The sequence below is a fragment of the Ahaetulla prasina genome, chromosome 6, assembly GCF_028640845.1.
Source record: "Ahaetulla prasina isolate Xishuangbanna chromosome 6, ASM2864084v1, whole genome shotgun sequence".
In the NCBI taxonomy this organism is placed as follows: Eukaryota; Metazoa; Chordata; class Lepidosauria; order Squamata; family Colubridae; genus Ahaetulla; species Ahaetulla prasina.
In genome coordinates this window covers 60666371-60895025 of record NC_080544.1, presented here as the reverse complement: position 1 = coordinate 60895025, position 228655 = coordinate 60666371, and the positions used below count along the sequence as shown (strand labels likewise).

The following is a 228655-nucleotide window of genomic DNA, read 5'->3' as shown; positions in this document are numbered from 1 at the left end:
GTAATTCAGGGTAATAATGGTCCTTTACCACTATATATGATCAAGATCACTGCTGACAATAGAAGTGTGTAATTTGTACCCCTCCAAAGCCCTAAGAAAAACTCCAAGGATCCATCAATTAGCAATTTTCAATGTGACAGAATGGAAAATGACAGTAATAATGTTACGTTTAATTAATCAAAGTGAATTCTACTTTTTCTTTGCTCCAAATAGATGGATCCTAGTTTACTGATAAGAGAAAATATTGTAGTTTAGGATTGAACTGTAGGGTCCTTGGTGCTCTTTGAGCTTGGTTGCTTCCTTGCAGACTTTTCATTACCAAACTAGGTAACATCAGTGCTAGTAGTTATATCTAGTTTGGTAAAGAAATATCTGCAAGAAAGCAGCCAAGCTCAGGGACCCTGGTGGTCAAAACCTAACCATAATTTTTTATTGAAATTTATATTTTGCCTGATAGCTCTAGATAGCTGAAAAAAAATTAAGAAAGTGGGGGGAAGCTGTGTAGGGACCTGATATTTAAATATTAGTCCTACCTTTTGATTCCATTTTAGTTGATGTTTTCAAACCCTTGAATTCCATAATTACTAGACAAGGGAAAGAAACAATTTTCATATAACATGTTGGGATTATTTTTTTAATTCACCCTAGAATTAAGTATTTTAGCATGATGAATGGAATATTTAATGAGTAAATTTTATTGTAGGTTAAATTTCTTTTCAGATAGTCGAAATGTTGTTACATATGAATTAACATTTGTGATATATATATCATTTTGGTGCCATTTCTGTCCTGCAGTACAGTGGACAGTGTGGTAAACATCACTACACTTTGCAATGCAAGTCAGTTCATTAGCCTGTCTATACTGGTTGGGAATTATGGAAATTATAGCCTTAACACATCCAGATACCTGGCTTAGTCAATTAAGTAAGGACTTCAAAGGCATCAAATTGAAGTTTCATTTGCCTCCTTTGGATCCCAAGTATGTCAGTTGCTCAGTTTTCCAGATTTAGCTGTTTTATATATCATACTTTTTATCTCTCAATTTCATATTGTTTAAACAAAACAATTTTTTTAAAAAATTGCCTTCTTGGACTTCTAAAAGGTTGGGAATAGTATTAACTAGGTTATGTGAAATTGAAACTATCATGTCACTCTTTTGTCATTTGTCTGATTTTTCTTGTTCTATATTTTTAGTTCTTATTTCTAAGTTTAATAAAATATTTGACTTGGAACTTGGGGATTGAATAGGTATTTCTTACCGGCCCAAGTATTTACTCCTTGAATGTCTTCCTTCTGTGCTGCAGGTCTGGACCAAGAAAGATACTAGAAAACTAGATTTAGATCACAATGTAGTGACAGAAGTGAGACAGTAATTATTGCCTTCAATTGAGGATTAGTTCAGGCATTTTAACATGCTTTTCAATGTAGAGTAGAAAGTTTAAATGAGCCTGCCTATTACAGTCATGATGGTTGTAAAGTTGCATCACTGACCTTAATTTTTTAAATTGCTCCAAAATAGCAAATCTCAGGCTCAGCATAGCTATTGCCTTTACAAGAGAATAAGGCCAAAGGTGAACATCTGTTTTCAAAACTACCCAGAAAAAACAAAATATCTTGCCATGATGCTATATGGTAGGTAATTTAATAACTCTTACCTCAAATTTTTTTTCTAAGAAGGGAAATTATTATCTCAACCAATGGTCTTTAAGTATGTAAGAACACTGAGATAATGTAGTCCCTGCTTAAAGCATCTATGGACCATCAAATTCCCCCAAGTTTTGACTAGATCATGTAGTCTAAAATGCAGTTACTGTAGTATATTATAGGTTATTTAGGAACAGTGTGTAGGGAGATATCGGTATGTTAACTCTTACTCATACAGTAATGTAGACAATGGTTATTTTTGCATTCTGTTTTCTCTTAATATTCTCAGGTACTTTTACTTTTCCTCAGAGAAAGTGCAAAACAAAAGAAAATCCTTTTGGAGCACTTCATCTCTTGATATTTTATAAATATTTCCTTATTTCTCTTATTTTTAGAGCATCCTAATCACTGCATGAAAAATAAAAGCATTAGTTACTTCTAGTTTTGTATCATGTGCAGACTTGATCATTATTCCCACAACCTCTTCATCTAGGTTGCTCACAAAACTGATTAGCAGAGAACCCTGTGGACTCATCTCAATATTATGCCATGGCACTTCTTCCAATCTATTTTTAAGCAAATTGTAGGAAAATGAGACTAACTAACGACTAATTTGCCACAAGCCCATCGTGGCTCTTGTTAATTGTTGCATCTCTATTCAGATCTGCTTCAGGACTTGTCCAATAAAGATGTAAGCTGTCTGAAATTCTTATATTTCACATCACAGAAAGCTTGGCCTACATCTCCATGGAGAACTGCTTCAGCTGAATCATAACATATATTATAACAAATTGTTCATTTCAGTTCTTGCCACATTTCTGTTGGGTTTATAGATCTAAACCTTGACCATTCCAAACATTGAATTTGGTTCTTTTTTTCATCCATTCTCCTATAGACTTGCTTGTATATGGAAGCAAGTATTGGAATTGAAATTACTGTCTTGCTTCAGCTGACAGGTGGCTACTTGCTCTCCAGGTGAAGTCTCTGATACAAAGCAGAATTCATGCCTTGTTAAGCAAGGACACGTTTTTCAGGTTCATAGTACAGGTAGTCCTTAACTTAGAATAGTTCATTTCGTGGCCGAAGTTACAACGGTTAAAGTGAAAACACCTCAGAGAGACACGCGATTTGTGCAATTCGTACGGAATGAATAAAGTCTTGTCTACCTTCCCTTCTGGAGCGGACAAACTTGTAATTGGAGAAAAGCTGCGTCGCCGATTGGAGCAGCCCCAGTGGGGCGGGCAGCAGGCGGAGCGGCACTCGATCGTCTTCCTGCCGTTCCTTTTCCTTTCTGCTCTGCGCTTCCTGGCTAGACATGGCCTCTTTCTTGGACCTAGAGAGCCTGGACGGTGAAACTACGCCGCCGATTTGCACTAGTCGTTTCGTTTTCGGTCGGTAAAGATGTGCGGGGGCTTCGCAGGCTGGAATTTTTGCCTGGCTGTCATAGTTGAGAAACGAGGGGCCGCGGGTGGGGTGGGTGGAAAGCTGGAAGGCAAAACCAGGCGCTTTGAGGGAGACGGCTGTTTGCTCCCGGAGCAGCGATCGCTTGGGAGGATTTGATCGCTCCGAGAATCGCTTGAATAGGGCTTTTAATGATCGTATTAGCACGATGCATTGGACCGCATAATTAAGTAACCTCATTTCGGGTTTTTATTCTGGAAAGCTGAGCACATGGAAGCACCACGTGCTTCCCTGTCCCGATTCAATTCGTTCCCTCCAGCTCGGCTCTTGCAAGCGCCTTGGCTCGTTCGTTGAAAAAAAGGCTGGGAAGGCATACAAGCCACGTGTTGTTTGCTCTTCTTCGGTTGCAAGGAAGGATTTATCTGCCGAATAAACGTGGCGAAATGTTTCATGAGTTTCATTAATCAGGGTGGAACTTAATGCGTGTTACACAGGGCAGGACGCAGATCTCACTCAATTCCAACTCACGTTGGAGAAATTGCATAGCAAGGCTTTCTAACATTGGTAAACTAAAAATTAAAACTGTTAAAATTTGTTGTCTGTTGTGTTTTTTCATGCAGCCTGGAATACTGAAGTGAATGTGCAATAGAGATTGTTCTGCCTATTTTCATTTGTTTCTATAAAGGTTGATGGGATTTGAAATGCAACATGTCACCGAAAATTATCTCCAACATTTTTCATAAGAGATACTTTTGTTGGGCAGCAACTCTGAAGTAATGAACAACTAAGAATGTGTTCCTTTATATAACACTAAAACATCATTGGTAGATTTTGCGGATAATTCTGAAAATCAAAAATACTTGTTAATTCCTTTGGCTTTAGAATCAAATATAGTACTCCCATCTTTTCAAGTTGGGGAGATCAATACAAATCACGTTGAAAAAACATCACAGAGGAAGACAGTGACAAACTGTTTTTGTATTGTTGCCTAAAAAGTGAGATGAGTATTTCCATGAGGTAGCATAAATCAAGCTCAGCTCAGAGACCAAAAGCTTTCGGTTTCAGCTTTTGATCATGCTGGATTTATTTTTGGCTTCTGCAGAGTGAAAGCATGTTGAAATGTGTAGCATTTCTGCAGTTGGAGAAACTTACCTCTTCCATTTAAGAAAATTTGTGCTTTTTTTTTAATGCCTTATTATAATATTCACTTTGATCCTCCACCCCAAGGATGTGAGCTGAACAGCAGTGCGCGTTCTTATACTTTTAAAGTCTCGGAAGAAGATGATTCAGATCATTTCCTAGCTCTAAATATGGTAAGATATTTCACTTCACTCTGAACTGGGGAGACTAGCTGCAGGCTATTTCCGAGCTAGTGTTAGTATTAATAAGGTAGAATCTTGTGCAGATTATCATGAATGAAGCGGCACATCTTCTGTGGCCAACACGGAAGTAAAAAGCCTGTTTACTTCACATAATTGAAAAATATTTTGCTGACAAAGCTGCTTGGGCAAGATGGCTCTGAGCCTTTGTATTTTTTGGCATTGTGCCACAGATCACAATGTGTGCATGTGCACACATGAATACACAAAAATCAAATATTTTGTTCTAAAGGCTACTTTTTCTGATTATATCATCCCAAATGTTACTTGTTTAAAATCACAAAGCAAGAATTGTGCTTTTAAAGCAAACTCTGAGGTGTATTGTGGTTCTGCATACTTATTTTAATCAGTTATATATATATATATACATACATACATACATACATATTTGTTTTCTGAGGTTTTCGCGGGTGTTTGTATGTAGGTCTTTGGTTATTTGGGTTTTCTCCCGCGTAAAATTGGAAGTGTCTTGGTGACGTTTCGACGAAGTCTCATTCGTCATCTTCAGGCCAGAAGCACGAAGCTGAAGCCTGAAGATGACGAATGAGACTTCGTCAAACGCCGCCAAGACACTTCCATATATATATACATATACATATACATATACATATATATATATATATATATATATATATATATATATATATATGTCTTTGGTTATTCGGGTTTTCTCCCGTTTTCTCTCCTTGCTCCCAGAAGCACGAAGCTGAAGCCTGAAGATGATGAATGAGACTTCGTCAAACGTCGCCAAGACACTTCCAATTTCTGTGAAAACCCGAATAACCAAAGACCTACATACATACATATACATATACATATACATATATATATACATATATATATATATATATATATATATATATATATATATATATTTGTCTTTGGTTATTCGGGTTTTCTCCCGTTTTCTCTCCTTGCTCCCAGAAGCACGAAGCTGAAGCCTGAAGATGATGAATGAGACTTCGTCGAAACGTCGCCAAGACACTTCCAATTTTACGCGAGAAAACCCGAATAACCAAAGACCTACATACAAACACCGAAAACCTCAGAAAATATATATATATTAATATATATATATATATATATATATATATATATATATATATATATATACACATATATACACACATCCCATGTGGGATGGATTACATATCTTGCAAATTAGCTAAATTTACTGTTTTGGGTTCTGTTCATATTTGATACTAGATGATTTTGTTCGGATCCTGCATCCAACTGCTTATTGGAAGAGGTCCATCATTAGAGGTTAAGATAGCATTTCATTCTTAGCTAAGCGTTCCTCAGTATGCCCCTTCAGTTTTTTTTCTCCTCCTCTTTTCAAGGCTTGTCTGTCCGAGGGTGCCAAAGATGAATGCAACATTGTGGAAGTGGTGGGTCGTGACTATCAGAACAAGGAGGTTGCTGTGCCTGTGGCCAACCTGAAGCTGTCATGCCAGCCCTGGGTAAAATATTTTGGGAATATGGGTGTCTTAGAGCAGGGGTCTCCAACCTTGGTCCCTTTAAGACTTGTGGATTTCAACTCCCAAAGTTCCCCAGCCAGCTTTGCTGAGTTGAAGTCCACAAGTCTTAAAGGGACCAAGGTTGGAGACCCCTGTCTTAGAGAAAATCAGTGTAATGGTTCCAGAATGTTGATTTGAAAGAATTTCAAACACAATTGGCCAGTCTTGGGGTGGCCCCTCTGATATGCCGTAGTGGTGCAGTGGTTAGAATCCAGTACTGCAGGCTACTTCTGCTGCCTGTCAACTGCCAGCAGTTCAATTCCCACCAGTTCAAGGTTGACTCAGCCTTCCATCCTTCTGAGGTTGGTAAAATGAGGACCCAGATTGTTTGGGGCAATATGTTGACTTTAAAGCACTGTAAAGAGAGGACTTTAAAGCACTGTGAAGTGGTATATAAATCTAAGCGCTATTGCTGTGCTCCAAAGATTGAGATTTATCACCAGATTTTCCAGAGCCTGCCTTCTATGGTTTCTCCAGAGTGGGTGAAAGAATGTTCATCCTGAGGGAAATATTTGATACTTGAAAATTTGGTATCAGAAAATCTTTCTTGACCCATGATTTTCTAGATCGTATCTGTATAATCAGCTTAAATATGTGGCTTGATATAATAATGAATCATTAGAATAACTGGATATAATGCACTGGTTTAAAAGGTGTTAATGAGAGCTTTGAATCTCCATAGACATGTTAATGAGTTAAATTTGCAAATTAGGAACAGAGTATTTCTTTTTAATTATGTGAAAATGTCATGGCTCACATCCTCCCACTCTTCCCCCCAAAAAACCCCAATAACCACAGATGCAACAAAGCACCTGAATAAGCTTCAAAACCTATTGAACTAAATGAGACTCAGAGATATTCATCTTGTTTCACAATTGCTCTGTCTCCTTATTTTTCCACAGTTGTGTTTAGATAATTTTGAGTTCCAGCCCCCAGTGACCTTCCGTCTGCGCTCAGGATCTGGCCCTGTTCATCTTTCAGGACAACATCAGATTTGTAAGAACCTGGGAATGGGATAGAAGAAACCATTGGGTACAATGAGCATGCCATAGTAGTTAAAGGACATAAAAAAGTAGTAGTTTTTTCTGGAGTAATAACCACAATTCCAGTTTAAGTGTCATGGCCACCTCAACTAGCATGGTCAATATTGTGGATTCTGGAACTTTTCCTGGTATAAGCTGGTTTTTGTCATTAACATGGAAAAGAGATAGCAGATCTCCATGTAAATGGAAAAGAGATAGCTTAATGGAAAACTAGCATTTTTGCCCACCTTCTGCTTTGGAGCAATGCAAACCACTGAGGATATTGTGTGAACTACTAAATACGGGGTGCTCTACCAATTTAAACTTCATTATTTTTAGAATATAAATTAATGGGTAATAGGAAAGATAGAGGCTTGGTATCTATCTGGATGGTTTAAACCAGCCAAATTGTTTCTCAGTTCACAGAAAGGATCTTTCAGATGATGACTTCAGTGATGATGATGAAGAGGATCAGGAGGAAGAGCTTTCACCTATCAAGCCAGCCAAGAAGAAACAAAAATCATAGCTGAGCTTCTCTGTAGGTACCTGTTCAGTTGCCTGAGAATGCTCATCCTGAGTGGAATATTGTAGAGTTCTTGTTTTCGTTAATTAAGCTTGTTATATTATTGTAGGATACCATGGACAGTTCTCCATTCACACCATTAGTAATGACTTCCTGAAATTGGCTTTTTCATTTAAAGGCTCTGGACAGGAAATATTCTACAGCTTTTTGCTCGTTAATCCCATCTCTGATTTTATATTCTAACTAGTATGGTGTAGTGTAGAAAAGAACTTGCTTTTGCAGATGGACAAGGAAAGTAGCTATCTGCAATACCACAGCAGGGACCTTCCAGTATCCAGCTTTCTTTGTCATGGTAATGTTACAGACATGTGCTGATCTTGGAAAACTGGAGTTGTGATAGCAGCTTAATGAAGTTGGTCTGGGATCTCTGCTTCTCCCCAAGGCACGAGGGGCGGTAGAACCATCTAGATGTGGTTAGTTGTGGGGCTAAAAAATAGGTGCCCATATCCTGGATGTGTTTGCTGCTGTGATCGAGACTTTTGTTTGTGGCAAATGCTGCAAATTTTATTTTTTTGAGATGCATCTGGAGCTGAATTAAATAGCTCACTGAATCTGGTGGCTGTTAGAAATAAGATGTTTCTTATTTTGTGGGCGGAAAAAATCTGTGGAATTGTTGGAGAACTGCAAGCGTGTAACTTCCACTCCCGCAAAAAAACCTCAATACGTGCTTTCTAAGAAGAATGTCTTGATACTAAGAAAAGTATCCAATTATAAGCCCTTTGCTCCTGATATTATTTATTTTTTCCAGGTAAAAAGCAGGGTCTGTTTTCCAAATGTTTCGTATCTGTTTTTAAGGTTACATTTTTTTAGTGAACATTATCAACTTCTCAGGGAAAGTTACTGGCTCCATTTTGCTAAGGTTGGGTGGCTCCTAATTTTGTTTTGATATGAGCCACATTCTCTGCAATAGTTGATATATTCCATAGTTATTGAAGATACTTCCTAGATTTACTTTCTGAGAAAAAAATAAAGGTATATTTTTTATTTAACTTCATAGAGTTTGAAACATTGCTCGCTATTGGCCAGATGGAGTTTATTACAATTTATAATTCAGAACAAGCTGGAGTTTTTACCCTTGATTGATAGCTGAGAATGCTGCCTGTATGTTTTGTCCTTGTTACTGGTGTCCTTTTTTTAATAAATACATTTGTTATACATGTTCTCTTTTGCTTTTTATTTTCTTGAACGATGTTGAGTGTTGAAAAATACAAAACGAAGTTCTGTTACTTCATTTTTCTATCATTTCTATTCATTCCATTCCTTAAATATATAATGGGTTTAATGAGAATTTTTAGCATTTTCTAAAAGAGGCTATAGTTATCATCATTATCCATTTGGATGGTGCTGACACAAGTAGGATTGTTTCAGGCTTGCAAGGATGTATTTGCTGCTCAACAATTACAAAAGTAAAACGTTAGCTTTAATCCGAATTATTTGCTACTCTTATGCTATTTTATCAAGCTTCCTAATCCCAGGCTTATTCCTATTAAACCTGTTAGCTTATTTACATAGTGCTCTAGCGCTTTGGCTTTAGCTTTGTGTGATAAGTCTCCTAGGCTGTTTTTCTATTCCAGCTGTGTCTGAGGAATGCAAACTGTTGTCTGTTGAATCCAGCTCATACACAAGCTCTGCCACAGGGTGGCTTATTGTTACTGTTGCTGCATTCACTTCAGCTCCCTTCTTTTCACTTTCAGGCTGTTCTATCCCACAGACTCTTCCCCAACCAGTGTTGTTGTTGTTTTCCCCAACCAATGTTTTGTCTCTCTACTGGGTGAGTCACTTTAGTATCATCCTTCAACCTTCTCCTTCCCCATTGCTTTCTTGATTAGAATTCAGTTTTTTCTTTCTCCAGGCCCCTTCAAGCCCCCTCTGCTTGCCTGTCTTTTGGTTTCCTGAAGGTCCAGCAACTCCTTCTCTATCCTGTATCATCTTCTTGGGTTTTTGTGTTTTCTTTCTGTTGAAAGTAATCTCTGCGTACAGAATCTCATACCCACTCCAGCAAAAGCATCTGTCAAAGACTTTCTGTTAGCTGGCTGGCAGGGACAGAAGCAGAGACTCTACAGAGATTACAGTCTAGAATGACCATGAATCTACCTAACAGAGCAGGGATTGCGGCTTCCAGCAGGTCTGGATCTACTGCTGGTAGAGAAAAGTGGAGCAATCATTGTCAGGTGGCTGTAAGGGTTGGACCAGCATGGCTGGTTTTGCACTATTCAAAGGGCATTTGGGAGGGTTTTTCTTTATTAAAGCAATCAAGGAAGAAAAATATAAATTCTTAACACAGTCCCTAAAATTAAATTACATCCTATTACTGAAATTTGTTGCTTCTCCTGGTTTTGGTGAAGATAACAAATTGCTTCAGTGTGGAATTCCCCTATCTCCTTTTGGGTATTTATATGGATGGGGCATTTAGATACAAATATATACGTAAGCACACACCAGCAAAATAAGTATATTTTGAGCAACAAATCATATTTAATTCCTGTTCAGTGATTAAATCGGATTCCAGATCTGAGAAAACACATTTTGTTGGTTCTTGGCTGGAATTCTTTTACTTTGGCTGTCCCCAGCTTGAGACTATTGTTGAACTATCAATTTGCATCCGCTCCAGCCAGCACAGGTGGTGTTGGTTGAGGGAAATTAAGGGTTAGTAATCAAGTTCATCCAAATAGCGTGAGACTGAACCCAGTATTCAAATATTTGCCCAAGAAAGAGATCGCAAAAGAAGTATAAACTTGGGAAATAATCCACTTTTAATTCCATTAACTAGAGACTTGGGTTGGATCCTTAAGGACAATAGCGCACAGACATGAACAGCTTTTTTGGTCATCTAGGTCAGGAGTCTCCAAACTTGACCACTTTGCTGGCTGGGGAATTCTGGGAGTTGGAAGTCCACCAGGCTTAAAGTGACCAAGGTTGGAGACCCCTGATCTAGGTGATCACATGTTCTGTGATTGGTTCTAATAGTAGAAATCCTTGAATGCTCAACAAACCTTTCTTTCAGACAAAAGGAGACAAATTCTTTGTGTCTAATCACACTTGGCCAAATAAAGTATTCAATTAAATTCAAATTAATAAAATAACATTTCTGGGACAGAAAGCTTTGGGGAAAGATGAAGTCAGACAGATTCAAAGATGTGTGAGGCTGATAACTTGATGTTGGAAGCCTTTCCAAGAAAGCTAGACCCACGGGAGTTTGTGTACACCACTTTTCATGACAATCTCCAAATCGGCCTCCCCAGTCTTTTTTTCTAGATAAGCAGACCAACTACTTAGAATTCCTCATACCCCAGGCTGGGAATATGGCAACAATAAGACAAGAAGGTCTCCAAGTCATTTATGATTCAAATGATTTGTGGAATGGGGTAACATAACGCAACAAATTTCCTGAAAGTATGGGATTTTTTTCTGCAAGCGAACAAAAGTTTTAAGCAGCTCTTTATGAAAGAGCAGATTCTTCATGCAGCCACAGGATGGCAGTCTTATCAGCAAAAACATCTTTAAAATTTGTTTCTAGGGACTTTGAAGGATTTAGGTTTACCCATTCTTCAAAGGTTTCGAATGGAGCTAAGGATGTGTTAGAAAAATTGTTTATGATGCAATAAAGTTACCTGCACATCATTTTAAGAGGCTGAAAAATCTGTATTGGTTATTTCAGCCAAAATGTGTAAGCAATGTGTAAGCATTGCTTTGAACATCCATCATATTTGCTATTGCCTATTTGCCAGTACATTTGAAACTGTTTAAAAGCTGTTTTACACTGTTTAAATTCCAAAGCACCATGTGATGACCTGTCAGTCTGTCAGAGCGTTTGCAGTGTGACTACTATTAAGAGACAACCCAGGAGCGAAACACAGCACACAGAGATTTAGACATTTAACAGTGGTATATATACAAGACTTATAGAAATATATGTGGTTAGAAAATACCTTACAAGCAATCAAATGTCTTAACTCTACACAGAGAACACAGCAATGAATACTGGACACAAGGAGCGAGAGAGAATACGTCCTCTCCTGGCTGAAATTTATAAACGCCTCTTAAAGGGGTAAAAGACTTGTGTGGACCCCTTCTGAGTCTTAAACTGGCTATACCAATGCTGATTCATTCTCATTGCATCAGCCTTACTGTTCTGTTTCCCTTCCCCCAATACTCCCAGCAAAGAGTCCGTCAGAGGCCTTCCTTTTTTCCTTTTATTTACATAGATACATGTCCTGGCCACGTCTACCCACGGGCCTGCCAAGTTTCTGGAGATAACGAGGAAATTATAGATAAGGCCAGAATTACTCACGAATATATTCTTCCCTCCATTGAAACAGTTAGCTCGCGCCAATTCATTAGCTCGTGCCAACTCATTACTTTGTCCAAGACAAAAAACCAGGAAGTCCCGCCTCCTATTTATAGTCTCTGCAGATGTCACTGCATGACAATTATGACTTGGCTTTGTCCCAACTCTTCCGCTGCTGCGCACGGCGATCACGTCTACGTAATCTTGCATCGCTCCAAAACTGTTCTTGGGGCGTTGCCAAATCAGAAGGAGGCTCCATGGAATCAGGCTGTGCCGGCCCCTCCTCCTCCTCCCTTTGAGTGGGTGCCAGGGAGGGAAAGGGCTCAAGAGAAGCAGGGCTGGCCAGGTCTTCTCCCTCACTTTCTGAATCATCCGAGTCCAGGAGTCCGGGTCCAGGAACCTGGGTCACAACACTATCCCTCACCGCAGGGCCCTTCCCCCGGGGCTGACGATCGGGATGCGGTCGGGCTGGGTTCTGCTCATGGAAGGCCTGCACCAGGTCAGGGGCATGAACGTCGGAGGCATCTACCCAGGAGAAATCAGTCCCGTATCCCTTCCACGCGATCAAATATTGGAAACGACCCTTCAGCCAGCGGGAGTCTCGTACGCTGTGGACTTCGTATTCCTCCGATCCGTCCTCGGCGACAGTGACGGGTGCTGTTGGGCACCGAAGGGGACTCGGTGTGGCCTCAGGAACTAGAAGGGACCGGTGAAAAACGGGGTGGATCCGCATGGATCGTGGCAGGGTCAGTCGGTAGGCTACCGGGTTGATGACTGCCTCGACAGGGAACGGGCCGATGAATCGGTGGTCCAACTTCTTTACTGGGCGGTCGGACGGGAGGTGTTTGGTGGAGAGCCACACCCGGTCTCCAACTGCCAGCGGGGGCGTTGCCCGTCGGGAGCGGTCGGCGTACCGTTTGTAGTCCTCCTTTGCCCGATTCAGCTGCTGACGTACCAACTGTTGGACCGCATGCAATTCCGTCAGGAAGGTCTGCGTTTCAGGAACAGGAGAGTCCGGTGGTGCCAGAGGGAAGAGCCGGATGGTACCCACATTGGCAAAGAACGGGTCATCTGAGTAGAGGTGTGCTGAGAGTTGTTAAAAGCAAACTCCGCCAGGGACAGGTAGTCGGCCCAGTTGTCCTGTTGCTGGTTGATGAAGCAACGGAGATACTGTTCCAGTATACCGATGACCTTCTCTGTACCCCCGTCGGTCTCCGGATGGTGCGATGACGACAGACACACCTGCACCTCCAACGCGGCCATCAGGCTCTTCCAGAAGCGGGCTGTGAACTGAACTCCGCGGTCCAAAACCACCCTGTCCGGTAGACCATGGAGGCGGAAGATGTGCTGCAGAAAGAGACGGGCGTTTTGCGGCTGTGGGCAGTCCGCGGCATGGGATGAAGTGTGCCATCTTGGTGAGCATGTCCACCACCACCAGCACCGTGGTGAACCCAGAGGACGGCGGCAGGTCTGTCAGGAAGTCCATAGAGATCGCCCCCCAGGGTCTGTCGGGTGTCGGCAAGGGCTGGAGGAGCCCGGGAGGTGCCCCCGTGGCGGTCTTGGCTTGCCGGCACAGTACGCAGGATGTCACGTAGGCATGTATATCATGCCGCACTCGGGGCCACCAAAAGGTCCGTGTCACCAGGTGGAGGGTCTTGAAGAACCCAAAATGTCCTGCTGCAGGGTTGTCGTGGCACTGGGTCATGACAAGGGCTCGGAGTGGTCCTGTGGGCACATATAATCGCCCCCGAAACTTGAGTAAGTCCTCCTCCAAGGTCCAAGGAGACGTGGGGCCCACCTCCGCTCTCCTTTGCTGCGACCAGGCGTCCTGGCGCTGCGCCTCTCGCACCTGGGCCCGCAAGTCCACTGGCTCCCGTGCTGCGGCCAAGGCTTCTGCCGGCAGCACTGTCCGTGGAGGAAGGGGGTCCTTGACGCAGAGGTACTCTGGCTTGCGGGACAGGGCATCCGCCCTCCGGTTGTGACCGCTGGGAATGTAGGTCACGCGGAAGATGTTTTAGTCAGGTCTTGGACAAAATGTTCTGTTTCCCTTCCCCCAATACTCCCAGCAAAGAGTCCGTCAGAGGCCTTCCTTTTTTCCTTTTATTTACATAGATACATGTCCTGGCCACGTCTACCCACGGGCCTGCCAAGTTTCTGGAGATAACGAGGAAATTATAGATAAGGCCAGAATTACTCACGAATATATTCTTCCCTCCATTGAAACAGTTAGCTCGCGCCAATTCATTAGCTCGCGCCAACTCATTACTTTGTCCAAGACAAAAAACCAGGAAGTCCCGCCTCCTATTTATAGTCTCTGCAGATGTCACTGCATGACAATTATGACTTGGCTTTGTCCCAACTCTTCCGCTGCTGCGCACGGCGATCACGTCTACGTAATCTTGCATCGCTCCAAAACTGTTCTTGGGGCGTTGCCAAATCAGAAGGAGGCTCCATGGAATCAGGCTGTGCCGGCCCCTCCTCCTCCTCCCTTTGAGTGGGTGCCAGGGAGGGAAAGGGCTCAAGAGAAGCAGGGCTGGCCAGGTCTTCTCCCTCACTTTCTGAATCATCCGAGTCCAGGAGTCCGGGTCCAGGAACCTGGGTCACAACACTTACATTGGCTGGTCAGCTTTAAATCATCATTACCCTGACACAATCTGAATATATGGGTCTGCCAATGTATCTTCTGTCAACAGATTCCCTCATAAAACTAGACAAAAGCCTTAAGAAAACCAGTAACACGCCATTTTGTATAAACTGTTTTGAACAATAATGAGATCCGTGAATAAAGTTACAGTCTCTTACACTGGTTTCTTGATACAAGTGTTGAAGAAAACTGGGAATGTGATGGACAGCCAAGAAAACAAATGGATCATGAAACAAATTAAGTCCCCTTCAGGCACAAATGATCAGGTTCAAATTATCCTCCTCTGAGGAAGACTCTGATGCTGGGAAAAGTGGAAGGAAAAGGAAAGAGAAAGGCTAGCAGCAAGAAGGTGGGCACAATTGCAGTGGAAATGGGTGTAACTTTGGAAGACTTGAAGGACCAGCTTAGGAATAGACCATCGATGTCAGGGTTGTCAAACTCAAGGCCCATGGACCAGATCCAGTCCTCAGGGTGCTTAGATCACCCTGGAAACAGCAAAGGACCAGCCTCGGGTGTCTGCCGTGAAAACAGAGCTCGGGAGGCTGCGACGGCCTCCTGCAACCCTCTGCCAGCGAAAATGGAGCTTGGGAGGGCTACACTTGGCCCTCCCTAGCTCTGTTTTCGCTGGCAGAGGGTTGCAGGAGGCCGTCGCAGCCTCCCGAGCTCTGTTTTCGCTGGCAGAGCGCTCAGGCCATTACAGCACCCCCCAACATGAGTGTTGTGACCCAGGTTCCTGGACCCGGACTCCTGGACTCGGATGATTCAGAAAGTGAGGGAGAAGACCTGGCAAGCCCTGCTTCTCTTGAGCCCTTTCCCTCCCTGGCACCCACTCAAAGGGAGGAGGAGGGGCCGGCAAGACCTGATTCTCTGGAGCCTCCTTCTGATTTGGCAACGCCCCAAGAACAGTTTTGGAGTGATGCAAGACTGCGCAGGCGTGACCGGCGCTCGCAGCAGAAGCAGTGTTGGGATAAAGCCAAGTCATAATTGTCATGCAGTGACATCTGCAGAGACTATAAATAGGAGGCGGGACTTCCTGGTTTTTTGTCTTGGACAAAGCAATGAATTTGCGCGGGCAAACTGTATCAATGGAGGGAAGAATATATTTGTGAGTAATTCTGGCCTTATCTATAATTTCCTCGTTATCTCCAGAAACTTGGCAGGCCCGTGGGTAGACGTGGCCAGGACATATATCTATGTAAATAAAAGGAGAAAAGGAGGCCTCTGACTGACTCTTTTCTGGGAGTATTGGGGGGAGGGAAACAGAACAATGAGTGATATTGAGCTGGCCATGCATATCCTGGCCATGCCCACCCGGCCCCCAAGGTCAAACACAACCCTGATGCAGCTTCAGTGAAATTGAGTTCGAAACCCCTGATCTCTGTGATTCCTAAAGGTTGGTGCTAGCATGATGGTGCAGAATCAGTGGTCAAAGGAAGATTATAACTGCATTAGAAGAAGAGTAATAGGAACTTGAATAGTGAAGAGATTTTTTTTTTAGAGATTTTACCAATCTACTGTACTGTATTTCCTTCCTTCCTTTTTTTTTTCCTTTTATGTTATGAATCCATTGGATGACATCTTGAGTAGTTTTTCAACAGATGAAATTGTAAATTGAACGAATTGTTATTACAACATTGAGGCTATTTATTTACAGGCAGGAGGAATTCATTGAAGTGTGTCTTGTTGCAGAACCAGCTGCTTCTACCTTTTCACATAAGTCTTTCCTATCCTGTTTAAGCTGTTCTTCCTCCAATTCCACCCTGTCCAAGCTTTACCCCATTCTCTTCCCTGGGAATACTATATGTAAAGCCAGGTAGATATGTATAGGTCTTGCTGTCATTTTTCTGTCCATCCTCACAGTATATATTGGAAAGCTTTTATGGTGGATTTTTTTTCTTCTAAAAGCCTTCATTCAAATAGAATTAGAATAGAATGGAATGGAATGGAATAGAATTTTTTATTGGCCAAGTGTGATTGGACACACAAGGAATTTGTCTTGGTGCATATACTCTCAGTGTATATAAAATAAAAGGTGCCTTCATCAAGAATCATAAGGTACAACCCTTGATGATAGTCATTGGGTACAAATAAGCAATCAGGAAACAATATCAATCAGTATCAATATTTTATTAAAGATACAACCATAAGGTAAACCCCTGAGGCCCCCAGGATCATAACATGGTTCTTGAATATCTTAATGAGACCTCCAGTTGAGATTTTTCCCGATTATGTTTTTATATGACAAAATGGGAAATTATTATATTAGATTTATATCCCACTTTATAAGTAATCCAAAATGGAGAATATACTTAGTTCTCCTATTTTCCCCAGAAAAATAATGCTCTGAGGTGGGTTGGGCTGAGAGATAGTGACTGGCCCAAAATCATCCTGCTGGCTTTCATGGCTAACACAGAACTAGAACTGTGATTTCTAAGCCAGCATCTTAACCACAACACCAAATGGGCTCTTATTAAGTAACATAAAATTGATACATGAATGTTACGTATATTTTTTGTAAATTTACTTCAACTTTAAGTGTACATCAATCTTCATTTCTCAGATCTCCCATTATTTTTTGGAAGGCAGCTCTCTCATCCCCACCAGACTTAGACAATGATTATTGTGGGTTCTTTGCCAGTTTCCAAGTGGCTAAAATTTTACTGTGGTGACAAAAAGCTGCTCAGATGTTAGAGAAGGAAGGGAACGTAGAATGGAAATTGGTGAATTATAGTATGCAAGATCCCACCTGCTTTCAAATGCTACTCAGGGCTTGGATCAGTTTAACCACATTCTTTATAGCAGTCATGATTTTGTGTTTGATGAATCCTTGGAGCAAGAATTAATGTATCAAAGTTTTTCATGTATGAAATGATTGAAGCTGGATCCTAATGTGCCAAATTTCCTGGTGTATCAACTGTGATTTCTATATGAACACTTTTATCAGCAACCAATTCTTACGTACTAAGTACCTGAAGTTAATATTTAACCTTTGCAGATTCAAACATCCATACTGAGATTGTGGTCAAGGGAGGGAGGCAGGGGGAGAGAGAGAGAGAGAGTGCGTATGAGAGAAAGAGAGAAAGATTAGTTATACAGACCGTGTTTAAGGGGAAGAATAGGATTAGAGGGTCAGGCAGGGGCAATGAGTTCTTCTCTAGAGATGATGCTATCAGGATAGACTTAAATACCTTGTGCAAACAAAGAGGATTGTCTAGGAAAAGGAGATCTTAATGTCACAGATTTCTTGTTGCAAAGCTTTCCAAGAAAAGGAGCTGTTAGTTTATTTTTCACAAAGAAGAACAGATATACATGTGGGTATATTTGTTTCTATTCCATTTACTAGGACTAAGAAAACAAATAGAAAGCCTATTTTTCTCCAAATAAATATGCAGCTCTATAAGTGCTCCTAGCATAAATGTCACAGCACAAAAAGATAATGTAATCCCAAGATTTAAACAGACTTGTGAAATAATTTTTTACCTCCTGATTTATAAAGAAATATTGCTGAGATTGCAACCCCATTTGTTTAAAAAAAAGCATATGGCTATATCACAAAGAATGAACAAATGTTTAAAAGAAACTGAAATTACTATCTTGAAAAAGAGATATGAATTCTATGAAGATTTTAAAACAAAATTTTATAAGGGAAGATCCTAACTTTTCAGGGATTGGTAGAATATTAAATTTTTTTTGTTAATATTTAAATTAGAAATAAGAATTTTTTCCATTCAGCAAAATGTACCACTAATGGCCTCAGATGAGATGGGGTGAATTTTTTTAATACAGTTGACTTCCAGAGCAAAAGTGGGATCCTACACCATCCTTATAGAGATTTAAGCATAAATGGGTATTCATTAGTCAAGTAAATTCAAAATTATTTCATCAGAGTAAATGAAATTAATATGTAATTTCCCCCTAGTTATTACTGGACCATAGTTTGTTAGGAAGTGTGTAAGAATTTTCAGGATGCTGGCTTTCACTATCATTCACAACCACTGTTGTTCAGGCTATTTCTGAGTACAGATACCTTTCTGGAATAACATTAAATTCACATCCAAAAGTAGCCTAATGTGGCACGAATGTTTTGCATGGATGGGTTAAAAGGGAACCTAACTATCAGATGATCTTCGTATTTCTTTTGGACATAGATAGGTTCAGCTGCTAATTTCTTAAACATCTATCCAGAAGGGCGCAGGAAGCATGCTGCTGTGCTGCCTGTCCTTTGGAACAGTTCGTCTCTAAGATTCAGATGGCTCCAATCTATTGGTGTTTCATAAGGCTTTGAAGAACTTGCTTCCCCTTGGGCACTGGACCACAATACGGAATGAATCTCTAGCAGGCACAGTGGCATATTGATTAGAATCCTTTTAATCTGCTTTGTTTGTTCTGCTAAATATTGCTTTTATAATGTAAAACATATAACCACAGTTATTATGAAATAGACAGCTACCTCAAAATGATGGAATAAATAAATACGTTTATATATAAAGCAGTCCCCTTTGAATGCAATGTGCATAGCAAGAACTGATCATTCATCTCCAATTGAATTCAACTGTCCAAAATACTTTCACTCAGGGAGTTTTGACAGAGGCCAAACCCAATAACCGAGCCATCTGTGAAAACGTGTCTCCAACCCCACCTCATCCCACATTAAGGAGAGTTATGATTCCCCCCTCAGCAGGTGGTGTCATTTGGTTTAAGAGAGAAACAAAGTCATGGAATCCATTACTGCCTTTAATACAGCAGGTCCTGTACATCGTCATAATTAGCCATTTGTATGATCAGACTCCAGAAAAAAAAAATACTGCATTTGAGATTGTCCCAATTTAAGAAGAAATTCTGTGTTGTACCTATAATATTTAATTAACATATGCATTTCACCAGTTGAAGAAATGAATAACACATGTGAACTAGCCTTGGGATCTGCAATAACAAAGGGAGATTATTTGTGATATATGTGACGTGTTAGCATGTAAAAACATCATTAAATGTATTTATATCATATTATCTAGAGCATAAGACACCACATTTTTAAGGTCAAGGTTACATGCAGATGTGAAGGAGAGAATTTAAAGGAGTAAGGAGGAAACTAGGTATGGTCAAACCTCGTACTGTATGTATGTCCAGAATAAAATCACATTTATCCATCTTCTCCAGCATATCAAAAATCATCAACAGGAGGAGATTCCAACATTGTACTTCTTTGCATAGAGTAGAGGTCTCGAAATTTGGCAACTTTAAGACTTGTGGACTTCATCTCCCAGAATTCCTTAGCCAGCCATGCTTCTACTTTTGCTATTGTGCAAGAGTAAAGCTGAATACAGTTCTAGAGGGCTTTTACAAATGAATTGTCTCCAGTAAATATAATGACTCTAACATTGAGCATTGAACTAGTATGTCCCGCTTTGGTTCTCAATTTGTGAACTAAGCAAAACTCTAAAGATTGGTGGATCCCTTATGTATCTATAAGCAGGAAATGTCTTTTTGGAGTATCACAAGAGTCTCTCTGTTAAATGTTGATTGAGCTTAACATGTTTCCCATGTGTGATGAAGTGGAAAGTATGATACTGCAGTGAGGAGAGAAAGGGATGGAGAATTAAATAATAATGAGGAGAATTATTCAGAGAAACCAATATCCTGCTGAAAAAAATTGCACGATTAAGGCACTAAAGGAGAAAAATGAATTTAAAAAGAAATTCCAGATAACTGGTTATTATTTTTCACAATTAACGTTTATTAAACATTTTGAAAACAATTCAGCAACAATTCGGTTCTCTGGTATATACTACCACTTAACTATAGGTTTTTAGTTTCCCAAGTGTCTTTAAGACACTTAATCATTATAATTGTATAGTGGTTGAGTCATCAGGCTGGGTGACTTTGGAATAATCATTCTCTCTTAGCCCTAGAAAAAAGGCAATGGCAAACCATATCTGGAAAACCCTTGCCAAGAAAACTGCAGAGATTAGTCCAGGTATTCACCAGGAATCAAGAGTGACTGAAAAGTGTGCATGCACACACACACAGGCAGACAGTGGTGAAATCCAATTTTTTTTACTACCAGCTCTGTGGGCGTGGCTTGGCGGGCGTGGCAGGGGAAGGATACTGCAAAATCCCCATTCCCTCCCAACTCCTGGGGGAAGGATATTGCAAAATCTCCATTTCCACCCCACTCTGGGGCCAGCCAGAGGTGGGATTTGCTGGTTCTCTGAACTATTCAAAATTTCCGCTACCGGTTCTCCAGAACCTGTCAGAACCCCCTGGACATACACCCACCCACCCACCATGGATCTTTGCTTTATTTCGGTCTTAGATGCTTAAAAAGTATTTTGCTTGGCATTTCTACCCAGAATGCCCAATTTAATGATCATTTGAACTGTGTAAAGTCCTAAAAAGCACCTTTTGGGTCTCCTTGTAGAGAAGATATGGGGCCAAATTATAACATGAAACTAAAGATGCTTTCTCACCTCTGGTGAAGATTCAGATTTCCTTAACCTTAATCAAGAGAGATGGACCACCAGACCAAGAGCAAAAACAAGCTTCTAAGAAAAATGGCATGGATGCTATGATTATGTTGTACATTTCATTTTCCTCTCAGTTAAAAAGTGAGAAAACAGGATTAACCAGTCAGCCTTAGCTAAAATGGGCTTACATTTCCAGTAGAGATGGTTGTGTTTTCTCTCATGTTTTCACTTTTCTTTTAAATCTCTCTCTTCTGCCCCCACCTCCCTCCCTCTCTCTCTCTTTTGCATCTTATTTATTTTTGCCAGTTTTCTTAATTTGGACATGTTGATGTATTCTTGCTTATTCTCCCATTCCAGCAATTTCCAGGCTTTAACATAAGGAAACAGATGTACACCTCAGTGTTTTGAAATGGACAATGAGAAGCAGCATTGCCTGCAGGCTAGAATGTCTAGATTGAAGCCCCAGAGTTTTGCTAATTCATGTGTTCAGTAAATTACCCACAACTGTGGCAGGAGCCCTAAAGGTTCTTTGATAAAGTTTGTTTAGGCTTCTTTTTAAAATACACATACAGGTCTCAAGTTACAGTTTTCCTGATAGTGACATTTGTCTGAACCTTTCTGTCCTGCCTGCTTCTACATTTGATGACTTGAACATACCAAACATTGTCACTCTGAAGGGGACTGTTTCTCTAGGCAACAGCCTCAATTCCTATACATGTGGCTAATTCTGTGAAATAGGAATTAGACTGACTTAAAATAATTATAATTCAAAGTGCTTCCTAAACAGTTCCAGATTGTTTTTTTCTTTTTCTTTTTTGCTGAACTGTCTTCATTTGGGCTTTTTTAAAACTTACTATTTTATATGCTGCAAGTTAGAGGTGGAAGGGATGGTAGAGGTATGAATGGAATCTAAAAATGCCATTATTTTCTCCTGCCTGAATATCTGACTTATATAATAATGTAATAACCTAATCCCTGGGCAGTCTTGGAGATCCTTGGCTACTTAGCGGTTGTTTCTGTCCATAGTTTTATGAACATAACAACAAACTCATTTTCCTGTTTGTTTTTTAGTGCTTACATGATGGTATGCTTAAACCTTATGGCTCCGAGAGAATATGCATAGATGCAGACTTCATACAGCTGTATGCCACCCAGTGGAACCCTATATATGTAGAGATACCTAAATACTTTATCCCCAAAAGAAACATAATATTTAATTTAATAGTATCAAAAACTGGGAAAAGGTCTTTAGATCAGCGGTCACCAACTGGTGGTCCGCGAGAAAATTTTGGTGGTCCTTGGAGAAATCTTCATATTTTTGCCAGTCCACCCTGGTGGAGGAGCTGCAGCACAAGCGGGCCGAAGCAACGATTGCGATGGCTGGAAGCTGTGGGAGGGAAGCTCTATTTGCACTTCACAGTATCAGCATTCCGCCTCGGTATATTTGCCCAGCCAGTGGCACAAAGCAGCCCTCGTCTCCTGCTTCTTGGGACTTGGAGCAGTAAATGGCGCTCATTGCAGCTCTTGCTCGAAGCCGCCTGGCTCTGAAAGGGACATGCAGAGAATCAGAATCAGAGAGAGAGAGAGACAGAATGAAATAGAATCAGTGAGAGAGAGAATCAGAAAGAGAGGGGGGGGAGAGAAAGAGAGAACGAGAGAAAGAATGTGGGAGAGAGAGAGAGAGAAAGGGGGGAGAGAGAGAGAATGAGAGAGAAAAAATGGGGGAGACAGAAAGAGGGGAGAGAGAGAAAGAGAAAGAAAGTGTGTGTGTGTGAAAGAGAATGAGAGGGAAAGTGGGAGAGAGAGAGAATGAGAGGGAAAGTGGGAGAGAGGAAGAGAGAAAGAATAAGAGAGAAAGACTGGGGGGGAAGGGATAGAAAGAGGGGGGAGAGAGAAAGATGAGAGAGAGAGAGAGAATGAGTGGGAGAGAGGGGGAGAAAGAGAGAGAAAAAGAGAGAGAAAGAGGGGGAGAAAGAGAGATGAGAGAATGAGTGGGAGAGACAGAAAGAGAGAGGGAAAAAGAGAATGAAAGAATGACAAAGAAAGAGAGAGGAGGGACAGTGCCTTAAGGATCTCATCCCATCACTGGGAGTCCAGGCGTTTCAGTAAGCGGCACGCTGGATTTGTATTAGTGGTCCGCGGGATTTAAAATTATGAACTTTGTGGTCCCTGAGGTCCAAAAGGTTGGGGACCCCTGCTTTAGATCAGTGGCCTCCAACCTTTCTGGCTTTGTGGACCAGCGTGGGGGGCAGGAGGAGAGGGGATGGTTCCGCATGGGCGGCAGGTGTTCACCCACCCACTGTGTGCACAAGTGGAGCTGAGTATTCGTTCATGCTTGCCCACTGCTACTGCAGCCCAGTTCTGAATGAGCCACGGCCCAGAAGTGGGCTGTGGCCAGGGGTTGGGGACCCCTGCTACAGATCTTCCATTTCAACCTGTAGTCAATGGAGAGTCCAATTTAAGGCTCCTTGGACAGATAGCAGTACATCTTCAATTTCAACATATCCAGTGAAAGTATTCCACCACTTCTAAAGTAATTAGTTACACTGTTAAACCAGTCTTATCTAAACCATTAAACCAGTCTTAATTTTAGGAAGCATTTTTTAAAAAATGTGTCTGTAAACATACAGTAGGTTCCCTTCCACATGTAAGCTGAGTGCTGATGAAATCACTTATTGGAAACTGCCTTCTTGTGGAACTGTATTGCTATAGACTGCATGCAAAAGTCAGCCCTATGACAAATGAAAGAAGAGATGGGACATTGCACCTCTATGCACCTCTTGCATGGTTCATTCCAGATAAATGTGCAGGAAGCAATCATTACCTGCATTATTTTGGGATATATGAGATATTAGGAAATGGTCTTATGTTCCTCTATCCTGAATCTGGAAAGTTATTGGCTCACTTTGGAGTTAATCCTTTGTTCTGGAATCCAACATACAAGCAGAATGAAGAAAGCCAGTACAGAAGTACTGACATTTTCACGGGTGATCCCCTGCTCTGAAAATGCCGGCTATTGCGTGTTTTCCTTCTAATAGTCAAAGCAGGTAAATGAAGACTTGCTCCCATGAATGGCTGTTGCTGCCCTGGGGCCATGTTTGTGCTGTGGGTACAAACAACAAAGTCATTCCCATGGAGCATGCCCTAGAAGGCTGGGGAGGGAGCACTCTGAGCCTGGGAGAGGCAATGTTAATTGGTCTTACAGCCTTGCCTGCGGCAACTGGGAGTCACCCAGCCATAGCAAAGTTGTGCTGTTGTCACTAAAGTGTTCCATTAATTTGGGTCTCCTTTTGTAGAGGTGGTGGGAGAGATCATTGCCTGTGCTGTGAACTCTGAGATTGTTTTTGTTGACCCAATCCCATCAGTTGTCCAGGTACTTCCTTGCCTAAGGTATATATCTACCCTGATTTCCATGTGTCCCACATTTTGGCTTATTAAGGAAGAGGCAGGTGGGGGGGGAGCGGGAAAAGCATAGCAGTGGCCAAGATGACCAACAGTCATTTGAGATGCTTAGGTTTTGGTTGAACTGGATGTCTGTTCTCAGATTGCCCTTGGGAACTAGATGGGCCAAGGCCAACCCAAGGTTTCTTGCTGCCCAAATGATGCTTCCCATTCCCAAATGTAAATCAGCAAAGCCAGCCAAGGTTTTAAACAAGGCAGCAAATCCTGTTTCTTACACACACACACACACACCCCTCATGCTATTTCCTTTGGGGGTTATGTAACAGGAACAGGGTAAGAAATGAAAAGCAAAATAGAAGAATTATATTTATATATCTCATCCTATCCCCCAATTAAAATTGACCTGATCATGTGCTAACGCAAGGCCTGGAGGAAGAACCAGGTTTTTAAGACTTTATTAAAGGTAGATAGGGAAACTCTAGGGCAGGGGTGTCAAACGCGGCCCGCAGGCCAGATGCGTCATGTGCAGGCCACGCCTACCCCAGCTCTGCGAAGGAGGAAAATGTTGTGAAATGTCACGTGATGGCAACATGATGCCACAAATTGACACCGGTGCTCCAAAGGGCAACAATAGAGAAGGCCTATTTACTGGATCCTGCTTCACGTTATTGCTTAATTGAAAAGTCTGAAGTAAGCCAATTCTGTTGCACCATAGAGAACAGACAAGCTGTGGATGGCAAATGGTCCCTCGAATAACTAGGCCTATGCAATATAAGGCTTTAAAAGTAATGATCTGAACCACACCCAGAATCTTACTAGTAACCCGACCTGTTGGCTAAGATCAAGTGTAACTTACCAACAGGAAAAAAAGGCAGCTGTAGGTAAAGCCATCAGAAAAAGATCATACAGGCTCAATTACCTCCAACCCCCATGCCTGGGAAAACATCCAGATCTTAAGGGATTTATGGAAGGCCAGCAAGGTCAAGGCCAATCAATCTTGGGTGGAATCGTTTTCCAAAAAGCAGGAGCAGCAAGAGAAAAGGCTGACTCCCTGGATCCCATCAGAGGACACTCTTTAAGCGTCACTCTTTAAGTGTCAGGACCTGGAGCATGCTCCTCCTGTCAGATCTAAAGAAATGGGTGGAAACCATTGGAGATAAGTGCTCCCTTAAATATCCTGGTCCCAGGTAATAAAGGGCTTTATAGGTGACAACTAACACCTAGAATTACATTTAGAAACTGTGGGGATTCAGTGCAATTCATGAACCGAAAGTGTCACACAAATGTTTTAAGGTACACCAATTGCTTTCACGGTATTCTCTATCAATTGCATATGTTCTGCATGGGTTGCCCCACTGCATTAAGCCAGGAGGTGACCAAAGCACAAATGACTGTGTGCAATATTTTCTAATCCAGGAAGAGGCACAACTGATGCACAGCACAAAAATTGTGCAAAAGCCCTCCTGTCCATTGCTGCCTCCTGCTCTTTGAATAGGTGCTGAAAGTCCAGTAGCTGCCACCCCAAACTGCACACTGGTTCCTGTCTGGAGTGATGCAAGCCCATCCAGAACTAAAGATGAAAATCACTAGATTCAGGAGGCCCTAAAACGCAAAGCCACTCGGTCTTCTTGTGTTTGAGTTGGTTGGCTGTTCCTCCTCCAGACCCCCACAATTGTTTACTTACACATTTTAGAAGTGAATAGCTGTATGTCTTCCATTTTAGCAACTGATACTCCTTCCCATTTCCATGGAATTTGTAACAAATACTTTATAACCGTGTGATAAAACAGTTCTACAGCCGATTCAGAACTATTAAGCAGTGGAACAGCTTGTCTCCTGGAATTGTGACTGCTCCATCGCTGGATGTTTTCAAGAAAACATTGGACAAACATTTTTCTGGGGTGGCATGAGGACTCTGCTTTGGGCAGGGGATTGATCTAGAAGTAATCCAACTCTATGATTTTATTATTCTATGAAAAAAATGATAGGTTTTCTTTTTAATCTATGAAAATTAGCTTGATGTATTGTTGTTATTGTTAGTTGTGTCCAACCCATCAAGACCCCATGGGCAACTTTCCTCCAGGCCTTCCTGTCCTCTCTATCATCCCCTGGAGATCATTTAAGCTCATGCTGACTGCTTCCAGCCACCTCATCCAGCCACTTCATTCTCTGCCATCCCCTTCTTCTTTTGCTCTCAATCGTTAGCTTGATGTATCTATCACGTAATTGTTAATTTTCTGTTGCAGAGAACTTGAATGTTCATTTCCCACTTTTTCCTTCATAATATGAATGTCCAATATTTTTTATTTAGCATGGCAAAAGGGTACTATTAAGAAGAAAATATTTATGTTGTGGAATACTCATAAATATACAATATAAGAGAAACAATATCCATAAAAGGTAGGTATGCGAAGAAAACAATCAGGAAAAGGTTTATACATGTTAGTAAATGGTGGGTTGCCACCGGTTCTCCCCGGATCGGGCGAACAGGTAGCGGCGGTGGGGAAGCTCCACCCACCCATCCACCCAGACACTTCTATGCATGCGCAGAAGCATCGCACATGCGCGTGAGCGCACGCATGCCGACGAGCAAACTGGTAGCAACGGTTTTGAAACCCACTACAGATGTTAGTGCTTCCAGAGAAGTATATCCAACATATCATTCATGCTGATCCTTGTACTAACTGAAATGGAAACCAGTGAAGCACTTAAAATGAACTGAGTAAAATGAGCTTGGCAATACTGTGTTCCCTAAAAATTATGAGAGATGGACTCCACTCTGGATAGTGTGACATAAAATAAGGGAATGTACATAGTCCATTCTCATCCAAAATCCATGTCTGACTAGTTAAGATCAACCCTGTTGACACAAAATGTGGATGACTTTTGAATTTTTCTCATGGGCTGACCTAGAAAGCCAGAAACTCTGTGATATTATGCAACAATGTGCAGGCTGTTCTATTCTGCAAAATGTATTCCAGATAACAAATATTTTGCAAAATGTCCTTACCAGATAATTCACCTCGGATATGCACCCGATTTTATATGTGAAGGCAATTGGGAAAAGGAATCTCTTTTACTGGATTAGGATAGACTTCTTTTCCAATTTGTCCTTTCTTCATTTGTTAATTACTGGGGGGGATGTCCCTTTTTTTTGTCAAATAGAAAGTTGCTCATATGAAAATTGGTTTATTTTAATATTAGTCAGTGTCAGATTCAAGGAACATCTTAGTCCATCCGTCCACCCCCAGTGCTATGCATGTTTTCCAGGAGTGAAATGCTACCGGATCAGAACAGTTCATGAGATCCAGTAGTGATCGTGGCCAGTAGTTCGGTGATCTGGTAGTGATGGCAGAGCAAAGCTCCACCCACCCGCCCAGGTGTCATTACTGCAGAAAGTCTGCACACGCATGTGATGCGCACGAGCGCATGAATGAAGCACTTCCGAGCCGATAAGGAAGGTAAGTAGGTTTCACCCCTGATGTTTTTCCTCCATCAGTACCAGTAAAGGAGGAACTGTGAGCAGTCTCATATTTTAATTACAAGTTCTACTCTGATTGAAGTATATTTTAATATCAGATACCTAGCTTTTTCATGCATGAGGCACAGAACTTGTGTCACTAAAGTAGGCCTTGCAGGGATTCTGCTGCTAATTCTGGTTGTCATGAAAATAATTGGGAGTAAAATAGATGAATTGCAAACTAGAATAAAACTGAGAACAAAGGTTTGTTCAAAAGGAAATAGCTTGTCTTGAGATGAAAATAAGGATAGAATAGAATAGAATAGAATAGAACAGAACAGAATAGAATAGAATAGAATTTTATTGGCCAAGTGTGATTGGACACACAAGGAATTTGTCTTGGTGCATATGCTCTCAGTGTACATAAAAGAAAAGATACGTTCATCAAGGTACAACATTTACAACACAATAAATACAAGGAATCAAAATAAATCTGGTAACTGAAGATGCAACAAATCTGAAAATGCCTTATGAGTTATATTGCAAAAAGCTTCAAAAAGGAGCTGAATTTATTTGAATTTTGGGGTTTGCGCTTCTTCAGGTCTGTAAAATGTCTTTAGAGGGGCATGAATGCCACCTGGTGGACAACAAGTAAGCTTACAGCAAAAGTACCTTATGTACATAATGATAAAGTGGCCTTCCCTAACAGTAATTTCCATGTCTGTGGAATTATAGTTTCCATCCTACTCAGAAATCAAGATTGTGCCATGATCTTGGAAATAATAGGAACTATAGTCCTATTTACAAGAGTTCTGTATAGGTTTGTCTTGTATACAGTACTGCTTGTTTTCCCCCCATATAACCAGTCTCTTCCGTTTCCCAGCACTTCCCATTTCTCATAATGCATTTGGTATGGGTTCTGGCTTTTTTGGCCACTTGAAGATATTTTTCGCCATCAGGATGCATGGACACATTTATATATTTACGAATCTTTTCTTCACAAAAAAGAATTATCCAGTTGCTTTTTGGGCAATTTGTCATTGTTTAAAAGTTCAGTTGTTTTTGGCTCTTCATGACCTTCAGTGTGGTGAGAATGTATCCAGGACTGTCCCATTAATTGCTTTTTTAAGTCTTTATAAGCTTGTGCTTCTGTCATCAGTGATAATAGTCAGATTTTAGTGATTCTGCCAGCACGCAATTATACTCAATAATAAATGTTTGGAGATTCTGGAACTGCAATCAGGACCTGCCTGATATCCCATTAATTCTGGTGCCAGACAAGTATTGCTAAGACTGCCTGACAATTGTAGTTCATCTCTGTCGGTCAATGGGACAAGGGTAAGTACTGTGTGGTCACAGTAAGGAGAAATGTCCTTTGCTGGCAGGCTTTGACAGTGAATGTTGTATTAGACTTGGCTTTCTCTCTTCTTTTTTTCCTCTAGCTCTTTTTCTTGGAAGACTAGCTAAGCAAAAATGTCACTTGACTGGCACTAGGAGTTCCTACAATAGGTCTGAGTGAGTGCAGATAATTAATCCCTGTGGATAACCGAGTCTGTTGGGAGCTACATTTAGAAAAATTGGGATTGGGTGAATGAAATAATTAACTGTTTTTGATATCTCCATAACAGTCCATTATTTTCCCTTCCTCCCTGAAGTATGTTAAGAACAGGAACCCCTTTGTGTTCCTTGGGCTTTTACATATTTTATAGTGTGTGTGTGTGTGTGTGTGTGTGTGTGTGTAAACATATATGTATATGTACATATGTACACACACACAGACACACACACATATATATGGCTTGAAGTCAGTGTTGATTCCTGGTGACTGCCTAGGCATGCCCCTGCAGTTTTCTTGGCAATATTGCCAGAAGTAATATGCCATTACCTCTTTCTTAGGACTGAGAAACATGACTGGCTCAAGGTTACCCAGTTGGTTTTATGCCTAAGGCTGAACTAGAACTCACAGTCCAGCCTGATATCTTAAACATCACACTAAACTGGTTCTCTATTGCATATCATAGATGGATTGATTCATACTTTTTGTCTATCCAATGTTACCCTTGTTAGAAACAATCCTAACTGAAATAAGTATCACGGTCAACAGAAATCAGATTCCTTAATGTTTGCCTAATTGCATTTTCAAAATCTTTGATATCCAAAAATTCTGTAATATCCAAATAGGATGGCATACTTTTACTTCCAAAATGGAAATGAATCCACTTATTAAGCTAAGTAATACCTGAGGGGGTAGAATTTGAAACTTTTTTTAAAAATCTGTCAATCCAAAATACCTTTCTACCCAAAAAAGTATATTTTCTTCTAAAATGAAAATGTGAGCCTCATTTATTTGAGAGTTGAAGAAACAAAAAAAACTGAAGCAAGCTGTGCCCTTCTTTTGCTCTCTCTCTCTCTTTCTCTCTCTCTCTCCCTCTCTCAGAAAGAGAGAGGGAGGGAGCTGGGGGAGAGAAGCAGGACACAGCTCTTTAATCTGTCACTCCTGGCTCAGGCTGACAGGAGCTATCCTGGTGGCAAAAAGCACTGATTGCTGATTTGAGGAAACAAAATAGCAGTTGTAATTACGGGCCTTGATAAGATAAGGCCTTCTGAGGGGAGGAGGGGAGCGTCCTGAGCCATCACCAGCCATTTACACTGAATTAGCAGCTGTCACTCATTCCATCCTGAGCAGGAGCACAGTGGGAGCACTCTTTGTTCGATAATTTATTTGTAAGGTAGAAGAGCTAGAGGGTATCTTAGCCACAGAAGAATCCTCTTTTCCTTTCCAAATTCTGTACAAGTGTGAATGGCCCCACACCTGACCTATGATAAGAAAATAGATGATCTCTCTCTCTCCCTCCCTCCCTCTCTCTTCACTCCCCCTTTCTCTCCCTGAGTTATGTGAGAGACCTTTACTTGAGTTTCACTAATTCACTGACACCCATGCCACTGCCTCCTGATCAATGGGTAACACTTGCAATCTGCAGGTCCTCAAGAAAGCTATCCTTAATTTTCCTAAAATGAATGAGAACCTTTTGTTGTTCCCCTCCACTGCCGAGGACTTCTCTTGTTATGGGCAACCGGTGTTTGAAAATCAGAGGTACCATTTGCTTTAACAACGGGATATCTATCTTACAGTTTTCTGAAATCAGTGCAGACCTGGATGACCTGGGATTTATCAAGTGCCAAAAGAATGACTTGGTGCTGTGCAGTCCAGTTCTGCAGTTCCTAATTTCTGCCTCAGTTGAATGGGATTAATTCCTAAGTAAGCAGACAGAGATTAAAATCAAAGTGGTAGTTAGCTAATTAGCTAGAACCGTAGCAAAAACATTTCTCATGTTTTTGTGGTGTGGCCCTCACTGAAGTCTTCAACTTCTCCTTTCATTTCTTGCAAGTGTTTTAATTATCAGTACTTAGCATATCTCTGTGAGGTCATTTGCCATCTAGTTCTGAATAAGATTCTTCTCTGGTTTGATCCCCAGCAGGGCTATAGCAGAGAAGTTCTTGTTCAAAATATGTCTCTTGGTATTTTAGCACTTCAATGTTTTAATGCCCCTTTGCTATGTTTTTTTCCTCTCTATTTCATTTTTGCACAGGCAATTGGACAGGACTATCCACTGTTGGCAAGTCATTTTTGAAAAACTCTTCTTTCCACTTAAAAACAAAAGCACCAGTCCCATATTGCCATACTGGGAAATAAGCGCCATTGAACTTGGTGAGACTTCATTCTGATTAGGTATGCCAGTGATTAAGCATTTAATTTCTTGTAAGTAAGCAAAAGAATAAGGTGTATATGAATGGACCACTCATTCAGCAACCAAACTTACAATAGTAGTAAACAAGTGGTAGATACATCTAGACCTCATACTTATGTCTATTGCAGCATCCCCATAGTCACATGATTGCAATTTGTAAGCTTCCAGCTTCCTACAAGCAAACTCAATGGGGAAGCTGGTAGGAAGGTGGAAGTTGCAATCACATGATGCCCTTGCTTAACAACCGATGTGGTCCTTGTTTAATACGAGCACTTGGGATTGCCATTGCTAAGTGGCATGATAACATGATTTTTCAATTTATGACCTCATCACCACTGGAGTTTCTATTCCCAATTAGCATTGTTAAATGAGAACTACCTGTATTGGTTTATTATATTCTATGTTGCTCGGTCACAGGATTCTGGGCAGCATAAAACATAAAGTGACACACATCAATTTATCTCAATTAAAACCCATCAATAAAATATATGTTTTTTCAATATTCTAATTAGTTGATCAGAATATAAAATACAAAAATACAAAGAGAAATGAAAACAATGAGAAAATAGGGGAGGAAAAGGGGAGGAAGAAAAAGTGAATGGGAAGAGAAAAATAAAAGCATGGTCTTCTAAATCCATTTGATGCAGTAGAATAAGATGATAGCATACAACTCCAACTTTTTATTTTTACATAATAATATATATATTAATCATTTCTATAATAACAATTCTATCTAACCAGCAAAGCCCAAAATCAAAGCATATGTGATCTTAAATATTAAAAGCCTGTCTAAAAAGGAAGAGTTTCAGCGTCATCTTCAACCTTAGAAGAGATTGCTCCATCATGCAAGGGCTATTGCAGAGAAGTCCTGCTTTCTAGTCAGTCCTCTTATTTCTGGCTTAAGTGGATCCTCTTGAGATTCCTTTATAGAGCAGAAAGACTCAGACTGGACAGATGGTCTGTTACATACACTAGTGCTGTGACATTTATGAGCAATTTCTACCGTAGTTTTGCTTGCAGTGCTTATGTACCATGCTCTGTAGTATGACTGATGATTCCATATGTGGAAGACATTAATTCCTAATCAAAGAAAGAAATCAAGCCAAAATCAATGCTGTGTTTAAACTTTGTTTGGCTTGATATGTCTCTCTCTCTCACACACACACCCACACACATACACCTAGAGAGTTTTGTTTAGCAGCAGGAAATACTGCTGGTTCTGATAACCTGTTTCCATGTTTTCCTTGTACATTGAATATCCATTTCTTGTGCAATATAAACATTGTCTATTCCAGCCACCCATCAAAAGTGTCTAAATGATGTACAATATGACTAACTCAGTAAATGGATGCAGTATATATGAAAAAAGTACCTTTTTTAATGCTTTACAATGATAAAATTTCTAACAGGAAAAAATACCTTAAAAAAGAAGTAAGACTCCCAAAACATGATAAAATATACAGCATAAAACATGACCATAACTAGTATCTATAAAAGACTCTTCAGACAAAATCTTTAAAAAGTGAGATTTTTTAAGACAGAAAAATCTGAGAAAAGTATATATAGTCTTCCCAATTCACGAAAAGGGCCCAAAATACAGTACCAGTTTAGTTTCTATGAAGGAGGACATGTGTCTGTGCCATTCTTGAAATGGATATCTTTGCAAATACAAAAATAAATAAATTAGCACAGAATGATCAAAGCAAAGAGCTTTAAAATGCTGCACCTGAATGAGAACAAATGAACCCACACAATGGTTATTTATTTTGAAAACTTTGGAAGTTTAAATTTATATCTGGTTTTTGAAAGACAGTGAAGATATCACATAGCCCTGTTAGAATCATTGAAACAACTTCCAGAGATAAGCCACCTATACTTTTATGCTGTATGAAATAGAGAGCCATGGAGTCCTTGGTGCTCTTTGAGCTTGATTGTTTGCATGCAGACATTTTATTACCCAACCAGGTAACACCATCAGTGCAAGTGAGTGTGCAGTTTGTTTCCTGTTTATAAATAGTAGCTCCAAATAGAAGTATAGAGCTACACAAGGCTGTTCCCTTCCCTTCTTACTGAAGGCGTCTTCCAAATATATGGATTTCTACTTCCAGACTGTTCTAGTCAGCACAACCGTTGTTGCTGAGAGTGTACATATCTCAAGGATATTTAAATTGAAAAGGCTGGAGTACATATTGGAGAAGCTACTCTAACATTTCCTTTTAATTTTCAATTAATATTAATACTCTGATTCCTTGTTTGTCTTTTCTCTAAAGAAATAGCTGATTTAATTGTCACCCTAATAGTAACTGGAAACAGCTGAAATATCACATTTTTAAAAGAAAATTATATGGCTTCACTTATTATTATATTATATTATATATTATATTATATCCTGAAGATGAAACTGAAATACTTTGGCTACCTAATGAGAAAGAAGGACTCACTGGAGAAGAGCCTAATGCTAGGAAAGATTGAGGGCAAAAGAAGAAGGGGACAACAGAGAACGAGGTGGCTGGATGGAGTCACTGAAGCAGTAGGCATGAGTTTAAATGGACTCCAGAGGATGGTAGAGGACAGGAAGGCCTGGAGGAACATTGTCCATGGGGTCGCGATGGGTCGGACACGACTTCGCAACTAACAACAACAATCATTATATTCCTATTGGGATTTGATTGAAAATTTATATTTAAATGATTTTAGTTAGAATTCAAGATGTCACTAAACAGGGGCATCCATTTATTTTTTAAAATCAAGTTGACTGAAAAACTGTACAATTGAAGCTTTTCCCCCTTTATATACAGTATGTTACATGTTAAATAGGAGCTGAACTTCAAGTGTATGATTGTGGCTGCCATCTTGACTTTTTTTGATTATATCACAAAATGTGCCAAAGGTGCTTTCTCAAGAAGTAACTGGAGTTTCTGGAAAGTGCAGTTGCCTTTTGAAAAAAGCACCTTTGAGACAACCATGGATGACCGAGAATCTCCATAGACATATATCACAAACTGTTATGAAGGGATATCCAATGAGTTCTTATAAACTCACCGACCCGTGCGCTCTCACAGAGAGGGACTCCTCAGGGTGCCGTCGGCCAGGCAGTGCCGACTGGCGACACCCAGGGGAAGGGCCTTTTCTGTGGGGGCTCCCACCCTCTGGAACGAGCTTCCCCCAGGACTTCGCCAACTTCCTGACCTTCAAACCTTCCGCCGCGAGCTTAAGACACATCTATTTATTTGCGCAGGACTGGACTAGAATTTTTAAATTTTAAATCTGGTTTTAATGGGGTTTTATTATTTATACTTCTATTTTAAATATTCGGCCTATTGAATAAGTTTTTTAAATTAATGTTTTATTCTGTATATATTTATGTTTTTATTTGGCTGTAAACCGCCCTGAGTCCTTAGGGAGATAGGGCGGTATAAAAGTATGAACAAATAAATAAATAAATAAATAAATAAATAAATAAATAAAGTGTAACCCGTCAAAGTAACAATGGGCGTCCTTGGAGATAGAATACAGTGCTCTGAATTCACTTAAATGGAAATACCTTTCTTTTTCATTTTCTTTGGGTTTTGTAAAAGTTTGTAAAAGTTCTGACAGATTAGTTAGATATATGATAGATGATAGATAGATAGATAGATAGATAGATAGATAGATAGATAGATAGATAGATAGATAGAGGCACAGATACAGATATAGATATACTTTACAAATTGCCTGGAATTACACAACTTTTATAGAATAGAATAGAATAGAATAGAATAGAATAGAATAGAATAGAATAGAATAGAATAGAATAGAATAGAATAGAAATAGAATAGAAATAGAAATAGAAATAGAAATATAGAATATAGAATAGCCCATCCACACCTCTTTTTTACATCTGAGATTCATATTTCCCAGGTTTGATTTTGGAGCAGAATAATGAGAAAACCCTTTTCTCATTCAATCTTTACTCCTTTATCCAGCCAGCTGGGGGAAGGTGACCAAATATTTAGATAATTGATTTGGATAAAGAGAGATAGCTGTTTATAAAAGTGTTACCTTGGCAAAGAGAAAATAACAATGAAGACCTATCCTAACCTTAACAGCTATCAAACTTATTGTGGCTAATAAAAAAATTAATCTTTAAGGTAACAAGGCTTTTATAGATGTTGCAGGGTAACCCCCATGGATCTTTCAAAGAATTACACTTCAGTCTGAACCATTTAAAACTGAATATATAATAGATCTGAGATTTTGGTTTTTCCTAATAAAGAAAAAAGCATATCTATTTGTGAACGCAAAGTAGTCTGAAAGAAATGTTCTGTGTTTTAGCTGCCTCCTTACTTCCCTTTATTCCCAGTAAAGTGAGCAAGGCTTTATTGGCCTTATCAGCGTGCTGAGCAGATAGTGTTTCCTCTCAGACAGAAGCTGCGCTACTTCTGTTGTTTCTGGCCCTCTAGCTAACTGTATCCTTACTTGATCTTAGCTTCAGCAGACAAGAAGAATTATTACTTTGGAACCCTTTAATGGTTTTCTAGGTGTTTATGCCACCAGTTTTCTCCCCCATCACAAAATCTGGCTTAAAAGTAGAGTGAGAGAAGTCGGGTAAGCGGATAATGAGACTTAGTACAGATAATAGGTTTGGTGGCTTATTTATTTGTTTAGTAGCATGTTTTTCCTCTCCCGAAACTCTTGTTCTTTACTCTAATCCTTTGAATGTCTATCACTTGCTGTAGGTAGCTTGTGTCGACTGTCTCAATCCACAAAACCAGATTTCCACAGCTCTATGCATAATGATTCAAGTCCAGCACCTTCCTTCACTCTGCTGCAGAGCAGTAGGAACACCCAGCCAGCCTCCTCCAGGATAGTGGAGGTGATAGGACCATGGTGATTCCTATCATCCTTAATCTGCAGTAGGCCTATAGAAGGTAACGTTCAAAGCATCTGGGAGGCCACTAGAGCAAGAGGCCTGCAATATAGCATAGGTTAAAACTGCAGCTGATGTCGCCTGTGAGTGTTGAACATGACAAGCCTTTTGACTGTCAATGTGTGAACATTTCCCCCCCTAAACACTTGACTTCTCTCCTTACCAGAAACAAAATTACAATGGGAGGGGGGGAAAAGCCCACCTGCTCTAGAAAGTCACACTGTGGATTCTAAATTTCAAATTAAGGAATGGCATAAGAGATTGTTATATAATCATGGAAAAATTACAGTATATCGGAATGTACTACCCCATCATCTAGTGAATTAATTCTTAGATGCTGTTGGTCCTCTGGACTGGTGCTGAGCTTATCTGTTTTTTTCCCCCCCATCTAGCATTGTTCTGTTCTGAGGTTCACCGGATGACCTGAGAAAGTTTTTTTAAAAATACCAATTTATCATATTTTATTACTGTCTACAGTCTCTGGGATTGATCCATGACAAATATCCTTATTTCTAGCAGCCAAGCAAGGCAGCTTGTGCCTTCTGTTAACAGAACTGTGGTTGGATACAAGAAGATTGAATTTCAGTAAAACTCAGTTGCTTTCCCAGAGTTTGGGTCATGGTGGTGGAGAAGGAATGCAAGTTTCTCTTTTCCCAAATTAGTATATAGATCTGTGAGACGCTTACTATGATCATTTTGGAACCAACTGTATCTTATTTGTACTTACAGATGTGTTATGCCTGGATATAGTGATCTAGCTAAGGCTGGGGCTTCAGGACCAAAGTTCAAATCTGGGGGGAGGGGGTTACAAGAGAATTGCAGGAGATGGACAAACATATCCAAACTGATCTGTCAGTTGGCAAAGACATGTTGGGTTGCATCCTGGCAGCTGCTACTCTTTCCCTTTTTCCCTTTTCCCCTCTTTCTTCTGTTATACTCTTGATAGGTAAGTATATCACGAGCATAGTTGCACATGCTCGTCTTAATAATTTTGTTTTTAAAATATGTTATTTCTTCCCATAATTAAATGATGTATATTCCAAAATAATGTGCATGGCTATGTAAAGGTAGGGGAGGGAGAAGGCAGGGAGATGATAAGTTACTGGGTGCATCGGTGTCTGGAAATAATTGAATTATTTCAGTTTTGAACAGAAGGGGTTGGGAACCTATAGTCAGGTATTTTTGGATTCCAATTCTCATCAGCTTCAGCCTGCATGACCAGTGCTTCAGATTGACCAGGCCGATTGTCCAGCAGCAATGGAATCATCTACATCAGGGGTCCATAAACCAGCACCGGTCCACAGCATGCCAGAAACCAGGCCATGCAAACAAGCAAAGCCCCATCTGAGGGATGCAGGCAGCTCGTGAAACCAAGGCCCCTCTGGTCTGAGGAAAACATTCTCTCCACAGAACCCATCCATGGTGCCCAAAAGGTTGGGGGCCACTGATCTACATTACATCCCATCTTTCAGCTGCAAACAACCTGGAATCAACAAATTGATGGGATTCCTACATAAAGCCTCCTCTTTTTAAGAATAAACTAATGAGGGTTTTCTCCAGTGGTGGGTTTCAATTTTTTTTACTACCGGTTCTGTGGGCGTGGCTTGGTGGGCGTGGCTTGGTGGACATGTCAGGGGAAAGATACTGTAACATCTCCATTCCCACCCCACTCCAGGGGAGGTTACTGCAAAAATCCCCATTTCCTCCTGATCCGCTGGGAATTGGGAGGCAGAGAATAGATGGGGGTGGGGCCAGTCAGAATTTTTACTACCGGTTCTCTGAACTACTCAAAATTTCTGCTACTGGTTCTCTGAAACCCACCTCTGGTTTCCTCTGGGTAGATGTTGTGGTCCTCCAGCAGCCTGCGGAGCTGGCAATGGAGTTGGACAGTGATGAGGCTGAGGAAGAACATGGGCCAGTTCTTCCTGAGGAAGAACATGGGGAAGGCCCCAATGAGGACTCTGCATCGGAGGCAGAGGTGGGGCCAGGGCCATTGGGAAGTCAGGTGCGGATTCCAGAGCCTCCAGACGCTGACAGTAGTGAGGCAGAGGAACAGGAGGAGCCTGTTCCTAACACATGCATGAGAAGAGCTGCCAGAAGGCAAGACCAGCTAAAGCAAAGAGGATGACTCGGGAGTAGGGCCAAGAGATGATTGGCCCCTCCCATAAGGCTTAAAAGACCAGCAACAGCGTTTGGGCTCTTTGTCGGAAAACAAGGTTAATAGCCTTGCTCCTTGTCTTGCTGCATTTATTTCTTGTCGGCGTCTTCTGCTTTTGAACTTTTGCCAAGAAAAGCCTTTGGCAGTTTGCCTAATTAGACCAAGGTTGGTGATAAGACTGAAGAATTGTGTTATGAAGAATTTGCTTTCATTTAGTTTGGACGATGCTGAGAATGAGTTAATTCTCAGCTGTTCTAATAAAGTCTGTTTGTTTTTGAACTAACTGCGTTTATTACTACCTATTTGGGCCTGGGTCACAACAGTAGGAGCTTTGATGTGGTGATACTAGGTTAAGTGTAAGCAAACATTTTCATTTTCATAAGCTTCTTCTGGCATGTCCTTGTTTGTGTCATTTAGCTAGACTGTAAAATGTTCTGCTCTTTGAGGTTGCTTTGTTTTTACTGTGATAGCATCAATATTGTTGGATTTTTGTGTAATATTTTCAAATTGTGAGGGGCCACGTTACAGGTGTGGGCAGAGCTGGATTCAAAGGTGAGTTTGGGGTGGTTTCTTTTCTTTTTTTTAACTTTGGGTACTTACAACTGTTTTCATTTATTTCTTGAACATAAAGGGAGGCTTCACAGTTTTCAGTACTTGAGGCCAGAAAGAGCTCTGAGAGTTGCCCTTGCTCACCCAGTTGCTTTATGAAGTCTGACCAAGTTTGGTAAGCTTCAGTTTGTGGAACTACAACTCCCAGAGTTCCTAACTCCATATCTGATGGAGATCATCTGTTGGAGAAGACAACATGTATTAGGAGGAAGATCGACCCCCTTCTCTCTGCTTTGTCACCTAAGAAAATGAGAACAATCCTCTGAGTCATATGCTTTAAGGCAGGGGCCTCCAACCTTGGCAACTTTAAGCCTGGCGGAGTTCAACTCCCAGAATTCTGGGAGTTGAAATCCGCCAGGCTTAAAGTTGCCAAGGTTGGAGACCCCCTGTTTTAAGGGGTGCCTCAACTGGTCATTTGTTACTTCAATCGCTCAGAGAGCTTCTATACATCTCTCCAGTCATTTGTTCCCAATACTTGGTCTTCTTCAGAGGACAACTTTCCCTGCGGACTTTCAATTTCTGGACCGTTCTTTGGAAATTGAAAGATAGCTGCATCTTGCAATGATAAAATTAAGACATTTTATATTGAATCAATTCACATGTTGTACAAAACTGTATTGTAGTTTATTTGCTTTTGACTCGGTATGATGTATGAATCCAATCATATGGCTTAGCATTAAGAGTAAACCAAGCCACTATGTTCAAAAACTTGTTCAATAACTTGTTTTGCCCTGATTCCTTTTTAAATCCTGGCTTAGCATTATGTATGAATGTAGAAAGTGTGTGAAGTCCTCAAATTCAATTCTTTTCTTTTCTAACTACTATCTAATGAATTATTTTGCTGCTGGTAATTTCAAGCTGTTTTTGAGCCAAGGGAATTCAGTTTGCTTCACTTGCTCCCCATCTTATATATATATATATTTTCTGTCCAGTTAGAAAAAGTGGACAGGAGCTGCAGTTTCACCATTCTTATTGTATTTTAATCTTCAAAGCAATTAATTTCTGAAATGCAGGAGGGTTCAAGCTGGTATGAAAGCTCAGCCTCCATTCTCCTCCCCGCTTCTTTTCCTCTGTAACTTAGGCATTGTTTGGTCTGCCTTGGCTGGGAAGCACTGAATGGTTTCAGGTGTCTTATAGCTGTACCACACCATTAAAATCAAGCAGGGCTGAAGGGTAAGGTTGTGTGTGTCTCTCTGTGTGTAGGTTTGTGTTCCTTTATGTAGTCCTAGGATGAGGAAGCCTAGTTTGTAGATATTGATATTGCTTCACACATGCTAACTGTTAACAAAGCGCTGTTGATTAATCAGGTACATAATGCGTGGGCAATGCATGTTCATATCTCTGAGCTACCCGGCTTTATATGTACTTTTAATGCTAAAGAGAGCCCGTTTCTTTGAGGAATTCCTCAACCGGTGTCGGATGTAAATGGACGGAATGCTAAATATTCAGTCCCTCTTTGCAAAATCAGAAGTATCCGATTTTTGCTGTGGCGTTCCTTCCCTTCCCCTTTAGTTTCTTCTAAGCTGCTTTTGAGACTAAACGCCGAAACCCCGGCGGAAAGCCGGCATTCCCTAGCCGCCCAGCCAGGTGACCTCTGCCCGGTACTTTCACGGGGATTTCTGTATGGCCTGGTCTCCCTCTTTGACTCATCTTCTCTCCCAAGCCTCTGGATTATTGCCCATTTCTCCAACCGGTCAAGCCAAGCAGATGCCCGGCCAGACTTGCCAGACGTTACACGTGCGTGCAAACTTGGAGCAGAAAGGAGCGCTCGAGATTTACCCGACCTGCGGTGCGCGCAGTCCTTTCAGCGGGAAATCCCAGCAGCTTCTAGACACAGAGCAACTTGAAAAGGGCCACCACCCTCAAACTCTTTCCGTGCCTTCTCATGACGGCTGCAGGTGTTACACCGGTAGGCAGAAATACTGCAAAGTAGGGGGACCCAAAGCGTGTCCGTAGCCTCGTCCTGCACCAAGGCCATTAACCGCGCACCCCAGAAACACGCGAGGCATTTGCAAGCAGCCTGTCCTTCGGCCAAGCTGCGGGGTGAGAGAAGTTGGGGGACGGGTGGGTGGAGGGAGAGTCCTTGGAAACCAGCGCATCTCGCCCAGCGGGATGCTTTCAAGCGCTGCTGGGCTGGTCCCGTCGAGGGGTGGATGGGGGAAGGTCTATGTTGGTGGGGGGGGAGAGGTGGGGAGGACGCGGGTGTAGGGACATCCCCGGACAGATGAGAAGGGGCTGGCACATTGGCGAGCAGCACACAAGAGGAGGGACCAGGGCCGAGTTGGTGCGTACTGCCCCTCGGGCGCTCCGAGAGTGGAACGCACACCCACCCGGCCGAGTGCCTGCCTCCCCTTCCGAGCTCTTCAGCCGCCAGCCTCGAAACGCCGGGCTCTCCTGCTCCTGGCGCGGAGCTGTCAGCCGAGCCTGTCCTCTCCGCTTGGCCCCGGAGTCTTCTGACAGCCAGCGCCGCAGCCTCGGGCGCGCCGAGCCGCCAGGGCGAAACTCCGGCTGATTCTCTGCCGCTCGGCTGCGGGACGCACCTCAAGGGATGGGCTGGGGGCGTCCAGGGAGTCCCTTGCCCTGACCAGGAGGTTGAGCCGCCCCGGCGGGAGACGGTCTGCGGGCAGAGCAGCGCCTGGCGAAAGGAAAACGACGCCCGCGGAGGAAAACCGAGAGCCTCCCCAAACGCCAAGCCCTGCTTCGGACTCCCGCCGGTTAACCTAAGCCAAAGCAAACCAAGAAAACCACCCGGGCCCGCAGCGCCTGCTTTTTCTGCGCCCGGAGCCCATCAAGTCCCCGCGTAAAAAAATCTCTCAGGATGAATCTCTTCTCTTCCATATTCAGCTATTTGTAAGTATTGAGTCTTGCCGCTTATGGACCGATTTCGGTTTCCCTTCCCCTCCCCGAAATAGTCTCCCTCGATTTTCCATCTTTATTTCTGCTCCATTTCAATGGCAAAATTCATCTCACCATCTACTTTGTTTTCCCCTCCACTCCCCCTTTTCCATTATTCTAGGCTACTGCACTTGTTTGCTTTCTGCTTGCAGGCACAGGTAAGGAATTGTTTTAATCCTTTCTAAATAGCTGCGATGTTTTTTTTATTATACGGATAGAGCCAAGATTTCTTTTTTCTCTCTTTACTTCCCCCTTTTTTTAAAAAACGATGTAATAAAAGGAGTCCCTATGATTAAGAGACTAACTAAGTGCAGGGAGTAGAGAATAAAATGCAAAATGTGGGAACGATTGAATTAAAGTAAGAATAGATGTACGCTGAACTCCCCAATTGTAAATGTTGAAGAATCCCAATAGGAAATTAGAGATAATCTATTTAAATCTTAGTAAACTGTTTTTCCATCCAATTTCCAGACTTAAATAAGAGCACATTTCTTCCATTATTATGATTTTTTAAAATTATACTTAAGAAATATACATTGATTATAGGAAAGACCTTATTCTTGCTTCCTAGAAATTAGAAACCTCATTAACATATGGAACAACACAGTCTGATACTCTGGAATTTATAACCCTTTTGGTGTAGCATTGATTGCAAGTCCAGAGAGTTAAAGCCAAATGCTTGCAGAAACACTCCTCTGTAAGAGAACAGGTGTAGGATTCTGAATGAAATTTGGAATGATTCCCTATAAAGCTGAGTAAACAAATTGAATTCAGTGGACCTGGGTGTAAAGGGAGTGCAGGGGCACCGTGTTGTAATATTTGGGGACATGAGATGGAAATCAAAGAGTATTATGGTTGGCCACATGGTCTACTCATTAGAGCAGGCAGAGCAATCCAGAGATGTTATGGAAAGAAATGCCAGTAGAAAACCCATGCATCCCTCTGTGTGTGCGTGCGCACACACGCACATGCAACACACACAAAGGATAAGAGAGATACATGATCAAGGGAAGATTTCTATAAAGTCTATCTTTCAGGAAGAGGTTGCTTCCCTGTATCTTTTGGACAACTTTAGTAGCTGATATGGGGCTGAAGGTGGGCGGGGAGGCAGTGAGGAGGGAGGCTTTTTTCATGCACTGCCACCCCATGAAGTTGAAAGGAACAAATCTCCTCAACATTTGCTCAGAATACGTCTTTATAAATGTCAGGGGCAAACTAAAACTTTCAGACTTAAAAGGGGAACTGGTGACATATTGGGGCTGGAAGAAGAGCGGCCTGAGAGAGGAGGGGAAACAGACACGGGGCTCCGTGGCAAAGCCCAACTGCATGGTTGCGGTTGGAGCTCAAATCGCCGCTGTTGCTGAACCTTCAGCTTACAGGATCACGATAACTTTGAATGCGGGCGGGTGGGTGGGGAAACCACGGCAAGCTTCTCTGTATGGAAGGGCCTCATAAATATTAGTGAGAGACAATTCTGAACTGCCTGGACTGCTGACACAACCGATCCCTGTTTAAGGGGATAAAATACAGCTATCCCCATCCCATCCCCACCCCCATCCACCAATCACTCTGGTCCAGGGCATGGAGCCACCGGAAAAAACTCTCAGCTGGACCAGTTGAAATAGCTGGAAAGCCAATATCAAAGCAATAGAAACGCATCCAGGAATTGAAAGCCTGATTTCCAGGCAAGTAGGATCCATTATATTCCATGTGATTGTATTTAGGCCAGTTCAGGATTTAGTGTGGATCTTGCATGATATGGTTGTGAATGACGGGGCAGGTTAATTTGTATTTTTGTTGCCTTGTTGAGTCTTCCTTGTTTTAAAATGTCACAAACAGGAATAAGAACCTAGTTTAAATCTCCATAAGTTTAGACACATCTCTGAAACCAAAGGAGAGCCATGTTAATATTTGATTCAGAGCCGGGCTCATCTTTATTTCCCCTCTCACATGCTTGTTTCCCAGTGATACATTCCTGGGAAGCCCAGTAAATTTTCTGCCACTGCTAGAATCCTGGCCTGTACTATATCAATGCATAAGTGTCTCAACTCTACACTGCACCAACTTGGTGCCCTCTCCAGATACACCAGGAGCACACCAAGATAGCCTTTCTCAGAGGAGTAGAGATTATAATGGTGTGTTGTATATTTTTTAATTTCCTAAAGGTAACTGTTCAGTCCCCACCTAATTTTACACAGCATGTGAGGGAGCAGAGCCTGGTGACCGACCAACTAAGCCGGAGACTCGTCCGGACCTATCAGCTATACAGTCGAACCAGCGGGAAGCATGTTCAAATCCTGGACAACAAGAAAATCAATGCTATGGCAGAAGATGGAGATGCTCATGGTAAGTCTGTCTGTGTGGGCAGGAGCATTGGGAGAGTGGGGGGTGGGAAGGGCATGCATGCAGCCCAGTAATTGATGATTTCCGTCCCCTTTGTTTGCCAGAAATCATTACAAGCATTTGGAATGCAGAAAGCTTCTGACGGAAGAATGTGGGGATCAATATTTGTAATAACAGTATAATGCTTTCCCTTTGCGGATTGAGTCGGAGCTTCTGTGGAGGAGATTGGGCTGGATTTTACACCTCATCACTGAGCACGGAAATGGTGGGATGAGTTGCAGATTTTAAGAATTAAAATCACGGGACTGTGGGAGAATAGGTGCCTTCTTGCAGTATGTTCCAGCCTAACAGTGCAGTGGAAATAAGGAAACTGTGAGCATATTGTGATGTTAACCCAGGGTTTTCTAGAATCGCAGGCAAAACTTGCCTTCAGCTAAGGAAAATAAGCTTTTAGGATGCACAAAATACTTTTCCCAAAGAAAAAAATATGTGAGAATAAAAGACTGGCTGTAAAGTTTTAAGTAAGACTTAGTTTTACAAATGATCAGTTTATGTTCAGTTCCTTAAAAAAAATCATAAGTCCATGTTCTCTTTTCTAACTTTAAATATACTTATGAAACACTGTGCAATATTAAATAAGATGCTCCATAATTGCATTGTCTTCAATTTGTGGTCTGTAATGCACATCCTAGTATTGAATCTCCATCTCGCTACAATTTATGTATGATGACTACAAATATTGACCTCTGTCATTAGCCACAATTTTCCCCTCTCACATCAAACTATTCTCTGAAAATCAGGCAGGCTTGCTTATATTTAAGCTGGCTGAAGATTTTATTAACATTTTTAGCAGGCACTGATAGTGAGGGCAAAGTTTGCATGTGTATACAATATACAACTTAGCTTTCAAGGAAATTGTCCCAGCCATAACTGGCTACAATATATCTACAATATAGTTTGATTCTAAATAAAGGGAAAAAATGTGCATCCCGTCTTTAAATATACCATTCTCTAAAAAGTTACTTAATGTTTAAATAACAGCATTATAACACACAGGAATGAATGATTTGAAAAAGAAAATATTTCTATTAAAACGGTTAAGCATTTGAAGCATAAGAAGCAAACTCAGCAGTGATTTAAAAAGAAAGAGAACACAAGCAGTTTTTCAGATGTAAGGTTTTAGGAGAATTGCAAGTCTGTAAATGTTAAAATAGAGGTTCAGGATTGTTCTATATGAATCTCTGGAGAGACCCCTATGTCTGGAAGAGCTATTAAAAGTCTTCTTACTTTCACCTTTTTAAACATTTCCTGAATACTTTCTCCTCTTCACAGTCCAGTTAGGGGATCAAGTGTGCCTCGCTGCATTTTTTCTGCATCTACGTAGCCTCTTTCCTTTCAAAGTTTGAGCATGAAACATAATTTTTACTGGGATAAATCTGTCACTGAAGGGAAAGAATAGAGTTGGAACTATTAAGCTTTCACTCCTTCACTAACAAAATCAACTTTTCACACCCTTCACGTCTTATGTTATACTTCAAGTTGCTTTGTTTTGCTTTTTAGTTTTTCTTTCTTTCTTTCTTTCTTTCTTTCTTTCTTTCTTTCTTTCTTTCTTTCTTTTTTCCTCAAAAATGTGATTTATTTCCACCAATGGCCATTTTCTCTGCTCTGACATTTTAATAGCTGATTTAAGGTCAGGTCCATTTTTCTTAGTTATCTGTCTTGATTGTCAATATCTGACTCAGTTTTCTAATTAGGAGTGAAGCCTATGGATCTTAAAGCTTGGTGTCCTTCTGTCTTGTATAGTAATCTGTAATCTGACTTTGAATCACTACATCATTATGAGAGGAAGTAGCATTAGAAATGAATGATAATTGTTGCATTTATTTTCAGCTGTGCCTTTTAGGAAATTTTGCAAGCTCAGAAATAAGAATAAAACATGCAACTTTTGTATGCCTTATTATTATTTTAGGATTGGAATGGGCATTTTGCTAGTTTGGCTTCTTGCAGGCAGGTTATCGTTTTCTCTCTGACATTTTCTGCTCTGCTTTCAGTCTGTATCTCTGTGCCAAAGCAATGCAGCTGAGTTTCTCAAGGCAGCAGCAATTCAATGTTAGAGGGTGAGTCCCTGAAGAGGCTCGTGTGGTAAAGCTGACCAACAGGCAATAAATCAGAAAAAGGCCTTTGAAAAGGTAGAAGAGGAAAAAAGCATGTGGTGTTCTGCCTGTGTTTGGGACTGCTTTTCTATGCCTTTCCACCAGTCAGCAGAGGAAGAGCATGAAAACTGATGCTCTTTAAATGTTAACTGCTCTCTTGATCGACCTCCCTTACTCGTGTCCCCCAAAGAGAGATAAATAAGGGAACCTTGTCTATGCAGTTCAATGAAAAGGAGTCAGGGGTCCAATTGTCCTTGGGCAAGGAGGAGGTTACAGATGTAAATATTTTATAGACAAAAAAAAAAGTAATAAAGTTAAAGGGCTCATAATAGGTTTGAAGAAGAAGTGATGTGATGCTGGAATTTAGCAGTTTTCAACCTGGGGATTATAGTTGGTGAAGTCGAAAGCCGGTGTGGAGAAGGCTACAGTACTGTAATCCATATACAGCTCAGCATTCACCCAGGGAAAAGAACTGGTCTTAATGCAGTTTCAGACAGCAAGAGGCTTTAAAAAGGATTCATCGTTTCCATCACCAATCTCTTTCCACTTATGATTGTATGACTGTAACTTTTTGTTGCTATCATTAAGGGTTAAATTGTACCCTATGACTATCATTAAGTGTTGTAAATGTTGTACCTTGATGAAGATATCTTTTCTTTTATGTACACTGAGACCATATGCACCAAAACAAATTCCTTGTGTGTCCAATCACAGTTAGCCAATAAAAAATTCTATTCTATTCTATTCTATTCTATTCTATTCTATTCTATTCTATTCTATTCTATTCTATTCTATTCGGTTTATGGAAAATTGGTGTCCATTTCAGTTGCTGAATTGGTGCCATGCAGAAAATGCCCTGTGCGCTTCTACTAGTAGCATCCATTTCCAATAAGAATATTAATTCAAAAAAATAAGTTTTATTTTGAAAGAAGTTTTCAAGGATTTTGAATAACAAAATCAGAAGGCTCTTGTAAAGGAAAAAAAAATGCTATTGAGAAATTTCAAGTTAGCTGTTTCTGCATTACTATTAAATATTACGTTATTGGACTTGTCTTACCATTAGGGGTAATATAATTCTTTTCTAGACAGACTTGATCTGACCCAGCAATAATTGTGGCTATGCTTTAATTAGAATAAGAGTAAAATAATGTATTTTTATTATAGAACAAACTATGTTTCTTCAGAAAAGCATATAGATCACTTGGACAGGGAAAGGTAAGACCATCCAGACCATAGATTGTTTGGAACCTTAAAGGGATTCCCTACCTGATCTGTTTTGTGCCTCATCCTAGTAGTGAAAAGGCTGTTTAAGATTTTAATAGTGGTATTTGGAATATTTTGGAGGAATTCATTGATGGCAAACCATCAATGTTCTTCTAATCTTATTGGAAAAACTGCTCCTTGTGCAAAGTAATAAGACCCTATAGTAGCCACCATCATTCCAAGAATGGGGTTTAATCCCAAAAAGAGATATGCCTATATTTAAAATATTTTCACACTGGTGACTTGTAGGATCTTCTTGAGTCACCCAGCCACCACATTATCTCTTTAGTGACTCCACAATAGGTGGATGTCTCTAGAAGATGTTACAAGTTCCTAAGGGAGATCTGGAGAAAATTCAGTTATAGCCCACAGACTTGGTTCTGTAAAAGACATGGTTTTCTTTGTGACTGGAATCACTTTTTCGCTTTGGCTGTTAGGAGTCACAGGATATGGCTATCAGGACATTGCATTGATTGTGCCAAAGGAGAATGGAATTCATCTCATTTTGGAGAGTCTGTACTTTTGAAGTAAAACGTTAAAGAAATAAAACAATATCTCATCAAATTGGACTTAATAAGCCAATCAGTTTATTTGGACTGTTATGTGGCATTTCTCAGATGAACATTGACATTGGAACTGTAGTGGGGGGGGGAGGAGTTCAAGAGTTCAATAAAAAGGAGCTACGGGTAAGTCATATGTTGTCCATTTCTGTGGCATAAAAATGCAAGGGGCAGATTTGGGATGAACTATAGATAGCTGTGAAATAACATATCCCAAAAAGTGTTATAACCAGCTTCTAGTAATAGCAAGCTTCCATTAATTAATTCAGGATACTCCTAAGGCCACCTAATGAGAAGGAAGGACTCACTGGACAAGAGCCTAAGGTTGGGAAAGATTGAGGGCAAAAGAAGAAAGGGACAACAGAGAATGAGGTGGCTGGATGGAGTCATTGAAGCAGTAGGCGTGAGCTTAAATAGACTCCAGAGGATGGTAGAGGACTGGAAGGCCTGGAGAAATGTTGTCCATGGGGTCACGATGGGTCGGACACGACTTCGCAACTAACAACAACAGCAAGATTATTGTGCCAGCCTTCACTTGATGATAACGGTATCTTGGCTTCCATTAGTTTATTTATTTAGCCCAGTAGAGGGGCAGTTTCTGGGCAACTCACATGGCAGGGCTTGTATGTAGACTTCGGAACAACTGATGCAGTAAATAACAAATTCTTGCATTGCAAACTGCAAGATGAAGAAAGTGAATAAAGAAGGTATAGAGTTTCCCTAGACACAGATGTTGTAGAGGTTGTTTCAGTATTAACATAGTAGCCTGGGCACTAAGATGATAATCCCATGAAATCTCTCCATCTTTCTTCTACCTGAGAAAAGAGAATAGGAAATGGTTTGTGCTAAGCTTGTTGCATGGCGTAGATTCAAAAAGGCAAGACAGAAATTATTTTTAAAAAGAGACTGAAAGAGCTAACTAACGCCTCCTTGAAATGTTTGTTGTTTATGTTTATGCTCTCTACATGGGGCTCCCCTTGAAGAGCATCCGGAGGCTCCAGTTTGTTCAGAATGCAGTTGCGAGGGTGATAGAGGGAGCCCCTCGTGGCTCCCATGTGACACCACTCCTGTGCAGGCTGCACTGGCTACCTGTGGCCTTTCGGGTGCGCTTCAAGGTTTTGGTTACTATCTTTAAAGCGCTCCATGGCATAGGGCCGGGTTACTTACGGGACCGTCTACTGCCACCGATTGCCTCCCACCGACCCATACGCTCTCACAGAGAGGGACTCCTTAGGATGCCATCCGTCAGGCAGTGCTGACTGCCGACACCCAGGGGAAGGGCCTTCTCTGTGGGGGCTCCCACCCTCTGGAATGAACTTCCCCCAGGACTCCGCCAACTTCCTGACCTTCGAACTTTCTGCCGTGAGCTTAAGACACATCTATTTATCTGCGCAGGACTGGCCTAGAGTTTTAATTTTTAAATTTAGCTTTTAAATGGGATTTTTTACTATTTTAATTATAATTTTAAATCTGGCCTAATTCAATAAGTTTTTTAAATATTGTTTTTTATCTTGTATTTATTCTTGTGTTTTTATCAGGCTGTAAACCGCCCTGAGTCCTTCGGGAGATAGGGCGGTATAAAAATTTGATTAATTAATTAATTAATTAAATAAATAAATAAATAAATAAATAAATAAATATGGAGAAGGCATATCATTAGGCTGAGCCTGACCATTAAAAAAAACAAGCCTTCCTTTGATTATTTATCAAATATGCACTCTTCCTTGTTGTAAAGGGATTTTTTTCCCCTCTGCTTCAGGCAAGCATATCACATCTTCAGAAGTCATAGAATAACTGATGTGATACTCAGTTTGATGTGGTAATTCATTGTTGCTAGGAAAACAAGGTATCCCTCCCAATCTAGCATTCTTTGGACATTCAAAATTCCTAGAAGTTACTCATAGTGGTTGGGAATTCTGGGAGCTGTGGTCCAAATGTATCTAATTGGGCAAAGACTTTTTCTTCTGTAAGCAGAACAATTGTGGTTGGAAAATGTGGCTGTCTATTATAATGATTGGTTAAAAAAGAACAGTTCCTCCCACTGTTCCCAAACATCATGATGGCGAGTGAGAGAGTATGGCTATGGATGATTTAACCTGTGTTAACAAGAGCAGCATAAATGTAAGATTATTTGAGAGAAGGCAGAGATTAATCCTCCAGGACTCATAAGTTCTTCCAAATGGCTATTAGAACTACAAAATTATGGATGATTCTGACATGGCAGCCAAGAGACTCTTTTTAAAAAAAAGTCATCCAGTGTTTACTATAATTTTGCAGTGCAGTTTTAATAATTTTATTCTTCCCCTCATACAGAAGTATGTCTTGTATTGGAAACTGATTTTAAAAAATGATGACTTTAAAAGATGGGAGTGAGGGAAAGATCATTAGGAGAATTAATAAACCAGAGTTAAAAAATTTGTGCAGTTTCTCTTATGCTCATATGTTTGCCCTTAATGTGTATTTTTATTCTTGTGCCACTGTTGGAAATAGTTTTTTTATATTGAAGACTTTAGCTGAATGTAGTATTTGGGGTAAAATGGTGAGGCTGGCCAAATTTTACACTGAGCTGGTATAATTCCAGCTGTTCTGCAAGTCCACCAGCTGGTTTTTCACTGTAGATATCCAGTCTAAAAAGTAAAATACAAAAAAGATGGGAGGGACAACAATGGGTATTATGGAAAGCATTGTGGCTTATCTCCATTGCTATTCCTCTCTTTTCCTAAAATTCATTATAGGTAAATAGTCTACTACTGCTTTGAAAGGACCTTGCAGATAACTATTCTGCGAAGGCTGAAGTGCCATAAAACCAATCATCTGGTTGGCTGACCATGTTTGTGTTTATATTTGCCCTAGTGTGATTAGCACAGTCTCAGTGAAGTAGGATTTGCATTAATGGGTGCAAAATCAGGATCAAGCGTGATATACAAAAGGTTTTTGTTTTTTTTACTGCAGCAACATTTTAGGTCCTTTTTGGTAGGCGATAGGTAACTTGCTCTCCAGATATTTGGATTGCAACTTCCTTTGATTTTAGTTGTCATGGCTATGGCAAGAGACATGGTCAAAGGCTACCTATACTGAAACTCTTGTTTAGCACTGTTGTTCCTGATTGTAGCTCTGTGGTACATCTTTTTGATTCCTAACATATCTTATGCCTTAAGTATGAATATGGCATATTCTAGCCTAAGCAAGCTGTAGTTTGTCACAATCTCATGCCCTCTGAACTCCTGTAGAGGATGGGTCATACCAAATGTGAATGAATACCTTCTGTGGACGCATCCCAACCCTTACTCATAATCCCTAGGAATACAAATTTGTAAGAATTATAGGGGAGAATATTTGGGAAGGATAGAAGTAGCAATATAGAACTTTTTATACCTATATATTACTAAATCTTTTGTTGTCGTGACCTTTACTGAATGAAATGGTGTATTGTGAGGCAACAATTTTTGAAGCAAGGTACCTCAAATGAACTAACTTACAGAATGCATCCAAAATCTGAGACCCATGACTTTGAGGGAATGAAATTTGGAAAAGTTGTAGCTGCTTCAGTGCTACTGGCTGTTACTGGGTTACTGCTGTGGTCATTTTCAATGTTCCATGACAATTTCCCAGTCAATCTCATAATTCCTTGCTCCCATGCTCACCCTCGCTCCCATGCTCACCAACAGCAGTCACTGACCTGCCTGCTAAAAAGGGAAAAGAAGGACAGGGGAGGGGAGGGAGTAGAGAAGGAAGGATTTCTGATGCTCTTGGTCATTCTGTTTCTCTGTTTAGGTGAGGAAATATCTCTGAAACCATGACCCAGTGGGTTGTCTATTTCATATGAAAAACAGGTCCTTGATAGAATGGGGTGGGGGAGGGTAAGAGAAATGATCAAATATGGACCATTAAATAAGAGTTGTTTTATCTGTACAAAATATGTTGAATTCCAATAACTAGTGTGAATATTATTATAAAGTTTTAGAATTTGCCCTTTGTCAGCAAAATCCCTTGTCTGCAATGACTCAAGTATTATCAGAAAAAAGAAGAGTGGGATGCAATTTAGAGATATATCATCTTTTTATTATCAGAAATGGCAAGTAAGAAGTCCAGTTCTTCATAGAAATTTTGGGCACCCTGAACCCTTAATAAAAGTTCCACATAGAATCCTTTATTTCTTTCAGACACAACAATATGACAGACTTGGAGTGCTGAGATAGTTCTTGGAGGACAGCTGGCTCCAAAACTTGAGGTTTATGCAAAAGCAAGAAGAAAGGACAAGCTATTGATCTGTAATTTGCATAGCAGCTCCATAAGTCAATCAATGCCCATTAAAAAACTGAGATTAAATCAATATACCCTCTCAACTCTCACAAAGATGAAATGCATTAAGGGGTCAGCTTTTCTATGCAAAATCAGCAACCATACAAGGAGAGAAGAAGGTGGAGAAGGGTCTTAAACTGTCTTCTGGTTCTTCATGGCCTACACAGAATAGAAATGCAATGAAGACAAGATAATTAAGGAAGAAATTCTAAATTATTTTTGCACAGAACATACTGTTATCTTTAGAATATACCATTATTTTTTTATTTATTGCTGATCTAGATTTTGTATTAACATCTGATTTTCTTGTCTCTCCATGCTTTGTGCTTTCATCATTTGTTCCAAACATCGCAAAGCATGTAGGCAATATTTTTTGTGTGTGTTCCCATGATGTTGCCTTCAACTTGTCTCCAGACTATGAGATAGACAGGCTTAATCTCCTCTTAGACATTCCAGTATTAACATAGTATTTTCCCTTTATTTCAACATTGTCCAAGGTCAGTATCAGGGCATACAAAATCTATAAGACTGTGTTAATGTTACCTTGGAAGGTAACTAGATGACTGCAGTAACTTGAAATAAAGAGTTGATGCAGAATAGGGACCTGCTATGGGGAGAGCTAATTTCATGGTGGTGTAGGTTAGTTTTCCAAATGAAGAATGGAAAAATAGTATTTCAATTCATAAAAGACTGTCCATCACAGATTCCTCCCCTTTCTTTTCTGTTTAGTTAAATTCTAAGAGTTCTACGTTTAAGAAGATATAAGCAATTTAGAATAGACACATTTTTGGCTTTCTTTATTCTAACTTTTGGACAAAAGGCTGCTGTTACAAAAATGAAATGAATTTTTCCCCCCTGTTGCTGAGTATATACAACAGGGACCAATGCAAGAATAATCTTGCGACACCTTAAAAATTAACCAAGTTATTATCACATAATTCTTCATGGATAAAAAATTCCCCAGTCTTTCAGTGACAAGTGGAAAAACATATTAGTGCTACTGGTATCATTCTTTCATTGACTCCTTACCATAGGGGAAAAAGTAATGTACAGCACAGCTCTTGGTTCCCTGTAAAACATATTCCTTTTTGTCTCTGCTTCAAACGGAGACCCTTAAATGAGATTTGGGTGTGGATGGAGTTTCAGCAGGCAAGTTACTCTGTGTATTGAAAAATAAATGTAAGCAATTTTACATCCATACTCCAGAGTTTTATTCCTTATCACAAGAAAAGCACACAATCCTGGGTCCCTTTTGGCTCTATTGTCATTGTACAGAATGCCCAATTACATGGACTATCACTACTTTTCATTGTACTGTAAGTCTTGCTACAACTGAAAAATGTCATTCTGTTTGGCATTTTTTTAAATCTCTGGGACTTGAATATGATGTTGATCTTATAAATTGACTTCTTCTGTTGCCTTATTCTTTCCAGCTAAGCTCATTGTGGAGACTGATACTTTTGGGAGCAGAGTAAGAATCAAGGGAGCAGAGACAGGCTTCTATATTTGCATGAACAAAAAAGGAAAGCTGATTGGCAAGGTAAGAAGACAGACAATAAACTTTTGGAAAGATTGTAAGAATATGGCTAAATTGGCTTCTGATGAGGCCGTGGACAGTAGGCTTATGCAAACATGAGGGTATGTGACTGAAGCTAGAAATTTGCTCATTTGCATACTTTCATTTGTTTTGGGAAATCTTCATGCAGCAAGTTTACCTTAACCTCAAGAATCCAGTTTTTAAAGCAGTCAGTTAAACACACTTTTAGAAGGAGGAGAAAAGAGAAGAGGCTTAAATTAGTACTAGGTAGGTGACTTTTTTGGATTGGAGGAATATTTGGATAGACGAAAATATGTAGTGGATTTCCTAACTAAATAGTTAGTATTGGGATATAAACTTGACTATTTACAAAATGTTTACACCATGGCAGATGTGATCACTCACAAAACACTTATTTCTATAATCCCAATAATTGTTTAGCATTTTGTTTCCCCTCTTGCTTCTCTTTACTATGCCATTGATTTTATTGGTTGTAAATAGTCAAGAAAAAATTACATCAGTTTTACACACAGTGTAAAATATAAGTGGATGGGAAGACACTGCACATGACCCTGCAACCATCTTATTGCACGATGAGATTTATCACAAACATGATACTTCAGGATTTTTTTTTCAATCACAGACTATTCGTTTTAAAAGATCAGCCATTTTAACCTTAAGTCTGTGCAGGCTTGTTGGAAACCAAAACTGTTTGTATTCTAGACAAAATTTGTGACCTTGACCCTTGTAGAAATCCAAATGAAATATCACTGGATTTGTGAAACATATTTTTGAGTCAACATATATGACGAGGGAAGGAGAACAGGGAGCTTTTTAAATTAAGAAGTACTCTGATGAATTTAAAATTAAAACATTGAAGGGGTGATACTTCTGCTAATTTTTGTACAAATTGCCCTTGAAAATTCTATAACTCAAAGGTCTTTTGTAAGAAGACCTTGAAAACGGTGGATTATCTTTTTTCTATAAAAGAAAATAATGCTTGGTGCTATAAAAATAGTGATTTGCAGAGTGTATTAGTTAGAAACTTAGAATTCGTTTCAGAGTCCCTATACCCACCCTGAAAGCTATTATGTTTAATGCCACCTTAAATCACAGTATTATGAAGCATTCTGTTTTTTAATTCTCCCCTTTTTCTATATTTATATGAAGTATTTGCATGCTGTTTATTCCACTAATGCTCCACCAAAATACAATTAAAACAAAAGTACTGTTGAAGACAGATCTTAAAATGTTATTAAAACATTAAATTAAACAGTTCAGAACAATCAGAATAACTTAAATATATTTAAGAAGAGTATCTACAAAAGACTTTGACAGCAGTCTAGTTAGGGGCAAGCTGAGTGGCACACCCAGATCTTTTCTTCAGGGTTTACAGTCTAGGTTGCCTGAGGCAGTTAGTTCAGTCTGCTTGATGGCAGGGCCAGTTCCTTCCGAATAAATCCTGAGGAGTTAGACACAACATCAGCATCCTGATCCATGGGGATTAAAGACGACACTGGGCATGACCATGCAGCCATCAGAAAAGGATTGAGGAAGGCCTTGGCCTCGGGGCTAGACCAAGCTATTTTACTGCCTGAAGTAGAAGAGCAAATACAGTCTTTCCCCAGAGAACATGGCGGTGGGGATGGGGGGAATGAACCCTGGCCAAGTTAGTTGGCACCTGAGGCAGAAAATCCACAGACTTCTCTCTTAGGTGTAAAAATAAAGTAGCAATTAAAAAAACAAGATTTTTCTTTTTTCTCATGAAAACTATGAAAAGGTTTTCCATGGATGAAACTACCTGCATGTACAGCCACCTTAAAGACAACAATTCCAGTCCTGGAGAGATATTCTAGGGAGGTTTAATATTTTCTCCTATTATGCTTTCCTAATCCAGATATCTTGCAGGTGGGAGAATTCAGTCTGATAGATTACATAAAGAAACAACTTAAACTTCTTTCCTTGGCATTGGGGATCTGCCTGTTTCCCCCCCTCCAAACCTTCACTTCCCCCTACCCCCAAAGGACTTTTTGATCAGAGATCTCCTGTTGCACCTTCTCAACCTTCTCAACTTTTGAGAATTCTAAAATTCCTAATCTCCATTATTTTTTGCATTAAGAAATAATGAACCAGTTGCTTTCATTTTCGCTGAATTTTGATTGAAAAATGAAAGTTCTGATAAAATCTTACTTTAATTTCTTCCCCAATTGTGACGTAAGTGGCATAGGAAATCTACAGAAAAGAATGGTATTGTTGTAGCTTATTAATTTTTTCAATGGAAATGCAATCTAAAAAAATTAATCAGGATCAGACCTGTTAATAGTTGAGATTGCCTTTGGCATACCAGGGTTTTAAACGAAAAAGGGTTCTTGAGTGGCTCAGACTGCTAAGACAGTCTGTTATTAACAGCAGCTGCTTGCAATTACTGCAGGTTCAAGCCCCACCAGGCCCAAGGTTGACTCAGCCTTCCATCCTTTATAAGGTAGGTAAAATGAGGACCCAGATTGTTGGGGGCAATAAGTTGACTTTGTATATAATATACAAATGGATGAAGACTATTGCTTGACATAGTGTAAGCCGCCCTGAGTCTTCAGAGAAGGGCGGGATATAAATGCAAATAAAAAAAAAAACCTAGGAAATTGAAAAGTATCTTTGAATGGGCAAATACTAAGGGTCAAAAAACCCTATATAGATGTCTCTGTATAATTGTACGGAGTTTACTTACTGTACTTTTTTTAAAAAAATGTGTGTGTGTGTGTGTGAATGTGTGTAGGGGAGATTTGGAACTGAATACAGTAACAATATCATTTATTAAGAACTACAGATGGCCCTTATTTAACTACTACTTGTCTAGCAACTCTTCAAACTTAGAGTGGTACTAAATGAGTAATAGTTATGATTGGTCCTCAAAGTTTCGACTGTCATAGTATCTCCGCAATCATGTGATTGCAATTGATAACTTCCCTGCTGGCATCTGATAAGCAAAGTCAGTGGTGAAGCCAGCAGGAAGTCACAAGTTGTGGTCCTGTCTTTGCTTAACAATGACCATTGTGGGACAATTGTGGGACAGCAGAAACTGCCAATGCTAAATGGTGCAGTCAAGTTATTCTTTCAACATATAACTATACTATTTGAGGATAGATTTTCTGGTCCCAATTAACATCCTTGGGAAAGGATTACTTGTAGAGATGTTTACATACTGTATCTGCACGTTCAACATAAAATAAAGATGTTGCCCTTGGTTTTGCATGTTTTCCTTTCTCTTTCCTGCTCTCTCTTTTAGAGCAGTCTTTGGTTCTATGTATTCCCTAATTTTTTATTTTAAAAATTGTGGGGAAGACATCTGAGGCTCTTGGAACAGAACCTTGAGGTAGGTTGCAAGCTAGGCATAGGTTACATGATATAGTTGAGGGAGATCAGGAAAAATATTTGCTAATATGCTGCAAAAGTTGTATTACATTAGCTGATGAAAAAGACTCAACTGTATAAAAGTGAAGTGCATCCCTAAGTATATTCCTAACTCCCATATAGATTCATTTCTTCCCATAGACTCCACTGCTACTCTTAGTAAAACATTCCACAACATTTCCAACATGTAGGAATGAGATGTAACTCAGCAGTGGTGCCTTGTGTTTGAAACACAAGATTTCAGGTTTAAGTTCTAGTCAAGCAAATAAGGCTCTAGCTTAAAAGTCTAGACTAACATTACCAGTAAGCAAAGACAGAACTAGAAGGATTAGGATCGTATCTGGTATAAATTGCTTGTCTTGTTCCTATTGAAATGGTCCTACATTAGAATATGGGACCCTTTATTTAAAAAATATATTGTTAGACTTCAAGATGCTTTGGTTGCTTAGCAAAGCTTCTGATGTCCTTCAACTTTCTATTCAAATAATAGCCCAGATTTAGATAAGTAGATATATGGTCTTCCATGATAATTCTTACTTCCTTTTCTACATGGTGTCTTTTAGAGGCCTCACTTTTGCTTTGCATGTGTCATCTCTTTATGGTTAGAAAGGATCAGCAACAGAGGAGTGCAGAATTGTGAATCTTGTGTTGAGATGTCCATCTTAGAGCCTAACTACCTCTGTCAATCAGGAACCACAACACCACTCAATCTACTATGGATATGCTATGGTGTATTCTGTCTTATGAATGAATCTGCATTCTTCTAGGTGCAATTATTCTTTGACATTTTAAGGGGAACATTTTATCTAAACCATACAGTAATTATACACACTCTAGATGTTTCTGCTTTCTTTTTGACAGAAAATGTATTATATGCGGAGGGCAAGAGATTCACAATCAGAGTGATTCCTTTTGGGCCCCCTCTGGATTTGCCAGTTGGTGTAAAGTGTTAGTGTTTGGTTTCCAAACACTCCTATTTAAATCTGTAATGAATGAGGCTGCATTCAAATGAAGTGACACTAATTAGTGGCATCCCAAGTCTGCCATGTTTGTAATAAGTGCTAAGGATACTTGGCACCCTCTGTGAGGTGCCATCTTCTGCAACACTTTAGAGTCTAAGTATTAAGACAGGGAAAGATCCACTCTATCTAGATACAGCTTTATTAACTAAAACATAATGAAAGGAAAGAGATATATACAAACTATAATTTATGAATGTATGTATATATAACAGAGTGAAGTAAGTGGAAAAAAATAGACATGACAAGGTCATATCAAATGCTTCTTTCAGTTTCTCTAACTTTACATTACTAGAAATATATGTTTGTTGAATAGAGAGCCAAATGAAAATTGCAGTGTTTGTGCTACTGAATATATCCAGAATTAAAATTCATAGTCTTATTGTTAACAGACTCTAAATTTCAATCCTAGTTTTTGTACAAAGTAGGAGAAAAAGTTTGAAAATAACAAGTAGTACAAGTATACAGCTTTGCAGGTTTTATAGCATCCAGTTGTTAAGGCATTTAACTGCACACATGGTGGTTGAAGGATAAACAGATATCATTATTCATAGAACTGTTGCTATTCTGATTATACACAGTGATTTTGTTAAGCAACAGTATGTAAAAATGTTTGTCTCTTTCTACTTAAATTAGAGCTTTGGGTAATAATAAAAGAAAACTTATTGTAGTTGTAGGGATAAAAGGATAGTCAAAATATGATAAAAACAAATAATTATAAGAGTGAATATATGAGTATTCTATATAATTTTTGTAAACTTAGTTACTGTATCAACCACTGCTATTTACAATAGACTCTCTGAATTTATGAAGAAAATATTTTTCTTCAGTCATAAAATTATTTCATATCACAATCATTCTGGCCTTTGGTTCTGTAAAGCTGCTTGGCATAATGGAGCATAGAAGGTTGGATATAAATGGAAACAGGAAACACCTAAAATGTGTTATTGGAATAGGCTTATCTTAAGTGTGGGGCTGATACCTGCCCAAAGAGGCTTTAAGGACAACAGAGATGGATAAGATGAAAGATGTCAAATTATTCATTGTTTTTCACTTGCAGAGCAATGGCAAAGGCAAGGATTGCGTCTTCACTGAGATTGTGCTGGAGAACAACTACACAGCATTACAAAATGCAAAATACGAAGGATGGTACATGGCCTTCACCAGGAAGGGACGTCCCCGCAAAGGCTCCAAGACTCGTCAGCATCAACGTGAGGTGCACTTCATGAAGCGGCTGCCCAAAGGCCACCAAACAACAGAGCCTCATAGACGCTTTGAATTTCTCAATTATCCTTTCAATCGAAGGAGCAAAAGGACTCGAAACTCCAGCCCAAAGCCATCACCCTGACCTGCCTCACCTTGTCCCACTCAGGACCACTTTCCTTTGCTGGAGGGCATTGTACAAAGACTCAGTTGATGGACAATAACTAGAGACTTACCTATGACGATGACTATAAAAAAGGATTGGAAGAAGAGGGGGAACAAAACTTGATTTAGTTGTTTATAATTGTTCTGTGTTTTTTAAAAAAAACAAAAGAGGCTCTATTTTTGTATTCCAACTTTAATGCTTTTTTTAAAGAAAAAGCAGTATAATGTTTAAATACTCATGGAAGGTTGCTCTTCACTTAGGAAGATTTTGAGTTCTTTGGGAGGGGGCATGCATTATGTTTTGTTAGATTGGTTTTTAACTTGGGGTAGGGATTGATAAGAGGTAGTTGATCTAGGCATAAGCATAGAACATGCCCTCTTCAATAAATCATACACTTGGGACCAAATTTCTACCTCAGATAAGATAAGCAACTTAAGAGGATGGAGTCCATCCCCAGTTCTTTGTACTAGGGGCTTATTTTGATGCGTTTGTGAAATGTCTCTGATACTTGCAGATGGTAATCTTCCTTGAAGTCAAATTTGTTTAAATAAGTGTTTTAGGTCCTACCCAGACAGGACATGTTCATCGTTTTCATTTTTGTGTAATAGAGAAGAGAGAATGAAAACATAGTGACTGCCCTTGCTCAAGGAGATGCTAAGGGCATTGGTTTGCTTTGTTCTTTCAATGCTAATCATTTTTCCAAAGTCTAAATTTAAAAAAAACATAGATTTTTTTTTGTATTTGTTGTCCTGTCAGTAAAGTGTCAATAAATTAAAAATGATATTTCACCAATATATTTCCATTTCTAAGGATATTCCATAAGATTAAATAAAATTCTCTAGTATACTAAGGCCATCAGAGTATTTTCAGTCCCTAGGTTATCCAAAGCAGGGCTCTCCAACCTTGGTAACTTTAAGACTTGTGGACTTCAACTCCCAGAATTCCTCAGCCAGCAAAACTAGGGGTTGAAGTTCACAAGTCTTAAAGTTGCCAAGGTTGGAGACCCTAAAGGACAAAAGAAGCCTTCTTTCCAGCAGCTTGGCAACTTTTAACCTCTGACCTAAAGTCAGTCCCTGAAGGTTTTTTGTTAGTGTTGCAATTTTGCCACTCTAGAATTTGCAATTTTATTTGTAAGCCAACTTCCCAAAAAAATACTTTGAGAAAAATTATCAACTGAATTGATTTGTGATTTTTTTTGGCTGCCATATTGTTAGAGCATATCAGTTGTTCTGAACCTGTAGCTACTGATGTGTAGGTATTTGTGTGTGTGTACTTCACATGAGGTTCAAGTGACATTTATGTCAGCTGGAAAACTATGTAGAAAGATTATGCTACCGTGTTTCCCGGAAAATAAGACCCTGTCTTATAATTTTTTGAACTCTGAAATAAGCGCTTGCTCTTATTGTCATGCGCTCAAAAGCCCGATTGGGCTTATTATCAGGGGATGTCTTATTTGGTGGGTGACAGAGTAGTTGTCACTGAATAGCTATTAGGTTTATAATCTACTAGGGTTATGTTTATGTTTTCATACAGTGCTCTAATTTGAAAATGGATTTTTAAAGCAATAATATAAGTTTATAAGTTTTTTAAAAATTCCCTTATACACTAATTTGATTAAAACTGTGGGCGAGCGAGATCATGCAGGAGAGATATACCAAGTCCAAAGGGCTTAATTTCTCACAAACCTTTCCTGATCAAGCAAGCTTTGCAACAATATTAGTGTTTTCCACCATTCTCCTGACTGTTTCATTCAGAATTTACCAAGGAACATTATTTGCCATTCTGTCTTGATTAGACTTCAAATCGATTACTATGTGAGATGCTGATGCTGTCTACTTCCTTTCTGTGCCCTGGTTTAGTTCTTTATCTGGACAAAACAGATTTTGATACAATGCTCAAATCTGCAGTGATATGGAAGGATATGTCCTGCCTAAACATGGATTTCAATAACTGAAACAGAATAGAAGGCTTCAATAACTCTGAGTAATGAGATTCTATGTCACAAATTTTAATCGAAAAGTGTATTTTCAAAGGTTCATTTAAAATAACACCTAGGGGAAAAAAGTATGTTAAAAAAGAGAATGAAAACTGTGAACAACCTTGCTGGAACAGCACATCTTTCTCTTCTTGCTCCTTGAGGGCTTAAAAAAGTTTACTGTATACAAACTGAAATATGAAATTGTTGGAAATATTTATTTAATATGTGCATTAAAATTTCTACTAGTACAAATGAACTTGATGTTTTGGCTGTGTGATTTACAGTAGGGACAAGGATCTCCTAGGAATGGAAGATGAGACTGGGGAGCAAATCTGCAACAACAGCATGTTGAGGAAAATAAGATTCTGGGCTCCCAATATTGGCTCTGAGGCATCATAGCAGCTTGGCTGCACTTTCTAAAGACATTCTAACTACGGTTTTCCACTCAGCTGGGGAGAATTTTAGTAACCCTTAAAATTTTTAGAAGAGTGGTAAGCATCAGTGCAGGAAAATTTCAAATGCTAACTTTCAATAATTGAGAATGGTTGGTTAATGATTTAAATTTACTTCAGTAAAATTTGATAACTTAATTTTGATTTTTCTTTTAATTTTTGGGTTAATTTCATAAATTATATTTAAAATGATATTATTTAATAGCTTGTATTACATGATTTAAACTGAAATGCTATATGTACTTGGAGATAAATTCCATTTAACTCAATAGGTTATTCCTATAAATAAGATTATTCTGTTAAAGAAGGTAAATATTCTTGTACCTTCTTTAACACTATTGGATACAGTCATCATGCATAATTAATTTACAGATTTCATTGTCAGTAAGAGACACACTTTGAAAGACTAGAAAAATAGTGGATAGCTCTATTAGCAGCATAGTTTTTATATATGGCAAAAAAGGGAATATGCTATGGTAATACCAGATACGAGTGGGATGTAAGTGAGAAAAGTTACTGTGTGAGAAGTCACCATAAGCTTCACAATCCCAATAAGAAACATTTTAGTCTAAAGGTGTTGATCTATGAGTCCTTGGAAGTCAAGCATTAAAACATAAACTGGTGATCTAGAAAGATTAAGCAGCAAGCAAATGTTGAAACTGAGGTAAAATAAGTGAAAACATATACAGTAGTAGGTTTAAAAGTTGCAGAAAAGTACTTGAGAAACTTTTAATTTAGGACTGTGTAACCCCCAGCGCGTGGGCTGGATGCATCATGTGCTGGCCACACCCATGCCCGGTTTAGCGAAGGGGAAAAAAGTCCCCGATACATCACGTGATACTGCTATGACAATGTGAGTTTGACACCCCTGTTCTAATTCAACACTTTCTCTTCCAGTGTTGTGACTCTGGCTCTTGAGCCTGTTCTCATGGAGGAGAGTGACTCGGAAAGTGAGGGAGAGGAGCCAGCAAGGCCTCCTTCGCCAGGACCCTCCTCGCTGGCACCGCCCCAAGTTCCAGCTGCAGGCCAGGAGGAGGAGCTGACAACACCTCAAGTGCCAGCTGCTGACGATCAATCCTGGATTGATCCAAGGCAGCGACGTAAAGATAATTGTGCGCAACAGAGGAAGAGGTGTTGCAGGCTCAGAGATTGCTGAGTCACTGAGCCACACCCCACAGGGTATAAAAATGGGTGGAGCTGCCATGTGGCCCTTGTGACAGACAAAAAAGCTACCAAGGGTGCACTGCAGCTCGGTTGTTGGAAGGTTAACAGACTTTGTCAGTGAGTTTTGGTAACGGATCTTGGATACGAGATAACGGACTCAGAACTTGGCAGGCCTTTGCACGGTCACTGCCAAGTATTTCCTCAATTGAAGAAAATCAGGTCTGTAGCAAATAAAAAGACTGGGAGACACCCCTCTTTATGTTTGCTCTGTGAAGTGGGGAGTGGGACATAACACCCAGTTGTCTTTCAATGTATAGTCTTCCTTTAAAATATTGCTACGGTATATCCGCTGAGATCAATGACCATCATTGCACTTAACTTAGAGATGAATATTTATCCCAGCTGAATGGATTCTGAACATGCAACAGGGATTGAATATAATTCATCTGGAGTGTTCTGGAGATACTTAATTTAGTTATTTATTTCAAAATTCTCTGTAGTATTTTCAACAGTGTATTTTGTTAACAATAAGGATCACTCTTGTTCACATGATCTCGTTTTCCAAAGTTAAACACAAGAAGTGCAGTCTTCTTCTTGGCTTGCTGGATGAAGCCAGGTGAGGAAAAGGCAAGAACAGTAAGAACGAGCTGCAGACAGATTCGGGATTGTCTTTGGGGTCCCTTTCAAAGTATGAGGGTTGATGGTTGCCAAACCAAGTCCACCACCTGAATGACATTGGTAGAATCAGGAAATAGTCCATTCAGTTTTGCTACATAGTAATAATACTTTCATTAAATTTCCGTTTGAAGCCATGGTTTTTTTTATTATTCTTAGTATGGGCCCCTGATAAATGAAGTATAATACTCTACTCTCCCTAATGCTATTTATGAAGAGCAGTGAAACAATATTTACTGGCAACATAGATGTGAGAAAGAGGTATTTCTGTTCTGAAGAATATTCCTTGAGAATATTGCTTTGTAGATGCTCTGTACATTGTCTTATACAGAAATTCTGAGAAGGGGGGAACTGAGATTTGAGTGTGAAACTATAAATATCCTAAAGACTATTTGGCTCACTCTTCCCTATCTTAGTGTGCTACAGACTGTGGAATTCAACCTCTGTAATTCCCAATTTGCAACTATATGGCACAATAGAAAGGTTGGAAGTCAAATTAAAATCAAATGAAATAAAAACAAATAATCATTTTGATGTCTTTTGGGAATTTTATTTCCATGCTTTGTGTGAGGAAGAACACTATCATAGAATTACAGCAGAACTGAGACAATTACTATTAACAGAAGCTGATAGACTGTGGCCATTACTAAGATTCCTTTTCTGATAACCCTTTCCTCTCTCCCCATTCCTTTTTAAAAATTCCCTTCAGGATGATAATTATTTGAATGATTCTAACCTTAATACACTATATCAAGTGTATTAAACTATCCGAAACAATAAATTGTGTAGCACCTGGAAGTAAGGGAGAAACCATCAGTATGTTATACTAAAGCTTTGGTAAAACCACACTTGGAACACTGGTCACACAATACAAAAAAGATGTTGAGACTAGAAAGAGTGCAGAGAAGAGCAACAAAGATGATTAGTTGGCTGGAGGCTAAACCATGATGAATGGTTTCAGGAATTGAGCATGGTTAATCTAACAGCGAGAAGGAGTACATGGTTATACGATAGCAATCTTCCAATATTTGAGGGACTGTCACAGAGAAGAAGGGAGTCAATCTATTCTCCAAAGCACCTGAGAGCAGGACAAGAAGTAACAGATGGAAACTTATCAAGAAGAAATCCAATCTAGAACTAAGAAGAAATTTCCTGACAAAAGAACAATCAGTGGAACAACTTGCCTCCAGAAGTTCTGGGTGCTCCATCACTGGAGATTTTAAAGAAGAAATTGAACAGTCATTTGTCTGGAATAGTATATGGTCTCCTGCTTCAGCATGGAATTGGACTAGAAGACCTCCAAGGTCCTTTCCAATTCAGTTATTCTATTTTCTGTGAGATTCTGGTTCAGCTGAACTTATATATAAACACTAATAATATATCACATTTCCTTGTGGCCCTTTTTTTCTGTGAGGAATTCATCCTATTTTGAGTGTTCATTGCCTTTTGAAGGGAAAAGGCCTTATGCAGTTCTTTTCTTGGCATCTTGCTTTCTTTGTTACTGTACCGCCTTCAGCACAAGCAAAGATATATACTGTAATTCCATCAATTTCTCTTGCTGTTTAATGACATGAAGGCTTTTCAGTTAGGCAGAACTTTTTGGTAGACACACTGATTTACTCACACTCAGCTTTCTCCTAATGTCCTATTCTTTATGCAATGAAGCCCTTACTGAACAAAATGGATCATGGTGCCAGTATTGAAGATGGAAGCTCCTGAGTTAAATCTCCCAGGTGCCCTGATTCTACAAGAACAGGCCAAGAACATTTGTTTATTGCTTAGGACTCAGTTTTCAAACATCTTCCCTTTAGTCGTGTGTGTCCTCCTCCTGCTCCAATGGCCCTCCCTAGTCCTTTAATTAATTCTAGTTACAAAGTGCTGCTTTATTGTACCATAGAGCCAAGGGCTCCCCGTGGGAAAAGTCACACCTTCTGAACAGCTTCTGATGCCATGCAAATGAAGGAGAAGTCCAGGAAATGCTTTCATGTGGGACTTGTCCAACCCCCTGCTCCATTAATTACACATGTTTCATTTGTTTGAGAGCAATTCCAATTGATGGGGGAGGGAAAAGGAGGTAAAGAGAGCTTTGGGTTTGCTGCTAATTTCTCCTGCATTTTCTAAAGAACTCCCTCCTTCTCAAAAGATTTATAGCTAAAAAGGGATTGTAAAAATCCCACCTGGAAGATTCCATATTAATTTCCTTTTTCCATTCTCCACTTCAAACTGGCTTAACTTGCAAACTTTTGCCCCACTATTGCTAACTGCTGAATGTTCTGAGAGCAAATTATATTCTTAGCACCTGTCAAGACAGAACCACCAAATAGTTCCTGTCTTCATTCTTACTATTTTTAAAACTAAGGTTAGGAAGATATATCTGAAATCAGCAGACAAATCTTAAAACTGGCATGTGCCAAAAGTTATGAAGAGGCCAGAATTCACTTTAGATAGCTTTTTTTTTTTTAAAAAAAACTTTTCTAGAATAGTTGAAAGTAGGAAAAAAGTTACGAATACATATCTCTTGGGGAGAAGGTGGGCAAGGGAACAGAAATTGGATTTAAAGTGGCTTTATCTGGCATTTAAACCGAATATTAGGTTATTTAGCTATTTAAATTGGATATCTTTGGAATAATATATGGATAGAGAACATTACATTTCCCTTCCAATTCTGAAGAAAACTACTCTCTTCTCCCACAATATGCAAATCAACAAACAGTGATCTGGGTTTGGATTTGTTGTGCAACTAGTTTAACCCAATACACAAAAATGTATATTTGCCTAGCCAGTCAAGATGCATTTTCTCTGTTAATTCCTTAGATTTGGGTTTACTATCAACTTCAGTTCCCATGTATTTCATTGAAATCCTACCCAAATCATGATCAATGATGCTTCTATATGGATGGTTTGCAGCCCCTAGCTCTCAAAAGATACTCAAAATAAATACTGTATATTTATTTCAGCTTGTTCTCTTTAACAGATTCCCCCTCCTTTTTTTAATATTGTATATGTGTGTCAAGAAAAAAGACAAAAGAAGTGCTGGAGAAATGAAGAAGAATTATAAATGAGAGATGCTATTTGGATCTCCATAAAATTTCATGAGTGAAAGAGGTGGTTGCATGATAACATGCTTAGCAAAAAAACTCCCAAGATACGTTCTTCAAATCATGCATTGAGAAGTGATTGTATCATGGTACTCAGAAATTCTGTTCTTAGTTTCCTTTATAGTTTTGTATAGGTTGCTGGTTGATACTTCTAGAACTAGGTACAGTACCCCTTCATAGGTCTCTAAAATATAGACATTGCAAAAAGTGATAACTTTGAGCAATTAAACTATTAGTTAAATTGTTTTGGTGTATTATAGTCTACCTTTGTGAAAATATGTGGGGAGCTTGATCAATGGTTGAAGGGAAGATCCAAGGAGTGAGACCAAATGAAATTTCAATTAAACATTCTTTATGGTCCCTAAGAAGTCATTTTTGTACTTGCTGGCACAAGTGAGTTGATGTTGATAGACTAGTACAAATACAGTACTCTATTCTAGTTAAGAGGAGTCCAGGCCCATATGAGCAAAGGTGTCACCCAGACTGGATTCAAACCATGTATATTGGAAGCTGCTTCATTCAGACTCTATGTTATAATCTTTCACTTGTCCTTTCAGTTTTCTCTATTGACTTAGTTAATGTATTTTCAACTCTTTTTCACTGTTTATCACTCCTTCTTAGTTCTTCAAAGTAAAGATGTCCTGGTATGGATTGGAGTTTTCCTGTAGATGATAGTGGAGCAGCAGGAGGCATTACAACCAGTGGATTTGATTGTTGGGGATGTCAACATGTTGGAATTTTCACAGCCACTTTGCTAACAATTCTTAGTGTTTCTAATGTAAATTAAAAATGCCATGCCATCATCATCCAATTAATAACATGATTTTTTTTAAATTTACGTTTATATCCCGCCCTTCTCCGAAGACTCAGGGCGGCTTACAGTGTGTAAGGCAATAGTCTCGTTCTATTTGTATATTTACAAAGTCAACTTATTGCCCCCCTAACAATCTGGATCCTCATTTTACCTACCCTATAAAGGATGGAAGGCTGAGTCAACCTTGGGGCTGGTGGGACTCGAGCCTGCAATAATTTCAGGCAGCTGTGTTTTTAATAACAGGCTATCTTACAGCCTGAGCCACCACGGTACCACGGCACATTTTCACCCTCTTCTTGAATAATGAAGGCAAAATAGAATTAAAGTAGGCACACAGACAATTAGTTCCAATTTCTACCCATCTCCTACTCAAGTTCTAGATGTTTTTCTTCCAAATTGTACTTCTGTTACATGGATTTTATGGCATGTATTGGAAATATTTTCCTCTCTACTCCAATCAGTGTATCATTGCAGGCATCTATTGGATGTTATGTTTTAGACATTTATCCTGCCTTTTTTTAAATGTCTAACGCAAGGTGGTGAACCTACAACAATAATCCTGATGTGAGTTGAGCTAAGAGAGAGTGACTGATACAGATATGATGCCATCAGTAACAGAGACAGAACTCAGTTCATATATCTCTAACTTTTTTTTTTTTTTTAAATCTGTTTACATTTTTAAAATGACTGGGCATGTTGCTACACTTAACTAATCATTCAAATGAGGCTTCGGAAAACTCTGAATGCTGGAAATTCATATTAGGCCTGAGTCTAGTGTAGAATCGAAGATAAATTCTAGTGTAGAACGTAATTCCAACATGTGCATTCAAAAATGGCTCTTAGGAACTTTGGTGGTGATAAAACATGGCCCCGATTGGGATTTTTCAGTTGCTTCCAGTGGGTTTTCCTTGTAGGTTCCAAACAATTTTGATTTACTCCTACTGTGCATGAGGTGCATATATAGCTTATCATTAGCCTAAAAAAATTCTCCACAATCAAAGGGAGATGAAAGAGAGATGGAAATTAAAAACTGGTCAATCACATCTTTAGTCCCTTTAGCTCCCTCAATTTAGTCCAAGATAAGGTAGGATCCCAGTTCTTAGAATCTCAGGTTGATGGGTGGTACTAGTTTGGTGATGACTAAAGATATTGGTAGAGTATTAATTAAATATAAACTTTTTTTTATTTGCCAGTAGCCTTTCCTGAAGACATAGAGAAAATGAAACAAAAACCGGCGGTTTAATAGATTTCCAAATATAGTCTTCCCTTCAAGTGCCTAGCCTCAGGCCAATGGTAGATTTTCTTCTTCAGAGAAGAAAATGGGTCCTAGGGTATTTAATCATTTTTCTAATGCTAGACAAAATCTTTTAAAGAGGCAACACTTAAAACTGAATGTGATAATCCAAAGGGTGGTTTTACTTGATTGAATAATCCACATTAAAGTCATCCAGCACCAGATTCATCTTTTATCATGAAGACATTGATTTGTTGCTTACAGTTCACAAAAACTGATACCCAATAGGGAGAGAAAGACCTTTTGCTAATAGCTTGTGAACTTCTCTTTATTGCATGTTATCACAACCCTGCCTGCTAATTTTAACACAAGGTAAATTGCTGAGCATCTCATGTCTCTGTGAAGCAACTGCTGGAAACCAGCTCTTACTGCAATTAACCACCAGTTGGTTTCAGTTCAGCCTGTTAACTATCAGCCTCCTATCAGGAGCTGGTAATGATTGATTCTTCAATAGTTGCAAATGGATGGAGAATGAAGACATGGGCCATGGAGTGGTTTTATAGTTTTTGCCAATTTGGGGCTTGCCAAACACCCTTTCCATAATTCTAACCAGAATTACCAAGTGAATTATGAGATGACTGTCTTGCTGGGAGTTAAGGGGTTTTCTATCCATATAAATTGAGGCATTTTAATTTACAGATCACATTTTTAGGGAGTTATGAAAGTAAAATCTGATACAACTGAAGGATTGCAGATTGGGAACGGTTATACTATTGCATTTTCATATATGTATTTCCTTGGGCCATGTTATCTGGGAATTATGAGAACTAACAACAGTTATATATCATTACAGAGTTGGAGGATACCAATTTGGGAAAGGCTGTTGAATGTGCTGGACAACTGATTGAATAAGAAACTTTTTTCCTGGGAATTTAGACGGTGGTATGAGGGCCAGGGAACATCTGGTACCCCAAATCTCTTAAGAGTTATCTCAGAACATATAGAATAGAATAGAATAGAATTTTATTGGCCAAGTGTGATTGGACACACAAGGAATTTGTCTTGGTGCATATGCTCTCAGTGTACATAAAAGAAAAGATACGTTCATCAAGGTATTATTTATTTATTATTTATTTATTGCATTATTATGCTTTAGTTTTACCCTGTTTCCTTTGGCATTCAATTTGTTATGGTTCTGGCTTACCCAATAATAAATATTATAAAATTTTCTTCTTAGAAGTTTAGCTTCTTCTTTCAGTCATTTCCACCAACTGCAAAAACCATTCTCAAAAGGCATCTCCAGGGCCATTAAATATAGAGTTTATATTAGTATTTGTATTCATATTAATTTTTACATGTTGCATTTGTAGGAAATTTCTTAGGGCTAGTTTAATTTTAGTTTTAAATAATTGCCATACAATTGTTACAGTGGCCTCACAAGAGAGATTTTTATTATTTGATATACATACACACTTGCCTTCAACATACAGAAATTCCTTTTAAGTGAAATATTCTTAATTAAAATATAAGGCAAAAATTGATATGAAGTTCATAAATGCAAAGATTGTAGTAAGTGAGGCAAAAGACACTGAAGTAAGATAACCACTCCTGTTTACTGACATAGAAATGCTCTAAAATAATAATGAGTTATTTCCTCAATTATTTTTATCATCCTTCCTACAGGATAACATCTGTATAATTCTTTTCTCTAGTTTATCAACCATTCCATAAAACAATTAGACTAAGACACAGCAGTCAATTGAAGATTTCCTGGAGAAAATAGTTAAAAGGAGTTTTAAATTCAAGTTTCTCAAAGTAATCCAAAGTTCCTGGTTCTTCATTATATTTCATTGAGACATTTGCTTGTTGATGACCCAAAATTCCACTCTGATCTTGAAATGCAATTGTTTTTACCTGGGGGGGGGGATTGAAAGTGTCCACATACCTGAGTAACTAGGTAACGCTCTTAAATACTTGGATAATGATTATTTTTGAACAAAGTAAAAAACCCAATATAACATCTGAGACATTCTTATCTTTATGTTATGACTTTCAGATAAATTAACTATTGCATGCGAAACCCCTATTTTATGAAAGAGATGGAAATTGTGACTATCAATTGACCAAAAAATATCAGTGTGCTAAATAGGTTTATGTCATGAAATTGCTAGAATTTAGAAGTAATGAAAAATTCAATTAAAGGCTTATCTTTATGTTTACAAATCAAAGATTTTCCTTCTTTATTCTTGCAAAAAGAATTTATTTATAAATAAATAGACTTTATAGGTAATAGTAAATTTTACACATTTTCATATACCTTTGAAAAGGGCACTAAGCATGATAAGCTATTGATATAATTGAACTATCTATGAAATGTAAATAGGAGTTTAAGCTTTCAATATATTTATTTGGAATGTGTGTATAAATCTCTATGACCAAGAAAAGATTATTATGAAAGATTCTTGCAATGTTTGGGGGACAGATGTGATTCCAATGCAGTTATTCGTTTTCCCAGGCTTGTTTTTCAGAAGAGACAAAAAAAAATAATACTTATTTTTATTTAAATGTAAAAATCTTGTTTTAACATTGTAGAAAAAAACCAACTGAATTTTTAATGGGGGTAAGGGAAGAAGGAAGCTTCTGGCCAGCTACTAATCTGCCCTAGCCTATTGCTTTTCTCTTGTCTCTAGCAATACCTGATATATCTGACTGTGAGTCTACAGCATTGTTTCTGGTACTTAGGAGCTTTGCTTACACATATGATCAAAGCTTCTGGTTCAAGCTGTAGCATGTAAAGGAGTGGAAAGAGGCTGACACCTGTTTGAAAATATTTAGAAGACAGAGAGAATGTGCTACAGTGATGGAACATCTCTGACCTTATGAAATGTAAAGAGATATAGCTATGCAGATGTTCATACCATCATGACCAGGGAAAGACTAGCAAGTAAATAATGCAAAGATTGAATTATTGTATTAACTTCTCTTTCAGAAGCTGGACTTAGAGGACACTGTCTTTTTCAGCATACTGTCATGTTTATGGATAATTCTTGGGGAGAGGGAATAAATCTGCTAAGCAGTTTGTGATTTCATTTGAGCAGAAACTATTACAGAGATTTGAAAACTGCTATACGTGACATGATAGCAAACCCATAGGTAAATTCAGTACAGATAAAGTGCCAACTTCTGTTAAGTCCATTCTATGATGAAGAGAGAGTGAGTTCATTTTATGCTGTGTTTGTGTATCCCTTATATTCCCAATGATTTATTCATAGATTTTCTGTTGACAGAATTTACTGAGGTCATATTGGATTTCCAATTAGAATTTTAGCCCTCAAGAAAATATATTTTGACCGCAAAATGGTTTTGAAAGCAGGAAGATATTTAATCATATGCCAGTCTACTTATGGAGGAGCAGTTGAGGCAGTGCCCTTAAGCGATCATATTGTGGTATAAATTTCAATGTGGTTTGAAGAACACAATATTAGAATTTATTCACATTATTTATATCATGCCTTTAATATTTTCCCAAATTGTCTTATAAGCAATACAAATCACTGTAAATTAAAATACAATCATGTACATTTAATGAGAAACAAACCAACTTCCAGGATTCTTCCCACAGGGCAGTTCGTGACAATGGCTCTATGACTCAGGGGTGTCAAACTGGCAGCCCATGGGCCGGATGCGTAGATGCAGGCCACGCCTACCCCAGCTCCGCGAATGGGAAAAACATTGCAAAACATCACATGATGGCAATGTGATGCCGCGAGTTTGACACCCATGCTCTATGTTTTGAAGGTGACATAAAGAAAAAGTCCAGATGAGCAAGCTACAGTGATGATTGTCAACTGCCTTCCTCCATCTTTTTCCAGGAATCCTGATTCTTCGCCTATCACAGAATGGTTGATAGCAATGGCCAAATTGAGGCCAAAAGTTAATGTCCTGATGAACAGGCATCTGGAGTGCTTGTCACTTGCTTGCTTCTGCCTCTTTAAATAGATACTTAATTACGTATTTAATTACTTAAAGGAGCTGCAGGGCTTACCCTCCATTTTGCTTTGGATCTGATGATGTAGAAGTATTACTGAGAACTTCATCCCCAAATGAAACTATTGGGAACATAAGATTTGCGTTGAATGGGATTTCCTCCGAGTAGAGGATGTCTAGTTTGGTCTTTGTAAACATGCTCCCATTTAGAAATTATGTAACATAATCCTTCAGATGAAGGAGAAGCAAAGCAGGCACTCATAAGTCTTGGCAATAATGTCAAAAGGAAAGGAAATAACTGCAAGAACAACAGCAACATGAAAGCTCCATGGCTTTCTGAAGCATATAATCTTTGCCCTCTCTTTCTCCTCCTCCTCATTCTGGAATTGGCTTCTTCCTGGAAAAAACAAATCTATTGGATTGCATCCAATTTTAATAATATTTGGTAACTCAACATAAATTATTATTCAAACAAATTGTGGAAACATGTTTCTAGCAGACAGAGAAAGGATTAATTGAGTCTCTCAGGGGTCAGCCTTCTGCTACATTCAGTAATGATATGCTGGGGAAAGAGAGTGGGCTGATATAATACAATCCACAGATAACTAGGAAACATTACTGTTACAGGGAAAGAGCAGGAAATTAAGCAGGATGAGTACAGAATATGTCATGATATAGGGCCTCTGGTGGCTCAAACTGGTAAGACAGTCTGTTATTAACAGCAGCTGCTTGCAATTACTGCAGGTTCAAGTCCCACCAGGCCCAAGGTTCACTCAGCCTTCCATCCTTTATAAGGTAGGTAAAATGAGGACCCAGATTGTTGGGGGCAATAAGTTGACTTTGTATATAATATACAAATGGATGAAGACTATTGCTTGACATAGTGTAAGCTGCCCTGAGTCTTCGGAGAAGGGCGGGATATAAATGCAAATTTAAAAAAAAAAATGAATAGGAGAAACAGAAAGCAAATATGAACCCAGTAACAAAAAAGTAAGTTCATACCCATTGTTTCATCATTTGGGGGCTCTTCTGTTTGAAAACCACAGCAATGAAAGCCTATAACATTACCATGAAGGAAACATAGTTGCAAAAAAAACCCCAGTTTGGATTCCTGATAATTACGCATTTTCAGAAAAGAAAATCATTTTATAGAGAGAGATATTTCTCATTTAGCAACTGCTACAGACAGTCTTTATTAGCAGTTACTTTGCGACCAATCTTAGCATATAAAATCTGTAAAGCAAAGCAAAGCTAAAGCACAATTTTAAGCACAGTAGCTATTTCACTTAGCAACTGTTTTCCTTAATGACCAAGTTGCCAGTCCCAATTGTGGTTGCTAATAAGGACTAATTATAATGCAGTAGTGAAGCTGTATTTAGGCATAGTGGAACAAAATAGATAAATTCATGTGGCAAAAAACACAAATAAAGCAAAAAAAGAATAATAAAAAATATAATTTTGGTTGTTCTTTCTATTTTTTGATAGCTTAAATTCTTAAACTTGGATCAAAACAGGATGAAGGTATCGAAATCTTTATTGTCAGTGAATTCCCAATCTAGAAATGCCTCAGCAAATACAATCCTATCTTTAGATACCACCATTTTCCATTTAAGTCCCTTCCCCAAATTGAATAGGTATAGTGCACACATGTATGTATGTATGTATGTATGTATGTATGTATGTAAAGGTTGAATGGAGCATAGTCTCCTAGATTTGAAATATTGTCTTAATGGGTTACAGTATCACTGAATCAATAATATTACAAAAGAAACAGCTACTGCTGACCAGCAGAAAACACAGTAGCCCAGCACAACATGGCTGCACAGGCGAGTGACCAACTGCTGGAGGGGAGTATGTGTGCTGGCCATCAGAGCCAATCAGAGCTGGGGTTGTTACTAGAATGGAATGATGAGCTGGAGACTGTTGTCCCTGAAGGGCTTAACATGGCTCAGGTTGGCAGTTTTGAATTGAACCTAGTAAGGGCTGCTTGCAATGTATTGAAGAGTGGGAGGAGTATGACATCATCTTTTCCTGCACACAGGAAACAGTGAGTAGCTTGTACTCACTGTAGCAGAAAATATGGATTTCCCCTTAATTTTGATTACTATCTATTTTCTGAGTTTCTGATTGATGCTACTTTGGATTACTGAGTGGACAAAAAATAATGGTTTTCTTTCCCAGAGACAATTGAAAGCTTTGCTTTGTTTCAGGTAGAATTCTGGTGACTTTTTATGAATTCAGTTCAAAAGAAGATACTTGTGTAACCCTTTTCAAAATTCTATCTGCATTGGCTTGTTGCAGCAAAACAATAAATGTGTAGAGTTGAAAAAATTACGTTGTAATACATTTCTTGATTTTTTTAAAAAACACAACAAGATTCCTTGTTATTTATGTGCAAAAACTTTTTTTTCCCCTGGCAGATGGTTTTCAACAAATATAGAACAAGGAGAAATTTAACTAATTATGCTTCATTCAAACTTTTAACTGTAGAATTTATCCTTGTAAGAAATGAAATGAAAGGTATAGGAACTCTGGAAAGGAAAGGAGATACATATTTTTTTCTAAAGAAAACATTTAAAGAAATGCATATCTCCTATTTTAAAATTTACAGTTGCATTAGGGTGCATAGAAATGAGAACAACTTATTTTAATTCTGAAGAATCAATCAACTTTGTAATATCAATATATGTAGACTCCCCAAAGCTCATGCTGTTTGACTTTTACATGTACACACACATCTATCATTCACCTATAAATAAAAATATATCTTATGGGAACCCTATATTATTTTCAAATGCATGTGAATTTTTTTTGAGAATGAGAGATGCCTGTTTCTAAAAAAGAGAGAAAATGAATCTCTCCAACTTGATTGGTGCTAAGTGGAGATGGAAAATCTCTAGTGGGATTTGAAAAAAGTCAGTTATCTATATGCAGACTAGAGGAAGCACAACGAGGGAACAGAAAATTCACTTCAGAGGTAAACAATTGTGTGAAAGTCTACTGGAACTGAATGAATTCCTACAGGTGATAAATTTAGAAATTGAGCTACCAAGAGCCAGATGCCTCCAATGGGGCTTTGTATGATTGAATTTATTCACCATTTATTCAATAAGTCATACTTTCTGTTATGCTGGGTGAATGAGAATAGAGTAAAATAGAATAGAATTTTTTATTAACCAAGTGTGATTGGACACACAAGGAATTTGTTTTGGTGCACACGCTCTCAGTGTACATAAAAGAAAAGATATGTTCAACAAGAATCATAAGGTACAACACTTAATGATAGTCATAGGGTACAAATAAGCAATCAGGAAACAATCAATATCAATATAAATCGTAAGGATACAAGCAACAAAGTTACAGTCATACAGTCATAAGTGGAAGGAGATGGGTGATGGAAAAAATGAGAAGATTAATAGTAGTGCAGATTTAGTAATAGTTTGACAGTGTTGAGGGAATTATTTGTTTAGCAGAGTGATGGTCTTCAGGAAAAAACTGTTCTTGTGTCTAGTTGTTCTGGTGTGCAGTGCTCTATAGCGTCATTTTGAGGGTAGGAGTTGAAACAGTTTATGTCCAGGATGCGAGGGGTCTGTAAATATTTTCACAGCCCTCTTTTTGACTCATCCAGTATACAGGTCCTCAATAGAAGGCAGGTTGGTAGCAATTATTTTTTCTGCAGTTCTAATGATCCTCTGAAGTCTGTGTTTGTCATGTTGGGTTGCAGAATCAAACCAGACAGTTATAGAGATGCAGATGACAGACTCAATAATTCCTCTGTAGAACTGTATCAGCAGCTCCTTGGGCAGTTTGAGCTTTCTGAATTGGCGCAGAAAGAACATTCTTTATTGTGCTTTTTCGATGATGTTTTTGATGACGTTTTTGATATTAGCTGTCCATTTTAGATCTTGTGATATGGTAGAACCTAGAAATTTGAAGATCTCTACTGTTGATAATGTGTTGTCTAGTATTGTAAGAGATGGAACTATGGAAGGGTTTCTCCTAAAGTCTACCACCATTTCTACAGTTTTGAATGTGTTCAGTTCCAGATTTTTCTGGTCACACCACGAGGCTAGCTGTTCAACCTCCAATCTCTATGTGGATTCATCATTGTCTCCAATGAGACCGATCACTGTTGTGTCATCTGCGAACTTCATAGTTTAACAGATGGATCATTAGAGATACAGTCATTGTTATACAGAGAGAAGTGGGGGAGAGCACACAGCTTGGGGGGCCCTGTGCTAATTGTACAGGTATCTGATGTGATTCTGCTTAGCTTCACCTGCTGCTTCCTGTTTGTTAGGAAGCTTATGATCCATTTACAAGTGTGTTCAGGTACCGTTAACTCAGCGGTTCTCAACCTGTGGGTCGGGACCCCGTTGGGGGTCGAATGACAATTTGCCAGGGGTCGCCTAAGACCATCAGAAATATGGGAAGTATACTTGCGAATTGAAGAATCGCGCTCCAATGGTTGCCTTCACAAGCCAGCTGCAGGCTCTTCAAATCGCTAGCCGAATTCGGCTTCAGGTGTGATCAATTAAAAAAGAGAGAAATCTTTGCTCTGATGTCTCCCTCTCAAGCCAGCTGCAATCACTCCCAATCGCTAGCCTAATCTGGCTTCAGGCGCGATGAACTTAATAGGGGAGGAGTCTCCGCTTTAATGGCTCCGTCCTCAAAGCAATTGCAAGCAGTTCAGATTGCTAGCCAATATGGCTTTGGGTGCGATAAATTCAAAACGAAAATAATTTTATGGTTGGGGGTCGCCACATTGTGGGGAATTGTATTAAAGGGGTTGTCACATCATGGGGAATTGTATTAAAGGGGTTGCAGCACTATAAAGGTTGAGAACCACTGCGTTAACTGGTTTAGCTTACTTAGAAGAGTGTCTGGAATGATGGTATTGAATGCTGAACTAAAGTCTACAAAGAGAACCCTTTCGTAGGTCTTTGGAGATTCAAGATGTTGTAGGATGTAGTGCAGAGCCATATTAACAGCATTATCTGTTGATCTATTTGTTCAGTATTCAAATTGCAAAGGGTCTAACTGGAGACTGGAACAGGCTTCAGACAACAGCTCTTTATTTCGCAACTATGTACACTCCAACAGCTAGCCTCTCTGACAGCTCGCCCTTATATAGGGATCTGTCAGGGAGCTTAGCCAATCAGGTTTGAGTATTCTTCCCGCTCAAACATCGGACCTGACAGAAAATCTTACAAGCTGCCAATATCTAACACTTTCCTTAAACATAATTTGTTGAATTAGTTATAAGTGGCTAGAAAAATGTGAAATACAGCAAATTCTGCATCTCTAATAGGGTACTGGGATTGCTAGTGTATCCACAGATGTGTTTCCGCTTTCAGTCAGGCCATATCTGTTTAAAAATGGTTAATAATCAGAATTTTTTTCCTAAAGTAAAAGTTTATTTCCAAGAATGCTCCTGGACCCTTGATATATTCCTATATTAAAAAACATTAGAGAATTAAAGTCTAGTGTTTTGTTAGGAACATTGCTTACCTATTGGGTGAGATGGGGTAATAGCTGAAATGGGAGCAAGAATCTTGCAGATTTAGAGAAGGCAGCTGGAAGCAACCTTACCAATGTTTTCCTCTGGTAAGGATGTTTCATGGATGGCCTGATCACCATGAGAATGCCCATAACAAATTCCCAAAATTCCATATGTGCCCACTCATCTCTAAAGTTGAAGATCCTGTACTACTAGATCTACAAACTACATTGGTTTGGTCCTTACTACACAGAAACCCCAAATCAGCCACACATTCCACTGTTATAGAATGAGAAAGAAATCAAGATTGTCAACTTCATGAATGAAGACAAATATATGTGTTCCAGGATAACGATGCAAGGTTGAATCCGGTCAGTCACCGGGACCAGAGATTTACTCTTCCGAGCTTTCGGACTCATGCTGGAGTTCATCTTCAGGGAACTTCTCTCTATTGGAATATGTGGTTTGGACTATTCTGTGTGTGATGTTTATGTGGTGGCTTCCTATTGGCTTAGGAAAGTATCACATAAACATAACTCACAGAATAGCCCAAACCACATATTCCAATAGAGAGAAGTTCCTTGAAGATGAGCTCCAGCATGAGTCTGAAAGCTTGGAAGTGTAAATCTCTGGTCCAGGTGACCGACCCAGATTCGACTGTCAACTTCACTTGTCCTTTAGTGTCTAAGCATTTGCCAATTAGAGGCAATCTGTAGATGGATAGGTGCCAGGTGGATTTTTCTTGAAAAAAGAAAGTAGCAATTTTATTATATATCTAGGAGTGGACAAACAGAATCCCCTAAACCATTTATGGTTGATTACAAAGCCATTTTTGCATCCATGTCTGGCTAGAACTGCTAAAAAGTGATGAGATAGTCACAGGAGAAACGTTCAAAATTTGTAGTGCAAGCTTTGAAATAGGCTTGACATAGCAGAATATCCCCAAATTTCCTCCAAACCCAAGAATTTCCCTACATATCTTCAGTTTCCCTACTTAGTAGCATCATTATCCTTGTGGCTCTTGGATATCCCAGAAATATTAAATATGGCTCCAGGACTTCAAAATATTTTCCAACCCTGTACTACAGTATTGTCTTTTTTCTGTATTGTTACTGAACATAAGCAGCACAATATGAGTTCTGCCATTCATTCAATTCCAGCTGGTTACTAATTGAAATACTTGTTAGGTGAAAAGCTTATATGCTATGCTACAAGAGAAGCAAGTTCCAAAGAACCTTAGGTTGCAGTCTAATGCCACTTTACATGGGAAGTGAGCCCCTTATTCAGTGGGTATCCAGGAGTACAATGAGTGCATTGTAAGGTGTATAAATGGGATTCTCATATCATGCTGAGTCATAATGTAATTTGTCTGGTTTTAGCATGATGTGTGAACCAGACAACTATGGCTGGTGATTTTCTATGGTAACACCAGTACCCTTTTTAAAAAAAAATCAGGATTGCTGAGCCTCATGAGATTTTGGCACAAGAAGCCCTAGCCACAGAAAGATTTTGACTAGAAATACTGAATGCAAAATCTGACAAAAATCTGACATTTCAGCCTTTTTTTTTTAAACTTATTTTGAAGTTTCAGAGATGTCATTTGAGAATGTTGTGAGTGACATGGTGCTGATGGGCATGCATGGCCAACTCCTGAGGTAGTGGGATACATGACCCCAGCAAGTGAATTTTCACTCTTAGTTTATTTTCTAGTGCAGCCTCTCCAGCCAATATTTATTTGATACGTCTATTTTACCACATGTTCTTGACATTTAGACTATGGAACAGATTATTGTCCACTAATTGTTGTTGCTGTTCTTTTTTTTTATTTAAAGGAATTTATGAACCTACAGAACTCTGAAGTTTCCTTTTATTTGGAAAGTAGAATGTTGATGATTATCAATAGTATAGGAACAGAGTTTGGTACCAGTATATATATGATGCACATATGATACAAAGACATGTTAGAGGGCTTAGTGTCACTTATGAATGTGCAATTCATCCTAAGGAAAAAATCATGGCCAGCAAACTCAACACAGAGGTTAGCCTATTATGCTAAGTCAGGGTTCCTTCAAACTATATTACCAACATTGATTAGCATACTCATTAAGAACTGATAGTGGTTTTCTCAATCAAACATTCCTCTCTTGAAAGAAAGAAAAAGAAAGATTTATTTTTTATAGCAATCAATGTACATAGTCAATCTTAATAATGCTATATGCATAAACCTGTCCCTGCCTGCTAAGAGTCATGACCCCCAATGATTGGAGCCTTCACCCTTCCACTCAATATAAAAGCTGAATGGTTTCCCAGCCTTGCACTAGTCAAAACATATATTATAAGTTAATATGGTTTGTATGAACCTGTTTTTCCAGTGTTTGGAATTAGCTTTCCCAATGTAATCTATGAAAAGCACATAGAAAGGAATGTTCTGATTCCTAGAGCTTAACATTTTAGGATTTGTCCTTTAGCTCAGATAGTGATCCCAGTAATGCAAGTTATTTCACTTTGTCTTAGTTTTTTTCTTTGTAAAATGAAAAGGTCAGAGAGCTACTTCCTTTTAGTGATGATGGAGAAATGTTTTGGAATACATTTTAGTGCAAATTTATCCAATTTGTTCTTTTTATAATGTATACAAAATACACAATATTTTTATTATGTGTTCATGTTGTATGCTGCTGAGTTGGGCAACTTTATAATTTCTGAAATAAAGCAAATGAACAAACTAGCAAATATGTAAACTGTAATGCCTTTTATACCAACTTGGCCCTTCCCCCCAAATTTACAATCAATGTACAATTCAAGGGGGACAATGCACACAAAAATGTATTAACAAAGGTTATTCGTGAACCACATGTAATAGGCACAAAGACACACATCTATTAGACAAAAAACTATGGTTATAAAAAGGAACACATTAGAACAGGGGTGTCAAACTCGCAACGACATGTTGTTGTCATGTGACATCACAAATTTTCCCTCTGCTAAAATGGGGGTGGGCATGGCCAGCATGTGATGCATTCAGCCCGCAGGCCGTGAGTTGGACAACCCTGCATTAGAACATATGTAAATAAAATGCATGTGGATTTTCATATGGATATTTAGACCATTTTAGAGAAATAGTTTATCGTTAGAAAGATGAGAATCTTTTGTTAATCTCTACTTCTAGCCCTGAATCTAACACAATCCCTTCCCCAAAAAAATGAAGTTTAAACAAAAAAAGGCTTTGTTTTTATATTCTTATGAAATTTAAGACATCTGAGCCACAGTATGAAAATGGTTTACCATTGCCATCTTCCAGGATTTTTTAAAAATACTCCCCAGTCTAGTTTACAATCCTAGAATTTTCAGTGCACTAGGGATCCATAAATCCAATAGTTCATTATTGCTCTTTCATGATAAACGTGGGGAACATTGTCTCATTTTTGTAGAGTGCATATGGCAAAAAATTGCACATAAAACAACTTTTACCCATTGCTAGTTTTTTCCCCTATGATCCAGTGATGGGATTCAAATAATTTAACAATTGGTTCTCTGCCCTAATGACCAACTGGGTGGGCGTGGCTTAGAAGTCATGTGACCGTGTGGGCGTGGCCAACTCAACGTCACTCATGTCGCTGGGCGCCTCGCCTTAGCTGTTACAATGTAATAAGGGTTAATCAGAGAGGCAGTTTCTGTAGGCAGGGCAATAAAGATTAGGCTAGAAACAACACCAGAATGTTTCCTTCCTGCCTTCCTTACAGGATTAGCCCTGTAAAGTGGAAAAAAACAACATAAGATTTCTTCCAACAATGGGTTCTCCGAACTGCTTAAAAAGTTAACAACCGGTTCTCCCGAATAGGTGTGAACCGGCTGAATCCCACCACTGCTATGATCCCTGCTTTAATATGAATGCACTACATGGTTAAACACCTTTACTATTTTGTGAGAATTCCAGATACCAAATGGTAAAGATATATCAGGTGATGTTTTTGTTAGTTAGGTTTATAGTGTGGCTGGGAGGGTATAGGTGAATGTCTGCGGAAATGAAAAACTATCTGCTAGAAATAATCTGCTGGGAAAAGCAAGAAGCCAAAGCAACCATAGCCATAGTTTATGTTTTCTGCCAGCAGAGGGAGCACCACATCATTAACAAATACATTGTTTTCTGCACTGAAGCTTGTAACTTGAGAAGCAAAGGCAAGAGAAATAGAGGTAGACCATGAGCAAAAGACAACTGTAAAACTCCTTGATTTAATGTTGTGTACTAAAACTAGAATGGACACAATGGAAAAAGATCAGGAAGAGATAATACTGATAGTGTGAAATGTAATCAGTTGAGGAGACAGAATTTAAGACTAAGAGAAATCATATAGTGTGGAACTTCCCTTAGAAACTAATGTTCCTCATATTAGATGCTATTAAGGTAGATCTGATTCCTGGTGACTACATGGATAAATGTTCACCATCTTGACTCTTCTTCACCAATAAGTCAAAGCTCTTCCAAGGACATTTATCTATGTTACATTTTTAGCTACATTTTATCTATAACCTATAGATTTGCCAGATCCCAAAGATATCAAATTGAACATTTTCAGGTCAAGAGTCAGTGCAAGCATGACTGTTATGTATTTATATGACTATATAAACTGAATAATAATAAGCTTTGGTAATGATACTATATAATTATCCAGAATAACTGTATTATAGTATTAGCATTTAAGAATAATTTATCTTTGGTGTCAAGCACACCAGCACACTTCTAATATCTTAAGACTATTTTAACAGAAGAAAACAATGTTCATGAACCCAACTAAAGATTAAATGCTAGGTGCTATGATAAAATTTGATATATTTTATTGATATAGTTTATTGAGAGTCATTTTGATTCCAATAGCATAGAAATATGTTAAGCAAACAAGGAAGCAAATAAATCACTCTAGGAGACATTGGGTTAAGATATCACCTCGAAATTCACTGTACAAAAGATGGTAGAAACCTGTTGTGAAGGTTTATTTATTTTATAAATTTGACCTGAACCATATGAGAGACCTTTTCAATGTATAATTAAATTAGAACAGCTGATTCAAATTTATTTGCTTTGATACCAAAGAATCTATCACCAGGCACCTATTACCAGATGCTTGTCTATATTTTTTTTATAAACCCATACTAAGATGGGTGATTATAAATGGTATTACTTTCTGCAGCCTCTTGCCTAGTGTTACAGTTAATATTTTAGTATCCATGTTGAGCAAATATATTGGTCTATAATTTACACATCCAGTAAGGTCTTTCTCAGGCTTTAATATTATTGTAGTACAAACCTCATAAAAGAATAGAGATTAAATGATTGATTGCAGACCTCTAACAATATAGATGCCCATAGGGTTATAAAAGTTCTGTATCATTCAGCTGGAAATCCATCTGGCCAAGGGTTTCCCAAAGTTCATAAACTGAATTGTCTCTGTAATTTGCAGTTCAGTTACAGAAATCTCTGATTTATATAGCTGAGTACCACAGTTATAAAACTGAAAATTATTAAATTGTGTCAGTAAATAACTGTCTATCAGCAGCCTGAATCCTAAATAAAAATTGTATTGCTTTTGTCATTTCAAATGATATGTAATAATAAGTAACTTTTACAGTTACCTTTTACTGTCTTTATTTGTAAACTGCCCAGAGTCACTTAGGTGAGATGGGTAATACAGAAATTTGATAAATAAACCAACCTTGCAGCTTTCCCCCCTGATATTTAGTAGAGAGAATATTCAAAGTACATTCAAATTCTTTTGAGAACAATGGCCACAAATTAAGCTTTGTTGCTATAAATGTTTGATATGATTCATCAGTGAAAGAAATAGGAATATCATCTTGAGTGAAGCTAGATAATAATCAGAAAAGATTTACAGAACCTCTCTGATTCACCAGGATATAAGATAGGGAGATAAAGGTTAATTGAGTTGCAATATTCTTATTATGATTTATCTTAATAAACTTTAATTCCAATTTTGAATGGATTACTGCAATTCATTTTCTATGGATCATCCTTGAAAATAACAGCTGAAGTAGAATGCAGTGGCATGTGTACTTATGGTTGCACCTTAACCATAACCATATGGCACATCTAAGTAACACTGATACTTTGCAAGTTGCACTGGCTACTATTTGGTTTCCACAGCAATTCAAGGTGTTAGTAATCATCTATAATGGCAAGGGCCTATCCCCCTCTCTCCCCATGCAAAACACAACTTTCATTTCTATCTGTCACTATTGTAGCCTAGTCTAGCAAGTTGTATGAAGGCAGCCATGAAATAGTCATCTAACTGAGAGGTGGTCAAACCCTCTATCCCAAGAATGAATGTAGTTGATGCACAAGAGGAAATCAAAGGCATTACTGGCTAGTGACACTCTCTGACTTTGCAAGAGCAATACTGGATTCAAAACCAGCAGTAAACTGAGCATTCAGAGGAAGTGCAGGGAATAATACTACCAACTCAAAGAATCTCCAGTGGCTACCCAAGCCCTTTGACATTCTTGTTATTTGATCACATGGAATGTCTAGTGTGTAGGTATTCTGGGTAAGTTCCTTCTAGCAGTTTCAGCATTCACTTCATCACCAGTACTGTGTTATTCTTTGCTTTGACCAAGTTCCAGGAGATGTAAAAGTGTGAGCAATCTAGGAGGCCAATATCAAAACGTAGCTGTTTCAAAAGCATTTTAGGTTGTCCATAGAAGGTTCTACAGGGTGAGGGCAATGGCAGAGAAAGCTCTCTTTCTGTAGCCTTTCAGTCCAAATTCTTTAGTTGGTAGGGTTCACCACATGCCTTCCTTGCCTGATTGGGTGGGATGGGCTGACCTAATGGGATAAAGATGGTTCCGTAGGCAGACTGGCACCATGCCATGTAAGGTTTTAAAGGTTATAACAAACACCTTGGATTGGAGCAAACTGTCACCAATGCAGCTCACACAGCAAATGTGTTACATTGCCATTCTTTGGATACCCAAAATTGTCTGTGCAGCCACGTTCTGTACCAGCTGAAGCTTCCAAATACTTTTCAAGCCCATATAGAGTGCATTTCTGTAGTCTAAACAGAGATGACCAGGTGTTTAGTGACTGAACTGAGAGCCTTCCTAGCCAGGAAAGGGCATAACTGGTGCACAATACAAAGTTGGGTAAAGGTACTCCTAGCCATGGCTGCCACCTGCTCTTCAAGCAGGACCCCGAGTCCAGAAGGACCTCCAGATTACACACCAGGTCTATCTGGAGTTATTGTGACTGAAGGTCGTCAAGGGCCATGATAGGGTGCTGTAGCCCTATCTAACACCAAAGATAATAGGGGCACACCCACCCATAAGTCACTGCATTTTACCAGGGTTCAGCTTTTGGATGACTTCTGCATGGGTAGGTTGGAGGTAGTGCATCTATCCTTGCCCTAGTTTGACCTCACAGCAGTTTTTGATACCATCAACAATAGTATCCATCTGGATTGGTTCAGAGGATTGGAGTTGATGGACAGAGTTTTGTTGGTTTGTCTCCTTCCTTCAAGATTAATTCCAATAGGTGATGATTGTGGAGGAGAGGACTTACCCTCAGCTCCTAGTATGTGAGTGCTACAGGGTTATCCTTCCCTTTTTAACATCTACATGAGGCTGCTGGGTGAGCTCATTCATTGCCATAGGATGAGGTATCATGAATATGCTGATGATATCCAATTATGTATCTATTTCTGGACAATTAAGTAATACTGTGAACATCTTAACCTCATGTCTGGAAGCTGTGAGGGTCTGGATGGGGAACAATAAGCTTCAGCTGAATCATAGGAAGACTGAATGGCTCTGGATTTTACGGCCTATTGCTTCCAGGACTATGCCATCATTGGTACTAGAAGAGTACCAGACAGACTCAGTGAGTTGCCCTAGTCTCACAATCCTGTTTGATGAGCAGGTGGAAGTAATGACTAGGAGGGCCTTTGCTAAACTTTGTCTTGTATGGCAATTGCACCTGTTCCTGGATCCTCAGGCCCTGATTACAATCACTCATGCCCTAGTCACCACCAGATTGGACTACTGTAATGTGCTGTACATGGGGCTGCCATTGAAGACTATCTTGATGGACAGAGTGCATCAAGTTCATCAAGCTGGTAGACAATGCAGCAGCATGGGCAGTTATGGGCATTCCTAAAACAGCATGTGCAACACCACTGCTTTGAGTTGCATCGGCTGCCAGTTTGCTTTGGGGTCCAATTCAAGGTGCTGGTTTTAACCTTTAAGTGCCTTTATGGCATGGGACCAGGCTATCTGAAGGGCCATCTCTGACGGGCTATCAAATCAACCCACTGCCCCATTAGATTTGGCAGAGAAAGCATGCAGCAGATACCATCAGCTGTGAACCACCTATTTGGTGGGTCACAGGAGACATGCCTTCTCTGCAGTGGCACTTGCCTTATGGAATATGCTTCCTCCTGAAATTAATTAGCCCCGTCCCTTTTGATATTCCAGAAGTCCCTCAAAACCTAGATATGTCATTAGGCCTGGGACTTCCAGAGAACCAGAGACATGCTTAGATAGCTCCATTGTTGAGGTAGCCATTCTTATCCTCTCTCTGTCTCAGGTTTGTATAGTTTTATAATATTTGCTTTTTAATATGTTGTTTTTGTGTATCTGTTGTTTTACCTGACAGATTATTAAAACACGTTATATTTTAATTTATTTTTCTATGAAGTTTTCTATGTAAGAACTTTTTCTATGCATTTTTTTATGTAAGAACTTTTTCTATGTAAGGGGGCGTGCATAAGAGCACAAGTGTGCCTACCGTTCCTGTCCTATTGTTTCCTTTCGTTATATACAATTAATATAGTTATCACATACTCATACTTATATACATGCTTGTATATTGTATAATTATTTCATGCTTATCTTATATATACTATGTGACAAAATAAATAAATAAAAATAAACTTTGAAAAATGCCTTGAAAAACGAAGAAGTTTTTTTAAAAAAATCAACAGCAATCAGTTGACATTTTTTATTTGGAAAAAAAGTTAAGGTTGTTAGCTTGGTTCTTGGAATTTAAGCATATACTCTATTGTTTGTAAAATACTCAAAGAATTTAAGTATTCTTTAAAATACTTAAAGAAACAATTGAATACTGAACATGGCATAAATGCAATGAAGGATATTTAAAATACAGATATTGATTTTTGCATTAGAATAGTAATGCTTGATGATTTTTATTTTTTCCATTATTTGTACTGTATCTTGTCTGATTTCTATATAAAAAGAATGTTGGTCATCAAAATGATTGTAAATTAATTTCATATTATTAATACATAACTCAAATTATAATTCTACAAGGGCAATCATATATTTTTGATATTGTAAGAAGTTCTAGGAGTTTGAAACAAATGCTTCAGGCATTTTAAGCAATAAATAGAAAAAGCTGTTTTTCACCAAGCCCCATGTATTAGACCTCGTAAAGGTCCACTATCCTTCATAAGCCAAACTGGAAGTGAAATCAGTTGTATTCCTTGGAAGAGGAGTTATCTTTTTTGGCCTTTGCTTAGCTATCTTTGAAGAATAAGGCATGTAATTGTGTCAGATAGTCCTGGAAATAAGGAAAACAGGGGGAAAAGCCATTAGTCTATAATTAACTAATATAAAAATATTACAGATATGACTGTCTATTTGTTCATGTACTTATATATCTTAATTCTTATATTCTATCTATTCAAAGTTGGTATAAGATTGTCTTTGTGCAGCTTACATTGTGAAAATACATTTGCTTATTGGCTAAAGAGCACAAAGAAATATTTGGGAGATATCCAATTTACTGTAATCTGGAGATATGTTGGGGGTTCACAACTCATGCAGGTATTTGAATCCTTATAGTCCCCACTGGTCAGCAGTAGCTCTATCAATGTGAGAAACACATTGGATTAAATGTGTGCCCCCCCCACCGAAATGAATGGCTAAGCTTCTTTGGATGGAAAAGTTTTGTACCAGGATTAGAGCGCTCTTTCCTACCGATTGCTGGATCAGGATAACTGTATGTTTAAACCCAAATAGCATTCTCTACAGGACGTTTGAGTTTCTTTTTATGAAATACAAACTGGTTTTTTAAAATCACTTTTTAGCCCAATGCTTATTCACTGGGCCATTTACTGATTCATCGTGGAAGGCTGTCAGCTACTCTGGTGGGAGCATGAAACTCAGCCTGGCAAGATGGAAAAGCAGCGGACAAATGATCGTCCAACCTGACTTTTGAAAAGGAGGCTCAATTTCTTCAAGATAAAGTGAGCCAAAATGAGCTGGAATGCCTTGCTAACCCCTCGAGACCATTGCTATGATAACAGTTGTTGTCTTGGAAATCTAATGCCTGCAAAAGGGTTAAATGCTGGCCAATGGGCAATATCAGTGACATGCCTCTGAATTGAACATGCTCCTAGAGTGAGACTGTGGACTGGTGTTTCTCAATGAATAGGGGCCACTCCAAGGGAGTTTTCCCTTGAATGGAATGGGGTCAGGGAGCCGCTTTGGGGAACAATGGTTGCCACCAGCAAGCTGAATTTCTTACAATCACACACCATACCCCCTGATCAAATAGCTCCTTTGTCAGGCTGATATAAAAACATGTCATACAATGATGATCTGGAAGAATGACATGGGCTAGCCTTTCATGGAGATCAGAAGGGCTTGTTATGCACAAAAGGGAGCCCCTGTCAGAGTCAAGAATGGGGGAAAGAAACAGAGAATAAAAGGGAGCGAATGGAAACAAACAGTAACAGCCACGGCAGCAGCAGCAACAACAACAACAGAAAAGGGAGTGAGTGGGGAAGTAGTGCTTGGTTCTGCTGCAAGATGCTTTGGGGGACTGACAAAATTGCTCTAAATCTGCTGTGGTGTCAACAGATAATTCTAGTGGGTTCGGTCCGAGGGGCTCTATTGTCATTCTGCACTGGGACAGAAAAAATTGCTGGGTGGGAAAAGGTCAGTAGGCCCAACAAACCTGACCCAACCTTATTTTTTAAACTTCACTTCAATCTCTGAGAAATCAGCATTCATCAAATAACAATAAAGCTGATAAAAAGGAAATAACTGTTATATTAAAACAGGAAAAATGCATTTCTTTTTTTGGGGAAAAGGGCAAATTTTCAATATTTTAAAGTCTGGTATTAAATAAAAGTGAAAGTTAACATCAAGAAAACAGTTGGAAAAAAATAAATAATTGCCTGGGGATAGTCTGAATGTTTCATTACAGGAGATTTTAAAGAAAAGTCTTAAATAAGTATCATTGGGGGTTCTTGTAAAAATCAATTCAACATATAAAGTAGACTATTATACTATTATAGCATATTACAATTATTACCTTTGGCAATAAAGGTAGGAATGAACCATATTACTATTCTGATCATAGTTATCCCTTTTTATTTCCTACATAGCGGGAGATTATATGTGATTGCAACATTATTTGCTTGCGTTTTAAAACTTCTATCCACATTATCTTTACTTATCTTTGCTAACTTTCAATATTTTTATTTCCCTTTTTTGGCCTAATGCCAGATAAAATCCAATCTATTTTGGCATCTGAAGCAAAAAAATAAAAAATGCAATGTTTCTTCTTCTTGTCAGTGATAAAAAATATAAAACGACATCTGATGAATAACATTAGTTATCTATCTGATGACAATAACTTAATTCCATCAAGCTGTATCAACTGCATTTACTGAGCAACTCATTTTTGCACAATAGCTCTTGACTCTTGACTTTTACTCTTGATAACTGGGATGAAATAAAATGTTAGTACTAAAGATAGGCTGTAAGAAGAAACTTTTTGTAGGGCTGCTGTGTTGGCTGCATTGTAGCTTTAAAATTAAACTTTTCGCAGATAAGGCTAACCTAATGTCTTAATATCCATTGGATAGCTGATTGTTAACAGAAGCTACTGCTATTGCATCAAGTCTGCTAAAAATATAAAGGAATGATTGTAATTTAGGACAGTGCAATTGTTTTATAAGTAAGACTTCAAATTTAGTTGCTGTCATTTCCATGTGTTGGGAAAGACCTAGGAGAACTACTTCGAACAAGATAAGACAATACTAGCATAATATGTAATGTTAGTTCCTACTATATTTGCTATTATCAGCTTGGGCTTCTTTACACTTTTCCCTATCTTTGCAGATGAGCAAAGCCTACCGCATTTTGATATCTATCTCTTCACTCTATTTTTTTATAGCTGTGGAACTTTTTTTCTCATGGAAACTCATCAAATCCAGAAATATGGGAGGGCTTTTAGTGAAGTGGTTAAATTATTTTAAAACTGCAGTATTTATTATGTAATTGAACATATGTGGGATATATTATATGTGATTTTTAGAACATTAGCATACTGTGTGGTAGTCTAGAAATAAGGGAAAATAGAAAATATAAATCAAAGCAGTACCATCAGTTTTAATACTGTCTTGTCTTTCAAAACAGGGAGTTGATTCTGCTCAGTGCCACACATACATTGATTATGGTAAATATTTGATTTGTATGAACTTAGAAAAGGAAAGAACTAGTATCATGTAGCTAGTTGTATACAGCTTCAGAAACTACTGTAGCTCCATAGTTTTTGAATGATTGCAGGGATAATGATACCTGTCTTATCACCTTTCCCTCTCTTTTTTCACTTAAATAATAAACACATTTATGTAATCAATAAATGGGAGGATCTGAAACTATAACCATGATAGCCTAGTTAATCCAGTCATCCCAAAATAAGTTTTTATATATTAAAAACAAATTAGATCTGCTTTTACATTAATACCACAGGAACAAGTTGATGGGATCACTTCCTTCCTTTCCAGGATTTAAAGAACAAGAATTCTGCAAACTCAAAATTCCTTCTAATTACCATATCCCTCTATCTTATACTGAAGCTGCTTTCCATGCCATTTTCTCACTTGAAAGACATAATGAATTAAGAAACCTGGAAATTATACTCATTTAGCAGAGAAATAAAAGTGAATCAGAACAAAACATCTGAACATAAGGAGACTTGTATATTCACGCTACTTCTAAAAATGTTCTCATGCTTCAATATCAGATATGTGAACTTACATGTTTTAATATCAAACTGTTAGTCAAATTTAAGATCCATCCATTGCCACTAATGCTATTATACAAAATCCCACTGTAAAATTCCTACTACTGAGTTCCTACAGTTGAATTCCTAATTAGATTTACTCAGAAGTAAGTCCAGTTGAGTTCAGTGGACTCAGTGATAAGTATCTCCCAAAGTTCACTGCAGACATCTGTACACACATACACAGTGTTACACATTTGTTTTCTTGTAACCTTGCAAGTATTTTCCTAGTAAATATGATCTCCAGTGCTGTACCACAATGGATGACTGGTGTCGTGTATTATATTAATACAAAAGCACTCAGATACCATGGTGATAAGTGCATTAGAAATCCTTAAAACAGCTGCATTCTTATTCTGCAAATTGCACCCCTCCCTACTCTGGGCATTTTGAACTGACGAGGCACTTGAAACCTATGAAAAAGACCTTGTGTTTTTACAAGAAACAGAAGCTGCTGGACAGTTCATTGCTATGGGGATATAACTAAACTGGACTTGTTTAAGGCAGAGGGCACAAACTAAGAACAAAAAATAGACACAAGAGAGGGGGGAGAAGGAAGGAGCTGCATTGATTTCAGTCTGTTCAGGTCTAGCTAGAAAACACAATGCAACGAAACGGTCCCTTAGGCGGCAAATCTCTTTAGTGAGTTTTTTCCCAGGGTTTGAAGTAAGAGTTTGGATGGTGCAACAGAGATGAGGCAGAGATGTGAAGCATGTCTTACAGAAGTGTAAAGTGCTATCTTTCTGCTTGTGCTTTTGTATTTGTTTGTTGGCATAAAGGTGAAGCAGAGCCAGGTAGATAAAGATCTCTGTCTTGTCTTATTGTAGGTGCAACTTCTAAAAGTTCTAATGCCTTTGAGAAAGTCGATAGGAAAACTGATTTGATCAATTCATGAATCCTGTTCTCTTTGTTATTCTAAGGCCTTCCCCATACTTCCTTCTATTGTTTAATTTCCACTCAGATCTCCATATTTTCCTTCAATGTTTATAGTGGATCCAGTAGAGTGCAGTCTACGTTTCTTTCTTTTTTTACTTTTTGTGACTCTTTAATCCATGGGTGTCAAACTTGATCATGTCACAGGACGTATCGTGATGTATTGCGATATTTTTTGCCTTTGCAGCGCCAGGTGGCTGTGGTCTGCACGTGAAACATTCGGTACATAGGCCACCAGTTTGACAGGCCTATTTTAATTCCTTTCTTCGGGATGGAGTGGGGGTGACTGAATGGAGCTGAGCATTTACTGGCTGGATGCCCTTCCTGATGTCCACATGGAGTTAGCAGCAGATATTTTATCTTTGCATCATGATAGAGAACATCTGCCACTGCCTAGGATTTAACTCTCAACCTTCTGAATTGGAGGTGAGCATCTTCACCTCTAGGTCACCACACAGCTCTTTCTTTCCTCCCCTCTACTATATGCTTATTCCTATTCTCCCCCACCCCCCAATATTATCAGTTGTTTTGCATTGACATGAATCATTCTTTATCAGGCTTGTTTACTAAGTTACAACTGCTAGTTTCACGTATTGCTGCTAAAACATAAATTATTGCTTTAAAAATCACATTAGTTGAACCGACATATGCTAAACCGTTAAATGTGCTAAACCATATATGTGAATCCTTCTATCTTATACTGAAGCTACTTTCCATGCCATTTTCTCACTGAAAGACGTAATGAATTAAGAAACCTGGAAATGTCTATTCTTTTTACTGGCCTTTGAAACAGATAGCCATCTTCCTTTAGATTTCTCTATGCCTAATTTATAATTATGTCATCAGCTGGTTTATTTTCTTTTCTTCATCTATTGAATGAGTCAGAATGAAGTATAATCAACATGCTAATGAAACTCAATTCTGTAATTGTTATCATTTCAATCAGAAAAACCCACATGAAATCTGGTCTCAGGAATGAACTAAATGAAGCCAATGAATTGAAGTTAAATCCTGACAAGATTTATTATTCATTTATAATTGGCTACATCAAATAAGTAGCTACATCAAATAATGGCTACATTGGCTACATCAAATAAGTTTTTTAATGGATATTTTACTCTGTATTTATATGTATTTTTACTTGCCTGTGAACCGCCCTGAGTCCCTAGGGAGATAGGGCGGTATACAAATTTGAATAAATAAATAAATAAATAAATAAATTTATGAATGTTGGGTGTGCAATGTTTTAGACAGTCTTTATTTATTTATTAATTTATTTATTAATCATATTTATATACCGCCCTATCTCCCAAGGGACTCAGGGCGGTTTACAGGCACTAAAAACAGATAAATAGAATATAAATACAATATAAAACATTTAAAAAACTTATTCTAAAGCCCGTCCAATTAAAAATAGAAATAAAACCCAATTTAAAACCCAAAATTTAAAATCTAGCTCAGTCCTGCACAATTAAATAAGTATGTTTTAAGCCCGCGGCGGAAGGTCCGAAGGTCCGAAAGCTGACGAAGTCCGGGGGGTAGATCGTTCCAGAGGGTGGGAGCCCCCACAGAGAAGGCCCTTCCCCTGGGCGTCGCCAGACGACATTGCCTCGCTGACGGCACCCTGAGGAGACCCTCTCTGTGAGAGCGCACGGACGGTGGGAGGTATTCGGTCGCAGTAGGCGGTCCCGTAAATAACCCGCCCAATGCCATGGAGCGCTTTAAAGGTGGTCACCAAAACCTTGAAGCGCACCGGAAGGCCACAGGAAGCCAGTGCAGTCTGCGCAGGATAGGTGTCATATGGGAGCCACGAGGGCTCCATCTATCACCCGCAGCTGCATTCTGACTAACTGTAGCCTCCGGATGCCCTCAAGGGGAGCCCCATGTAGAGAGCATTGCAGTAATCCAGGCGAGACGTCACGAGTGCGTGAGTAACCGTGGATAGGGCATCCCGGTCCAGAAAGAGGCGCAACTGGCGTACCAGGCGAACCTGGTAGAACGCTCTCCTGGAGACGGCCGTCAAATGCTCTTCTAGAGACAGCCGTTCATCCAGGAGGACGCCTAAGTTGCGGACCCTCTCCATCGGGGCCAATGACTCGCCGCCGATGTTCAGCCGCGGATTTAGCTGACTGTACCGGGATGCCGGCATCCACAGCCACTCTGTCTTGGCGGGATTGAGCTTGAGCCTGTTTCTCCCCATCCAGACCCGTACGGCCTCCAGACACCGGGACAGCACTTCGATAGCTTCATTGGGGTGGTTCGGTGTAGAAAAGTACAGCTGAGTATCATCCGCATACAGCTGATACTTCACACCGAAACCACTGATGATCTCACCCAGCGGTTTCATGTAGATGTTAAACAGAAGGGGCGAGAGAATCGACCCCTGTGGCACCCCACAAGTGAGGCGCCTCGGGGACGACCTCTGCCCCCCTGTCAACACCGACTGTGACCGGTCGGAGAGATAGGAGGAGAACCACCGATAAACGGTGCCTCCCACTCCCAATCCCCCCAACCGGCGCAGCAGGATACCATGGTCGATGGTATCGAAAGCCGCTGAGAGGTCTAATAGGACCAGGGCAGAGGAACAACCCCTATCCCTGGCCCTCCAGAGATCATCTACCAACGCGACCAAAGCCGTCTCCGTGCTGTAACCGGGTCGGAAACCGGACTGGAACGGGTCTAGATAGACAGTTTCATCCAGGTGCAAGGGAAGCTGATATGCCACCATACTCTCTACAACCTTCGCATGAGCGGGTTGGAGACCGGACGATAATTACCTAAAACAGCGGGTCCAGGAAGGCTTCTTAAGGAGGGCCTCACCACCGCCTCTTTCAAGGCGGCCGGGAAGACACCCACCACCAAAGAAGCGATCGTAATCGCCTGGAGCCAGCCTCGTGTCACCTCCCGAGTGGCCAGCACCAGCCAGGAGGGGCACGGGTCCAGTAAATACGTGGTGGCATTCAACCTACCCAGCAACCTGTCCATGTCCTCGGGAGCCACAGGGTCAAACTCATCCCAAATAATGTCACCAAGACCACCCTCGAGCGTCTCACCCGAATCCCTGCAATCTTGGTCCAGACCATCCCGAAGCTGAACGATTTTATCGTATAGATAACCGTTAAACTCCTCAGCCCGTCCCTGCAACGGGTCATCCCGCTCCCCCTGATGAAGGAGGGAGCGAGTCACCCGAAACAGGGCGGCCGGGCGGTTATCTGCCGATGCAATGAGGGAGGAGGCGTAGCTACGCCTCGCTTCCCTCAATGCCACTAGGTAAGTCCTAGTATAGGACTTCACTAGTGTCCGATCAGCTTCCGAACGGCTAGACCTCCAGGAACTCTCTAGGCGTCTTCTCCGGCGCTTCATCCCCCTCAGCTCCTCGGGGAACCAAGGGGCCGGTTGGGCCCTGCGCCGGGTCAGAGGCCGCAAAGGCACGACTCGGTCTAAGGCCCCCGCCGCGGCCCGTTCCCAGGCCGCAACAAATTCCTCGGCCGAGCCGTGAGCCAGACCCTCAGGAAATGGCCCAAGCTCCGTCCGGAACCCATCCGGGTCCATCAGGCGCCTGGGACGGAACCAACGTATCGGCTCCGTCTCCCTGCAGTGGTGAATGGCGGTCAGAAAGTCCAGGCGAAGAAGAGAGTGATCTGACCATGACAAAGGTTCAGTGACTATTTCCTTTAAGTCCAGATCTCTCAACCACTGACCAGAGAGAAAAATCAGGTCCAGAGTGCCACCCCCAGTGTGAGTAGGGCCATCAATTACCTGGGTCAGGTCCAAGGCCGTCATGGAAGCCATGAACTCCCGAGCCGCTGTCGATGACGGGCGGAAGATGGCAGTTAAAGTCCCCATGACTAAAAGTCTGGGGTCACAACTCCCACCCCGGCCAGCACCTCCAGGAGCTCGGGCAGGGCAGCTGTCACGTAGCAAGGAGCCAGGTACGCGATCAGCAAACCCATCTGACACCTATGACCCCATCTCACAAAGAGGGATTCGCACCCAGCAATCTGAGGCACAGTGGTCTCCCTCGGCTCTAGACTCTCTCTAATCACAACCGCCACCCCACCACCCCTACCCTGGGCCCTCGGTTGATGGAATGCACGGAAACCCGGCGGGCACATCTCCACGAGGGGCACACCCCCTTCCGTGCCCAACCAGGTCTCCGTAATGCCTATAAGGTCCGCGGAACCCCCCTGAATAAGATCACAAACAAGGGGGGCTTTATTCACCACGGACCGAGCATTGCACAACATCAACCGAAGGCCCGGGCTCTGAGGATCCTGACCATCCGGGGAACGGGAGAAGTCCAAGGGGTCGGAGCGCGTGATCGCTTTCAGACATCGAGCACGCGGTCCCGAAACTTGATATGACCCCTCGCTTCCGCCATATCTGCCTCTCCCACTTACCGTGAGGGTAAGTCTTGCATGCACCTTGAAAATTTGGGAGACTTCCTGGATCCAGTATTGTCATTTGAAGGGCTAACTTTTGAGTTAAAAATGCCTATTATCAATCCTCAGCTGATTTATTAAACATGTTGGCTCTAAATCAGAGGTTGTCTGGTCATATTTAACTGTGCTTTCATAGGTCCTTAAGTAGCCTACAATACTGATTAAAATATAAGTCAGAATGTTTCACTATTGTAGTATGAAATGTTTATATATGTGGTCAAATGAGATCATATTATATTACATGTAAAAGAGCTGCAGTTGTTGCCACATTGTTTTTGTGATCAATAAAAGGTGTTCATTGAAAGTGTTTTTCTTTAAAATATTAACTATTTGAGGCTAATTATTTAAAGAAACATTTCTCTCTATTGCTGCTTCCCCATATTTTAAGATCTTCCCAAAGTATCTTTTGCTCATTATATTACAATGGCAATTTGTAAAATACTTTTCCCAGAGAGATATTATTGCTCTAATGTTAAAATCACTGCATTCTTGCCCAATGCATTTTCTTGTCTTCTAATGTTGATTTTAATTGTATGTTATTTTATTGAATTTTAAATGTTATTTTCATGTCTGTATACAAACAGAGTCTCTTGGTACAGAAGATTGGTATAGTCTTCCTATCAATTAGTCCCCAATTAAAATGCGGTCTGAATTGGCTTTGGATTTTTGATTATTACCTTATGTTGTTGCTATTTTTGTTGTTATTGCCAGTACTATTTAATGTTTATTAAAATTAATTAAAAATTAAGTGAAATTATTGTATGCACAAAGATGAAATGATTCAGCATTACCCACAATGGAGAAATGGTTGGTGAAGAGGATGGAACATGAAGAAATGGCTAAATTTACTTCTTTGATCAGAGAAAAGTCAATGTCTACATTTATTGCTGTCTGGACATACTTTATAGATTTTTTTTTTGAATAAAAGAGGAAAAAAGGAACTTATGATTTAAGGTTTTGATAATTAGATGGGAATAGATTATATAAAAAAGGGAGTAATGCTATAACAAGAGAGTAACAGGAAATTTTTTAAATTGGGCTTCACTGTTGTAAAGAAAATCAGGAGCTGCTTCTTTGTACTTTTTTCCTGTTTTTTCTTTTTCTTCTTACACTTTTAGCTTTCTCTTTGATTTTTCCGTTTCTTAATTTATATTAGTTTGTATTAATTTTTATCTTCTCTTTAACAGAATAACAGAGTTGGAAGGGATTTTGGAAGTCTTCTAGTCCAACCCCTTGCTCGAGCAGGAGACCCTACAGCATTCCAGACAGTGGATGTCCAGTCTCTTCTTAAAAGCCTCCAGTGATGTACACATAATTTCTGAAGGCAAGCCATTCCACTGTTGTTGTTTTTTTCTCTGTTTTTTTTTTACATTTATATCCCGCCCTTCTCCGAAGACTCAGGGCGGCTTACACTGGTTAATTGTTCTCACCATTAGTAAATTTCTCCTTAGTTCTAGGTTACTTCTCTCCTTAATTAGTTTCCATCCATTGTTTTTTGTCTTGCCTTCTGGTGCTTTGGAAAATAAGTTGACCACCCCTTCTTTATGGGAGCCCCTCAAATATTGAAACATTGCTATATATCAACTCTATTCCTTCTTTTCGCTAGATTAGACATACCCAATTTCTGCAACTGTTCTTCATATGTATTAGCAAAAACAGTTGCAGAAATTAAAATGGTTAAAATATTTAATAAAATTAATTAAAAATTAATTAAAAATGAGAAAGTTAGTTTGGGGTAGCGGTTAAGGCATTAGACTAGAAAACAGGAGACCAGGAGTTCTTAGGCACAAAGCCAGCTGGATGACCTTGAGCCAATCATTCTCTTTCAGCCTTAGCAGGCAGTGTACTTCCAAAATCTTGGAAAGTACTTGGCAAAGTACTTCCAAAATCTTGCCAAGAAAGCTGCAGGCATTAGTCCACTGACAGACAGGAAGGAAGGAAGGAGTACACTGGATCATTTAATAGGAAATTTTCTTTGCACTCCAAATATAGCTTGCACATAACATTATTTAAGTGGTCATTTACCTTTTTTTTGTAAAAGCTAATGTTTGTTAGTTTTTCTAAGAACAGCATGATAAAACTGATCCAAATGCATGAAATAGTTTTATAAAAGAATGATGCATTGTGGGGATCAAAAAGAATAAAGAAATTGATCTAATCATCAATAGTTGGATCAGGTTAGACCCAGTACTAGATCTATAGCATTTTGCAAATATTCAGAACAGAAACTAAAGAGTGGAATGGAGCAGGGGTCCCCAACCTTTTGGACCTCAAGGACCACCAAGTTCATAATTTTAAATCCCGCGGACAACTAATACGAATCCAGTGCACCGCTTGCTGAAGTGCCTGGACACCCAGTGATGGGATGGGGTCCTTCAGGCTCTCTCTCTCTCCCCCCCTTTCTCTCTCTCTCCCCCACTCTTTCTCCTCTCTTTTTCTCTCTCGCCCTCTCTTTGTGTCTCTCCTTTCTTTCCCACTCTTTCTCTCTCATTCTCTCACTCTCTCTGATTCTCTTTCATTCTGTCTCTCTCTCTTATTCTCTCTCATTCTGTCTCTCATTTTCTCTCATGCTGATCCTCTCATTCTCTCTCTGATTCTCTTTCTGTCGTACTCTCTCTCATTCTGTCTCTTTCTTTCTCATTCACTTTCATTCTGATTCTCTCTCATTCTCTCTCTCTCTGTGTCTTTCTTTCTCTCTCTCATTCTCTTTCATTCTTTCATTCTGTCTCTTTCTCATTCCCTCTCATTCTGATTCTCTCTCATTCTAACTCTCACTCTCTCTTTCTCTTTCATTCTCTTTCTTTCATTCTCTCTCTCGTTCTCTTTCTCTCTCCCACCTCTCTTTCTCTCTCTCTCTTATTCTCTCTCTCTCCCCTCTCTTTCTCCTCTCCCTCTCTCCCCCTCACTCTTTCTGTCTCATCTCTCTTCCCCCTTTCTTTCTCTCTCTCCCCCACTCTTTCTCATTCTCTCTCTCTCTTTCATTCTCTTTCTCATTCTTTCTGTCTCTTTCTTTCTCTCTCTCTCATTCTCTTTCTCTCTCTCATCTCATGGGCCAGTGTCTTGGGGCTGAGAGGAAGTCAAGTGTCTCCCCAAGAGACCTAAGTGCGTGGAGCATCAACAAGGGCCAGAAGAAATGGTCGCGAGATCCAGCAAGAGACGAAGCTTTGCTCCCGCTCTGGAATATGTAGTGAATCTCCATCCCCCCTCCCCTTGCCAGGCGAGGAGTGAGTGTGAAGGGAGGGTGAGGGGCGGGGGACAGCCACTGATGGGTTCAGCCAATAGGAAGCTACAGCAGGGGGAAGAAACAGCCCGGCGCTGCCACCTGTTGCTTCGACCCGCCTGCACCGCCACCCCCACCCCTTGCACCATTACCTCATTTCGGCCAGTGAGGTAATGTTGCAAGTTGCACAAACCTCCCTCTACGGCTGAGATTTACAGCCCCACCATGAGCTGCTTAGCCAGTCCCACATTTCAGAGCTCTATTCACAGGACTGGCAGCTCTTCCACCCAGGTGCACCGCGGACCACCATTTTCTTGCGGACCACCGGTTGGTGACCATTGGAATGGAGCTTTAAAGCATTCAGCATTCTATCTCTGAATTTATGTATCCTTTACTGTTTCAGAAGAGAGATTTAATATAGTTGAGTCTGGATTAAGAAAGACAATCTCATTCATTTCTTTCCAAATATAATACAGTGACATACTGCACACATATATATCAAAAAATTGTGTGACCTGGCCACCCATCTACTGGATCGCAGATGTTTAAACAATCAGAAATGTCAGTCCTTGTAGTTCAGAAGAAAAACATTTATTATTTAAGAATGGGGTTGTTTTTATGTAAACAAATAAACACACAAAAATACCATGCTTTTCTATGGCGAGACTGACATATTACATGAAGTGACCCTAACAAAATTGTTATATTATTAAGAACCCTTAAATGTACTATCAAAAATATATTGCTTCAGTGTTATTGATGAAAATTCAGGGGCTGCCTCAAAAATGAAAAATATAAAAAAAAATCTATATAATTTGTCATAAAGGATAATAACCTTATTATTCCATTACTTCATATACCTCTATTTTATAGCTATAAAGAAAGACTGCATATTCTGTCAAAATTATAAAAATGAAAGGAATGCAACATTTTGATCATGGCTTGCATAGCTATATTGATGTTTAATAACTTGCATCCCATTCTGACTAAAAATAACTTATAACTCTATCCTAGTGCTACTCCATCACACAATTACACTTAGTACTAATATAAATTATTATAATAAAATGCAGACTTCTCAAATGTAAACTTATTCATTTATTTAATAGTATATATTCATCTAATGTAAATCAGTCTTGAAAACACAATCTTATAAATCATAAAGTCTGTAACTAGATGCTAAATAAATCATTATTGTATAGAAAGCTTAGAATAAATGTTTAAATATATGTGCTTGCTGTTAAATCTACGTGCAATATTTTAAATGATACTGCCATTCTAAACACACTTATCTGGGAGCAGCCCCCATTTATTTCAATAGGCCTTACTTCTGAATAGATACACATAGGAGTACCTAAATACAATGTTTCCCATCTTTCAACTTAACACATTCACTTTTTTTCTTTTAAACTGTAGAGGTTTTATAAAAAAAAAAGGGAAAGACCATTATAATATAAGCATCTAGATCAGCAAAGCTTATTGTGGAGAGTATGAAAAATATATAATATTTTTAATATATAAGCTATACATTTCTAGTAAATATAGCATACTTATAGGGGATTTATTGTTTAATTAAGCAGAAAAGAATTTGTTGAACATAATTTTACATTTAAAGGACACATGTCTGAGGATAGTAATGCAAATGAAAAGCTTTAAAAGGGCTGTGAATCTTGTGTGTGTGTGTGTGTGTGTGTGTGTGTTGGGGGGGAGTCATATTATGGACTGTTTCTTTGACTCTTGCCTTTGCAGTAAATAGAAAGTAGGCTCAAGCAGTCTTTCTATGAAGTTCTAATTGTTCATGACAAAAGCTTTCAGCAGCCCACAAAAAATGTTCACTGAAATGGGCCCAATTCTGCTATCAAAGGAGTAGGTGGGATTTTGCTATTGATTTCTAGAAAAGCAAGGTCAGGCTTCAAGTGTGAAGGGGGGGAGGCTTCTCTTAAAATAAATATCTTTGTAAGAGCCCACTAAAAAGACCCAGGATTCAAACACATTCCTTCTGGAGATCAAGGATGTCCGGCCTTTGAAGCCTGAAGGGTTGGGGCGTTTCACAGTCTGTGTGGCAGTCACACTGTGGCATTAGAAATTGTGCATTTGGAATTGTAAAGCATTTTAAATGGAATCTTTCAGAATTCCACAGCTGGCTGGTGAGTGACAACCTGATATAGCCTGGGGCAAAGGGAGAGATGACATTGTTTGGATTAAAGTTAAAATGATCTCCTTGTGAAGAGATACTTAAGAACATTTTGGTTAAAAAGAGGGAATAAAATAAAATTCAAGAACAGGGCTGAAAGTTTTGTATGGTAATGAAGAACTCTGGTCCAAAAATTAAATGGATATACTGGAAACTGAGCTACATTAATAGAAACACAGTCCTAAACATATTTGGTTAAGACATAAGAGATGTTGCATTTTATGGGATTTATAACCATCTGGACTGTTTTTTGGAGTAAACCTTACTGAACTAAATTAAACTTATTTTTGTACAGAAATGCACAATAGACATTTCAGTCTGTTTAGTGGAAGCTATAAATTGATTTGTGGATTACAGTCAATCTTGAACCACCATTGAAGTAATATTGAATGTACTGGACGAAGCAGATACTAAAGCACTGACCAGTCAAGCTTGCTGCATCAGATTTTGCTACATTTCTCTTTCCTTATCTTTTAAAACTACTAGTATTTATTTACCCCTTTTTATTGTCATAAGAGACCAATATTTCTTTTAAAATATTAAGTCTGGAAAGGAGACAGGGCTGTTCCCAATATAGTTAGGTTCTATCTAAACTAAATCTGGAATCAGATTCAACTGAACCTGATTATTTTGTTCCCATATAGAAGAGGAAATTGGAGTGCAGGCACTGCTTGTCATGTTCTCTCTTTATGCTTAATTTATACTTTATGCGTAATAGGTTGCACCTAGAGACAGAAGCTGAATAGCTGGGAGATGATAGGTACTCATATAAGAGAAATTATATCTTGGTTGGACTAACTGATACAGATTCTTACAAGAATATGATCCTCAGAATAGAAAACTACTGAACCTTTTATTGATCCAATGTTCTTTTATAGGAGTATTCCAATTTTTTCTTATCGTCAGAATGTTATATGTATTTCAGATTTCAAATCTGCTATTTTCCTATGGAAGGAAAGAGCATTGTAGTCTTAATTTTTTTTAATGAATAAAGTTACTTACATCTTAAGACACATCTATTCATTTGCGCAGAACTGGACTAGGGTTTTAAATTTTAAATGACTAAATTTTAGATTTTGGTTTTAAATTGGGTTTTATTATTTATATGTTTATTTTAAATATTTGGCCTTTATAATAAGTTTTTTAGATGAATGTTTTACTTTGTATATTTATGTGTTTTTACATGGCTGTACACCGCCCTGAGTCCTTAGGGAGATAGGGCGGTATAAAAATACGAATAAATAAATAAATAATAAATAAATCTGGGAAATTGCTCAAAAGGTCAGAGGATTTGGCTTTGGGGTTGGTTTGTCTTAATAGCTATAAATAATACTTTTTAAAAAAGTCATAAATGCAGAACAGCTCTCACTCTCTTTTTTGCTGTGATTTGCTTTGCTACTTCTTCAGAGAAGTGAAATCCATGAAGCATAATTTGGAGAAGACTGCACCCCAAATTCAATGCAACCTTTTTTATCCCTCTTAATCCTTTGATAATTTTTGTGCTTCTCTAGTAGAAAAGCAATTTTGCTAATCACCTTTGTGCCGATGCCTGCATTCCTGACAATAGCGTGAACAACTTCCATCAAAGTCTTTGATGTGGGAAAGACACGCATGCACACACATATAATCTGAAAACAATTCCATTCCTTGCCACTCAATGGAGAGCACTCTGCTTTAATAGAGAGCCGATTCTGTAGAAGTTTCTAATCCTTTCTGCCAAAGAAGAGAGGGACTCAGCCAGGTAGCCCACCTTATTCAGGAGTTAAAATAACATGGTTTTGCTCTCAAGAGAAAATCAAAACAACTCAAGATCAAAACCAGATTTCCCCAACCCTAACAGGGCAGCCTCTCTACTCAGATAACTCTTGATCTAAGTGTGTAACAAGTAACTGGCTTTAATCCCTCAAAGTGATGGCGTTACAGATAAGTACCTCACTAGTATCAGAGGTGTCTTGAATTTCAGGAATACACAAAAGTGTTAGCTGGAAAGAAAAACAAAAGAGAAAAATCTCATCCGCATGGCTAGTGTCATTTGCTGAAGAGGTAAAAAGCTTGAGCAGCATAAAGAGCAGGTCTTTGAAAAATGAACTGCAAATAAAAGTGACAGTCAGGTAATGAAGAGGCAATTCTTCAATATAGTGCCTGGTGACTTTTGGTAATGTTTTAATATCTTTCATAACTGGTTGCCCTCTGGGTATATTGGACCTGATATTATGCTAACTAGGAAGATGGGAAGTTTAAATCCAACAATGTAAAAAGCACAGATTAGGCATAAATTTGTTCCATGTTCTGAAAACCACTTTATGCAGTGCATTAAGAATATCTATGTAAATTCCTGTACACCTAACAAAAAGACTGGGAATCACTGACATATACAGAGAAACCAGTTCCTAAGAGATAGTTCACAAAAGATCTAATAACTTCATTATCACATTTATTTATTTATAGAACGTGGGGTGATTGCTCCTAATAATTTTCTCTCCCATCTGAAATCTTGTTAAGTTGGCGGCCCCGCCCCACATTTACATTTTTTACTCCATAGACCTATATGCCAACCAGTGTGTGACCAGTCCCACAGATGGACATTTATGCCTATCAAATATGCAGTCTTATTCTACGTACCCCAACTTTTCAAAATAGTGAGTCTAAATTGTATCCACATAAATTGATCACATGGATTGAGTTTGAAGACACTTAAGACTGAACTATGATAGGCTGAATTAAATGCAGCCTAAAAAGGGCATAAACCAGGGAATGATGGCTTTGTGTGCGTATGGAGGCAGGAAAATCGTTGACACATCGCATTTACTTCAGAAATTGGTTTCAGCAGAAACACCAAATGGAATACTGTATAAGGGTTTATCCAGTCAAGCTGCATGACTTTTGATTGAAAGTGGGCCAGTCCTATAAGAGAGAAGGAATCTGTGTCTATTCAAATTTTCTTGATTATAGTACTCAGTGGTTATTCTAGCTGAGATGGGAGAATTGTAGATTTCCTCTAACTGCTGTAGTAATTCTAAGGCTGAGCAATATAGTCTATGACTATTCCTATTTTCTTCCAATGTTAATTATGTCAGAAGGACCAAGACAATTCTATATTTCTCACTATTAATTCACAGAATTAAAACTATCACGAGATAGAATTTTAAATGTTTTTCTCCTTTGGAGGAAAAAGCTGTTACTTCTTCAGGGATGATTCTCAATTGGCAGCAAGGGGTTTCTTTTTTTCATTGCAAGCTGAATTTTCTTCAAGATCTTTATATAAAATAGCTAAATTTCCTCTTCTTGCCATATACCAGTTTCTTCCATTAAAAAACCAATAATGATCTTTCTCGCTATCTGAATAGCTAATAGGACTATCACTATCTATCTATCACTCGCTATCTTGTTTTTCAGCCTTTCCTAAAGCCATCTATATGTCTGTCGGATGATCCTAAGCATTATTTTGCTCGCATATGGAATTAAGAATGTTATATGACAGTCTGCACATCCTGTTAAGACTCCTTTATTTGGTAATAGTATGCAGATCAACCACTTCCACTCTGTTGACCATTGTGTTATTCTCCAGATTTAATGGGATAGTTTGGTTATAGAATCTTTATAGATTCTTCTGTTGTTTACCGTATTTCTGAAAATATTCCATAACTTTAGAATAGAATTTTTATTGGCCAAGTGTGATTGGACACACAAGGAATTTGTCTTGGTGCATATGCTCTCAGTGTACATAAAAGAAAAGAAAAGATTTAGCTAGCCTTCTACCACAGTACTGTTTGCCTTTGTCTTCCAGTACTAGAAATATTTATAAGAAAGAAATACCATCTAAGGTCAATACTACAAGAGCCATCTTAATGAAGTGGTTAAAGCACCAGATTAGGACCTGGGAGACTATGAGTTTTAGTCCTGCTTTAAGCACAAATTCAGCTATGTGGCCTTTAGCCAATCACTTTCTGTCAGCCTTAGGAAGGTTGACGAACCACTTCTGAAAAATCTTGCCAAGAAAGATAGTTTTTTATGTGTGTGATGAGTACTGTGTTTCCCCCAAAATAAGACATCCCTGATAATAAGCCCAATCAGGCTTTTGAGCACATGGCAATAAGGGCAAGCACTTATTTCAGGGTTCAAAAAAATATAAGAAGGGGTCTTATTTTCAGGGAAACAAGGTAGTAAAGAATATGGTCAAATTTCAATCCCTTTCAATTTGTTGATGGCTAAGATGTTCGACAGCTATGTTTGTTTCATAGATTCATTTCATCTTTCACTGTATTGAGTTTCCTGTGTTCATGTTTTTTACATTACATATTCCCACTAATTCTACCTTTTCAGCTTCAGATTTTCTTTTTCTGCTTGGCAATATCAGCAGCTAGATGTCCCAAAGGCTTTAATCTAGTCATGTTGTAAAGTCCATTAGTACTGTCAAATATCCTTAATCTGCTTCAGTACAGTAGTATCCAATATAAGCTGCTCATCATCCAGAATTATATTGTCTATCACGGTGTGTATCCATGTGATCATTGGGTAAAAAAGGAGTAGTTTACCATAACCTTCTCAAATGCAGGATGAAATGATGCTATTTTGTCACTAAAGTGATCATTTACTCCCAACTTCTTCCTATACAGTATCACATTGCTTAATACACCGGGCATCAGGATCATTGATGTGATTATATACTCTTGGTGTATACTGCAGCGTTCTTTGCTCACTTCTGCCAAAACACCCATCACCATCATAATGGGACATCATAGCAGGATTTGGAAGGCATTGAAATGTGAAGGATACTGTAAAAAAGAAACATCAGACTTTTCCATACTATATAATGAAAAATCACAACACTTGACTCTAGTAGATTATCTGTAGACTGACCGTGCTTAGCATTTTTTTAATCAAATAACTTAAAAGAAGTAAATTATTAGTCAGTTTATTATCATGTCTGCGTAAATAGATAGGTTTGAATTCCTAAAACATACTCCATGAAAAATTCTGATTTTTTAATAATTGTTTCCTAATTTTATAGTTGTGCTCGTGATTGCAAATTACAGGGGCTGACAGGGCTTGAGGGAACTACTACTTCTTGTGCCGTATCAGTCATCAGCCATTGGCGATCCTATTTTTATCAACAGCCACACGAAAAAAGCGCTGCTGAGTTTTGTCCAAACCAGTCCTTTAGATTATGTTCTTTTGCCTGGACCTTGTTTTCCTTCAATCTTTCTCTGAAGTATTAAGTGAAATATGCCATATTTTTCTGGGTCACATCTCATGTCCAAAATATTCTAACTTTCACTTTTTAAGATAACTATTTGGGAAAGGCTATTCTAATAAAAGCCGCCTTATACCAACCTAATAAGCCAATCTGTTTATAGAAAAACCAAGTCACTCTGGCTTATTATTGTTAAAATGTTAACAAGGAGTTCTACATAAAATAGATGGTTATATTTTCTTGTATCAAAACTGACACTATCCTTGACACTAGGATCATTAATATCTGGAGAAAATAATAGATTCCCAACCCCTCAGCATTATTTATTCTATTCTTTTCAAGATGGAAGAAATGATCTTCCAAGTGATAGTCCTATTAGCTATTCAGATAGCGAGAAAGATCACTATTGGTTTTTTAATGAAAGAAACTGGTATATGGGCATCTGAGAAGATTCTGTTTAAAAAAAGAGAAAAGGAGTACAGGGTATTCTTTCCCTACCAATGTAAGTGCTGCTGTTTGTTTATTTATTTATTTATTTATTTATCACATTTGTATACCGCCCTATCTCCCTAGGGACTCAGGGCAGTTCACAGGCAGATAAAAAGGTACATATAAATACAAAATAAAATAACAATTAAAAAACTTATTCTACATAGCCAAATTTTTAAAAAGAATAATATAAATAATAAAACCCATTAAAACCAATATAAATTTAAAATCTAATCCAGTCCTGCGCAGATGAATAGATGTGTTTTAAGCTCGCGGCGGAAGGTTCGGAGGTCCGGAAGTTGACAAAGTCCTGGGGGGAGTTCGTTCCAGAGGGTGGGAGCCCCCACAGAGAAGGCCCTTCCCCTGGGTGTCGCCAAACGGCACTGCCTGGCCGACGGCACCCTAAGGAGTCCCTCTGTGAGAGCGCACGGGTCGGTGAGAGGTATTCGGTAGCAGCAGGCGGTCCCGTAAGTAGCCCGGCCCTATGCCATGTTTAGGATTCAAACAATAGTTATTTATTCTTCCAGAATATCAGCATGAAGGGGCTCAGCCTTCATCACAATTTTAGATATTTCTTTGACAATTCACAGGAAATATATTGTGGGTCCTAGGCATATTCAAGCCTCATTGATCTTCCATTGAGGAGGTGGCTTTATAGGTGTTTTAAAGTTGTTCCTTATGTCTGCAAATCTTGGAAATCCCTATATTTGTTGACTGAATCCCCTTTTACCCTTTTCTGTTTCAAAGCTATAACTAGATATGTCTTTTCATTTAATAGTCTAAGTTTTTTTTTTAAAAAAATAGCATTTGTTGAGGGGGCAAATGAACAGATATTTAACAGAATCCAAGAAGGCAAGAAGAGGAAATTTAGCTATTTTATATAAAGATCTTGAAGAAAATTCAGCTTGCAATGAAAAAAAGATGAATGCAATTGCTGATGAATGCAATTCAATAAAGAATGAATTGAAAAAGCTAAAAGAATTCCAAAGAAGTCAGTATTTGCTTAAAAAAAGGCCTTCAGTTGTATTGATGTCAAGATGTGGAATGTATTTAGAAAAATGGGAATTCCAGAACATCTCATTGTCCTCATGCAAAATCCATACACAGGTTAAGAATCCTGTCTGGATTAAACATGATAAAACAAACTGTCTATGGTTTAGTAAAGAACTGAAACAAGATTGTAAATGCTACCCTTATCTATTCAACATTTATACAGAATATATATAGAGGAAAACTAGACGAAAAGATGAGCACTGTTTTAAAATTGGAGGAAGTATAATCAATAACCTAAGCTATACTGTTTTAATAGCTGAAAATGCAAATGATATGCAAGCAAGAATAGTGAAAAAATGGATTAAGATTAAATATAAAAATACAATTGCCAACGAAGATACTGAACTGATTAATACAGAATCACCTATCTCTGGATTGAATGCTATAATAAACCTACAATCAACTTTCAGTTTTTTACATTGTAAGCCATTCAGTCACCTCAAACCATGAGATGGGCAGCATATAAATTTAAATGATGATGATGTGCCTTACACCTTCCTTGACTGAATTTGTCAGCTGTATGGTCCTCATTTATTTTTTCTTTTCTGCACTGAGGTATGCATTCTGACTGGGCTTTCGAAGTTGTTGCTTTAAACAGGTTCCATGTACTTCAAGGAAATTGGGCCTTGCTAATTCCCACCCTCCCCCCCCAGCTTCCTTTTAATCAATTTCCTCTATATCTTACCTGATCTCCAAAATTTTACCTTCTCGTAGTATTGAAAAAACAAAATTATGTAACCAATCTGTAAATATAATCAAATCGTTTTTCTAACAGTCTTGATTCTGCTGTTGTGCAAGAATAGCCTGCTTTCCCTATCTGTGAAAGGCATTTTATTTCATTTGAAAGTTCCATGGAAATTACTGTCCATAATGACAGAAGCCCCACAAATGCTTAGTGTTCTATTATTATTAATAATAATAATAATAATAATAATAATAATAATAATAATAATAATAATAATAATAATAATAATAATATTTTAATTTGTATACCGCCCTTCTCCCGAAGGACTCAGGGCGGTGAACAGGCAGATAAAATATAAATACACACAATAATTAAAAACATCCCTTAAAAAACTAATTTAAATGCCCAAAATGTTAAAAAACGTACTCCCCCGTAAAATCACAAAATTTTAAAAACCCATCCAATAAAAATAAAAATCAGGCTAGTCCAGCCATACGAAATAAATAAGTTTTAAGTTCCCGGCGAAAGGTCCTAAGGTCAGGTAATTGTCGAAGTCCGAGGGGAAGTTCTTTCCACAGGGTCGGAGCTCCCACAGAGAAGGCCCTCCCCCTGGGGGCCGCCAGTCGACACTGTTTGGCTGACGGCACCCTGAGGAGTCCCTCTCTGTGGGAGCGTACCGGGCGATGGGAGATAGAAGCCGGCAGTAGACGGTCCCGTAGATAGCCCGGTCCTAAGCCAGGGAGCGCTTTAAAGGTGGTAATCAATACCTTGAAGCGCACCCGGAAAACAACAGGTAGCCAGTGCAGTCTGCGCAGGATAGGTGTTATGTGGGAGCTCCGAGACGCTCCCTCAATAACCCGCGCAGCTGCGTTCTGAACTAGCTGAAGTCTCCGGGTGCTCTTCAAGGGGAGCCCCATGTAGAGAGCATTGCAGTAGTCCAGGCGAGAGGTAACGAGAGCATGAGTGACTGTGCATAAGGCATCCCGGTCCAGGAAGGGACGCAACTGGCGGATCAGGCGAACCTGATAAAATGCTCTCCTGGAGACGGTCGCCAAATGGTCTTCAAAGGACAACCGACCATCCAGGAGCACGCCCAAGTTGCGTACCTTCTCCATCGGGGCCAATGATTCACCCCCGACAGACAGCCGCATCTGCAGCTGACTGTACCGAGGTGCCGGCATCCACAGCCACTCCGTCTTGGAGGATTAAGTTTGAGCCTGTCCCTCCCCATCCAGACCCGTCGGCTTCCAGACACGGGACAGCACTTGACAGCTTCACTGGGGTGGCCCGGGGTGGAAAAGTACAGCTGGGTGTCATCAGCGTACAGTTGGTATCTCACCCCAAAGCCACTGATGATCTCACCCAGCGGCTTCATATAGATGTTGAACAGGAGGGGTGAGAGAATCGACCCCTGCGGCACCCCACACATGAGGCACCTTGGAGTCGATCTCTGCCCCCCTGTCAACACCGTCTGCGTCCGATCAGAGAGGTAGGAGGAGAACCACCGATAAATGGTGCCTTCCACTCCCAACCCCTCCAACCGGCGCAGCAGGATACCATGGTCGATGGTATCAAAAGCCGCTGAGAGGTCTAATAGGACCAGGGCAGAGGAGTAACCCCTATCCCTGGCCCTCCAGAGATCATCCACCAGTGCGACCAAAGCTGTCTCCGTACTGTATCCGGGCTGGAAGCCGGACTGGAACGGGTCTAGATAGACAGCTTCATCCAGGTACTGGGGTAGCTGACATGCCACCACACTCTCTACAACCTTCACCGTAAAGCGAAGATTGGAGACTGGCCGGTAGTTCCCTAAAACAGCTGGGTCCAGGGAAGGCTTCTTGAGGAGGGGTCTCACCACCGCCTCTTTCAAGGCCGCGGGAAAGACCCCCTCCCGCAAAGAAGCATTTGTAATCCCCTGGAGCCATTAGGCTCTGCATGCTTGTCTTTAATTTTGCAGTTAAAATAGAATTAATGCTGTAGTCAAGTAAAAGAAAAAGGCAAGTTTATTAACTTGAGAAAACACTTAAATAATGGCTGGACATCAGGAAAAAGGAAGCCTGCAACCACAGGAGACTAAATGTATTTCAAGTGGCTATAGTGTGCGACCATGACTTTTTGCTGATTACAGGTAGGCTAGACATGATGCAAATTTGCAAAATTTGATGGCTTTTGGGATTCATGTTATTATAAGGAAACATGTTTTTCACATTTGGAAATAAAAACGAAGTTAATTAATTAGTTGTATACTTCCGCAAAATTACTTGCTTTCAGACTTGAATTCTAGCATGATTTTCAGCTTTACTTCATGATAATCATGAACTAACTGGTTTGGCTCTGCAGTGTATAACCAGTATCAAAACTTGGACCAGAACATCAGTTATCTATGTTTATGAGAGTTACTTGTACAGTGCATCAAAGGCATGGAACTGCAAATCAGTGTAGGGTTGTTGTTTTTTAGAGTATCAAATATGGAGACCAAAGCTTGTCAACCTATTATTTTAAGAACCCGTCTCTACCCAAATTTTGAAGGTTTTTTTTTAAAGAACCTAATGTAACTGCTACTATTATTACTACATCCTAGGTATTCAGAAAATTAATATATTTGACTTCTTTTAATGGATAAACAGCCCAATATCATTTATAAGAGGGTAAATGTATTCAGTCTCAAGGAAGGTATGTATTTGATGTATTTTAAATAAACTTTTGTTATACAATATTTTATAATAATGTATATAATAAATATATCACAACTATGTAAAAATGCATGAAAACTGGCCTTGGACTGTAATAAAGAGATATTCTAGTTTGCAAAAGTAAGAGCAAAGAATGCTCTTGAATGAAGATATTTCCGTATCTGTGAAAACTTTATGTAATACAGTTACAGTTACTGTTAATTTCTTTCATTCAAGAGTTACAATTGTTTAGAATTGTGTATCTGTTTCAAACTAACAACTTTTCAACTTTCAGCTCCACTCTATAAAGAGGTAATCTGTCTCCAGTATTTATTTAAAGGATTACCATTCAATATAACAAGATCCCTGATTCTAATTATCACTAGATTCTGTGACAGTATGGACCAGGGGTCCTCAAACTTTTTAAACAGGCGGCCAATTCCCTCAGACTGTTGGGGTGGGTGGGTTTTAGACCGGCTGGGTGGGCGTGGCCAATTTAACAGTCCATTAAAAAATGCACACAAAATTAAACTTTAATTTGTTTTGCTCCTGAGGGTGGTTTTTTTTTGCTTTTGTTTGCATGTTGCTCTTTTGGTTGACTTTTCTTTTTAGTAGATTGTTTTTTCAGTTGTTTAGAGTCTAGTGGTCCACTTCAGGAAACTCAGTTTTGCAGCAATTCTTCTCAGCTCCAAGGCGCTTACAATCAACAAGTCTCTCTCTCTCTCTCTTTCTGTCTCTCTCTCTCTCTCTCTCTCCCTCTGTCTATCTCTCTCTCTCTCTATCTTCTTGAGGCGGGGAGGGGAAAAACAGCCCCGTTTTTTCAGCTCCCCCACTTCCAGAAGCATTCTGCAGGCCAAATGGGCTAAAACAGCCCGTTTTTTGACCTCCCGGGGTGTCTGTGAACCCCGTTTTTCACCTCCCCCACCTCCAGAACATCTCTGCAGGCCAGAAATGTTGGCCTTACCTTCCAGTTCCAGCCTGCAGGGCTCATGAATCCTATGCTTGGCCAAAGGTTGGGGGCCGGCGGGTGGGCAGCGTGATGTGGGCAGGGCGATGTGGGCAAGGAAGCCTTGTGGTCCTGATTAATGGCTTCAGCGGGCTGTATGCGGCCTGCGGGCCGTAGTTTGGGGACCCTTGGTATGGACATAACTGCATCCCTTCCCTTTATACTTGAAAAAAAAAATCACTGTATTGATGATACACATTTTATTAAATACCTATATTTTTCATTCATTTGCTTGCCCTCTCCAGTGCACATGAAAAGCAAACAGCAGTCAGTTATATTTTCAGATATTCTGGAGATGGCAAATATGGAGTGTCTGAGGACAAAAGGAAAATTAAATGCTTATATTTAAACATACATTTATTTGCATTGTTCCTGAAAGTGTGCTGGACTGTAATACTAAAGTCTCTCTATGATAGACAGATAGATGGTCTGAGATGTTGTGGGAACATCTGATTCTTCTTAATGTATAATAATACTTATTGCTCTTTATGAGGACAAATCTGGAAATACACACACAGAGACACAAAATTCTGTGCAGTCTCTAATGTTTCCTTTCATGACAATTCAAAATAAATAGGCTAAGTTTGTAAGGTAGTTATGTATATGTACAGAAACTAAACTGCATATATGGTGAGTCTTTAACACCTCACCTGAAATGCTGGTTAATAGGGGAGAAAAATAATTCCATCAGAATATTTGTGATATTATTCCTCTAAATTTATTATATAAATTATTATATTACACTAAATTCTCTAACAGTATCCTCTGTAAAAAGTAAATATCCTTGTGCTTTTATAAAGTTACTTATTATGATTGTGTAATATCAGGATACAGGACAAATGAAGATATACTACTTGCATTTTATAGTTCCATCAAATGGCTGGGATCATAAGAGCATCTTTTCTAAAGATTGTTTGGTTAAGTATTGCAATTATAATTATTGTATTTATAAGAAGTGTAATACCAATTAAAAGTAACTGGATAGAAGTCAGAATTTTGCAGAACTTTTTTCAAATATGGCAGTTCCAAAATATGAAGTGGCTTAGAGATAGATTTTCACTTTTGAACTAAGGACCTGGATTTTTAGTAGTGATGTTCCTTAACAAGAAAAGTTTAGCTTGGAGTTCTAGTGTTCAGGGATACTGTCCATAGAACAATTGTCAACTTGCTTTCAAGTCCTATCTCAATACATATAGGTATAACTTTTCTGAAATGACAACTTGGCAATTGAAGTAACACAGATACCCACCACTTGTTTCGATGGAGATACAAATCTATTTCTATTGTCTGTATAATATATACAATCCTGAGGGAGGAAAATATGCAGAAAACTCTTGCAAAGATAGTAAACCTAGCATGAGCAGTTTTTGCATAAGATACTCAGCCATTATTAATCGACCCGTTTTCTGAGCTTGTGCATGAATTAAAAAAACCGCCCAGGCTAGGTTCGTGCTCGACTACGTATTGCCTACCAGCTTATTAGCAGAACTAGGCCTGCCTCCAACTATGTCTATCCTTACGGGAAACACATGCTGGCCCTGGGGAGAAAAAGAGTATCCGACTGTCTTTTTCTATCCTGAATTCCACGCAAAGCCAGTTCAAGCGTTTAATGCATTACCGAAGACCGGTCTTTGGAGGGCCGGGCGCACTCATGTGACCGCTCCGGCAGGCGGGCAGAAACAGCCGCCCCGAAGAGCGACGGCCTACCCGGGCCCGGCAAGCAGCAGCAGCAGCGTTCCCGCTGTTGATTTTATCGCTGCCGGGCCCGGCTGGGAGAGATCGCCCCTCCATGGGGAGGCCCAGCAGCCCTCCGCTGGCCGATCTCCGATCTCCGCTGTGGGCGTTGCCGGAGGAACTGCTGCTGCTGATCTGCTCGTACCTGGACGTGAGGGCCTTGGGCCGCCTGGGCCAGACCTGTCGCCGCCTTTTCCGTTTCACTTGCCGTGATGTGCTGTGGAGGCGCCTCGCCCGTTTCTGCCTCAACGCAGGCTTCAGCGCACTGGGCGCCGACCTGTAAGCGTCTAAGCTGGGGAAGGCTGGTTGGGAAAAACAGGGCGTGCGGCCTAGCTCGTTGCTAAGGAGCGGACTCTGAAATCAAGGCCCGCCCGCTCGATAAGGGAGGAGGGCTGTGCTGGAAACGGCGTAGTCGCGGGGTGGAAGGAGGGGGAAAGGCTGCTTAAAGCCCTGGCTAGAAACTTTGCTTTGTGCAGGTGGGAGGTTTCAGGTCCGGGTTGGGTTATATCCCGTGCTGCCTATGAAGGAGTTTTGAATTCAGTTGCTCAAAAGAGAAACTTCCCGTTGTATGTTCCCTGAAACATACTAGCCGACTATATTAGATACGAGATTGCTGGTGACTTTTCTCACACCAGTTTTTTGATACTTGCCCCGCCCAGAGTGCGAATTAGAACCACCGTTAAGCCAAATCCGAGTTTACTGATTTCAGGACAAGCTTAGCTGGCTCACTTTAGAGCGAGTCCAGGGAATAAACCGTGGCAGTTCATTTTGAGGGGTATACCCTATTTTTACATACCTCTAAAAAAGTGCTGCATAACGGGGTGAGCTCCCATTACTTGTCCCAGCTTCTGCCAACCTAGCAGTTCGAAAGCATGTAAAAAAAGCAAGTAGAAAAATAGGGACCATCTTTGGTGGGAAGGTAACAGTGTTCCCTGGGCCTTTGGCATTGAGTCATGTCGGCCACATGACCACAGAGACCTCTTGGGACAGTGCTGGCTCTTTGGCTTTGAAACGGAGATGAGCACCGCCCCCTAGAGTCGGGAACGACTAGCACGTATGTGCGAGGGGAACCTTTACTTTTACCTTTTAAAAAAGATGGGGATGGAATTTTCCATTTTCTCCAATTATTTTTCAGTGAGACTGGGGCTTGCTTTTTTAAAAACCTAAAAACTTTGTTTTAGGAATTCTGCTACAGTGTTCATATATTTTTCCAATCAGAATAATTTTGGGCTGCCCAGCTGGTTCTTTATAGTTAAAGCACTCCCTTAGAAGGTGTGCACAAGCTATTTGAACCAATAGTTGTGTTAATTCTGAAGCCTCAAAGTGTTTTTAATTGTATTAGAATGTGAGTTTTGATAGGTCTGCAGGGTTATGTGAATTTGTAGGGTTTTTAGATTGTGAGGTGAATGACACTTCTAAATCTGCATTTGTGTCAACATGTCCATTGATAAATACAAGTATAGTAGTAGCAGTGGAGGTTCTTTCTGACCTTTAGTGTGACAATCACAGATACAGCACCTCATAACCAATCTCATTGTACATATGTTGTGCACTGACAATAAAGATTTGAAATTGAAACCTCTGAATTATGTTAATCTAGAAAGAGGAAAAAATAGAATGTTTTCCCCAATCACTACAAAACTGCCAATGGTTTGCCATTGCCTGCTTTCTAGGGTTGAACAAGAGCAATTGGCCCAGAGTAACCCAGCTGACTTATTGCTTAAGGGAGGGTTAGAACTCACTGCTCTAACCTCACACTTAACCACTACACCAAATTGGCTCGTTATTAGATTAGTAGTAGTATTTAAATGCTTCATGGAGTAGCTGGATTACTGAACTACTATTAACGTTCTAATAAATTAACTATGAAACAAGTTTATCAGTAATAGCATTAAAGAGAAACTGCAATTAGTATTGAATGAACCATAATTTTATGATTGAATATACAGAAGGTCCAGGTTTAATCCTTAACTGTTCAGTACAGGATTTGAACATAGGGATTGTTCAGCAGTGGGAGAAGCCCTGGGATGGGATGGGACCTGCACTAGGCCTTCTAGAGCCGCCTCCATTACTGAGGCACCACTGCTCCCCTTAATGATCCATGTGTTTGCCTAAGATCAGGTGCAGCATGCAGTGTGGAATTGTTAAACGAGGCTGTCTTGCTTAATGGCCATTACTATTTTGTGATCGTAATGTGGAGGCTCCATTACAGTCGTAAGTTGAGGACTGCCTATATGTACATTTTCAAAGGTATATTCATAGCTTCTATTTGATTTATTATATTGCACCGGATGGCCCAAAGAAAAGCAATCTAGTTTGCTTTTAGGCTATTACAAAATCTGATTTTTGGAAACATAATTTTTTAACAGCTTAACAAATTGTTCATTTTCTCATCTCTTGCTGCTTCTTATATCTCCTCTTATTTGGTGCCCACTACGTATGTTGCAACTACAGTGGGAAATCTGATAATTCTAATATTACCAGTTGCAAATAGACATATTATTTAATATATAATGTAATGTATTTTATTTTGGATTGGCATACATATGAATCCACTCATTGTGATCTCTAGGTTCATGGTTTTTTGCTTCACAAACATGTCATGGTTACATACTTAACTGTAGTTAAAACTTTATGTCCTAGGTTTAGCTTAGCCAAGTCTTAATCAGTATCATCTGTTTCAGGCTGTATTCTTATTCATTGAAATGGGGATTAGAGTTGATTATAATAGATTGTCAGAGAATTATACATTATTATTAAAAACCTCAAGCGTCTTGGCAAAATCATTAGAGTACAAATGGGATAAATAATGAATATATTGTTTTTAACAATAGCCATTACATTTTTCTATTAAAAATGCACAATGCCAATCAAAAATTATATGACACTTAGAATGATATGCCCTTTAGAATGACAGCATAAGTGATAGATAAGGAAAGTGCCCACTTCTTTCCCATAGGATTGGCATAATGTCTTAGGGTATTGTAGGCAATATAGTATATTCAGGTATAGCCTTATCCCAACAAGCATTCTAATAACCTGAAGTAAATATAGACTTGTTTATTGGGTTAATGGTACCAACATATGATGGAGATAATGTTAGCTATGGTAATGAAATAGATGCTGCTGAAAGTTTTACATGTTGAAGCGTTCTTAGCATGTAAGGCTCAGAAATGGCAGGGAAAAGTTGGTTAAAATATAAGGGGAGAAAAAAATACAGAATAGTTAATATGAAAGATTGCTACATTGTAGGAACTGATCATCATTATAACAGCTTATTTTACATCTACAGTTAAAGCTTATCAGTTTGAGCCTTATCCTTAAATGGTTTTTAACTTTTAACTTTACAAGCATTCTTGGAGAGTAGTGTATTACCATTCCCATTATGAATATGTAACATATACTAATATAGACTACTATGTCAGTCACTATTTTTCTCCCAATAGTTTTTCCCCAGTTACAGTTATCCATCTGTCATATCACCTAGATTGGAGTTCAGACATTTCTTCTGAAGGTGAAATATCAAAATGCAACTGCCAAACTCTCAAATGGAAACATTTGCTTTGAGCATATAGCATTAGTTAATTCTGGACTTGGTTCAATATATCAGTGATGACATTTAAAATCTTTCATGGCTTGCTTGGGTCAGAGGTAACTAAAAGACTACCTAGCAATATAAGTGGAGGTCCTTTTCTACCTTGCCACATATAGAAATAACCATTACAGAGACTGTATGCTGACCCTGTAGTGGTCTCCTTAGATAAGATATTCTGTAGTCATCTTACTTTGATACCCAGCAGAGATTTTAAAAAAAAAAAAACATTTTCCTTGCCCTTTTTCCAAACTACTGTATATATGATCTTTTTTTATAAATTTGTATTTTTTGTGTATTGCTTGGTCATGGAGCATATAGTTGAAGGCCAAAATGTAAATAGTCATATAAAATAAAATAACTCATTTAAATAGGGTGCATTGAATAATATCTGTCAATTGATTCTCTGGTGTCTGTGTGACCAGGAGAAGATTTCTAGGTGAAATAAATCTATATGTTTTGTGTAAAGCTGATCCCATGCAGAGGAATGCAGTCAAATTATAATGGTGACAAAGTGCCGGAAAAGGGAGTGGAACTGAAGAGTAAGAATAATTGAGCCACAGGCAGTGGGGAAAGAGCTGGGAATACTGGTTTGGCCAAGCCTCAGGGCCAGGTTACACATTCTCCCATGCATTAACAGCCACAAGAGATCTTTGTTTAAAGGGGAATTTCCCCCCCTCTTCTGGGCACTTTGTCATTTTTGAAACAATAGTAGTGCTTGGGAAAAGAGGTAAGAAGGATAACTGTAATTCTTCTACAGTGTCATTTAGTGGTCTTTCATGTGTCGTAGTTACAAATGTGATCTTAACTGAATTCACAAATAAATCCTTAGTCATTAGAATATCCCAACTCATCCTTTAGTAATAACAATAACAACAATAATAAACTATTCAGTTATTATCTGTTTTAACAAAGGAAGCCAAGCACAGAGACATGTGCAGACACAAAGCCAAAATACACTTATTAGGGATTAAGCCCAATTGAACGTAGGATATGAATATGATTATAAAGCCTATGCCACTTATTTTATGTCAAACAAATTTTCAACACAGTGGAAAAGGGTTCATTGTTGAACAGGTTGGAGATGACATAAAGAAAATTTCTCAAGACCATGAAAATTACGGTAACATACAACTTTCATTGTTTTGAATTGGCATGTTTAAAACATTATGTTATAAAATAAATATGATTTTAGTTGTCTAAGACTTACCACCCAGCAAGCAATGCTTAATGTCCCTTTAATTCTAACATAGCCTATTGAGTCACAAAAAGAAAACTTTAAAAGCACCACTTTTTGTGTGTGTTTCTATTGTTTTAAATGTATTATTCATGATTTTTGAGGTCTGTCCAGTGATGCATGAAAAGAGCTTTTTCTTTGTTATCCCTCACAGCTAATGGGAAGTTAGAGATCTTCAATTCAGCGTCATGTTTGACGGATGGAAAATCTCCAATTGCAGCCTTTTTGTTTGTTTATTTGGCAGCAGAGCCTAGTTCATGTTTCCACTCCTACTTGTTTACTTATTTACATACTTCTATGACTATTTCTGTGATTATATAGAGCAGGACTAGGTCTAGTATTGAATTTCCAGTATAATAAAGAACGAAAGATGTCACAGAAAACTGCTGTGTATCTCTCTGTTTTAAAGTAACTCTGTGATGGACAAGGATAGATGGCTTTAGCACACATGAATTTTGTTGAGCTATAAGTGCCTTGCATTTTGTGTTGTACTTTTTAATGGCCTTGGGAAGCAAGTATTATTTAGGGTAGTGGCCTTGGAAAAAAGGGTTAGCTACTGTTATTCACTGTTAACCTTGTTTTAAAGGGTAAAGCTAGACCATGAGTGTTTAATGGAAAGTAGATTTTTGTATGAAAATTTGTACAAAAATGTTGCATGCAGATGTGAAGAATTGGTCTAGATTAATATTGCTTTTGCTAGGCTTACCATAAAGGTTCTAAAGTTACATGTAATGATATGGACTCTCTCCCTTTACTCTATCAAGAAAAATCTAGAATTTTGGTTGAGTTCCTGGAAGAAAATATTTGGAAAGACAGTGAAAAATATGTACAAGGAAGCATGGCATGTGGATAGCTCAGGCTGTAAGGAGCCTGTTATTAGAACACAGTAGCCTGTAATTACTGCAGGTTCAAGCCCGGCCCAAGGTTGACTCAGCCTTCCATCCTTTATAAGGTAGGTAAAATGAGGACCCAGATTGTTGGGGGGGCAATAAGTTGACTTTGTAAATATACAAATAGAATGAGACTATTGCCTTATACACTGTAAGCCGCCCTGAGTCTTCGGAAAAGGGCGGGATATAAATGTAAATAAATTAAAAAAAAAACATATTTGTCAGTGGACCAACATATGCCAATAAATGAGCATTATTGGACAAAAATAAGCCATTGCTACAAGTAATTTTGAGCCCAAAATTTAACAATAAGGATGGCCAGAATAATAGGAGAGGAAAGCGTGAAGTATGGGTAATGAAGGAACATGCAGTAACACCTGCTTAATCTAGGCTGTTGAAGTTGACTGTAGCTAATTAGCCTGAACTCACCTTTGTAGCTTCATGAGAACAATATCCTTTCAAATTTGTGTTAATAATAAACAGCTACAATAACTCTAGTTTTGCAACTTGCAAATTTGAATTTGTGGGGTCGGTGGTCAAGAGCTTGGTGATAAGGCCTTGATAAAAACATTTCTGAAGGTTGCTTCACTGTTATATATGTTTTTAAAAGTAGTTTGATTTCATGCAGTAGATTTAGGGGATACTCATTCTTCACTTTGTTAGTCTACCACGTACTAAATTTAAATTCTGACCTCTTGATAGTGCTGGTTAAACAAAACCTCCTTGATGTGTGACTGATCTTTTTCATTTTTCATTTAAAATTTCCTTCCCTCTGTACTGTTTTGGGCAAGTCCTGTTCACTCTGAACCAGTTTAAAGCTTTGAGCTATAGTTACAAATATATATATGCATGAGGATTCAGTTTGTACCACGTGCTTTCAAATGAAAATAAACTGTAAGCAGTGACTTGGAAAACAGGAATGAGAAATGACCAGGAAAAAGAAGTTTAATATTGACCAGAAAAAGAAGTTGCCCAGTTTAATAACCAGTTTATTAAGCTCCTCCCTCCCCCCACAAAAAATCTAGTTGTGGAACCATATATAACAATTTTTAAGCAGTAATAAGACAAATTGGCGAATAGCTGGTAATATAAATTCAATAAATAAAGAAATAAGTAAATTATTTTTCAAGTTGATATTTAAAACAATTTTAAATAAAGATTACATCCCAGGTTCCTAAAATGGTGCACTTAAGAGTGTCAGAAGTATATGATAACTATGGAAAGAAATATTGTTCATTCACATTTTCTAAATTCATGAAAAATAATGAGATACATATGCCAAAGTCTGCTAAATTGCTTGAAATATGTACAGTCAGTGTAATGTGTTAGAAGACACATATCTGGAAAATTTAAAAGAGTTTAGTTGCTTGTGTACTAGGACTGCAAGTATATTCTGTTGCAGTGAAGTGGATTACATTACAGTGAAGTGGATTACATTGAGTGGCCAATTCTGTTTTTCTTTTCCTTTGAAAACTGGAATTGTAGTAAGATCACCAGTTCTTTAGGCCATATCATAATTTTCATGGAGTCCTATCAGGCCCTGACTTTACATTGTCTTTTCTTCCCGCAGAGTGGTAGGAGTCCCAGTGAAAGAAAGGGTCAAAGTTTCTCAGAATTGGAGGCTTGGACGCTGTCGAAGAATTCCACTCCTCAGATGGAAACGCAAGCAAGTGATTCCTTTTCTTTCCTCACCCTACTATCTACAGCTAGAGTTATCTTTCTTTGGAATTCATCCCATTTTTGGTCTCTATTGGGCTGTAACGTTGAATTTGGACATTTTGCAATTGCTTATTGTAAGGCTCTACTAGCTTATATCCCTAATATTTTTCTAATATTCCAGTTCTTAGTTTTATGCTATCCTTTTCCTGTTACCTAAATGCAGACAGTGGTGATTACTAATTTTAAATAGGACTGAGTAAAAGTTAGTGAGAAAATAGCCTGTCTTTCATTACTTCTTGCTTCCAAGAAAGGTAAAGAATTTTCTACTACAACAAATAGATAGCTATAGATATAGAAAAAGAAAGGAATGAATGAATGAATGAATGAATGAATGAATGAATGAATGAATGAATGAATGAATTTCAGGTAATAGCAGACTTTTCCACAAATAATAAGGCAATATTTTTTGTTTCCCAAAAAATAGGTATTTACTATGATCTGTAAATTAGGTAATCTTTTGTGTGAATCTGTGCTGGGGCTTGAAAAAATTCCATTTGCTACTTAATGATTATTCAACTTTGAACTCATACAGGGTATATTATGTATACATATGTGTGTTTGTGTGTCTATGTGTATATTTGTATGCCTGTGTATCTATATTATCTTAATGCAAACATTATAAGATTAACCTAAATTGGCAAATGTATCCATTATCATTTTTTCACATTTTGGTAGTTGTATATAATTTTTTCTGCTGCAGCAATCTCCCATATTTTAAATGCCCCTGATCAGATGTTTTATAATAACGAAGCTAGCATCAAGAAATGAAGCAATTCTTTAAATAGAATAGAATAGAATTCTTTATTGGCCAAGTGTGATTAGACACACAAGGAATTTGTCTTGGTGCATACACTCTCGACGTACATAAAAGAAAAGATACATTTGTCAAGAATCATAAGGTACAACACTTAATGCACAGAAGTCCCTTGATGACGTTGGGGCAAGTAGGTGGAGCCTCCTGTCAATTTTACTACTGGTTCTATAGAACCGGACAGAACCGGGAGCAAACCACCACTGGATGAGACCTAAAAAGGAACAATGAAACTGGCCCAGAGTATTTTGCGACTTGCTAGGTTGGTATATTATTTCTTTTTTTTTTAGATTACTTTCTACTTCCTATAATGAACTACTTTGTTGCTTTTAATTTTTCTTGCAATATCTGCCATTATATAGAAGTCTTCTGCCTGGGCACGGGGTTGGACTAGAAGACCTCTAAGGTCCCTTCCAACTCTGATATTATCATCATTATTATTATTCTCTCTCACAATATTTTTCCAGTATAGTTTTTTATGCTTGTTTTCATATCTTGTGTATGGAAGGGCTCCTCTGCCTACTGTATTCACTGCTTTCTTTATAGCATAGAATATGTTGTTTTAAGTTTGCAAAATAGAAGCATGAATACACTCCTATAAAGGAGGTTTCTTCTTAATTTGAGTTGATTTGGTTGGGATTAATACAAAATACAGCATGAATGCTTTAAGAAAATAGAAATTTGAAGTTCTAAAACTATAATGTTCTAATTTAGGATTTCATTTCACTTGCATTTGAAATAAAACTGATTTTATGTATACCACCCAGACTAACAGCTAGATTGAGTATTGGGTGTCCTTCAGATGTTGTACTTTACCAATGTTATGATATAGTTTTAGATAGAAAATGCATTTAATCTATTAGTTGCACAGCAGATTACAAATATGATACACAGTATATAGTGTTTGCATTGATTTTTATACATTGTATTTATGTATTTGGTATAAATGCCACACGAAACCATTACCAAGTGGAAATTGACTGATTTATTATTTATTAAACAAATATATATGGCTACCCAAATCACACACACTGATTTCTATTTAAAATATTTTCCTCTCCAGTTTAATGCCCTGGATGCAACTAGATGGTGATTACCTCTATCTATCCCAAGCAGAAGACATCCACCTTTATTGGCTCCACCCTAAAGATACCAATTTGGTATGGTATCCTCAGACAGTTTTTTCTGGTCACCGGGAGGACGTGTGCCGTTTTGTAGTTGATAATGGGCATATTATCAGTGGAGGAGGGTAAGTTCCTTGTTGAAGAGAAACTGCGGAGTAGAATGAAGATTGTTGAACGATTAGCATTGATATATAGATGAACTAGAACAGAAAGAACTGACTTTCAGAACATCTGAATTGGAATTGTGTGACTGTTTTCTATTGGTTATGAAGAGAGCTTTATAATAGTGAGCTATGTACTGTAGTTCCTTGCCTCTTCCTGTTACACCAAAATTCAAATAATTGTACCAAAAAACAAGATGTGGGTATGGAATATATAATACTGAAATAAAGGAATATTCTGAATTTTATTGAATAGGTATATAAATAATCTGATTTTCTTGATTCAAAATAGGAATTGAGTTTGCATAATAATGCAATAATCTTGATTCTTTGAAAAATTGTCATCAAATGTGTCAAACTATATCTGTATATGCTGGTAATTTGCATGAAATTAAAACTGTAGACCTGATTTTTAAAAAAGAATATAAACCCAGAAAGGTATATTTTAGGATCAATTTGTAGACACCTTTTCATATGCAGAATTTATTAGCATTTTAAATATATACTGAACTCGATGTTGTGAAACTTGCATTCTGCTGATGTCTCTACTATATATAGCCCCAGCTAGATCCTGAGGAACCATTCTTCCACTAATTCCCTTTTCTGCTGTAATTTTGCACATAACTAGTGACTGCAGCCTAGAATAATTTAAAGCAGAATCCAGTAAATTGTCTTACTTACAGAATAACAGGTCCCTCATCTGGATATGCCCAGCTATTCATCATATGCAACAGTATTATATGCCTTAAGACCTTATCTGAGATGGTGATTTTCTTGCTTGTGATTATCTTTTCTAGAGATGGAAATATTGCCCTCCATAAACTTAATGGTTCTTTCAGTTTTAAGATCCTTGGGCATCAACAGGAAGTGAACTGTGTGGATTGCCAAGAGTCTATCATTGTGAGTGGTTCTCGAGACAGAACAGCAAAGGTGGGCACATACATTATATTGTATATTTGTGGTATCAGGTCACTGTACATAAAGACAGTTAATGGCTGCGACTAATATGTACTTCTTATATTTAACTTTGCGAACAAAAAAACCCCAATGCCAAAGTCCTGCTAATTAACTAATCCAGTCCTTGGATAAAGGCACCAAGACCAACTGTTTAGAAGCCCAGAACAGAATATTTTACTTATATAGCTTCCTTAAATGTCCTAAAGATGGGACAAAAATAATCAAAAATAAAAAACAGATTGAGAAAAGTACAGTTGGAAGTGTATGCATCTATTTTATGTGTGAGATCAACGTTGTAGTACATTTATTAACAAAAAATATCTAGCTTGGTTTTTTTAAAAAAAAACATAGTATTTTTCCCAGCTAAAGGAAAAGTACTGGCTCAAGATGGCAATGTGATTATTTTCTTTAAATTATAGCAGTATGAATGTATTTCTTAACTGTGACAGTCATACTATGCTACAACGTCTACGGCATATCTTAGGTGATTTGTATAGTCCAAAAGCTTTGAGAACATGTGATGTTTTAGATCTCTGTACTGGCGAAACAATGAAGGGGAGCAGAGAGCAAGAGGAAGAGTTGTATAACATTTTCTTAAAATTTTTTTTCAATTTCCTTCTTTCTATTTCTCCTCCCAATGCATTGAGATAATTATTTTTAGAACCAGGATTTATTTTTATTAGTTTCTATATATAGGTCAGAAATAATTTCTGCATTTACAAAAAAACAGTTCTATGTAATTTGGAAGTTTCTGCATTAATCCCCAAAAGCTGTTGTAAAAAGCATAGTTAAATATAATATGTGTTACCCATTACAGCATTTATATGATTTGAAATGGGACAGTGACCCAAATTATATAACCATATAGAAACATGACTCAATAAAACAGTGGAATTTGTCTCAAGACAGCATATTTCAATATGGGACATTTTCTATGTCACATTTCATCTTGGAGGATTTTACTGACGTAATAGAACTTTAAAAATGATACCAAGTGTTTATGAAAAGATAGATAACTATTTAATTATGGTGGATATTCCACTATGCAGAATTCTGTAGAGTCCAGTGTGCTGGCTCTGTTATTCTGAAGTTGAATACATCCCATGACCTTGAGGGCATTTTGAAAGTCATAGAGAATTTTCCTTTAATTGTCTTCATTGTTTTTTTTTTCAAGGCAGAAATGGAATCTGGCTCAACTAACACTCTTCAAGCCTGATCCTCATGAGCAGAGAATTGCTTTTATTTTTACCCTGACATTTTCCTTGTGTTAACTCCTAACTTGAAGGGAATCCCTATTAGGTCCCCTAATGGGAGCTGTAAGTGCATTGGGTGCTTTGGAAGGATAGCGAGTGTTGATTAGGGTTGAGCTTTGAGTAGCTGCTAATGCACATTCCACATTGATAGGCACCAGATAGCATGCTCCTAGCAATATTTTTAACCTCTATGAGATAGGGATGCATTAAAAGAGCTAAGTTTTTTCTGCTGCTTTTGCTGACACTAGGTGCCAAATTCCTCACTGACACTGAATAGCCTGCAATCCTAAGCATTATCAATGTCAACAAACAAACACAAACAATATGCCAACTTTGAAAACCCCTAAGATTTTGAATGGGGTGGGGAGAGGATAAATTGAGTGAGGACCAGATATTAGTATGTAAAAAGTAGAATATTGATTTTGGAGGGTGAAGAGAAATTTTGGAATTTGAAACAAGTTCTGCAATACAGATTTAATCTACTCTGTACCTCAATACCCATTTTTAAAAAATCATTCACAAACCATTTTAGACTGGGAATAAATAATATATAATGTACAATTACTATTAAGTGTATGGCATTTTATTGTTTCATTGCTATAATCAACGTTATTCTCCTAGAATCTTGTAACTGAAATAATAGAACGGAGGTTTTACATTAAAATGTGTTCAAAATATCTCATTGGGAGGAATTTTCTTTTTCAATGCAACAACTATTACTACATCTATCTTATTATGCATCATTCATTCTTTTTCTCTCTTCAGGTTTGGTCCTTGTCATCGGGCAGGGCTGGGCAGTGTCTGCATACAATACAGACAGAAGACCGGGTCTGGTCTATTGCTATTAGTCCATTATTAAGGTAACAAAAAGGACATTGAAAAATCTCTCTTCAATATATGGATACTTCACATCTAGTGTAACGTTTTTTGTTCATAGAGTTGCGTATCCTACAGTAATTTTGTGTCATGCTAGAATCAGTTTTATGACTCAAAAGCCTTATGTTGTAGTTACTAGTGCAGAAAAAGATGCGAATGGTTTGAACAATGTTCCAGTTGTATATATTTCCCCCCACTGAACTGATTCCTAAGATTTGAGAAATTGAAAGTTTTGATTTTATTTTATTGATTTATTTTTTTATTTATTTCATTTGAGGTGGGAGTGAAAATAAAATCATGAAATAGTTTGATATGCAATAGTTGTTAAATAGGTTAAATAAATGACCAACCAGTCAGTTCTGCTTCTTACTTGAAACTACAAAATCAGCTTTTATTTCAGCCTTTTTCAAAAACTTTACTATATAACCACTCAAAGTGAGGAGTTGGTTTTCTTAATAACAGCAAATTTAACCTTCATATAATACATGTAAGAGCTGTACATATTCAAAATAATTTATGAAAAAAGATTAAATATGGGGAAACTATTAATAGTATTGTACTCCGTTCCCCCCCCATTGAACCATTTGACTCATTTGCATAATGCATTACATCTTCACAATTTCATGGTCCTTGTGACAACGTTCCAGAAAAAAACAGCCTATTATGGCTTCCAAGGCTGACACCTTGTTCACTTTTTCTTTTATTTATTTCTTTTTAAAATATTTTTTAGATCACTTCAATTAATTTTGTTTATTTGTTGATGTTTATGAGTAGTATTGGATTTGCTTTAGCCAGTAATCTGATTCTTGGTAGTTTCTAAAGGATTTAAGGATAAGGAAGTTGTGATTTTCTTTTGCTTTCAGCCTTTGAATGAGTGGTATGGCTCACCATGCTTCTTTTAGAAGGCAAGGGTTCCATATATACCTGCAACAATGACTAATCATACAAATTTTCAAATTTAGAAGTTATTGTTTCTGCATATTTTGATGTGAGCAAACATTTTAATTGAATAAAAAGCACAATCTCATTTACTTTCAAAATTTCAGCACTATTCTTGTGGCCCATGTTCCCATTATAAGCACTAGTTTGAAAACACATGTGATATTTCAAGCTGTTTCTATTTCTTCCACAGTTCTAATGCTATGCATTCTGTAACACTTAATTCTTGTATTACAGATGCATGAAGTGCAGTGCTGTATTCAATATGTCCCCGTGTACAGTGGATCCTTGGAAATGGGATCTGCATATATCAATTCTATTTCTAATTGGTATCATACTACTATTACAATGTACTGCACTGTCCAAACATTGGATTATTTAAAGTACAAATACAGAGCCTTGCTAAGAAGATGAAAGTCAAAAATAGCATGAAATGAAAAATTGCATTTGTACTATTTAACCTCAGAATATTGCAATATTAAGTATCACATTACTAATAAACATCAGTATTAATTACAATAGCCTCTAATAAACATCAATATTAATTACAATAGCTTCTGTGCATATATTTTATATTCTGTATTTCTTAAACTGACAGAATTACTGAACAATGTCCCTTCTAATTTTCAACATGCTATGTGAGGAAACAAAATCTTTTGTGCAACTTTTCCTAAACAATTTTTGCTTCTCAAACTGAGAACATGACTAAATTGCAAATATATTAAATAACAATTGTTGAAGTGTTCACATATTCCTTAGTTAAAATATAGGAACTGAAAATATAATAATTTGCAACATGCACAGTTAAAAGTTGATCCAACAAATCATTTTTGACTACGGGCAACTGCCTCCAGCATTTTTAGAAGTGGTTTGCCATTGCTTTCCTCCTAGGCCTGACAGTGAATGACTAGCCCAAAGTCATCCAAATTGGACTGGTGCAGAACCACAACTCATAGTCTTCTAGTTTCTAGCCTGATGCTTTAACCATTACACCAAAATAGCTCTGTACGTACTTGCTTACAGAATATAATATAAACCTAATAGTTACGGATAATTATAATCAGTATTGTGTAAGTACTTAACAATTTTTTTTTCTTTTTTGGAATTCGATATTGTACTGAAAGGAAAAAGTAGAAAAAAGACATTATGCAAAAAGATTTTACATAGCCCCTTCTTTTTCATTATTTCCCCATTTTTTCTTCCTTCTTTGGATGTATTCTGAACTTACTGAAACTTTAATTATTAATTAAATTGAAATGTTTATGCAATTATAATGATCCCAGACCTTATACAACCCCAAACTCAATAAATATTAATTAAATCTTTTTGGGAGCGAGGAAGGATGCAATAATTCAGTAACAGTATAACAGAGTTCAAAGGGACCATGGAGGTCTTATAGTCCAACCCCCTGCTCAAGCAGAACATTCAACCTGTTTTGGAAGGAGGCAGGAAATGAATACCTCTTTTGTACATTGGAAGCTGTGGGGTACGGAGCAGGTTAGGTACCACTATAAGACTGGGGAAGGACTGGCTGCTATCCCAGGGGAAAAAGCCCAAGCTTGCTACTTGCCTTACTGTAGCAGGGAGGGTTGCTTAGTGACTCTATGGCATAGATCTAATGAATTTGCCTGTCAAGTGGTGTTTTCACTCAATCTGTACTGCTGCAGTGTCACGTGATAGTTGCTATTGCTATTAGGATGAGGTGGCAAGCTTGTTCAGAACTCACAAGTTGTGAGCTCAAGAGTTTTATATGGCTACATTTATTTAAACTTAATTTTGTGTGCACTTACTGTGTCTCATAGAAGTCCTTTCCCTTTGAAAAAAGAAGAGGCAGCTGGGAGTTTACATTCAGAGGCATACAGAAATGGCAGGTTTTAAGAAGGAACTCTTAAATTTGTGAGACTGATCAGTTGTATTTATTTGGCAAAATGGGTGAGGCTAGACTTTTTATGCTAAGTTGTATGCTTACTTGTTCGTTGAGCATATGGACTTGGTTGGGGGATGCCTTATAGCTGGGGACTGATTCTCTGGTTAGATGATCAATCAATAGCTTAGTCCCAGGGAACACAGAGGCAGAAAGAGGAGCGGTAATTGGAAGCTTGTGATCAAGAGAACAAATTAGAACAAGGTTTTTAAAATTTTTATTTTATTTTATTTTTTTGCAAAGGAGTTAGCTGGGGCAGAAGAGTTGGGAGAAATGATTTTTTTCTTTGACACTAAGTATCAAGGTTTGAAAGACACAATTGCAAAATTAGTAAAAATATAGTGTAGGGGTTGTCATTTAGATTATAATTCCTAAAGAATAAGAAAACCAAGATGATAATACTAACACCTTGGAGATAAAAATCAACAAACAAGTTAAAAAGGCAAACAGGTGCCAACAAAATGGAAAATCAGTGCAGTTCTGGGCACTTCCATGGTACAATTCAAAGAAATGCAGCAAGAATGCAGTTTGGATTAAGGAGGTGAATAAGAGTAAAAAGGAAGCTTAAATGAAAAAACGTGTAATAATAGCCAAGTGAAGATGAACTGTGACTAAAATCCAAACTCAGTTGAGGAAATGCTTCAAGGCAATTAGCACTTGGGCAATTCCAGTCATCAGATACACAGCTGGAATGGTAGACTGGAGAACCAAGTAGAACTAAAGGTCCTGGATAGGAAAACCAGAAAAATAATGACCATGAACCATGCTCTTCATCCTTTCAGCAGTGTTGACAGACTCTACCAAGGAAAATAGGTGGGTGTGGAATGCTGCAAGTACATCAGGCAGTTGAACATTATTAAAATACACGAAAGTACATTTAATATTATAACTGGATTTCTGTGAACATAGTCTAGTATATAAGAAATAGGCTCTAAAGGAAATTCAGAATTTTTGGTAAGTGGTTTTGATTTTTGCATCTCTGTTATAATAGTATGCATTCTACCATGGAAACCAGGTAAAAGAATTGTTATGCAAAAAACAATCACTGCAGCTTGAATAGTGTATTATCTCATTTTTTATTTTGAATTACAATGTCTTTCAAAGTCAATTTTTTATGTAATAAACTTGTTTTAAATTTGGAGCACTATCTGATGCAGAATTTTTTAAAGCCTAAATTAATTATCGGAAATTAAAACAATGAAATACTCTGGGCTCAACAGTTGGGCTATCAGAACATTTTTTCTATTCTATTTTTCGGTATGTTATTATTTATTTATTTATTTATTAGATTTGTGTGCCACCAAATTTAGCATTGTCCTTTCTTATGGCACAGAGCCTGGTTACTTGAAGGACCCCCAACTCCTATACTATCTGTCTGACCATTTAATTAGACATAGTTGAAGTATTCTGGGTCTCTTCATTTAGAAACGTGCCTTCAGTGTTGCATGCCTGTACTCTGGAGTGAGATTTCTCCTGAAATCTATGTGACTCCAACCCTGCTGGCATTCTGAAAAGGCTTAAAGGCCTGGCTTTTCTCCCAGACCTTGGGTTAGGATGGTTGCTTATTTCTGCTTTTTCATAATTATAAAAATTTTAGTTTTATTTTGTAATTTTATTCTACATTGCCCATGGTACATTTGGAGTCAAGTGGTACCTAAATTGAATAATTTGCTTCCTAATTCACTTCAGTAATTTGAATTAATGAGCATGTAAGGGAGACCTGTTTTTCCCCATTCTACTAAGGTAAGTGAGCATTGTTTGACATTTTCTTTGAATATAGAGTTAGAAACTATCAGAGCAGCTCAATAATTCCAGCACCAACAGTGAACAAAGGCATTTAACAGATTTTTTTATTAGGTGCACAATATTAAGAATCTTTGAACTGCTTTTCAGAGCTCCTTCTAGAGTTTCAGGTGGTAAGCACTGAGTGAATTGCTATTACTGGGCGTGCTCTTGTACTGCACACTGTTTTATCTTCCTAAGTGATGACCTGCAGGGCTGGCCTCTTGTCAGAACACTAACGTCTCTCCCTGGAGTGAACACACACTCTCTGTCACAATATTTACCTAGTGTGTTTTTCCCCCCACTGGGTGATAAATGGAAGCTTGCAGAGTGGCTTCTCCATCAGCCACCAGGTTTGGATCACTTGCTTGTTTTATGAGACGGCTGATCCCATCGCATTTCTTTTTCCTTCCCACCCCCAGTATTAGAGACGATTAGCCACGTCATTAATTCTTCAATTTGATGGCTGATATAGCAAGGCCTGAAACACACTGTTGACCCTATATAATAGAACCTTAGCTCCTTAACATATTAATGATGGGAGAAGTTAATTAAAATTCCACAGAGAGAAGGTGTCAGTTAACCTATAAACCTGTCAGTTCCAAAAAAACTCAAACAAAACAAAACCTATTGCTGCTATCCTACAAAGAAGAAACAGTTTGTGGGGTGGGGAGCAAGACTGATACCAGGTGGATTTTTCATCATCAAACTTAGGTCTTTGAGTAAAAATAATTTTAAGGTGCCTAAATATCCTAGTCTGATTTTAGATTGCTGAACTTCTTTGCTCTGAATAGACACATATTTTAAACAAGGAATTATTGCCTGTATAATGGAGCATACATTTGCATTAATTCAAAATTGCTGATATGTGCTGTGACTGATCTTTTTTTTTCTTACAATATTTTAGAATTCTAAGGATTTGTGCTAGTACTTCAGTAACCTAACTCTTTTATAGTAGAAACAGGTATATCTGTGTGCAGGGTTGAAACCAGAAGCATCTTGAATACCAAAATGTACATTATCATACAAGATAAGCTCGGTTGCCTCCGTGATGTCTATAGGACAGATGGAAAGAAGCAGGAAAAGACTAAAGATCTAAGTTTTGAGTTTACTAGGGCTACTTGTGTCTAATTTCCATCATGCCCTACAATATTAAGGCTTACCTTTGGTTATGTCTTCAGTTTCATAATATGCTGTTAAGCATTTAATAAGAGAATATATTATTCTGTTTTATGGGCTATTGTGTTGAGAGAATTTAAATTACAGCACAGTTTGCCAAATTTATTGAGTCACATTTTTGAAGTTTCCAAATTGTACTGCAAAATTTAATAGCAAAATAATGATTTTTGGCGGTATAGTTTTTATCTCCATGCTTCTCTTGCTTATGAATGACTTAGATTTAAAAATAAGTATGAGCTTAGTAGATTTATATTCAGTTGACAACGCCTTTAAAAAAAGTGGCTGACAATTGTGCTCCTAATCTGTCTTTTTGTTATCTCTGTCCTGTGTGGCATTATAAAGCTGAAAACTTCTTGAAGTTTAACCTAAGAAGAAAAAAAAACCAAATTCTGTCCTAATATTCTGAACCCTTGGGATTTATAATACCCCAAACTTAGTAATGTCTGTAAGAACATCTCTATCTGCATTTGCTTTGTGTAACCTACCTTCATGTGAAGGGAACTGAAGTAATGAGTCCTCCTAGATCATCCTGCAACATCTAGCAGAGAAGTACATGGCTAGAGCAGGATCTCCTTTACAGGCTATTTTTGTTGACTTTAGGTCCACCTTTGATTCAATATTGAGAGCTAGGCTATGGGAGAAACTTTTCAATTCCACCATAGATGGGTACCTATCTCCTGAGATATCTGCTACCTGAAAATTCTAAGTCAGTTTAATTTACCCCACAAGGTGTTTACCATAATTAAAGCAATCATCTCAGTAAAGGGAGTTAGACAAGGCTGCACTCTAATACCATCACAATGCAGGTAGTCCTTGAGTTAAAACAGTTCACACCAAGTGCCAGGGAAATCAGAAGATCCAGGCAGTTCAAATTAGTATAAAGATTTATTTCAAGCTTTAAGTTTCTCTACAAGAATATGAACTACTGACTTTCAAAGCAAATTGGAGGTAGATAAAACTGAAAGGAATTCAAGATGGTCTGGAGTTAGATCTCTTGTGGGCACGAAGGGACTCATGACTGATGATGCATTTGAACCCTCCCTTGGGCTCAGCTTGGTCATCTCCTATAATTCATTTAGTGACTGTTTGAAGTTACAATGGCACTGAAAAAAGTGATTTATGACAATTTTTCACACATACACCTGTTGCAGCATCTCCATGGTCATGTGATCAATACATACACTTGGCAATCGACTCATATTTATGATGTTGCAGTGTCCCGGGGTGTTGTGATCACCTTTTGCAACCTTCTGAAAAGCGAAGTTAATGGGGAATCTAGGTTCACTGAACAACCGTATTACTAACTGAACAACTGCAGTGATTCACTTAACAATTGTGGCAAGAAAGCTCATAAATGGAGCAACCTATTAACTCTCTCGTTTAGCAATAGAAATTTTGGGCTCAATTGTGCTCATAAATTGAGGACTACCTGTATCCAGTGGTGGGATTCAAATAATTTAACAACTGGTTCTCTGCCCTAATGATTTCTTCCAACAATCAGTTCGCCAAACTGCTCAAAAAGTTAACCGGTTCTCCCGAAGTGGTGCGAACTGGCTGAATCCCACCACTGCCTGTATCATACAATTTTTACACAAATTCAGAACAACCCGACTTTCCCCGCCTCCTCAAATTAGTCCACAGACACTTAACCATGATTTTGAATGCTAATGATGTTCTTCTGTCCCAGATCTCAATTAGACTAAAATGTAAATTCTTACAAGGATGAAAAATTAGTATTAAATTATGAAAGAAGCACAAAACTTCTCCTATTTACTATATGTCCAGAATTTACAAGTACCAATTAAATTGTCACAATATTGAGCAAATCAAGACTTCCAAATATGTTTTTCCAGTGGGAGAAGTATTCACTCAGATTAATCCAGAATAGCCAAAAATCAGTTTTGGCAATCAGAACAAACTATCGATCAAGGATTTTATCAATCAAAGTATTTATTCCTACTACTTTAAAGTTATTTTCTGACAAAGTATTCTCTCAGCTACTGAACTGATGCTCAGTTGGGGCCCTCTAGTAATTACCCAGAATTAGAAACTATGCAATCTTAACTTCTACGAAGCATCTTTCAAGTTACCCACTGTGTCTCAAACACAATCCTCTGCTGGTGGCATCCATGTACTTATGATTGAAATAAATTTTCAATCTTACTAATTTTCTTTCTTGCTGATTAAAGTTAAAATTTCTGCCTAGCAGATAATTTTAGGGCTAGATGGAGGAGATAATCTAACCAAGTAGTTACATTTCTTTGGGTTCTCCAGAAAGACTCCTTTTTCTAGGTATCAACAGACCAAAAAGTACTGACACAATATAGGCTGGACATAGAAAGACAATTTGATCGATCTCAGCCACCCGAATATGTTTTCTTAAATAGTTGATCTTCCTCTCTCGAACCTGTAGGATACTTAAATGCTAACAGTTTCCATTCTCAGTAGGATTTTGATATTAGTTCAACTTAATGTTCTGCTATCTTGTTGTACTAGACAGCAGGTATAAAAGAGTACCTCAAGCTACTGAGTTATGACTTTGTGCCATAGGGTGCTATTGAATCTACTGCTCATGTTTTATGACTGTATGTAGCAGCTTTTAACAGGATTCCAGAATTCACTTTATTTATCTTTACATGGCAAAATATCATGCCCCCCCCTCTTTTTACCCTGAGGCCTTTCCTTTTGGATCAGTCAGACTATTTCCTTGGATGCTACTAAATTTTGCCATAAAATATTAAAATTAGGTGGGACTTCGTTAACTAGTTTGTTCGAAGCAGCTGTTCTTTATGTTTTTCATGCCAGTTATCTTGCTGAATATTAAATAATCTGATTCTGAATATTTGAAGGTTGCATTGATTCATGATTTTTCAATATAATCAACTTTTTTCATTATGCTAGTAAATAGGAGGAAAATAATTTGAACTTCTGTTGAGTCAGAATAGTTATATAATTTAATAGATTTCCTTCATAAAAAATAGATAAGAAATGTGACAATGGAAATGTATAATTCTTCTTTTATTTTGATTCTCCTGTTTTTTTTTCCTGGTATTGTAGATTTTAATTACTTCCAAGGGCGGAGGTGCTTCCTGAAAGGTTAGGAGAGAAACCTCTATCTTATACCATACGGAGAAAATGGCCATATTAGTTTTTCTTGTCACCTTGATTACATTTCAGCCATAGGACTGCAGGTTTCTATTTCCAGTCAGTGATTTTTCCCTTCATTTTTCAAACATCCAAGGGGAAGAATGAAGAAGGTAATTTTCCTGGGCCATGGTCGCTGTTTACTTTTGCTTGACTGTGCAGCATGCCTTTGTTTTTCCACCTTTGATCAGTGCCCTGCCAGCAGATAATTTAGCAATTGCCAGAATGGAACTGTGGAGTTAATGTTAAAATTAGCTTTCCTTTAAAAAAAAAACAACTACTTTACTGGTTGAAGAAGCAGGGATTACGAGAGAGGAGGCAACAGAGGCCATAAATTCTACCACTCGTGTAGCTGTTGCAAAAAAATGAAGCCTTCTGATGTCTTCACAGCACTTTCATTAACATTTAAATTAAGGGTTTGTTTTTCAGCAACCAGGCCTTTCATGACCGAAGTCATGCAAAGCTGTTTTTCTAGTCAAGTACAATAGCAATCATAGTTTGTTTGTTTGTTTAAAACTCTCTGAGGGGGGCAGAGACCTGACAAATGTTCAGGTTTTTTTTATTTTTTTAGCATATGGTTATGTTATATTAGCCAGGAGACAATCCACAACAAGTCTGCCCAGGTACCAAGGCAGCTCTGGATGCTAGCCACTTTCCTTCTATTAAAGTTATCCATGTTTTTTGCCTTTTTCTCTCATCTCAAAGACTCTTTTGAGGCCCATTTGATTTGTGATTGCTTCGTGTGCATGAACATTGGACAACTTTCATGCTTTAAACAAGAACTTAGGGGGGTAAAGAATCTATAAGGGAAGTGGAAAGCAAGTATGGAGTATTCCTAATAGCACCATCTGTCTCTTTACCACAACCTTTACTTTTGAATTCTTATGTTAAAACACTGGAGGGAGGTGAGCTTCTGAGAGGGTACATGGCTAGGTGGTGGGAGTGTACTGTATTATTAAAGGGAATTAGTGGAATGAAAGCATTGGGTTTTGATGTGTTAAATTTGCTCAAGAATTTTGATTATCTTCAGATGATACTTCAGTATAGAGTATTTTAAAACAGTCAATCTTTTTTGAAAGCGGGACATAGTGTGCTCAATACTGGTGAGTGGGGGGTGGGGACAAAACTAGTCCAAAGATTTAAGTGACAGCCTATAGCATATAGTTCTTTCTTTCCGACTTAATAATCTGTCATATTTTCATATATATTTTGTGTCTCAGACCTGAAAGAAGACCTAACCTTCGAATTACATAACTTTTTTTCTGAAGAATAAAATGTAGCGTTTTATCTGTCCATCATGTAAATGTTGTAGTAGAAACAGCAGCATATTTAAATAATAGTAAAAAAAGGATTCTACACACCTTTTTTTTCACTTACTTACAGCATATGTTAAGAACTGGGTAATATACTGAATTCTGAAATTATAGTTGAGTCAGGTGTAAACCATGAAGAGACTTTGAAGACACAGTGTGATGTTAAGTATGTACATTATAGTTAAGAATGTATATTATACCTTTTTTATCTTCACCTCTTGACTGAGATGTGATAGCACTTGCCCTCCAAAGAAGGTAAGTTAGTTGTGCTATGTGACCAAATTACTTTAGTAGCTTACATGTTGCATCAGTTCCAGGAAACCCGATCAGTATTGCAAGCACTTATAGTAACAAGGAGGTGAAAGCTGCCAGCCTCTGTCTCTCCAGGTGCTAGCTGTATTGAATTGCAGGACTGCTATTAAAGCTACCCTGCCTGTTGATTAATGTAGGATGCAGGGAATATGCATTCTTATTCTGCCATGGTGATAACTTTCTCTGAAAGCTAATTCCTAAATAATGTTTTCATCTGTTTACCTTGAGCAAATCTTATTGAGTATCTTTTTCTTTGATGATATGTTTTAGTTTTTGCTGTTATATCTTCAGTGGTACATTGTTGCTGAACAATATGGAGGCATTGTCATGCTACATTTTCCATGAGGAAATTTATTTTCTGGTGCATCAAGAATTCTGTGGGAGAATCTCTAATCCTTAGGGAAACCAGAATCTGAAGCTATGATTCTGATTCCTGACTTATCTGGAAAAGACAAACCAGAAATCCTGATCAACTTGTGGCATTCAAGATTGCTTATGTGATTATGTTGGTAAAAAGAAACAGGTAGAAGGAATTTTTTATTTATGATAAACAGAAGTCTAAAGGGCCTGGCTTGGTGTTGCCTGACAAGTTAAAGCTGTCTTTAATAACTTTATGAATGTAAGTGGATCCAGGGACTTACTGATATTTATATTTGATGGAAATGAATTACTGTCTATCTGATCTAGGTATTGAAGGAATCAGTAATACTTTGAATAAGGGATGATTGCGGCTTTGTATGTGAGGTGAGGGTATGTATGCGAGGGAAAGATCGAGGGCAAAAGAAGAAGGGGATGGCAGAGAATGAGGTGGCTGGATGGAGTCACTGAAGCAGTAAGCATGAGCTTAAGTGGACTCCAGAGGATGGTAGAGGATAGGAAGGCCTGAAGGAACGTTGTCCATGGGGTCGCGATGGGTCTGAAACGACTTCGCAACTAACAACAACAACAACAACAACAACAATGTGAGGTTCATGTTATGAGGTTTTGCATGTTCTGTTTTTATCTTTCTATGGGTTTCTTTAATCTTGATGGAAAATTTTGATCACTTACAGTAGTATAAAATATATTTTTATTTTTTTACATTTATACCCCGCCCTTCTCCGAAGACTCAGGGCGGCTTACAATGTATAAGGCAATAGTCTCATTCTATTTGTATATTTTTTTACAAAGTCAACTTATTGCCCCCCCAACAATCTGGGTCCTCATTTTACCTACCTTATAAAGGGTGGAAGGCTGAGTCAACCTTGGGCCGGGCTCGAACCTGCAGTAATTGCAGGCTCTGTGTTCTAATAACAGGCTTCTCTACTGCCTGAGCTATCCCGGCCCCTTTGATCCTTTGAATGGATTTTAGGAAGGCCCAATCAGTATGTTAGCTTTGAACCACTGTTTTAAATTTCTGTCAATATAGAATCTGCTTGTCTGGTATGGTTATATAAAGAGGGCCTGCTATGTCTCCTCTCTGCTTACAAGGTATACATGTACATCAAGTAACAGTCCTGCATGGTGACCATCACTCACTGGCCTATCCAATTCCCTTTTTCTAGAAACAAATTAAACTGGTATTACTCCGGTAGACTTTTGGACCCCTAGTTGAATTTGGGCAGCTATGATAGATGATTTATTATTACTATTTATTGTATTAATGTGTTGTATTTTGGAATTTTTGTTTGCCAGGAGTGTGTAAGACCTATGGAACCAAAAATATCAGAGCTAGCAAAAAATACATAAATAAATAAAGTTGACGGGTGTTGCTGCCAGCTATTTATGTGACTTGCTGTCATAGGAGAGGGCCCATCCTATTCCTCAGGACTCTTTGAACCTTGGAAACTTCTCTGTTGCTGGGAAAAGAAATACATCTATTCCATGGTATCTTGCAATATCATCCTTGTCCAGTGGCTTATAAAGGTCCAATGAATCTTTTATTAGTTATTGTCATTTTTTTAAATACTGTGACCTTAATAAGTGAAAATGATTGGCAGACAGACTTGGCCGAAAGGGTGGCCAGTCCCTTTCATCTTCTGTAGTGTAGCTTGGAGACAATAGGCTCAGCATATTTTCCTTGTTATTCCTCCTTTGAAAAGGGCCTGGTATCTCTACTAGGTACCTGTGACACGGGGGTCTTGATTGGGGTCTCATAAAGGGCTTTGCCAGTGTGTCTAAAGGCCAAGAATACAAAAGAGATCAGTGGGTGGGGGCCTCAGCTGACCGCCAAAGAAAGGAGGGGAGGGTCCTGAAGGCAGTGAAGGGAGAAGCAGACCCTGTTGGGAACTCTTCAGAAGAGGAGGGGGAGAGGAGTGGCCCATTTTTGTCCCAAACTCATCAAGCACATCTGCAGAATTGTCCCAGCTGCTGCCTCCCAGTTTCAAAAGAAAATGATCGTTTGATAAACCGGCCTGATTTGCCGCTTTCTCACAAGAGAGGGAGGCCCACCTTTGACCTCTATGATTTCACATCAGACCCAGCTTTTCTTTTCCTTTTCAGTTCTTGGAGAAACTTTGAAATACATCCTTTGCTTTCTCTTTCTATCCCTTTACTATCTCTGCCTCCTTTTTCTCTTGTTTTGTTAAAGAGGGTTGGTAATGGCGGGAACAGGCATGCAACTTTGCATTTTACATAAGTAATCAAAAAATTTCCTAGAGAAGAATAAGTTCAAAGTATCTATCCAATATATTCTTACTTTTTTATATGTTAGTGGGCACCTAAGAGAACTGATGACATTCTTAAATATCTCTCAAGCTGGCACCTTCTGTGTGTAGGAAGGAACAAGAATATGTGTGAGTTTGTGTGTGTATTTTCACAGAATGTATCTATAGGGGAAAGGTATATGAATGAAAGACAGTAAGATCAGATGGAAGTATTGTTCCTACTCAAATGTTTATTTTCAAACTCAACAGAAAGCAAGGAGAAAAGGGAAAAGCATGTATTTGTATAAATTAATGGGAGGGGGAATATTATATCGGAATTTGGGCACTGGATCATTTCAGTATTTTTATTGCAAAATTATATGAAGTGAATCTGTAGTGCTTGACTGTAGTGAATCATACTTAATTCCACAATCCAATAAAGTAATTTTGTGTGCTTGAATTTCTGATGCCAAGAGTGTCCAACTACTTTCAGTGTTCAATCTGTCTTTGATTTACAGTTGTTTGCTTAATCATGGTTTGAATCAATGTCAATTTTTGAAAAAATCAAATTTTGACCTAAATTCAGACTTATAACTGTTGGTCTGCCCAACAGTCTCGTGATCACAGTTAGAGCGCTTGGCAACTGGCTCACATTTATAATTGATTGCTGTGTCCCATGATTACGTGATCTCAATTTGCAACGTTTTTTGTTGGTTTCTGGTAAAAAAAAAATGGCAAAACCTACATTGGTTAAATTGGACTAGCACTTACAATCCTGTTACTCAGCTTAAGACCTTAGTGTCTCAATTTACAACTGTTGTATTAGTGGTCATGAAATCAGGTCTGGTCACATGATCTTAGCTGATGACCACAATGACTTATAAAGGAAATTCTGGTCCCAATTGTGGTTGTAAATTGAGGACTACATGTAATTGTGCAAACAAAATTGCATTAATAGATTGCTACAGTAATTAAAATGTATAGTTGCAACTACTATATTTATATTTAAGACTAGTTTTTGCACACAAAATAATTCATATTTAACATACAAGTTTTTGTTTATTCTGTTTTCCAAATCAGTCTTATATATTGCCTTCCTGAACTTAAATACTTTACAGATGCATGGACATCAGCTCTGGGAATTTGTATCAATGGCCAGGTTAGACTGGAAATCCTGGTGTTGAAGTCTGTACATTTTAGGGTGCTCGTGGTGGAAAAGGCAGCCATATAGAAGAACCAAAGAATATTTCTACAATCAAAGAGGGCCAAGATTAAGGAGTTGGATTATGGATTATAAATATAGAAACCCAGATTCTTGACTGCTCTTAAGCATGGATGGAAGTCAGCTAGATCATCTTGTCAGCCCTAATCAACATTAGGGTCTACAACTAGCTAGCTGAAAAATAAAATTTGTTGCTATAAGTGTAGTATCTGGAATGTAGTGCAGAACAAGTGGACCTATTAACTAAATGGGAGAGATATGAGGAACAACATTTCTTTAATGAAAATAACGCTGAACAGCTTTGAAAGGATTTGCATTTAGCTTCTAAATTTGCCATATCTAGTTCATCTAATTGTAGGAATTCCATAGAATATTTTCTTTCTCATCTTAAATGATTTGTTAACAGTATTGAGGACACCCAGTTCAAATCTACTTTCAACTGTGGAAGCTCATTGGTGATTTTGAGATACTTTCTCTTAGCCCAGTCTACTTCAGGATCCTTTATTACTGGGCACGTAATGAAAAGTGCAAGTTGCTTTAAACTTGGGAGAAAATATGGGATAGGAATCTGTTAAATAGATAAAAAAGCAAGTCTTTTGCTTTTATCCTGCCCAGGAGGAGTCTAATCTGGCCCACTTGTATCCATCCCTATCATATACATACATACCAGGTATATAGGTGGTTGTTGTGGGGAAAATAGGAGAAGGAAGGTGGATATGAATAAATAAATAAATATAAATATACACAATTCAACTTCAGTGAAGATAATCCTCAAACTTTGCAATGAAGAAAACACTTTCAGAATAAGATGTAGAGCAAGTGTTCATGTTGCTGTTTGTATAGAGAAGTAGAGTGTAGGATAGATCCTTATCTGGACCTTTGAGTATAAAATGTGGAAACCAAAAGGCTTCTTAACAGTTCTCTGCTACTTTTCTAGAAAAAGGATAAAAGTATGACTCTTGGCATAGATCATTGTATTAACTTCAGATCTTGAAAAATGCATTTCTGCCAAAAGTAAAATGGGGGATTTTAATTAGAACATTTTTCCCCTGATGTGTGTAATCATATCCAATGAGGGCTTTTCATCTCTATCTCTTATTTATCAGACCTTTTTAATAATTTCGTTACACATTTTTTTTGTTACGAATAATTTTGTTACAAGGCTGCAGTGCTACTGTGCTAGTTTGTAATCATTGTACAATGAAAACAATATATGTGCTTTGGCAGTTCCTTTAAAAGCTCACAAGATGATCTGGGTAGGGCTTTTGGAGATTTAGAAGTGGATTTTAAATGCAGCACCATGGCTTACAGTGTATCATGCAAGTATCCTCTTCTTTTTATTCTGCTTGGCCATTCATTGCTTCATACTCCAGTTCTTGGACATATGGCTAAGATATAATTGAGCATAGATACAGTGATTCACTGTATTTGCTATGAATTTTTTTTCTAAGCCATTATAAAACTAGCAAAGTTAAAAGCCACAGTGGTGGCTGTTAACTTTGCTAGCTTTATAGGGGCTTAGAAAAAAAATTCATAGTGAATAATTCTATGAATAGCTACTAGTCAGGATGACACAATGTGCATTTCAGTACGTTTTGGGAAATTTGAGTGAGAAAATGTTATTGATCCTAATGTAAACTCTGTGGATCTACCATAGGTCTTGTCTCAATACTATAGGAACAGAATTCTAGGAGGGAGGGGTCCTTCTCCAGTGCAACACAACTCTTGTATAAACTTTGTGTCCTGAAAGGAAATTGAATTTGATTAGGCAAATTAATATAATTTACTTTGATTATGGAATTGAGCTTCCCTGCCTCTCCCCCCCCCCACCTCATTCCATTGGATTATTTTTAGAAGAATGCATACTTCATTTATCCTCTGGTGTATTTTAATGCCTGAAATGATGTGTTCATGATGATTGTTCAAACAATTTTTAGCACTGACATATTTATAGCACAAGCAAATAGTTTGATTTCCTTTGAAAGCAGAAGTAAGCATCAGTGATGTTTGAAGAACTTGCATTGGTTCTAGAATAGGGGATAGTTCATTGAAAGTGGCAAGGTTGTGATTATATTAATGATTATTTTTCTTCACATTTTCCTGCTTGTTCTCCCCTGTGCCCCTCTATTGGGCAGGGGGAAAAGCTTTGATTTTTGTTCAAGACAGAGGTTAGAAAGGTTGCAGGGGGCACATAGCCCTCTCATAGGGGTGTCTTGTCAGGGCGCAGCATGAAGGGCACAAACAGATCATAACCTTTAAATGAAAATGCAATGGAGGGGAGAGATGAAAGCATTGAAACAAATTAGATACATCTATAGGGAGTGCTCAACTGGAGAAAATTAGCATTTCTTCCTAATTGGTGTGCAGGGCATTCCATTTCAAGGATTCATTACTGGGGGAAGAGGGTGCCGGGCCTCTTCACAGAGTGGTTTCTTAAAGAAAAATACTCATCTAAGTTTATACATTTATAAGCATTTAAAAATAGTGGACAAAGTAACCTAGTCTTTAACTATCAATGTTTACAGATTAATATACACAGATGCACAATATTTTATGTTTAGAATTTATATGTTTTGTTCTACAATCCAGTTTTAGAGCTGTAGGCTACATTTGAAGAAGTTCATTATCTGTATTGCTTTTTAAAGTTCTAAATACTAAGATTTCCATCACGTTATCATAATGCTGGAGAAAATTCTTAAAAATCTAAACAAAATATTCAGTATCCATAATATTTACCTAAGCATTTCTCATACCTTTAAAAATGAAATAAGATAAAGGGGATTTTAACGTATCACAAATAATAAGAGTGAAACTACCTGCTGACAAACTACCATGTAAATGAGAAAAGCTTAAATCTTGTGCCTATAATTGCCATGTATCTGAATCCCTGTATACTATTTTGGACAGAATGGAAAGATGGATCAAGTCAAGAATGGGATTCATATTCATACAATGGCAGTTTTCTTGTACATGTATGAGCTATCTCATCAGAATTATCTTTCATGAGTTATATACAATAAAAGGCACACCAATGATTAGGCATTATGTTAAATAATTTTTTATCATGACAAGAACAGCAACAGTAGACCTCAGATTTAAATTTCCTCTCCTTTTTCAGGAAAACTGAAGAATTTACATAGAAAGTGAAAAGAAATAAAAGTATAAAGCAAGCAAACTGACAGAAAAAACAAAGAAGAGGAAGCTGAAAACAGTATTAAAAAATTATCATGTTTATTGCATGGAACTCAGTTTTTAAATACAACATTGAACTTAGATAGAATAATAGAACATTTAATGACCATTCTATTTTTTTTTAGAAAGAAAGAACCAGTTCAAATACAAAAAGTATATTTGAAATACACAATAATTCAGAATTGTAGATCCGAGGTGGTACAGGCCATCATAATGATTTTTTTCCAATTAAATTCGCTTACAGAATAGTTAAATATTTGATGGAGGAGAGCCATGTAGTAAAATTTTTGTTTAATAAAGTTTATGTACTGTTCCTATTTCTTACCTATGCATTATAATTTCAGTAAAAGTAAGGAGAGAGACTTTCTTCTGTAATCGATTCACATAACTGATTCAGAGTTAGATATGATACAGCATAAATGATTATTAAGAGTTTAATGCAGTGGTTCTCAACCTTTATAGTGCTGCGATCCCTTTAATACAATTCCCCATGAGGTGGCGACCCCTTTAATACAATTCCCCACGATGTGGCGACCCCCAACCATAAAATTATTTTCGTTTTGAATTCATCGCGCCTGAAGCCATATTGGCTAGCAATCTGAACTGCTTGCGATTGCCTTGAGGACGGAGGCATTAAAGCGGAGACTCCTCCCCTATTAAATTCATCACGCCTGAAGCCAGATTAGGCTAGCGATTGGGAGTGATTGCAGCTGGCTTGAGAGGGAGACATCAGAGCAAAGATTTCTCTCTTTTTTAATTGATCATGCCTGAAGCCGAATTCGGCTAGCGATTTGAAGAGCCTGCAGCTGGCTTGTGAAGTCAACCATTGGAGCACGATTCTTCAATTCGCAAGTATGCTTCCCATATTTCCGATGGTCTTAGGCGACTCCTGGCAAATCGTCATTCGACCTTCAACGGGGTCCCGACCCACAGGTTGAGAACCGCTGGTTTAATGCATGGTACAGAAAGTTCAAGTGATCTCAGCTGTGATGTTTCTAGGTGTTCTTTAAAAAATCCTTTCATTTTCTATTGAGAATATTAAATAATCTGTTCGCCCAAGGCATGCCTGAAAAAAGTGTTTGATGAGATTCCCTATTTGCTGCAAAGTGTAGGAAGAGGGGACTCTGCATTTTTGAAGGAACTGTCTTAGGAAATATCCTTCTGCCTGATAGAAGAACCACATTGTTATTGTTGCCATCCAGAAGGGTTTGTTTGCTTTTTGAAAACGTGGCTTTTCCAGGGTGCATTTTCACACTGATGCATGACAATTATTTACTTGAGAGTAGGAAGATTGGGTCTGATAATGTATAGGGCTACATTTTGTGACTATATTGATAGATTATTATGTTATGATATATTTTGATGTTGCTTATAATTTATTTGTATAGAATTTGGTATTTTGCTGCTTGCGACCTGTTTAGAGACCACATTATTGAAGTGCTATAAAACATTTATAATAAATAAACAAACCTCCTGTACAGGATGGTTGTCAAATGCACGTATGGTATTTTAAACTTAAGATACAATATGTAAATATGAAGTATTATCAATTAGAAAAAGAAGTAATTGGGTGATAGGCCTTTTAAGTTCTGCTGGGAAACTTTGGAAAACATTATGGCAAAATGAGAGAAATGTAAACTCACAGAAAAGTTTTGATCATTTTGAAATAGTTATTAATGCTGGTATGGATTGGTGCAGGAGATAATATGAAAAGAGGTTTTGGAAAAATAGAGTATTTTCACTCTGGTTCATTTCAATCTAATGTCTTCACAAATTTTGAAAGAGCAGATGTTGCATATACACTACAATGTTCAGATTATTTGGAGATATATATATGTATACACACACACACACACACACACACACACACACACACACACATATTGATAAAGAAATAAAGGGAGAAAACTTTTTCTTATGATATATTTAATTCAGTTTTCTTCCTCCCTATCTCATAAAGCGCAGTGCTTGCTTTGAACACCTTTTTCACCTGATGAAAAAAGTTAAATGAAGATTGTTCCATGGTTGGCTAATTGGAGGGAGAAGCCCATTTCCTCTGAGGAGTGCAGACTGCATAGAAGTGATGGATGGCTTAAAGATTTATTAGCAAATGCTTGGTGCTTAAAACCAGCAGCAGCAGATTATTTCCTTCAGAAAAGGAATCAGGAGTCAGTGCTTGTTACCTTTCTCCACTCCAGAAAGATAAAGAAAAAAAAGGATAATTGGAAGGAACAGTTTGTTTGAAGATAACCACAAGGCTGCTTTTCATTTTTTCTTTCTTTTTTAAGTTTGATTCTGAAATTTCAAAGTGGAGGGCAGCCTTGGGTGTTTTTTAGAATTTGGTTTGCATTTAGACATATAGCTCCAAATCTAGATTGATACTTATGTCTATATAGCAATAGCACTTAAACTTATATACCACTTCACAGTGCTTTACAATGCTCTCTAAGCAGTTTACTGAGTCAACATATTGCCCCCAACAATCTGGATCCTCATTTTACTGACCTTGGAAGGATGGAAGGCTGAGTCATCCTTGAGCTGCTCAGAATCGAACTCCTGGAGTGAGGAGTCTGCAGTACTGCATTCTAACCACTGTGTCACCATGGCTCTGTGTAAAATATCTTGTGGATGTGCTCAGGGTATGTGAGATATATAATAAATTAGGATGGACAAGGGACAAGTCATCTCTGTATACACCTTGGGCAGATCCACAAGATCTATAACCTGCCAAGATCTGAATTACGTTTAAAAAAGAAACTTTGGTGAAAGAAGTGTTAATGTCTCTTTGCAAAAAGGGTTTTTTGTTTATGCTGAAAAAAGGTCATATATATATTTCTTTGTTCCATGATAATGGGGCAATTATAAATCATACCATCTCTGGTTAAGGAATTTCAGAAAGTATAAAGCATGCCAATTTATTGATTTTTGCCCCTTCAGAACTGTCAGGATTGGAATGCCCCAGGTCCCTTCATTAAGACATTAAGAAATGTCATTCAAGGAAGCCTAGGAATTATTCTTTCTCTGTTGCAGCATTTGCCCTATGAAACAGCATTCCCTGAGAGAAGTGGATAGCCCTTTTTGCCTTAAGTAATATTTCTTCAGACGTGTGGCATGGAGATTAACTCAACCCTGCTGGTAAAATTGTTTGCTTGGTCTTTATGGGTTGAAAATGGAATGTTTTATATCCAGGCATATGTTTATAGAATTTTTTTTTATTGGCCAAGTGTGATTGGACACACAAGGAATTTGTCTTGGTGCATATGCTCTCAGTGTACATAAAAGAAAAGATGCGTTCATCAAGGTACAACATTTACAACACAATTGATGATCAATATATCAATATAAATCATAAGGATTGCCAGCAACAAGTTATAGTCATACAGTCATAAGTGGAAAGAGATTGGCGATGGGAACTATGAAACGATTAATAGTAGTGCAGATTCAGTAAATAGTCTGACAGTGTTGAGGGAATTATTTGTTTAGCAGAGTGATGGCCTTCAGGAAAAAACTGTTCTTGTGTCTAGTTGTTCTGGTGTGCAGTGCTCTATAGCGTCGTTTTGAGGGTAGGAGTTGAAACAGTTTATGTCCAGGATGCGAGGGATCTGCAAATATTTTCACGGCCCTCTTCTTGATTCGTGCAGTATACAGGTCCTCAATGGAAGGCAAGTTGGTAGCAATTATTTTTTCTGCAGTTCTAATTATCCTCTGAAGTCTGTGTTTTTCTTGTTGGGTTGCAGAACCGAACCAGACAGTTATAGAGGTGCAAATGACAGACTCAATAATTATGTCGGGCCCTTGGTGCTCTGTGAGTTTGGTTGTTTTCTTGCAGATGTTTCATTACCCAACTAGATAACAATTTATCTAGTTTGTTTCTAGATTCAAGAAACAACAAGAACCCCGTAGTTAAACCCTGAGCTACAAATATTCTCTTCTATTGGTATATGTTTATATTTAGTATGTTTTTGTTTCTGTTTACCTATATTGTGAAATGGCCAGCTCTAAGTTGTTTAAATAAACAAACAAAATCAGTATATTGATTATTTGAGTCTGCTTTACTTATACTTCTACCATAATAGGGTTAGAGAAAGTTCTGCTCTCTTTCTAGACTGCTTGTTGATGCTGGGCCTTTTTCATATGTACTTCAAATCTGGCAGGATCCTTAGGACAAATCCCAAACGGTTGACAAGAACCATCCTGATGCTTGCTTTGCCTTTTACCTAATCATCTAAATACTGCCAGAATCTAGTGTTTGACAGATAAAAGTGGAACCGTAGTGGAGTGCTTTAGCAACATTATTATCAGTTTGCCACCAAAAAATCCATGAGTAACGTACTGCATTTCTGAAGCTGACTTTGTGTCAAATCCAGGTCTAAATCAAGACTAGAAAAGTCAAGATAATCTGTTCAATCCAAGAGTTCCTTGGATTAAAATGACATCATTTTCTCCATCATCTTGACTAAATATGGAATATTGATGTTAGTTTGTTAAGTATTTAATGGGATTATGATTGGTGTGATAATTTCAATTTTTATTTCAATAAATATTCTTAACAGATTAGATAATTTGCTAGGCGAAAATAAATGGGAAGAGTCTTAGATTTAGCTTTCTTACAGTTATTTATGGGGGATGGGCATGCACAGATTATTAACTAATATCAAAATGGTGGGTACCACCAGGGTGATAGAAACTCAAGCACTGTAGGCGTCCTGGTGTAGAGGAATGTTTCTGATTGTGTGGACAGATGTAGCAAATAGTTAAGTACATTCTATTGTATTTGCTCTTGGAGGGTAGAATAATATTTGCGCCTTTTGAATATTTGAAATAGGGCAACGTAAGAAGCCTGATTTCTGATGGTTCTTTTATTGAGGTGGAAAAACAAAATAGACACACTTTTTAAATTGTAGAATGTACCTACACTCTGCCGTCTTAGTACAGAGAGGATGTATGCATTATTGAAGGCACTATACAGTGGGGTTATTTTTCTGTATATGTGGAGAATGTATGTAAGAAATCAAAATTCACTGTAATGTGTAACCAGCAAAAGGGGTTTTTAATACTACATAGAAACATCATTTTTTAGTGTGTAACTTAGTCTGCTCCTTTTACATACCTGGATGATTTTCCTAATTTGACAATGCAGCCTCTGCCATCAAATTTTGCTAACAGGGTTTCCTGTATGCTTTTAATTGCTACGTAACTGCTAAATCTTTAAGGTAAAGGAACATCTCCAAACTGAACACAAATTATGAGCTGAACACTATTTATGAGTTGATCTTATCAGTGGGAATTGGGATTTGTCTTTGTTCCTTAGCCAGTTTTATACAGGAATATGTACATTTTTACTATGGAAAATAGAAACAAAATTGTATATATATGTATATATGTATACATGTATGTGAATGTATATGTGCAGTATATGTGTGTGTGTGTTTGTGTGTGTGTATTGCATCAGTGATTAAAGTTTCCAAGAATTTGCATAGCAAAATAAAAGGCAATGAGGCAGTTGAGGTTCCAGTTGATGGCTAGGTGGCTATGAAAGCATATGGAGCAGAAAAGGAGTTTAAAATGATGAAAGAGAGAGACAAAGCTGTGAAGGACACTTGACATTCCACTTACTTTATGCCTTTTCTTCAAGAATTGTCCTCATGTTGTTCAGCATAGCACTGAAAATAAGTCCAATAAAAACTGGAATGGTCAGGATATTTTATTTTTCCCCCTTTCTTTTGCCTGCATGTCTGTTTGCTTTAAATGAGTATCCCCTGTTTGTGTCACTGATAATGGTAGGTGTATGAGTTAGATTTTCTTATACATCTTTTGCATGCTGGGACTTGTGGTGGTATCTTGTTTGACTCTTTCATGGGACAGGTCTCAAGAATAAAACTGAGGATGATTTTTTTTAAAGTTTCCAACTATCGTAATATCCTAGGACATGAACAAGTTTCCAAGGGGAAAATTCCAAACAAACAAATGGTTCATCTTAATTTGTAAGTGAAATATGCTGTTTTTCAATCATTTGGTCTAGTAGCACTTTATCATAAATTCTTACTTGGGATATCAAAGTAATTAAAGTATCATAAGAAAATAGACTTTCTAATACAACCCCTACATTCTTTTTCATTCTGTTTTTGAGCTTGGGAGAAGTTGTGTAGCTCAGTCTAAAGATAGGAGAGCCTGCCTTTTGTGATGGTACCTGTGCTTCAGCCTTTGCATAGAGAACTCCCTGGTTAGAGGTGCCATTTCTCTTCACTCCCTCAACATGTTGATCCCCCAAGAAGCTTTTGTCTGCGTCCTGCATGCATGTCTGGCGTTGCTATTCCCACATGGGGCACCCTCCCTTGGCAAAGTCGCACTATTCAGAGATGGTGGCTGAAAGAACTTTGGCTAATTATGCTGGACTGGAAATTACCACTTTGCTGTGCACTCCTGCTGCTGAGGCTGTTTATTCAGGGGCTGTATTTAGTGGGAACAAAGCCATCCTGCAGAGCGGGTTCAGTCCTAAGTATGAAGCTACAGGTAGAAGCTTTAAAATAAAGGGGGTAATTACCAGTGTCTCCAGGTGAAAGCCCCTCTGAACTTCAATAGCTCCATGTAGTTGGGGGGGTGAGGGTGGAGAGACAGAATTCCCATTCCCTAAATAAATGATTCCCACCAGGCAATTAAGGGGAAATAATTTCACCCAGTGAAGGGTTAGCAAGCTGCTGCTTAGAAATTGTGGGTCTTCCCCCCCCCTCCTTTGCCCTTGTTTGTCATTGCATGAGGAAACAAGGAGGGAGGAATGATTCCCACATATATACCCCAATTTCCCTGGTTGTTAAGTGGCTTGAATGTACCTAGTAGGGAACAGAGGACGGAGAGAACAAATAAAGCACAAAAAGGAATCACTGGAGCTTTACACCTGAGCAGGCTTTGAAGATTTTGACAATGCCATTCACAGCCTCTTGTAAGATATGGGTGTGAGTGGGCATCTCAGCAAAGAAACAGGAATGGTGCTCTTTTTCCACAGTGTGTGGAAGACATAGAACAATCTGCATTCCACTTAGCTGTTAGAAACCTGCAGGGGAGGGAAGGAAAAGGGGCAGAAGATGACACATAAGAAAATAAACAGAGCTTGTTTATGTAGTCTATCACCGAGCAAGGACCATTTAATACAGTCCCTTGATTTTTTGGGTAATTCTACCTTGTGTTTTTTTTTTAAATAGAAGCCTTGATATTGTTTTTGACCATGTATTTCGGAAACAAATAACAAAGAAACATTACAGTTAGGACTATAGTACTTTCTCCTTTAAAACAGGAATGCCATATTTTTCTCAAATTTTAAGAGGCAGGAATATGCATGAATAGTATTTTGAAACAATAAAAGAACTTGAATTTCCATCAGCTGTGTTAGAGATACTTATTTTGTTTATACAATGGCTTGACTAATCATTCTTGTGAAGGGTTGCTTCTTTCAAGTACTAATTTTCATATATTCAAAGATCAAAGATAAATCACAGTTTAAACTATTGCTTTGTCTCGAGGCTGTTTTACTGTGAAAAAAATTAGAAAGCTAAGTAAATAGGAGATAAAAATATACAATGTCTGATAGATCTTAATACTTTCCTTAATACTGTTATTTTCCTCAATATCAATGATATTACTGAACCTTGGCCACTCCATACGAACAGTTTAGAAAGTTGATAGCATTGTGTCTAGACACCAGAACCTGAAAAGAGTCTTTATGCCTTTTCTTGACCCAAGAGAATAGCACAATTATTGGCAGTGGTGGGCTGCTGCTGGTTCAGACTGGTTCTGGCGAACTGGTAGTTCTGACGATCAGCTGCCCCACCCCTACCCCCCCACCCTATCCTATCCTATGTTTGTTTCTTTCTGGCTCACCTGATTCACATGGCACAGCTGATTACAGTTGCCTCTGCTATTCTACTTACTGGGGCTGCCTTAGAAGGTAAGTAGCTGAGCTTCAAATTGCTGTATTTTGAATGCTGCGCACAAGTGTGTTAGGTGCATGCACACGGGCAAAGCGGGCGCTCACAGAACTGGTTGTTAGACTGGTTGTATCCCATCACTGATTATAGGTCATACCATCTCTGGCCAACAACATTGAGAAAGTAGTAGCTACATAATATCACATACATCTAGAGTCAAACTCATGTTGTCACAGTGGCGTCATGTGACGTATCAGGACTTCCCTCCTTCACTAAACCAGGCATGGGCGTGGCTAGCACGTGACGCATCCGGCCCAGAGGCCAGGAGTTTGACAGCCCCTGATCTAGAGGATGTTAATTAGATCTGTTTCAATTGGCTATAATATAGCTTGAGATTGTTCTGGTCTCTTTCTGGATTACTTGTTGATCCTTGGATATATATATATACTTTACATTATGTCCAGGTATGGATTGGCGTCATAGTTGTTGTCTGTATGACAGTTGAGGAACAGCTGATGCATATGACATCTTGGAAAAGCTTGTTATTTTTAACAGACAGAATACCAGAGTTGGAAGGGACCTTGGAGGTCCTAGTCCAACCCCCTACTTAAACAGGAGACCCTATATCATTCCAAACGAGTAGACGTCCAGTCTCTTCTTAAAAGCCTCCAGTGATGGAGCACCCACAACTTCTGAAGGCAAGCCATTGCACTGGTTAATTGTTCACACTGTTATCCTTAGTTTTAGGTTGCTTCTCTCCATGATTAGTTTCTATCCATTGTTTGTTGTCTTGCCTTTTAGGTCTTTGGAAAATAGGTTGATCCCCTCTGCTTTGTTTTTTTTGTTTTTTATTTTTAATATATTTATTTGAAGAGGGGAAATTAATGAAGCTTTCTAGATTATAGATGCTATAGTACTCATGAATATGTGGGTGTCAATTCCTGATCTAAGTAACTTTGTGAACATAAAAATCAGGAAAGTTTGGATAATTCATAGCCAGTTTAATAATTGGCATAGCTCATAGAATCATAGGTTTGGAAGGGACCTAGCCCACTCTGCCCCCGCCCAAGGCAAGAGTCTTCATTCCATACCAGACAAATGGTTATCCAATATATTCTTAATAACCTCCAGAAATGGAGCACCCACAACTCTGGAAAGCAAGCTGCTTCCGTGCTTAATAGTTTTTGCTGTCAGGAAATTCCTCCTAATGGGTTCTTAAATTCTTCTATATGATTTTTAGAAAGATCTTTTGCATGTTTTATTTGGGTATTTATATCTAGATCTATATTCATATCTATCTATCTATCTATCTATCTATCTATCTATCTATCTATCTATCTATCTATCTATCTATCTATCTAATACCCATTATATATGTGTGCACATAAACACATGTTTACATATACCAGGGGTGGGTTCTACTTACCTTTACTACCGGTTTGCAGTGGGATCGCACGCACGTGTTCGCTTCGTTTGCGCCTTCTTGCTTGCTTCTGATGACGTTGGGGTCTGTGGGCAGAGCCCCCCCCCCTCCGGTTTTCTACAGTTCACAAGAATCGATCCGAACTGGGGGCAACCTACCACTGATACATATGCACCCATATGTGTGAACACTTATTTATATACCACCTTTATTATTTTTATAAATAGTTGAAGGTGGCAAATATATCTAATACTCCTTCCTGTTTTCCTCACAGCAACAACCTTATGAGCAGGGTTGGGCTGAGAGAAAGTGATTGGCCCAAAATCATTCAGCCTGCTTGCATGCCTAAAATTAGTCTAGAATTCACAGTCTCCCAGTTTCTAACGTGGTACCTTAACCTCTAGGTCAAACAGACTCTCACAAAAAATAAACTACTCTGTCTAAAAGTCATGATAAAATAAACTGAGGTATTATGTTAGAAGAAGGCAGGTTCTATTTTAAATAATGGAAAACCATCCTAATACTAAGATCAGTTTGAGAAGTAGAATCGTTAACCATGAGAGGCAATGGGCTCCCTTCCACTAGGTATGTACAATCAGAGGTTGAACAGATATCATCTATACCAGGGATGTAAAATTTGATTTCATTGAGGGTTGCATGAGGTTATGTTTGACCTCAGGGGGCCAAGGTGGGCATGGCCACGGTGAGCATGGCCAGTTTAACCTCACTTGTGTCAGGGGTGCCTCTGGCGGCCCGAGCACTCTGCCAGCGAAAACGAGCTCCTGAGCTCCATTTTTGGCTGCAACAGCCTCCTGCAACCCTCTGCCAGCAAAAACGGAGCTTGGGGAATTGCATGCCAACTCTGTTTTTGCTGGTAGAAGCACTGCGGGCCCATTCGCTGTTTCCAGGGCAGCCCCGTGGGCCAGAGCTAAGCAGGCCTGCGGTCCGCATCTGGCCCCCGGGCCTTGAGTTTGACTCCCCTGATCTACACTGACCAAATTAGACCAGTTGTTTTAATCAGATTTTCCCAGCTTTTGATTCAGCTGAACTTTTGGCTGCTTCCGGATACAATTGTTTTAATTTGCTCATTTATTTAATACAACAAATATTTTTGTAATATGTTCTTCCACCTGTCTTGTTCTTTTCTTACCAATCTTTTCCTGATCATTCAAACACAAGACTGAAGGTGGCTCTCAGCCTAAAAGAGCTTATTTTTTCTAGCTACCAACAGTTCTATCTTTTAGGGTAGATAGATGTTCTTGTATCTCAGCAGTTCTGACATTCCTTTTCTAATTTTCTTCTAACAGCTACTTTAATTCTTAGAAATATTTCCAAAGCAACCAAATTAATAGCAGATGCTGTTAAACTGAAATAGTAACCAATTCTGAATAAAAACTGGATCTGTGTCCAGGTATGAACATTCCTCTGTTTTGTCTTATTCTTTATAGAATAGCAGGTTAATATCTATACAGCTTATAAATGTTGAGTGCTGAATCTCAGAGGCATCTGTTCTATATCTTTCATGAAAGTAAAGGCCAAGGTTTCCCCTGTACAGTTGTGTCCAAGTCTTAGGAGGCAGAGCTCCTCTCTGTTTCTTAGCTGAGACAGCCAGGGTTGTCTGAAAACATTTAAGTGGTCATATGGCAAGCATGACTATATGCCAAGGTGCGTGGAGCACTGTTATCGTCCCATGTTTCATATCAAATTGCAATCATTGTTGTATGTTCTTGGACTTCTGCATATTTGTTCTGAACCTAAAGCGGTACCTGAACCTCTCTCTTCATATCACTCTTTATTCCTCCAAGCACAAGGATAGTTTTGAGCATACCTGCAAGCATTCATTGCATCTGCACAGACATTCTCTTTGAAGAATTCTTTGGGGGAAATGTAATTCCATTTCAAAACATTCCAGCTATTTATTTGACTGCACTGACCCTTCCTATCATAATATTCTCATATTTGTATTTCTGTTTTCTTTGACAAGGAAACAAACTTTTTTGCAGTGGGGAAAATGGATAGATGGAGACAAGTCATCCAGTAAATTTTAAAATGCGAGTGTTTATATAATTTTTAAAAACTGCATGCATCTTCATATTAATTACTATATTAGTGAATTCTGCAATTGATTTTAATTGTCTGTGTGCATCTTCATATTAATTAGTATATTAAGGAGATTAAAGGATGAGAAATATAGACAGTGAATATTACTGCAGCCATCAAATTTCTCATTTCCGTTCCAAAAGAACAGCCCCACTTTTGGAAAGCTATACTTCCATATATTACCAAATACAGTAACTGTTTTTCCATATGTAGAGAAAAAAATGGCAAAGGGACTGATGACCAAAATATAATGGTGCCTGGATGTCTGGAAAAATGGTGGAATGAACTGTTGTCAGTGCACATTAAAAGTCCATCTGGAAGTAATTCAGGTTGAAATTACGTTTTTGAATGTTTTTATCTTAAAAAGAAAGTAAGACATGCAAATAGGAATACAGCCTGATAAGGAACAGAGAAGAGTATAACCTGTGTCCCTGAAGGTTTTTTTTCCTGCTTCTACTCTATGTGTCCATTGGCGGGGGTGGGTGGGGGGTGGGGAGATATACAAAAGAGAGATCAGTGAACATTCCTACATTCCAAAAATTCTACTGTACCATCTGTAACTAATTTATTCCTCTGGATATGTAGACAATGTCTTATTTGAGATAGTAGCTTAGAAATTAGTAGTAATAATAATAGTAGTAGTAGTAGTGATATCTTTATTCCGGCCATCAACAGCCATAATATAACATTCAAGAATAAATTTATAGTTCTCTTGTTGTAATAATCTAATCTACATAAGAAATGACTAAAATTAAAATTACCATCACAAGCTAAACATTAAACATTTAAGATTAAGATTATAAAGATAGTGATATGCCATCAAAAACAATGTGAATACTTTTGATTTATGTAATTTGGCTAAAACTATGGGGTAATAATTAAAATAAAAATAGCTAACATGAAATATAAAATCTGCAGGCAAACATATTAATATTAATATTGTAAATATAAAAATATAGTAATGTGGTTAAAATAGCGTACAAAGGAATGACAATAACTTAAAAGTCTGAAGAGCTAAAAGTGGTTAAAAAATCTCACTAATATACAAATTTATGGGCATAGTTATGTTAGCCTTATAGATCTAATGACAGTGTATGGTCCATATTTCATTGAAAAGAACCTAAACTCTATTATTAGTGGTTACTAACCATCTGTGGGTGGAGTTTTCATATGATATAACAGAATTTTACTACATTTAGAGAAGTAAAGTTATTATGATAATATAGTAATTAAAATAAATAAAATTTATCAGTGCTTAAGAAATTTGGACAAATGAGGGGTAATCATACCCTAAAGTTCCTGTAAAAATGGTAATTAAAGAGGATATCGGCTGTATTTTTTATGGCACCTGTGTCACAGAGCAGTGCTGTGCTTCAAAAGAACTTCTATATTTCCCTTCCAGTAATGCTTTGTGATGGAGATTAAATTAGCTCTGAATTAGGGAATTGAAATGTGATAGATAAGAAGCTGGTTTAGATTGTAAAATGTGATTTTTAAAAAATGAATATAACCTGTGGAAGAACAGCAGTCTGGGCTCAAGATAAGCATCAGTGGGAAACCCACAATAATTCATTACTGTTACTTTTTCCCAAGATATCCAAGAGGATATCGTCTGTTAAAATTAGAAGGACCAAGCCAAATGGGCTATGAAGTACCTTTAGCTAAGTAAGTAAAAATATTTTACCAGAGGCTGGATTTAACTTCACTGATCCTGCTTCCTGCCAGAGCATAGAATTTGGAACACAGCCGGGAGAAGACATTTCTTTAAAAATTGATAGGATATCCTTGTTGCTATGCAGTCCTAATTGAGTCAAACAACTTGATTGCAACAGGTATAAACTGTGCATCTTAGGCAAAATAATAAGTTTAAATTGCTGAAGCTGATTTCTGTGCATTTGAGCCACAGAATCCAGATGAGCATTTTGACTGCCACAGGCTAGTAAAATTACTATTTAAAGATCTTGACCTGCTTGATGGTATGCCACCTAATTGCCAGATTCACTGTTTTGGGTGCTGAGATATATGGATCTGGTCTTGGAAAAGTCTATTATTAATTCTCCCTTATTGAAATATGAAAAGAGTGATCTCAACACTCTCTTAACTGATAAGGCTAAAAGTAAAGTTACTGCTTTATTTGTGTTTAATAAACCACTGATGTCCCTGTGGGCTAGCATTGAAAGGTAAAAGCAAATAAGGTACCAGAGCATTTATTTAATAAATAAAACTGGGCCAATAGTCATCCTTGTCTAACTCTTCTCTTTTAGCTAAATATATTTTTATTTTTGAAACAAATTTATTTCAGTCCAAGAACAGCATAAAAATGTTTCAAACTATAGGTTTTTAAACCTCCAGAGATGCTAACACTATTGCAGCTACTTGACATTGTAAAAGGAAAAAACTACTTCTTAAAAAAAATACCAGAGGCATAGCAATTTATGTATACAGCCTATCACGAAAGTAGATAAAAGATTAATTGCATAGAGCTGTAAAATAATAACTGAACTCTACAGAGATGTACCATATACGTTGTGAATAGTATTAACATTAAATGATGTACTAATCTTATACAAGTCAATAACTAGTAGTGGACAAGTAGTAGAATGTAATAAAAATCTATGCTGTGCAAAAAGAGAGTAATGTTGAAAATTAAAAAAATAAATAAATGTTGTATATAAACAGCCTACAATACTTAGCACTGAGACCAAATCACAGCAAATATAACAATGCAAATATTTTCTCTTCTGTTGCATTCCGATCTTCCAGAGTATCTCTCAAGTATTCTTATTGCAGCAACTACTGGTGGTGTTTCTTCCTCCTTCCATTCATAACTATATGAAAACTAGAGACTGCTCTATTAACACTAATCTGCTGATTGTTTATTTGCTGTTTGTGTGAGGTTTCTCTGGAGAGAAGAGCATTTTCTCAATGTCTAGCCATCTCATGAGAATATGCAGACATGTGGAAATGCTTCTCAATGCAGACACAGCTTGAGACCATTTGCTGTGCAATGCCTACTTCTTTCCTACTCTTGAATATGTTTCTAATGTTATGGCCCTCCTTCCATCATTTTCCAGAAGGAGGGAGGGGTGCTGCAAGTTTGTGTGACCTTAGCACTAAATATAACTCTAGGAATTACCTTCCATAATGATGTCAACTGATTAGGTTAGCAGGTTGTTGGCAGCTACAATAAGACATGACATGTTCTAATGACTTATTTTAGGGGACACAGAAGCAGCGTGGAGGAAGATACAGGAAAGACAGAAGGTCCACAGGTGCTGACAAAGACTTTAACCTTTGTTGCTATAATATCAGTATTTCACAGGCCAGGCGGCTTGGTAACCCACTTCCAGACCATCAAAAATTGATTTAATTGCAATTTCCCCCCCAATTCAAAGTACTGAAGCTTGACTAATTGGAGTAATAGAGAGTAATAAGGCTCTGATTTAAAAAAAGCTTTCCTTTGCCTCCTTTTGTATCTTGTGTCATTGCCTGTCAGAGGTCAGGGAGCCTGCATATTCTATGAGACTGAGTTGCCTTCATTTGGACAAATTAGTTTACCCAACAGTAATTAAAATGCCAATGTGTGTTGGGAAAAGCTGAATGCATTGATGGGCATGTTGGTGAAGGATCTGACAGCTTTGGTGGTTGCTCTCGCACTAACGTGTTGGTGCAGACTCAAAGGCTGCATAAGTTTACGTCTATGTGGATAATACAGTTCTGTGGTTGGAAGAGGCTCTCTTGTCAGCATGCTCTGTCCCTCTGTTTCTTTTTTTGACACTTAGGTTCATTCCTTCCCCATATCCAAACTCTTTGTCCAAGCAAGATGTTGTTAACCTACTTTGTCATACACCAGATCTGTTCCTAAGAAATAGCGTTCTCCTAGCTTTCTCTTGCTTCATTGATTCTTTATATACAGTAGTTTTCAGAATGGGACAATTAGAACTAATTTGCAAGATGTGAAGATGAGAGAAAGGACTCTGATTAAAACCTGCATGTGTAATCCAGATACTGTAGTCCAGTATATTATAAAGTTCTCAGATAAAATTATTGATTTAAGATGAGACAAAAACTAAATATTTTTTAAAAGATAAAAGGAGAACCTTAGATTTTATCTACTTCAACCTGCTGCTCAGTTAGGCTCTTTTTTTTAAAAGAGATTACCATCCAGCCTCTGCTTGAAAACTCCAGAAAAGAGACCCAAAGGTGCTTTTTCAAGAGTCAACTGAAATTTCTGGTTTTTCTTTGAAGATGTTTCACTTCTCATGTAGCAATACATCCAGAAAAGAAAACTCAGCACTTAATGTGGCAGCCACCTGTTCTGCTAGCAGACTGTTTATATAATCAGAAATTCTTTCTGATATCTAGCCTGAGCATATTTCCCTATAGCTTATATAGCTTTCCTATATGGTTCTGGTCCTGTCTCTGGATAATGTAGAATTAATCCACTCTCCCTTCTATATGACAACTCTTCAAATGTTTGAAGACTAATATCGTATCTCTCCTTAGATCTCACTGATGCTATATTTGTGCCTTTAGTTTTTTGTTTGACCTAAATGTAAAACTTACATTTCTTCTTATTACATTCAGTTTATTCATTTCATTGTATGTCAGATCTGAAGTGTTAGCTATCCATTCTAGATTTATGTAACCTGAGGACATAATAAGCATTGCCTCAACACTTTTATCCAAGTCATTGATAAAAAATGTTGAGCAGTATAGACCTAGGACACAGCTCTGTTGAACTCTACTTGATAACTTATTTCCATGCTGAAGAGGTGGCATTAATGAGCACTCACTGAGTACAGTCAATTTTCAATTTTGCCTTCTTAATGGGAATTGATGTTGCGTCTTTAGTACAGTATCTTATTTCCATATCCTGGGCAGGATATCTTGGGTTCCCTAGCCTTCCTGGGTAGTTTTCTTTTTCCTACATACAAGGAAATGTATGTTCATATAAGCTATACAGTAAAATAACCTACAAATAGATAACCTGATAACCACTGTGTTTTGGATTATATCACCATATAACTCTATAGTGTGGTCAGAGTTGCTGTTAAGAACATCTGGACATTAAGATTGCCTACATCTTATATGAGGTGGGCACAATTCTTTTTTGATTTCACCTTTCATATCTATGCTCCTAATTAATGAAACATAGGATTCTCTCTCATGAAGGCCTGAATACTTCCCTATTGAGGTTTCACCTATTCTTCTGAATGGCTAGTTTAGTTTCCATGTTATCTACTACTGTTGAATAATGTGATTTTTAATAGTCAAGATTTTTGCAGCCGTTAAACTCCATTTTTCCTTTGATGATCATCCATATTTAGTAGGAAAACAGGACAGGTCTGATTTTGGAACGGTATCATTGTTGCTATATAAGCAAGATAGTTGGCCCAGTCCTATTGCCTGTGGCTGTAATAATACTTAAGTTCATTCTTCCACTCATATATCACTGCCTCAGATTATCATCCACACTTGTTGCCTAATGCCTTCCCACCCTTCTCTGTTTTGAAGGCTTCAGGTTTTCTGTAGGAACTCCAAGCAGCATAGAATAGCTAGATCTTGCCAAGGCTTTCTACAAACGAACTGTAGACAACTAGCATTGTCAAGAAGCCCTACCAAGTGCTTTTGGTTACGACTTTCTACCAGATACTTTCCCTCTACACCATCATCCAAAAAGCTAGTTGACCAGGTTATTGATCATTTCCCCTTGACGATACTAATAAAAGTTGTTATTTTTCATCTGTAGTTTCTGATTTCAAAATGTTCCTTTGGGGGTCCTAAAATTTATTGCCCCATATGCAATTCTGTCACATACCTGTCTCTATGATGGGAGAGGAAAAAATTGAGAAGGGAATTATAGTTTGGATTCCTGGTGCAAGAGACTCAGAGTAAAATATCTAATTTAGTTGAAAAGGTTATTCCAATATAGAAAGATTGTAGAAATTAGCCACTGATGCTCATGTTTCCAATCTATTACAACAGGTTCATTTGCAATAGCTGCACAAACTCAGCCTAAATCTACTAATTCTTTGAAGCCTGAAGTAAAGGGATCCTGATTTGGGGAACAAGGCAACTGGTAGGGTTACTACCACAGAGAGGTGTAGCTCCCTATGTCCAAAGCTATGGGAGGAGCTTTGAAAAATGGAAGATAAATGAAGAAGATGCAACATTAAAGTTCTTTCTGCTGGTTGCTTGTTCTTAGGGGAACAGAGACAATTCTCCTCTGCATATCCCCTACCCATCCCTAAAGGGAAACTGGAATGGAATAAGTTGCTGAACAAAACGTAAGTGTTAGAAGTTCTCTCAGAATCTTCTATCTACTTTCTGTAGGAGGTACGGTAGAAATTACTTTTTCCCAACCAAATTTCCTTGTTAGTTGTGGAAGATTTGTCCAATAAAATAATGGAGATTGAGGGATATATCTAATGTAGAAGGGTATTATTGTACCTGGAAAAAATTTGTTTGGAATAGGGTGTTCCTTCTTAAATATCTCAAAAAGGGCCGGGATAGCTCAGGCTGTTAGAAGCCTGTTATTAGAACACAGCAGCCTGCAATTACTGCAGGTTCAAGCCCGGCCCAAGGTTGACTCAGCCTTCCATCCTTTATAAGGTAGGTAAAATGAGGACCCAGATTGTTGGGGGGGCAATAAGTTGACTTTGTAAAATATACAAATAGAATGAGACTATTGCCTTATACACTGTAAGCCGCCCTGAGTCTTTGGAGAAGGGCGGGATATAAATGTAAATTAAAAAAAAAAAAGATAAAGATTAAGGGGCATTTCTAATATGGAAGATTAAATTAAAGAATTTAGGATTGAGCAGAGATGAAAATATTTGAGTATAGTGACCAGACGTCCCGCTTTTGGCGGGACAGTCCCGCTTTTTAGAAATTTGTCCCGTGTCCCGCGGCATTCTAAAAAAGTCCCGATTGTGTGAGGGTGCATTTAAGGGTGTCTTTAGGCTGGGAAGGGAAGGTCTTGACTGTGATCAAACGGAACTTCTCTCTTCAAGAGAGCAAATCTCGTTAAAGCAAAGAGAAGAGAGGCAAAGCAAAACAGGGGAGGGCAAAAAGTTTCTTCAAGGACATTCTAGGAAACGCCTGTTGTTTTATCTCTGCCCACCCAGTCATCTTCGAGCACCCGCCCCTCCCGCCCGATCGGCAGCCTGTATTCTCCGCTCGGTGTTAACTTCCTCTCTGGGAGCAGTGAGCCGAGCGGTGGGGCGTGGAAAAGAGCGCTCTGTTGCTGGGGCAATAGCCAGTCGCGGCTGAGCGCGCGCTCTCCACCCTTTGCCCATCAGCTTCGCCTCGGTTGCGCGGGAATTCCCTAGTGCTTGAACCTCTGGAAATTGGTGCCGCAGCAAAATCCAGCAAGTAGGCTTTGGAAGAAGAGCCGCTGGGGTTCGTGCCAGCAAAAAAAGAAAGAAAGGTCTGGTTTGGATTTCCTCCCCTCGGGCAATATTTGTCATAAGTGCCCCGTTACACCGAATAGAAGAAAGTGGAGAAAAGAATGCCTGTTTTGCTTGCAAAATTCAGTTCCCTTTCTTTTTCTGGCTGCTGGGGGCGTGGGGATGGGTGGGGGAGAAGGGGGCCCATTAAATGCAAAATGTATTTCTGTACACGGAAAAACCCTACCTTCACTACAGCAACTTGTAATGCCCCTTTTTGGGAATTCAGCCCAAGTTTGAACTTAAAAGTAGAACTTGGCTCAGGAATTACTTGGTCAGTTTTGGAATGATTAAACAGCAGCCGCAGCAGCAGCAGCACTACACTCGTTCCAATTGCTGAGATGAAGTAAAGATGGAGTAATTAGGTTTGGATTTTTGTGGAAGGACTGGCGCAGGAAACTTCTGGTTTCATTCATTTTAAGCATTGGCTTTTTGCATCAATTCCAGTTTAGTAAATCTCGGAGTTTTTCTAAATTTAGCAGATACGATAATCCCACAGACCTCCATTTTATACACTTTTGCCAAATACTCCATATGACAGTATTTCTTCCTTGCCCCACACCTTTATGCTATCTGTATAAATTCATCCTAATGTTTCTACCACCACCCCCTTTAATATAGTGTATTGTAATTACTCCTGATAGTAACTGCAATACACCATATGAGATAGGTAGGATCACTGTATTGTAATTAATTGAAAATGCAGTGTAAGAGATTTGATATGATCTCTGAAGATATTTTGATGGAAGGTATTCAAGAAGGAGGATATGCAGCTCCTGAACATGCACAGATCACCTTTGCTTCACATCAAGGAAGGTCACTGCTTGTTTTTTTTAATAGTCCTCCAGTTTAAAGTTGTGTGCCCATACACATTCTGCACCCTAACCTTTGACGTGAGAGACATCAAGTTGGCCACACCCACCCAGTCACATGACCACCAAGCCACACCCACCAGACAAGCCACACCCACAGAACTGGTATTAAAAAATTAGAACACCGACTTCCAGGTGGCTCCGCTGCGCTAAATGGCGGGCAATCTCAGTCCGCCCGTTCTTTGTGATTCTGTGAGAGCTGTTTAGACAGCGTTAATCTGCTGTCAACAGCTCGTAAATCTCTACCCTCGGGCAAGGAGGGGGATGATGAGCATTTGAGCTGAAGTTGAGCCCCCAAGAAAAGCCCCAGAATGATTTCTGGTGGTTTGATGGGAACGCTCCTTCTATAGCTCAAAAAAAGCTCCAGAATCCAGAACGCCTCTGCAAAAGCAGAGCAAAACGCAGCGTCCATCTCCATGACTGAAGAGGATTATTGATAAATTGTCAACACGGAAAGAGCCGAAAGCAGGAGGGCTGGCATTTGTTTGTAAGATGATTTTAACTCCCTGACAGAGAAGTTATTTGAAGAGTGGAGATGAAGAAAGATGGCGTTTTGTGTTTTGAAAGTGAAAGCTAAGGAAATGCTGATTACAATTGCTGGCGTGGAACCTTTAAGAAGAAAATAACAAGATTTTTTTTTTAAATGGAATTCTTTTTTTAAAAATCTATTCTTTTTTTTATTATCTTTTTCTTACAGTGTTTAAGAAGAAAAATTTATTGGTTTTTTTTTCTTTTTATTCCCCCCCTTTTTTTCTTCTTCTTCTTGATATTACTTAGTTTAAAAATGGCTTTTAAGCAAAGAGATTTAACCACTTCTAAAATATTGGAAATTTCTTCACTTCAGGTACGGAAATTGAGAGAGGATATTAAAGAAAGTCTAAGGAATTTTTTACAGGAGCTTATGGAGGCTCATCTTTCAGAAATAGATCAAAAATTTAATGAAATGGAGAAAGAAATACTGGATTTTAAAGATTTGGTGGAAGAGCAGAGTAGGGAGATGAAAAAATTAAAGGAATCAATTACCCCATTATTGTTATCTAGTACACAGACAGAAGAAAGACTGAATGAATTTAACCAAATTAATTCAGATTTGCAAAGGAAAATAGATGAAGTTCAAATTAATTTGAATTTAGAAAATAAAATAGATGATATTCAGGTTAAGGCTGATAAGGCAGAGGAAGAAAGGGTTATATTACAATATAAATTAATGGAATATGCTATAAGGGTGAGAGGAATAAGAGAGTGTAAGGAAGAAAATTTGAAAGAGATTTTTATTCAGGCCTTTGCTCAGATAGAGGAGTGGAATCAGAAGATTTTGAAGTTAATATTGAAAAATTTATCGTGTTAATTCTTGGTGGGCAAGGCAGAAGTGCTTACCGAGAGATGTGGTTATTTATTTTACAAATAAGAGGATTAGGTATGGAATTTTGAGCATTTTATAAAAAAAAATTTCAAATATTAGGACAAGATATAATAATGATGAAGGAAATTCCTCCTAAAATGTTAAGAAAGAGAAAAGAATTTGCCTTTCTGGTGGATGAGCTTAAGAAACATCAGATATATTTTAGATGGGAGGTTCCAGCTGGTTTAACACTGAATTATAAAGGAAGAAAGTATTTTCTCAACACAATTTGTAAAGCATGAGATTTTATACTAATGTATTAAAGATTGGGAATTCTTTGTTAACAGATGTTAAGTTGAATGGTGAATAGATGGTGAAAATGTGTAAGACAGAAGAAGGAGGAGAATGTTTAACTTTATTATATATGATTATGGTTAATTTTGTAAATGATTTATTGTGGATATAAATGTGTAATTTTAGGGGTACTATTTGATATATTTAAGGTATAAAGGAATAGGAAGATGGAATATTGTTTAATTTTGGAGGATAGATAGTAAAATTTAGGAATTTGGATTAAATATTATATTTAAGAGATGGATGTAATGTTAATTAGAATGTAATTGTTATAATAGATATATTTTGGATAAGTTATAGGTGTAATTTTAATAATGTTATTTGATATAAGTAAGGTAAAGTGAAGATTTTAACTACTACAATTGATACTTTGGATATTTGTAATATTATTTGTCGTATATATAAATGTTAAAGATGTGAAAAGATGGACTATTGCTTACCCTTGAAGGTTGGACAGAAAAATTAAAGAAACTAAGTTGGAAATATGAACTATTTTGAGAGACTGCTTAGGAAGAAAGACATTTTAGAAGAACCCTTGGTGAATATTGGAAGATGGAACGTTGTTTTGATATTGATTGATGAAGGTTGGATATTAAAACTATGTACTTTATTCAAGAATAAACACTAACTCAATCGGAAACTTCTGAGAACTCTAGGAGTGGAATGGTCTGATATATAATGGATTGGAAGAAAAGTATCTTCTTTGTCTTTGGAAGGAGTGGAGGTTTTAAGGAATGACTATGGATTATGATTTGTGCTAGATTTTAATTTTGTTGTTAGTTTTATACCCTGTATTCGGTTCTCAAAAGTCCTGGGGGTGGGGAGGAAGGGAAGGGAGGGAGGGGCAGAAAATGGATTGATAGTTAATGTACAAAGATGATTGAAGATGTATAATTAATGTAAGATCGGACCTGCCTGGCTACTACTTTAGAATGATGGGAAAGAAGGAAGTAGAAGAGAGAAGGAGGAAAGAGAAGAGGAGGAGGAGGAAAGGAAGGAAGAGGGGAAGAGGGAGAAGAAAGGAGTAGGGAGGAAAGAGGAGAGGATGTAGATAAGAGAGGGGGAAGATGGTTATGGAAAGTAGAAGAAGGTAGAGAAGGAGTAGGAAAAGGAAGGGGGGGGTGACCGGGCAGATCCGATTAATTGTATATGATGGTACATTAAATATGTTATTGGATATGTTATTGGATAAGAACGTCAAAATAAAACTTTTTTGAACAAAAAAAAAAAATTAGACCCCCCCCCCCCCCGTCAATGGTGTCCCACTTTACCAATGTTAAAATCTGGTCACTATATATTTGAGATACCTATATTTTCCCAAAATCAGTTTGCTAGAGATGAGCGGGAAGAAATAGGTGACTTGATATCGGCATCTTCATTATCAATATATTTAGGAAGTGATTATAGGTATGACATTTTTGTATGAATAATTTATCTGGAGAAAATTAGGGTGCAGCAATTGTAAAAAGAATATGTGGATCTAAATATATCCAGGGCATGTAATTCTATTGCTATTATTCGGAAAGTTTTAAATCCCAATTCTAATTCTTCATAACAAAACAAAGTATATAATATTAGAGGAGCAAATGACATTCTCTTCCTTGTAATTACAATTCAGACATTTAAAAAATAAATTCTTTGTGCTAACAACAAAAGTTACAGTTGTGAAAATGAAATGCGACGTAGGACCTTATATTTGTCCTCAATATTAGAAATTATTTTTATTTGAATTATGAGACCTTTCAGATTCTTCTAGAATGGGAAGAATTTGTAGTTCAGATTCTGTGTAGTTTGCGGGAAGTGGTGCAATTTGCAAGCCAACCCACCAAGAAATTTCTAATCCCAATCACAACAGGCTATACAAGCAGAATAGCGGGGATTAGTGTTGATGGTCTCCACCCCTCTCTTCAGTCCTATTGACATACCTTGATGCTAATTTAGACCTGTGCAGCCACTGGAAGGATGTTGCATACCTTCTTCTGAAAGACCTGTGTGTCTGTGTTGAGCAAGGGAGAGAGAGAAAAAGCAAGACAGAAATCTTAAAAACTGAATTGCCCACTTCAGTGATTTCCAAGCTGCTATTATGTTTCTAACCACGGTAATTGGCTTTACCATTTATTAATGGCTTATGCTAAAGAGACAAAAAGAGACAAAATTCAGGATTTTTTTTTAGTTCTGGGCTCCATTGAGTACAAGACTGCTTGCTGACTTGGGGGATCATTTGATGTGCCGCCCTATATTTAAGAGCTTGCAGATGTTCTGAAGACTTATCTTGGGTAGCCCATGAGGTGTGGAATGAAATCTTGTGTTTAGACATTTTGGTGAAAAGAATATGCTGCTAGCTGATGCATAAAAAGCAGTCTGTTAGCTCAAGTTCTTGGAATTCTCCATGTAGATTTTAATGAAGCAAAATCCAAAAACTTAATATGTTTATGTCCTCAATGTAATGGAGAACTTATAAATTCTAGAAATATGCTTTCAAGAATATGAGAATTGTACTCTCAGCAACTTAGGGATAGGTGGTTTAATGTGTGAACTGATTACATTTTATCAGAATTTCTAGGCTAACGAATATTTTGAATTGAAATTCTTTGAATTTATCTCTTAGATAGAAGGAGCCATACTTTTTTCATAAATAGTTGTGAATATAATTTTTAACTTCTTTAATTACATTACATAGCCAGTAAAATGGATCGTAAGTTCTGGTCCATATAGTGTTATGTAATGTAGTCACTTTTTATTTTAGAGAGAAGGGCACTTGTATGTAAAGATCAGTACCTAAAGAACAAATCTATAAAATTCGAACCAAGTTATGCTTTGAGAAAGAACTGGTATAAAATACTTTACTGGTGATATAAAATTCTATTAATAATAGCTAAAATAGATAAATCATGCAGCAATAAATGTTGGAAGCGCCATAAAAGAAAAGAAGAAACTCCAAGAAGAAATATTCTGTCATAATGTGGTGGCTATGTAACACCTCCCCCCCCCCCAAAAAAAAACACTATTGGAGAAATATTGACAGCACTACTCAGAGAATTTTAGGAATCTAATTGGAAATAAACCTCTTTTTACAAATAAATTAGGCATAATTCATGAATGAGAGCATGTTTGATGTAGTGATTAAGGCATTAGGCTAGAAACCTAGATGCAGTGAGTTCTAGTGCTGCCACAACCACAAGGTAGCTAGCTTCGGGTCAATCACTTTTTATCAGCCCCTTGGAAGTTGGCAACTGGCATGTATTTATGATGGTTGCAATGTCTTGGGGTCATGTGATCACTTTTTGCAACCTTCTGACTAGCAGAGTCAGTGGGGAAGCCAGATAACAACAGTGTTACTAACTTCACAATGTCAATGATTCACTTAACAACTGTGGTAAGAAAGGTCGTAAAATGAGGGCAAAACTCATTTAACAACTTTCTTACTAAGCAACAGAAATTTTGGGTTCAATAATGTTTAGAAGACTACCTGTATTATTTTTAGGGGTGTTTTTACCTTTTCTTCATTTTGGACATTTATAAACAATTATATAGTGGAGATGTTCACATTAAAATTCATACTTTTTATATAATAAAAAATTCAGTATATTCTGCATGAAATGTGTACTAATGTTATCAGTAATAATTGTGCAATCCCAGTCAAGAACTGTTCATTCATAAATATCTCTTTTGAAAATACATCTTTGTTTTAAATGTTATAAATACTAAACACATTTGAAAAAAATAGAATATAAGGATTATAAGACTAAAAACAATAATTATACAAATGTAGTTAATGCACTACACTTAAAAAGTCAGAAATGTTATAGTTTTATAGACACTGTGTGTGTGTGTGTGTGTGTGTGTGTGTATGCTCTTTAAATTTGTTAGAAAAGTTTTCTTAATTGGAAAAGGAAAAAAGACAATTGTATTAATAGACAATATTTAGAGAGCTTAAACAAAGCGCAACATTGCATTTAATCTTTCCAATCCAGCTGTATTCCTATGTAATTTGCCCTACCAGTACCAATTTTGTTTGTTCTACCTACCTACCTACCTACCTACCTACCTATCAATCATCTGTCTGTCTGTCTGTCTGCCTGCCTGCCTGCCTCTCTATCTATCTATCTATCTATCTATCTATCTATCTATCTATCTATCTATCTATCTATCTATCTATCTATCGCACATCTCCCTCAGAGAAGGATTCTGGCTGGTATGCAAACAAAAAGGTTAAAGCATAAAAACTGAATATAAAACATTTAAAATAAAGGCAAGGATTGCTAAAATTTGATATTAAATATAAATTAAAAGGCAGGGGGAGCACCTTCAGGGCACTAACCAACCCTCTAGCTGTGTGCTCCTTTTTTAGCCCCAAGTGGCATGAAAGAGCCAGTTCTTTAGATATTTCTGAAAGGCCAAGAGACTGGGGATCCTCCTCGCCTCTTGGGGGAGAATGTCCCAAATGGGCCAATGTTACAGATATTAGGATGATTCATCTTATTTATTTATTTATTTATTTAGTCGAATACATATTAAATAATATATATAAGTATAAGCATGAATTAAATACATAAAATGAATACAATTAAAGGGAACATTAGGACAGGGACGGTATTTATTTATTTATTATTTATTTATTTATTTATTTATTTATTTATTTATTTATTTATTTATTTCGATTTTTATACCGCCCTTCTCCCGAAGGACTCAGGGCAGTGTACAGCCAAGTAAAAATACACTGTATACAAATTAAAAGAAATTTAAAAGGAACATATTTTTTTTTTTAATTACATTTATACCCCGCCCTTCTCCGAAGACTCAGGGCGGCTTACAGTGTATAAGGCAATAGTCTCATTCTATTTGTATATTTTTACAAAGTCAACTTATTGCCCCCCCAACAATCTGGGTCCTCATTTTACCTACCTTATAAAGGATGGAAGGCTGAGTCAACCTTGGGCCGGGCTCGAACCTGCAGTAATTGCAGGCTACTGTGTTCTTAATAACAGGCTTTTACCAGCGTGAGCTAAACCGGCCCCCACATCATATTATGATGTGGCCGAAAAATTTAAAACAATTTAAAATATAAAAATATAAATAACCAGCAGTAGGCATGCTGGTGCTTTTATCTTGAAATAATTTGCCGACAGATGCTTCCCTTGTTTTAGGAAATGGCTATCATACGATCATTATGGCACAGTTATGATTTTGCCTATATTACTGTTCTGTGTGTTAGAATTGGTATTAAAAGAACAATTTCCCATATTCCTTATTCCAGTTCTCCTTAATCTGCTGCCCTCCAGTGATATTGGACTTTAATCCAATAAACTCAGCTAGCATAGAGGATTATACAAATTGGAGATGGTTGTCCTACTTAAATGTCTTGACATGGACTTCTAGAGATTTGTACTATTCTTTCTTTGTCAGGCATGAAGACTCTTATGCATTGCAATTCACAAGTCTTTGGCATATTCATTTACTTATAGCACAGATATTTAATAGTGATACAAATCTAATATTCCTTGTTTTCTTCTTTAATAGTTCATTTGTGACTGGAACAGCATGCTGTGGACATAATTCACCTTTGAGAGTCTGGGACTTAGGGAGGTAAGAATGGCATGAATAGGAACTAATTAAATCATTTAGTTCTTCTATATAGGAGAACAACTAGGAGCCCTGGTGGCGCAGTAGTTAAAATGCAGTATTGCAAGCAAACTCTGCCCACAGCTTGGAGTTTGATCCTGATGGGGCTCAAGATTAACTCAGCCTTCCATCCATACTAATATAAAATACTAACATTTTCTATGCTTTGTGTCTCATTTCCCTAGTTATTGGCAAAATGAGTCTGCAGGGACTTCTTTTGTCTATTCTGCTATTTTGCTAATAGTTGGCTTATCTTCCATTTCTGTCAAACAATTAAATTATTAGTATAAATTTAATAGCCAATAATCCATTTTATTGGCATTATTGAATCTACATATATCAAGAAGCGATTAAATTTGGTTATTGCTATCATATTTGGTAACTTATTATGGATTTTTTTGCCATTTAAATATAAGGAATAAATATATGACATGCTTTAAGGTTTCTCACTCCCTGAGACATAAGTGCAACGATTCACAGAAAAATGTTTTTGCCGAGCAGAATACTTATAAAATTAATTGATTATAATTCTGTGCTACAGAATAATATTATGATTTCTTTACATTTAAGAAGGCTTAATCTAAATATTGCATTTAGACTACGGGAAGATGATGTTCATATATCCAGTCAAGGATTGCCCATGAACTTTTTCTGGGTTACTGCACATAGAAATAACAACTCTTACAAGGCAACTAGGGAGTGGCTATGTCACCTTTTCTGCCTTTCCCAAGGAAGCTTCCACCGATAATAAAGCTATGTAGAAAATAGGATTAAGGTAATGAACAGGCAGGATAGAGTTTGATCTTTCAATAAGGCGAAAGCCTGACTGACAGGCAAAGTTAAAGCCTAGGAGACTAGCCAATGAGATTCTTCTTACAGTGGGTGCAAATTCATGGATCCCTCCCTTTTCAGTTGTTGTAGTGGAATGCAGTATACCACTGGGCAGCCCCTCTTGGGCCTCTCAAATGGGGAGGAGTGGACATTGCATAATTTAGATATAATCTATAGTTGGTCAAGCATTCTCACATGAGGAATGGTTGCTGGTGAAAACTGGGCCTTTACACAGAAAAAGAATCAAATAGGTGTGTCTATAGCTCTCTCTGCAACCCTTTTATGCTTTTTTATTTATTACTACATTAGTTTTTAAAACAAGGGTTATTTTTATTTGTGGATGTTTCTTTGGAGAGGGCCATTGATCTTACGTTATAAAACTATGTCCATCTCCATCTCTATTGTTATGAGTAGCTTCAAGAATTCAAAATAATGAAACTACATTAGTAGTTCACTACATTATTTGTGGTATGATTTAGAGCATTGAATATTAGTTCTTTAGAGCAATTCTGCTCCTGAGTGATAATACCACCTCATTTTTCATCTATTCAAAAAGAATGTGGATTTTTAGATTTTTTTAAAATCCCATCTTTATTACTTTATAACATACCTTCTATCTCCTCCTCCTGTTTTCTCCAGAAGAAGAACCCTATGAGGCAGGTTGGGCTGAGAAAGTGACTAGCCCAAAGTCATCCAGCCAGTATTCATGCATAAAGCAGGACTAGAACTCAGTGTCTCCTGGTTTCTAGGCCACTACATCACTACATCAAATTGATTCGTCAGTATGTGATCAGATTTTTTGTTTATTTTTCTCCTATTTCTGTAACTCTCATCAGTGCCTTACTTGTTTCTTTGATATATGCCAGATACGGATGTATGTATTTTTCACATTTTTATACCACCCTCTTATTAAACATATTGTAGTGTTCCAAAATACCATCAATAACAATAAAATCCATTAATATCCTTCTCACAAAATCTGTATAAAATTCATTAATTCATAAAACTTAGTTGTCCCAAGTTAACAATCAAAAAACAAATCAATGGATCATAAAATAGATCAATACAGAGTACCCATTCAAAGCACAAAGACCAGTTTTGGATTATCATATTTTAGATGCATTATGAGAAAGCCTAGTTCTCTGTAGAAATCTGTAATATAGGAAAGATGGAAGAAAAAAAGAGGAAGACCAGCAGTAAGGAGGATGGATTCAGTTACTATGGCACTATTGAACGGATCAGGTAAAGGATCAGATGGAGGATTGGATTGTAAAATTGACTGAATTTGCAGAAATTGTGAAGCTGACAAGTTTGGTCAGAGAAAAAGTGATACTTTTCTGAAAGACTGAAAATTTTATTGATAATCTCAGGATTTGCAGATTAAGAAGAGGTTGGGGAAAAATTTAAGATGATATTCGATAGAGGGGTAGAAGGCATAGTTGTGCTTTACTCTTTCTTTCTTTCTTTCTTTCTTTCTTTCTTTCTTTCTTTCTTTCTTTCTTTCTTTCTTTCTTTCTTTCTTTCTTGTTCTTATTTTATAGTTTTGTTTTTATTCATCCTGTATATTTTTACATTGAAAAAATTAAATATAAAGGATCAGACTGGAGACAGAGTGTCCTGGAGAATATCTTATCTGTGTGGTAGCTAAAAGTCAGCATCAACTCTTGGTATATAATAATTATTAATGGCTAGATATCAAGTGTGTTTTAAATGTATAGTTTTCATTGCCTTTCAGAAATTCATTTCAGGGCCTTATATTTCATTTCAGAAATATAAGGCCCTGGTGTCTGTCAAGGGACAGTGTATTCTATAATAAGGATTACCACTGAGAAAACCAGCATCCTACTATACATATCTCTTATAGAGGCAAAATCTTGGGTCACTTTCTTTGAATGTTCATATAGAATGGGCAGAATTATATAGCATACGATGGACTCTGAGGTACTCTTCAGCTGCACCATATAAATTGTCTTCAAACACAGCTCCATTAAGAGTGCATGATAATAATTTAGTTACATGATATATAAGGGCATAGGTTATCATGCTCAAATAACAGCAAAGACTCCCCTGGCTGCAACTTTCATCTCCTATTTAAGCAAGAGCCATGAGCTACAAGTGAAGGACATCTGCTTTCAGGGGAGTAGAAGCTCACCTACAGCAACCACCAGAAATACTCTTCCCAGAAGAGTCAGATGATTATTGACAACTATCATTGTCATGCTGCTAGGGCTTAGTCTTATTTCTCCCCTCCCACTCCAGTCCCTTACAACCACTGATATCTTCCAAGACTTCCACAGTATTTTGGGCCCAACAGCAAACAAATGATACCGTATCCCAATTCTACTTCTAAAATCTGCTTAAGCTGATTTGACAACATATTCTCAAATTTCCTCTAAAAAGGAAGAGTTAAAACTTGTCTAATTCAGTTGAAAGCCTCTTTAGAAAAGGGCTAATGCCATCTTTTTGAAGGTAGGTGGCATTGGGTCATCCCTTAGAGAAGCATTAATTGCATCACAATTGCCTAAAAGGAGAGAGGCAGCATGGGTCTGGTCACCAAGTGGCAGTCTCATACTGCAGAACTCCTATCCACTTTGTTAGTAGATTTTTTTCTCTATCCACTCAAAAGAATCCCATGTAACAATGCAGAATACTGCCCCTCTTATCTTACATGATTCTACTGAAATGATATTGGAAAATGAATAAATACAAGCAACTTTGCCAGCAGAGAAGCCTGCAAATATATTCAGTTGTTCTGCAGAAGCAGTATCCTGTTTGTCCTTTCCTAAGAGTGTCTGAGTTACTTTGAACAGGGTAGCTGGATGAGAATCTTAAGACTGAAGTGTCTTCACTAAGAGTGAAGAAATATATTACTTTAACAGTTTGAACTTGGGCTTTGCAAATCCAAGGATCTCACAGTCAGAAACTGAGAAGAGGCTTCACAGTAGCAATCTTGTTCAATAATCTTATCCTCTCCCTTTTTCAGAGATTGACCAATGTGACATGAAGCAGCCTACCAGAAAATTCCCAAATCCTTTCAGAAAACCCTCAGACTCCATTGGGTGTCTGGAATAAACCATCCTAATTGCTTCATCACCCTTACTGTCCTCAGCCTGGCCAGAAAGTGCTCTGACCATTGGCAAAAATGAGACATTGCAACTTTTCATGTTCAGATTATATCAACCACATGAAGCATATATCCACTAACATGATTTGGGGGTAGAACGACTCAGAGCAAGCTTCTGGTTGTCCTTGTTGTCCTGAATTTCAATGTCAACTCAAATGCATTGCTCAAATTATATATGTTGTAGTTCCTTAATACTAATAATCTCAGGGATTTGAACATCGCTTGTGAAATGCTGCTGTTGGGCAGCCCAGCTGGCAAAGCAATCCAACTTTAGCCCAGGTTCACATACAGGCACTCATACCCATTAAAAATTAGTATTGCTAATCACTGCTGAATCTGCCTAATGATCAACTACCCCTTGTGGTTTCTACAGACTTTAGAAACTGAAAAACTCAAAAGGACAAGCTGAAAATGACCAAATGAACTATGGATCTGTGTGCTGCTAAATAGCTGTAAACACTTGAATATATGTGCTTTCTTCTTTAAACATCTGTGGCACTAAACTGGCTGCTAGTGAATGTTAAGCCAGGATAAATGTTCATCTGATTAAGGAGTCTTTTCTTCATACTCTAGTATATACTCTGACATCATAGCTCAGTGTCATAGGGCTGTGTGCAGTGCTTAAATGAATTATGCTTCAGAGCATGTGTGGTTGATCAAAGAGCACCTGTGGGCAACTTCTGAAAGCAGCTGCATCTCTTGTTGGATTGCACAGCTGTCCTTACAAGCTGAAGCATGATTCTGGGAAAAGATGGGTTTGGTTCTAAGGAATAGTGAATGAGTATTGTGTTTGTGGCCATGTACACTTCAAAACACCTTTCCTTTTCTAGATTTGAAATACTAGACATCATATTTAAATATATTAACAAAAATGGTATATTTAAAAGAACATTTGTTCTCTTTCCCATTCCTATAAATGCTCTTTTAAAAAAAATAGTTGTGACTGCTTTTTTTCTTTTTTTTTAAAAAGGAACCCTATAATTTTTACATTTCAATTCTCAATTTCCTTAATGCTCTGAAACTGGCTTCATGCCATCTTTGATAGCAAACCAAGGCCTTTGCATTGCCCTATTTCTTAATCCTTTCTAGCAACAGATGTTGAAATTTTGTATCCCTTTTATCTGTCCATCTTTAACCTCTTCCTGTAATTAATTTCTCTTACTAGCTGTGCAAAATGGGATGGCCTGTTACCTACTCTACCTTTTGAATCATTGTGACTGAGCACATATAGATGCTTTTGGCTTGTTTGGAAAGGTTCCACCCCACCCACTACTCCTAGGTAATAGCCGTGGGAGAAGGATAAAGATTTCAATTCTTTTTTTTTTCTTTTTCCCAATGGACAAAAAAAAAAAAAGGAAATGGAATGAAGGAGAGCCTGTATGAAAAGAAAGACACAAATCTTTACCTTTCAGGCTCTTGGACTTGTTCTTTTTCATCTTTTTGGTGCTTTTTCTTCCCATCTTCAGATAGCTAGTATGCTACATTTAGTTTAAATACATTTAGTATATATTTGTATGTGAAGAAACCGTCTTGACTTACAACTGATAGCAACCATTTGAAGTTACCACTGACCCTCCCCCCCAAAAAAGTACTTAAAAAGTTCTGACAGCCACTGCCCTCTCTTCAGTGACATGGCCACATTTTGGGCCATTGGCAACCAGCCTGCATTTTCAGCCATTTACACTATCCCAGGCTCACATGGCCCAATTTACAATGTTTTTGCTGAAAACTGGTGTTTATTTCCAGTTTTCAGCAAAAACATTCAACAGCAAACAATAATGGGTTTGCCTAATGACCCTGGCACTTTCTTAATAACCTCAGATTTGCTCAATAACCATCATACACATGGTTGTAAAATAGGTGGGTTGCTTGAGTGATTCGCTTTACAACTGTCACAATTAGGATCTTAATGGGCAAGTATTATAACAGTTGTAAGTTGAATATTACCTAAATATGCATATGAATTTGTGCATACTTGCTTGCTGATGCATCTACATACATGTTAGCTTTAGGGAATCCATACAAATGAGATTGAGATTAAGAGCACTAGGCCAGAAACCAGAGACTGTGGGTTTTAATGCTTTAGTTAACTGGATAATTTTGAGCCACTTACCTTATCCCAATTCTAGGAGGAAGGCAGAGGAAAACTACTTCCAAAAATACTGCCAAGAAAATTGCAGGGTTGGCAGTTGCTAGGAGTCATGACTGACTTCAAGACACACCAGACCCATACAGGGCTAGATCTAAACATTTTCCAATGTTTTAATAGGAAAGTTCAACATGTCGTACATAAAACTGAAACTGGAGTTGATCTTTTGCATCTCCCTTGTGGAGAAATGGATAAGGTCCACACAAATTTGGAATTTGCATCTTAGTATTGATCAAGATAACCAAATTTTGTGTACAGTTTTGTGAAAAAATAAATACACCCCATTGAAATTTTTGATTCTTGTCAATGTTTCAACAAACAGATATGTGATCTTTATAATCAGTATTGATTATAACAATATATTGTTTTTGTTAGTTGCGAAGTCGTGTCCGACCCATCGCGACCCCATGGACAACATTCCTCCAGGCCTTCCTGTCCTCTACCATCCTCTGGAGTCCATTTAAACTCCTGCCTACTGCTTCAGTGACTCCATCCAGCCACCTCGTTCCCTGTCGTCCCATTCTTCTTTTGCCCTCAATCTTTCCCAGCATTAGGCTCTTCTCCAGTGAGTCCTTCTTTCTCATTAGGTGGCCAAAGTATTTGAATTTCATCTTCAGGATCTGGCCTTCAAAAGAGCAGTCAGGGTTGATCTCCTCTAGAACTGATTTGTTTGTTCGCCTTGCAGTCCAAGGGACACACAAGAGTCTTCTCCAGCACCAGAGTTCAAAGGCCTCAATTCTTTGGCGCTCAGCCTTTCTTATGGTCCAACCTTCACAGCCATACATTGCAACTGGGAAAACCATAGCCTTGACTATACGCACTTTGGTTGGCAGGGTGATGTCTCGGCTTTTTAGTACGCTGTCTAGATTTGCCATAGCTTTCCTCCCCAGGAGCAAGCGTCTTTTAATTTCTTGGCTGCAGTCCCCATCTGCGTTGATCTTGGAGCCCAGGAAAATAAAATCTGTCACTACCTCCATTTCTTCACCATCTATCTGCCAGGAATTGAAAGGGACAGATGCCATGATTTTAGTTTTCTTAATGTTGAGTTTCAAGCCAACTTTTGCACTCTCCTCTTTCACCCGCATCTTTAGTTCCTCTTCACTTTCTGCCATTAGAGTGGTATCATCTGCATATCTGAGGTTGTTGATATTTCTTCCGGCAATCTTAATTCCAATTTTTGATTCATCTAGCCCCACCTTTCTCATGATGTGTTCTGCATATAAGTTAAATAGGCAGGGTGATAGTATACAGCCTTGCCGGACTCCTTTCCCAATTTTGAACCAATCAGTGGTTCCGTGTCCAGTTCTCACTGTGGCTTCTTGACCCGCATACAGGTTTCTCAAGAGACAAATAAGATGGTCTGGTACTCCCATCTCTTTAAGAACTTGCCACAATTTGTTGTGATCCACACAATCAAAGGCTTTAGCATAGTCAATGAAGCAGAAGTAGATGTGTTCTGGAACTCCCAGCTTTCTCCATGATCCAGCGTATGTTGGCAATTTGATCTCTAGTTCCTCTGCCTCTACGAAATCCTGCCTGTACTTCTGGTAGTTCTCGATCCACATACTGCTGGAGCCTAGCTTGTAGGATTTTAAGCATAACCTTACTAGCATGTGAAATGAGTGCAATGGTGCAATAGTTTGAACATTCTTTGGCATTGCCTTTCTTTGGAATTGGAATGTAAACTGACCTTTTCCAATCCTGTGGCCATTGTTGAGTTTTCCAAATTTGCTGGCAAATTGCGTGTAGCACTTTTACTGCGTCGTCTTTTAAGATTTTGAATAGCTCAGCTGGAATATTGTCTCCTCCACTAGCTTTGTTGTTGCTCAGATTTCCTAAGGCCCATTTGACCTCACATTCTAGGATGTCTGGCTCAAGGTCAGTGACCACCCCATGGTGGTTATCAATATATATACATATACATATACATATACATATACATATACATATATATACATACATACATACACACACACACACACACACACACACACACACACACACACACACACACACATATATATATATATATATATATATATATATGTTTTCTGAGGTTTTCGCGGGTGTTTGTATGTAGGTCTTTGGTTATTCGGGTTTTCTCCCGCGTAAAATTGGAAGTGTCTTGGCGACGTTTCGACGAAGTCGAAACATACATACATACTTACTGAAATAAATAAACCCTATATTTATCACTACCTCAAGTATCTACTGTAAACTCAAGTGCACCAGGAGCAGATTTCAGCTGCTCTTCCAAAGCATCCCATTGCAGGTCATCCATCAAACCTTGTAGCTAGTTGATTGAGCACAACAGTGAGAGTAAGAGTGACTTGAACTTCCTGCCAGCTTTCCTATTGACTTTGCTTGTGGGAAGCTGGCAGGGAGCATGGGAAATCACTCATGTTCTTCAGTTGACCTTTGCAACTGCCTACCATTTTCTTGGGAAGAAGGGAAATAAAGGGAGCCACAGATTGTGAGGAAAATTGCACTCCCATGCCAGCATAAGATCCATCTCCCTCCAGGGTGGAAGAGGGCTGACCCATCGACTGGCAGCATCTCCCAGCCAGATTTATCTCACCCAGAGGCATCTGAGTCATTATCTCATTGTTTGTTTGCTGCCCACTTCTGTTAAAGGATTTCAAATTTCAGCCTTGGTTCCAAAGCAGCCAATCACTGCATCCCTGATGAACTTTTCTGCCAGTCAGTTGAGTGCAGGGGCTAGAGGGAAGCAGGATGGGGATATGCCCCTCCCACCTTCCACATAGGATATGTGCCACATATCCTATGGATTTCTTGGAAATGTAGTTGGAAGATGAAATAGTGCTAAAGTAGCCATAACTTCGTCAAATTTCATTCTCACTGGAGTCATGGATCTCAGCATTTTGTAAATTAGTCCATTTGAGTTATTTTGATTCAGTAATTGTTACTGATGGCAAAATGTTTGGGCTCGGTCATCAAAACTTAGGAAAATTCCTAACTTGACTGTACTAGTATGTCTCTTTCATTCACACATATACCCTGAAGAAAAGAAAAGAATTTGTACCTCACTCCGAATCCTTAAATGGAATTTCATTGATTTCTGTGAAACATGTTTTCAAGTAAACATCTACTACCATCACAGCTTTAATATGTCCTGGGGAGACTTGAACTTTCTTTTTCTTAGCTGCTCTTTGTAGCATGGCGAATTCTTTTTCTACAGATAAAGAACTAGAATGCCCTTGAGTTTTCCTTGAATTAATGACTTTTGACCTTCTCCATTGTTTTTTTGGCTCCCATTCCCTTGCTTACAGAGCATTTCTGTGACACCCTAAATAAATTATCTTCCACTATATATGAGAAGAGGTTCTTTGGTTTTGAGCAGATTCACATTTATAAAGCATTTTTGCTATTTCTTTAGATAATAAGGGAATAAACAAATCAAAAAGAGCATCTAAATATGGTACAGGAACATGATAGTTTGTTCCTGGGTTTATCTTTCTTTCTTTTTCTTCTTCTTTCTCTCTCTCTCTCTCTCTCTCTCTCTCTCTCTCTCTCTCTCTCTCTTGAGACCTCCAAAGTGCTGACTGTTCAAAAAGAAGCTATACTGTGGCTTATTCTTTCTTTTTCTTTCTTTCTTTCTTTCTTTCTTTCTTTCTTTCTTCCTTCCTTCCTTCCTTCCTTCCTTCCTTCCTTCCTTCCTTCCTTCCTTCCTTCCTTCCTTCTTCTTCTTCTTCTCCTCCTCTCCCTCCCTCCTCCCTCCTCCCTCCCCCTCTCTCTCTCTCTCTTGACCTCCAAAGTGCTGACTGTTCAAAAGAAGCTATACTATGGCTTATTCTTTCTTTCTTTCTTCTTTCTTTCTTCCTTCCTTCCTTCCTTCCTTCCTTCCTTCCTTCCTTCCTTCCTTCCTTCCTTCCTTCTTCTTCTTCTTCTCCTCCTCTCCCTCCCTCCCTCCCTCCTCCCTCCCTCCCCCCCCCTCTCTCTCTCTCTCTCTTGACCTCCAAAGTGCTGACTGTTCAAAAAGAAGCTATACTATGGCTTATTCTTTCTTTCTTTCTTTCTTTCTTTCTTTCTTTCTTTCTTTCTTTCTTTCTTTCTTTCTTTCTTTCTTTCTCCCTCTCTCTCTCTCTCTCTCTCTCTCTCAGACCTCCAAAGTGCTGTTCAAAAAGAAGCTATACAGTGGCTTATTCTCACACAACTCCCTACCAATTCTCCATACTAAGCTCTCCCCATTTGAGAGAATTCCCCCTTCAAGACATTCTTCACATTCTTTGCAGAGAAAAAGGGTTAAACGTCTGAATTTGGGGGTCACCATGTTATACAAATTGCAATCTAATAGTTTTTACAAGAACACACGTGTGGGTAAAAAAAGGACCTTGGGTAAGAAAGGCAAGGAGACAGACAGTTTGCTTTGTCCTTTCCGTCCTGAATGTTTCTTGCCATTGTCATATTGCCGTGTCTTTCTTCCCCCTTTGCTTCTGGGAGGGAGAGAATTGGTTTGATAGTTAAATTGGCCTGTAAAGCAGAAGGACTTAGTGCCATTTCTGTTTGTTTTCTCAAATAAAAGCCCCAGAGGGGTCTCTTTTGCATCATTTTGGCTTTATGTGAGGAAACTGCCTTTTTCCCATCGCTAGCTTGTCAGTTTATCCTCTGAACTTAACCTTACGACAACCAGGACAACAAAAATGTCTAGGGTCTCAGAGCCAGGAAAGGTAAAGAAATTGTATCTCTTTATTGGATCCTTTAAAGTGTGTGTGGGCTAATTCAGAGTCACCAAAAGAAAAGAGGGCAAAAGCTTTCTCCATCAGTGCAGCTATCATTATGATCCTAGCCAAACTAAAGACATGTATGCCTCCAGCTGGCAAAAGGAAGCATTATAAATTAGGTGCTGTCTAGAGTTAACTTTTTTCAGAGAAGAAACTGTTGTAGAATCTACAGTAGTTATTGTTGTGCCCCAGATTGCTTTTTATGTTTATTCTTTTATAAACAGTCTTGGAATATTTGTTAATTTATTAATAAACCTTTAGCTAGGAGTTCATCAAAGGAATAGATTGCTTTTTCTTCTGATTTATTGTTTCTCAGGAATGTCTTGTACAACCATAAAGTTTATTAGAAATAGGCATTGCAAATAAAAGCCAACAAAAATGACTTTTTCCCATTGTTGGCATGTGCCAGGAGAGATACCTGGTTTTAAAAAATGGCACAACATGGCCATATATAGTGTTTTATTTATTTATATACACACAGAGACACATGCTCCTGGAATGTGATAGATCCTGGCTCCTGTTCACTGTTGTATTTGATGGAGAAAATACAGTGTTTTCTATATTCCGTGTAATTTTTCTTTTTTCAATAAAGGAATAGGAATAATTATTAAAAAGTAAATGTCCAATTAGAATTACAAAAGCTAATCTATATTAAAAATATGTATACATTTATTATTGCATATTAATGAACTATATGATTACATGATTGAAAATATTTAAGATGTGCATTTTGGATATGACCACACAGAATTAGCTTTGTAGAATTCTTACTCTAGTGCTTTATCCTTTAGGAAACCTGAATGAAAAATAATTGTAGGAAAAGTGATGCTGTTTTAGTGTTCATATAAGACAGGTTTTTGTTTCAAAACTTTTTTTTTATTTTTGAAATCTTGTAAAAGATACATTGCTAATATTGACTTATTTATATCAAAATTACTATTCTTAGGTATTCACACATTAATAGTGAATTTAAATAAAAACCGTATCATTGGGTTATTAGTACATCCTGATAATGAAAATAAAGAACAGGACAAAAAAAACCCCACTTTTGTATTTTAAAGAAGCATATTTGTTTTCAAATCAAATGATTGGAAAGGGAGAAAATGCAGGTGACCTGCCAAAAGCTTAGAAAGGAGAAAAGGGTATTCTTTCATGTTTGCAAAATTGTAATATTCATTTGCTCATCAAGAATAAATAAAAACTCTACAAAGAGTATAGACATCTCACAAATAATCCATTGCTATTTTACTTAACCAATCACTGTAGGCTATCTAGAGATGTAGAATTTAAAAGTAATTGTATTAAAATAGATTTTTCTCTGTGAAAATACATGTCTGTCTGAATGATTGTCAAATACTATAAGACACACTATTAATGTCTGAGAAAATGACTACAGCTCACCTTTACACAATGAAGTCCCTATATTCAACAACAAAGATAAGCAATCCATTAACAAAGCTTTTACCAACTCATTAGATTCTGTTCTAGTTATGAATAGTATGCAATTTTTTTCAGTTAGCGAAATTTGCAGTTTAAGCACCATTTCAAGAAGAATACTATTGTGGCAAATTAGAACAAACTGATTCCTCCTCCATATGATTGTGTATTCAGCACTCCAACTATTGAGCAGGCAATCTTTTGACTTTGTTAAGATGATAACTATGCTACTTGAAAAGAACTTGGGTGGTAGTGATAGATACAAGAGCTTCTTATCAACTGAAAAGAGACATTACTGGTAGGAATTCAGGTATGTTTGTAAAATTTATGAACAGAAAAAATACTTTAAGTGTAGATTTAAGATAATTTAAAAACCTTCTCTTCGATAGACTACTCAGATGAGGTTCTACTAATATAGGATGAAGTGGGATTATGATTTACCTCTCTGTGATCTATAGAACTGAAGGGGGTGATTGTTTGTGCCAGCTGACCCACATGAGCACTTTATAAGTACTTATTTGAGTGGTTAAATCAATTTGTCAACTGGATCTTATTCCCAAGGTTTACTTTTGCCACATAATACCATAAAGCTCAAAAGACAAATGAACAAGTGTCCAAAAATAATACTTTGAAGAATTGTTAGATGGAAGAAATGGCAAGCTGATTTCTCTCTTTCATCCATTCCACAATATCCAGAGCAATAACCTCTCCAGTTCTGTTGCTCTTTAATTCCCACTTTTTGCTGACTTAATTTTGCAAAGAAATCTCTGTGAATCCTACCTTGTAACCATGCATTGCATAGATCTGCAGCACATTCTGGTTTTATTTTTTTCTGTGGCTCTATTGCATACAACTATGATTTTGGTCTGCCCTAGTACATTTTACATATATTTGATGAAAGGGGCTCCATCTTAATAACAGTTTATGATACAATAATCCTGTTCCTGGAAAGATGATTGCATTTGCAGATACTATAGCTAATTTTTCTGAAATAATTTTATACATAAATGAGAGAACTCGGTTAACTTAGGAAAATAAGCTAAACTGTTTCCATCTGCCAGTATCTTTAAATTTTACTCTTTTGTGGCTGAGAATATAGGTGAGATGCTGATGAGGAAGCCAAGTCTGGGACACAAAAGAAAATAAGCACTTGTAAATGCTGAATATCTCTTGCCAGGATAAAGGAAGTTCCTAGTTATAGTATACAGTAGTGGCGAAAATTGTGGAAACCTTTTGGGAAAAGTATATTTTAAAAAAACTAGCTAATAACACCACTTTTTTTTAGTACCATAAAATTATATATCAATGAAAAGATAATTTAATCAAGAATGTAATGCAATAATTTTTATGAAGGATTTGCTTTAAAATAGCAGTTACAGTATAAAGAAAAGTGAAACACCTAGAAAAGGCGAGATATACAAAAAATTATCATGTCAGTTAATACTTAGTTGGGTAACCTTTAACATGAATTATGGCCTTACAACGTCTTCCTATGGAGTGAACCAAGTCTTTTAGTTCTGCAGCTGTTTTAATGTGAAACCAAGATTGAATGATTGCTTCTATTAACTGGGTTTTATTGCTGGGTCATTTCTGACTAAGAAGTTTCTTTAGTTGGCTCCATAGATTTTCAATTCGGTTAAGGTCTGGGCTATTCCCAGGCCATTCCAGCAGTGGAATATGATTATCAGAAAAAAATGGTGTTATTAGCCATCAAACCTCAAAAATACACTTTTCCCAAAAGGTTTCCACAATTTTGGCCATTACAATAGACCCCATAGTAATGGGATCTTATAAATGGAGATGTAGGACATACCAATGTTATGCTTCCAAACTGAAATGCATTCCCTACCCCAGTGGCATGGCCTCTATCATGCTAGATGAACCTCAATCAGCATCTGCCTGTCTTGTCTGAGAATAAAGAAGCTTTCTGAAACTGTCAATCACAGGATTTTAAAAACACTGTTTTCCTTCCCCCCCTTCTTTTTCTTTGTATGAAAAAATCTAACAAAATTTGCTGAATGAGAAAGGGCAGTTATTTATTTAGCACTATTATGAATCCTCTGTGTCTTGCCTTCTAATGTTGATTAGTGTAAAACCAAAAATTGTGATAGTGATTATTAATCCTGAAAGTTGAAAAGTGTTTAGCAATTTCTCTCAAATTAGAATAAACCAGGCAAAACAAGAATTCAAAATCAGTATCCTATATAGAACAATTTACGTGAGCAGCCCCCATTTTTGCATTTGTGGATCTTCTAACATACCAATTCTTGCTTTTAAACCTCTTGGTAACTTAAACTAAAAAATAATAATTCTATTTTATTCTGTTTCCTGTTTTATTTTATTTTTCTTTTTGTCCATTCTACTGAATATTGAAAAGAGTAAAGAGTGATATTCTTTAAGCATATCCAACTGAGGAACAGTGCCAACTGAAAATAAAGAATAGTATTAAAATATGCAAAAGGATGCCTGTTGCCCTCCTGAGATGAACTATAGTTATCATCATCCCTAACTATAGGTGCAATTGGCTAAGGCTAATGGGCTTAGGAACCCAACATACAGAGGGTCACATGTTCCTCATACTGGACAAAGAGTCATCTGTCTGCTTTCTGAGCAATCATGTACATGGCATTTTGGACTTTTTTTTTTAAACAAAGTGATCCCCCCCCCCCCCGATTTTGGAACTGGAATGTGGAGAACTTAACTGATAACTTTCACTACCACATTTCCCATCTGATTTCCCACATGGTTTATTTAAACAGATAGAAAAATGTTTTCAGTTCATCAAGATGCTTTTGCCCTATAGATAAAGAAGCACCCTATTAGTTGTTCCCCGTTTTAAGGGAATAAAGGAAACCAAGGCTCAGCATTTCTAGCACTAGGCAGAGGAAGGAATCCAGGCTGCACTAAGATTGATGGCTCTGTGAGCCTATATACCTGGTCACCATTACTGGGCTCGGTGCCTAGGGTTCCTATCATGCCTCAGTTTTCCGGTTTCTAACCCAACTGTAAATTTTTCTTCTTCAGATCCTCTTTTTTCTAAAATGATGACAATTCTACTTTCTTTCTTTTTGAATTATAGATGCCTTTACTTCTTGACATAGGTTTGTAAAGCAAATTGGCTATACTTCTTCCCTCCAAGAGTTAATATTTTAACAGCTTGTCCAGCGATTCTTGCCTTGAGAAATACAAAGTAATAACACAGCACCCCCGGATTCAGGTTTCAGAATGGGGGAGAGAGATGAGGATTAATTCCTATACTTGATGTTAAAGCTTGTCCGAGAGGTTTGCTTTGGGGGGAGCATTGCTAGGGCCGACTGGTCGCGCTAAATGGTTGCTAAGGCCCTGGCATTGAGGACCAATGGAGTGGCCCACAGTCACGGTCACGGAGGGAATTACACAGCCACAAAGAAATTGTTATTCTCTGTAATCTGCTCTTTGGAGAGTGACTGGGGGAGATGGACTGGTCCCAGCATGCTGTCGGTACTGTGATCACAGAAGCGTGTTGGCTCTAGTGAACGGGTAGGGCTCACCTTCTGATCTAGGGGATACCAGTGCTGCTGGTACTAATCTGCTTTCTCAGCAATTTTGCTCCTCTGACACAACGGTGTTTACTTGTTTGAACATCTCCTGGGACTCTATTTCACCTATTGTGTGGTCTTTATCCCCACCCCCCACCCCCATGGAGCTTTAGCCCAGATTACAGATGGAATTAGGCCTCTGGCTCGGGTGCCCCAGAAAGACTGATATAGGATCAAGGAGCAGAAAGTAACAAAATAACTAGGGGGGGGAGTCGTTGCTTTAGGGAGTGGAGGCTGTATTGTCCCATGAAGCAAGGGCCAGTGCACTAGTCTGAAAAGGCGTTCAGTGCTTTGTGTCCAATTCTGATTAGACTGTTAGGGAGGAGGAGGAGAAGGGCTGGGAACATGGGAATCTTTAGTGGCTGAATGAGCTTCATTGGATGTCGTTGTCTGAATGTTAGTGAGAATTGTGGCAGCCTGACTTTCTCTTGTAAAGGAGATTTGGGGAGGGGGAGGACAGATGGGACATGTTGGTTCTCAATTAGGAACATGCATTAATTAATCAGAGAACCCTGTGCCAGACGGAACTTTTAAGGAGCCTACTCAGCTATCTTTATCCCAAATCCCCTGTTCCTTCAGTTCTTTTGTTTTGCATATTCTTTTGGTCCACCTCAACTTTTTATAATGTTGCATTTGCCCCGTGGCATGTAAAACCTAAAATGTATCCTATGTCTGACAACAACAACAACAACAACAATAATAGTACCCAAAACACCACTTGAACACCATAGGCATTGACAAATTTGCCATCTGTCAATTGCAGAAGGCAGCTTTACTTGGAACTGCTTCCATCCTGTGATGATATCTGTAACACCGTCAAACATCCAAATTTGCCTATCCCAGGTCCTTGGTAAGGACTCAATAGGGAGACAAAAATGCCAAATCCAGTCTGGCATCTCACAAGTAAAGGCAATGGGGAAGTCAGCAGAGATGGCTGCAAATTAGCAGGGTAAGACTCTTCCCTGCCCCGCTGGCCTTTCTTTGCTTGCCCATACACACCTTTGCTCAATGCACAAATCTACTGACACCCTTGTTCCCTAGACCTCTCTATACTAATAGATACCTTATGTCCTCCTCCTTACGCTTTTGTTAGCTCACATGCATCCTCCACCTTCCTTCCTGGGTCTGCTTAAACTCACACACACCTGTGCCTCTTTCCCCAGCCTCCCTGTGTTTGCACCACACAACAGCACCTCCTCCCCATCTCACATGTGACCTGTGCCATGCCTCCCAGGGCCTCTCCACCTACTTGTAGCACTCCTGCGCTCCTTACCTGAGACCCCCACTGCTTCCCACTTAATGATCCACACACAACAACCAGGACTGACTGGATTCCTATTACTAAGTAATGTGGTTGTGTGATTGCACTTTACATCGCATTGCTTAGCAATGCCAATCCTGGTCCCAATTGCTGTTGTAACTCAAGGACTACCTCAGGGGTAAAATACTCCCAGTTCGGACCGGATTGCGCAATCTGGTAGCGATAAGGGTGGGTAGTTCGGAGAACCAGTAGCAAAAATCCCTCCCCCCCCCACCCATGCCCACTCAATCACCCTGACCCCACTTGCCTCCTTGGCAGCTTCCTGCTTCTTTCAGTCTCGCTCTCTATTCCGGCCTTGCTTCGGCTGCTGCAATCAATTGCATCAGCTAGCAACTGAATCTGCCTGCCTGCAATCCATCTCATCCATGAGCAACTCAATTTGCCTGCCTTTTCCCTTGAATTAGGTAAGTAAGGGGAGGGGAGCTTTAACAAAATAGTTAATTGAGGTTTTTTTAGGAGTTTTATTTTTTTAGACATAGCAATTTAAAGTTAAGGAAGTTTTAAAGTTAAGGAAGTTTTAAATTTAGCTGCTTTTATCTAAAAATAAATAAAATAAAATAATAAAATAAAATAAAATAAAATATTTGTGCAGCTTTCTGAGATTTGGTGTGTTTTTGTAGTGTTTCAGTCTAACTACACAAACACACAAAATCTCACAAAGCTGTATGTGGCATTTTGTGTGTATTAGTCAGTTGTGTTGTGTGTGTGTAAAGTGTGAAAGTTGGTTTTTGGGCTTTTTGTGGCTGTGTGAGGTTCCTGCTTGTTGAGGAGGCCATTTTGGGTGGCCATTTGAGGAGGCCATTTTACATTGTGTGTGAGTCAGTTGTGTTGTGTTGTGTTGTGTGTATGTAAAGTGTGAAAGTTGGTTTTTGGTACCTCTTACTGTTTTGTGTACTTTATTATTTTTATTATTTATTGTTATTGGCCACGACCACCCAGTCACCTGACCACCAAGCCACGTCCACCAATTAAGCTGTACCCACAGAACCAGTAGGGAAAATTTTTAGATTTCACCCCTGGACTACCTATAACTCTGCAGAGAAAAAAGGCTCTAAAAAATTCTGCAAACTTGAGCAGTGATTATGGAATTAGTCATTTGTGGCAAAATAGCTTTTCAGTGAATTATTAGAAATCCTCAATGATCTTTTCCATTATATACAATGAGAGGACAAGAGAAGGGAATTAATACTATTGATGAGTTTGCTCCTTCCAGTTACCTGCATTATTTCTTGTTTGTAACCATTCTAAAATCGATACTCATGCAGGGTTATAAAAAAGAAAAGCTTGCTTAGGTCCTTCAAAGTTCAAGTAATATAAGGGTCTGCATAGTTTCCTTAGAAATGTTCAATTTGGGGAACTGGAAGGGAAAAAAACAGCAAATACTGGTATTTCTGTTGTCAATATTACATGTAAGAAATAGACTGAAGAAAAATATTTTCTGAGAATATAGGATATTTAGAGTTAACAGACTATATATCTGACCTTGACCAGAGTGTATATATTTAAAAATACATGGGAAGGAGAAAAAAATGAAGAAAATAGACCTCTAAATTAAGATTTCTTTTCAGTTTTAAATTCTTAATATACATATCATCAGTGACGTCCATTCATAATATATAGTAAATTTGATTTCTCCTTGTATTGGTATTGATTGATAAAAGGGGATAGTTGGTTGCATTTATGCCTTGTTCTTAAGACTATTAACACAAGAATAAAAATACAAGTCTTGGAGAATGTAGATGTTTCCAGCATGTGTTAGATTTTATGTAGCAAATAAATGTACTTTCAATCTACCAGGGAAATTTTTAAAATGAGTCCTTATTTGTTGAAAATTATTATCCTTAGTAAATATTATTTTCTGTTTCTGCTACACAGCATGCCATTCACTCGTTAAATGTTCTCCCTAGTCCAGAGGCAGGATATTGGCATGGGTACATGTGGCAGCAGAGAACTTGGAATATAATATAAACATCCAAAAGAACTGTACTTCTCACACATGGACTATCAGTTACAAATAAATAATACTTTCCCTTGATTCTCTATCTACTGTATTTTCTAAATTTAACAAATCAACGGAACTGTATAAATAGTACTTGTGCTTGCGCTTCATAAAGGATGCATAAAGCCTGAATAGAGCTAGAAATGGAACTGAGCAATGGCTTTTATAATTTTAAACTGAAAATGCATAATAATAGTTTAACCTGATATATTTTTGTACAGCTAGTGATATTTTTTTTTGCTACTCCTCACTTATTTGGCCTTACGCTACTTCTTTATTGCTATTGAAAATCTATGTAAAGATAAAAACCTCAGGTAATAGCCATGAAACATAGTTAGTAAGCACTGGAGTTTAATTTTTGTTTGTTCCTCTCCTCAGTGGGCAGCTGATCACCTGTCTTGGAACAGATTTCCACCGAGGAGCTGGAGTCTTGGATGTTTTCTATGAAACACCTTCAACTTTGCTCTCTTGTGGATATGATACCTACATAAGATACTGGGATTTAAGAACAAGCACAAAGTTAGTTTGGAACCTTGCTTTTTTTAAAAAAAAAATAAATTGGAAATACTTATTTGATAGCTGTTTCAAGATGACTTGTTAACAGTCCACATTAGTCACAACAACTTCTTTGTTTGTTTGTTACCTTCAAGTCAAAATAGACCCCTGGTACCTGCCTGGGTCAAACCCCTACAGTTTCCTTGACTTTTTAAAAAATATTTTCCGATTGCCCCCTTCCTAGGGATAAGAGAGAATGCCTGGCCTAAAAGTTACCCAACTGCTTTGTGATTAAGGTGAGTCTGGAATTCAGTCTCCCTGTTTCTAGCCTGATGCCTTAACTACTGCAAACTGGCCCTTGACACAAGAACTGACAAACAGTATTTCGTGAAAAATATTCTAACATTATCTCACAGTATTTTGTTTACCATCAATTTCCCAGGGAATGTGTGAAGAAATGGGAAGAACCACATGACAGTGCCCTATATTGCATTAGAAGCAATGGAAATCATATGATTGCAAGTGGCTCTTCTTATTATGGAGTGGTACGTCTGTGGGACAAACGACAAACAAGATGCTTGCAGGTGAGGCATCATCACCATGTTCCCAAAAGTTGATTATGAAGAGAACTGCCTAACAGAATCTAAGTGGGATAATGTGTTCTTTTACTTATTCCTAATGCTTTTCAAATAAACATAATGAATAGAATGGTAGATTTGGGCAGAAAAGATGTGAGTTAAGCATTCAGTGGCATGAATATGGACTGAAGGCGGGTGCATGGGTAGGAGAAATTTACTCCAGCATCTTGTAACCTTCCATGCCAGCTTCCCCACTGATTTTCTAAAGAAGCTAGCAGAGAAGGTTGCAAATGGTGTTTCTATGGTTGCAGGTTCCGGAGCCAATCATATGAGCCAGTTGTCAGATGCCCAAATCATGATCACATGACTGCGGGGGTGCTAGGATGGACAGAACTCTGACAACCAGTCATAGCCACAACTGATCAGCACCATCATAAATTTGAACAGTAGCTGAACAAATAGTATTGTTGAAGAATTCCTATAAACAGTTCATTCTTATTCAATATAGCACCATAAATATTAGTAAAGATGTTTATAGTTATGATTGCTATTGCTTTGAGCTAATTTTGTTCAGGAAATGGATTACTAATATATGCTGTCTGTTGTCTTAGCCCAGTTCTAATACTTCTTTGCAGTAGAAAAGGATTACAAAATTTGCAATAGATGCAGGTTTACAAAATTGAATTGTGAAGATACTACATGATTATCATTTTGTCATTGACCCTATTAAAAGTTTAAATAGCTTACCTAGAAGTATTTTTCTTACTGTTTTTGCAGAGTTTCTCCTTGTCATCACCTATCAGCAGTCCCGTATATTGTCTACGTTTCAGCACCACTCATCTCTATGCGACACTGGCATCGGCATTGTATGTCCTTGATTTCACTACCTCTTGACACTGATATGTTTGGACTTCAGACATGACAGTCAGCTCAGGGAGCACAAAGAAAGTGTAACATCTTTGAGACAATAAAACAGCAGTCGGTAAAAAAGATCCCATTTCTGCCTTCTGGTGTCAGTAAAATCTAATATATCTTTCCAACCAATATTTTGTACACTTTTGATTTGGTTACTTTTCTTATTCCTAGAAAGACAAAGCTCAGTAAGTCTTAGGATGTTCAAATTCTTTGGTACCAGCATAGTTTGGCTTCTGAATGTTGCAGGTTCATATATTTCATTATGATAATTTAATTGAAGTGAAAGCAACTATATCTGGACAGTGAAGTAGAAGCTTTACTGACATCCAGACTTTTTCATGAATAAATATTGGGATATAAGATTGAAAACTTAGTTGGCTCTCTGTAAATTAAATCAACTATAAGTATTATTGTTTGGCACTATATAAGAACTGCTTTATTGGATCAATGCTGACAGGCCGGGTATTGAATAAATTATTGAAGTAGCATATAAAAAGTATCTTTGATTTCAAAAAGTAATTGAAGTCACAGTACATTTGACTTGATGCCTTTTATTCAGTATCATGATTGACTTTACTTATCTTTGACATACACAGCAAGCTGAGAATAAATATTCCTGAAAAATTATAACAATTGTGAAGGTAAAGGAGGATTTTTTAAATTTAATGGCTAGATGTTGAAAAAACATCTAGCCATGCATAATTCTGAGAGAAGATGCAAAAACATGTGGTGGTATTCTGACTTCTGTCATCACTCTCATCAAACATCTATATTTATAAATGGAATACCATGAATACTAATACTTATTTTTTCTAAAGATAGTTGTAAACATTACAGCCATGATGGCGAACCTATGGCATGTGTGTCACAGGTGGCACGCGGAGCCATATTGGTGGGCATGTGAACATTGCCCTAGCTCAACTCCAGCACGCATGTGTGCGGCAGCCAGCTGATTTTTGGGCTTTCCAGGCCCACTGGAACTCGGGAAACAGGCCATTTTCGTGCCTCCGGAGAGCCTCCGGGACAGTTGGGAAGGCTGGGGAGAGTGAAAAACGGGCCTACCCAGCCCACCATGCCATCGCGTGCCAAAAGTGGGAGGAGCGCAGGGGGGGTCATGCGCGCATGCCCGGGGGTGGGGCGCATTGAATTATGGGTGTGGATATGCACATGCGTCCCCCCCCCGGCGCTCCCCCCACTTTTGGCACACAACAGCAAAAAGGTTAGCCATCACTGCCCTACAGTGTTTCTGAACAATGCATTCCCCTTCTTGTACATATGAGTTTAAATAGGATATTCTGTTTACAGTAAGAATATCATCAAATATGAAATTATTAGGACACACACTAAAAATAAGAAGCCAGTATGAAAATATGTGACTGGAATAGATACCGCTGGCCAAAACAGCCAACAGGAATGCCCCCACATCTTACTTTTTATTCTAATTGCAATTATTAGATTGTTAAATGGTGAAGTCTGTAAGACAGAACTATGTTCTGTTTGTAGAATTGAATGAAAAAATGTCTGAAACACAAACATTTCTTTATTTCATTAATGACTAATATAAATCAGTGTAATTGAGACAAAAGGATTTTTTTTTTAGTAGAATGAGAAATCAACAAAATTGGAATATAAACTCTGAATATTCTTCCATACATGACGGATTGGGAAACAAGGACAATATCATGAAAATCTATTTTAAAACAAAATATTTGGAAAGGCTTATCACTGTCCATGATTCAAATTCAAACAGATAAACCTAGTAGGTTTAGTATAAATAATAAAAACGTAAGACAAGTCACATACTATGGTATAAAAGGTGGCTATTATAATTGTGTAAACAAACTTTAAAAGCAGATATTAGCAGGTGGCACTGAGATTGATTTATGGATTTCCAGGTATGGCAGTGTTGACAGTGGCAAAAATGGAACAGAACTTTTGAGTTATTCTTGACCTCCCAGCCTTAAAGCAACAGGGAGGATCATGGTACTGTACTGGAGGGAAACTAGTTTGATGGGACTAGATTTGAAATTCCCGGGAAGGCCCTTCTCCATTAAGTGGCCAGATTGAAGGGCTTCAGTGAACTGGCAGGAGGGGATTTTAGGTCTTGGATTATTTACACAAAGCAACCATTGTGGTGGCTAAGAGTGGCCAGCGGCTGAAAACAGAATGTGATGCATTCAGGGTGCTGGCAGTTGGGCAAGGGGTCTTGGCATTATACCTAAGAGCAGTTTAGTTTTGCTAGGCCTAAGGTGGTGAGTGTAGTTTCCTGGGGAACTCCTATGCTACCAATGTTTTGGATGCACTTGCTGGTAATATCCTGCTGTTGCAGTGTATATGGGAAATTTATTCTCCAGTAACTAGAATGGGCAGTCTCTCAGGTGAGAGCCAAGTGGAATGAATAAATACTGATTCCCAGCAAGGAGAAGGATCAGAGAGATAAAGAGATAGTACCCAGGACAGTGGGAGAACGTCTGTGTATTATATTTACTTCTCTTCATAGGGGTATACTAGATTAGATTTAGCAACCACAGTTGGAATCAACAATCTTGTTTTAAACAAAGCGGTCACTAAGTTTAAGTGAACTAAGTGATTAGGGGTTTGGCCAGGCTGCTGACTCCATGGGTAGATTGGTTAACAGGTGAAGTTTTAGTTTAGGAGTTGGGCTCATACCAGCTCTTACATGAGGTGAGCAAACTGTGTGGAATGGAAGTGTAGCTGCTACATACCTGTACCATAATATGGTACAGGTATCAAGCTGACCATTTCATGGTATTATGGGCTTGTCCACATATAGCAGCTAGTTTTTGCTTTGGACCACTGTAGATCTGGATATGGAGAGTATGACTATTACTCCCTTGTCATGGTCAGATAACTTTCTGGTCTAGCATAAATTGATGGCTACCATGACTTCCAAGGTGATGCCCATTCAGAGGATCCACTCCAGGCACTTTTGGATCTGGGTAGTTTGTGGTGGGTACTTGATTTTCTCAAAGATGTGATGTGTGAGTCTACAAGTGCCTGTTTTGCTACTCTCAACATAGGCAACAAGCCCTCATGAGCCCTCAGTGAAACCGCTTCTAAGCAGCTGCTGTTGGGCTTATCCTTGGTGGCTGATGGGTTTTGGACTGTCAGCGGGAGTTGAGGCAGCAGTGCCCAGAGAGGAGGTGAAGGAGTATCAAGAATGAAATTGAGCACAATTATGTGCCCAGATTTGAGTCTGCTCCACAGATATAAGAGAATGAAGCATTCCTACTTCTCTCTTGTTGCATTGGCATGTTGTCATCCAGAAGCTCTTTGCAGAATGGTTAATTCCCTTTGGAGAAGGAGCCAGTTGCAAGAGTGACTGTGGTGACCAGTTAGCATAACATTTTACCATAGGTTTGTTCAGATTCTCTTGACTGCTTTGGTATTGTCTAGCGATTTGATTGGAATGTCTTGCCAGGTTAACTGGGATGCTTTACATGCTCTCCAAGATGCCCTCTGTTACCTATGGTCTGGACCTCTGTCCCACACAGCTGCTTTAGCTATTTATTTATATCAATGTAGACTCCAATTGATTCTGGGCTGCCCAACGATAAAACCATACAACAAATATGTAATGCAAAAAGAGACACAGCAATAAACAAGGTAGCACCTCTGGTCAACAATATGTATCATACACCTAGCAAGGGGATCCAATCACCCTAGTCCAAAGCTTGGGAGCACAGCAAAGTCATTAAGGCCTGCCAGAATGCTATCAGGACGGAAGCCCTCTGGATCTCAAGAGGAACCACATTCTGGAATGCAGGTGCCATGACAGAAGACATGATCCTGAGGTTCCAATATGGTTATGAAGGCCCCCATTGGTTGATCAAAGGAACATTTAGTACATTAACTTTGCTGGATTGAATCAGCTGGGTCGATACCATAGTCTCTCCAATAACAAGCACACTGAACTGCACCTAGAAACAAACTGGTAACCAGTGCAGCTTGGAAAGCATAGGTGCCACTGCCACATGGCCATACTGAGGATAATTAGGGGTGGGTGGGCCTTATACCCTGGATCTGGAAGATTACCAATGCCTCCTTACCAGAATAGGTGCTACCGGGAGCCATAAAGAGACTGATATATTCCCTCCTTAAGAGGCTCTTTTTGGATTTTTGCATTTTCCAGTTGGTTTTGTTTTAGGTTTTTAGATATTATTCAATTGCAGATTTTAATGTTCGTAATCTGCCAAGAGTTCTGTAGAATTGTGGCAGGGTATAAATGAAATGAATGAATGATCCCCGTTCAGCACTATTATTTAATAAAAATACAGACAATGCACTTCAAAACTCGACTACTGTGTCTTGCAGTCTCCTTCGCCGTTATTAGCAGCTTTGATCTTCTTTAGTTCTTTTAGTAGCTCCTCTTCTGCAGCTAGTATTTCTGTTGGCTTTTGATACTATAGGAAAGAAAGTAGCCTGAATCTCTGTTAGCGCAAACAGAAATGCTATTAACAAAGTGCCTTATTTGCAAAATTGAAAAAAAGAAGCAAAATCAATGGTATGTGATGCTCTCAGATTCATCTTTTTCAGCCATTTAAGATATAAAACCTAGAACATAAGGCTATATCTCAAACACATTCATTGAAATCTGCCTTATTGTATTTTTTTGATCCCATTTATCCTGCTACAGTGTGATATATCCCATGGCAGTGTCCACTTGAACTTCTCTAATTGTTCATTGGATACCTCCCTGTTCTCTGAAGAAAGTACAGTTATTACAAATAAAAGACAATTATTTCAGGTTAGAAAGAAAAAATGCTTATTATTGACTTATTGAGTTATTTTTAAGACTGAAACAGAAATAGCGTGATTTTTTTTAATCATAAGCCTTACTGGTATAATTTTTAATTCTTAACTTTCATCCAAAGGCCATTTTCCTCCATGTGTGTTACCTCAAGTTTTATACAGTTGGTCCTTAACTTACAACTACAGTGGAACCCAACATTTCCACTGCAAAGAAAGTCAGTTATTAAGTGAGCTGTGCCCCATCTTATGATCTTTTCTGTCACAGTTTTTAATCAAATTACAACAGACATTAAATAAATTAGGCTTTCCCCATTGACTTTGCTTGTTGAAAGCCAGCTGGGAAGGTTACAAATGGTGATCACATGACCTCAGAACAGTGCAGCTGTCATAACTACATGCCAGTTGTCAAGCCCCTGAATTTTGATCACATGACCATGAGGATTCTACAACTGTTGTAAGTGTGAAACCCAGTCATAAGCCACTTCTTTCAGTGCTATTGCAATTTTGAGAAGTCATTAAATGAATGGTTGTAAGTTGAAGACTATCTGTAAAGGCAGCATAGCAAAAGAGGACTGAAAACAGTAATAAGCTAAAGGTGTCAGAACAGCTTTATGAAAACTTACTGTGATGATCAATGTATTGTTGGCATGAGTAAAACTCAAAGCTGTGCTGTCCAAAGGCAGTTGGAATCTGTCCAAATCAGGAATAGTGAATTTTTTGTAGTATCTGAAAGTAAATGTGGACATGAAAATAAAGACTATTCATTTCTTCACTAGTGGAAGATAAAGAATACCAAAATTATGTTTTTATATGAAAGAAATTTCAGGATTGTTCCAAGAATTAGAAGCTGAGTATCTTTCATTCAAGGCTGCAAGATTCCACTAAGGATTATTTTTATTATAGTAAAATACATAAATACATAAACCAACTGAGTTATATTTAAAAATCTGACTGAACATAGGTTGCTACTAATTTTGATCAGAAGGTTTTGTTTTTAAATGCAGCCATATGCTAGAAACTACAGTAGCAAACATCAATCAGTCTTTCTTAGAAAAGAGAGGAAGAAAGGAAGCAGTGGCAACCATTTCCAAAAATCTTGCCAAGAAAACTAATCCAGTCATCAGGAATTAACCCTGACTTAAAGGCACAAAAAATGGGCTTCCCAAACTCTGGGATACTTACTAATTATTATAAGGATAAGAGTTAGATAGGCTACCTTAACAGTTTGAATGTTAGTTTAGTTTTGATCACCTTGATTATGCATAGTGCCTACACTCTCATATTTATCAGGCACTTAGAGAGATCCATCTTCTGCTATTTTCAATTTAATTTTAAGATGGAAGGCCAATATGCTTTCTCTCCATGAAGCATGACTGCCATTTAGTTCCTTTGGGGGGCTGGAACTCATCCTTTATGAATTATACTCCACAATTGATACATGTTTGGTGCCCCAAAATGAACAGGATGTCAAACCTATGAGCAATCCTTTTCAATTAAGTTAGTTTTGTTCAGAAGTTGACTGGCTGAACTAGTGCTACACAAACCACAAACCCTTTATTTTCCAAGTCCTGCTGAAAATGCACACAAAGGCCAACCAGCCAGGGCTAACTTTGCCTGCTAAAGAAGAATGTTACCCCAGGGCTTGGAGCCTTTTGCTTATATTTGGGAAAGGTGGCAGACATGGATAATAATGGAGATGTCAAAGGTTAAACAGCAAAGATTAGATGAACACAAAAGACAAGTTAAGGAAGTGTTAAGTTCTTACTGATTGAGACAATAAAAAAGCAACTCCCCAAAGTAGTCCAGTGTTTCAAAGAGCCTAGGAAGTCCACACTGAGAACACCGACTTTATCCCCGCCCCCCCTGCCCCCTCCCCAGGGTTGAGGCAGTGGGAAAAATACCTGGTCTAAGCTCCAAGTAAAATCTGTGAAAGATCAAAGGAAAATAGATCTGCTGTTTTGCTTCTTCCAGCATAACGTTAACTGGTACCTTGTCCTGCAATAATTGAATCTGCTATAGCCAAGGAGACTTTGCCTGTTTGTTTGGAAGTTTGCTTTAATGGATTTGTTTTACAGCAAGAAGACTGAATCAAATCCCACTTTAGCAGCCTTTCGCTGTGGCTAGAGGGGGTATTGTTGAATGAGTAAAAGTAGGTGGCAATATTTTTTTTTAAGGTCCTTTGGGGAGCTATCTTCGCTTCCACATTTACAATTGCAGAGTAGCCATTGAGTAATTCCAGGTTTCTTCTGTTATATCTCCTGGGAAAAACTGCATCTGCTAAAATTCTAATTGTCATAAGCATTATGCCATTGTCTTCCCTTTTCCTAAAGCTGGGGTAAACAGCTTTCTCAGGATTGTAGGCCCCATCTTGTTTTTCCTACCAGCTGAAGATGGCATCAGAGGAAGGGGCGGAGCCACATTTTCAGCCTACACTTTATTTGTATCCTGAATTCCTGACTCTCACCCTAAAATCCTACTGGTTAAATATGACAGTAAATGGCTGAATTTAAGTGACACAATTTTGGATGAGTTTGGGAGGAATTTAAAAGTGAGACAGTTTTGGTGATTTGTTACCTAGAGTTTCCCTTCTTCTAATTTCATCTTTATCCTTAAGGGGAAAAAATAGAGACAAATGTTGCTGAAAATTGGTAATTTTGGTAACCATTTTAGTAATATATCTCAGGAGGCTGGGGGAAGTACATAGAGCTGCCCATTCCTGCCATAAAGGACTAACTAGAATTTCTCACATGATCAAATCACCAGCATTAATGGGAATTGAACATTATGAAATATGGAGATTAGGAACCTGTGGGCTGGTCCCAGGTGGAAGTGGAAAGAGGTTGCCTCAGATCCATCAGCAGCTCCGCACAGGAACAGAAAAAATATTGTTAGACTTGTCTGGAAAAAGAAGAACCTGTCTAGCAGTTTAGCAATAGGTGGAAATCTCCAAGTTCCCATGTAGATTTCATAAAATCCCAGTTTTGGTAAAAAAAAAAGAATAATTTATGGAAGAATGGATAAAATGCAGACATACATATACTCTTCTATTGTTTTAGCATGAATTAAAGTTATTTTATCTTCTGCCTTCCTCACAATAAAGAACATGCTACAATGAATAATGGTATCTAATAGGAAAATCACGAAAGTCTGCACAATCCAAGTTCTGTAAAGAGCCTACCAGTTTTGTGGTGGAGTAATTTTTGTTGTAACACAAAATAAATGAAAAATGTACATTCCTCTGATAGAAGCCAATTCCACTTCTGAAGCTAATAATTGAAATGTTTTATTAAAGACCTCAAATTACTGAGAGGCATGAAATACTCTATAACCTAGCACCCACATGTGGAACAAAGTTAATGTCTCAGTTTTTCTTGTTACAACACTTGTATTACAAATAGAACTCAGGGGCTACTAATGATTTCTTCCTCTGTTTTTTGATTGGATATTTAGGTGACAATTTTCTTTCTGCCAATTTCAGTGCATTGCATTGAAAGTAGCATTTTTAGCTACACCTTATGCAGATATCCATTGTTAATGGCTTAGCCTGTGAATTCAGCCAATTATTCAGCTTCCCAGAGTTGCCTTATCAGTGAAAAGGGAAGCATATAAACTTAATAAATATATTTCCATTTAACCAATAAATCATAGTTAAATGATGGCTAAGATAAATATGTGATTGAAGAAAGTCTTTTGTTCTACCACCGACCAGCCAGAACAAATAATGTAAAAGCTGTTTGTTGCAGCATTAATCCAACTTTTCCTGGTTTCTTTGGTAGACAGAATTGAGATTTACTTTAGAATTTTTACTCAATCATGTCTGATATTTTCAAAAAGCAAAGCAAGCAAATGTAAAATGTCTATGCTAATTAAGGTATTCATTCCCCCATTCCCCAAAAACCTTATAATGGTTTGCATTTTATATGCTAGGAACAATGGCATCATTGGTTCTGAATTGTCCAAAACACGTGGGATTGTCTAAAATACACGGGGCTACTAAACAGTAAATGATCTGTTGGATCTGCTACATGGTTAACACTGTATCTTATTACAATTTTAGCTGACAGCCTCAAGGGAGATATGAAAGAAATGTGTTTCTCTTATTCTTTGCCTATCAGCAACTATAATTTAGAGCTACTTATCCTGAGTTTTAAATATATCTAATGTTTGTCATAAATTCGTTTAGTTCTTTTTAAAAGGCATCTTATTAGTAAATGCAGTCTATGTCATAACAGTAAAATTTATGCTTGTATATATGCAAGAGAATTCTGTCTACTACAAGTCAAAATCATAGATGATCCTGATTTAAAATGAGACTCTGCAGACGGCCGAGCATATTTAAGGACTGCTCAAATCAACAAATATTAAATAATATTCCTACCTATCAAGAGGAAATCCACTGAACTTCAGGAACCTGATTCTGTACCTGCCAGTTCCAGTGAGATAACAAAGATGCTAAGTAGAATGCCCATAAGGTTAATGTAGTCTGGCCTTTATTGTAAAATGTTTGACAAGCCCTGACCATGTCCCTAGTTTTTTATTGTCATTGATTAATTATACTCTTTGCCCTCAGAAGAACTTTAGCCTAACATAAATGGTCAAATAGAAAATAGAAGTTCTTGCCAACAGCACCACCTCTGGGTAAATATTAGGGATTACAGAAAAATGGAAAGAGTAGGAAAAACAAATGCTCTTTGTTCCAGGACTATAGCTTGATTTGTACATAAAATTAAGACATATCGATGTTTGTTTTTTATTTAGCATTGCATTCAAACCTATCCATTATGGATATGTGCAAAATACAATACAATTGCTTGTTCAAAAATCATACTCTTCATAGTATTATGTGTGAATACTACAAAAAGTTCAGATTACGGGCTGTTGGTTTGTCAATTTAAAGTGCACTGACAATGTCTCCTTGAATGGTGACAAAACATTTGCAACTAAATTGCCAAGTTTGGAGCTCAAATCAACAGCCCAGCTACCAACCCATGTCAGCTCATATTATTTTGTTAAAACAATATAACTGTTGTAAAAATACCACTGTTAAGAAAAGAAAAATTCAGAATATTACAATAGAAAACTAAAATCATTTCTACATACTACAAGCTATGCACAAATACACCCAAATTTATCCCACCATGAGTGAATCTGTTTACTGACTTCTTATTTGTTGTGTGGACCACACAGCAACGTTGATCCTTTTCTACTGAAACACTGTAGACATCCTTAGGATAGGGCAGGTTTCGGATCCGCCACTGGAAACTGCTTTTGGTGTCTTTTCGCATAAAGACAGGCTAAAGAAAAGAGAAATGGAATTCAGTCCGGTGTTGTTCAGTTCAACTAGACAGCAACTGTAATAACTACTACAACAACATGAATAGGAATTGCCAAAATTATACATGCAAGTGCTGGATTCTTATCTAAATTGAAGCAACACTAGTGCCAGCATCTTTAGGTTCAATACCTTTCCCCATGAGCTTTTCTCAATTTATATAATACATGGTTTTGTGGGATACACTAAATACATCCCAGATACACAAATTATGTTATAATACTGAGGAATGTGAAGGAAAGTGCTACTAGATTTAGGAAAAATATAGGCTGAAGTAAAAGATAGTTAAGGAACAAAAGTAATCTTTCACAAGAGAGAAAAAAAGTCAATTTCATAAAAGACTACAATCAAGCAAGAATCCATTCAATAAATAATTACATTCATGACACAGAACACCCTTCATACAAATATATGGGATAATTCAGGTATTCGTACATACATGAAACATATATACTTCAACTGGATATTGAATGAAATGGAACTATTTTGTTCCAGATAGAAGGGAGAGTGTACAAGGAGAAAGAAACCAAGAAAGAAACCAAGAACCCCCTACTCATGGGTTGATATACATACACATTTGACAAAACCATGAGAATTAGGTGATAGCAAAAGGGATGGCACAAGGGGAAAAACTGCCCCTGTATCTAGGCATGCAATACTGTCCTGAGGGAAGGAGCTGAAATGTTTTGTGTCTAGGATGTAAGGGGTCTGCAGATATTTTCTCAGCCCTCCTGATCTGCACAATATACAGGTTTCTATGGAAAGCAGGCTGGTTGCAATTATTCTTTCTGCAGTCTTGACTATGCGTTGGATTCTATACCTGTCCTGTTCAGTTGCTGTACCACACCAGACAGTTATAGAGTCAATAATTCCTCTGTAAAACTGCATCAGCAGCTCCTGGACAGTCTGAACTTTCTAAGTTTATGCAGGAAGAACATTTGAAAGAGATCCTAACTTTAAGGCAGGATCATAATACAGAACATAAACCTTTTATAAAAATATTATTTAGCTCTTGGCATTTTTGGCAAAATTATAGTCTGTGTCATGGAATAAATTGTCAGTGGAATTAAAGCACGCTTCCTCATTACAATTTAGGAAAGAGCTGAAAACATATTTACTACCCAAGGGCTTACAGTGTAACTGTTTTAGCTGATGTGTTTTATATGTGTTACGCTTTATACATGTTTTTATAGGTGCTTTATTGCACTTTGGAAGCTACCCAAATTGCCCAGAGTCATAAAAAGATTGGAGAGCATTTACATTCCCTAAAGCAATCAATATACCACACTAGTGTTTCTCAAACTCAGCAACTTTAAGATGTATGGACTTCAACTCCCAGAATTCCCCAGTCACACATTTTTAAATTGCTGAGGTTAAGAAACATGACACGACACTATATCTGAATGCACACATGATTTAATGAATGGCTAAAGTGGAGTTAGCTAACCATTTTGGCTTTGGGGCCCGGCAGGGCAGGAGGGGATGTTTCCATCCCAGCGGCGGGCAAGCGCACAACTCCATTCGTGTGAGTGGCGGGCACGCACGCCTGCTGCTTGTGCAAATGGAGCATGCACATGCTTGCCTGCTGTTTTTAACTAGCTTAAATATACCCAGTGACCTTCCATGGCTAAGAATGGCCTTGAATATGAGTCTCTTAAAGGAGCCATATTAAACTTTTCATATTTACAAAAATATCTCCATGCAATGTTAATTCAGATCTTTTTGACCATAGTGAACTTTCAGTTGTAATTCCTCTGTTTAAATTATGTTGAAATTTAAAGTATGGTTGCTACCTCTTAGTTCAACTTTTGTCATGAATGTTGTGAGGCAAAATTTGAAAAAGCAATGCTTCATAAATTGAGTTAAACTCCTTGTAGGAACGGCATGACAACACATTTAACAAATAAAATTTATAGATTGGAAAAAGACAGAGACAAAGTAGAAAGGAAGAGTATAATGGACATTTCTACTGTTATGGATTATTCATGCAGCTTGGTATAGAAAGAAAACCTTACATACTATTTTCTAAATGAAAAAAAATCAAGGTAGAAAAATTGGATAAAGTATATTTTTTCTAATATCAAATGCTGAGGTACAAATATTGTATTTACATTGGTATTGCTCTCCTTTATGAACTCACGGTCCAGAGCTCCTGCTGGAAGAATTGTGGGTTCTCCCACTTCAACCTCCCAATTGCCATGTGCACCTAGGGCATTCTTCTCTCTCCATTTTCTCACTGCACAGAAAGGAAAAAGAGAAAGAAAAAAAATGAGATATTTATTTTTTTCAGGAAAAAAGCCCCAAATAGGATATTAAGAAATTAGCAGCTGATTGCTATATAACAAATTAAATCAAATACTTTTGAATTCAATTTATTTTTAATTATGTCTCTTTCCTTTTGCAGAAACAGAATACAGGGGGGTTCTTGGCTTGTGATCACTCATTTAGTGACCATTCAAACCTGCAATAGCATCGAGCAAGGGGGACTTACATGTCCTCAGAGTTTCAGCTGTTTGTAGCATCCTCACATTCACATTCACATGATATGGGTATTCAGTACCCAGCTCATGATTCCAATACTGCACTGAGCTACAGTCACATGATCATACTTTCCAACGCTCCCTATTGGTTTTCCACAAGCAAAATCAATGAAGAAATTGGTAGGAAGTCGGAAATTGTGGTCACATGTGATCCTTGCTTAACTTCCTACACGGTCCTCACTTATCAACAACAATGTGAACTGCTAGGACTCTCATTGATAAGCAATGCTATCCCATGATGTCACATTTTATCACCATGTCACTTAGTGGCAGCAGTTCTCGTCCAATTGCTGTTGTAACCCAAGGACTACTTGTAGACTTTTTTTACATATTAATAACATGAACATGTGTTAAAAGAGCATTTAAAACTGCTGGCTTTGAGTTTCAGATTATGCTATTTACTAGGTTTATCCTGATGGTTGTGTAGCATTTCAGATCCAAAAGCAAAAGATTGTTTCAGAACACATAGCATCAATCACACTCCCTCAGTCCAACCCACCTCACAGAGTTGTTATAATGGAAAAAGGAGGAGGAGGAAGGACTATTACGTAATATGTTTGCCAACTTGAGTTATTTATTTAAAAAATAACAAAGGTGGGATAAAAATAAATAAACCAGCATGCAACTTGTTAAATCACATGAATATTTTCCGTGGGATTCTTCCATTGTTAAATAGGGCAATTGCACTATTCTGGGAAAAGACAGTTGTTCAGGCACTGTAGATTGATGTTATACAAGCACACCAATGCATTCCAAAACACTTTTTTTCTTCAAATCTGAAACATTGCATAGCTTTCGTCACATAGGCCCAGAGAGCTGAATCATCTGGGAAGTGAGGCTAATTGATCTGGGTTTCAGTGCTATAAATTCACATTGATATTTTACAGTTCAATTCATGCTCAAGGAACTGGTTTTGGAAATGATACTGCACAGTGTGAAAAACAGTTTAAAAGCAAACAACTTGATTAGTCTAACTTGTCCAAAACAAGGAGCATTTGGAATTTCCCGTCCAACTCCTCCTGGATAACAACAAACCTGTTATTAGTTATATTACAGGAAACCCTAATTTAACTACCCTGAGTAGACTGGCAACTCCATCGTTAAGCAACTTGGTCATTAAGTGAAAACATGACTGCTCAGCTTCGCTATGGCAGTTATGGCAATCTCAGTTGCTTTTGTTCAATGAATCGCATGCGGTCATTAGAAGAGGACCCACCCATATCCAAGCACTTCTTGGAAGAAGGTAAGGGACTGTCTCCACTTCAATTCCCTCATCCCCATCCCCCTATCTCTGCCCTGCAAGTCTTCCACCTATCTGCTGCTACCGGCTGCCCTTGCCACTTGGCTTGCTTGCTGCTGCGCTGCACAGCATTACTAGCTAGGGTCTTCTTTTGCATTAGTGCATCCATGTCCTTCTTTCATACCAGTAAGAAAGATGCCCAAAAGAAAGCCCTGGCTGGTGTGAGAAAGAAGGACCTGGCTAGCATGCGAAAGAACAGTGCAAAAGAAAGACTTAGTTCGTAGTGGTGCATACTGCCACAGCACATCACACATCCACCTGTTCTGTAGCTCTCATCCGCTGACTTGTGGGGTGTTTTCATGGTACCTCCCCTGCATGTGATGAGCCCAGCAGACGGAGGCAGGAAAAGATGACAAAAGTCAGCTGGGGATGGGAGTAGAGCAGTAGGATCATAAATACAGGCAGGCTGAATTTTGTTCATGTGACCACAGCGGCACTGATCACCAGCTCTTCAAAGACTGGTCGTAAGTCCCTTTGTTCAATGCTATTGTAACTTAGAATGGTTGCTGAAAAAATGGTTATTAAGCAAGACTACTTATATACACTTGGGACAGAAAGGTACAAGAATTTAAAGTTTGATTTCACTATAAATAGAGTCTGCATTTGATCTATAGCAGGTGGTCAAATTCTCTAAAAAAATCCTATCAGAGCAGGGTGCCCTTGATACCCTGCTTGCATGCGTTTGTACAGTTTTTTCAAGAGAAGCATGATAAAGCCATGCAGTCTCAGACTACGAGCCCTGTAATCTCAGAGACAAGGCCAACATTGCTTTCACTGCCCTTTCCTGGTATGGCTCTCTTTCATTGTAAAGTTCATTGCTTTACTGACCTGCAGAATGTGCAAGACTTAAAGCAAAACCTGTATTTCGAATCACCCATCTCCTCCGATTTATGATTGTATGACTGTAACCTTGTTGCTGGTATCCTTACAAATTATTTTGACTGTTTCCTAATATGATTTGATTGCTTATTTGTTCCCTATGACTATCATTTAGTGTTGTACCTTATGATTCTTGATGAAAATATCTTTTCTTTTATGTACACTGAGAGCATATGCACTATAAATTAAAATATTATTATTATTATTATTAAGACAAATTCACTGTGTGTCCAATCACACTTGGCCAATAAAAAAATCTATTCTATTCTACCTGGACTATTCGCATTTCCAACCTTTAACTAGAAGTAAGAAAAGTTGATTGGCTTACAGAGTAGCTGGTGTGTTTTCAGGTCATACTCTTCTGCCATCTCCTTTCCATCCTCAAACAAGTAATGGATTTTTCGTTTACCTAAAGAGACCACAGGATAGGTGGATCTAAAAAGGAGAAATAGGAGGAAATCCCACCCCACAAACTCAATATATTTCCCCATTTGGCCACAGTGACTTTTAGAGATTCACAACTCTCCATCCATACTACTCCTCTACTAAACGCAAGTTTTGATGGAAATAAGCACCAATGTTAACGGGTTGATTTCCGTATGCTCTCCACAGTGGTGAATACAATTCAGTTAGAAATAAAACAGCCTGGGGAATTTTTTCTTTAAAAACAAACAAACTTTAAAGAGATTTTTAAGTTGGATCTTCAGTCTATCCCTGTTAGGTCTCCCCGGGTTGGCGCACCCAAAAGCGAAGGCAACAGAGAGACTACAGCCTCCTCGCTCCTTTGGAGAGCGGAACTGCACGGCTTCTCCCACCTTAGAAAGACCCCAACTTCACCCGCTGCCCATTTGCCCGTGACCGGCGGGTCATTTTCCCCAGATCGCCACTATCCCAGGCTCCGCCACCCCGTTACCATCGGCGAGTAGGGCGGTCTTGCGAGCCGCACGCAACCTCTCCAGCCAGCCAGTCCCAGCCATATTGCGGCTCGGCTAGGTACGTTACCAAGGCAACGCCTCCCGGTCTTCCGGCCTTTCGGCCCTGACACGGAAGGAAACGCCGTGCGCAGGTCGCTTTTGCGTCACAGCAATACCGTTCATAGGGGAACGTTGCCCTCCTCGGTATCGTTCTCCTTGGCCTCTCTTTGGACGTTGCGTAAGGGTTCCACCCCCCTTCTCCAGCCAGAGGGGCAACGTAGGTGGCTGGGAGGGCGGTTTAAGGCAGCGAGGTAGGGCAGGGCGGCGCGGCGCCTCTCAGTCGCCTTGGAAGTGCGGCAGTGGGCTAGAGAAGCGCTAGAGAAGTGTTTTAGCCATGGCTGTCAGGAGCTCGATCTCATCCCGCCTCCGAAATCCAGACGCTCTTAAGCGGCTGGTCTCTGGACTGGGGTGATCCGGGCTCGGATTAGAGCAGCGCTCCGAAGTGATGCAAAAAAGTTTCCTGCCTTGGTCTCGCCACTCTCTCTAGGGCGGAATCCCACAATCTGTGTTGATTTCAAGGGCTGCAGCCCTTAGCCGGCATGTCTTGTAAACCAAAATTTATGGGAAGGGCATCTTGAGTAGCGCTGAATTGGGCAAGACTCTCCCGGGTGTACGCATGAGATATTTACTATCATAATTCTTAAAAGGAACAATATTGGTATTATTATTTTTAGCTGCTATACTTTTCATCGGCAGTTTTGTCAGAGAGTTTGTTCACGGTTTCCTGGCCCGAGATTGCAGAATGCAAAAGTCCTACAAATTCAGATTCTCCAGTAAAGTATTTTCCAACTCTTTAATAGTGGTCCCTAATAGCATCCTTTTAATGAAAGAAATTGAACATTGAATCTGGGATAGAAGAACCATAGCTTATAGTGTTTGAGCACATGCTTTGTGTTCAGCAAATCTTAGGTTCAGTCTCTGTGGTCTTTACTTTTACCAGGGAAACTTAGCCCAACAGTGTTGACACTACAGGACTAGTGATCCGACTCGTGTGTTCTGAATTCATAAAACATTTCCCATCTTAATTCCTATATTTATAGATCATAAGTACCATACTGTCCTTGCTCCTTCTAATATTAGGACTCCATTCATCTAAAGTAAGACCAGCCAGATATTTCAAGGAAAGTTACAATAAGAACTGTTTCATATAGGATACAGTTCCTAAACAGTGAAACAATATACAGTTTATTATTTGTAATGTGGATATGATATACATTATAATATATATTGCAGTACATTTAAGAATATTACAATTTTACTCTCAAGCAAAAAAAATATCTATATGCTATCCCAACAAATAACACTGTCAAACTATTTACTAAGTCTGCACTACTATTAATCTTCTCATTGTTCCCATCACCCATCTTCTTCCACTTATGACTGTATGACTGTAACTTTGTTGCTTGTATCCTTATGATTTATATTGACTGTTTCCTAGTATGATTTGATTGCTTATTTGTACCCTATGACTAGCGTTAAGTGTTGACCCTTATGATTCTTGATGAACGTATTGTTTCTTTTATGTACACTGAGAGCAAATTCCTTTTGTGTCCAATCACACTTGGCCAATAAATTTTTTTATTCTATTCTATTCTATTCTATTCTATTCTATTCTATTCTATTCTATTCTATTCTATTCTATTCTATTCTATTCTATTCTAGGAGATCTTGTAAAATCCCATGGTTTTCTATAGCACCCATATGCAGATGACATTCAGCACTGATTTTCCATCCCAGACCTATTCTCTCTGTGTTTCCAGTTGTCTCCCCAAACCAAATGTATTTACTTATCTTCTCTAACCTTCAGCAAAATAACATTCCCAGTAGTGCTAAACATATATGCTGACAGTGGCAAAGAGATATAAGAAAATATATATAGTTATCAGGTACATAAATCATGAAATGCTAATTTTACCAATCTTCAAATGTATTAAATTAGGCACGATGAAAAGAGTCATTTATGTGACTGAGTGGAATATGTACTAGAACTATTAATCTGTTCTAAAATGATGGAACATTGACAAAAGGATAAACTGTTAAGAATTACCTGTCATTAGAATATATTGTTATTTTTACTTTTCCTTCCTACATCTTCAGCAAATCTGCATTCTCCTGTTAGGGAAGGAGATACCTGTAGTTCATGGAACCTCAAGGAATTGTCAAAGCTTTTCGCAAACGAAAGAAGTTGAGAGATGAGGTACACTCTACACCTTTAAAGATTTGGAAAGAAGAAACCAAGAATCAGCAAGGTGATCTTTTTTCTTTCTGACTTTCTCTTGGTGTGGCTTGCTTTGCTGTTAATCCTTTCAGAGAAATGACTTAATCCTTAAAAAGTTCAATCTCTATGATGCAGTAATATAACAACATGACTATATGTTATAAAACACTAACTGTTGTTATATTTCATTAAGTGATCAGATTTCTTCACTCTGAAATGATTTGTAATCTAACCCTATCTTGCTGATCATCTTTCTCTGTGGTATTTTTACCAGGGTGGTTGGAGCCAATCACAGCTTATGTGTTGCAAGCAGGAATTGGCCAGGCCAGGGCTGAGATCTTCTGTAAGCAGATCATCCACAATGGAGGACACATCTGCAGCCAGTTCTCCCCAGATGTGACACATGTAATAGTAGATGAAGACATGGATTTTGATCGGGCTTTTCGGCTCCTCAAACTCAAAAAGTTACCTCAGGGATTGCAACTAGTTAAGGCATCATGGCTGAGTTCTTGTATTACAGCACAGCAGATCTTGGACACTACGGACTATAGACTCATCGTCCCAGAGAAGTAGGTCTCTCTCTTAAATACTTTATGCAGCTTGAATGGGGAAGGTTTATGCAAAACTGATAATCCATCTTCAAAATATAATAGAAAAAAGAACTTCATTCGATATTTTTAGTGTAACCATTGGTCAAATATCCTATCTTTTGATAAGGTGACTGAGAAAGTGATGGCTTTGATGATTTGGATGCTGATTTTCGGAAGTGATTTTACTGGATATGTCATCTGGGAAATGACACTGAACCTATTTTGGTTACCGTAGTAGATGAGCTAAGAAAGTAGTCTCCAACTTATAGCAGTTTGTTTAGTGACCATTTGAACTTATAATGGAACTTACATTTTTTTTTCACATTTACAACCATTGCAGCATCCCCATGGTCACATGATCAAAATTCAGATGCCTGGCAAGTGACTCATATTTATGATAGTTGCAGTATCCAGGGAAAAGGAAAGTCAATGGGGAATCCAGATTCACTTAACAATTGCAATGATTCATTTAATAACTGTGGCAAGAAAGGTCGTAAAATGGGGAAAAACTCACTTAACAAATGTCTCACTTAGCAACAAAAATTTGGGCTCAATTGTTGCCGTAAGTCAAGAACTACCTGTGTATGGGTGGAATGTAATTGCTATTTCTCTTGGACCTCTTGGTAGCTTCTGTAGCACTGATCATGGTATCCTTCAGGTCAATGGGTTATATGGCAAGGTTGAGCCTTGGGCGCACTATTTTGCAGTGATTCCAAATCTTCCTTTTAGAATTATCCCAGAAGATGATGTGGGGACATTGCTTCTCAAAAGTAGATCATTCACATATGGTGGTTCCATGAGATTCTGTCTTCTACTCTGTTGTTTAACATCTACACAAAAGCAGTCAGGGAGTTTTAAAAAATTAAGATGATGTGGATATTTCAACAAGACAGCTGTCCAAAACATGCTCTGAATCAAATATGTGTTTCTTATTAAGTACATATTTGATTTGTCTGTTGATTTGTTTGAAATGGGCTCCATATTCCAGAAAGGTGAATATTATTGGATATGTGAGGAATCTCAAACATATACGATGTACAAGGAGATTAAGAATATTTCTGAACTAGAAGAAGCTAGAACTAAAAGGAAAAATGGAAGAAAAATTCCCAAACAAGAATAAAACAGCTTACCTGTAGGAAATTTTTTGGCAGCTGTAATTTTTTCCAAAGGAGATGATATAAAATATTGAAACAAAGGACACCTAATTTTTTTTTTTTTTGGCCATATTCACTGTTTACTTATTTTGAATCTATAAGTAACTGCACATAAATAATAAGTAAACATTCACATTTTCAGAAAAATATGTTTGACTTCTGTTACTTTATGAATTCATTGGAATTTTTTAATTTGACAGGAATGCCTAATTTTTTTCACTGAATTGTACTAATGTATGGTTGCAATGATGAATAGTGTGGCATAGTTGAAAGAGGCCAATGGTATGTATAGGAGGCCAAAAAATACAGCAGAAACCTTAGAATTGGTTCTGTATAATTACAAATACCTAGCTGTGTGACTAATAGAATGTAAGTACATATGATCTTTTTATTCCAGTATGTGCCTGTTTAATATAAACAGTAAACATTTGGAAATCAGGATAGACTCTTCACTATAGCAAGCTTTGAAAAAAAATAACGTCTTTTGGAAGAATATATCTCAAATGAATTTCCTATCCCTTTTTAATATTGTTCTTCATCTGCCTTTAGTTGATAAGAGAAATGCCCCAAATGCAATTATTTGTTGTTTATTAATTCTTGGCAGATATCTGGATAGGACCAGCTTTTCAGTGGAATACCCACCATTACTGAACGAAGATAAGGTTCACCCCAAAGCAGAGAACACAGTTATGGAACTGAAAAAAGAATCAAACACTGAGATCAGGTCTTTCTGTGATACTGTACAGGTAGTTGTTGATTTACGACCAATTGCGTAATAATTGTTTAAAGTTACGATGGTTTTGGAAAAGGTGCTTTAAAGCACTTCTGGCCCTTGTAAAATATTGTATGCCTCCCTTACAGTCCCCACAATCCTAATCTGGGTGCTGGGTGACCTATTTATATTTATGATCGGTTACCAAGTGCACAGCAATTTTGTGATTACCATTTGCAATCTTCTGCCGGTATGTATTAGCTCTGCAGACATGGGGCAGCAGGAAAAAAAATCACAAATCTAAAATCCTTTTCTCCCTGCCCTTCTGTGCCTGCAGAGAGCCCTGGTGCTAAAATCCTTCTCTCCCTGCCTCTCCACTTGTTTCCTGGGATCTGCTAATTTAACTATGCTTAAGCAACAATTGCTTAATGACTGCACTACAAGTGCCATGATTGTGGTCATTAAGTGAACTGGTTGTGTAGGGAATTTCACGTAACAATCACTTCATTTGGTGGCCAAAATTCTGGCCCCAGTTTTGGTCATGAAATGAAGGCTTTCTGTAAATTTCTAAAATCAATAGGAAGCTGCACAGGTGAGCCTGATTATACATTTTTAGGCTAAGCCAGGGATTTTCTGTTAAAGTTAGCCAGTGCAAAACTTTTAGCTAAGGTTTGGAAACCCCTTACTTACCCCTTACTGTGAAAACAAATTGCCTGATTTATATTTAAAAAAAAATCCAAAAGTTTTTTTTAAATTTATATATTTAAAAATTTTAATATTTAAATAAACAAACTTAGTAAAAATCAAAGTATCCTTAGTAAACCTAGGCTCATAAAATATATCTTTTATTTATGTTTGTTTTTCAGAAAAATATAGGACAATAGAATAAAATAATATGTAGTAAATTATTTCTGTTATCATGCAACCCTCTGATCAAACTATGTTGATGTACATTCTGCCTTTATTTTTTTTATTTTTTTGGCATTTATTTATTTATTTATTTATGAAATTTATTTGCCACCCATCTTGTATCGAATGACTTTGGGTAGCTTACAATATAATTTCAGAATATTCTGGTTGCATTTTGTACATTTCCTAAAGACTTTCATTTATTATCTGGACTTCACTGAATAAAAAGTAAAAACTATTGTCCAATATTTTTCTATTCTGAGTTTCCTAGTAGGGTACCCAAGATATCTTACATGGAATTTTGGTGCCTTCTTATGGCTATAGAATGTAGAGGTGGCAAATACCAGTAACTATATAACTTGGAACAAAATATTCATTATTACTTTTTACCGTGCTTTAAACATAGAACATTTTTACTGTGACAATCAATTGTATTTGGTCATCCCAGATATTTTGCCATCTGTACTTCCTAATTCTTGATCACTATTACTAGGAACATAAATTGTAGATATGAAACTGCTAGTTCAATTGATATTTGCTTTGACTCTGGGTTTCTGTGATTATTTCTCATGGGTCTTAATTCTGCTCTGTATTTTATTTTTATTTCTTTAATATAATTTTTATTGAAGAAATTTTAACAAGATAAAAGCAATACAAATATTACAAAAGAAACAAAGAAAATGAAGAATTGTGCCCCATGCTTTACAATGTCTATATATTGTAGCAGAATGAGCTCATATTCTGTGATTGGATAAATGATCACTCAATTTCATTGCTCCCTCTTCTGCTTGTTCTGTGTATCTCAAAGAGGACGTTAGATGATGAAGAAATTGAAGAGGACAAAGCTGTTGTCACTCTGGAAGAACTGAAAGCGCTGAAGTCAGGCCAAGACCTGAACATTTTGTCAGAAGGCTCGTCGGCATGCCGTTCCCCTGGCAAGTGGGTTTGTGCTCAATCTTCTGAAAGCAAGAAAATTAATCATAATCAGTGCATTACAGAGAAGCTGGAAGTGCTGGCTAAAGCCTACTCTGTCCAAGGAGACAAGTGGAGGGGTCTAGGTTACACGAAAGCTATTAATGCACTCAAGAGTTATCATAAGCCTGTCACATCTTATCAGGTAAAGGAGACAAAATGTGCGAAGCATGTCTGTTTTTCTGTTGAATATTTACTTTCTCCGAGATATCTGTACTTTTCTGTTAGTATTTTTTTTTTCTGCAGAAAAAGTTCCAATTTGTGTTCTTTTTAATGTTATATGGACAGGTAATTTCAAATAACTGTGGTCTGCATCCTACTTACACATCCCTGTTATTTCATCCTGCTCTTTGGAAAGTATTTTACTAATTCTACAATGTATACAGAATCTTTTAGCAAGATTATGCTGAACTTCTGATCTTTTGAAAAGAGTGCAGAGGAAGGCTGAAGCTGCCTTGAGATTCAGACAAAAGATCTGTAGGCCAAAAGTAAAAGATACAAGGGGGTGTTTGTAACACTTGCATCGTTTTCTAAATGCTAATCGTAGTGTTTTTTTAGGATGGGGGTCTGTATTAGAAAGTTAGGTGTGCACTAGAGATAATGAACACAGCATACCAGAGTAAATCAGTGTTTGAGCTTTGCTTTGAACTAGTTGCTGTTTCATTGTTTTCCTTTCAGGAAGCCTGTAAGATTCCCGGAATTGGAAAACAGATGGCAGAAAAGATCGTAGAAATCCTGGAGAGTGGGCACCTTCGAAAACTAGACCACATCAGTGACAATGTCTCAGTGCTAGAACTATTTTCCAATATATGGGGAGCAGGAGTAAAGACTAGCCAGATGTGGTACCAGCAGGTAATTCTCTATCCTCTATATAGCAATAATTCTGTGGTCATTGCCTTCTGTTTGTTCATGTTATATCTTTGCTGCAAGGCATATGAGTTTATATTAGTATTGCTACTTTTTTAGTTATGATTTATTCAGGGGGGCAGCTTCCTCTGGAGATTTTATACTGTCTATATTGGACACATAATGCTAGTGTCCTCTCTTCCTACTTTATAGCGTGTATAAAGATATAATGTGTTAACTTTATTTGTATCAATCTTTTTTCCTTTATTACCAATAGCAACAGTTTATGTATTAACTGTCTTAACTTGCAAAAGGGTCAAATTCATATTGAACCACTATGTTGTTTTCCAGTAGCAATTACCATGATCATGTGTGTGAGTATGTGTGTGTGTTTTGAATGAATGAATGTTCACATGTTTTGAGCTTCTGTTCATGAAAAAAAAATGTATGTGATTTGCAGGGGGAAATCAGGACAATATTACAAACAGCACATTGTGTGTTGTCATTCCTGTTACACCACATCAGCGGTGGGTTCTAGGTTCTATGATATCGCTTATTAAGGATTACTGAAAACAAAATTCCTCAAATTCTGTTATGTTTTCTGCCCAGGGTTTTCGCACTCTGGATGACATCCGCACTAGGGCCTCTCTCACCAGCCAGCAAGTTATCGGCCTTAAGTATTATGAGGACTTCTTGGAACGCATGCCACGGCAAGAAGCTGCTGAAATTGAACAGACTGTGAGTACCTTGTTGAAACTATAGCAGGATGTTGACAGAAGATCATAGGCTATTTTTCACCAGGTTTTAATCATAAGGCTATTCCGTCTGGGTTTTATTGATGACTCATATTTTTTCCACTTGGCAGTTTGCCAAATAAAACTCCCCAAAATATTTTCCAAAGGGATCCCATATTAGAGATTTTATGTATTTAAACACTAACATATTTTCTATGTTGACTCCACCCATCTCCCAAACTTATTACTGGCATACCTATTTTTGGATGTTTGGGCATCCCACCCCCCCTTTATTATTTGAAATTCTAAAACTGGGAGTCACCCTGTCTTGCAAAGAGCCAAGATACAACAGCAGGTATATGTGCCTTAGATCAAGGGGTGAATGAAAGGGCACTTCATTATGTCGGGTGTAGAGAGTAAGGAAGATGACTGATGAAAATATCGAGCGCTATTACCAAGGCAAAAATGAGGTGATTTTTTTTAAATCCAAAGAAACAAAATAACATTTGGAAGTGACTCAGGCAGGCACCTCATTGATTCATAGGGATGTATAAAGGGAAAGGACTTGCAAGGCTTTGTTACTATAGCTAAGCTTAGTAAAATTAGTTTTAGTCTGCTGGTGGAGTTCATTTCCCAGTCTCATCTTTATTCACCACCTAAGTCTTTATGACCTCATGTTCTTCACAACTGGAAAGCACTTTTTTTTCCTCCTCTCAAATAGCACAAGCTGAGGAAGACTGGCTTAGCTTACTTCCTTTTATATATTAGCCATCCAAGCCATGATTCTTATTTGATGCAGTGTTCTCTCTCCATATTTGCTCAAAAACAAAAGAACGTGGCCCTAATCACATCCAAACTTCTGCCTATCAGAAATCAATTTCCCTTTTTAGGTACATTTACTGCAAAAATGGAAGATTTCCTTTTTCAAAAGTTGGAGTTCCTTACAACAATTGGTTGAGAAAGAAATCCAAACCTCCGTCCACATTGATATATTTTTATTTCTATGCTCTGTGAATCTTTGTACCTGACCTAAAATCAATCTAGTTTACCAACATCATTTCTGCTTTAATTTTCACTAATAAAGCCTTGATAAATTCCAAATATGTTATGCCAATCCTTCTCCAAATAATTCTCAGATAACTGGTAGGATGATTGACAAAAACATCTGTGATTTTCCCTTGTTGCTCTCTTGGTAAAGAAAGAATGCTTTGCACCCCTCTAGCAAAATATTTTTTCCCCCTTGTTTTTATATGTTTGGGCTGGACCGTACCTCAGTACGGTTTATATATTAATGCAGCTCTTAACATTCAGAGATCTAAGCCACATTTAAAAAAAAACAACTTTTCATTGTTCCTCCTGTACAGTGGAATTGCCATGGCAGCACTGGGCAGCATGACGCTGTCACTCAGTCACAGTGCCTGCCCCTAAAGAATGCATAGTTGCCAGGTAGGGCATCACCCCTTACATAGGATTAAAGTTCTTTGGGGAGCCTCCGCCCTTGGGAATGGGCCTATTGTGGATTTGATGGAATTACCCTTCTCTTGCCTACCTCAAGGAAGAGACAAGAGAAAGAAGGGATTAGCTGCTGTCTGTGGAAGATCCAAGGTGCAGTATGGGGTTTGCTGCTTTCAAGAAAACTTAATTGGGGATGCAGAGGGGGCAGATCTGCATTAGAAAAGCCATGAAGGTGATTCCAAATGTTGCAGGGCAAAGGTTAATGGGTTTATTCCTCACTAATGAAGGATGATCCTGGAGACTGACAAGGGGCACTCATCCTCTAAACTGATTTCCCCCCCTCCCCCCTACTCCCTATGTTCTGAACCGGTAGCTATGTCTTTGTTTGTTAAAATGGATGATTGGCATCATAATACTGATAATCCTGCATACCGAAATTGCCTTCAAATGATGCTTTAATAAAGACAGTGTAGGAAAGGGGCTTACAGGGAACATAAGCATACACTTATTGGATTGAGAGTTCCAGTTCTTGATATTTAACTTGCAGTTCTGAAAGAACGGTCAATTTCTTGTGCTTAAGATCCCGTACATGATACTGAAGTAAGAGGTGCAGTTCTATAGCAGGAGAATCATCCATTCTCAGGCAAGAATAAATTGAATCGTTTTCAATGTGGAGTCTTCTGTGGTTCTATATTCAAAGAAGAACAGATTAAATCTAATGGGATTTCCCTTTATTTCTGTGATACTACTTTACCGTTCATTAGAAAATATTTGGGTTATGGTGACACTTTTCAGTTTGATGACACTTTTCAGTTTGTTTTATTTATCATGCATTCAAGTAAATGAGATGCTAGGCCATTGAATTACAGGTAGTTCTTGACTTACAACCATTTTTTAACAGCTGTTTGAAGTTATGAGGGTGCTAAAAAAAAGTGACTTACTTCTGGTCCATGCACTTATCATCACATGTCCCCCCAGTCATGTTATTAAAATTTGGGCACTTGGCGATTGGCATGTATTTTCATTTGTTGCTCTGTCCTGGGGTCACATGATTGCCATTGCCATGATTGCCAGATAGTTTCCAACAAGCAAAATTGGAAGAATTGGGAGAATCCAGGTTCCTTTAACACTTGCTTAATGACTGCAGCAAAAAAAGTCATAAAATTGGCAGTGACTCCATTATTTTGTTTACTGAAGCTCCTGTCCCAATTGTGATTGTGTTGAGGATTGAGGCGTCCTTTGAGCTTGGTTATTTTCTAGTGATAGCTTGCAATGCTAGGTAACATCACTACCACTACCACTGATTATGTTACCTAGTTTTGGTAATGAAATGTTTGGAAGAAAACAACCAAGTTCAGAGAGCACCAAGGACGACTCATTTCAACCCTGAGCTACAAACACTCTCCTTTATAAGTCAAGAATTGCTGGTATTATAACAAGTGATACTTGAGAGCAGTTAATTTCTCTGATCTCTCTCTTTAAGGTTAGAGAAGCAGCTCAATCTATTATACCTGAACTAATGTGTATAGCATGTGGCTCTTTCCGGCGTGGAAAACCCACTTGTGGAGATGTGGATGTATTGGTGACTCATCCTGATGGACACTCCCACCAAGGAGTATTTAACAAACTGCTCAACATTCTTCATAAAAGTGGTATGAGAATTTCAGCTGGTTATGTCGTGGGGGTGGGAGTTCAGAATCATATTCCTGAATGTATCCACCCTGAGAACTATTTAAAGAAAACATAAGTAGGACTACAGAAGAGGCCTAGTTTTGTTGAGTTGATCTTGGCACTTGGCACTGAATATTGTAGATCAGTAATTGCTGTTATACTGGGAAAAACTTTTCTTTTTCTTTCTTGGACTTTTGGGGATTATGACTGGGCTATGGATTGTTCTCTAAGGTACTTTTTAAACTTGTCCTTCATGTTTGGGCAGCCTGTTCCTTTTCTTTTGCTTTTAGTTAATAGCAAATGATCATGAAAAGGCAAACCAGGCCACTGTGAACAGTGATGTCCTGGTGATGTCCTGTCCTCCAGGAATGTTCCTTCCAATTACATTGATCTGGCAGGACCTGAGACTGATCTAAGTAAGAGGGTAGCTCCTAGTGTCAACTTACTTCTCAGTCCTTTGCATTAATATTACAGTATTTGTCTCACGTATTGTGCTTTCCACTCAGGCTTTCTCACGGATGACTTGGTGAATCAGGAAGACAATGAAAGCCAGCAGAAATATCTCGGAGTCTGCCGTTTGCCAGGCCGAGACAGACGCCACAGGCGCCTCGACATCATTGTGGTGCCCTACAGAGAGTTTGCCTGTGCTTTGTTGTACTTCACTGGCTCAGCCCACTTCAATCGTTCCATGCGAGCCCTGGCCAAGACTAAAGACATGAGTCTGTCAGAGCATGCCCTCTGCAGCGGCGTAGTGCGAGGATCAGATGGCCTCAAAACTGGATCTGGGATTGTCCTGTCCACACCTACTGAGAAGGATGTGTTTGCTCATCTGGGGTTGCCTTACCGGGAGCCATATGAGAGGGACTGGTAAAGGCAAGAGAAGAGTTAGCCCCAGTTAGCTTCAGGGAGATACGGGGACTTGCATGAGATTTTTAAACATATACTGTATATCCTTTGCTTGTTTTCCTTGAGGCATATTTGCAAAGCAACGGACTTGATGAGCAGTTTATTGTTTTCCCCCATTGGCTGTGAAAATCTCAAAATTTTTAAAAACATTTTATTAGTTTTGAAAGATATCACTGAAAGGAAAAAACTATGAACAAATCAACTCATTCAGTTATCAATTCCAAGAATGAGAGACGATGATTGTAAATCATTTTTGCACATTAAAAAAACAATCAATGTATACTTAGGACAAATAGGAAATGTGCAAAATTTAGCTTAATTTTCAAGACATGAATTGCAGGGTTATCCTTACAGTATTTTGGAGATCTATGGGAAAGACCACTTCAGAAGACTATATGTTGCCTGGAGGACTTCGGGCTAATTACACTCTCAACCTAATCTACTTCATAGGGCTGTTGTAAGAAAAATAGGCAAGAGCTTAATGTACATCATCTAGAATTGTACAAAATAAAGATTGGGTGTAAAGCTAAAAATTTTAAAAATGCCCGGGCTGAAGGACAGAACTTCCTCTTTTTGTCACCAAGTTGCTTTCTTGCAGGCTGCTAAAAAATTTGATAATTTTCAGATGCTTGAAACTAGGCAGAAGGTTGCATGAAATTAGGCCAAGAATCAAATATGGTTCTGGAGCTGCATTTGATCTATGGAAAGAAAGGGTGATTCATTATTTGCACTACATAATTCATTTCTTATTAATTAACCTATGTTCTGTTTTAAGGAATATATTCAAATAGTAATAATATCATTGAAATAGATTTCTGTGTTGCAGAGTACATATTAATCATAAAGATTGATGTGATACCAGATGTTGGAACTTTGATCTCTAGAATTTCCTTGAGGTCAAAGATAGGAGACTAAATTAAGTGAACATTGCAGCAAGTTAGGTCTTGTTTGTCTGCTTAGGTAAATTTTTAGCATCAAGAAAAATGGCAGAAATTTACAGGTAGTCCTCTTTTAGCAATCACAATTGGGACTGCTTAACTCGGTTCTTAAGCAGTCACCAAGTAAATGATCTTACTTCAAATTTCCTTTGCTTTGTTGACCTGGGAGGATTGGTTGCAAAGTTACTTTTTCATCACTGTCCTAACTTCAAACATTTACTATACAAGGCAGTCACCAAATGTATTTTTCTCTGATTGTTAAATAAGGATAGAACTATATTTTAGATTAGGTTTCCTAAATTCTCTGACAAATAGACTCATTCGTTAATTATAGGTATGTAAATTAGCTGAGTGCTAGATCCTTCTCCCAAGAAAAGTTATCCAGACAAACATAGAACTATGATTTTTTTAAAGGTATAACTTATAATATGCCTTAAAACTGCCTTCATTCCTTTATGGACTAGAAACTTGCCATTTCCTTTTACTTTTCTAATTTTTAATGGTATTACAGTTCTTTAATATTTCTTTCTTCTTTTCGATTAGATAGAATGAAAACAGCTAAATAGGTGTTATTGTGAGTAAAGACAATGTCATAGTATTTTAGCAAACTGCACTATAGAATCAAAAGTATTTGTTTATCTTGCTGAATATTGTCTATTCTGAGTAACAGTAGCAATCTAAAATCTTGTGTGGCTGTTTTTTTCATCATATGCTGGTGGATAAAGGCTGATGACTATCTGAGTACAAATAGGCTATTTCATTGAATTGAGACCCCTCCCTAGTTTCCATTTTACCTTGGACTATTTTAGCATAAGCTTGGACTAATTGTCTTTTCCAGCATTTTGCCATTCTGTTTTTATGATGTCCAGCCTTTTTACTTTAAAGACTCCTAGAGAATTTCTTTGTGTTTGATTTAATGTTTTGTGGTAACTTGATAATTTAATGATAAATGCAGAAAGAGGTAGGGATTATTAACTAGACTAGACTAGACTAGACTAGACTAGACTAGAATAGAATAGAATAGAATAGAATAGAATAGAATAGAATAGAATAGAATAGAATTTTTTATTGGCCAAGTGTGATTGGACACACAAGGAATTTGTCTTGGTGCTTACGCTCTAAGCTCTCAACTAAAAGCTGCATGTTGACTCTGAGTAAAGTGTGGAGTTTTTGAAAAAAGCAGGTGCAAAGAAGGGAAAGTTAAAGAGTGAGTGTGGAACGTTTTGGTTTGCCTGAGCTGCATTGAGTGAAGAGAAATTATCTTGGGCCACATATACAATATATAATATAATAAATGTATATAAATCATATAATGATAAAAGTTTACAACCTTGCGGGGCCACTTTACTAGCTGTCTAGGCTAGGACCTCATATGGCCTGCAGGTTGTGGACTGGATACACCTGACTTGACAGGTGCATGCTTCTTGGTTTGGCAAAAAGACTGAAAGGTACTGTGCGTTACTTGTAAAATACATCTTCTCAAGACTAAACAAGAGACTTGGAAGATGAAAAACAAGAGATTTTATGCCACAGTTGCACTAATTCCAATTACTATTTCTTTGCAACTGTATACTGTACATGAACCAGTTGAGGACTGATGGTACGGATCATAATTGAAAAAGTAGCCTGCTTTTAAAGGGTTTGTCCTCTAGGTTGTAGTGATACTTTTTAGGAGATAACCTCAGTTGAATGTGTTGGTTATTGTGTGAATTGAAAGACAATACTTGACCCACTCAAAGGTAAGACTAGATGATCTTATTGAAGGTAATGATTTTTCTCTCTCTCTCTACCACCCCTTTTCTCTTGATCTGAGTTCAGAAGGAATAACTCTTGTTCTACCTTTTGTACTGGTGACAGGGAGCCACAATTCACACCCAGGTACTAACAATAGCTCTAAATCATCAAAGCTTCTAAACCCCCACAGTGAATGATTTTTTACAAATAACTGGAATCAGCGGTTGGGCAACCAGGCGGTGAGTCAAATGAAGGGTTGGGGTCTGTGGCCTGCTTATAGCTTTCGTAGACTTCAGTGAAGCCTCAGTCCTCAATTTTATGAGGGGTCTCAATTCAACTCTGATGGCTGCAATCCTCTTTTATAATGGATTCTTGTTGGCAAGAGATTTGACCTGAATTCTGTGAGAAAATTCACAGTGGTGGATCACACATAGTTGTCAAGTAATTAGCCACTAGTTGCATTTTCACTGTATCATCAACTTTTTCTCCTTAAGTTGTAAACTCTGCTATAGAATAGCCCCATTAGTTTTATCCTAAGAAGTATATGCGAGGCCTAGATTTTAGGAATCAGGTGTTCAGATCTTTCACTTAACCATGAAACCCATTGAATAACCACACTCTCACTCAAAACACGCAGGGTTGTTATGTGGCTCTTCTAATACTATGATATCCTGCTTTAATATGTATCAATAAAATTTTACATTTTATGTTTGACCTGTTGTGTTCCAGAAGGCTCCATTTTATTCCTTGTGCTGTTGAGTATTTATATGAAAACCTGAGATGTTTTCCTGAGTTTTGCAGTGAGATACATCAGTAAAGTCTCAACCTCACTGCTCCTTGCCATCTCACTCCAAGGATTCGGCCAATTTTCTGAATTTTTTCACTTCACTGAATCATAAACTGATCAGACTAAATTGGTCCAACTCACTGACAACACAGACAACCAGGGCTTGTGTAAACTAGGTCTTTAACTAACCTAGTGAAACATGGCACAAATGCATCCAAGCACTGGTAGTGAGGAGAGAAGCAATGGCTCCATGGGAGAGGAAGAGAGGGGAGCATCTTTTTGTGTCTGGCAACAAGAAGGAAATTGTTTTACTGATAGGCTATTCTACCCTTGCTTTCACCCATAATCTTTAGAAAGAGAAATCCTTTTGACACTTAATTTCCATAAGCATTTTGTTGGTACAGGTTGTATTTCAGTCTTCGGCATTGTGGCCCATTACATTTATAAGGAGAGCCTTATGAATTTTGTGTAGTGGTTAAGCGTTAGGCTGGAAGCTGGGGTATTTTGAATTCTAGTCTCATTTTAGTCATGAAGAATTGGGTGCCCTTGGCCAGTCACTCTCTTGCAGCTCTAAGAAGCAGGCAATGGCAAACCACTTCCAACATCTTGACAACAAAACTGCAGGGAGTTGCCTGCAGTTGCCAAGAGTCAACACTATCGAGGCACGTGTGCAAGTACACACACGCACACACACGCACACAGAGTCAAGTAAACCAAGATTGGTGTAAGCTGCTTTAGAACTGGAAGTCTATACACCTCAGGCAGTCACTGAAACCTTTTTTGCAAACATTCTGGCTCCCAAGATCATTTTGCTGAAATTCTGTAGCCGTTCTGTCAAGCAAAAGCAGCATCCTTTCTCATGAATTTTCAGTGGGAAAAAAAAGAAAATTAGGATATTATGTTTAAGTTGGTTTTTCAGTTAGATTAATTAAACATCTTTTAAAGTGGGAAATCTCCTGTCTGTTTTGAGATTGCCTTTAATAATAAAGTGGAATAGAAATTTTATAAAAACTTCCCAAAAGAGAAAAATTGCTCCCCCCTCCCTCCATTCCTTACATTTATTTAGTACACTGATGTTAGGCAAGCTGTGATTTAAATATTTCTAACAACAAAACAACACCTAGAAACAATACGGTTAGAATAATATCGTATTGAATAAGTGATTTGGGATTGATTGAGAACCAAGTACAGGACCCAAAAATATCCTCACCCATGAGGTTCAGTTTGAACTGGGAGAATTGAAGTTCAGCACTCCAGTTCTCTAACTAGAAAACTGAAAGTGTATTCTTTTAAAAACTTTACTAACACATACAAACAAAATAAGAAAAAAATGCAACAACTCTTAAATTGGAGGAATGCTTTGTTTTCTTATCTAGTTCTGACCATGAATGTTCTCTAAAGTGAGGGTGTCCTCTTGTGGTCTCTTATGGTATATCATTTTGACCAACCAAAAAAAATGTAATCCACTAATCATAAACTATTTTCTCCAAGAGGGATCTAGTGGTTATTTTCATTAATGCAATTGTAAAGTTCTACTCTTATGTAGCAAATTTTTTTGGTAAGAGAATAATTCTGATAGGAAACAGATAATATTGTTTATCAATTTACAGTAGTGGCCAAAATTGTGGAAACCTTTTGGGAAAAGTGTATTTTTGAGGTTTGATGGCTAATAACACCACAGGTTTTTTTTTTTGGAGTTTCAAGATAATCATATTCTACTGCTGGAATAGCCTGGGAATAGCCTAGACCTTAACCCAACTGAAAATTTATGGAGCAGACTAAAGAAATTTGTTCATCAGAAGCGACCCAGCAATAAAACCCAGTTAATAGAAGCAATCATTCAATCTTGGTTTCACATAACAGCTACAGAACTAAAAGACTTGGTTCACTCCATGGGAAGATGTTGTAAGGCCATAATTCATGTTAAAGGTTACCCAACTAAATGTTAACTGACGTGATAATTTTTGTATAGCTTGTTTTTTTTATGGTGATAATTTTTGTATATCTTATTTTTTCTATGTCTTTCACTTTTCTTTATACTGTAACTGCTATTCTAATAGCAATAGTCCTTCATAAAAGTTATTGCATTACGTTCTTGATTAAATTATCTTTCTATTGATATATAATTTATGGTACTACTCTCCCCCCCAAAAAAGTGGTGTTTTAGAAAAAGCTAGTTTTAGAAAATACTTTCCCCAAAAGGTTTCCACAATTGTGGCCACTACTGTACCTATGTTTACCCTTATTCTCCCTGGATATTTATAAATACTTCAATCAATCTTTGTTCACAATAAATAGGCCTTTCGGTTTTTTCTTTGTCTTGTATTCCATTTTACCTCTGAATAATTTTTAAAATGTCTATATCTATTCACAACATAGCTATCAAAGCCCAGTGCTTCATTTCCCCCCCCCCTTTTCTTAGTGGCAAAAGCCATGGTCCTTACTGGAGAAGCATATAATAAATATTTCCAGTATAGGCTCTAGTTCAGGCGTGTCAAACTCGTATTGTCATGGTGTCACGTGACATATTGGGACTTTTTTCCCCCTTTGCTATACTGGTCGTGGGCAGAACCAGCACATGATGCATCCGCCCTGCTGGCCATGAGTTTGACACCTCTGCTCTTTATTTTATTTTTATTTTATTTATTTTATTTGTCACAACAGTATATATAAGCATAAGCATGAAAATAACTATATAATATATAAGCGTATATATGAGTATAAGTATGTGATAACTATATTAATTGGATATAATGAAAGGAAACAATAGGACAGGAACGGTAGGCACATTTGTGCTCTTATGCACGCCCCTTATAGACCTCTTAGGAATGGGGTGAGGTAAATAGTAGAGTTTTTGGTTAAAGCTTTGGGGATTTTGAGAAGAGACCACAGAGTCAGGTAGTGTGTTCCAAGCACTAATAACTCTGTTACAGAAGTCATATTTTCTTCAATCAAGATTGAAACGGTTAACATTGAGTTTAAATCTATTGTTTGCTCTTGTATTGTTATAATTGAAGCTGA

At 38.2% G+C, this 228655-nt stretch overlaps 5 protein-coding genes and 1 long non-coding RNA gene across 16 annotated transcripts; 4 read left to right on the top strand and 2 right to left on the bottom strand.

The window, feature by feature from the left end:
- Window positions 1–2879: 2879 nt before the first annotated feature.
- Window positions 2880–8701, top strand: NPM3 (nucleophosmin/nucleoplasmin 3). The gene is made up of 5 exons (XM_058188918.1): window positions 2880–3035; window positions 4273–4358; window positions 5765–5884; window positions 6844–6937; window positions 7383–8701. The coding sequence occupies exons 1-5, from the start codon at window positions 2960–2962 to the stop codon at window positions 7487–7489; spliced, it is 483 nt and encodes a 160-aa protein (XP_058044901.1). The 5' UTR covers window positions 2880–2959; the 3' UTR covers window positions 7490–8701.
- A 33346-nt stretch (window positions 8702–42047) lies between these two features.
- On the top strand, window positions 42048–60057 carry FGF8 (fibroblast growth factor 8). Its single transcript, XM_058188469.1, has 5 exons — window positions 42048–42079; window positions 42246–42282; window positions 44290–44470; window positions 54179–54285; window positions 59770–60057. Exons 1-5 carry the CDS (start codon window positions 42048–42050, stop codon window positions 60055–60057), a joined length of 645 nt encoding a protein of 214 aa, XP_058044452.1.
- Window positions 60058–87970: 27913 nt separating this feature from the next.
- LOC131201457 (uncharacterized) lies at window positions 87971–121283 on the bottom strand. Of its 2 annotated transcripts, XR_009155847.1 has the most exons (3): window positions 115850–121283; window positions 114182–114283; window positions 87971–88563 (listed from the first exon to the last, which is right to left on the bottom strand). It is a non-coding gene; the product is annotated as an uncharacterized LOC131201457 (long non-coding RNA). The 2 variants fall into 2 exon arrangements; XR_009155846.1 differs by lacking the exon at window positions 114182–114283.
- On the top strand, window positions 115482–194287 carry FBXW4 (F-box and WD repeat domain containing 4). 2 transcript variants are annotated; one of them, XM_058189383.1, is made up of 9 exons: window positions 115490–115983; window positions 122994–123089; window positions 125017–125202; window positions 126036–126168; window positions 128214–128308; window positions 172940–173005; window positions 192601–192741; window positions 193160–193301; window positions 194073–194287. In XM_058189383.1, the coding sequence occupies exons 1-9, from the start codon at window positions 115760–115762 to the stop codon at window positions 194187–194189; spliced, it is 1200 nt and encodes a 399-aa protein (XP_058045366.1). In that variant the 5' UTR covers window positions 115490–115759; the 3' UTR covers window positions 194190–194287. The 2 variants fall into 2 exon arrangements, with proteins under 2 accessions (XP_058045367.1, XP_058045366.1); XM_058189384.1 differs by lacking the exon at window positions 172940–173005 and having other exon boundaries at window positions 115482–115983.
- A 454-nt stretch (window positions 194288–194741) lies between these two features.
- On the bottom strand, window positions 194742–210089 carry DPCD (deleted in primary ciliary dyskinesia homolog (mouse)). 3 transcript variants are annotated; one of them, XM_058189385.1, is made up of 6 exons: window positions 209948–210089; window positions 209363–209443; window positions 206427–206551; window positions 204144–204277; window positions 199607–199709; window positions 194742–198634 (listed from the first exon to the last, which is right to left on the bottom strand). In XM_058189385.1, exons 1-6 carry the CDS (start codon window positions 210009–210011, stop codon window positions 198530–198532), a joined length of 612 nt encoding a protein of 203 aa, XP_058045368.1. In that variant the 5' UTR covers window positions 210012–210089; the 3' UTR covers window positions 194742–198529. The 3 variants fall into 3 exon arrangements, with proteins under 3 accessions (XP_058045368.1, XP_058045369.1, XP_058045370.1); XM_058189386.1 differs by having other exon boundaries at window positions 209363–209469; window positions 209948–210038; XM_058189387.1 differs by lacking the exon at window positions 209948–210089 and adding an exon at window positions 209850–209873.
- Window positions 206575–228041, top strand: POLL (DNA polymerase lambda). Of its 7 annotated transcripts, none has more exons than XM_058189381.1 (9): window positions 206575–208098; window positions 212106–212257; window positions 212501–212795; window positions 214575–214716; window positions 216400–216708; window positions 217242–217415; window positions 218019–218147; window positions 221082–221250; window positions 221776–228041. In XM_058189381.1, the coding sequence occupies exons 2-9, from the start codon at window positions 212149–212151 to the stop codon at window positions 222138–222140; spliced, it is 1692 nt and encodes a 563-aa protein (XP_058045364.1). In that variant the 5' UTR covers window positions 206575–208098; window positions 212106–212148; the 3' UTR covers window positions 222141–228041. The 7 variants fall into 7 exon arrangements, with proteins under 7 accessions (XP_058045364.1, XP_058045361.1, XP_058045363.1 ...); XM_058189378.1 differs by lacking the exon at window positions 206575–208098 and adding an exon at window positions 210085–210186; XM_058189380.1 differs by lacking the exon at window positions 206575–208098 and adding an exon at window positions 210116–210225.
- Window positions 228042–228655: the final 614 nt, after the last annotated feature.

Coding starts and splice junctions, on each gene's coding strand:
- NPM3 (XM_058188918.1), top strand. CDS start 2,960: ATGGCCTCTTTCTTGGACCTAGAGAGCCTGGACGGTGAAACTACGCCG. Junction 4,359..5,764: donor ATTTCCTAGCTCTAAATATG/GTAAGATATTTC, acceptor CCTCTTTTCAAG/GCTTGTCTGTCCGAGGGTGC. Junction 6,938..7,382: donor TTCAGGACAACATCAGATTT/GTAAGAACCTGG, acceptor ATTGTTTCTCAG/TTCACAGAAAGGATCTTTCA.
- DPCD (XM_058189385.1), bottom strand. CDS start 210,011: ATGGCTGGGACTGGCTGGCTGGAGAGGTTGCGTGCGGCTCGCAAGACC. Junction 206,552..209,362: donor GAAAACACACCAGCTACTCT/GTAAGCCAATCA, acceptor CTTTCTGTGCAG/TGAGAAAATGGAGAGAGAAG. Junction 198,635..199,606: donor ACAATACATTGATCATCACA/GTAAGTTTTCAT, acceptor TCTTTCCTATAG/TATCAAAAGCCAACAGAAAT.
- FGF8 (XM_058188469.1), top strand. CDS start 42,048: ATGAATCTCTTCTCTTCCATATTCAGCTATTT. Junction 42,080..42,245: donor TCTTCCATATTCAGCTATTT/GTAAGTATTGAG, acceptor CCATTATTCTAG/GCTACTGCACTTGTTTGCTT. Junction 54,286..59,769: donor AAGGAAAGCTGATTGGCAAG/GTAAGAAGACAG, acceptor TTTCACTTGCAG/AGCAATGGCAAAGGCAAGGA.
- FBXW4 (XM_058189383.1), top strand. CDS start 115,760: ATGGGGAGGCCCAGCAGCCCTCCGCTGGCCGATCTCCGATCTCCGCTG. Junction 125,203..126,035: donor CATATTATCAGTGGAGGAGG/GTAAGTTCCTTG, acceptor TATCTTTTCTAG/AGATGGAAATATTGCCCTCC. Junction 193,302..194,072: donor GACAAACAAGATGCTTGCAG/GTGAGGCATCAT, acceptor CTGTTTTTGCAG/AGTTTCTCCTTGTCATCACC.
- POLL (XM_058189381.1), top strand. CDS start 212,149: ATGGAACCTCAAGGAATTGTCAAAGCTTTTCGCAAACGAAAGAAGTTG. Junction 212,796..214,574: donor AGACTCATCGTCCCAGAGAA/GTAGGTCTCTCT, acceptor AATTCTTGGCAG/ATATCTGGATAGGACCAGCT. Junction 221,251..221,775: donor CAACATTCTTCATAAAAGTG/GTATGAGAATTT, acceptor CTTTCCACTCAG/GCTTTCTCACGGATGACTTG.